Source organism: Bos javanicus, chromosome X, assembly GCF_032452875.1.
Source record: "Bos javanicus breed banteng chromosome X, ARS-OSU_banteng_1.0, whole genome shotgun sequence".
NCBI classification, from domain to species: domain Eukaryota; kingdom Metazoa; phylum Chordata; class Mammalia; order Artiodactyla; family Bovidae; genus Bos; species Bos javanicus.
This window is the reverse complement of record NC_083897.1, coordinates 133585263-133873620: the sequence shown is the minus strand read 5'-3', so window position 1 is coordinate 133873620 and position 288358 is coordinate 133585263. Positions and strand designations below refer to the sequence as shown.

Below are 288358 nucleotides of genomic sequence, written 5' to 3'. Positions count from 1 at the left end.
AGTAACAATCTATTTTATAATACTAATGAGAAAACACCGGTGGACTCAGCTACATAAAATCCGACTTTGAGGTTGTAAACTAGAAAATTGAAAAGCCTATTGAAAGTCATTTTCTTTCTTTCTCTCCATGCCTCTTTTAAGGAAGGAGACAGATTTCCTTCACAAAGTTGAATGACTCTCTGACACGGTAGGGAACTGAATCTAAGCTGAAAATTGAGAAAACAAGACACTTGAGGAAAAAAATTAAAATCAGTATAGTCCCCCTAAACACAAGCCAGCTGGTGTGTTTCTAAACTCTGCCTTCATAATGATTGAAATAGTCAACACTTCACAAGATAGGTAAGAGGAAGTAAACAAAATTTAAAAGCAAACAAATAAAAAACAATTAATAAGTTACATAAGAGGAAGTCAACAAATTTCTAAGCAACACATGAGAAAACTTTCCCGAAGATCAGAAAGGGCAAATTAAAATATCAGGATATTATTATTATTTTACCTGTGAACATAGTGTTTCTAATGATAATTTGCAGTGCTTGTGAGGGTTGGTAAAATGGGAACACTCATGCATCACAGCTTAGTGGGTCTGTCTATTTGGACAACCATTCTGGAAGGTACTTCTCCAGGAAAATATACCAGGAGTCCGGAAATGTTCCTGTCCTTTGACTCAGAAATGGACTCTTAGGAAATGGTCCTAAGGAGATAATCAGAGATTCAACTAAAGATTTATATGCAAGGATACTCATCACTGTGCTCTTCATGATGGCAATACATACATATTTTTAATACATATATATATATATATATATACACACATTTATATAACAGACTAAACATCCAACAAAAAAGCCATGAGTAAATGAAGTATGGTGTATATATATATTGCATGGATTTTTCTATGATTATTAATGATATGGGAGAAAACGTTCACAATATAAGGTCAGATCAGAGATTCTCAACTGGGGGTGACTCTGCCTACCAGGGGACATTTGGCCACGTCTGGAGTCATTTTTGGTCACCAAAGCTGGGGGAGGGGCATCACTGGCAGCTAGTGAGTTGAGGCCAGGGATGCTGCTAAATAGCCTATAACCCTCTCCCCCCATGACAAAGAATTATCCTGTCAATAGTGCCACAGTTGAGAAACTGTCAGATAGATAAGACATGTACAATGCTATGAATGCTGACAAATTTCAAGCTTTAAGAGGATAAAACGAGGACATCACCTGGTGATAAAATTATGAGTGAGGTTTATTTTCTTCTTTACACTTTACTTTCTTAAATATTCTACCATGAACGTGTATTATTCATACAGTCAATTTAAATTTTTAAAATAATCCTTCAAAAGCTCTCTGCAGCCTCTTACATCAAATGAGACTCCTCACCTCTACCCTCAGGATCATGTATAATTTGGCCCTGCCTGACCTCTGGAAACCTTACTTCTCCCCACTTTTCATGAAGAACTCTCCACTTTAATTAGACAGATTTCTCCCACATCCCCCAATACATCCTGGTCATTTGCTCATCTCCTTGATCACCTGTGACACGGGATAATTGCCACCTCATGGGATTCTTGAGAGGATCAATCGAGATAAAATGTGCAGAAGTATTTTATAATTGTTGAGTCCACAAACGTTAGTTTTCACTCTGTCACCAGGCCCACCTTCCCTCCAGCTGAACTAAACCCATCCATGATTCAGTTTCTAACCCATGAATCTCTTTTTCTTTCAAGTCTCTCCTGGTTTCCTCCAGGCTGTTTGGGGAAACAGTGAACCCTACAACTTCATCACCCTAAGAAAGGTTGAAATGAAAGCATAGTTTCCCAAAGTAAGTTCATTGGAACACTAGTCTCATGAGACATCAGTCAAGGTTATGCCAGGAAACAAATGGTACTTCAAACTGGGCAATTGGAGGAAAGTTTAACAATGGGCTAGTCACAGAGATGGGGGCAAAATGTAGGGAAACCATCCCCAGAGGAAAGACTGTGGAATGATTTATTGAGAGGGAAACAGCCCTAGGGAGAAGGTTCCAGATAGGAACTGGGAGTTCTGTCCACAGACACAGCCAACTGTAAGTGACCCAGCACAGTGAGACCCAGAGAATAAGCACCCTACCTCTATTCTCCTTCCTCCCTCTAATCACATATAGGTGGGCCTTATTGGCCAAGCCAACCCAGACATCAAGGTATTTATCAATCAGGGTTCTCCAGAGAAGCAGAAACAGTATTGAGAAACAGAGACTAATTTTAAGAAATTGGTTCATGCGGTTGGGGTCGGGGGATGGGGGCATGGTTAATACCAAAACCTTCTTCAGGAAACCTCAATATTTGCTCTTAAGGCCTTCAACTGATTGGGTGAAGCCCACCCACACTATGGAAAGTAATCTGCTTTACTTAAAGTGCATGGACTATAGAAGTTAGCCACATCTACGCAATACCTTCAGTAACATCTCGATTCACTGTAATCATGAGAGAGGTCAAGGGGGACCTGTTGATATGTTCATGCAGGTCAGCCTCCCCTGTAGCACCAACCAGAGTGAAGGAGTGTTGAGGGCATGCCTGGAGGAGCGAAGAGGAGACTGAAGCTCTCCAGCACAGTTTTAACAGCCATCTTGTAAGCAAAACTGTCACATGGTTAAAAAAACAACTTGAGAAACACTGAGTTAAACAAAGTTAAACCAATTATATTCCTGGTCAAATGACTATAACATTTTACCAGGAATGTAGAGGGGAGGCACTGTAAACAGGAGAGGTGGGATGTGCAAAGGCTTAAGGGTTAATAGATGGGTATAAATATGCACCTAAGGATGCCAATGGGCTTATGGAGCTGGAGTAGGATGCCCAAGTGGAGGAGGGCAGGCAAGGGGGCCATTAAGTGGAGGAGTTTACAGGCTGAGGACTTTAGCGTATATAATTAGGAGGTTTTATTTTATTCAAGAGGTAATTGAGAGTTATTCTGAGCTCCTTAGAATGGGAGTGACCTAATCCAAATAAAAGCTGAAAAAAGTATTCATGTTGCTATGTGTAGGATGCATGGGAATAAAGACAAGAAACTAAGAAGCCAGAAAGGAGGCAGCTGATGCACTGTGGATCTAAGGTAGTCATTGAATATTAGAGATTATGATGGGAATGAAAAGGAAGCACAAGAGCCAGGAAAGTCTCCGGAGAAAAAATGCTTAGCTGAAGGCTTGAAGTAGAAAGGAGAGGAGGGAGATACTGTGAAAGTTGGAAAATAATTGCAGTGTTATTTTACCATAATTAAAGACACAGGATACCCATGCAGTCCATCCAGTTCCAATCAGCAGCCAGTTCTCTCATCCTCAACAAAAATTAGAAGATGCTTCATGAGAGAGGTCGAAATAATACAACCCCAAGTCATTCTACTGCGCCACTGGAGGGCCAGTTCTTAGAATAATATAATAACTGAGACCAAAATTGCAGAAGCTTCTTGAGGAAAAATCTCAGAAGAGAATAAACTCATAACAGGAAATAATTAGTGTAATTGAAGAAAACTGTAGAAAGATGTGTTGCTGCTGCTGCTGCTGCTAAGTTGCTTCAGTCGTGTCCTACTCTGTGTGACCCCAGAGATGGCAGCCCACCAGGTTCCCTTGTCCCTGGGATTCTCCAGGCAAGAATACTGGAGTGGGTTGCCATTTCCTTCTCCAATGCATGAAAGTGAAAAGTGAAAATGAAGTAGCTCAGTCATGTCTGACTCTTAGCGACCCCATGGACTGCAGCCCACCAGGCTCCTCCGTCCATGGGATTTTCCAGGCAAGAGTACTGGAGTGGGGTGCCATTGCCTTCTCCGGAAGGATGTGTTAATAGATGCAATAAGAGAGTGTCTTTCATGATTGCAATTGATGAGGACCCACACACTCCAGTGGGTTTCCTGGTGGCTCAGATGGTAAAGAATCTGCCTGCAGTGCAGGAGACCTGGGTTCAATCCCTAGGTTGGGAGGACCCCCTGGAGAAGGGAATGGCTATCCACTCCAGTATTCTTGCCAAGAGGATTCCATGGACAGAGGAGCCTGGGAGTTGCAAAGAGTATGACACAACTGAGAAACTAACACTTCCCACACTCCAGCAGGCAAAAAATTAGGAGCCATGGAAGAAAGGCAATGTGCATTTTTCCCCACAAAGTATTTTGGTCTCCCATGTTGGCCCCTGAGCCTTTCATGGAAATACATAAAGCTGTGTCCCACTCTCCATCACAGCCTCTGATGAGGACAGAGGTAAAGCCCTACTCTCTCCAACCACCCAACCTGCAACAGTGGATAGGGAGGATCCGGGAAGGAGGTTCTGGCACCTACCGTTGCCCAGAAAAATGGCCACTATTCTTAGAGTTGGATGGTACAAACCCTGGCTGTGCCTCTTGACTCGAGCAAATGCCCTCACGTCTCAGAACCTGCTTCCTCACCTTTAGAATGGAGATAACTTGAGTAATAACATGATTATATAAAATAATGTAACTGAAAACATGTCATGGACTGAAAAATGTAATCCAGTTTATCATTACTCACTAGGATCAGTTTGCTATAAGCAGTCACCCCAACTTCCATTGGCACCACCTTGAGCAGCAAGAGGCATTTGGAGCTTGAGACTTGTGTACCCTGAGAGCCACAGCAAGACGCCACCCACAGACAGATTCTCTAGGGTTCCCAGTGAGTGGGAGAAAAGTACCAATGACCCAGAGCTGAGTTTCCTCCCTTATTCCTACCTGGTTTCCATGGAAATACCCTAGTTATACTTTCAAAGATTCATTTGACCTGCCATCCTGACATAATAGAGACACAAAAAATAGGCTTTAATATAGTTTGAATTAAGCATTTCCATTAATTGCTATTATAAAATTTTTCTGCCATTTAATAAAGAAAAAAGAAAACAGCAGTAATTTTCACCAAAGGTCAGTGATCAAGAACATACAGGTGTTTTCTCCTCTCTCAGAATGGCTTGAACTTGCCTGATAAAATACCATCTCCCCTGAGTAAGAAGTTACTGTTTTCTCAGAAGATGTGGCAGAAAACTAGAAAATGTCAACTGTGATGGAAGTTCTCTTTACAGAGGGCCTGAGATTAAGAAGAAATCATGAGCTCTGTTCTCTTGCTACATCAATCACTAAAGATTAAAAGGGATCCGAGACCCAGTCATTACCAATAATATCAAGGTAGTCCAGTCAGCGAGTTATGTTAGCAACACCAAGGGTTCTATAAAATTGAAAGTACGTTTCAGACTCTTACAAAGAGTCTGTGCATGTGATGACCACACAGAGAGCTCAGTGAGCACTGACAGTGGAGGCTAGGCACCAGGAGGAACCCTCCCTGCATCAGCTTACTGAATTCTCATAAACACCCCCCTTTTTTTAATCTGTCAGTTTTATTCAAAATCACCAAAAACTGGAAACAACCCAGATATCCTTCAATGGGTGAATGTAAAACAAACTGCAGCAGATCCATTCAATGGAATACAACACGTCCATAAAAAGCAACATGTGTAAATCTCAGACATGCTCAAAGAAGCCAGTCTCCAGAGGTTACATCCTCTATGGTGGTCTATATATGTGACCTTCTGGAAAAGCAGAGGAACCAGAGATCAAATTGCCAACATCCGCTGGATCATCGTGGAGAAGGCAATGGCACCCCACTCCAGTACTCTTGCCTGGGAAATCCCACGGACGGAGGAGCCTGGTGGGCTGCAGTCCATGGGGTCGCTAAGAGTCAGACATGACTGAGCTACTTCACTTTCACTTTTCACTTTTCACTTTCATGCATTGGAGAAGGAAATGGCAACCCACTCCAGTATTCTTGCCTGGAGAATCCCAGGGACAGGGGAGCCTGGTGGGCTGCCATCTCTGGGGTCGCACAGAGTCGGACACGACTGAAGTGACTTAGCAGCAGCAGCAGCTGGATCATCAAAAAAGCAAGGGAATTCCTGAAAAACATCTACTTCTGCTTCACTGACTACACTGAAAGCTTTGAGTGTGTGAATCACAACAAACTGTGGTAAAGTCTAAAAGAAACCACCTTATCTGCTTGCTGAGAAACCTGTATGCAGGTCAAGAAGCAACAGTTAGAACCAGACATGGAACAATAGACTGGTTCCAAATTGGGAAAGGAGTATGTCAAGGTTGTATGTTGTCACCCTGCTTATTTAACTAATATGCAGAGTACATCATGTGAAATGCCAGGCTGGATGAAGCACAAATTGAAATCAAGACTGCCTCTTGATGAGGGTGAAAAAGGAGAGTGAAAAGTCTGGCATAAAACTCAACATTCAAAAAACTAAGATCATGGCATCCAGTCCCATAACTTCATGGCAAACAGATAGGGGGAAAATGCAAACAGTGATAGACTTTATTTTCTTAGACTCCAAAATCACTGCAGATAGTGACTGCAGCCATGAAATTAATAGATCCTTGCTCCGTGGAAGGAAAGCTATGACAGATCTAGATAGCATATTAAAAAGGCAGAGACATCACTTTTCCAACAAAGGTCCATATAGTCGAAGCTATGATGTTTTCAGTAGTGACGTATGGATGTGAAAGTTGGACCATAAAGAAGGTTAAGAGCCGAAGAATTGATACTTTGGAAGCGTGGTGTTGGAGAAGACTCCTGCAAGTCCCTTGGACAGCAAGGAGATCAAACCAGTCCAGCCTAAAGGAAACCAACCCTGAATATTCATTGAAAGGACTGACGCTGAAGCTCAAGTTCTAATACTCTGGCCACCTGATGTGAAGAACTGACTCATTGGAAAAGACCCTGATGCTGGGAAAGATTGAAGGCAGGAGGAGAAGGGGGCGACAGAGGATGAGATGGGTAGATGGCATCACTGACTCTATGGACGTGAATTTGAGCAAGCTCCAGGAGATGGTGAAGGACAGGGAAGCCTGGCACGCTGCAGTCCACAAAGTCACAAGAAGTCAGACACAACTGTGCAACTAAACAGCCACAAGGGGGAAAGGCAAATCTATAGGGATGGAGAACAGACAGTGGTTTGCCAGAGGTTGGGGTGGGGCAAAGCGGTGGCATAAGGGAATATTTGGGGCGACATAATTTCTCTGCTTCCTGATTATGAGGCAGTTACACAAATGTGTCAGAACACACAGAACTTTATGTAGAAGAAAGTTCATTTCATGGTATGTTAACTTAAACATTTTAGAACCTGAAACAAAATATACCCAAATAAACTTCTCTTTAAGAAAAATGCTTTCAAAGAAATTTTCCACTTGGGTTTCTTCTGCTTTGTGGGGGCCTCCCCACACACGCCCTGGCATCTGTGGGTCTGTTTATTCATGGAGAAAGTGAGATCAGTCTCCCTTGATCCTAAAATGACACCCCTGGGCAGTCACTTCGTGGAAGTGGCAGAGGGGTAAGTTTGGAGAAAAGGGGAATTTGGCCTCCACTGGGTTCTGAACCCATACATGGCAGTTGTGCTTTTGTTTGAAAACCCATGGGTTAGAATAGATGGCCTTGACCCAGATCCTTGCATAACTGGGGGGCTGGAACAACTCTGGATTTCAGTGTCTACTGATAGGGCCCACTCATTCATCCCTCAGGCACATGCCCCTGTGGACCCTCGTGGCCAGCCAGGCCAGTCCATAGCTCCAGCCTTCTGGGCCGAGGCCTGTGCAAGGAACCTCTGAGGCCCAACGTCAGACCTTCTCTCCACACATGCCCTGAGACAGAGACCAATGCCATCTTTCGTCAAAAGCTGGAGGAGAGCTTGCCATGTATAGCGGTGCTCAAAAAAACCAAATTTTTAAAAAAATTTTATACAAGTGAATGCTTCCTTTGAAAACTATCTTATGCATACAATCTAGAGAACCAGAATTGGGCCCTGGTGGCTGAAGGTGGACGCAGGGTTGGCTTGGGGCCCCCCAGGGCTTCTGGAGCACTGCTTGAAATCTACTTACCCAAGAGGTTGGCACTTACTGTGAGAAGCATGAGAGGCGCCGTGATGCTTAAGGCTGGCTTCAGGTTCAAAAGAATGAGACAGGATTGTGGCAGACTCACTCCTGGGTTAGTTGGCCGTGGGGAGGACTGCAGGATTCCAGGTTTGCCACATGCAGTGGGCGCTGGTCCCCTTGACCTGGGCACCACATGGTTCAGCATCTGTCACCCACTGGGTAGGAAACTTATCTTCACTATCTTACATTTAGTAAGCTGAATCTTTAAAAATATGAACGATAAGATTAAGAGCTACAGCACTCTTCATTTTTCGGTGCCCTTACAAAAGGCATCATCTGGTTTTTCTGTATCAACAAAAGAAAAATGTTTAAGCAGAGATCTTGGTGGAGGATCAGTGGCAGATCCCTACTTCTGACCCCAGGGCTGGCAGAATGGCTCACAGTGGAATCATCAGACAGACCTCTTTCTCCTAGACGTCAGGGATCATGTCCATGGGGGAAGTGACCATGGTCATGGTGTTCTTGCCAAACAGCGGGAACTCATGGTAGATGAGCTGTTCCCAAAAGCCATTTTTGGGCTGGAGGATGACCTGGCAGGACTTGGTCCATGTGTGCGTGTCCAGCAGGGACATGGCCTGGTATTTCAGGAGATAGGCGAGACAGAGGGTGGCAGAGGGGCTCAGCCAACAGCACATTGTGGCAGGGTACGGCCCTGCTTCCTCTCCACCTTGTGATGCGGTCTGCTGGGGGCGGGGTGGGGGGGGTCGGTGTCGAGCTGCGAAGTAGGTGTGTCGGCCACAGACTCCTGCACGTAGTGGATGTCCTCAGATTAGGTGCTCACCGTCTCCCCCGAGAGGCTGATGACTGTGCTGATGTGGTTGCTGGAGAGCACGAGCTTGTTGCTGGCGGCCACCCTGCTGCTGATGTACGGGCTGCTCCTGACGGTGAGAGGCCACTGACCAAGGGCTACCGGAACTGAAACAGGAAAGGCCGCAGGGATGCTGTCATCCGACTGGTGGGTCAGCAGCCAGTGAGACATAAAAGGCTGCATCTTCCTGCTAGGCTGTGTCCATGGAACACACTCTTGCGTAAGCGGGAGGGTAAGTTCACTTAGGTAGCAACTTTGGGTCTCCGGGTGAGAGAAGACCCGTCACAACCAGGAAGCCACTATCCCCGCTGCCCGCAGCTCCAGTTTCCGTAGCACTGATTCCTTGTCGCAGAGAGGAATGCGCCATGCTGGGTCTCTGGAGAAACGCTGGCCTCATCTCCCTGTCCTGGAGCTGCTGAGCCTGAATTCATCCGGTTACCCGCCCTGCGATCATGCGGGGACTGCAGCAGTCAGTCGAGAAGTAGGGTCTGCTCCACACCGCAGCCCACTCCTTCTGCCCATTCCATCTCCACGGCAATGCTGAATTCTCACAAAAATCTCTTTAAGTGTGATTCTTTGCCTCCATTCTACAAGGAAGGAATCAGAGGTGAAGGAGTTAAGTAAAATAGCTGACGCCCAACAAGAGAATAAGGAGCAAAGCTACCATACCAGTGTGGACAGGTAGCATAAGAATTCCAAGGTCAAAGTAGCCTGTCCATAAATTCAGGGTGCTTATCACCAGCATCTCAAAGTTCTTGCATTGAACTCTTCCTGCTCACACAGACCCTCAAAAACATTCTCCCACCTCAAAGTATCAATAAAAGCCTTCAAAAGATGCCTCTCCTGTGCCCATGGACTGGTTTGTCAGCACCTACCATTTTCACAGTCCTTTCGCCTGGAGAAGGGAATGGCTACCCACTCCAGTATTCTCACCTGGAGAATCCCATGGTCAGAGGAACCTGGCAGGCTTCAGTCCGTAGGGTTGAAAAGAGTTCAAGAGACGACTGAGCGACTAACACATTCCTTGCATCGATGTCTTTCCTAATGCACCCACTAGGGGGAGACTCAAAGCTGACATGGCTGATGGACATCTTGGAACATCCTTGCCCGCGTCCCCTCCTGGTCTCAGAGTTGCCAGTTTTGAAAATATCACTGTGGTCCTGCATGCCACAGAGAAATGGGAACACTGGCTCTTGTCCTTTCACAGTGATGCCCATTGTCACATGGACCTTGAAGCAGCTCATCCAGTGTCTGATTCTCCCCTTTCTCATCAAGATTCAAAATTTGACCCTCCTTTTAGCTTTCCCCAGTCCCCTCCGCTGTACCTCAGGCACAAAAGCAAGCCACAAGAGGACAGAATATTGAAGTCAGCTTATACTAGGGTATTTTCCAGAGTATCTTTCATAAATTAAAACTTCTATAATTCAAGAATAACTGTCCTGTAGGACTGACAAAGAATAACATCATGCAGTTCAGTTTATCAGCTACCACAGCAGTAGTATCGTTTCCAATTAGTTCACCAGCTTTAAACATGTGTGATTATTTTTTTTTTCTTATTTGGGGAGGTCCAAATTATTTCAAATTTTGTCCTAGAAATGAGATATTTTAAGTATGTTTTTAATCACATTATTTCATATTTACATAATCCAAAATCACATAAGGCTATATACATATTAATACATGAATATTTCAGCCCTTTCCACTTTCCCCCTAGTTCTAAAGAAGGAATCTTACTTGGGAGTTAAGTGTCAAGTTTCTCCTATTGAGTGTGAAATCCGGGAAATGAGATGATTTTTAGAGAAATAAAGACAGATTACCCACCCCAGAAGCCCAAATGTATCACAGAGAGTCAGATGCTGGGAGCACTAGTTTTAGGAAGACATCACTGTGCATGAACATAGGGATGAGGAGGAGTAAGTGAATGAGGGAATATCACAGTGATGAGGGGAAAGTTTAGATGACAGGACAAGAAAGAGACCTTTAGCTCTATACTTGACTGGAGACTCATAGTCAAGAGACCAAAAAGCCATGTCTTTTTGTTTCATGGAAGTTTTCAAAGACTATAGCGAAAATGGGAAGAGAACATTTTATATTTTCATGAGCCACTACCAGAGAGTTCTTAGGAGTGCTGCTACAAGGCATTACAGAAAGACTGAGAACAATAAAGATGTCTAAAGAAGATGCACCAAATACTGTGTGGATCACAACAAACTGTGGAAAATTTTTAAAGAGATGGGAATATCAGACCACCTTACCTGCCTCCTGAGAAATCTGTATGCAGGTCAAGAAGCAACAGTTAGAACTGGACATGGAACAACAGACTGGTTCAAAATCAGGAAAGGAGTATGTCAAAGCTGTATATTGTCACCCTGCTTATTTAACTTATATGCAGAGAACATCATGTGAAATGCTGGGCTGGATGAAGCACAACATGGAATCAAGATGGCAGGGAGAAATACCAATAATCTCAGATACGCAGATGACACCACCCTTATGCAGAAAGCAAAGAAGAACTAAAGAGCCTCTTGATGAAAGTGAAAGAGAAGAGTGAAAAAGTTGGCTTAAAACTCAACACTCAGAAAACTAAGATCATGGCATCTGGTCCCCATCACTTCATGGCAAATAGTTGGGGAAACAATGGAAACAGTGAGAGACTTTGTTTTTTGGGAGTCCAAAATCACTGTAGATGGTGAGTGCAGCCATGAAATTAAAAGATGCTTGCTCCTTGGAAGAAAAGCTATGACCAACCTAGACAGCATATTAAAAAGCAGAGACATTACTTTGCCAACAAAGTCTGTCCAGTCAAAGCTATGGTTTTTCCAGTAGTCATGTATGGATGTGAGAGTTGGACTATAAAGAAAGCTGAGCACAGAAGAATTGATGCTTTTGAACTGTGGTGTTGGAAAAGACTCTTGAGAGTCCCTTGGACTGCAAGGAGATCCAACCAGTCCATTCTAAAGGAAATCAGTCCTGAATATTCATTGGAAGGGCTGAAGCTGAAACTCCAATACTTTGGCCACCTGATGTGAAGAACTGACTCATTGGAAAAGACCCTGATGCTGGGAAAGATTGAAGGCAGGAGAAGGGGACGACAGAGGATGAGATGGTTGAATGGCATCACCGACTTGATGGACATGAGTTTGAGCAAGCTCCTGGAGTTGGTGACGAACAGGGAGGCCTGGCGTGCTGCAGTCCATGGGGTCGCAAAGAGTTGGACACGACTGAGCGACTGAACTGAACTGAAAGAAGATGCTCTTTTAAGCATGTACTCCCCCTTTTGGCTTTTCTTTTCCTCCAAGAGACTGAGTACAGATATGAATTGCTGTCAATTATGTTTTTCTGCCACACACTGCTTTTGAAGACAACATTGCTCAGAGACTGAACCATATGCGTTCCCAGTTGCACTCAGGTCATACAAAGTAGCAAAGAACCCCCTCTCTTTTCAGGAAAAAAAAATTGCCCTCAAGCATATCATACCTATAAGCAGATATCAACCAAGATCAACAACTTTTAAATCTCAGTTTGATGTGAACTGGGACATATGCCATTTATGTTGAGTACCATCTAGAACTGGGACTATCTTCCTTCATACTAGGAGGTGTGTTTAAGATACTCAGACCAGGACTTTCCTGGTGGTCCAGTGGCTAAGACTCCATGCTCCCAATGCAGGGAACCTGGGTTTGATCCTTGGTCAGGGAACTAGATCCCACATGAAGCAACTGGTAGATCCTGAGTGTCACAACTAAGACCTGGCACAGCCAAATAAACTTAAATAATAATAATAAAAAGATATTCAGACTCATTCAAATACTCTGGATTTTTCATAGCAAATGCTGGCAAGAGATTTGTGCTTTCTGGGTAGTTTTAGATAGATACATATTCATATCCTGTTTTCTTCACTTATTCTCCTCTTTGGGTCACAAAGTCAAATTTTATAGTTTTCACTCCACTCTACTGCTGAATCCATCCTATTTTTCCTGTTGAAAAATAGTATCACAATCATTTCATTTGACTGCTCATAGCAGTTCCTAGTGGATTAAAACAACTACTGTGTATTTAGCTCATGATTCTGGGAGCTGGCTGGTTATTCTGATCAGAGCTAGCTCAGTAGATCCCTGCTGGACTTGTGTGTGCTTCCGGAGGCAGCTGGTGGACAGCTAATGACTGGATGGTCTAACATGGTCTCATTCATGTGTTTGGTGGTTGGCAGGCTGGAGTGACAGCCCATGTGCTTTTCATCACTCAGCAGGACTGCCTGGATCACAAGGTCCCAGGACAAAAAAAGTAGAAGCCGAACGGCCTCTTGATGCCTTAGTTTGGGACTTACTTGATGTCACTGGTCACAGCAAGTCCCCAAGTCAGCCTCAGTTTCAAGGACCAGGAAATAGACTCCATCTCTTGCTGAAAGGAGCTGAAAAGTATTGAGGCCATTTTTTGCGATGTGTTCTACTATTGCTATTTCTGAATTCACTGTCCCTTACTGCAGAGAAACACTGTAGCTAAAGCTGTATGCCATCTTCCTGCCACTTACTATAGAGGAATTTGCACAAGAGCCATTTACTGGCTGCTCCTGAATTGGGAGCAGTATTTTGGAAAAGTTCCTATCAAGACTACTAAAAGGTAACCAGTCACATGGTGTGTATGTTTGGTAGTAAAGGCCCTGTGGATCTGCTAAATGCCATTAGAGTCACTAGCAGTGCTGTACAGCCTGCAGGGTGAATGTTCCCTTTTATGTATCTTCATTAACTGGTTAATCAAGTGGCAAGGTGGCCCTTAGAAGAGGACTCTGCCATAGCAGAGTGGGACAGAAGACAGACGGGACAAATGGAAAAGTTTGAATCCAGAGAATGGAGACAGAGATAGTCATGGTCCCCCAGTGGAGAATGGGAATGAGGTTGGGAGGGAAAGGTCTCTTTACTAGTTACAGAGTGATAGAATGTCCTAGAAATTTGAGAGGGCAGCTACTAACAGATAGTAGGCACATGAAATGGTGATGGAAAATTCCAGTCACCTCACAACTTTGTCTAGTCCCTTTTTTTCTAGCCTAACCTCTCTCTTCCCATATCCCCCATCCTCAACCCCAATTAATTGGTCCTCATTTGCAATTTGCTAATTGATGTCTTCTTTATCTTAATACCCTGCCAGTGCTTGACACACAAAGGTAGTCAGCAAGAACGAAGATGGCAAGACTCAGACCCCTGAAATTAGTGAGTTGATCTATTTCCTCTTTTCCCTAGGTCTGAGTGACGAGATAGTGCAGATCGGTATCATTCCCAACTTCACTAACTCTTCTATAATTAACTTCTTATAAAGTGGTGCTCAGCAAAAGCTTATTGGATAGAAAGATGGATGAATGGACATCAAGAATCAACGCCAAGAGTGGGAAGAAATCCTGAGGTTTGAATACAGCAGTGGTCAGAGGTGGAGCCTGGGACAGATAGGAAGGTTGTTGAGAGGCTTTCATTGAGGAAGAGACATGGGGAGAATGAAAACATTCCCCCAGCTGCTCTAGAGCAGCCAGCTCACACAACAGCAAATGTGGTATTTTTATCCTCAGGATGTCTCCAAAAAGATCTAGTCTCATGATCTTGGGTTGTTTTAGTTTTCAACCTTGACTTTGCTAGGTAATATTTTAAAATACAAGTTTCTTTTGAGCAATTTTCTGCATAATCCTTTGACTATTCAGTGAGTTCTCTCCAAAATTTTACCCTCATTTCCACATCTATGTCATTTACAACATCAACAACGTTTGTATGCTATAAAGAAGAATAAGATCATGTAGATTAAAGACATCTGTAGGCCACACAGTTTTAGAAATGCAAATCTGTAGTATCAAAATTTTAAAGGATAAAACCTGTAGCCATCATTTTTTTTCTCTGCACATGCAATACAACATTATAAAAATCCCATCACACAAAACAAACTGCGGCATTAAAAGATAACTTTAATAAAGAAAATATTGTTCTATAATTCTGTGTTTAATTATGTTATCCCAAATTTAATTTTGGATTGAAAGCCACCTAACTGACTTGGAAACTATATATTTCAGGAATAGTCTCTTCAAAATTATACTCAAATAAAGAAGTTAATAAAATAGACTTTTTTTTAAAAAAAAAACCAAAAGCTGCCCATATCTGGTATTTTCCTTCTGTAGAGTCTGACATTTGATAGCATATCTTATTATTTTACTTCAATGCAGTATTCAGGGAAAGCTTTTGAAACCATTTTGATTACCCTGACAGCTGAAATAAGATTTTTACAAGACCAGCATATTTGGAGCCAAAGATCTGGTTGACACAATGAATGCAATGATGAAAATCATTTTACAGCAGCCCAGCTTAGCATATTGGCTTCATTTAAAATTTGTATCACACAGGTTAAAAAATTTTTTTTTCCTCTAAAAGAAAACAGTAGCTTTCAATTCTTTCTGATGGCCAAGAAAAGTCCTAAAGCTTTGGAGATTTGAATAGCTATCAGAGTCCCAGGAACCCCATTATCCAGCATCTTAAAATTATTTTCAGAGGTTTTGAAAAAGAAAGATATCTTGGGAGCTGCACAATTAAGAAATTAGTCAATTATCAGAATAGCAGACCCCTGCAGAGAGTTAATAAATTGTGCTTGAACATGTGTAATGTTCCCAGTAAAAATCCACCCTCTTAACACTGTGTTCTAATAGGCACGAGACAGCAGTGGTTGCAGATTCAAACTGGCAATCAGATTCAAGACACACTGCAGGCTTCATCTCCATTCACATCCCTCCATAGAAGGTCAGAGGACAAGAAACAGCATCTTCATTCCATCTGGTACCTGCAGTAAGCAGAATCATGGCACCCCAAATATGTCCATGACCTAATCCCCAGAACCTATGAATATGTTATGTTAAATGGAGAAAGAGAACTAAAACTGTAGATGGAATGAATGTTGATAATCAGCTGACCTTAAAATACGGAGATTATTCTGGATTGTCCAGATGCGCCTAAAGCAATCACAGGAATCCTTAAAAGTAGAAGAGGGAGGCAAAAGAGATTAGAGTGATGCACTGTGAGATGGACTCAATCTACTGCTGTTGACTTTAAAGATGGAGAGACAACAAGCCAAGGAATGTAGGAGGCTAGGAAATGGATCCTCCCCTAAAGCCTAGAAAGGAAGAGAGACCTGCTGACACCTTGATCCTAGCTCCATGAGATCCATGATAGACTTCTATATCCTATAAAACTTTACAGTAATACATTTACATTGTTTTAAGGTACTAACTTTGTAGTCATTTGGTACACGGTGATAGGAAACTCACATGACACTCTTCAGGTACCCAGCTGCACAATTTATATTGCCCCCACACCCATGTAGGAAATGCAAAGCTGCCACAGAACAACATCCAAGATGCGGATAGGTCACCTGGACACAAAGACACCACACGTACAGCTTCCCAACAACCTTTCATATGGTACCTGTGATAAAAGCCCCACTCATGCACGCCAGTGCCCAGCAGCCCCAGTCAGGAGCAGTTCCCCCAGACCAAAGCCTCATGACAAACGAAACAGACACAACATCCCACATTCATTGATCACTGCAGTCTGTAGGGACACAGAACTCTGAAGTCCTTCTGACAGGCAGACCTGGATAAACTCAGGGCTAAAATGAACATTTCCTCAAAGTTGTGATCCCAATGTCATGATATTTACTACATTTCAGACTGTTCGAATCTGGAACATAGGGTACCCTTACCACAGACATCAAAGACAGGGGACTTGCTTTCCCTTGACCCAAACAGTGCAGAAGGACACATCAATGTTTCAGTGCTCACTAATTCAGTGTTCAGTTCAGTCGCTCAGTAATGTTCGACTCTGCAACCCCATGGACTGCACCACGCCAGGCTTCCCTGTCTATCACCAACTCCCGGAACTTGCTCAAACTCATATCCATCGAGTCGGTGATGCCATCCAACCATCTCATCCTCTCTTGTCCCGTTCTCCACTTGCCTTCAATCTTTCCCAGCATCAGGGTCTTTTCCAATGAGTCAGTTCTTCCCGTCAGGTGGCCAAAGTACTGGAGTTTCAGCTTCAGCTTCAGCTTCAGTTCTTCCAATGACTATTCAGGACTGATTTCCTTTAGAATGGACTGGTAGGATCTCCTTGCAGTCCAAGGGACTCTCAAGAGTCTTCTCCAATACCACAATTCAAAAACATCAATTCTTCAGCACTCAGCTTTCTTTAGAGTCCAACTCTCACATCCATACATGACCCCTGGAAAAACCATAGCTTTGATTAGACAGACAATTGTTGGCAGTAATGTCTCTGCTTTTTAATATGCTGTCCAGGTTGGTCATAACTTTTCTTCCAAGGAGCAAGCGTCTTTTAATTTCACGGCTGCACTCACCATCTGCAGTGATTTTGGAGCCCCCCAAATTAAAATCTGTCACTGTTTCTATTGTTTCCCCATCTATATGCCATGAAGTGATGGGATCAGATGCCATGATCTTAGTTTTCTGAATGTTGAGTTTTAAGCCAGCTTTTTCACTGTCCTCTTTCACTTTCATCAAGAGGCTCTTTAGTTCCTCTTCGCTTTCTGCCATAAGGGTGGTGTCATCTGTATATCTGCTGCTGCTGCTGCTGCTAAATCACTTCAGTCGTGTCCGACTCTGTGAGGCCCCATAGATGGCAGCCCACCAGGCTCCCCCGTCCCCGGGATTCCCCAGGCAAGAACACTGGCGTGGGTTGCCATTTCCTTCTCTAATGCATGAAAGTGAAAAGTGAAAGTGAAGTCGCTCAGTTGTGTCCAACCCTCAGCAACCTCATGGACTTCAGCCTTCCAGGCTCCTCCGTACATGGGACTTTCCAGGCAAGAATACTGGAGTGGGGTGCCATTGCCTTCTCTGCTGTATATCTGAGGTTATTGATATTTCTCCCAGCAATCTTGATTCCAGCTTGTGCTTCATCCAGCCCGGGATTTCATATGATGTACTCTGCATACAAGTTAAATAAGCAGGGTGACAATATATACCTTGACATACTCCTTTCCTGATTTGGAAACAGTCTGTTGTTCCATGTCCAGTTCTAACTGTTGCTTCTTGACCTGCATACAGATTTCTCAGGAGGTAGTCAGGTGGTCTGGTATTCCCATCTCTTTCAGAGTTTTCCACAGCTTATTGTGATCCACACAGTCAAAGGTTTTGACGTAGTCAATAAAGTAGATGTTTTTCTGGAACTCTCTTGCTTTTTCAATGATCCAGTGGATGTTGGCAATTTGATCTCTGGTTCCTCTGCCTTTTCTAAATCCAGCTTGAACATCTGGAAGTTCATAGCTCACGTATTGTTGAAGCCTGGCTTGGAGAATTTTGAGCATTACTTTGCTAGCATGTGAGATGAGTGCAATTGTGCAGCAGTTTGAATATTCTTTGGCATTGCCTTTTTTGGAATTGGAATGAAAACTGACCTTTTCCAGTCCTGTGAGCACCACTGAGTTTTTCAAATTTGCTGGCATATTGAGTGCAGCACTTTACGGTGACTTTACGGAACCACAAAGAATGAGAATCAACTGTATTTAAATCACCAAAATGATGCAGGAATAGAGCTGGGAAGAATGACATGCAGCCTGAAGATACATTTTTGTTGAGAAAGAGTGAACCATGCATGCATCTGGGGTCAAGCACAACAACAGAGTAGCAGGTGGTAACGTCTGATGCAAAGCTGGAGGGTTGGAGGAGGAAGAAATAAAATTCTGGAAGAATCAGTAAATAGCAATTTAACATAAGGAATGTGCTCAGAAATGGGAGACATTAGGGGCAAGTCTGTGATAGAAATTTATTTTTCTTGCTTACTGACTAGATTTAAATCTCACCCTGTCTGTGGTCACCCTCTCCTTCCGTCTGGGAGCCCAGGTTCTTTACACTCCACACAACAACAGCAGCAGGTCAACCCTCTTCTCAGCCTCTAAGTTGGGAAAAAGAAAAGGTCAGCTGCTGAGTACACAAGCATAATTCTATCTTATGACTCAATATGTCACAAAATAGAGTCCATTCTCCTTTGCTATTTCTAAATAAACACCTCTATTATGTCCATAGAAGACAAAGGTTACCTAGTGAGAGAAATTACTCATGAGAGAAAAAAAATACAATTTTGAACAAGGCTTTTAGGTGACCTATACAGACGTATGAAAATAGGACTAAAATCTATACTAGATGACAGATTTGAAAAGATGAAAACATAATCAAATTGCAGTAGCATTCCTCAATTTAATTTAACCTTTGAGGGGCCTGGCCAATGGTCTCTTAAAATTAATTCCACCCAGTGATTCTCCAGGGAACAGAAAGAAAGAGAAATTATACTAAATATATGCATGCATACTTATAAACATACTGTAGTTTATCTTTTTTTTTCTACCAACAAATATTTTCAGATTGCTCATTAAGGCTTCTCAGCTTAAAAAAAAAAGTCTTTGAAAAAGAGGCTTCATTCTGAAAAACTGGAGGGCTAGTGTCTAATCTTGAAGTATTTCTGAAAAATCCTTCACCAAAAAGTGTAACATTTACTCTGCCCTCATAATTATGCCAACTTGTAATGAGTTTTCTTTTGGGTTTTAGTAATTCTCTGATTACTGATTAAAAATTCACCAAAAGGTTAATATCCAACAATAACTTCAAAAAATTACCCAGACTTCCTGTCCTAAACTTATTTTGGGTTTGTTATTCAATTCCACTTAAAAAATGTTAAAGTGGAAATCAATAATGTACCAATTTGACAAGGTTCTTCCATCTTTAGGAACAAGAAAAACTTAATAAATTGTTAGCATTAACCAGAAAAGGAAATGCGTGCATGCATGCACTGCTCAGTCACGCCTGACTGTGAACCATGAATTGTAGCCCACCAGTCTCCTCTGTCCATGGAATTTTCCAGTCAAGAATACTGGAGTGGGTTGTCATATCCTACTCCAAGGGATCTGCCCAACCCAGAAATCGAACCTGTGTCTCTTGTATCTCCTGCACTAGCAAGCAAATTCTTTACACTGTTCTAATATTTTGGCCAATTGATGTGAACAATTGACTCATTGGAAAAGACTGATGCTGGAAAAGATTGAAGGCAAAAGGAGAAGGGGGTGGCAGAGGATGAGATGGTTAGATAGTATCACTGATTCAATGGACATGAATTTGAGCAAACTCCAGGAGACACTGTTCATGGGGTTCTCAGTATCTCAGAATCAAGGTAAATTGGAAGTGGTCAAACAGGAAATGGCAAGAGTGAACATTGACATTTTAGGAATCAGTGAACTAAAATGTATTGGAATGGGTGAATTTAATTCAGATACCATTATATCTACTACTGTGGGCAAGAATCCCTTAGACGAAATGGAGTAGCCCTCATAGTCAACAAAAGAGTCCAAAATGCAGTACTTGGGTGCAACCTCAAAAACGACACAATGACCTCTGTTCGTTTCCAAGGGAAGCCATTCAATATCACAGTAATCCAAGTCTATGCCCCAACCAGTAATGCTGAAGAAGCTGAAGTTTAACAATTCTATGAAGACCTATAAGACCTTCTAGAAGTAACACCCAAAAACAATGTCCTTTTCATCATAGACCACTGGAATGTAAAAGTTGGAAGTCAAGAGATACCTGGAGTAACAGGCAATTTTGGCCTTGGAGTACAAAATGAAGCAGGGCAAAGGCTAATAGAGTTTTTCCAAGAGAATGCATTGGTCATAGCAAACACCCTCTTCCAACAACACAAGAGAAGATTCTACACATGGACATCACCAGATGGTTAATATCAAAATCAGATTGATTATCTTCTTTGCAGCCGAAGATGGAGAAGCTCTATATAGTCAGCAAAAAACACAAGACCAGGAGCTGACTGTGGCTCAGATCATGAACTCCTTATTACAAAATTAAGACTTAAATTGAAGAAAGGAGGGAAAACCACTAGACTATTCAGGTATGACCTAAATCAAATCCCTTACGATTACATAGTGGAAATGACAAATAGATTCAAGGCATTAGATATGATAGACAGAGTTCCTGAAGAACTATGCACAGAGGTTCATGACACTGTACATGAGGCAGTGATCAAGACCATCCCCAAGAAATAGAAATGCAAAAAGGCAAAATGGTTGTCTGAGGAGGCCTTACAAATAGCTGAGAAAAGAAGAGAAGCTAAAGGCAAAGGAGAAAGGGAAAGATATACCCATTTGAATGCAGTGTTCCAAAGAATAGCAAGGAGAGATAAGAAAGCCTTCCTCAGCGATCAGTGCAAAGAAATAGAGGAAAACAATAGAATGGGAAAGACTAGAGATCTCTTCAAGAAAATTAGAGCTACCAAGGAAACATTTCATGCAAAGATGAGCACAATAAAGGACAGAAATGGAATGGACCTAACAGAAGCAGAAGATATTAAGAAGAGGTGGCAACAATACACAGAATAACTATACAAAAAAGATCTTCATGACCCAGATAACCATAATGGTGTGATCACTCACTTAGAGCCAGACATCCTGGAATGCGAAGTCAAGTGGGCCTTAGGAAGCGTCACTAATAACAAAGCTAGAGGAAGTGATGGAATTCCAGTTGAGCTATTTCAAATCCTAAAAGATGATGCTGTGAAAGTGCTGCAGTCAATATGCCAGCAAATTTGGAAAACTCAGCAGTGGCCACAGGATATTGGAAAAGGTCAGTTTTCAGTCCAATCCCAAAGGCAATGCCAGAGAATGTTCAAACTATTGCACAACTGCACTCTTCTCACACACTAGCAAAGTAATGCTCAAAATTCTCCAAGCCAGGCTTCAACAGTACATGAACCGTGAACTTCCATATGTTCAAGTTGGATTTAGAAAAGACAGAGGAATCAGAGTTCAAATTGCCAACATCCACTGGATTATCATAAAAGCAAGAGAGTTCCAGAAAAACATCTGCTTTATTGACTACGCCAAAGCCTTTGACTATGTGGATCACAACAAACTGTGGAAAATTCTTCAAGAGATGGGAATACCAGACCACCTGACCTGCCTCCTGAGAAATGTGTATGCAGGTCAAGAAGCATCAGTTAGAACTGGACATGGAACAACAGACTGGTTCCAAATAGGGAAAGGAGTACATCAAGGCTGTATGTTGTCACCCTGCTTATTTAACTTATATGCAGAGTATATCATGAGAAATGCCAGGCTGGATGAAGCACAAGCTGGAATCAAGACTGCCAGGAGAAATATTAATAACCTCAGATATGCAGATGACAACACCCTTATGGCAGAAAGCAAAGAGGAACTAAAGAGCCTCTTGATGAAAGTGAAACAGGAGAGTGAAAAAGCTGGCTTAAACTCAACATTGAGAAAATTAAGATCATGGCATCTGATCCAATCACCTCATGGCAAATAGATGAGGATACAATGGAAACAGTGACAGACTATTTTTTTGGGCTCCAAAATCACTGTAGATGGTGATTGCAGCCATGAAATTAAAAGACGCTTACTCCTTGGAAGAAAAGTTATGACCAACCTGGACAGCATATTAAAAAGCAGAGACATTACTTTGCCAACAATGGTCTGTCTAATTAAAGCTATGGTTTTTCTAGTGGTCATGTATGGATGTGAGAGTTGGACCATAAAGAAAGCTGAGCACTGAAGAATTGATGCTTTTGAACTATGGTGTTGGAGAAGACTCTTAAGAGTCCCTTGGACTGCAAGGAGACCCAACCAGTCAATCCTAAAGGAAATCAGTCCTGAATTTTCATTGGAAGGACTGATGCTGAAGCTGAAACTCCAATACTTTGGCCACATGATGTGAAGAACTGACTCATTGGAATAGATCCTGATGCTGGGTATGATTGAACGCAGGAGAAGGGGATGACAGAGGATGAGATGGTTGGATGACATCACTGACTAGATGGACATGAGTTTGATTAAGCTCTGGGAGTTGGTGATGGACAGGAAAGCCTGGTGTGATACAGTCCATGGGGTCACAAAGAGTTGGATTTTAGCCACTGAACAACAATCAAAAAAGACTGACTATATAATTTGTCCAAAGTTCAATGGAATAGCTTGACTAGGACATGCTGGGAAGAGATGTTTCATGGAAGAAAATAGTGATCTAATTTTAGATAAATTATTAAAGGCATACTTTGAGCTCCCGCTTGATTAAGTTTAAGAAAGAGGAAGACCACCAAGGGCCAGTACAAGTAGAGGAAAGCAGCATCATAAATTGAGTCCAAATTTCTGGAAGGGAATTTGGCTATTTATATATATATATATATATATATATATGTCAAAAGATGTCATAAAAGATGACCTCATTGACCAAGACTTATATTTCTTAGAATTTATCTTAAGAAAATAAAGGAATGATGTAATAAACTTACACTATTCTTTTTATCACTTTAAATAATTTTATTATTGCACATTAATTATTCTGTCTTTAAAATTAGAGAAAATTAGAAATGATGAAAATGCTTATGAGTGAAGAATTGTTTAATTAAATGGTCTTTCTTCTCCTACTCTCACCCTCTCCAGTCTATTTCGAGCACAGCAACCAGCATCATCTTATAATTAAAATGCAATGACTTGAATGCTTGACTTACTGTAGCAATTGTTTTGCAAAAGACACAAATATTGGATGATAATGTTGTAAATCTGAAACTAATATAATGTTATATGTCAATTATACCTCAACACCAACAACATTTTAGTGCAGTGACAGTGGCCACATCACTCCTGTCCTCAAAACATTCCGAAGGTTTCCCTCAGTCAGGGTCAAAGCCTAATCTTTATCCTGTTCTAGTGCATACCTTGCATGGTCTCGAGTTGCCACTTAAGTGGCTCTTCCCTGAACAAGTGTTTGTGCCCCAAGTAACCTTTCATCTTCACTTTAGACACTGAAGAATCTAAAATCTTAGCTCCCTTGTGAAGGACATTCATTTGATATTTGCCTTAACATACACTCTCACACATAGATTTTAAAAAAAAAATGTTTTCTCCAGAACTGTAATTATGTTAGATACTGAGCAGAAAACTGTTTTTCCCAATCATTATCAAGTGACTATCATCTTTCATCTGGACTATTGCTAAACTGCCCACTTTATTATTATTAATAATTCTGCATATTTAATTTGTTCTCCTCACTGCATTCTTTTTTTCTAAAAAATAGTCATAATTTTCCCATGTTTAAAATCTACCAATGCCTTCCCATTTCTCTGCAAATGAAGATCCAAATTCCTGATGGTCAAGAGTTTTGTTTTGGGTTTTTGTTTGTTTGTTTGTTTTACACTGCAAATGCAAGAGCTCAGGTCCTCGACCAGGGATTGAACCTTTACGCCCCCTGCGGTGGAAGGGCAGAGCCAGACTTCACTGGATCACCAGGGAAGTCCCCTGATGGTCAAGGTTCAAAAACAGTGCCATACAATGGAAATCTATTGGGAACCATGTATTGAATTTTAAATTTTATAGCAGCCATGTATTTTCGGAAAGTTTAAACATGGTAAAAATAATTTTAATACTACAGTCAATTTTAGTCAGTCTATCTAAAATATGATCATCTCAATATGTAATCAACAATTCAAGTATAATTGTTACCACTATAAAAATATAGTTATGTGAGGTGATGAATGTGTTAATGAACCTTATTGTGGTAATAATTTTGACACATATACATGTTTCAAATCATTGCACTGTACACCTTAAATTTACATGATGTTATTTATCAGTTATATTTCAAAGCCAAGGAAAACATTAAAAAAATATTGAAATATATTACATTCAGGTTTTCATACTAAGTGTTTGAAGTCCAACGTGTATTTTACTCTACAGTGCATCTCAAATTGGACAAGCCATATTTCACATGCTCCACAGCCTCAAGTGGCTAGGGGCTGCAATACTGGACAATGGAGCTCTACCAGATCAACACTGTGCCAGGGTTTCCCTGGTGGCTCAGATGGTAAAGAATCTGCCTGCAATTCAAGAGACCTGGGTTCGATCCCTGGGTCAGGAAGGTCCCCTGGAGAAAGGAATGGCTACCCACTCCAGTATTCTCGCCTGGAGAATTCCATGGACAGAGGAGCCTGGCAGGTTATAGTCCATGAGGCTGCAAAGAGTCAGACAATACTGAGCGACCAACACACTCAGTCTTCTCAGGCTGTGGACCCATTTAACCTTCAGGTCCTCAAAATCCAATTCTTTGAATTTTCCTAGTCCTTTATACATATTAAGTTTTCATACAACAAAAATTTTGAAAGAACACAACCAAACTTTTTTTAATGGCCATAAGATTTGAATGACATTTCACCAATGGAAATACACAAATGGCCAATAAGCAAATGAAAGCTACTCAACAGTCATTAGGAAAATTCAAATTAAAATCAAGATGAGATACCACTTCACATCCACTAGAATGATTATAACTAAAAAATAGACAATAACAAGTATAGACAAGAACGTGAAGAAGCTGGGACTTTCATATACTGCTGATAGGATTGTACAATGTTGTGCTTGCTTTCGGAAATAGTCTGACAGTACCTTAAAATGCTGAATATAGTTATCATAAGACCCTACAATTCCACTTCCAAGTATTTACCTAAGAGACGTAAATGAAGATGTATGTCTACACAAGACAAATGTCCATACAGACATAGAAATAACCTGTTAAGTCAGAAATTAGGCACAAGCAAGAGGGGTGGCCTAGCCGAAAAGGATGCAAGCTGATCTCTAGACTCCATCCCAGACATGCCCAGGAGAGCTCACAGATATGCTGCAAAAACAACCAGAGATTTTTCCAGCTCCTGCACAAGCACCATAAGCACACAGTGGATACAAACTAACCACAGGGGCTTCTCCAACTCCAGCACATGTGCCTGTGATGCACAGCTGTGTCCTCAAGTAACCTTAGGCAGCTAGGAGCCGGTTCAGTTCAGTCACTCAGTCGTGTCAGACTCGGCGACCCCATGAATCGCAGCACACCAGACCTCCCTGTCCATCACCAACTCCCGGAGTTCACTCAAACTCATGTCCATCGAGTCAGTGATGCCATCCAGCCATCTCATCCTCTTTCGTCCCCTTCTCCTCCTGCCCCCAATCCCTCCCAGCATCAGAGTCTTTTCCAGTGAGTCAACTCTTCCCATGAGGTGGCCAAAGTATTGGAGTTTCAGCTTTAGCATCATTCCTTCCAAAGAACACCCAGGACTGATCTCCTTTAGAATGGACTGGTTGGATCTCCTTGCAGTCCAAGGGACTCTCAAGAGTCTTCTCCAACACCACAGTTCAAAAGCATCAATTCTTTGGCGCTCAGTCTTCTTCACAGTCCAACTCTCATATCTATACATGATGACCACAGGAAAAATCATAGCCTTGACTAGACGAACCTTTGTTGGCAAAGTAATGTCTCTGCTTTTGAATATGCTATCTAGGTTGGTCATAACTTTCCAAGGAGTAAGCATCTTTTAATTTCATGGCTGCAGTCACCATCTGCAGTGATTTTGGAGCTCCCCAAAATAAAGTCTGACACTGTTTCCACTGCTTCCCCATCTATTTCCCATGAAGTGATGGGACCAGATGCCATGATCTTAGTTTACTGAATGTTGAGCTTTAAGCCAACTTTTTCACTCTCCTCTTTCACTTTGATCAAGAGGCTCTTTAGTTCCTCTTCACTTTCTGCCATAAGGGTGGTCTTATCTGCATATCTGAGGTTATTGATATTTCTCCTGGCAATCTGGATTCCAGCTTGTGCTTCTTCCAGTCCAGCATTTCTTATGACGTACTCTGCATATAAGTTAAATAAGCAGGGTGACAATATACAGACCTGATGTACTCCTTTTCCTATTTGGAACCTGTCTGTTGTTCCATGTCCAGTTTTAACTGTTGCTTCCTGACCTGCATATAGGTTTTTCAAGAGGCAGGTCAGGTGGTCTGGTATTCCCATCTCTTTCAGAATTTTCCACAGTTTATTGTGATCCACACAGTCAAAGGCTTTGGCATAGTCAATAAAGCAGAAATAGATGTTTTTCTGGAACTCTCTTGCTTTTTCCATGATCCAGCGGATGTTGGCAATTTGATCTCTGGTTCCTCTGCCTTTTCTAAAACCAGCTTGAACATCTGAAGTTCACGGTTCATGTACTGCTGAAGCCTGGCTTGGAGAATTTTGAGCATTACTTTACTAGCGTGTGAGATGAGTGCAATTGTGTGGTGGTTTGAGCATTCTTTGGCATTGCCTTTCTTTGGGATTGGAATGAAAACTGACCTTTTCCAGTCCTGTGGCCACTGCTGAGTTTTCCAAATTTGCTGGCATATTGAGTGCAGCACTTTCACAGCATCATCTTTTAGGATTTGAAATAGCTCAATGGGAATTCCATTACCTCCACTAGCTTTGTTCATAGTGATGCTTTTAAGGCCCACTTGACTTCACATTCCAGGATGTCTGGCTCTAGGTAAGTGATCACACCATCGTGATTATCTTGGTTGTGAAGGTCTTTTTTGTACAGTTCTTCTGTGTATTGTTGCCACCCCTTAATATCTTCTGCTTCTGTTTGGTCCATACCATTTCTGTCCTTTATCAAGGGCATCTTTGCATGACATGTTCCCTTGGTATCTCTAATTTTCTTGAAGAGATCTCTCATCTTTCCCATTCTGTAGGGTTCATAAATATTCTATACATACATATATCTGATTATAACAGACTGAATTATGGAAAAGACATGTGCAATAGAGCCTCTTGTTATGTAACTTGCAACTGTCAATCAAAATGCTCAGTCCACACCCACATAAATGAAAATGTAAAAACTCTATTTTGCATGTGCCCAGACACACACCCTTCCCTGATTGGCTTTGAGTGTATGCTGATTTGCATTTTACACAGGGCAGAACCAAGAGAGGAAGACAGGAAGTATAAAAAGGAAAGCCAAGACCTACTCACATGTCTTGGGAGTGCTTGTTTAACAGAAGACTTGTTCACTAGGACTGTAACCAGTTGTTTTTTTTTAATCACTGCAATTATGACATATGAGTTGAGATGTCCTGTCAGAGCTATAATTAGTCTGTCATTCAAGGCTTCATAAGACAAGAGAGATGGGAATAAACTAACCTGACAAACCCTAAAGGTCCGTCAACAAGTAAAAAGGTAAAGTATTTTGTGTGTGTGCATGTGTGCATGTGTATGTGTGCTTAGTTCCTTTAGTGGAGTCCAATACTTTGTGACCCCTCCCCCCAGGCTATAACCTGGGTTACCATTTGCTTACTCCAGGGATTGTTTGCAACTCAGGAATCAAATCTGAGTCTTATTTCCCCTGCACTGGTATATGGAATTTTTACCACTATATTAGTCTCTTACATCTCCAGTATATTGGCAGGCTACATACAGTCCATGGGGTCCCAAGAGTTGGACACGACCTAGTGACTAAACCACCACACAGAGATAGAGAGTAAATAAATAGTTGCCTAGGGGGCATGAGGATGGAGAATGACTGCAAATAGGCACAGGGACTTTTTGGGAATAAGGGAACCGTTCTAAAACTGGGTCATGGTGATGGTGGCACAATTCTATAAAATTATTAAAAATCAGGTGGTGCTAGTGGTAAAGAACCAGCCTGCCAACGCAGGAGATGTTAGAAATGTGGGTTTGATCCCTGGATTGGAGACGATCCCCTGGAGGAGGGCGTGGCAACCCACTCCAGTATTCTTGCCTGGAGAATCCCATGGACAGAGGAACCTGGTGGGCTCAGTGCATAGGGTCACACAGAGTCGGACATGACTGAAGCAATTCAGCACACATAAAATGAGTGAATTTTATGACATAAAATATTTATCTCAATAAAATTATTTTAAGTAAAATACTCACAAGAAATTAAAAAATAAATCTGAGGTAGTGCATTGGGCAGTCCTGAGGCTCTGTCTCTTGCTTCCACAGTGTTTGAATGGAATAGATGCAAGGATGCCCCTTCCTCCAACGCCTGTCCACCCTCCAATATCCTGGGCCTCCAGACCAGCCAACACCTTCTTTTGAGCTTAGCTCCTTACTGATCAACCATGAGCTCCCAGACTCATCAGAATGATGCCACCCAGGTAGAGGCTGCTGTCAACTGCCCAGTCAACATGTATCTGCACGCCTCCTACACCCACCTTTCTGGGCTTATTTCCACCACGATGGCTCTGGAGTGCATGGGCCACCTTCTCAAGGAATTTGAAACAGGCTGGAAACTGGTCCCTGGGGCCCTTTGCTGCAGTGCTTCCACCTGGACAAACCTCTCCTCTTCTGGAGCAACGAAATACAAAGAAACTGTAAGGAACTAAAAATAACTGCATACATGTATAGTTGGGACAAATTATGAACAATAAGAAAAAAGACTAAAAACCCAACTGCTACTTCTCAAGAATTGGAAGCAAAAGCAGGGTGTTGGCCCTGTACTCAGCATCCCTGGACCTATCCCTACCCTCATTCCATTTGAGAGGCCAGCTCACTCCCCCATTAGGGAGCCAGTAAGGCAACCTGTTACTAGTTTTCACTCCCTCATGCTTAACCCTAACCCAAAAGGAGCAGGGTAAAACCCAGGATGCTGTGGAAGCCATCGAGCTCAGGGAAAAGCACCCAAAATCGGCCTTCATGGACCTGCAGGCCCGGGGCTCTGCCAGCGCAATCCCCACCTTCTCGACTTCCCTGACAGCAGGAAGACCCCCTGGTGTCAGGGCTTCTGCCTGAAGCCCCTTTCTACAGCCACTAGGCAGCTTGTTAACCACCTGGAGACTTCCCCTAAGCCTTGCACCAAGTGGAAACAATAAAGATTTTTGTAGCAAAACAAAAAAAACCACTTGAATGTTTACATCCTGTTGTAACATTTTCATACCTTTTATAGTCCCAGCCTCCTCCCAACAGATCCTAAGTTGCAGGCAGGGAAGAACCATTCATGCCTTGCTCCTGGTTGTAGCCCCACCATCCACTCTATGCCTTTCCCAGAGCAGGGGCTCAAACAGCTGTTGAATATACTGAATAAATTGCTTAGGCAATTTCAAAAAAAATCACAGACACTTAAAGTTCTTAAAAATCCTACTCAGCAATAAAACACACTCAACAACATGGATGAACATTATGGAAGAAGCCAGAAACCACTGACTACTATACTATATGACTGCATTTATAAAATTCTAGAACAGCGAAAAATTGATATTCTGAATAGTGGTTTCCTGGGAGAGCAGGGGGCAGGCACTGAGTGGGAAGGGGTACAAGAGAACTCTCAAAGGTGACGGCAGTTACATAGGTGTTCAGTTCAGTCGCTCAGTCGTGTCTGACTCTTTGTGACCCCACGGACTGCAGCATGCCAGGTTTCCCTGTCCATCACCAACTCCTGGAGTTTAGTCAAACTCATGTCCATCACAGCGGTCATGCCATCCAACCATCTTATCCTCTGTCCTCCCCTTCTCCTCAGCCTTCAATCTTTCTCAGTATCAGGGTCTTTTCCAGTGAAAGTTCTTCGCATCAGGTGGCCAAAGTATTAGAGTTTCAGCTTCAGCATCAGTCCTTGCAATGAATATTCAGGACTGATTTCCTTTCAGATTGACAGGTTGATCTCCTTGCAGTCCAAGGGACTTCTCAAGAGTCTTCTCCAACACCACAGTTCAAAAGCATCAATTCTTCTGTTCTCAGCTTTCTCACATCCATACATGACTACTGGAAAAACCATAGCTTTGACTAGGTGGACCTTTGTTGGTAAAGTAATGTCTCTGCTTTTTAATATGCTGTCTAGGTTGGCCATAAATTTTCTTCCAAGGAGCAAGTGTCTTTTAATTTCATGGCTGCACTCACTATCTGCAGTGATTTTGGAGCCCAAGAAAATAAAGTCTGTCACTGTTTCCATTGTTTCCCCATCTTATTTGCCATGAAGTAGCTGGATCATCGAAAAAGCAAGAGAGTTCCAGAAAAACATCTATTTCTGCTTTATTGACTATGCCAAAGCCTTTGACTATGTGGACCACAATAAACTGTGGAAAATTCTGAAAGAGATGGGAATACCAGACCACCTGACCTGCCTCTTGAGAAACCTGTATGCAGGTCAGGAAGCAACAGAACTGGACATGGAACAACAGACTGGTTCCAAATAGGAAAAGGAGTACGTCAAGGCTGTATATTGTCACCCTGCTTATTTAACTTATATGCAGAGTACATCATGAGAAATGCTGGGCTGGAGGAAGCACAAGCTGGAATCAAGATTGCTGGGAGAAATATCAATAACCTCAGATATGCAGATAACACCACCCTTATGGCAGAAAATGAAGAGGAACTAAAGAGCCTCTTGATCAAAGTAAAAGAGGAGAGTGAAAAAGTTGGCTTAAAGCTCAACATTCAGAAAACTAAGATCATGGCATCTGGTCCCATCACTTCATGGGAAATAGATGGGGAAACAGTGGAAACAGTGTCAGACTTTATTTTTGGGGGCTCCAAAATCACTGCAGATGGTGAGTGCAGCCATGAAATTAAAAGATGCTTACTCCTTGGAAGGAAAGTTATGACCAACCTAGGCAGAATACTAAAAAGCAGAGACCTTTGCCAACAAAGGTCCATCTAGTCAAGGCTATGGTTTTTCCAGTGGTCATGTATGGATGTGAGAGTTGGACTATAAAGAAAGCTGAGCACCGAAGAATTGATGCTTTTGAACTGTGGTGTTGGAGAAGACTCTTGAGAGTCCCTTGGACTGCAAGGAGATCCAGCCAGTTCATCCTAAGGGAGATCGGTCCTGGGTGTTCATTGGAGAGACTGATGCTGAAGCTGAAGCTCCAATACTTTGGCCACCTGATGTAAAGAGCTGGCTCATTTGAAAAGACCCTGGTGCTGGGAAAGATTGAGGGCAGGAGAAGGGGACGACAGAGGATGAGATGGTTGGATGGCATCACTGACTCGATGGACATGGGTTTGGGTAGACTCCGGGAGTTCGTGATGGACAGGGAGGCGTGGCATGCTGCAGTTCATGGGGTCGCAAAGAGTCGGACACGACTGAGTGACTGAACTGAACTGAATGCGACTGGATGCCATGATCTTAGTTTTCTGAATGTCGAGTTTTAAGCCAGCTTTTTCACTGTCCGCTTTCACTTTCATCGAGAGGCTCTTTAGTTCTTCTTCGCTTTCTGCCATAATGGTGGTGTCATTTGCATATCTGAGGTTATTGACATTTCTCCCGGCAATCTTGATTCCAGCTTGTGCTTCATCATGCCTGGCATTTCACATGATATACTCTGCATATAAGTTAAATAAGCAGGGTGACCATATACAGCCTTGATGTATTCCTTTCCTGATTCGGAACCAGTCTGTTGTTTCATGTACAGTTCCAACTGTTGCTTCGTGACCTGCATACAGATTTCTCAGGAGGCAGGTCAGGTGGTCTGGTATTCCCATCTCTTGAAGAATTTTCCACAGTTTATTGTGTGATCCACACAGTCAAAGGCTTTAGCATAGTCAATAAAGCAGAAGTTTTTCTGGAACTCTCTTGCTTTTTCAATGATCCAACAGATGTTGCCAATTTGATCTCTGGTTCCTCTGCCTTTTCTAAAACCAGATTGAACATCTGGAAGTTCATGGTTCACGTATTGCTGAAGCCTGGCTTGGAGAATTTTGAGCATTATTTTACTAGCATGTGAGATGAGTACAATTGTGCAGTAGTTTGAGCATTCTTTGGCATTGCTTTTCTTTGGAATTGGAATGAAAACTGACCTTTTCCAGTCCTGTGGCCACTGCTGAGTTTTCCAAATTTGTTGGCATATTGACTGCAGCACTTTCACAGCATCATCTTTTAGGATTTGAAATAGCTCAACTGGAATTCCATCACCTCCACTAGCTTTGTTCGTAGTGATGCTTCCTAAGGCCCACTTGATTTCACATTCCAGGATGTCTGGCTCTAAGTGAGTGATCACACCATCATGGTTATCTGGGTCATGAAGATCTTTTTTGTATAGTTATTCTGTGCATTCTTGCCCCCTCTTCTTAATATCTTCTGCTTCTGTTAGGTCCATACCATTTCTGTCCTTTATCGAGCTCATCTTTGCATGAAATGTTCCCTTGGTATCTCTAATTTTCTTGAAGAGATCTCTAGTCTTTCCCATTCTATTGTTTTCCTCTATTTCTTTGCACTGATCACCGAGGAAGGCTTTCTTCTCTCTCCTTGCTATTCTTTGGAACTCTGCATTCAAGTGGGTATATCCTTCTTTTTCTCCTTTGCCTTATAGGTGTACATTTGTCAAAATTCAAAGTGCACACTTAAAATCAGTGCATGTTGCATACAAATTATATATCAATTAAAAAATCTGAATACCACTAGTAAAAAGTAATAAAGCCTCCTAGTTCTTTAGTAGGAAGTGCAAGGTTTTCCATGACCTGGTCACTGCATGCCACTCCAAACTCACTTCTAAGAAAGTTGCCCCACTGCCCTCCCCAAACTGCCCCTCTAAGTCCATCCCCACAAACCCTGGGCTCCAACCTTATTAAATGGCTGACATTTCCCCAAACACATCATGTCCATCCATTTCTCTATGCCCTCCTCTCCTGAACTTCCTCTCCCTTCCCTGACAGCTGGACACCTACTGTATTTGCAAAACTTCAGAAAATTGAGTCATGGTTGCCTGGAGCTGTGGCCACTAGAGATCTTTTGGGGTAATGGAGCCATTCTAAAATTGGGTTGTGGTGGTAACTGCAACTGTAAACTGACTGAAATTCATTGAATCGTACACCTAAAGCAAGTGGCTCTAATAGTATGGTATGTAAATTAAGCCCCAGTCAAGGTATTCTTTTAAAAATATGTTACATATGTAAATCAAACCACCACGCTATATACTTTAAACTTTTAATGTGATGTCTCTATGTCAATTTCTCAATAAAACTGGGGGGGGGGGAATCCTAAGCTCAAAGATAATCCCTCTGTAAAGACCTTCCTATCCCCTTCCAAATCCTCAAACCAAATACCTCTTTTCTCTGTCACACCTCTCTGTACTCTGTACCTACTCCTGTTAAAGGCCTCTGTGCCTCAGTACACTTTTTTCTCTAGATCTTTCTATTCTCAGATGCTGAAGTCCCAAGGGTGCTGCCTTATCTAAGCTTTTTTCATCCATGCCTAAAACCACACCTGACACATAAAGCAACTTAACTGCTGCTCATTCCAGGCTCCTCTATCCATGGATTTCTCCAGGCAAGAATACTGGAGTGCGTTGCCATTCCCTTCTCGAAGGGATCTTCCTGACCCAGGGATGAACCCAGGTCTCCCACATTGCAAGCAGATGCTTTACCACCTGAGCCACCAGGGAAAGCCCCAGATAAATAAATGTGTTGCATTTTAACTTCATAATTCCTTGCACTATAAGCCTAAGAGTTGGGTCCTGGTTAAAACTGAATGTTTCCCTATTTTGACAGGTATGGCTTTCAATCTTTCGACTGCATGAGTGTTGCTGGTAGAAACACGACAAATACCCACAATGTGCATAGTTGTGATTCTTGCCCTTGGACTCGCACTTCAACCACCTGGACTCCCCCTACTCCTACCTGTACTTAAAATACTCAGTTCATTTACATGGACTTAAAAGTCTGTCAAGAACAGAATTTGGAGAATGCCATCCAATCTCATCAACTCCAATTCGCAGGCCCACAGTTTGGTTAGCAGTAGCCCTGTAGGCTTCCGAGTGTCTTAGAAACCATACTATGCTCTGATACTTAGCTTTCTTGTCCTAATGCGGTCATCAGTCCATTCAGTTCAGTCACTCAGTCGTGTCCGACTCTTTGCAACCCCATGGATTGCAGCACACCAGGCTTCCCTGTCCATCACCAACTCCAGAAGCTTGCTCAAACTCAAGTACATCAAGTCGGTGATACCATCCAACCATCTCATCCTCTGTCGTCCCCTTCTCCTCTTGCCTTCAATCTTTCCCAGCATCAGGGTCTTTTCCAGTGACTTAGTTCTTCGCATCAGGTGGCCAAAGTACTGGAGTTTCAGCTTCAGCATCAGTCCTTCCAATGAATATTTAGGACTGATTTCCTTTAGGATTGACTGGTTGGATCTCCTTGCATTCCAAGGGACTCTCAAGAGTCTTCTCCAATACCACAGTTCAAAGCATCAATTCTTCGATGCTCAGCTTTCTTTATAGTCCAACTCTCACATCCACACATAACTACTGGAAAAACCATAGCTTTGACTAGACAGACCTTCGTTGGTAAAGTAATGTCTCTGCTTTTTAATATGCTGTCTAGGTTGGCCACAGCTTTACTTCCAAGGAGCAAGCATCTTTTAATTTCATGGCTGCAGTCACCATCTGCAGTGATTTTGGAGCCCAAGAAAATAGTCTCTCACTGTTTCTATTGTTTCCCCATCTATTTGCCATGAAGTGATGGGACTGGATGCCATGATCTTAGTTTTCTGAATGTTGAGCTTTAAGCCAACTTTTTCACTGTCCTCTTTCACTTTCATCAAGACGCTCTTTAGTTCTTCTTCACTTTCTGCTATCCCTTGGGTGGTGTCATGTGCATATCTGAGGTTATTGATATTTCTCCCAGCAATCTTAATTCCAGCTTGTGCTTCCTCCAGCCCAGCATTTCTCATGATGTACTCTGTATATAAGTTAAATAAGCAGGGTGATAATATACAGCCTTGACGTACTCCTTTCCCGATTTGGAACCAGTCTGTTGTTTCATGTCCAGTTCTAACTGTTGCTTCTTGACCTGCATATAGATTCCTCAGGAGGCAGGTCAGGTGGTCTGGTATTCCCATCTCTTTAAGAATTTTCCAGTTTGTTGTGCCACACAGTCAAAGGCTTTAGTATAATCAATAAAGCAGAAGTAGATATTTTTCTGGAACTCTCTTGCTTTTTCGATGATCCAATGGATGTTGGCAATTTGATCTCTGGTTCCTCTGCCTTTTCTAAATCCAGATTGAACATCTGGAAGTTCACGGTTCATGGACTGTTGAAGCCTGGCTTGGAGAATTTTGAGCATTACATTGCTAACGTGTGAGATAAGATCATACTAACTTCAATGGAAACCCCTGAAATGAGTGTTGGCCCCAAGTCTTCCCAATTCAGCAGGCACTGTTTTCAGGTTGTGTGAGATATCACAGGGAAGTGAGAAAACACTGGATTTTAGGTCAGTGGCCCTGAGCACAAGCCCAGCCTCACCCATCATTACCAGGTGACCCCTGGAAGGTACCTACTATATAGTTCTAAGGTGTGACCTCAGCTTCTGCAAGTTTAATAACTGCCCATTCAAACTTACTGAGCAACACTGCACATCAAAAGAGGCAGAGTATGAGAATGTGCTCTTTAATTTAAAATGTTCCATCAGTCCAGAATTGCTAATCACTGCCTTCCTTGCTGGTTTTCTTTTGCACTTTGCCCTAATGTCTCAGTTAGTCCATTGGGATCTGTAAATTATCCCACAGCTGCTGTAGAACAAAGAACCACTTGATACCCTTCAATCCAACTGGAGAAATGTACACGGAGTAAAGTCTGCATAAAGGGCACCACCTGGCTCAGCGCTCTACACGTTTATTCCCTGAGTGTCTCAAATGTTCTGCAATAGCTGATCATAGTAATTTGCTTTAAAATAAAGTGTGCTATTGCTAGGTCAACACAAAATCTAAAGTATGGCATTTGTTCTCACCTTTAAGCCTTTTTTGTAATTTCCCCCCCAATTTTCCACAAAGAACACATCTATTACATTAGGGAAAAGAGTTTAAACAAAAAAGAAAAGGAAAAGGAAAAACTTTTATGCTTATTCTATTTTAGACCAACCATATATAGGTAATACTTTCAAAATACTAAGTAGGAGACCTTATTAGAAAAACTTTTATATATTGTCTTCTTGAAAACTCTATGAAGTAGGTGTTATTACTTCTCTCCTTTTCACAGGTGAGGAAACGGAGGCACAAAGATGAAGTAATCTACCCAGACTCACACAACTAGTAAGCGATGAACGGGATTTGAACCTAAGCACTTTGGTGTTGAAGTCATGCTTTCAACTAGTAGTCCAGAGGGAAAGACTGTGATTTACTGGTACTACCATCTACCATGGCTTTAAGAGTCCAATTACACAAGCAGGCTCCCTTGGGAGAAACCAGTGGTCTATTAGACTGTGGAATCCTGAAGGCAAAAATAACGTGCAATTCATCTGGTTTTCTGTACCAGTTAGCTTTTGCTGCATACCAAACAACCCCAAAACTTAAGTACTTAAAGACCACAACCATCAATTTCACTCATAATTCTGTGGGTTGGCATTTGGGCTGGACCTTTTTTTTGCTGGTCTTCTGCCATGCTTAGTTGAGCCATGCCAGTTAACTGCTGGTCAGCTAGATGTCTCTGCCTCTGGAAGTTGGCAGGCTGTCAGATGGGGCAGTAAGACCCCCTGGCCATAGGTGTCTGATCATGCAGCAGTTTGGTCTGGGCTTCCTCACATGGGAGCAGTGGCAGAGTGCCAAGAGTCTCAAGAGTGGATAAGCCTCACTGAGCAAGAGTTTTTCAAGTCTCTGCTTGTATCACATTTACTATTGACCTATTATCCAAAGCAAATCACATGGCCAAGCCCAGAGTCAGTCTGAGAGGGGACCACTCAAAGGCATGGAGGCAGAGGGGTAATTCATCTGTGGCCATTTATGCAATCTACTAATATCTCCATAACCAGACACAGAATCTAATAAAGAGTAGACACAAAATGAATGCTTATTGAACTGAATGCTATCTCTCTTTCATAAAAAACCAAAAGAAGACCAACAACCTCCCCCTTCTCTACACAAAAGACACCAGATCATGCAGGTGGAAGAGGCTGACTGACACCTTCTCACAGAGGAACATCTCGCCCTGGATAATGGAGCCTACCACTTGACAGCCAGCTCCCAATGCAGGATCTTCTCAGCTCACGGGGTGAGGGGTGTGTTCTGACTGGGGGGCTGCTTCCCTAAAGCTCTTAGAATCCCAGGCCTCATTCTCATCCATGGTTCCATCAAACTTCCCAAGGGACCTTCCCTTCTCCACAGCTTCTGTGGTGTCCTTCAGGGACATGTCTCTAAAGCTGCTCCAATTAGCATCCCTGCTCATCCTCTCAGTGCAAGTGAAGTCGCTCAGTCGTGTCCGACTCTTTGTGACCCCACAGACGGTAGCCTACCAGGCTCCGCCATCCCAGGGATTTTCCAGGCAAGAATACTGGAGTGGGCTGCCATTTCCTTCTCCAGCAGACCTTCCCAACCCAGGGATCGAACCCAAGTCTCCTGCATTGCAGCCAGACGCTTTACCGTCTGAGCCACCAGGGAAGCCCACGCTCACCCTCTAGTGGTTCCCTAAAGTTCTGCAGCTCTTTGAAGAAAAGGGCAACAGAAGAAACACTTGGTGTGTTTTAGATCAGTATTTTCCAATAGGGGGCGATATTTTCCTCATGGGATACTTGGCACTGTCTAGACATTTTTGGTTGTCACCACTGGAGGAAGGGTGCTGGCATCCTAGTGGGTAGAGGTCAGGAATGCTGCTAAATATCCTATAATGCACAGGACAGCCCCCACAGTAAAGAATTATTCAGTTCAAAATGTCAATAGCCACAGCTGGTAAAGAATTTGCCTGCAATGCAGGAGACCCTGGGTCTGGAAGATCCACTGGCGAAGGGATAGGCTACTCACTCCAGTATTCTTGGGCTTCCCTCGTGGCTCAGCTGGTAAAGAATCTGCCTACAATGTGGGAGACCTTGGTTCGATCCCTGGGTTGGGAAGGTCCCCTGGAGAAGGGAACGGCTATATCCACTCCAGTATTCTGGCCTGGAGAATTCCATGGACTATACAGTCCATGGGGTCACAAAGAGTCAGACACGACTGAGCCACTTTCACTTTCATTTCACGTTTGAGAAACCATGCCTAGGCTCAAAGAGAGCTCTTCTTCATCCTAAGGATGCACCCACTGTCCTGCCTGGGACTGTTACATGGCTGGATCCATTACCCACTCTGAGAAGAATCAATGTCTAAGCAATAGTGCTAAGTTCTCTGTGCAACTTAAATCTTAGGAACGGTTCGCTGGGCACCCATAATTCCCTAGGTTAGACTGACAAACTTAGAGCTAAACGGGAGGTTGGTTACATGCAACATGATCTGATTGTCTCTTTCTATTATCTATGCTCAATGCTACTGATTCTGCGAGTAATTTTCTCAAAAAAAATGAGTGCTTAGAGGTTTTTATTGTGAGCCACTTAATAGCCTCAGGAAAGAAAAATGGCTTCCTATGGAGAAGAGCATTGTGGGACTTCTGTGTGAATGATTCAAACCTTTTGATAAAATGCACATGAGTTGCAAGAACAGATGACAGGCATTCAGTTTTAACAAAATGATACGTGGTCCGTGGAGGAAGAGAATTTCTTGCTGTCAGAGAGAACACCAAGAATCGAGGGAATAGAACTACACAGACATTGATTGCTTTGGCAGCTCCACATACAAAAGCAACAGGAAATGAAAGCCTTGATTCTAGTCACCCATCTCACTATGGCATTTTAGCAATGCTAATTAGAAGAGAGGCACCGACATTTCCCCACCATGAAAGAGAAACTAAAATTTACCCTGGAAATTTACTTCTGGTTTTCACAGAAGAATTCTAGAGTAAAGGTGCTTTTTATTAACCCTGGACTTCGTATCTTGCCTGTTCACTTTCTTCGATTCCTGTGTGCTAGTAGCTAGAAACATCCTCCTTGCTCATTCCCCGGAGCTTCTCATTCAAGAGAGAAGCAGGGAAAGGAAGAAGGCAGTGAGGGTCCATGGCTCCAGCTGCTCTTTGATTCACTTTAAACCTTTTCTGTCTTCACTTCTTCCCAGGACCTGAGGCTTCTCAACACCCTCCTCCGCCTGCCCTGCATCTCCCTCTCCTCTCTTCTTCCTCCTATTTCCCTCACCCCTGCCTCTGGACCGCAGAGCCCCTGGAGGGCACATGGGGACTAACAGGGAATCTCAGGCATGATGTGGAGATATGACCCGTGTTGGGGGAAGGTACATAGCTCCCTCCACACCCCACTGGGTTTGTGGTGAAGCTCAAAACAGGATTTGGAACAAAAAGCCCTTTACCCTGGGTCATTCTTGGGAGGCCAGGCCAGTTCTGGGATTTAGACTCATCCAAGGAAGAGCCAAGCATCCTTCCCTAGCCCCCTGCATGGTGAGCCCAGCTTCCCACGTGGGCTACATCTTCCAGCATCCTCTAAGCTGGCTTCTACTGTGATTGCCTCGACTTCTCCAGGTAAGCCTCGGAGCAGCAAGAAGTGATGCCCAGGACCAGGCCTTGGTGGAGGAGTTTCTCAAGCAAAGTTCCCCTGTAGGTTCCTGATGAAGATCCCACCGTTACTGGTTCTTATGCCAAAGTCCTCTCACTTCAGAGGAGAAACTTTAAGGGATTGTGAAGCTGGGCTCTCCATCCAGGCCGGGAACCACCTTTGGTTGAACACCATTAACCTCCATTATGTCATAATGGAATCAGAATCTGCACTGAGTGGTAACTATGGAATGTAAGGCATAGACACAGCTGACATGCTGGGATAAAAGGTTCAAATGCACATTGAAAAAAAAACATGGGCTTTTGAGTCCTAAGTTTCTTTACTAAGTGCCTTTTTGTACTAGACACTGCACTAAGGACTATATATATATATTCCTCACCCCCAAAGGCTGTGTGACTTTGGGCAAGGTAGTTAATTTCTCTGTTTCTGTTTGCTTTACCAGATAGAGATAGCTACCTTGCAAAGTTGTTTTGAGAACTACTTGAAACAGCATGTGGAAAGTTCCTGGCATGTGGAAGCTATCTTAGCTCAAGCTGCTGTAACAAAATACCATGGACTGGGTGGCTTAAATAACAGAAATTTATTTTCTCATGGTTCTGGAAACTAGGAAGTCCAGTCCTGGCTGATGTAGTTCCTGGGGAGAGCTCTCTTACTGAGCTGCAGATCTTCAGCTCCTCACTGTGTCCTCACATAGCCTCTCTTCAGTGCATGCTGCAGAAAGGGAGGGCTCTCTTTCTTCCTCTCTTATAAAGCCACTAATCCCATCATGAGGCTCCTACCCTCATAGTCTAAAGTGCAAGTGGAAATGAAGTCGTCTCTGACCCTTTGTGACCCCATGGACTGTAGCCTACCAGGCTCCTCCATCCGTCCATGGGATTTTCCAGGCAAGCGTACTGGAGTGGGTTGCCATTTCCTTCTCCAGGGGATCTTCCTGACCCAGGGATTGAACCTGGGTCTCCCGCATTGTAGGCAGATGCTTTTTACCATCTGAGCCACCAGGGAAGTCCACTCATAGTCTAATCTAACTCTAATTATCTCACAAAGACCCCTCTCTAAACACTATCACTTTGGGGGTTTGGGCTTCATATGTATTTTGGGGAGACAAACATTCAGTACATAACAGTGAGCAGTAGGTATTAAGTAAATGGTAGCTGTTATTACCACTAAATTATTATTAATAAAACAGGTATTGACACTCAGGAAACAGCTCCAACAGCATGACTTGGTCTAAGACAAAGGAAATCTGTCTCAAGCACTCACTCCCCTGAATCGGTACCGGCATAAAGTAAAGCATCAGTTTCTTAGTGTCCCTTCTCAGGCTCCCAGTGCTGGAGCAGCACCAAGCTATTTCTCCTTGCTCAATCTTGAGGCTTCTGGTAAAGCAGGGTCCCTCAGCACTGGTTGAGCACCACTGATCTGGGCAGACTGCAATTGTGGCTATTAACCATGATTACTTCAACCATCTACCGGGCATTCTCTGTGGTCCTCCCACTTCTGAAGTGCTACATGCCTATTCACTTGGCTCCCTTCCAGTTGAGGAACATGCAAGCCTGGTTGTTCTTCCGTATTCTGAGGATTCAAAGCACCCAGGACCAAGATTCTCCCCTCTTGGTTGATTTGCAAAATATATAAACACCTCACACAACTCAATATCAAAAAAAGAAAAACTAATCCAATCAAAAAATGGATGGAATACCTAAATAGACATTTCTCCAAAAAAGACATACAGATGGCAAATAGCCACATGAAAAGATGCTCAACATAGATAATTATTAGGGAAATGCAAATCAAAATCACAATGAGGTATCACCTTACACCAGTCAGAATGGCCATCATCAAAAAGTCTACAAATAATAAATACTAGAGAGGGTGTGCAGAAAATGGAACCCTCCTACAATGTTGGTGAGAATGTAAATGGATATAGACATTATGGAAGACAATATGGAGGTTTCTTAAAAAACAAGAAATAGAACTACCATATGATCCAGCAATTCCACTCCTGGGTATATATGCAGAAAAGATAAAAATGCTAGTTTGAAAAGATACATGCACCCCGATATTCATTAGCAGTACTACTTACAATAGCCAAGACATGGAAATAACCTAAATGTCCATTGACAGATAAATGGATAAAGAAAATGTGGTTCATATATATACAATGGACTATTACTCAGCCATGAAAAGAAGGAAATATTGCCATTTGCAGTAACATAGATGGATCTAGAGAATATCACATTAAGTAAAGGAAGTCAGATAAAGACAAATATTATATGATATCATTTATGTGTGGAATATAAAAAATAATACAAATGAATCTATTAGCAAATCATAAACAGACAAACAGAAAAGAAACTTATGGTTACTAAAGGGGAAAGGGAGAGGGAAGAAGGATAGATTAGAAGTATCCTAATTATTTAACAGATACACATTACTGTAATATAAAATAGATAAGCAACATGGAGTTACTGTATAGCACAGGGAACAATGTTTAATATCTTGTAATAACCTATAGTGGAAAATAATCTGGATATATATATATATATATATAAAAAACCATATACATGTGTGGGACTTCCCTCATAGCTCAGTTGGTAAAGAATCCACCTGCAATGCAGGAGACCCTGGGTTGATTCCTGGGTCGGGAAGATCCTCTGGAGAAGGGATAGACTATCCACTCCAGTATTCTTGGGCTTCCCTTGTGGCTTAGCTGGTAAAGAATCCACTCTAATGCAGGCGACCTGGGTTCAATCCCTGGGTTGGGAAGATCCCCTGGAGATGGGAAAGGCTACCCACTCCAGTATTCGAGCCTGGAGAATTCTATGGACTGTAGAGTTCATGGGGTTGCAAAGAGTCAAACACGACTGAGAGGCTTTCACTTTCATATATATGTGTATATATATACCTTAATCATTTTGCTATACACCTGAAACTAACACAATGTTGTAAATCAACTACACTTCAATAAAAAAAAAAATATGTGCAAGTGAGGAAGAGCAAAAAACAAAAGATTCTCCCCTCTTTAAATCTCTAAACAGAAGTCTCTACCCTCCACCTCCTCACATTCTTTGATAGCCAACCCAGTTACAGGTTGTATTCAGGGCAGACTTCACACCTCCCAGTAAACTCTTCCTTTTCCACCCTGAGAAGGGCGGAAAATATATTCACTTCTATCTTGGTGAATCTCAAGTTCAAGAAAATAAGTCAAAAATTAAGTTCTCAATTATTTTCTACATGATTTTCAAAAGGATATTTCCTGATGGAAAGATAAGTGCTATAAAATTTCAACAAATTGACTTAAAGGGGAAATAAACATCCTCATGTGTTTTCGTGGAATATGGACTTTCATAAGTTCTTGTGCTTAGTCACTCAGTTGTGTCTGATTCTTTGTGACCCCATGGACTGTTGCCCCCCCGCCCAGACTCCTCTGTCCACGGGATTCTCCCGGCTAGAACACTGGAGTGGGTTGCCATTTCCTGTTCCAGGTCATAAGTTCTTAGAGGCTATTTAATCAATATTCCCAGATGAAAAATTAAATTCTCTCTGTGTCAATTACACCTTTTACCCCAGCAAATGCAAGCAGAATGTCTGATGAAAAGAACATCAAGCTAAACCTCAAGGAATCTGGGCCCTGGACCAAACTCAGTGTCTACTGGGGGTTTAAGCTTCCTTGTCATCAGGGTTCCTTTCATCATGAGCATTCTGCATTGGTTTAAGAAACAATTTCCTGAACTCTAAAGTAGCTACAACATTTAAACACAGTCTTCTGTTCTACATGAGCCCATTTTCCAAATGCCACTCTATTTCAAAGAGCAGAGGGAACCATCACAAACCATTTAATCCAGCAAACACTGATACAGTGTCAACAGAATTCTTGATAGGTTCAAATATTTTAAAATTCCTTGAGTACCCACTGGCCTGAACCCTTAACCAAGCTTATAAGAAATACACTTCTCTTATTTACCATTGCATTGTTAGGCATCAGTCTTCTGTTGAACCAAAGAAGGAAAGAGATAAAACTTCAATATAGACAGACTGAACTTTACTTTCTTTGAGGCAAATATTGTCCCCTATTTTATCACTCAAATATTAAAGATTATAATATATAATCTTTGGGCTGAAAAGTAAAAATGGGACACAGAAGTGAAGGCTGTATGGATGAAATGTAACCTGTACATTCTGATAGAAAGCAAAGTAGAAGATGGTATGTGACATAAATCCTCTAATGCCTCTCCTGCAAGAATCTGGGAAACAAGAGTGTGATACTTCATTTTTTTTTAATTAATTTTATTTTATTTTTAAACTTTACATAATTGTATTAGTTTTGCCAAATATCAAAATGAATCCACCACAGGTATACATGTGTTCCCCATCCTGAACCCTCCTCCCTCCTCCCTCCCCATACCATCCCTCTGGGTCGTCCCAGTGCACCAGCCCCAAGCATCCAGTATCGTGCATCGAACCTGGACTGGCAACTCGTTTCATACATGATATTTTACATGTTTCAATGCCATTCTCCCAAATCTTCCCACCCTCTCCCTCTCCCACAAAGTCCATAAGACTGTTCTATACGTCAGTGTCTCTTTTGCTGTCTTGTATACAGGGTTATCGTTACCATCTTTCTAAATTCCATATATATGCGTTAGTATACTGTATTGGTGTTTTTCCTTCTGCAGGGCCATGAGGAAACAGAAGGGCAAGCAAGTCCCTGTGCTGACCATCACAGATTGCAGCCTCTGTTCTCTCAACACAAACAGGACTGAGCAAATATCTGCAGATACCATGAAGGATCCATCTGACCAAAGAATTTGTGAAAATTTTACTGATCATCTCCACAGAAGATTGATTCCATTGCATAGCATACAATATTGTCCTAAAAATATTTGGTTTTTATTCCTATAAATAGCTCTTCCCACATCTCCTCTCTGAGCCATGTAATTCCACCGTCTTCTTCTTCCATCTTGGTTACCACTACCCACCTTACTTGTGTGAAGATTTTACCCCTGTCCTGGCTTCTCTCTTCCATCTTGTGTCTCCCACCCAATACTGAGACTGTAAGCTTCTTGAAGTCAGTGTTTTATACTGAAGTAGCACAACCAAAAGCACTTTTATAAAAAAGAAAGAAAGAAAGAAAAATCTTCCATTTTCTCCGAAACAGCAGGCTGATGGTGGGTGGATATGAAGAGCTGGAGGCACCCCAAATGCCTTATCCTCAGTAAAACGGCTTTCCCATGTCAGAGGAATACTGCTGGGTGGCCACACACAAGACTGGAGAAAGATGTCTGGACAGCAGAAGAAAGGAGAGGAATGGAGGAGGGTGAGTAGCCTGGAGCCATAAGTGGGGTGGCTGGTGGTGTCTGGGCTGAATGGCTGAGCTATTAATGGAGTTTTTGAGAGCCATAAGTGTACACAGGCCCTGGCATGGAGTGCAGATTTGACACAGGAGGGGTGGTAGAAGTAAGGGCAACTGCCTTACTGTGAACTGTGAGGGCTTACGTACAGGTGGCAGCAGGTCACGTTCTGAAATCAGAACAAAAAATATTTTTTCAATCTAAAATTTTTAACATAATCGGATAATAATTCATAAATGTCTCCCACCCAGAATGACCCTTTCATCCCTCTTTCAGTCTTTTTCGCACTTTTCAAGACTCAGATCAATTTCCATTCCACCCAAGAAGCCTTCTCAGAATTTCTGGCCACAGCAGCTCTTTCCTTCTCTCAACTTACAGGTATAATTTGTATTGTTGAGCTGCTTTCTTTGGGTTCTCCCCATCCTTCCATCCATACAATATATTATTGAATATTATCGAAGTAATCCTTAACCACAGTTTTCATACCTCTACTCAAAAAACTTCACTGGCTTCTCTCTGCCAACAGGAGTTTTAAAGTGGAAGGGGATCAGTCACTCAGGATCACTGGCTCAGTACCTCTCATGTGTCAGCATTTTCCCAGAGCTTGAGTGAGACTGGCAATGTGTCATAATTCATTCCTTTTTCATACTATTTTATAGCTTGTGATCCTGCCCTGCTCATCTACATGTCAAGTCAATGCAGCTGCCAAAAATTCAGAGCCAGAGGTGAGAAAATTTAAGGCAATAAATATATTATTGTTTAAAGGGTTATGCACTGCATCATCCCCAGAAATATCTGTGTGTTATTAAAAGGAGTCTAAAATCCCCTTTGGAAGGAATCATTCTGAAACTCCCATCATTAGACCACTGTAATGCCACTTAAATATCCCCAAACCTGTTGCCCTGATCCAGTCACACACTCCCCACTACACGATTTTCCTGAAAGTTTATCCTAACTTCCGGTGAATGTTCAAAGGGTTGGAACCAAAATTACAACTGATTCAAGCTCTGTCTTCAACCCTGGCTATTCATCAGAATCCCCAGTGCTCCCTCCAGGTCAATTAATTCAGGACCTCAAGGGTTGGGCCAGATGTCAGTATTCTGATTCTGATATGTGGCCAGGGTTGAGAGCACTGCTGCGTCTTGCTGTCTCAGCAGAAAAGGGGATCTTCCTAGGTCAGCTGGAGGGGGTTCAGGAGCCAGGTCAGTGTACCAGTTCTTGAGAAGGCTGGCCAGGGCAAAGAAGGATGCCAGCTTCAGAGAACCTGGGCACCACGCAGAGGCCTGGGGCCGGGACACCCAAGAGGACCATGACACCTGCCCCCCTCAAGAAGGGAACCTTGACCACACATGCTGCCTCCGTGAGGAGACAGCCACATTTCTACGGCCAGCTAGACATGCAGAATCTTTCTGGTATTCCGAGCATCACGTAGCAGTAAGGAGAATCAGTTATACTCTCCCGCAACACTCTCTTGCTTCTAGAGAAAAAATTCTATTTTATCTGTATTCTGCAGAGAAATCCTGTTGTCCTCTGACTTAATTTAAACTACTATTAAATCACTTCTTCTCAATAGATTTTAAAGACAGAAAAGACATCTCAGAATGGCTATGTTTTAACACTGATTTTTGTACCAACCACTCCTGACTTTGGAACCAAGCTCCCAGAATGAATTCTCAGGGAGATTCAGGGTAAAGATCAGTGAACAAACACAACCTCAAACAATAAAATTGAAACAATTTGTCAGGCTTGCTTTAGCTCAATACTATAGGTGACACAGAAAGCTGGAGACCAGAGATGATACAGCTCTTGTAATTAAAAATGACTGAAATCTTCAGATAACATTATATTTTATTCCTGATAGGGTAACTTTCTCTTTCTAGAACATTTAGTCTCTATGGCTTCCAGATATTTCTGCAACTCGAATCCAGTTATTGAAAAAGGACAACAGTCTTTACATCCAGAATGTAAATCTGCAGAGTGTTCAATGCTGCAGTCAATCACCTCCTCCGTAATATATAATAAAAACTAGCCTGGTCATGTAAGTAAACCTCCTGGGCCCCAAGACTAAGAGAAAAACAAATCCCTGTGGCCCTCCTTGGCCCTAGATCCCAAGACCCTCAAACCCTTATTTCTGTCACACTCCTCCAACCACTCAAGCCACACCCCAAACCCCACCACACAGGCCTGCTGTGAGCATGGGCTCACCCCTGGGTCTCTTGCCCTCAAATTCAACTCCATTCTCCCCAAATGGGGCAACGTTCCTGCTCTGTTCTTCTTAGGAGGTAAGCTCTGGGCATTTGAAATAGGGGTGTGCCTTACTCTGTGGGACCACTTTGTCCCCGGCACTCTCATTCTCTTGCCCACCAGCCTCAGAACAAATGAAAGACATATGGCTAGATACAAAAGTAGGTACATGTATGTATCTATATTTGTGTGTATGGATATGTATGTGTATTACTATGAATCCATGAAAGAAATAGAGAATCCTCCCCCCAGCTTCCCTATTATCTCAGCCCTTTCCTAGTGTGTAGCTGTGACAAAGAGTTAAAAGGAATAAGCATGCTCACATAAACCGAACAGGACACCTCACTCCAGCACCCTGCATCATTCAGCCAGCCTGCAGTTTTTGAGACCTCAAGGCTCCAGAGATAATTGAAAGTCTGACAGGCCCAAACACTAGCTTGTCAACTTGCCATCATATGGAATGTGCAGGATGGCATATGCTTGAAAGGATTCCCAGACACACAAAGCAGGAGGCAAGTCCTTCTTCCCTCCACTGGCCTTGTCACGTGAGAGATGGACAATCTGTCCACAGCTTTATCCACACTCTGTGACTCTCCTGCTTAGAATCTTAGCATTTCAAGATCCAACTGTAAATGTCTGACTCTGTTACCTTGGAAATGAATGGTGGGAGTAAGAAAGTGATGTGGAAGGAAAGTTGACTGCAAAGAGAAGGAAGGGAGGTTAGGGTCTACTTTCCTAGACTCGGAAAAACTTGGGGCTGGAGGTTCTGGTTGGCTCATAATGATCTCAAATATGTGATCATCCAACCTATGATCAATGCCTTCTGAAGCAACCCATTCTATTTTCTTACTGCTTTAATCATCAAACCCATTAAAGTAAGTGTCGAGATGGTAAGTCTTACAGACCATGGATCTTAGCCTGTGTTGTTCACTGATCCAGCTCCAGTGACTGAACAGTACCTGGCACAGAGCTGTCACCAAACAAACACTTGTTAAATGAATGAGCACCTCCCAGTGGCTCCCAACGATTCTATTTCTACTCTGCAAAATTCAAAAGTCTGTTTTTCTTCACTATGATGGCCTGGCACATTTTTTAAGACAACTCTCATGTACCACCACAACTATTTTCCTTTCCAAGTTTAAATCCCTGGCTCATTCAGCCATTTCTTATACAGTAGATCACGAGTACCCCCCGGAAAGATTTATCGGATGCCTGCTGTGCAGTCACCACTGGAGAGAGGCGGGACCCTTAAAGAATTCTAGGTGTTATCTACTCCATTCATCAGAGGCTGACTCTCTCATCCACCACGTTGTTCTCCTTTGTCTATGAGGACAAATGAAAGGCTTTGGCAAATGACCAACATAAATCCAGGTGAACTGCAGCTTCTATTCTGCCCCAATAAAGCTCTTTGGCTACTTCGTCCCACAGGAGGAGGAGGAGACAAAGGAGGAGGACAAGACAGAGGAGAAGGAAGAAATGAGGTTAACTTGGCACTATTTTCATGGCTACATGCAATGGTTCTCAGCCTTGGATTCATATTAGAATCACTTGGGAAGCCTCAATAAAAGATGGACTCCTTCTGACTGAATTGGTCTGGGATGGAGGCTGGGCACCAGAATTTTTCAAAGCTCCTCCAAATAATTCTTTTGTGTAGCCAGGGCTGAGGGCCACTGCGATTATGCAAACCCCTGGGGATCAACATATCTCTTTTAAAGAGCTTGAAAAAAATTTTTAAAGCTCATTTGAAGAGCTATCTGGCTCTTCACCCATTTTTAAAAAATACAGTTTAGTTGGACCGAAACCACACTCCTTCATGTACACATTGTCTATGGCTGCTTTTGCCCTTCAGGAGCAGAGTGAAGTAGTTGTGATGGAGACTATGTGGCTGGTAAAACCTAAAATATTTACTATCTGGCCCTTTAGAGATAAAGTTTGCTGGCCTCTAGCTGAAAACCAATATCAAAATCAGTCTAGAGTTTGAGGAATTTATGGCTTTGCTCTTGGAAAAACAAAGCACTCTCAAAAGAGTCTTCTCCAGGACCACAATTTGAAAGCATCAATTCTTCAGCACTCAGCCTTCTTTATGTGAGAGCTGTCCAGCTCTTTATGGTCCAGATCAGATCAGATCAGATCAGTCGCTCAGCCGTGTCCGACTCTCTGCCACCCCATGAATCGCAGCTCGCCAGGCCTCCCTGTCCATCACCAACTCCCGGAGTTCACCGAGACTCACGTCCATCGAGTCAGTGATGCCATCCAGCCATCTCATCCTCTGACGTCCCCTTCTCCTCCTGCCCCCAATCCCTCCCAGCATCAGAGTCTTTTCCAGTGAGTCAACTCTTTGCATGAGGTGGCCAAAGTATTGGAGTTTCAGCTTTAGCATCATTCCTTCCAAAGAAATCCCAGGGCTGATCTCCTTCAGAATGGACTGGTTGGATCTCCTTGCAGTCCAAGGGACTCTCAAGAGTCTTCTCCAACACCACAGTTCAAAAGCATCAATTCTTTGGCGCTCAGTCTTCTTCACAGTCCAACTCTCATATCTATACATGATGACCACAGGAAAAATCATAGCCTTGACTAGACGAACCTTTGTTGGCAAAGTAATGTCTCTGCTTTTGAATATGCTATCTAGGTTGGTCATAACTTTCCTTCCAAGGAGTAAGCGTCTTTTAATTTCATGCCTGCAGTCACCATCTGTAGTGATTTTGGAGCCCAGAAAAATAAAGTCTGACACTGTTTCCACTGTTTCCCCATCTATTTCCCATGAAGTGAGGGGACTGGATGCCATGATCTTCGTTTTCTGAATTGTTGAGCTTTAAGCCAACTTTTTCACTCTCCACTTTCACTTTCATCAAGAGGCTTTTGAGTTCCTCTTCACTTTCTGCCATAAGGGTGGTGTCATCTGCATATCTGAGGTTACTGATATTTCTCCTGGCAATCTTGATTCCAGCTTGTGTTTCTTCCAGTCCAACATTTCTCATGATGTACTCTGCATATAAGCTAAATAAACAGGGTGACAATATCCAGCCTTGACGTACTCCTTTTCCTATTTGGAACCAGTCTGTTGTTCCATGTCCAGTTCTAACTGTTGCTTCCTGACCTGCATACAAATTTCTCAAGAGGCAGATCAGGTGTTCTGGTATTCCCATCTCTTTCAGAATTTTCCACAGTTTATTGTGATCCACACAGTCAAAGGCTTTGGCATAGTCAATAAAGCAGAAATAGATGTTTTTCTGGAACTCTCTTGCTTTTTCCATGATCCAGCGGATGTTGGCAATTTGATCTCTGGTTCCTCTGCCTTTTCTAAAACCAGCTTGAACATCTGGAAGTTCATGGTTCACATATTGCTGAAGCCTGGCTTGGAGAATTTTGAGCGTTACTTTACTAGCGTGTGAGATGAGTGCAATTGTGTGGTAGTTTGAGCATTCTTTGGCATTGCCTTTCTTTGGCATTGGAATGAAAACTGACCTTTTCCAGTCCTGTGGCCACTGCTGAGTTTTCCAAATTTGCTGGCATATTGAGTGCAGCAGCACTTTCACAGCATCATCTTTCAGGATTTGGAATAGCTCAACTGGAATTCCATCACCTCCACTAGCTGTGTTCGTAGTGATGCTTTCTAAGGCCCACTTGACTTCACATTCCCGGATGTCTGGCTCTAGGTGAGTGATCACACCATCATGATTATCTGGGTCGTGAAGATCTTTTTTGTACAGTTCTGTGTATTCTTGCCATCTCTTCTTAATATCTTCTGCTTCTGTTCGGTCCATACCATTTCTGTCCTTTATTGAGCTCATCTTTGCATGAAATGTTCCTTTGGTATGGTCCAGCTCTCAAATAAAAAAGGCTGAGTACTGAAGAATTGATGCTTTCAAACTGTGGTGCTAGAGAAGACTCTTGAGAGTCCCTTGGACAGCAAGGAGGTCAAATTAGTCGATCTTAAAGGAGATCAACCCTGAATAACCATTGGAAGGACTGATGCTGAAGCTGAAGATCCAATACTTTATCCACCTGAAGCAGAGAGCTGACTCCTTGGAAAAGACCCTGATGTTGGGAAGGATTGAAGGCAGGAGGAGAAGGGAGTGACAGAGGATAATATGGTTGGGTGGAATCACTAACTCAAAGGACAGGAGTTGGAGCAAACTCTGGGAGATGGTGAAGGACAGGAAAGCCTGGTGTGCTGCAGTCCATGGGGTCACAAAGAGTTGGGTAAGACTTAGCGATTGAACAACAACAACAAACAGTTTGAGGAATTTATGGCTTTTCTCTTAGAAAATCAAGGCACCATTATTTGTTTTTAATATTGGGCCTTCCTACCTATTATGGTCCTGGATCCATTACTACTTCCCGTAATTGAGAAAACCTGCTAGTATTTTGCCAATATCACCTATCACAACTCTAAAGATGAAAAGCAATAAGTTTTATTCTGTTGTATGATTGTATATAGTAGAAAACCTAACATTGCCTATGATTGCATTTGGTAATTCTCATTAACAGGTGGTTACTGACCAGAATGAGTACGCATTTTATACATGTTTACAATATCAATAACCTCAGATATGCAGATGATACCACCCTTATGGCAGAAAGTGAAGAGGAACTCAAAAGCCTCTTGATGAAAGTGAAAGAGGAGAGTGAAAAAGTTGGTTTAAAGCTCAACATTCAGAAAACGAAGATCATGGCATCTGGTCCCATCACTTCATAGGAAATAGATGGGGAAACAGTGGAAACAGTGTCAGACTTTAGTTTTGGGGGCTCCAAAATCACTGCAGATGGTGAGTGCAGCCATGAAATTAAAAGACGCTTACTCCTTGGAAGGAAAGTTATGACCAAACTAGATAGCATATTCAAAAGCAGACACATTACTTTGCCAACAAAGGTCCATCTAGTCAAGGCTATGGTTTTTCCTGTGGTCATGTATGGATGTGAGAGTTGGACTGTGAAGAAAGCTGAGCGCTGAAGAATTGATGCTTTTGAACTGTGGTGTTGGAGAAGACTCTTGAGAGTCCCTTGGACTGCAAGGAGATCCAACCAGTCCATTCTGAAGGAGATCAGCCCTGGGATTTCTTTGGAAGGAATGATGCTAAAGCTAAAACTCCAGTACTTTGGCCACCTCATGCAAAGAGTTGACTCATTGGAAAAGACTCTGATGCTGGGAGGGATTGGGGGCAGGAGGAGAAGGGGACGTCAGAGGATGAGATGGCTGGATGGCATCACTGACTCGATGGACGTGAGTCTCGGTGAACTCCGGGAGTTGGTGATGGACAGGGAGGCCTGGCGTGCTGCGATTCATGGGGTCGCAAAGAGCCGGACACAACTGAGCGACTGAAATGAACTGAACTGAACTGACATATTTTCTATCTGAGCAGACTGTGTGCAGCCAAGCTTCCTACTCCATTTTCTAAATCTAAATAACACATATTTGATATACAACACGTACTGTTTAGAATATACCATATGGTATATGGGCTTCCCTGGTGGCTCAATGTAAAAGAATTTGCCTGCAGTGCAGGAGACAAAGGGGACATGGGTTCGATCCCTGGGTTGGGAAGATCTTCTGGAGAAGCAAATGGCTACCCACTCCAGTATTCTTGCCTGGAGAATTCCATGGACAGAGGAGCCTGGCAGGCTACAGTCCATGGGTTGCAAAGAGTCAGACACAACTGAGTAACTAACACACACACACATGGTATATACGAGGCAAGCTCTATATGTGAGGCCGACAGCCCTGCTGTTGCATGGTCTCTTGGGTGTTTCTGGATCCCACCCTGCAGATTTCTCTAAAGCTTATGATCAAGGATCCATGGGAAATGAACCTTAAAATGAACGTGTTTCACTGAAACCTCAGGTGTGAAGAATATACAGGAAGACACTCGTAAGAATATCTGCCCCACTCAATTGTCCCTAGATGGTTTCCATATTGTGAATAATCTGAATCGCTAATATCATGCAACATGATCTGTTGATAGCACGGCCTGAATGTTTATGAGTAATTATGGCAATGCACTTCCACCCCAGGTGAATTAGAATGAGTGATATCTTTCTCTATTATCTGCATAGTTGATGCAAGCTTTCTCAGAGACTCATTTTCCATGGGACATTGATAAGCCCTAGAAATTGCCAGAAACAGCCAGAGAAACTGCAGCGAGGCCTGGACCTGCCTCACTCCCAGACTTGCTGTGGTCTTGGGAGCTTGCCAGTTCAGAGGACACAACGCTGAGCTGAGCTGAGCTGCTGGCACGCCTCAGAAATTAAGTGTGTAATCATGCCTCCTGTATCACAGTCACTCTTGTTTCAGTCAATAAGCCTGTGAAGAAAATGGAATCATTAACTAGAATAGTAAAATCAGAGGAAGCATCTTAATGCATTTACTATATGAAATGCTTTCACCACTGGAAAGTCCTTTGATGGAAGGGTAGAAAATTGCTGAGATTTACAAAGGCAGAATGATCTTCAGAGCTACTCCTAAACATTATACCAATTTGCTTTGAATCGCAAGTAATAAATGGCTGTACAGTAGGTCCCATGCACAAATACACGATTTATTAACATGTATTTTGACAAGACAATATGGGAACCCATTTAGATTACCTTAAAGTCACAAATACAGACACCCAGGTGCACATTTGCCTGGTCTCGGAGTGGCTGAGAAACCATCTCCCAGCTCCACCTCAGCTGAACTATCATCTCATTACTCAGCATTGAGTGGCCCTGCTTCCCGGTCCCTCAAGTGTAACTGTCAACATCATTACTGATTTCTGGAAATCCACTTCAAATGATCACAAAGAGCTGTTGCTGGACTTTTAGTCTCAAGTATGTGTTTTCTGTTATCTAATTATTTTCGAAAGCAATCTGTCAGAATGTGCAATCAAACCAGAAGACCCCATTTTCACATGTAGCATAGCATAGTACATCTAGTACATCAAGTCGCAGAGAAATAATTATTCTGATTCCAGCCCCGGGCAGGGAAGATCATACTCTGTTCTTTCCCTTATAGAATGTCCCACATCTCAGCCAGCCATGGTAGAAAAGGATTTGACCCTAGCACATCACTTCTGAGCAGGGAACATCATGCTCTGTTTTTCTGCCTTGCAGAGTGGCCCATGTATCAGGTGAAAATGGTGGAGGTGGGATTTACTCTTGCCTGGAAAATCCCATGGATGGAGGAGCCCGGTAGGCAGCAGTCCATGGCGTCGCTCAGAGTCGGACGGGACTGAGCGAATTCACTTTCACTTTTCACCTTCATGCATTGGAGAAGGAAATGGCAACCCACTCCAGTATTCTTGCCTGGAGAATCCCAGGGACAGGGGAGCCTGGTGGGCTGCTGTCTATGGGGTCGCACAGAGTCGGACACGACTGAAGTGACTTAGCAGCAGCAGACTGGCTTTAAGGCCACATTATTTGTGCTTCACAATAATGCTTACTAGTTAGAGTAAGAATGGGATAAATCTTTTAATAAGTCAGGTGGTCACCTCTCTCTGTTGGTCAAATCCAAAGTTAAACAGTCACCATATGACCCAGCAGTTCCACTCTAAGGTATATACCCAAGAGGAGTGAAAATGTAAGTTCACACAAAAACTCGTGTGTGAATATTCTTTCCAGAATTATTCGTAAGAGTCCAGCAGTGGAGACAACCCAAATGTCCATCAACTAATAAATGGATAAACAAAATGCAGCATTTCCATACAATGGACTACTATTCTGCCATAGAAAGGAAGAAAATTTGGATACATGCCACAATATGGGTGAACTTCAAAAAATATTATGCTAAGTTAAAGCCAGACACCAAAGACCACATGCCTATAACTATGCCTATAGGAAATTTTCAGAAAAGGCAAATCTTTAGAGACAAAAAGTAGATTAGGAGCTGGGGGGACAGGGGTGGGGAATGGGGAGTGACTGCTCATGGGTATAGCGTTTCTTTGGGGGTGATGAAACTATCTGGATTACATTGTGGTGATAGTTGATAACTTTGTGAATATACTAAAATCCACTGAACTGTAAACTGTGAAAAGGTGAGTTTTATGGCATGTGAATTACATACCATATTTTAAGAAGGAAGAAAGGAAACCCTAGCAATAAGAGGCAATACCAAGGAAAAAACAAACTTGGAATGGGGTGGGAAGATGGCTTTTCAAGGCTGAGATTCAGCCCTCACTGTAGAGAGTCTGGCTGCAGCCCACTGGGTGGCAGAGAAATTGGCCAGGTTGCCCTGGGCCAGAGCTGATTTCTAAAACAAGCCAAGAGCCATGGCCAGGAGCTGTGGGCCAGGGCAGAGAAGCTGGAAATCCCCTCACAAGGAGCCAGCAGGACAAGATGGTGGGAAGAAAACTGGCCACTGGATGCTGATGAAATTCACTGGAAAGCTGCCCTTAGGGGTGCTGTCGAATTTGTAGGAAGCTGGCAAGGGCACTGGCTGGATTCTCCAGAAAGTCACAAGGGTGCTACCCACAGGAGATGCTGCTGAGCTCATGGGGAAACCAGTCCTTCCATGGAGGGGCTGCCCCTGAGCCCCATGGCTGGGGCACCTGCAAAACTTGCCATGAAGCTGCTCACAGGGGTGCCACTGAAAGTCGCTGGGGTGAGCTCCACCGGGGGTCCCACTTGCCAGCCCAATACTGCAGGAACAAGAAGAAGCAAAGTACACACAAACCAGGAAAAGAAGTCCCTTCCTCCTCCAGGTTCTCCCCAGGACCCCCTACCCACAAAGCTTAATCCAGGGCCAGCTGACAATGGAGCAACATTCCAGGACCACAACCAGGGCAACAAAGAGTAGATTTGGAGCTGAGAGGCAAGAGATTGGTAATAGGCACAGATCCTAATGGTTGTTTTTCAAAGAAAGAAGTTCATATTCAAGTGAGTTTAGAAAACAGTGCTTAATATGCCACCCTTAAAATACACATTAGCATTTTAGCAGCACTGAGGCATCGGGAAGAGTCCTATTGAACTCTGCTTCATGTAGCATTTCCAAAACTCGTTTGATCACAACTATGTTTCTCCTGATAACTGACACCCTGCAGAATCCTCCCCGATAAAGCGTGGGTGTGGTATGGGGAGACTGGTGTGCAATACCCAGAACAGGAGTGAAGCCGGCATTGCTGGCGAGCAGCTTGTGTGCCTTCGCAGAATCACATGGAGCCCGTCTGCTATTGAAGGGACTCCTCTGGAACAGAATGCACACAAATGGAGTCATCTGGCTGGGCTCTTTCGTGGCATTTCCATTGCTTTATTTACTGCACAAAACCATAAGTTCCGCAGACTGTGGAAATACAGTTTATTTAGGTAACTAAAAATATCCCCTGAATGCCATTTGGCCATTGCTGTATTTCCCAACGCCTCCTGCTCACCCAGAATTGGCTCTAAATTACCCCTTGATGGTGCAATGGAAAGAGGATGCGATTTAAAAGCTGGAATTGATGGCATTAGGGTCAGGGGCCTTTGAATGCTATAATCCTGCCTGACCACTCACTCCATTTTCCCTTTTGGGGTTTCTGAGGGAACTAGAAACACAAAAAGGAATGAGTGTAAATGAAAACACTGTTTATTATCTGCACACTGGAAGGAGCAGATTGCAGCTAGGGGAAAGGTAAGCATAGGTGGGCTGGTGGGGGGAGAGCCCCTACATCGTTCAGTCTTGTGTTCAAAACCCAGTTCCACCCCTCTTTTGAACAAGATGGGGAAGGAAAATATAATTTTTCCTCTACCCTTTCATATTTTCATCTGGGGTCCCATTAACAAAAGACAGATTAGCAAGAGAAAATGAACAGGTTTGTTAATATGCATACATGGGAGAGATCTAGGGGAAAGTGAGTAACTCGCAGAGCTGGCTTAGAATTCAGGCTTGAACACAGGCTTAAATCAGCTTTACTTCAATTAGACAAAAAAGAATTCAGGCTTAAATATCATCTTCGACTAAAGACAAGAGAGAGAAGGGTATGTGTGGGAAGCCAGTTATGGGGAAGTAATAGGAAAAATACAGCGAATAAGAGTAAGCATTGATATGCAGATTTAAGCCAGTATGTCCTCTTTTGATAAGGGCACATAAGTGACAATTCGAGCTACCAGAAAGATTCAGATTATCTATATAGAATGTAGAGGATTTGAGCACTCTCTTGGGTTATTTGCTCTGGGATAAGCCAGCTGCCATATTGTAAGCTGGCCTATGCAAAGACTGATGTTGTCAGGAACTGATGGAGGCTTCTGACCAAAAGCCATGAGTATCTGAGACCTCCTGACCACACCACATGAGTGGGCCATCTTGGAAGCAAATCCTCCAGCTTCAGTCAAGTCATCAAATGACTGAAGTCTTGGTGATAGCTTGGCTACAACCTCGTGAGAGACCCTGGGCCAGAACCACTGGCCAAACTACTCCCATATTCCTAACCCTCAAAACTACGTGATGATAAATTTTCACTTTAAGTCATTAAATTTTGAAGCAGTGTGTTACACAGCGATAGATAACTAAAACTTTCCAAATGCTGTTGTTGTTCAGTTGCTAAGTTGTGTCTGATTCTTTGTGACCCCATGAACTGCAGCACACCAGGCTTCCCAGTCCTTCACTGTCTCCTGAAGCTTGCTCAAACTCATGTCCATTGAGTCAATGATGCCATCCAACCATCTCATCCTCTGTCACCCCCTTCTTCTTGTGCCCTCAATCTTTCCCAGCATCAGGGTCTTTTCCAATGAGTCAGCTCTTCACATCAGGTGCCCAAAGTATTGGAGCTTCAGCATCAGTCCTTCCAATGAACACCCAGGACAGATCTCCTTTAGGATTAACTGGTTTGATCTCCTTGTAGTCCAACGGACTCTCAAGAGTCTTCTCCAACACCACAGTTTGAAAGCATCAATTCTTTGGTGCTCAGCCTTCTTTATAATCCAAGTCTCACATCCATACATGACTACTGGAAAAATCATAGTGTTGACTATATGGATCTTTGTCAGCAAAGTGATATAATTCTGAGGAAATGATTCTGAACTCTAGGATTCCATCTCATTTTTAAACACACACACACACAAATAGTGTGCGTGTGTGCATGCTCAGTTGTGTCTGACTCTTTGTGACCCCATGGACTGTAGCCAGCCAGACTCCTCTGTCCATGGAAGTTTCTAGGCAAGAATACTGGAGTGGGTTGCCATTTCCTTCTCCAGGGAATCTCCCTGACCCAGGGATCAAACCTGCATCCCCTGCATCTCCTGCACTGGCAGGTGGATTCTTTACCACTGCACCAGCTGGGAAGCCCTTAACATATACAGAAAGAGTCTTGACTACAATTCTCTGGTCATGATATCTGGTGAAATCAGGATTAAGATCTCCAAAATCCATTATATCACAACTACATTCCTTGCATTTATTCCCATATTCATTCATTCAGCAAATATTATCAAGCATTTACTATGTGCCAGGCAATGTTCTAGGCAGTGAGGATACAGCAATAAGCAAGACAGGTAAAAACCTCTGCCCTCATGGGACTTAGATACTTGTGAAGGAGAAACAACAATATGTAGAATATTAGGCAGCAATAAGAGCTAAGGAGATAGAACAAAGCAATGAGTTTGATCAATCAAACTTCACTTCTGGCTCTTGGAGCAATCCAGGGCAGCTTTTCTCTGTGTGGTGATTCAGAGAAAGGCTCTTTTCATCTTCTGGTTCTTCTGGCTCCACCTCTAAAGGGTCTCAGAATCCTCTAAAGATGACCAGCCAATGAGGACAGTAACAGAGGAGCAGGTACACTTGTATCTCAATCGCCTCCAACCAAAAGTGGCCACATTCTTTCCACTCACAAACCATGTGGTAAAATGTTATGCAGCCCCACAAAGATGCAAAGCACTCTGGGAAATGTAGCCCCAACAAAAGCTCTTTGCTACAAAGTGGTGCTGAATCTGAAGTAGGGAGCCATTTTTCTCCAGTCTGGTGTCATTCATCTACTCCAGCTCTGCCTGTTCTATCTGTTGGGTCAGACTTAAGCCCAGGCCCTATCATACCAATGGGGAAAATGTCTCCTACCTTGATATTAAAATCCCATCACAGAAAATTCAATTCTTTTTCTGAGTCATTTCTCTATTTTTTTTTTTAACATCTTGCCAAAAATGCAGTCCCTTGAAGTGGTGATGTATGTAGTTCTCAATCCTTAGAGCGGCTTATTGGATTTCCTTTTTTATTCCCTGAAATAAGAAATACCAGCTTAGCTGGGAACTCACAACTTTTAATGAGAGAAGAGAAGGGAGGCAGAGTGGACATGTGCCAATAAGCACTCACAGAGTGAGTGGTTGGGTTCTCCATCACAAACTTGAAACTACTCCTGGCATCTTCTTAACTGCCTACCAACAGCACCTCTCCCAAGTCATAGAAATACTTGACAAATGTGTATTAGCTGCATATAGTTCTTCTCAAAGAGAAAAAAAGAGCCCCAGTTAATTGCACAAGCAACTAAATGTCAGGGGTAATCACTGAGATGAGAGTGGTTCATCAAAGCAAGTCAGGAAAGAGGAGTCTATTTACAAGCTAAATGGGGTTCTAAAAGGTAGACCCTGAAAAAAGTGACTTCCAGGCTGATTTTATTTTAATGCAAAGATCCACTCTTTCCTCTCACTCCCTATGATTATTTTATACAAATTACACTATATCAGTCGTTAGCAAAATACAGGTATAAGCTTCATTTTCACTTCATAGGACCAAAAATGACTTTGGAGGGGCCAAACTGGATTTTTTTTAAACATCCTTTAAACCTTCCTATGTTCTGGAAGTAACAGATGCAAACTCAGAGACACATTGCCTTAGGTGATATACTCAGTGTTTCTAACTTCAACCTGCGACCTTCTATGTTAAAGAAATTTGTTCACCCAAAACAATTTACTGGCTTCCCCTTGGAAAGGCATATTTCTATAAAAGTGAATTAATTTGTTAACCCACAAGAATAAAGAAAAACTCCCTGGGTTTTTACTAGCAATCACATCTGTTTCAGTTGTGTCTTGGAAACAATGTGTAAAATGTCACTACACAGACAGAATGCTGCAGTCATTTTAACCCAGGCCACACTGGAATACATGCTGTTCTTGGTGTTTCTGTGACATTAGAATGAGACACTGCATGAGAATAATACTCTCGTCCCAGTGATGCTTCTTCAAGTCATTCGAGGGTTCTTCCTTGGAAACCAGCTTGCAACCTGGTCAGGACTGTGTCTATCATTGACAAAGGCTTCAAGAGAGGATACATCTAAAAAATGATGCTGATTTTCTTTAGGTGGCTTAAAAACCACCTTTGAAAAATGTATTGTTTTCTAGGATTTCTGTGAAAGAGTACCACAAACCTGATGGCTTTAAACAGAGGAAATGTATTCTGTTCTGGTTCTGGAGGCTAGAAGTCCAAGATCAAGATGTTAGCACGGCCTTGCCCCACTCCAGTACTCTTGCCTGGCAGATGCCATGGACGGAGGAGCCTGGTAGGCTGTAGTCCATGGGGTCGCAAAGAGTTGGACACGACGGAATGACTTCACTTTCACTTTTCACTTTCATGCATTGGAGAAAGAAATGGCAACCCGCTCCAGTGTTCTTGCCTGGAGAATCCCAGGGACAGGGGAGCCTGATGGGCTGCCGTCCATGGGGTCACACAGAGTCGGACACGACTGAAGTGACTTAGCAGCAGCAGCAGCAGCAGCTCCCTCCAAAGTCTGTAGGAGAGAATCCTTCCTTGTCTCATCGTTTCCCATGGCCCCAGGTGTTCCATGGCTTAGGGCAGCAACACTCCAGTCTCTGTCTCCATCTTCACCTGGCCGTCTTCTCCCTGGAGGTCTTAGTTCTTCACTCTCCATTTTCCTCTTCTTATAAGGATGCCGGTTCTAATGGATTGGGGCCTGCCCTAGTGACCTCATCTTAACTTCATTACATCACTGAAGACCCTCTGTCCACACATTCCAAACCCTCACATTCACAGGTACCAGGGATTAGGACTCACAATTCAACTCAGAAGGTACTCCAGAGAACGGGTTCAAAACAACATTGAAAGATCATAAAACCCTCTAAGCTACTGTAAAGTGTGCACTCAATATGCCAGCAAATTTGGAAAACACAGCAGTGGCCACAGGACTGGAAAAGGTCAGTTTTCATTCCAATCCCAAAGAAAGGCAATGCCAAAGAATGTTCAAACTACCACACTCATCTCACATGCTAGCAAAGTAATGCTCAAGTTCTCCAAGCCAGGCTTCAATAATGCATGAACTGTGAACTTCCAGATGTTCAAGCTGGATTTAGAAAAGGCAGGGGAACCAGAGATCAAATTGCCAACATCTGCTGGATCATCAAAAAAGGAAGAGAGTTCCAGAAAAACATCTACTTCTGCTTTACTGACTATGCTAAAGCCTTTGACTGTGTGGATCACCACAAACTGTGGAAAATTCTTCAAGAGATGGGAATACCAGACCACCTGACCTGCCTCTTGAGAAATCTGTATGCATTCCAGGAAGCAACAGTTAGAACTGGACATGGAACAACAGACTGGTTCTAAATAGGAAAAGGAGTACGTCAAGGCTGTATATTGTCACCCTGCTTATTTAACTTATATGCAGAGTACCTCATGAGAAATGCTGGGCTGGAGGAAGCACAAGCTGGAATCAAGATTGCTGGGAGAAATATCAAGAACCTCAGATATGCAGATGACACCACCCTTATGGCAGAAAGTGAAGAGGAACTCAAAAGCCTCTTGATGAAAGTGAAAGAGGAGAGTAAAAAAGTTGGCTTAAAGCTCAACATTCAGAAAACAAATATCAGGGCATCTGGTCCCATCACTTCATGGCAAATAGATGGGGAAACAATGGAAACAGTAAGAGACTTTATTTTCTTGGTCTCCAAAATCACAGCAGATGGTGATTGCAGCTATAAAATTAAAAGACGCTTGCTCCTTGGAAGAAAAGCTATGACCAACCTAGATAGCATATTCAAAAGCAGAGACATTACTTTGCCAACAAAAGTCCGTCTAGTCAAAGCTATGGTTTTTCCAGTAGTTATGTATGGATGTGAGAGATGGACCATAAAGAAAGCTGAGCGCCCAAGAACTGATGCTTTTGAACTGTTGTGTTGAAGAAGACTCTTGAGAGTCCCTTGGACTGCAAGGAGATCCAACCAGACCATCCTAAAGGAAATCAGTCCTGGGTGTTCATTGGAAGGACTGATGCTGAAGCTGAAACTCCAATACTTTGGCCACCGGGTGCAAAGAACTGATTCATTTGAAAAGACCCTGATACTGGGAAAGATTGAAGGCAGGAGGAGAAGGGGACAACAGAGGATGAGATGGTTGGATGGCATCACCAACTTGATGGACATGAGTTTGAGCAAGCTCTGGGAGTTGGTGATAGACAGGGAAGCCTGGCATGCTGCAGTCCATGGGGTTGCAAAGAGTTGGACACGACTGAGCAACTGAACTGACCTGAAGGACTGTAAGGACTTTGCAAAATAATATTTACAGAGCCTAAAGCAAGAATACAAATGGAAGGCCACGTTCCATACTCCTAAAAAAATAGCACTTACAAACCAAGCTAGAGCCACAGCCTGGCCCACGATCCCACCTAACACTCCACAGCCCAGAGGCCACAGTTATCTCAGAGAGGCTCACAGAGCTAAGACTCTTCCAGCAGCAGCCGTATGGTTGAGTCCAGACAACAGAATGGTTCTCACTGGGCAGGGTGCAGTGGAAGCAAGACCCAGGGCTAACTGGACCTGCCCCGATTCAACCATGTCCCTGAGGAGCCAGGGGGAAGTTCTAAGAATTTTATGAAACTCCACCAGCTGAGCAGAAGGGAAGGAGGGAATGCAGTTATCTGCAAAACCCTGTTTGCCTAATCACTCTTTTGGAATGACTGGGGCAGTCAAGTTTTAATTAAAGCAGCCACTCTTTCGGGTTTCCTGGGGCAGAGGCAGTGCTTCCCACCACCCACACACACACTTACAGGCTTTTAGCCAACCATTCTCTGGACTGGTGTGATGTGGGGGGTGGGGGGGCTCTTTCTGGGGAGCCTAGGTCATCCAGTGCATCTCTCCCATAATTCCCAGAAAAAGTTACTGTACTTTTTAGATTGTTTTTAAAACTGCAAATTCATAAAACTTGTTTAAACTTTCAAACTTTATGAGTTCAAAGAATTCTAAATGTCACCTTTCATTGCTTGTAATGTGTGGGGCCCAGAGCAAGGGCCCCTCGTATCCTAGTCTAAGGGCAGCACTGAGGTCTGGTTGTTATTTGTTTCAAAGAAGAATCCTTGTTCCTTTATAAGCCCTAGTATGCATGAATACTCAGTCATGTCCAACTATTTGTGACCCCATGGACTGTAGCCCGCCAGGTTCCTCTGTCCATGGGATTCTCCAGGTAAGAATACTGGAGTGAGTTGCCATGCCTTCCCCTCCGGAGGATCTTCCCAATCCAGGGATCAAACCTGGGTCTCCTGCATTGCAGGCAGATTCTTTACCATCTAAGCCAACAGCATAAGCCTCAGCTGCATGCTTTGTCGCTCAGTCATGTCCGACTCTTTGCAACTCCATGGACTGCAGCCCACCAGGCTCCTCTGTCCATGGGGATTCTCCAGGCAAGAATACTGGAGTGGATCATCATGCCCTCCTCCAGGGGATCTTCCCAAGCCAGGGATTGAACCAATGTTGCAGGTGGATTCTTTACCAGGGAAGCCCATAAGCCCCAGTGAAAGAAGTGAAAGTGGCTCAGTCAAGTCCAACTCTTTGTGACCCCATGGACTGTAGTCCATGGAATTCTCTAGGCCAGGATACTGGAGTGGGTAGCCTTTCCCTTTTCCAGGGGATCTTCCCAACCCACGGATTGAACTCAGATCTCCTGCATTGCAGGCGGATTCTTTACCAGCTGAGCCACAAGAGAAGCCCAAGAATACTGGAGTAAGTAGCCTATCCCTTCTCCAGGGGATCTTCTCAACCCAGGAATCGAACCAGGCTCTCCTGCATTGCAGGCGGATTCTTTACCAAATCAGCTATCAGGGAAGCCCTAAGAGGGAGGTACAATTCCTGCAAGGCTCCCACTTTGGAGGAAAGGCAGCTCACACCCATCTCACCAGTAGGGGGCAAAGTGATTACTGAGGCAAGTCTGACCCCGTTGACTGAACTGTCACTGGCTAATCCAGCCAGGTTCTTCTAAAAGCAAGACATCTGTTCCACTTGATTCTCAGGCAGGGCAACCCAGTTTGAAACACTTTAGTGGAGGCAGGAAAGTGCAGACTGGGCCAAGGTTGTGAGGTTGTGAAATTTGAGGTTGATAGGCTTTTAGGGGACTTTCAGTTTTCCTTTGGTTTATCTTTTTTTTTTTTCTCTAATTTTATTTTATTTTTAAACTTTACATAATTGTATTAGTTTTGCCAAATATCAAAATGAATCCGCCACAGGTATACACGTGCTCCCCATCCCGAACCCTCCTCCCTCCTCCCTCCCCACACCATCCCTTTGGGCCGTCCCAGTGCACCAGCCCCAAGCATCCAGCATCATGCATCGAACCTGGACTGGCAACTCGTTTCCTACATGATATTTTACATGTTTCATTGCCATTCTCCCAAATCTTCCCACCCTCTCCCTCTCCCACAGAGTCCATAAGACTGTTCTATACATCAGTGTCTCTTTTGCTGTCTCGTACACCGGATTATTGTTACCATCTTTCTAAATTCCATATATATGCGTTAGTATACTGTATTTATGTTTTTCCTTCTGGCTTACTTCACTCTGTATAATAGGCTCCAGTTTCATCCACCTCATTAGAACTGATTCAAATGTATTCTTTTTAATGGCTGAGTAATACTCCATTGTGTATATGTACCACAGCTTTCTTATCCATTCATCTGCTGATGGACATCTAGGTTGCTTCCATGTCTTGGCTATTATAAACAGTGCTGCGATGAACATTGGGGTACACGTGTCTCTTTCCCTTCTGGTTTCCTCAGTGTGTATGCCCAGCAGTGGGGTTGCTGGATCATAAGGCAGTTCTATTTCCAGTTTTTTAAGGAATCTCCACACTGTTCTCCATAGTGGCTGTACTAGTTTGCATTCCCACCAACAGTGTAAGAGGGTTCCCTTTTCTCCACACCCTCTCCAGCATTGATTATTTGTAGACTTTTGGATAACCAGCCCCACCATCCTGCTTTCTGCTCCCAAACTCATTTCTTCCCCACCCCCCGAACCCCCGGCAATTCCCACCAGTTCCTGGGCCAGGGGCCTTTTGGACTTGCCACCTCCTATCAGGAAAGTACACTGTCTGATAAACGCATTTATGCTGACATGTTAGTACATTTAAACATTTTTCTTTCCAAGGTTATTGACTTTTAAAGTGAAACATGGGAAGAGGGGCAATGCTTAACCCAAAGGGAAAACTCTGATAATTGAATTGTAGATGTCAGAAGATATATTATGTTTATATTGGGAATTTTCCTAGTACTTTTCCCTTTATGGCATATAAGTCATTATCTACTCCACTGAAGGTAAAGCTTATCCTTGTTTTATTATTACTATTTCAGTGTTTATATGAAATATTAACTAACTTAATTATATTATCAAATAAGTTTATTTATATACTGAATTTATTAGGCTCAGTTAGTAAGCCATTCTAAAACTCTAACTCTTTGGACATACACAGTGGATGGTGTAAGAGCAGAAACAATAGTTCTTCCTGTCTAATAAAACCTTGCATTTCTAGTTTCTACTTGGACATCTGATCCTGGGAGCAACCCTGGATAAGGTATGCTGGATAGTTAGTATGATCTGTTATTCCCATTTTACAGAAGAGGAAATTGAGGCTTAGGGAATGTAAGTGTCTTGTCGAAGTTCATGTAATTAAATGAAGGGAAGAGGTGAGGTAGGGCTCAAACTGATCTTTTCACTTCAAGCCTGGGAGATACATATTAGCATACAGAAATGAGAAAACGTGATGCCAGTGGACAACTCTTAAAAAGCAGGCACCACAATGTGAACTCTGTAGACAGGATTTTCAGAGGTGTAATAATATCTCACAAAGAAATTGAGCTATCCTCCTGAACTTTATCTGAAAGGAAAGTCTGCAGTTATAATAAACTTACAAACTAGAAGAGCTCAAAAAGTTCTCCTGCTTTGTTAGTGAAAATAGATCTGTCTTTAAGTGGCACAGGCCATGTCCTCCACTCTCAACTCAAAGTACTCTAGGACAATGCGAAAAAAATGGATATGGAATCTGATTACTTGTTTAAAAAAGAGAAAATCAAAAAGAAATGTGAAAGTAGCTTGCTGGGAACCCTCTACAGAGTAGTTCCTCTTAGAGATAGAAAATGAGAAGAAAGTTACTGTCGTTTGACACACATTAGCTTAGACCAGGCACAAAGGAAACTCTTGCTCCTTCTGAAAGGTACATTTCACCTGTAGTGCCATCAACCACATGATTAGAGTCTGACTGCACCAGTTCTCCACCTCTTCCTGTCTCCATAACTTTCATCATGAGATTTTTGTAGTTCACCTCACTAATGATGCAGAGTCTATTTCCTCACTCCCTTCAATCTGAGCTCACCCAAGGGCTTTGGCCAGTAGATGAAGCCTAGACCATAGGAGGCCTTGCATGTTCCCACTTGCTCTGCAACTGCCATGAGAACACACCCCTGATAACCTGCTGGAGGATGAAAGATACATGGAACACAGCCACAGTCAACCTGGCCAAGGTCAGTCTAAATCAGCCAATAGCCAGCTGACCCCCTGACAAGAAAGCAAGCCCCAGAGCTCTGAGACATATGCATGAGTCAGGTCATGATCAGCCAAGCCCAGCCTACAGGAACCTACAGCCAGCCAAGCCACAGAAGTATGAGAAGGCCAGCCAAGAGCAGGAGAGCCACCTACCAAACCATCCCAAATGTGCGAGCAATAGCTCTTGTTATTGCTCAAAGACTAAGGTTTGTTTGTCATGCAGCATTACTGGAGTAGTAGATAACCGATACAGAGTCCTAGCTTTTTGGCTCCACTCTTGTTGAAGGAGAGTCTAGAAAGCCAAAGACAGCTTCATAATACCTGACCACTCAACAGTTTCATGGGGCAGCCAACCAATCCACTTCTTGTAGCATCTTCCCTCTGTCCCTGAAAAGGATGCAAACCTGTCAGTAAATCTGTAGGTTAAGCTCTCTTGGTATCTTTCAGGAGTAGACCAGCCCTGACCACATGAATCATGGGGATACAAAAGAATGAGGAAAGTCTACGCTTGTTAAGGATACTTGGTGGTAGCACAGCATGGTTTCATTTATGTGAACAATTACAATAAAATATATATGTATGTACAGAAAAGGACCTGAAAGGACCTTACATACTAAGGCTCCAAAAAGGTTTTTTCCAAGGAGACTAGGTTGTATTACAGGTTAATATTCTTCTTTTGCTTGCCCATAATATCTAATAATTTCCTGAAATAAATCTGAATTTGTTTAATTTTAATAAAGAGAAACATAAACCAGGAAAGAAACAATAAAACTTTAAAAGAAAAAGAACAAATATTTAAATTTATTTTTAGGGATTGAGTGGATTATTATCATTTATAGTTTAAATCAATTATGCAGAATTGTCAGAGGAAAATTAGCTGAGATTTTAAAAGCAGAAATCATGGGAAAATTCTGAAAAGCAGAAAAAATTACTTGCAGACATATAAATAGTTGCCAGGTGCACCCAAATTAGCAATGATTTAAAAAACAAGAGAAAGAGACTGGGTATAAACTTTTTCCAATGAATCTCTGCCTAGAGCAAGTGTGAGCAAACTTTTTCTGTAAAGGGCCTAATATTAAGAAAATATTTGAGGCTTTGTGGGCCAGACTGCCTGTTACAACTACTCTGCCATTGTTACACAAAAGTAGCCACAGACGCTCTGTGAACGAATGAGCATGAGTGTGTCCCAATAAAACTTTACTTATAAAGGCAAGTGGCACACCAGATCTGGCCCACTGCCATAGTTTGCCTACCTTTGGCATAGACAAACTGCTGGCATAACAGTAGTAGCTAATGATCATATTGACAATAACTTACTATGTCATCAGGATGAAGTGTTCTCTGCATTAGCAGGCCCTGTTCACCTTTGCCTGTTGTCAAATCCTTTTTCTTCTTTATGTCTCAACAACCTCTTCAAAAAGCCTGAGACCGTTTATCTTAGAAGGATGTTCTAATCACCTACTTATTGATATGTGTCCTTTTCCACTAGGCTGAGTACCTAACAGCAAGATTATGCTTAAATCACTTTTATATCCCCACAGCCTGTGGAGAACCTGGACCATAGTAGATGCTTAATAAATGAATGTGAAGTAAATAATTCAGCAAAACAACAGTCATATCAAGACAATGAGAAGACAAGCCACAGACTGGGAGAAAATATTTGCAAAAGATACCTCTGATAAAGACTGCTACCCAAAATATACAAAGATCTCTCAAAACCCAACAATAAGAAAATGAACAATCCAGTTAAAAATGGGCACTAGATCTGAAAGACAACTCATAAAAAAAGACAGGCAGATGGCACACAAGCATATGAAAAGATGCTCAACATCCCATGTGTTCAGGGAATTGCAAATTAAAACAACAGTGAGATACCACTATATACCTATTAGAATGGCCAAAATCCAGAATACCAACCACACCAAATGCCGGTGAGGAAATGAAGCCAAAGGAGCTCTCCTTTATTGCTGGGGGACTTACAAAACGACACAGCCACTTTGCAGACAGTTTGGCAGTGTCTTATAAAACTAAACGTACTCTCCAAATGATTCAGCAAGTCTCTGGTATTTACCCAAAGACTTATGTCCAGACATACCCTATGTCCATCCACAAACCTGAATACAGATATTTATAGCAACTTTATTTATAATTGCCCAAACTCAGAAGCAGCCAAGATGTCCTTCAGTAAGTGAATGGATCAACTGTGGAAAATCCAAACAGTGGAATATTATTTAGCACTAAAAAGAAATGAGCTGTTAGGCAAAGCAAAGATACGGAGGAGGCTTAAATGCATATTACTAAGTGAAGGATGCCAGTCTGAAAAGGCTACATACTATATGACTCCAACTATATTATATTCTGAAAAAAGGCAAAACTGTGGAGATGGTAAAAATATGAGTGGCTTCCAGGAGCTGGGGGCAAGGGGAAAGGATGAATAGGTGGAACACAGAAAATTTTTAGGGCCGTGAAAATACCCTGCATGATATTATAACAATGGATGCATGTTGTCAAAATCCATAGAATGTACCACACCAAGAGTGAACCACAATGTAAACTATGGACTTTGGCTGATGACGTGTCAGTGCAGGTTCAGAGATTGTAACAACGTACCTCTCTGGTGGGGGATGCTGAAAGTAGGGGAGGCTGGGCGTGTGTGGGGAAAGGGGCGTATGGGAAATCTCTGTACTTTTCTCTCAGTGTTGCTGTGAACCTAAAACCAGTTTAAAAAATAAAATCTACTTAAAACACACACACAATTACATCATTATTGCAAGTGCTGTCTCAGCCTCTTCTATGGTCCTTTAAAGGGAAGTCGCTCAGTCGTGTCCAACTCTTTGCGACCCCATGGACTGTAGCCCGCCAGGCTCCTCCATCCATGGGATTCTCCAGGCAAGAGTACTGGAGTGGGGTGCCATTTCCTTCTCTATGGTCCTTTAGGAGACATTTAAAGCTAATTACACATAGGCAATGGTTTTTAAGATCTGACTCCAAAAGAATAAGTAACAAAAGAAAAAAACTGATAAATTGGACTTTAATCACATTTAAAACTTTTGTGCTGCACATCAAGAAAGTCAAAAGACAACCCACAGAACTGGAAAATATTTTTTACAAATCATGTATCTAACAACAGACTGTTATGTAGATATGTAAAGAACTCTTACAACTCAAGAATAAAAAGGCAAATATGTCAATTTTAAAGTGGGAAAAGGATTCAAATAGACATTTCTTGAAAGTGTACAAATAAGTATTTCCTAGTGCAAGAGTGAAATACTTCAATAATAATGACTGTTAATACTATTAATTTTATGTTAAAAAGCAATTATTAAAATTTCCCAAATAAATAAATAGGGAAAGGGACTGACAAGAAAAGTGACTACTGAGAGAATGCATTAAGTGAATACCTTTAGGAAAACCCTTATAATGGTTTATCCCCACCAATGTTATACAGTTTTGATAGTGATTAGATTATATGTAATTCTAATTTCTGCAGAATTGTTCAATGGACATTCAGTCATAACATTAATCAAAGTAAGCTTTAAGAATTTAATTTTTTAAAACAATTACAGATATAAAAACACAGTGGGGAACTTTCAGGGTAATTTCTGCAGAAAGTTTGACACTGAAAAGGTAAGTGGGAAAGCAAAGCCTCAAGATGCTTTAGTCCTATGGCCCGTAATTACTAACACAAATACTTGTCTTCAGTCCCAAGGCCATTCCAATTCAGAGGAACTGAGCCAGAGTCCCAGATACAGAGAAAGGGGGGCCTGCGGTAGGCAGGAGTAGGACCTGCCTGTCTCTCCCTTCCCCCACACCACTGCCACCAAACCTCTGTGAACGGCATGGATCTGGGCCAAAGCAGGAGGGGAAATGCACTCCAATATTAAACCAAGACTGGAGGAGCCAACTCTGGGGAACAATCGTCTACCTAAAATTTTGGATGTTTTTTAAAATATTTGAAATTAAAGTTACCACCTGGGATCCCTTCTTAGCCATCTGCAATCCTTTTTGGACTAAGACAGGTTTAAACTGATATTTAAAATAAAATTTTTCTTTATATATCTATTTTTTAATGTTAGAAACAATAATATCAAAATTTCAACTTTTCCTACCCACTTTGTAGGTTGTGGGTTCCATTTTGCAACAGGCATTCAACAATTAATTTTTATCAACCTCCATAGCAAAGTGAATAAATACAGAATTGTAAAAAAGAGCACTCTCTTGTTTTTACCGAGTCTGTCTCCAAAGTCCCTTAATTTAAACAGAAAAAGAATTTATTTCCTTTAAAAAGAAATAGCACTTTGAATAATCAAAAATAAGGAATGTCAAAATGGGAGAAAATAATTGCAAGTGAAGCAACTGACAAAGGATTAATCTCCACATTATGCAAGCAGTTCAGGCAGCTCAATATCAGAAAAACAAACAACCCAATCAAAAAATGGACAGAAGACCTAAACAGACATTCCTCTAAGAATATATATAGATGACTAACAAACATATGAAAAAATGCTCAACATTGCTTATTATTAGAGAAATGCAAATCAAAACTACAATGAGGTGTCATCTTATACCAGTCAGAATGGCCATCATCAAAAAATCTACAAACAGTAAATGTTGAAGAGGATGTGGAGAAAAGGGAACCCTCTTACACTGTTGGTGGGAATGTAAACTGATACAGCCACTATGGAGAACAGTATGGAGATTTCTTTTTTAAAAAATCTAGTAATAAAACTACCATATGACCCAGCAATCCCACTACTGGGCATATACTTTGAGAAAACCACAGTTCTAAAAGACTCATGTACCCCAGTGTTCACTGCAGCACTATTTACAATAGCCAGGACATGGAAGCAACCTAGATGTCCATCGACAGATGAATGGATAAAGAAGTTGTGGAACATATATACAGTGGAATATTACTCAGGCATGATAAACAAATGTGAGTCAGTTCCAGTGAGGTGGATGAACCTAGACCCTGTTATACAGAGTGAAGTAAGTCAGAAAGAGAAAAACAAATATCGTATATTAACACATATATAGGGAATCTAGGGAGACGGCACTGATGAACCTATTTGCAGGGCAGCAATAGAGACGCAGACATAGAGACCAGACTTGTGGACACAGCAGGGGAAGGAGAGGGTGGGACGAACTGAAAGAGCAGCATTGAAACATCTACATTGCCATATGCAAAATATGGGAATTTGCTGTATGATGCAGAGAGCTCAACCCAATGCTCTGTGATAACCTAGAGGAGTGGGATGCGGTGGGAGGTGGGAGGGAGGCTCAAGAGGGAGGGAACATACATATACCTACGCTGATTTGTGTTGATGTATGGCAGAAACCAATACAGCATTGTAAAGCAATTATCCCTCAATTAAAAACAAATTTTAAAAACTAAGGAATGAAAAAGTTATACTAAATCCAGTCAACCAATAGTCAAGCTTTTTTCTAGCTAATTAAAAAGTAGAAAAGAATCTGGTTTTCATCCCATTATACTTATATTCCTTTCAACAAAAGTGTGATAAGCTAAGAGATCATGACAAAATGCTATTACTTAATTTAAATATTTTCAGTCATTCCAAATGTGTTCAATTCTATGCTATACATTTCCAAAAGTCTTGTCTTACTCTCAACACTTTAACTATTATTGGGAACTTCATAATTCCTAAAGCATTAGTTTCTGACTTAAGTGTACATTTTGCAAATATATTTTGTTCATATTAACTAGAAAATAAAAAATAATCCAATTACAATCACTTAGAACAATAACAAAAGAATATACAAAGATGCTCTTAGGAAAACTTGTCAAAGACTTGGCAATGGGTGAAAGATAACTGAATATCCTTTCAATGGAGAGAGTGTTGAGTATTTTCCAGCCAACCTTCCCAGGATTATTTAATTTAATTCAATAAGAGTGTGCACCTTTGATTGCCTGTCATTACACTGACTGGGCTATTTTACAACTCTGCAAGGGTAGAATTTGTAGAAAACTGTAAATGCAAATTAATTGCTCTCCACTGAAATGCCAGTTAATTTTGTCTAGTAGAAATATAATGAATTTCTGTCCCATAGAAAGAATAATCTCAAACATTACATTTTGTTGCCATATAGGATAGCACTATGGAGAAGGCAATGGCACCCCACTCTAGTACTCTTGCCTGGAAAATCCCATGGACAGAGGAGCCTGGTAGGCTGCAGTCCATGGGGTCGCTAAGAGTCGGACACGACTGAGCGACTTCACTTTCACTTTTCACTTTCATGCATTGGAGGAGGAAATGGCAACCCACTCCAGTGTCCTTGCCTGGAGAATCCCAGGGACGGGGGAGCCTGGTGGGCTGCCCTCTATGGGGTTGCACAGAGTCGGACATGACTGAAGCGACTTAGCAGCAGCAGGATAGCACTATATCTATCTGTATGTAAAACAAGCCATGTATCTAATTTTACATTTTCTAGTAGCACATTTAAAAAGGTAAGAGGTAAAATTCATTTTAATATATTTTAAGTCAATATATCCAAAACATTATTTCAACAAGTAATCAACTTTTAAAATCCAGAGATATTTTATATTCTTTTTTACACTAAGTCTTCAAAATCCAGTGTGCAGTATTTCACAAGTACAGCACATCTCAATGCATACTAGCCACAATTCCAGTGCTCAATAGCCCATTATGGTTGGTGGCAACCATATTGGATGGCGCAGCTATAGTTTTTCTTTGTCTGCATAGATCTGGATGGTTTAACTATCACATCTTCCCATGCAACTATTTGCTAAAACACTTTTAAGCATTAACTCTACACACTTCTTTAGCACCTACTATGTGCCTGGCTGTTCATTGCTCACTAGGGCAAATATAAAATTTGTGTAATGGATTTCCTCTGCCCTTAAAGAGTAAGATGAGATAAGATATATAATTATATAAATGAATTATTGAATTTAGTGGATAACAATGGCACCCCACTCCAGTACTCTTGCCTGGAGAATCCCATGGACGGGGGAGCCTGGTGGGCTGCAGTCCATGGGGTTGCTAGGAGTCGGACATGACTGAAGCGACTTCACTTTCATGCATTGGAGAAGGAAATGGCAATCCACTCTAGTGTTCTTGCCTGGAGAATCCCAGGGACGGAGGAGCCTGGTGGGCTGCCGTCTATGGGGTCACATAGAGTCGGACACGACTGAAGTGACTTAGCAGCAGAGAAACAAGAAATCAATACAGATAGGTATAGTTGAGGAGGAGGAGATTTGGAAGGGAAGAAGGGAGTCAAAGATATTCAAGGCTTAATAAAACAGAATGAGAAAGAAAATGGGTATATTGGAACTTAGACAAAACAGGAAGTTACTGGCCTGATTTTGCCAAAGTATTTATTTGGTTTAGATCATGGTTTCCATAATATATCCTTGCTCTTTGGTGGATAAATTAAAGTAACTTTAGAATGAAAACAGATAATCTATGTTGTACAATCTCAACTGTGTTCTACATACGCATTTTAAAATCTAGTAGGAAAACACACAAAAATGGCCCTTGGATGACTAGATTGATTATGGTGGGGTATAGGATGATCCAACTTCTTTGAAGTTTGTTATCCCTTTTATTTTTTTTCAATAATCAGGTGAAGTTTATATAATTAGAAAAAAATATGTATTATTTTGGGAAAAATGTATTATGGAAAAATATTGCACTTATCTGAGGACTCCAGAAATTTTGAAACAAGACTGAACAAATAGGTATATCTAACCACTCGGGGGCGCTAGTGGTAAAGAATCCATCTGCCAACGCAGGAGACACAAGAGAGGCAGCTTTGATCGATCCCTAGGTCAGGAAGATCCCCTAGAGTAGGAAATGGCAACCTGCTTCAGTATTCTTGCCTGGAAAATCCCATGGACAGAAGAGCCTGGTGGGCTACAGTCCATGGGGCAACATAGAGTCGGACACGACTGAGCAACTAAGCACAAACACACAACCACTCCAGTATGATCTCCTGAGGTTTTAAAAACTTGAACAACAGTCCAGGGCTTTTCATATCACATATTTCATAACAAATGGCTATTGGACTGATATACAGTGGAGTAAGCTTTCCTCCATTTTCCATGAATTTTGTCTTGCAACTATGAGAAAAGTCAAGCACTGCTCAAGTTAATAAGTGGCCATGTAGGGTTGATTTTACTTTTGGAAAAGCAGCTTGCTAAAGGTGTCCACCTCATTGTTTAATAAGGTTAATAGCTAATGATTTTTACTGGGATGGTTGTTCACTTGATCACTCAGCGTCTACTGGTCACGTAACTGATGGGGATATTAAACACAGCTTTCAATCTTTAACCCTCATCTTTATGATTTAGTTTATAGAACAAACTGTTGTCATATTTTCCAGTCAACTTGATCAAACAGCTCTTGAAGAATCACTGGATTATTTACTTTCACTTTGTCCACCCTACCTCTAGCACCGTCATTATGTCTTATCCTTATTTGCTTTTGATATTTACTAATTACTATTAACCATTGCCCTTTGTCTACTTCGTTCTCTCATTCTGACTCTTTCCACCTACTCAGCTATTTCTTGTCCTTCCCACATAGTCTCCTGCTTTAGCCCAGTAGTTTCAAGTTGACTTCTTGAAATAGGCCTGGCACATTTTCAAAATGTTAGGACACTTGGTAGACTTACAGTAAGATGGCTGCTTAAGTGTGATAAATCCTTATCAATAAAGTTAGCAATTTTTACTGATCAACCACTGTATTTATGGTTTTATGGCACTATACAGACTTTTTTTTTTTTAAAGCAAATGTGGCCCTAAAGAAGTCCTGAATAGCTTGCTTGTACTCATGGAATCAAGCAGAGAAAAGCATGAACTATAGAAAATAGCATATAAATATATACATGCCTTCACTGTAGTGCTCTTTAGGCTATTGAAAACACTAGAAACAATCTAATTGTCCAACAGGGGAATGGGCGGGGGAATTACATATTTGTGTGTGTGTGTGTGTGTGTGTGTATATATATAAACAGTGAAATATCATGCAACTATTTGAATAGTGATTGATATCATTTGAGTTACTAAGAATAGCCTTTTAGCAAGATTTGCTTTTACATACATGATCCCACCCACTTTGTTGTCTCTGGATCTTTAATGGTCCTCTGTTACCTGGATGAGATACCTTTTCTCTCCCTTCCCTGCCAATCTCCCCATCTCCAAAACCAAGTGCCACGCAAGCATTTATTGTGCACTGTGCCAGTTGGCACTTGCTCTCATGGGGCTCACAGTCAAATAATTACACAAATAAATATATAGTTACATCTGGAATGAGTGCTGTGAAGTACAGTAAGTACCCTACATATGAATGAGTCTTCTTTCAAGAGTGTGTTTGTAAGTCCAATTTGTTTGTAAGTCAAAATTAGCCTAGGTACCCATCTAAACCTGATGCTGGGAAAGATTGAGGGCAGGAGGAGAAGGGGACGACAGAGGATGAGATGGCTGGATGGCATCACTGACAGAATGGACATGGGTTTGGGTGGACTCCGGGAGTTGGTGATGGACAGAGAGGCCTGGCGTGCTGCGGTTTATGGGGTCGCAAAGAGTCGGACACAACTGAGCCACTGAACTGAACTGAACCCATCTAACACAACTGGCTATATAGTACTGTGCTGTAATAGATTTATAATACTTTTCACACCAATAATACATTAAAAACAAATACAAAAACTAGAGAAAATATTTATCTTACAGTACAGTACCTTGAAAAGTTCTGTACAGTACAACAGCTGGCATATAGGGGTTGGCATCAAGTGAACAGGAAAAAGTTACTGACTGGAGGAGGGAGAGGAGGTGGGAGATGGTAGAGCTGAAGGATTGTCAGCAATAGGAGACGGAGGGCGAGGTGCAATTTCACTTACATCTGACATGACTGGACACGTGAACCCAAGGTCACATCTTTGAGAGTTTCCAACTCGAAGGTTTGTGTGTAGGGGATTTTCTGGTAAAGCAACAGATGTAAAAGACAGTAATCTAGGGACGTCTTCCCTGGGGAAGTGACACTTAAGCTCAGACCTAAAGAAAAAGTAAGATTTATGAAGCAGTGGGGGTGGACAGCAGGGGGAGCAATGTGTGCGAGGATCCTGTTACAGAAAATGCATAGCGTTTTCAGAGAACTGAAAATAGGTCAGTGTGGCCACAAAATAGGGAATAATAAGGAAATACTTTGAAACAAAGTAGAGAAGTAGACAACACCGCAACTATATAAGACTTCGTGGTGTATATTTAACAGAGCAATGGGAAGTTACTGAAGGACTTGAAAGTTGAGAAGTAGAAAGGCGATCATCAAACTTGAACTCTGAAAAGATCTTACTGGCTTCAATGCAGAGACTGGATTGGAAAGAACACTGGGTAGACACTGGGAGACCAGTTATGAGTCTAGGACATTGATCTGGGTGATAGTTCTAGCTTGATCTAGGAAGCTGGCTGTGGAGATAGAAGGAGACAGATCTGAGAGGTATTTAAAGGATACAGTTAGTATGGTTTGATAATAAATCAGAATGGAGAATGAAGGGAAGGAGTGGCCAGGATGACTCCTGGGTTTCTGGCTTGTGGAACTGGATAGACAGTAGTGTCATTCATTAGAAGATGAGGTTCAGGATTGAAGATCACAAGTTTGGTTAAGTTTGGCCCTCATGTTATGGGCTTATAGATAGTTACTGAAGTCATGGGCGTAGATGAGACTGTCTAGGAGGAAAGGATATAGTGAGAAGAGAGGAGGTCTGAACTGAGTCTTAAGGAACTCCAATATCAGATGGAAGATGCAACTGCAGAGGCAGAGAAAAACCAACGGTTAGAGAGACCAGCAAAACCACAAGAGTGGTGTCTCAAAACCAAGAGTGCCAAAAGCCTTCCATAATCTTTCCAAACAGTGGTGATTTGTCAGCCCCCAAACTTTAGCTAAACATTTTTATAGTACCTTTTCACTTTATATTCCTTTCCACATATATATTATGGCTATTTGTGCACATATCACAATACCACCATTAGAGTGGAGGATCCTTAAAGGCAGAGGCTGTGCCTTTTTTAATCTTTGTGTCTACAACAAATAGCACAGTGTTGATTATATGGTATGTTCAATAATTATCTGTGAAAAGAATGAATGGATTGTGGGATGGTAAGTCATTCAAAACTTAGTCAAAGAACTATTGTGACATCTAATGATGTTAATAGCTCCTTCAAAACTGAGGTCTTAGAGATGTACAATATTGCACCCTACTGAGAGGATCTAAGATAAGATGCCTTAGGATGTATAGCATTTTCAACAATACTCAGCAATGCCAGAGAAGTCAAAGTAAAGCCAAATCTGTAGTCTACCTATAATGACTACAGCTACGGTCCACAGCATTTTTTGAAATGGACTTCTCCAAGGTTGTTGGGACCAATAATCATTTTCAAATTTGCACTGACAAGCTACAGTGAAAACTGGATCTAATAGTCACATGGCCAATTTACATAATATTCCCTTCATTAAGAAACTTCAAAACTTGTGGTGGGAGGGGATTTCAGAAGCCATTTGGGGATTACTGGGTGGGGTGGGGGGATTGTTCAAATCACTGGGAATCTATGTCCAAAGCATTGATGTCATTAGACTAACTAAACTATAGGAAGTTGTCAACAGGTTTTCACGTAAATAATCTGTTTCTTTCTCTGTACTCCCAGCCTTCTCTCCCCACTACTGGCTCCACTTAGGTCCCATTCAACCATTCAGAAACAAAGTCCAATCAACCAGTGTGGCTGGAGCATTTATGGACAGCTCCACAAAACAAGAAGGACCTGAGTGGGGCCTTAAAGAATGGGCAAACCTTTGGTAGGCAGTATATGAAGGCAAAGAGTCAAGCACATTTTTGCTGAGCAGTGGGGCTGAGGAGGAGTCTGAGAGGCCTGGTGTTCAAGAGACCCTAACCTGGCCACAGTAATGAGTTCAGCTAGGAGGCCAGGCCATCTATGGTCACATTAAGAAGGTTCTCAAATGTTTGCTCCCTGAGTTTAAATGTTATTCTGAGTTGGTGGAGAATCTGTATTGCTGCTGGATATGAAACGGGGTGGGAGGAGGAGAATGTCAGCATCACACATGGAATTCTTTCAAACTACACACAGTCTCCCTTCACTGCAGCTGCACACTACTGCTATAAGAACACAGCACTCAGATAAAACTCTCAGAGGCACAGAAAAACTTGCTAACTGTGATAAGAAATTAACCTGCTCACCCCTGGGCTTTGCATTCACCTTCCTGTTCCCTCATTCTGATGGCCTCTGAAGCTTCTCCCTTATCCTCTTTAGCTGAAAACAACTCAGAGTCTTTGTATTTCCATGGCAGAGTGGAGACAGACATTTCCCAAAATTACATTAGCAATCACTAAGATAAATCAAACAAAAAAGGTAAGAATAACACAAAAAGTCAATTTTCCCAAGTAAGGATTTGGAGTCCAGAATTACCTAAGCTAGATAATGTCACTGAAGCAGTATGCCTGAAGTGTCCTACTGTTAAAGAAGCATCTTCCATACAGGAACTTTGATCCCTACATAAGGGAATTCAATTCAATACAGAGCATACAGGGCTTCCCAGTTGGTTCAGTGGTAAAGAATCCACCTGCAGTGAAAGAGGCGTAGGAGATGCAGGTTCAATCCCTGAGTTGGGAAGATCCCCTGGAGGAGGGCATGGCAACCCACTCCAGTATTCTTGTCTGGGAAATTCCATGGACAGAGCAGCCTGGTGGGCTACAGTCTATGGGGCAACAGAGAGTCAGACATGACTGATGTGACTGAGCATACAGCATACAACTCTCACGAAACCCCTCTCTCCTCTCCAATTCTCGGCATCCCCAAACTCCCAGGAGCTTTTCCCTATTGAACCTGGGAAGTTACTCTGACATCTCTGCTGTCCACTCCCACCATCCTTCTCCCTTGACTATTTCTCTTTTCCATCAACCATACCATGTATCACTCCACCACACCAAATATCACAAAGTCTGTGCTACAAACTCTGTTGTAGGCAAGAAAAGGCCAAAGGCTATGCCTAAATGTCACACTTTCATCTGAAACCATTCTTCCAATTCCTTGTCTGACCCTAAGCTCTGTGGTCATCAAGCTCTGCATGTTCTTCAGCACCCAGGAAAACTCAATATTCACAAATCTGACCTTATTCTTTTTCAAGCTTTCTTTATCTGCTTGAGGCCTGTTGCTAAGCTCCAGGTTCCTGATAGAGGTGCATACTTACTTCACACCCACAGAAGAATACCTAGTAAACAACATATATCGTGTCATAAAACTACTTGCTCTGCCATCCTTGAAATGACCCTCTCAGCCTACTTCTCTTCCTCTACTTCCAGCTTCCCCACTCTTAGCATGTACCTGGAAAAGATGTTCTCATACAATTTCACAATATAACACTTTCTTAACTTTATTAGAAGACTAAGATAAATTCTGAAAGAAAGCTGGCAAATATTAAGAGGATGGAAGAAGACAGAAAATTAGGTAACAACTAGTGGCAAAGGTCTGTTTTAAAAAGGTCCTAAAAGTGTTTACAAACTTCCCTTTCAGTAGACTTATTTGGCAAAATATATTAAAAGTTCTATGAGTATAATTCCCTCAAGAACTCTTAGTATTCACCTGAAGTGAGGACCAAGCATAATGTCCTGCTTGAGTGTCCTGCGGAAGACTGTAAGTACTTGTGGCCTAGTTGAAAAGAGAAATCCACTCTTGTGGATCATTTCCAAATTCAGCCACCAAAAATTCCCTTATTCTTGTACACACATACCACTCCTCTCATCAAGAAGTGGAGCCATTTTCTCTTGGACTGATCTTGTAATTTGCTTTGGCCAGTAGAATGAGGCAGAAGTGACTTCTAGTACTCCTAAGAACTACAAGAGCTTTAAGATCTTAAGAAGAATTGTAATTTCGGCTTTTGCCTTTTGGGGAATCAGTCGACAGGTTAAAAATCTCAGGCTAGGCCACTAAATGAGAAGAAAGAGGCCCAGCTATTCATCCCCCAACCACTCCAGCTGAATACAGGAACACTGTATCTAGCAGGAGAACTACCCAGCAGAGCTCAAGCAACTCAGAAAACCCATGAGAAATACTAAATTGCTATGGTCTTCAGCCATTAAGTTTTGAGGGAATCTATTATACTGCCATAGAAAACTGAGATCTGTTTATCAATTCAACCCGCTTCAGTCAAAGATATCAACATATCTGGATCCCAGATAACCTCTTAGTGTTACTAAGTTTTTATGTTTGAACTGTCCTTTTGTTTTTGGCGGAGAAGGCAATGGCACCCCACTCCAGGACTCTTGCCTGGAGTGTTCTATATTGATCTCAACCATGCGGGAAGCCTGCCATGCTTCAGTGTATGGGGTTGCAAAGAGTCAGACACAACTGAGCAACTGTACTGATGTATTCCAAAGAGTTTCAGTTTCAAATATTATGCCCCATTGTTTCCATAAGAACAGTGAAAGTTATCAGAGCTTACTTTGGGTTCACAAGCTCTGACCATTTTATCTATATTACTCCTTTAATATAGTTAATCCTCTAACTTCCTCTTCGATTCCGGAGATACTTTGGATTTTATTATTGAACTGAATTTTAAATTTTACTTTCAAAGCGTCCTGTGCCTACATTTGCTGTGATAATTTCCTCTTGAATGTGTTTTGCAAGTTTATTCATGCTTTTCAAATGCAAATTCAATGATGTGAGAGCAAACGTGTATTCAGACAATAGCATTCATCAGATGTCACCAGTGAAATGAAAAGATTCTCCAGGGATTCAACTCTAGCCCTTCTCTCTTCCTTACACTATAGAATCTCAGCATGGCTTTATCAATGTCATTGACTTAAACTAGCATTTGTAAAATGATGACTCACAAATCTAGACTTTCCACTTGGACTTTTCTCCTTTCTACTCAGATGCTCTACAGGCTTCATAAACTCACCATCTCCAAAATGGAATTCATTGTCCCCCAAAACTTATCCTTCCTCCCTTAATCCTTCACTCAATGAATGATAGCAGTATTCTTCCAGAAATCTGGTGTCAGGAAGGAAAAAAATTCCCCTCTACCTTTCTAGGTTCTTCTGACTGGTCTAAGAACTAAATTGACATGAGGCAGATTAATAGGAGAAAATTAAACAGAAGTTTAATAGCATTTATACATGGGAGAGACCCAGGAAAACTGAGCACCTCATCAAAATGGCTGAAACCCTTAAATTTTGTACTATCTTCAGCTAAAGATAAAAGAAGATGTTGGGAGTAGGCATTTTGGACATCAAAGGGGAGAAAAGCAACTGACATGGAGATGGAAAAGCAAACATTTTCTAAACAAAGGTTTGTTAGGCCATGCAGAGACATTGGGACAGAGAGAAGAATTTTAACAGATTTTGCTGCATTCCTCCCTGTCTACATACCTGGTTCATACTATGGTTATCTATGGAGACAGTTTCCTTCCTGGAACAAGTCCTCTATCTATGATCTTTAGGCAGCTAGAGGGAAGGTCAAAAGTTCCTCCTGAGTCTTTTGAGCCTTGACTGTTTTCAACTCAAAATGATCTACATGCCAAAGAGATATTTGGGGGTAGCAAGTTTTATTCCCCCACAAATGTGGGTCTCCCCCACCAGACCAGAAATCCTAAGACCCATTCATCCCTACATCTCCAAATTCTAACATATGATCTAATATATTGTAGTGCCCCATGTTTCTTTTCAATTAATAATTGAATGAACAATGTTTCCACCTGATTCTATTAACCCCAATAAGAAATATCATCCCTGTCTAAGCCAACCAAATGTGCCAATACTTTCAGCACCATCTAGTCATGTTCAAGGTAAGACATCATGAGGAACCTTGTTACCACAAGCAGGAGGAGTAGGAACCAAATGAGCCACCACCGGTCACATATGCTTGGGAAAATCTTAGCCTCTACATGCCATGACACATAGCCTTCCTTACGTGGGCTTGCCAAGTGGCACTAGTGGTAAAGAACCAACCTGCCAATGGAGGAGACTTAAAAGACGTGGGTTCAATCCCTGGGTGGGGCAAGATCCCCTGGAGCAGGAAATGGCAACCCACTCCAGTATTCTTGCCTGGAGAATTCCATAGACAGAGGAGCCTGGCAGGCTACAGTCCATGGGGTTGCAAAGAGTCAGACATGACTGAAGCGACTTAGCACTCACATGCACCAGGACTGACAGAATACCTTTGAACAGGCTGCATGACAGACCCACTGCCTCAGTGCCTGAGCCCTACTGAATCTAAGCTCCTTTCTGAGCAAAACACATCACCTTCCTAATTACAGAAATGAGACCTCTTCCCAGTCATTCATGCTGCCATGCTCCCAAGGTATTCTTATAGTTCACAGTTGTATAATATCAAATGCCTCTATCTTACGGAAAACAAGTTTTTGTTCTTTTTTTCCTGATTACAGAAGTCCAGCCAGTGCTAAGCAGTTTAATGACAACTCAGTTCAAATCTATGTCCTTTTTAATGCACCATGTTGCAGATGTTAATCCCTCTTTCCTTTTGGGTCATATATACAAACCCATGTCCTTCTGGGTTCATAATGCCCGTCTTCCTCTCTCTGTAGGCTCCTGGAGGACCCACCTGTTTCAAACCCAAACCAGTCTGGGTCACAGATATTTTGAGTTTGTCTTGCTAGCCTAAATGTCTTTCACTTTCTTGGAAGTGTTAGGTAGTTAAAATAGGGAAAAGGAGTCCAAAATGGCGGAGGCTAAAAGACGAGGAAGGGAAAAGCCTTCAAAAATAGAACAAAGGAAGGTCAAAGGAAGGTCCGAGGACCACTGGAGTGAAGACCTCAGGTAGAACAAACAGCACTCCTGGCTAAGCCCAATTTGCATAGGGCAGGCCCAGGGGGAGGAAAAAACATATAAAAGGAGGAGCCAAAGCACTTTCTCTCTCTCTACCCCTCGTGCGTGCGCTCTTTCTCTTTCTCTCCCTCTCTCTCTCTTCCGTACGCTGGCACGCTCCTCCACTCTCTTGTCTTCGCATCTTTGGGCTGGCATGCCCTCACACTTCGAGGATGGATTCTCTTGCTATTTTCTAAATAAAATAGAGCTGTAACACTGATTTGTCTAAGAGCTATAATATGGTTTGTCCAAGACCCAAGAGCTGTGACATGTTGAGGGCTTTAATGTCAGTAACTCCAAATCTTTGTTGTGACGAGACAGAACTGAGGAGCATACACTTGCCTGACAGAAGGATCATGACTGACAGTTTTGTGAAAACTATTTTTAACATTTATGTCTGTAATAACTGCTTTTTAATTCAAGACTAATTAATAGCATCTTAAATAATTATTTGATCTGGCAATTTCTTTATGAAATTAAGCACAATCTCAGATATATATGAAATATCCTCTGGGTTTATCATTCTATAAAAAGTAACAATTTTTTTTCATTCAAAAACATTTGCTTTTCTGGAGTTTGGAATGATTATAGTGGGTTCATTCAAAATATTCTATTAATACAGCACTTCCCATTTCATAACATCTGAATAAAAAAGCAATTTAATTTCCCTGAAAACAATTTTTGGCATTAAAATTCATTATATCTATTTACATAATTATAGCAAAAGCTCAATGAAAACCACCAATCTATTTAACATCTTCTGCTTGATGAAGCACATTAGAACATGAATATACAGTCAAAAGACAGGTTTTTTTTTTGTATTACCAGGCTGTGCTACACTATTTCTATAACAAATCTTACCGCCCTCTACCCATCCTTTGTCTTTCTGTATATAATTTATAAAACTATGCTATTATCGGAGAAGGCAATGGCACCCCACTCCAGTACTCTTGCCTGGAAAATCCCATGGATGGAGGAGCCTGGAAGGCTACAGTCCATGGGGTCGCTGAGGGTCAGACACGACTGAGCGACTTCACTTTCACTTTTCATTTTCATGCATTGGAGAAGGAAATGGCAACCCACTCCAGTGTTCTTGCCTAGAGAGTCCCAGGGACGGGGAAGCCTGGTGGGCTGCCGTCTATGGGGTCGCATAGAGTCGGACACGACTGAAGTGACTTAGCAGCTTAGCAGCAGCAGTGAGGGGAGATTTAACACTTGTGAAATGTGGATTATAAATAAATCAATGTCAGTGTGCTATCAGCAAAGGTCTTAACATATGTACTTTACTTAATAAAGTAAAATAAATGTATTAATAGATTATAAGAGAATGGATAATGCTCAAACGTCAGAAAAAAATAATTCAGTCTGGCAAATCTTTTTACTTAAGCCTGAAAGTAACCTTTGGATTTATAAATTTAACACAATCCCTATCAAAATTCTAGCTGCCTTTTATTTTTGCTTTTTTTGCAGAAATTAACCAACTGATCTTAAAATTCATATGGAAATGCAAGGGACCCATAATAACCAAAACAATCTGAAAAAGAAAAAGCTGGAGAACTCACATTTCCCAATTTCAAATTTTATTGCAAAGTTACAGTAATCAAGATAGCATGGTACTGGCATAAGGGCAGATATATAGATTAATAGAATACAATTTAGAGCCTAGAAATATGCCCTTACATTTATGGTCGATTGATTTTTTATAAGGGTTCCAAGACAATATGCAAAAGAATGAAGTTGGACCCCTACCTCACACTACACAGAAAAATTAACTTAAAATGGATCCCTAAGAAATAAAACCGTAAAACACTTAGAAGAGATCATAGGAGTACATCTTCATGACTTTGGGTTAGAAATGATTTCTCATATATGACACTAAAAACACAACTGACAAAAGAAAAAAGTAGCAATTGGACATCATCAAGATTAACAATTTTGTGCTTCAAAGGAGACCATTAAAAAAGTGAAACAACCCACAAAATTGGAGAAAAACATTTGCAAATCACATATCTGTTATCTAAAATATGTAAAAATCTCTTACCACTCAATAATAAAAAGACTAGTAGTAATTTATCTAAAAAATGGGCAAAGGACTTGAATAGACATTTCTCCAATGGAGACATACAAATAAGCAATAAGCACATGACAAGATGGTCAACATCATTAGTCATCAGGGAAATGTAAATCAAAACCACAGTAAGATATCACTTCATACCCACTAGGATGGTTATAACCAAAAAGATGGACAATAACAAGTATTGTAGAGGATGTAGAAAAACCAGAACTTTCTCACACTGCTGGTGGGAATGCACAATGAGAATGCTTTGGAAAACAGTTTTACAGTTCTTCAAAGAGTTAAACATTGTGTTACGATATGACCCAGTGATTCTACACTTGGGTATATATCCAACAAAAATGAAAACATATTTCCACATAAAAACTTGCACACAAATATTCATAACAACATTATATCAAAATAAGCAAAAAGTGGAAACACTCTAAATGTCCATCACCTGATGAATGGTTAAAAATTTGGTACATCCATTTTTTCAGTGTTCTTGGACCCAATTCCAATGTGTGTCGGTTTCCCACACAACACCACATAATTCTTGGGCACCAGCAGCGTGCTCGAAAACTCAACTCAGTTTCATCACTATCTGCTCAGAGATAGCCTCAGAGTCCACAGGTTAGAGGTTCAGTCCTACAAGAATGCTCCTGTCCTCCACTCCAAACACCATCTGCAACCCCAGGTTATCTGTGCTTCTGAGCAACTGACTATAAATCAGAGGTCTCCATGACTCCCTCCTTGGATTCAATTACTTTGGTAGAGTGGCTCACAGAACTGGGAAACGTTTTATTTACTAAAGCACCAGGACATTATAAAAGGTTAGAATTCAGGAATAGCCAGATGGAAGAGTTGCATAGGGTGAGGGACAAAGAAAGGGCACGGAGCTTCCCTGCCCTCTCCAAGTGTCCTCCTACTCTCCCCAGATCTCCATGTGTTCACCAACCCAGAAGCTCTTTAAACTCAGTTCTTTTGGGGTTTTAAGGAGGCTTCATTACATAGGCAGGAAACCATTAACTAAAAGATTTAACTAATCATTGGCCATTGGCAATTGATTCAGCCTCCAGCCCTACTCCCTTCCCAAGAGATCAGGGGTGGGACTGAAAGTTCCCACTCTCTAATCAAGTAGTTGGCTCCACTGGAACCAGCCCCCATCCTTAGGTGCTTTCCAAAAGTCATTCCATTAACATCACAAAGACCCTCTGCTACTCTCATCCGTTAGGAAATGTCAAGGGTCTTAAGAACTCTGTGCAAGAAAACAGCTGAAGACCAAATACATAGTTCTCATAACTCAGGATATCATATCCATGCAGTAGAATATAATTCAGTAATAAAAAGAATGAAATACTGAATAGTAGAAACATGCAAGGGCTAATGAAAAATCCACTCAGAAAATACCACATACTACACAATTCCATTTATATGAAATGTCCCGAATAGGCAAACCTATAGAGACAGAAAGCAAATTAGTGATTTAGTGCCAGGAAGGACAGATGGGGTGAGTAATGGGAAGTAACTATTAGTACAACCCAGATTTCTTCTAGAGGGAATGAAAACTAGATTGTGATTATGGTTGCACATCCTGGGAATATAAGCAAAAAATGAATTATACACTTTAGGTGAATTGTGTGGTATGTGAATTGTATCTCAATCCAGCTATTAAAAAATAAAAAATTAAAGTAATCTTTATCCCATCTCATGTCAAAATTCATTATAAAATCTCTATTAGGAAATAAGAATTAGGAAAGGTTTATGAACTTCCTTTTTTTTCCCTTAATAGTTTTGATCTTTAGCTGAACAGTTTGTAACTGAAGTGTCTGCTAAATTGATCTTATTCCTCTCCCCGGTGCTAATTTCATCAAATTTCCCTTCATTTGTTCTTTCCCCCATTGAGATCAGTACTCTTGTACTTAAACGATGCAATCCCAAATGACTCATTTATCTCTTGAGTGGCAAGCAGCATTGCCACAAGAAACCATTTTTCTTTTGATTTAGAAGACTTGGCCAGTCTGCAATCTACATTCTGCTTCCTGATAGACTGCTCAGATAATATTTCTTTACTTCTGTCAGCAAAACTTGTGAAAGACTTTGAAATGGACCAAAAAAATTAGTTTCTGGGTGTGCCACTGGTACATCTTCCCAGGTTATCTGATTCTATACAGGCTTGCGCCTTTCATTGTCTTTGAGATATTTCACACCTCTATGCACTGTTTGTTGTTGTTTAGTCTCTAAGTCGTGTCTGACTCTTTTGTGACCCCATGGACTGTAGCCCACCTGACTCCTCTGTCCATGGAATTTCCCAGGCAAGAATACTGGAGTGGGTTGCCATTTCCTTCTCCAGAGGATCTTCTCAACCCAGGGATACAACTTGAGTCTCCTGTATTATACGTGGATTCTTTTTATTGTGTCATAGCTGGCCATAATGTTAGCACAATAGCTAATATACAATTGATGCTCAATAAATTTTTGTTAAATAATCTTTTTTCTCTTTTACTACATATCTGGAAGTCATATCTATCGTCAGAGGAGTCCCCGATGTACAGTTAGTTTGTGTCTTCCTAAATCAGGTCTGTGTTTTTGGCACTGCCTTTCACCAAGAATATCACACACACAGCAGATCTGGCCTCAATTCATGTGATTTGAGGACTTGCATTCTACACATGAACTCCATTATTTTCAGTCTCAGTAAAAATGCGCCAAAACCAGGCAGAAAAAAATATCAAAATAAACAATTCTATAATTTAATAACACACCAATCAGCTCACTGCCCAACTTCCCAGTCATCACTAGCAGGCATGGGAGGATGGTACAATTTCCCATCTAAGAACTTCACTGTGCCTTTGTAAGTTAATTTCCAGTCTTCATGAAGCTAAAGGAGTTGTCATTAAGAGGATCAGTGATTCAGCCTTTTCTCATTCTTGGCAGGTTTAAGGCATAAAAAGAAGGCAAGGGGTGGATGCATAATAAAATGAGGTGCTAACTCTATTATAAATAAAGAGGAGCAGCTTTACAATCATGAGGCAGTAAAGAAAAGTCTCTCTTCCTCATCACCAAGTTTTGACTGTAATCTAGGAACTAAGGCTTGTCCTTAAATGATGTGTGTTTACTCATTCATTCATTCAGTCATTCAATCAATATTGATTAAGCACCTGCTAGGGGTCTGGTACCATTGGGCAATGTAGCAGATACCAAAGGTGCCCTGCAGAGAATTCCCTTATAAGCTAAAGGACTGTCCCAATGGCCACTAAAGGACTGCGCTCACCTGCATATCCTGGAGGTACCAGGATGGGAGTGGGTAGATAAAAGACCCCAACTTCCTACTCCTCAGGACACTGCACCATAGCCTCTCTCAAAGCCTCAGAGGGTTTGGGCCTCTGTTGCCCACAGTGGTTTCCCACTCATCCATGCATCTTTTGATTGCCTTTCCACCTTCCCTTTCTTCCTGGAATCAACTCCAAAACAAACCATCTGCACCCTAATCCTTGCCTTGGGGTCTGTTTGGGGGGAAACCCAAGCTAAGCCAGAATGTCTGTATCCGTGTGTGTGTGTGTGTGTGTGTGTGTGGTTGTTACCAAACCAAACTTGGGTCCACTCTCCTGTAGCCCAGCAAAGCCAATATACTGACACCAGGCTGTGGGGAAAGAAAGTACAGCATTTATTGCAGGGCCAAGCAAGAAGAATGGGCAGCTTATGCTCAAAAGATCTGAACTCGATGGCTTTCAGGAAAGGGTTTTTAAAGGCAACATTTGGGGTGAGGGTTGCAGCTCATAGAATTTCTTTTGGTTGGTTGATGGTAAAGTAACAGGGTGATGTCTCTGGAATCTGAATCATAGCCTTCTGGTTTAAAGGTCTTTCCTTCACAGGTTGTAATTCCCTTTAGTACTCTTTGACCCTTCAGGAAAGCCTGATTCACCTACAAATCTACTTATGAGGGGGTGCTGTGAAGGGCAATGAGGGACAGGATCATGAATGGAGGTGAATCCTCACCACAGCCCTCCTCCTCCCTTCTGAGGACACTCTGGTTAGAGGCAGCAGTGTGGGTATATCCAGGAGGACTGCATTTTAATACAGATCTGCAGTTCAGGTCATGCTCAGCTATCGTTCACAATGGCACAGTCAGTCACACAGCGCTTAGAGGATAACAAGAAGGGACCAAGGGAGCCTCCCCTATTTCTCAAATGCACCTGAGCAGCACTGCCCAACAGAAAAGAATGTGTACCTCAAATGCAAGCCACAGATGGAATTTAATGTTTCTTGTTAACATATGAAATTTAAAAAATTTTTAAAGGTGAAAATAATTTTAATTTTGTGTTTCACTTAAATAATATATCCAAAATATTATTTCAACATGTGGTCCATATAAAAATTACTATTGAGATCTTTTCCTTTCTTTTCCTAAGTCTTTGAAACCTTGTGTGTATTTTACATTTACAACACATTTCTATCCAAACTAGGCACAGTTCAAATGCTCAATAGCCACATGAAGTTCATGGCTACATTACTGGATGTTGCTGGCCTAAGGGAAGGTGACCCCGAAAAAGAACAGGCCTTTAGATAATAACCCCTCATACACAACGTTTCATGTAGCAGCTCAACCAAGGCTCTCGGTAGCAATCAGACACCAAGACAAGCAGGAGTAAGCCATGGAAGAGGAATAAGGAATGAGCCAGAAGCCAACCCTACTCAGAGATAATTGTGTGTGTAGGCAGCCCCACTGTCTGGGCCACATCTGCTGTGTCAAAACCCAATTTGGATTCCTACTTTCTACTGTGTCAGGAACAAGTTGTACTTCCCGGTCTCTTTATTTCCTGCTATTATTCCTTCTATAAGTTTCTTTTTTAAAATAAGAAAAAAAAAATCTTGACTCATTCTGCTTGTTTGCTGTGAGCCATGAAGTTCCTTGCCTCTGATCTGGGGGTCTTATATCTTCCGCCAGCATTCACAGAACTATGTGTAGGCTAGCTTGTTAGAAAGGTAAACTCCCAGCCCCTCTACAGTTCTTGACATTATCATCTCATCCTTCAACATCTAAGGAAGGTTCGACTCCTCCAGTTTGACTTACTAACCCCGTAGAGTTCTTAACACTTCTTATTTCTACTTAGCCTTTACCATTTACCAGAGAGAATATTCTGTTGCAATTTTCCATGTGTCTATTTTAACATCTCCAACTGCTCACCACCAATGTTATTCTATGCACAATATTCCTTTAAATGTTTGCTTATTGACTCATTGATTTTTGCCCCATAAATGTAAAAGAGACATTTTGCACCTTGTGATGATGGAGTCCCCCCTGCTCCTTTCCTACCATAAGATGTGAGGGTGATGCACGTCCTCCTTTCCTCCCTCATATGCTCTCCTTCCCTCAACCATCCTCATTCTCCTTCAGCATCCCTTTCTCCTAGAGTCACTTACTACACTTTCCTTTTCATAATGCTGCTGCTGCTAAGTCGCTTCAGTTGTGTACAACTCTGTGCGACCCCATAGACGGCAGCCCACCAGGCTCCACCGTCCCTGGGATTCTCCAGGCAAGAACACTGGAGTGGGTTGCCATTTCCTTCTCCAATGCTTAAACCCATCAACTCGGTGAAATCCAGCCTACTGAATCTGGGGTTATGGGACACAGAAGCTAAAGAAGATCACTTTTTAATAGGATCAGTGAATGCCCAGAACACATTCAGAATGCCTCAGGAAACAAATTTTCCCTTCACCAAAGCAGATCCCTTTGGAAGGAGGCTGCACTACTGGGACTAAAGTTAATAGGACTCCAGTCCTTTTCCTCATAGGAAAATGAATCATTATGGCATGAGTCCATCAGCAGACACAGGATGTTAACCATTTTACGGCAAGTAACGTGGAAAGGAAAGTGAAGTCACCATTTCCTTCTCCAGGGGATCTTCCCAATGCAGGGATAGAACCCCAGTCTCCCACATTGCAGGCAGACGCTTTACCATGTAAGCCACTGGGGAAGCAAGTAATTATACCAGAAAATTTCAATTAGTTTAAGCTACTCACCACTTAACACTTGAAAAGGTACAGAAATAATTTTTTATTCTCTAGATTTACGTGATTCTTGTCTTTCTTTCCTTCTTACCTCTTCTTTTTTCCCTCCCCTTCTTCCTTTTTTCAAGCCCAGAGCATTAAACATGCATTTTTCAGAGCTTTTCAAATTGCAATGAACAAATGTGTAATGATCCTTACTACCTGGATGGAGTACATGGTAAGCAGCTCAGATTAATCCGTAATATCAAAATATTATAGGTTTTCCTGGGCTTCCCTGGTGACTTAGTGATAAAGAATCTGTCTGTCAATGCAGAAAATGTGGGTTTCTTCCCTGTGTGGGGAAGATCCCCTGGAGAAGGAAATGGCAACCCAGTCTAGTAGTCTTGCCTGGAAAATCCCATGGACAGAAGAGCCTGGTGGACTACATTCCATGGGGTTGCAAAACAGTCAGACATGACTTAGGGACTAAACAACAACAAATAGGTTATCTCAGTGACATAGAATTGCTCACAGACCACGAGATTCATCTATAATCTGATTGAGGGTAAACATATCTTGTGAAATGGAGCACTGTTGTCTGTAAAGGGAGTGGGAAGTTAACGTGGATTGAACTGAAGCTTCCCCTCACTCCCTGCCTTCATTATCAGGGTTAGAGGTAGGAAGAATACTGAACTTTAGAGAACGTCACTGTAGCGTCATTCATCATCACTGTCATGGAGAGGTTGCACCCTGAAGTTCAAGATGGGTAAGCTAGCATGTTAAGGAATAGCTCCAAAGCCATGTTGCTATGAATGAAATTCCAGCTGAGCTATTTCAGAGGACAAGATGGTTGGATGGCATCACCAACTCCATGGAAATGAACTTGAGCTCTGGGAGATGGAGAAGGACAGGGAAGCCTGGCACGCTGCAATCCATGGGGTCACAAAGAGTTGGACATGACTGAGCGACTGAATAACAACATGTTGCCAATTACTGGGCAATTTTCGAATCATCTTTGGAAGGTGATTAGGGCCCTAGGTGAAGAATGGTGTTCAATTTTTAGGAACCTAACAGGGAAATCACCTGCAGTTTGCCATTTTTTGCCCACCCCATTCACAGGACCAGAGCTTCCCACACTGTAGTACCAGCTGAAGTGGAGAGAAAAGCTCCTCACATCCAGTACACTACTGGGAAGTCTGAATTCAAAAGTCCCAAGAAGAGATAGGGGCTTTATTATTCTACAGGGAGGGTTAGCAATCCCCAGGCATGTGCCAGAAAGGAGGCCTTCAATGGAGATGCTCTTAAAGAGAGAGGACTTGAGAGGTAGAACAGCTAGAGAACAAGGGGACATTCATGTACTCCAATGGCTTGGACAGTGAGCACGTTGCCTCTATGTATAATACAAAGGACCGAGCAAGCCTCAGTCACAGTACAGTTCAGTTCAGTCGCTCAGTCATATCTCACTCTTTGCAACCCCATGCACTGCAGCACACCAGGCCTCCCTGTCCAACACCAACTCCCGGAGTTTACTCAAACCTCTGTCCATTGAGTCAGTGATGCCATCCAACCATCTCATCCTCTGTCGTCCCCTTCTCCTCCTGCCTTCAATCTTTCCCAGCATCAGGGCCTTTTCCAATGAGTCAACTCTTGGCATGAGGTGGCCAAAGTATTGGAGTTTCAGCTTTAGCATCAGTCCTTCCAATGAACACCCAGGACTGATTTCCTTTAGGATGGACTGATCGGATCTCCTTGCAGTCCAAGGGACTCTCAAGGGTCTTCTCCAGCACCACAGTTCAAAAGCATCAATTATTCTGTGCTCAGCTTTCTTTATAGTCCAACTCTCACATCCATACATGACTACTGGAAAAACCATAGCCTTGACTAGATGGACCTTTGTTGGCAAAGTAATGTCTCTGCTATTTAATATGCTATCTAGGTTGGTCATAACTTTCCTTCCAAGGAGCAAGCATCTTTTAATTTCATGGCTGCACTCACCATCTGCAGTGATTTTGGAGCCCCCCAAAATAGTTTGCCACTGTTTCCACTGTTTCCCCACCTATTTCCCATGAAGTGATGGGACTGGATGCCATGATCTTACTTTTCTGAATGTTGAGCTTTAAGTCAACTTTTTCACTCTCCTCTTTAACTTTCATCAAGAGGCTCTTTAGTTCTTCACTTTCTGCCTTAAGGGTGGTGTCATCTGGGTATCTGAGGTTATTCATATTTCTCCCAGCAATCTTGATTCCAGCTTGTGCTTCCTCCAGCCCAGTGTTTCTCATGATGTACTCTGCATATAAGTTAAATAAGCAGGTGACAATATACAGCCTTGACATACTTCTTTCCCGATTTGGAACCAGTCTGTTGTTCCATGTCCAGTTCTAACTTGCTTCCTGACCTGCATACAGATTTCTCAAGAGGCAGGTCAGGTGGTCTGGTATTCCCATCTCTTGAAGAATTTTCCACAGTTTGTTGTGATCCAGTGACAGTCAGTCACGTACTTGATCTCAATGACTCTTCTTCTCACACCATCCCCCAACTTTGTGCACTGGGAACATTTCCTGAACTACAGAATTAAGAACTGCTCACACCTCCATGCAGGTGCTGGGGGTATTTGTTTTGGTGAAGACAGAAAGAACAGGACCTGGAATGGATAAATGATGATGCCACTCCATAGTCATCTCAGCAAGGGTTCCTCATCACCCTGAGGAATCACAACAAGCCAACTTAGATGGACAGAAGACTATCTCCTCCACCTCTCCCTTCCCAAGAGGGTAGCTAGATACCCACCCTGCAGAAAAGAAAGCAACACCAGAATCAGTATCATCACAACCAACCAAGCACCAGCCAGGTGCATCCCGATCCACAGGAATCACACGTTCCTGACGGCAGGTGCATCTCCATGGTAGAGTAAGAGGCAGCAGGCTTCCTCAGCTTGATCTCACATATGGTGAACATTTGTTCTTTTTTGACCACACAGCTTCCAAGTACCCTTCCTTTGGGGGGAGCCCTCTGATGGCAGATCCTCCTACCATGGAGTCTAGAGAAGTGCTGCTCTGTATAGAGCACCCTGTTTGGTAAAGCTGACCCTTTTTCCAGAGATAAATTTTCTCAATAGAGAAAGCACTAAATTGATTTCTATTTGAGCACAAGTCCTTTGTCTCATCACAAAATAAAAACAGTCCATAACTTGGCACCAGTCTGCAGACTATACTTTGAGAAGCATGGATCTGGGGACATGCATTTCCTCTCTTAGCATTATGCCAGCTGGGTAGATGCACATGACCTAAATTCGGCAACCAGATGCTCCAACCTGGGTCTTTGGATCTTGAAGGAGAGAAACAAAGATTTGGGGACAGTTGAGAAGCTGCACACGGTGATGTGAGCATTTTCAGAAGACCAGCAGGAGTATCAGCAGTGTGAGTCTGTAGATACTGGCTGCATCAGCTGCTCAGAGTTGGGACAACAGCAACACACTCAACAGATGGCAGCATGCCCTGCCACGGCCACCACTCATAGCCTCTCTTGGTTTCATTCTTCTGAGCCTGGTTCTCCAGCCTGCCCATCATTTCTTATGAACTACCTGAGAACTTCTAATAAACTATTTTTCTGCTTAGGTAGCCAAAAGAGAATTTTGTTGCATACACTCAAGAAACTCGACTAATAAACCCTTTGATATTCCAATCAGATGACTGGTGATACTGGTTTGGATATCAAGGTCATCAAGCAATTTTCTGTTTGAAATTTGGCTTCTCAAATGTTAACTAGAAAACTTTTGTTTTCTTGGTAACTATAGTTCTCCCTGAAAATTGATGACTTGGTATTTAGGTCTTAGATGTCAGGTGATGAGTAGGGATGATGGAAGTCCACTCCAGAGAGAAAGATCGATACTCTGTAAGTTGATAAACTTGGATTTCATATGCTACAATGCTGACGTCCAGACATGAGTTGTGGCAAATCCACCACATGTACATCTACAGAAACCCAGCCTGGGGAGCTACCCAGCCCCGCCCAGGGAACCTGGACTGTAGACTTTCAACTCCTACACTACCCGCTGCCACCTGGGGTTCAGTTAACCCTATGACCTTTTTATAGAGTTATTGAAGAGTAAATCAGACTTATTTATAGTCTTCAAAGTCTGAAAGAGACAATAGGCTGAACAGATTCAAATGAAACTCTTAGTTTGTATCTTGCCAGAAAGGCAAGTTATGAATCTTGAAATAAACTTGTGCAGATACATCACATTGGCACAGTTCCCCATTTATCGCCCGTAAGCATCCCATACCAAAACCATATGGAAAGAAATCATTATCATAAAGCAATCTGTGAATTTAAAAAATAAATTTTTTTAAAAAGCAGCAATCTGTGTCTCCATATTGAACTACATCTCCTTAATTTCTGGTTTGATTCTAACTTGTATCACTGAATATTTGCTTGTTGGTTTCATTTTTTTAAACATGAGAAATGATAATAATTTTACCTCCTTATACTTATGGAGCTATCTATAGTTTTCAGAGAATTTCCTCACCTATTGTCTCAATTCAGTCTTCACAATGATCCCTAGGAGAACTTTTAGCTTTTTTACAAATGAAAAACCAGACTAGACAGTCCTGGATCATACAGCTACTAAGGAGCTGAACATTGACGCTATCCTGAATTTTTTAAAACCCAACAACCCAACACAGTGGAATTTCCTGCCATTACCTGGAAATCTTCTAACAATTCTATAATGCAAAAGCCTTGCTTTATCCAAAATATCTGGATGAAGGTACTTTCAAAATATTAAGTACTATCCCACCACTGTCAACAAAGGTACTAAACAAATATAAACCAGTGTTGTCATCTTACTTCTAAAAACAATCAAACAATCTTCCACCAGACAAATCTTCAACATACAAATAAGGAAACTCTGGATCCCCAACAATGCTTGTTAAGAAATCAACTCTCAGTATGTTTTTTCCTATCCTGATTCTACAAGACCATCTCTTCACCATCAGGGAAGTATCAGCTATAGAATCACATACAGCACTTTACAGCTTGCACAGTGCTTTTACATGCATCTTGTTAATTCTTACAGACAGCAGAATGAAGAAACCAGGGCTCAGGGTGAGCCAAGGCCTTTCTCAAAATGACTCCTCTCAGAACTGCCATAGCCAAGACTGGCTCAACTCTAAGTACAGCCACCCTTCACCACACCTGCATATAAAGCATGAAGACCATCACATAAACCCCACCAGGCATGTCCTTTCTTCTCTAAGCAACAAATGGCATGACTTTACTGCCTTATTACATGCATCCTGTTTCTCTGAGTCTCCTTTTCTTCACCTCCTCCAAAGTATTAGTGCAAACCTGTTCTGAATAGGTCCTTTTCTTCCTGCTCATTTTATGTACTAGTTATGAAGATTAAATTTTTAAATGTCTGTAAAAGGACTTTTCAACCATGTGCAGCTTGAGCATATATAGGAAAGTGGCATTACAATAATTACCAGTTACTCAGAAGCCAACAAGAGCAGCTCTCCTTCTTCTTCCTCCCTTTTCCCTCTCCCTATCTCCATCCTAAATAATTCAGAGCAAAAAGCAGTAATTCATTGAATCAACAGCCAACACAGACAGCACAGGACACAAAATGCCAGGAATATAAAAGATCACAGTCTCCTGAGGCAACAAACGGCTCTGAGATCAGCCTAAGTTCAGGGCGTGTCTGTGGCCACATAAATTTGGGGAATTTAAAGTTCCACATAAACATGGGGAACATAAAGTCCCTATGTTCTGCCCTAACTATTTGTGGGATAAGCTAAGGGATGAAAGACAGTAAAATAAATGTAATATGATTAGATATCAATGAGGTATGTTTTACAGTTATACTATCATATTTGAACATAATCAAAGTAACTCAGATAAAATATTAGAAAAATAATAAAACACACACTTCTTTAGAGGACAAACCCAGCCTTTATCTATTAAATCAAGTCTCAGCTTTCAAATGTCCCAGAAGAGAAGGTCCCCAAGTTTTCGCTTTGCCAAGGGCAAAACAAGTATGACCATATAAAGAGAAAACCCTTCTTGCGCACAAATCATGACATCAGTTCAGTTCAGTTGTTCAGTCATGTCCAACTCTTTGTGACCCCATGGTCTGCAGCTTGCCAGGCCTCCCTGTCCATCACCAACTCCCAGAGTTTACCCAAACTCATGTCCATGGAGTCAGTGATGCCATCCAACCATCTCATCCTCTGTCATCCCCTTCTCCTCCTGCCTTACAATCTTGCCCAGCATCAGGGTCTTTTCAAATAAGTCAGTTCTTCCCATCAGGTGGCCAAAGTATTGGAGTTTCAGCTTCAGCATCAGTCCTTTCAATGAATATTCAGGACTGATTTCCTTTAGGATGGACTGGTTGGATCTCCTTGCAGTCCAAGGGACTCTCAAGAGTCTTCTCCAACACCACAGTTCAAAAGCATCAATTCTTCTGTGCTCAGCTTTCTTTATAGTCCAACTCTCACATCCATACACTAACTACTGGAAAAACCATAGCTTTGACTAGACGGACCTTTGTTGGCAAAATAATGTCTCTGCTTTTTAATATGGTGTCTAGGTTGGTCATAACTTTTCTTCTGAGGAGCGTATTTTAATTTCATGGCTGCAATCACCATCTGCAGTGATTTTGGAGCCCAAAAAAACAAGGTCTGTCACTGTTTTCATTGTTTCCCCATCTATTTGCCATGAAGTGATGGGACTGGATGCCATATTCTTAGTTTACTGAATATTGAGTTTTAAGCCAGCTTTTTCACTCTCCTCTTTCACTTTTATCAAGAAGCTCTTGAGTTCTTCTTCGCTTTCTGCCATAAGGGTGGTGTCATCTGCATAGCTGAGGTTATTGATATATCTCCCAGCAATCTTGATTTCAGCTTGTGTTTCATTCAGTCCAGCATTTCTCATGATGTACTCTGCATATAAGTTAAATAAGCAGGGTGACAATATACAGACTTGACATACTCTTTTCCCGATTGGAACCAGTCTGTTATTCCATGTCCAGTTCTAACTGTTGCTTCCTGATCTGCATACAGATTTCTCACGAGGCAGATCATGATCATGATGACATATTCTTTTTCAAATGTTAATTTGTTCCTCAATACAGGCAACTTGGCACACCTTGGAGATACTGTGGGTTCAGTTTCAGACCACCACAACAAATCAAATATCTCAATAAACCGAGTCACACCTATTTTTTGGTTTCCCAATCATGTAAAAGTTATGTTTAAGCTATGCTATAGTCTACTGAGTGTGCAATAGTATGATATCTCAAAAAAACTATATTCAATACATATCTCCATTACAAAATACTTCAATGCTAAAAATGCTAAGCATCATCTGGACCTTCAGCTAATTTTAATCTTTTGTTGGTAGAGGGTCTTGCCTTAATGTGGATGGCTGCTGACTCATCAAGACAGTGTCTGCTGAAGACTGGGGTGGCTGTGGCAATTTCTTAAAATAAGACAACAATGAAATTTGCCACATAGATTGACTCCTCCTTTCATGAACAGTTTATCTGCTGGCTGTCTTACGTAGGCACAATTCATGGTGCCCCAAACAATTCCAATAGTAACAAAGATCACTGATCACAGATCACCATAACAAATAATAATGAAAATGTTTGAAATATTTCAAGAATTACCAAAATGTAACACAAAGACACAAAGTGAACAAATGCTATTGGAAAAAATGGTGCCAACAGACTTGCTCAACAAAGGATTGCCATAAACCTTCAAATTGTAAAACACGTATTATTTGCGACTCAATGGACATGAGTCTGGGTGAACTCCAGGAGTTGGTGATGGACAGGGAGGCCTGGCGTGCTGCAATTCATGGGGTCACAAAGAGTCAGACATGACTGAGCGACTGAACTGAACTGAACTGACAATATAACAGGTACGCCTGTACATAGAATAGTGTTAAAAAGACATTATTCTGAGGCTCCCTGGTGGCTCAGTAATAAAGAATTTCCCTGCCATTGCAGGAGACATGGGTTCGATCCCTGGTCCAGGAAGATTCTACATGCCATGGGGAAACTAAGCCCATGAGCAACAACTACTGAGCCTGTGCTCTGGAGCCCGGGAACCACAACTACTGAGCCCACACCTAGAACCTGTGCCCCACAAGAAGAGAAGCCACTGCAATGAGAAGCCCACACACCACAACGAAAAGAGTAGCCCCCACTTGCTGCAACTAGAGAAAGCCCACATGCAGCAAAGAACACCCAGCATAGTCAAAAATAAATAAAAATAAAAATATATTGTTCTTATTTTAGACATTAGAAAAAATGAGGCACATAGCCTAAGAGTGAAATGGAAAATTAAGGAGAATGGAAATGGGAACAGAGTGGGCAGTAGAGGTTTTCAGGTTTGTCAGCAAGAAAATCCATCAAACAATGTCAAATAGTAAACCAAAACAATGTCAAACAGCAGACAAAGCTAGAAGAACTTCCACACCATTGGTGTAGCAGATGCCATCTGCAACCCACCCATATCCCCGTACTTACCACTTCCATGCACACTAATCTGGCTTCCAATGCCCGTGCCTGCAATTTTCTTCCACAGACTTTCTTTGGCTGCCAGAGCAGCCCTTTCCACTGGAGGTGCTGAGGGATTAACATTGCCCTGGGAATAACAAGAGTGGGTGGATAAATATGCCAGCTCCCATATCTCTCAGGAGGGCTGACACTGAAGTGTGTGTTCTATATTGGTTTCCCAGGATTTTCTCAGTGATACTGCACACAGGTTGACCACAGTCTTAACTAGCATAATCACCCACCCTGTATTTGTTACCTTCTTTTCTCCAGCTCACCTCCCCACTCCCCAGCAGTGTTTCTTAGAATTAACTCACTAATGAACTATTTACATGGAAATTTGGTCTCAAGATGATTTTGAGGGGACCCATACTAAGAAAACTGCCTATCCTGTGAAACTAGAATGGTGACAAACCTGTATTCAGTTCAGTTCAGTCGCTCAGTCGTGTCCGACTCTTTGCGACCCCATGAATCGCAGCACGCCAGGCCTCCCTGTCCATCACCAACTCCCGGAGTTCACTCAGACTCACATCCTTCAAGTCAGTGATGCCATCCAGCCATCTCATCCTCTGTCGTCCCCTTCTCCTCCTGCCCCCAATCCCTCCCAGCATCAGTCTTTTCCAATGAATCAACTCTTCGCATGAGGTGGCCAAAGTACTGGAGTTTCAGCTTTAGCATCATTCCTTCCAAAGAATTGGTGTCATCTAATTCCAATAAATTCATGTAATAGAATTCATTCAAGAACTAGTCTGTCAAACATCAACAATGAATCAGCCATAGGTATACATGTTGATGTTTGGCAGAAACCAACACAATACTGTATAGCAATTATGCTTATATTAAAAAAAAAAAAAAAAAAAAAGAACTAGTCTGGAAAAGATTAGTTTCTATATCACCCACTTCCTGAGCTGTATTAGCTAGTGGAAAATCTGCAGAATGTGACCTGAATCTCACCCTCTCTCATCCCTATATTCCAGACCATGCCCCACTAAGTTATTTCCAGTAATCTCTGAATGTGTCTCATGTATGCTGCAAATAAACCAGTCAGGACCCTGCCACTGGAGCTGTCTCTATCCCCTGCCCAGTGCCCTCAGTAAGGGGTCACCATCCCAAAAGAGGCAAGAATATACAACGGAGAGAAGACAGTTTCTTCAACAAGTGGTGCTGGGAAAGTAGGACAGCCACATGTATATCAACGAAGTTGGAACACACTCTCACACCATACACAAAAATAAACTCAAAATGGCTTAAAGACTTAAGTGTAAGACACTATGAAACTCCTGGAAGAAAACATAGGCAAAACGTTCTCTGACATAATCCGTACCAATGTTTTCTTAGATCAGTCTCCCAAGGCAATAGAAATAAAAGCCAAAATAAACAAATGGGAGTTAATCAAAGTTAGAAGCTTTTGCACAGCAAAGAAAACCATAAACAAAACAAAAATACAACCTATGGACTGGGAGAAAATATTTGCAAATGATGTGACCAACAAGGGTTTAATTTCCAAAATATACAAACAGCTCGTACAACTCCACAACAACAACAATACAAACAACCCACTTGAAAAATGGGCAAAAGACCTAGGGAGACATTCTCAAAGAAGACGTACAGATGGCCAATAGGCACAAGAAAAGATGCTCATCATCGCTAATTATTAGAGAGATGCAAATCAAATCTTTTTTTGTATAGTTCTTCTGTGTATTCTTGCCACCTCTTCTTAATATCTTCTGCTTCTGTTAGGACCATACCATTTCTGTCCTTTATTGAGCCCATGTTTGCATGAAATGTTCCCTTGGTATCTCTAATTTTCTTGAAGAGATCTCTAGTCTTTCCCATTCTATTGTTTTCCTCTATTTCTTTGCATTGATCACTGAAGAAGCCTTTCTTACCTCTCCTTGCTATTCTTTGGAACTCTGCATTCAGATGCTTATATCTTTCCTTTTCTCCTTTGCTTTTGGTTTCTCTTCTTTTCTCAGCTATTTGTAAGGCCTCCTCAGACAGCCATTTTGCTTTTTTGCATTTCTTTTCCATGGGGATGGTCTTGCTCCCTGTCTCCTGTACAATGTCACGAACCAAAAAAGATCTTCATGACCCAGATAATCACGATGGTGTGATCACTCACCTAGAGTCAGACATCCTGGAATGTGAAGTCAAGTGGGCCTTAGAAAGCATCACTACAAACAAAGCTACTGGAGGTGATGGAATTCCAGTTGAGCTATTTCAAATCCTAGAAGATGATGCTGTGAAAGTGCTGCACTCAATATGCCAGCAAATTTGGAAAACTCAGCAGTGGCCACAGGACTGGAAAAGGTCAGTTTTCATTCCAATCCCTAAGAAAGGCAATGCCAAAGAACGCTCGAACTACCACACATTTGCACTCATCTCACATGCTAGCTAATGTCTAATGCTCAAAATTCTCCAAGCCAGGCTTCAACAATACGTGAACCGTGAACTTTCAGATGTTCAAGCTGGTTTTAGAAAAGGCAGAGGGACCAGAGATCAAATTGCCAACATCCGATGGATCATCGAAAAAGAAAGAGAATTCCAGAAAAACATCTATTTCTGCTTTATTGATTATGCCAAAGCCTTTGACTGTGAGGATCACAATAAACTGTGGAAAATTCTTCAAGAGATGGGAATACCAGTCCACCTGACCTGCCTATTGAGAAATCTGTATGCAGGTCAGGAAGCAACAGTTAGAACTGGACATGGAACAACAGACTGGTTCCAAATAGGAAAAGGAGTATATCAAGGCTGTATATTGTCACCCTGCTTATTTAACTTATATGCAGAGTACATCATGAGAAACACTGGGCTGGATGAAGCACAAGCTGGAATCAAGATTGCTGGGAGAAATATCAATAACCTCAGATATGCAGATAATACCACCCTTACGGCAGAAAGTGAAGAAGAACTAGAGAGCCTCTTGATGAAAGTGAAAGAGGAGAGTGAAAAAGCTGGCTTAAAACTCAACATTCAGTAAACTAATATCATGGCATCTGGTCCCATCACTTCATGGGAAATAGATGGAGAAACATGGAAACAGTGGCAGACTTTTTTGGGGGGGGGCTCCAAAATTGCTGCAGCCATGAAATTAAAAGACACTTACTCCTTGGAAGGAAAGTTATGACCAACCTAGATAGCATATTAAAAAGCAGAGACATTACTTTGTCAACAAAGGTCCATCTAGTCAAGGTTATGGTTTTTCCAGTAGTCATGTATGGATGTGAGAGTTAGACTATAAAGAAAGCTGAGCACGGAAGAACTAATGCTTTTGAACTGTGGTGTTGGAGAAGACTCTTGAGAGTCCCTTGGACTGCAAGGAGATCCAACCAGTCCATCCTGAAGGAAATCAGTCCTGAATATTCATTGCAAGACTGATGCTGAAGCTGAAACTCCAATACTTTGGCCACCTGATGCGAAGAGCTGACTCGTTTGAAAAGACCCTGATGCTGGAAAAGATTGAGGGCAGGAGGAGAAAGGGACGATAGAGGATGAGGTGGTTGGATGGCACCACCGACTCAATGGACATGAGTTTGAGTAAACTCCGGGAGTTGGTGATGGACAGGGAGGCCTGGCATGCTGCAGTCCATGGGGTCGCAAAGAGTCAGACACAACTGAGCGACTGAACTGAACTGAAATCAAATCTACAATGAGGTATCACCTCTTACCAGTCAGAATGGCCATCATAAAAAAGTTTGCAAAAAATAAATGCTGGAGAGGGTATGGAGCAAAGGGAACCCTCTTACACTGTTGTTGGGAATGTAAATCAGTACAGCTTCTGTGGAAAACGGTGTGGTTTTTCCTCCAAAAAACTAAAAATAGAGTTGCCTTATGGTCCAGGAATTCTACTCCTGGGCATCTATCTAGACAAAACTATAATTTTGAAAAAATATGTGCATCCCTATGTTCATAGCAGAACTATTTACAATAGCCAAGACATGGAAACAATCTGAATATCCATTGACAGATGACTGGATAAAGATACCACACATATACAATGCAGTATGACTCAGCCAGGAGAAAATATGAAATAATGCCATTTGCAGAACATGGATGCAACTAGAGATTATACTAGGTGAAATAAGTCAAAAAGAGAAAGACAAATACAAATGCTATCACTTATATGTGGAATCTAAAAAAATAACACAAATGAACATAGCTACGGAACAGAAAGACTCAGAGAGAACAGACTTGTAGGTACCAAGCGGGAGGGGAGAGGGAAGGACTGGGAGTGTGGGATTAGTAGATTCAAACTATTATATGTAGAGTAGATAAACAACAAAGTAGGTCCAACTGTAGAGCACAGGGAACTATATTCAACATCCTTTGATAAACCATACTGGAAAAGAATACAAAAAAGAATATATATGTATAAGCGAATCACTTTGCTCAAATTAGCACAGCTTAAATTAATGGATTGTAAATCAAGTGTACTTCAATAAAATTTTTTTAAAAAATAAAACTAAATTAAAAAGAAAGTATCACCATCCTTTCCTGGAGTTCTTATCACACTGAGGTTACACTGAGCTCCACAGGAAGGGAGAAGAATGCCCCCTGTCCTAAGTCACACTTTTGTCACTTGGGCACCTACATGGCATTGTGTTCCTGAGTCATGTAAGCTCTTTGTGAAAATGCCCCTCTGGCATCTGCTGCCTGCCGCCCCTTCACGCAGTGACCTCATCATGATCCCTTGGGGCCATTACGGAGAGCATCTCCAACGCTGGATCATGCTGCCCTCTCTAAAGTCTTTTCCCATAATCATCCCTCAGCGCCCTTGATCTTATTCCTCCGCAAACTCCTCTGCCTATAGACCTTTGGTGCCTCATTAGTTATCTCTTCCCAGAAATACATGAATTGCTCACAGCTTGGGCCTCAGCAGGGATTCACACGTCATTTATTGTCTAACACAGACACATTCATATCATCCATACTCTCTATCTTCACTCAGTCCACCTCAAAAATTAGAGCTAAAATGACTTTGGGCCTGGAATCAATTGGATACAGTGATGAATTGGTCTGATAATTCCCATCATAAAACCAACTCTATCACGTGTGGTCACAGACTCAGTCACTTTTCATTCTGTTCTGTCTGAAATTCTATAACCTTTTCTAAACAACATAATGTACCTTAACTTTGCCCTGGAAATTTTGCAGACTATTGGTCCAAAGTCATAAAGTTCTGACCTGATTAGATTTGAGCAGCTGATGGGAAATAACAGAGGTCCAGGAGTTCTAAAGTATTTCAAGCAGAGTATAATTGGAATGTTAAGAAAAGATCAAGAGGTAACAAATTGAACATAGAAACATGAAATCTGAAAGATGCTCAAATGCCACATCCTCTTTAAGTCCCATCCTGTTCCCTTCACACACACACCCGTAGTCATGCACGTTCACATGAGACCACTTGCTCACTTGAATAGGCACATAGCGCTTGGCTCAACGTGGACAGGGTAGCATCTGATTCTGAAATCAGACTCTCTGGGATCAAATCTGTGACTTGGATGAATTACTTGACCTCTATGTGCTTCAGTTTCCTCATATGAAAATGAAGATATAGTCCTAATAAATTAGCTATTTTTAAAGTGCTTAAAAGAGTAGATCGCAAAGTAAGCACTATATATATGGTATTTATTTTGCTATCTTCTGTTTTTTCATTACCTGAACATTTGTCTTAATCTTTCTACTAGATTTTAGATGTCAGAGGACAGAAATCACATCTTCATATTAATATTTCTCTTGCATTTGCAAGATGCTTGACAATAAATCACTGCAGATGGTGACTGCAGTCATGAAATTAAAAGACGTTTACTCCTTGGAAGGAAAGTTATGACCAACCTAGATAGCATATTAAAAAGCAGAGACATTACTTTGCCAACAAAGGTCCATCTAGTCAAGGCTATGGTTTTTCCAGTGGTCATATATGGATGTGAGAGTTGGACTGTGAAGAAAGCTGAGCACCGAAGAATTGATGATTTTGAACTGTGGTGTTGGAGAAGACTCTTGAGAGTCCCTTGGACTGCAAGGAGATCCAACCAGTCCATCCTAAAGGAGATCAGTCCTGGGTGTTCATTGGAAGGACTGATGTTGAAGGTGAAACTCCAATACTTTGGCTACCTCATGCAAAAAGTTAACTCATTGGAAAAGACCCTGATGGTGGGAGGGATTGGGGGCAGGAGGAGAAGGGGACAACAGAGGATGAGATTGTTGGATGGCATCACCGACTCGATGGACATGAGTTTGGGTAAACTCCGGGAGTTGGTGATGGACAGGGAGGCCTGGTGTGCTGCGGTTCATGGGGTCACAAAGAGTTGGACACAACTGAGCGACTGAACTGACAATAAATGTCCACAGAATTTGACATGATTTAGTGTCCACCAAAACTGAGACCTCCTCCAGGTCCATAGGGAAAATTTTTATCACAGCATGATGCCACAATGATGAAATAAATTCAGTATAACAGAAGTAGATAGGAATGAAGTTTGAAATAATATAGGACTAGGATGAAGGATTTACTGACACTAAACCCAAGTAACGGAAAGGACCAACTGATGCCACCAAGATCCCTCTAACAATCCCAGCAATGCTTGAGGGGATCCTGTTTCCTTGTATTTCTCACAAGCCAGAATCTTCAAACTGGATACTCATTACAAAACTAAGAGGAAACAAATAATCTAAAAATTCATTAAAGCATAAGAAATGTGTGTATTTTGCATGTACCAAAGAGAATGAAGTAAAAGTTGCTCAGTCGTGCCCAACTCTTCACAACCCCATGGACTGCAGCCCACCAGGCTCCTCCATCCATAAGATTTTCCAGGCAAGGATACTGGAGTGGTTTGCCATTTCTTCCTCCATGGGATCTTCCCAATACAGGGATTAAACCCAGGTCTCCTGAACTGCAGGCAGATTCTTTACTGACTGAGCTACCAGGGAAGCCACCAAAGACAATTGGCTCATCCAAATTTATCAAAGGTCCTTCATACATTGGAAGGAATGAAATACATGAATTCCTACTGCTCCACCACCTGCAATAACAGAGACCATTTATTTCATACTTATTCTGGGTCAAGCTATTGAAACATATATTTGTACCTTCCAAGTGACAGATTAAATGCATATCTAATTTTGTTCTTTCCACCAAATTACACTAAACTTTTAAAAAAAAATCCCTTTTTGATAAGTATGGGGAAAGGAGAAGAGAAAATGAATTTTTGAAAGTTGGCCAAGCAAGGTACTGGAGGACCTCTTTTAAAATACTACTCTTCAGAGTGAATTTGAGCGGATAGGCTAAGTAACTAAATTTTTCCATTTCTGATTTCATTCGCAGTGATATGGTCTATGGTGTGAAGCAAAGTTTTTGATGCCTCAATGGAAAAGTAATATTTAATGCCTTATCAGAAAATGTTAATTTAATTGTGAAAGTAATTATCTTTTTGTCAGCATCAATACATCATTTAAATATCTTTAGATGTCTGTGATTGCATAAGCAAAGTTCACAGCTTCAGTTCAGTTCAGTTGCTCAGTCGTGTCCGACTCTGCGACCCCATGAATCGCAGCATGCCAGGCCTTCCTGTCCATCACCATCTCCCGGAGTTCACTCAAACTCACGTCCATCGAGTTGGTGATGCCATCCAGCCATCTCATCCTCTGTTGTCCCCTTCTCCTCCTGCCCCCAATCCCTCCCAGCATCAGAGTCTTTTCCAGCTTAGGGAACTACTAAAAATGTCCTTTACTTGCTTGCTGAGTTGTTCAGTCATGTCCGACTCCTTGTGACCCCATGGACTGCAGTCCCCAAGGCTCCTCTGTCCATGAGATTTCCCAGGCAAGAATACTGGAGTGGGTTGCCATTTACTTCTCCAAGGGATCTTCCCGACCCAGGGATCAAACCTGCATCTCCTGTGTCTCCTGCATTGCAGGCAGATTCTTTACCCGCTAAGCCATCAGGGTAGCCGAAGATATAAGCTACTATGACCAGCAAGTTTAAATGATCAGAAAGATTAGGTTGCAGCCCCCAAATGTATTTGCCAATAATGAAATATAATTTTTTATTTTCACTTTTGAGATATAATTGACATATACACCTATAAGTTTAAGGTGCTTAATGTAACTAGCAAAATGATCTGACTTACATACATCATGAAGTGATTACCACAGTAAGTTTATTGACATCCATTGAAAGGTGATTTTTTTAAATAGCATAATGAATTATCTGATCCCCTTATGTTTAAAATCCCTAGTGGCCACTAAAATATGAGAAATATATTACCTATGAATTAACAATCAAGTTTTTCGATGGCAAGAAATTTCCCCTTCTTTCATGAATAAATTTGTAAAAGTACTTTATAGTCTAGAAAATAAGTTGGGTCTACTTATAAATATATGCCTACTTTCTCAGTAGCTAACACCATCATCCTGGGTAAGTCTACAGATAAGACTTCAAAATGGAAGTAGAACAGAATGTGCCAGCTCAAAATATGCCTCTTTGGTATAAAAATTATCTTAAGGCTGATTATTTTTAAGGAACAGCAGACACACAGAAGCAGCTCTGAAAACAGAGCAGAAGTTACTGTTTTGTTAGAGACATTTACATTTATAAGGGAAACCTCCATTCGTTAAGGGCATTTCCCTCTCTGTACCAGGAAACAGAGGATGACTATAACTCTAGAAACTTACTAATGGAGAAGGCTTGGAAGTTAATCTGTATTAACAGCCTTACTCATGTTTGCTGTACTTTTCCTAACATCCTCCCATAACTGGCTCCCTTCTCCCAACATCTCCTTTTGCCTTTAGTTGGAGATGGTGTTTATAATAGCTTGGGCCATGCCAGGGAGTTACTCAGTTCCTCTGGGTCTCTCCTGTCTATCCAGCAGGTGTACATTGTCAAACTTCTGTTTGTTTTTCTCCTATTATTCTTTTATTACAGAGAAGTTTCTTCCCTTACGGCTCAGCTGGTAAAGAATCTGCCCACAATGCGGGAGACCTGGGTTCAATCCCTGGGTTGGGAAGATCCCCTGGAGAAGGGAAAGGTAAAGAGTCAGATACGACTGAGCGACTTTCACTTTCACTTTTCAGCCAAGAACCTGGAAAGGTAGAAGGAAAATGATTTTTCCTACCCTACAAAATGATATTTATTAAATATATATATGCTGTTTCAATAAGAACATTTCTCAACACAAGTGATAATAAAGCCAACTCAAACTCGTTTATATTAAAAAGGAACATTATTGACTTAACTGAAAAGTAGAGGGAAGGAATTCTACTTTCAGTCACAGTTGTATAAAAAAATAACAGCAGCACTCACTATAGTCCATGCCTTGACTTGCCAACATCTATACACACCTTTCTTTCAGTTCAGTCGCTCAGTCGTGTCCGACTCTTTGTGACCCCCACAAACTGCAGCACACCAGGCCTCCCTGTCCATCACCAACTCCTGGAGTTCACTCAAACTCACGTCCATTGACTCAGTGATGCCATCCAACCACCTCGTCCTCTGTCGTCCCCTTCTCCTCCTGCCCCCAATCTCTCCCAGCATCAGAGTCTTTTCCAATGAGTCAACTCTTCACATGAGGTGACCCAAGTACTGGAGTTTCAGCTTTAGCATCATTCCTTCCAAAGAATAGTCAGGACTGATCACCTTTCTTTGCTGCTGCTAAGTCACTTCAGTCGTGTCCGACTCTGTGCAACCCCATAGATGGCAGCCCACTAGGCTCCCCCATCCCTGGGATTCTCCAGGCAAGAACACTGGAGTGGGTTGCCATTTCCTTCTCCAATGCATAAAAAGTGAAAAATGAAAGTGAAGTCCCCCAGTCGTGTCTGACTCTCAGCGACCCCATGGACTGCAGCCTACCAGGCTCCTCCGTCCATGGGAGTTTCCAGGCAAGAGTACTGGAGTGGGGTGCCATTGCCTTCTCCCTTTCTTTATACATCTAATTTTAAAAATGTATCCTTCCAACATTATGCAACTATTTGATGACCCACCAAAAATGTAGTCACTTCCTTCCTAAAAGAATATAGCCCAATGTTAAGTCTCATTACATTATTACACTCAAGATGCCCAGGTGATGTCTCCCAGACAAGTCCACATGTAGCGCCTTGTTATCTGTAAGTCTATGTAGAGAATATTTAAGCACCCCAACAGACCCAATATACAAAGGATGGGGGGAGACCAGAGTAGGAAACAGGACCACTGTTAGACAAACAACTCCCATTTGGGGAAAAAAAAAAAAAGGAAAGGAGGAAAAAACCACAATGATTATGAGTAATATATTCTACTTGAGAGGGATCTCAACAACTCCCTTCTGTAGAGGGTTTTGCTCTCTGGGAAAACCCCCCTTATTCACTGTCCTCCATCTATGCATCTGAGATGGGCTTTGGTGGTAAAGTCTCCTTTTAAGGGGCTGCACCTTTAGCAGTTTGATCCCCATTGTTGCACGTTTGGGAGACTGAACATGATGTTTCAGGCCAAACAGGAGATCACAGATTTTTGCTCACAGAATTAGGGTTTCACCTGCAATACAACCTTCTTAAAAGCTCAACTAGATTTTTGCTTATACTCATTCACTCAATTCTCTGAGTGATTCACTTACTAAGAACGTGAGAGGTCTTATCAAGTCAGAGCCCATGAATTTAGACCCTAACCAAAGAATGACTATCTTTCAGTAATAAATCTCAGTGCCCTGCCTAGCCTCCAGCTTAATGACCTCTATCTTGATATCTGATTCAGAAAAACATAAAACAATAGCAGGATTTGGAAGGCACAGGTCCTCTGGATCCCCAGGCTGCCTGTTCTAAACCTTTGTCAGGCAGGAAACACATTGCAGAAGATGCCCAGGAGGGGCAAGAACATGGTGTGTTTCGCAGGCCCCAATTTCATTACCTACTGTTTCCTGCCTCTATTTCCACTTTAGCCTCAACCAGAAAATTTATCTTTTCCAATCTTGCATGGGTCATGATACACCAACTCTCAGACAACTGCGATTGCTGGCTGCAGGCAGAAAGACCTCTAATAGTAAAGTTCTGAAAACAGCCCCGAGTTGAGATGCTTTTCTCTTTCTTGTAAGAGCTATCGGAGACCACACAAAAGCACCTGCATATTCCAGCCCCCTGACTTGTTTCCCTACCAATTTCCCCTAATCTTCAGCCTCTGCACATAGAAGAGCTGAGTCCCAAGATGCCATGGGCAACAATTTAACCAACTGCTTTGCTAACGCAACACTGAAACTGCCAACTTCCTAGCCAGGGGTAGAGACTCTCCTCAGCTCACATTCTTCTTCATCATCCAATTCCACTTGGAGACTCTGTCACTATGGTCCCCATTTACTGGTGTGTGTGTGGACTCTTACTCTGGGTAAGGTACTCAATAGGGCTAAGTAGAAACCACTTGACATGCTAATTTACCACAAATAGTTTCTGTTTCAATTCAACTTTCCCATTTTCCCATTTCAAAGAAATTTGGGGGAGCCCCAAGTGCCCTCAATTTGGGAGCAGGCTCTTTCAGCCCAACTTACTGTTTCCTTGCAAGATTTCTTCTGATTTTCCCATGTTCACATCCCTCCCACCACTCCATCACAGATCTGCATTTAGGGCAGAGGTCCCCAAGCTCCAGATCTAATGCCTGATGATCTGAGCTGGAGCTAATGCAATAATAATAGAAATAAAATGCACAATCGATGTAATGCACTTGAATCATCCTGAAACCATCCATTCCCCAGCCCCCCCAACTTGACCCAGTCTGTGGAAAAATTGTCTTCCATGAAACTGATCCCTGGGGCCAAAAAGATTGGAGACTGCTTATTTAAGGTCCTCCATGCAATGGCAAGCCACTCCAGTACTCTTGCCTAGAAAATCCCATGGACGGAGGAGCCTGGTAGGCAGCAGTCCATGGGGTCGCTACGAGTCAGGCATGACTGAGCGACTTCACTTTCACACATTGGAGAAGGAAATGGCAACCCACTCCAGTGTTCTTGCCTGGAGAATCCCAGGGACGGGGAGCCCAGTGGGCTGCCGTCTATGGGGTCGCACAGAGTCGGACACGACTGAAGCAATTTAGCAGCAGCGGCAGCAGCAGCATGAAACCTTCAGGCAGCAATCACTGTATTCCCTTCCCTCTTCATAATCCTCACCTCCCCCCACACACACAGGGAAAGTAAAACCCACATTGCAATCCCAGTATATAATGGCCTATTTATTGCTTTACTTGGCTTCCTACCCTTACACATAAATAGGTATCTAATGTGGTAGTTCAAAAGTCAAAAATTCAGTCAAGTTCTTTAAAGTCAGTAAGATAAAAAGAGATTTCTACTATGTTAAAATTATTAATATGTAGCTGCTCTGTCCCTAGCCCTAATCAACTTCTCAGCATCCCTTAATTGTAACTTCCCTTCTAAGATATGGATAAACAGGCAGATAAGTAGACAGAAGGACTAACTATATACCAGAATAGCAATGAATTTCTGTAGGTTGTGGAATAAAGAGAATTTTTATTTTCTTCTGCTTTTCTACATTTTCTAAATTATCTGAAAAAAATACTTTTCTTTTCAGACACACACATGCAAAAAAAATACAAGGTATGAAAAATTTTGAATAATTCAGTTAGCCCAAGAGATCTTTTGGGGTCATGGAAATCCTCTAAAATTACATTGTGGTGATGGTTACACAACTCTATAAATTCACTAAAAGTCATTGGATTATACGCTTAAAATGAATGGCATTTATGGTGTGTAAATTATACCTCATTTATGGTGTGTAAATTATACCTCCATAAAACTATTAACAAAGAAATAATTTCCATTTGGCTAAATTTAAGGAGCAGTAATTCCATCAAAATGCCCAGTTAACAACCTCACAGAGAGGTGGGAGAAAATAATAAGGAGAGGTCAGATGAGAAAGTGAATACATACAAAGAAAGGAAGGGAGAAAGAGAGAGAAAGGAGGAAGAGAAAGCAGGTGGGAGGGAGAAAATTGCTCAGAAATTAAACAGGAGAGTCCTACTCTACCATAGCTAAAGAGAGCTTAGCTGTACAACTCCATCATTCCCACTGTGTGGGATATAGGTGGAACATCAGTGTATTGGTAAGTGAACTTTTCTTGGCCCTCCAGCACAGCAGTAGAAGACTGGTACCTTGATGATGTTGATATGATCTGGACATTCTACCAGCAATTCTTTCAGGTTATCCCATGTATAGCAATTGTGGCTTTGTGTCTTTGAAAGATGAAGTGTACACAACAAACAAAATGCTCTCATGGTGTTGGTGTATACCACATGGATACAAACAACTCAAAGTGGGGTTTTTTTCCACCTAAATGGTTAAGTGCCATCTTCATACGATTTAACTCTATGTTTCTTGAACATCTGTTAGATACAAGGAAATCTGTTTTTTATTTTGAGGGATGTAGAGACACCCCACTCCAGTACTCTTGCCTGGAAAATCCCATGGACAGAGGAGCCTGGGAGGCTGCAGTCCATGGGGTCGCTATGAGTCGGACACGACTGAGCGACTTCACTTTGACTTTTCACTTTCCTGCATTGGAGAAGGAAATGGCACCCCACTCCAGTGTTCTTGCCTGGAGAATCCCAGGGACGGGGAGCCTGGTGGGCTGCCGTCTATGGGGTCACACAGGGTCGGACACGACTGAAGCGACTTAGCAGCAGCAGCAGAGATGAAGAAGGAACAAGTTCTTGTCTGCTAGGAATTTACTATCAAAGAAAGTAGATACATCCTATTTTAGAGGAGCTGCCACACTTTATAAAGAAGGCAAGGCTGGAATTTTGAATAGAATTTGAAAAGAAATTGCCGAGGGAGGACCTTCCAACCTGGGAAACAGCATTCATGAAGGTGTAGAAGATGACAGATTTAGGGTATAATTAGGAAATGGTGAATCATTTGGTTTGATTGCATGTAGGATTCATAAGCAAATGATGAAAATATTCATTAGGGTCAGATGATGGAGCATCTGGAGAGTTTTGTTTTTTTTACTTTTTATTTTGTATTGCAGTATAGCTGATTAACAATGTTGCAATAGTTTCAGGTGGGCAGCAAAGGGACTCAGCCATACATATATGTGCACCTATTCTCCTGAGGAGTTTGATCTCTTCTGCATATATACAGTGGAGTCAGTGAAAATATTCAGAACAAACATATCTTGAGATACCAGTTTCTGTGACATAAGGTGGTATGGTAGTTTTAAAGATATGTACATGTCCATAAATTCTTTGATATGAATTTTGCATGTGGGAGGAAGATAAATAATTAGTGGCCAGAGGACAATTTGTGATGGCTTTAAAGATACATCTATAGATTCTTCAATATTCCTCTTGCCAAGAGATAAAATTTAATTCCCTTCCCTGGACTGTGGGCTGTACTTAGTGACTCTCTTCTAACCAATATGGAAGGAGTGATGGACATCACTTTCAATGTTAGGTTACAAAAAGACTGCAACTGCCATCTAAGGAGAACTCTCACTCTTTCCAATGGCTCTCTGGGAGAAGCTGGCTTCCATGTGCTGTGTGCTAAGCAGCCTGGGGGAGAGGTCCATGTAGTGAGAAACTGAGGCCTGCTAAATACCCTATGAGTCAACTTGGAAGCAGATCTTTCCCTAGCCAAACCTCAGATGACTGTGACCCTGGACAACACCTTGATCAGAGCCTCTCAAGAGTTCTCCTGATCCAGAACCACCCAACAAAGCTGCTTCTGGGCTTCTGACCTATAGCAAGTGGGAGTTTGAAGCCAAGTTTGCAGTGGGGGGGGGGGGGGTTGCTCTGCAGAAATGGATAATTACAAGTGGCCTAGAGAGAAGAGAGAGTGGGAAAGGCAAAGAGCTACGTTAGGAGAGATGGTATTAGGCAAGGCCAAAGATGATAAAAATGTGAATCACAAACAGTAATGATGAGTAGAGAAGAAGGGATCTATGCCCAGGGCCTGAGAGAAATTTAACTGACATGATTTATGGGCTGATCAGATTGGGATGAGGGGCGGGGGAAGTACTACTCAGAGAGAAAGATATTATAATGTGCTTTCCATGTCCACTTGAGGGGACCAAGAAGACAGCAATGTTGTTCATAAAAAATGGTCTTCAGAAGAGGGAAGCACATAAAAGGGGCAATGGTGAGTTGACTCTGTTGCCATGTCTCTGTGTGTTCTGGTTTTCAACACACCAGCTCTGATATACTAGCTAACATCTGCACAAAGATATCCAAAAAGCAATTGCAGAATCATACCTGGCACATCGAGGGCACAGCTGATTCAGACTAGAAATGGAGATTCAAAGTTATTAACAGAGATAGAGCAAAAGGATCCATACTTTGAGCAGCAAGGTTTTAAGGCACCTTCCATGCTTTCAGTCCTGCCATTGCCTGAAAATAAGGGAAGGTTGTTCAATATAATAAAAGCTCAAGGGGTCCAGTGAAAGGGAATTTGTAAAGCAGATAAGGAAAATAAGAAAAGGAATGCTTCAGGACACTGTCCCACTATTAATGAGGTAGTGGCATAAGTAAATGATTTAACAATAACATAATCAAGAAGCCAGAACTCAGAGAGAATGTAAATATGCATGACTTTCTTATGACACCTTATATCATGAACAGCTTCCTACAGAAGTCTGTTTTACTTGAGTGAAAATACACATTTGTATATTAAATAGAATACATCTAGATAGCCAATTAACCCACTTAAATAATAACCTATGATGCTTTAAGCCAATATTTGAAAATACATCAAAGATCCAAAGTTTACATAGAAGACTCTAGGGAAAGAATTAAAAGCCTCAGGGAAAACCATGCAGCCAAAACCAGAACGATAATGAGCTGAAATTTCAATTTTTATTCTTGTGTTTATTAATGCATTCGGGCAGAAATGTTGCTTAGAATACATTTCCTTCAGTGCTTCTAATAGCCACATCTGTCTTTCTTAGCCTCTGCCCATTGCAAAATCACAAGTCTCGCCATGCCCTTCTTAGGTCAAATAACCCTACAAGCATGCCTTCTTGCCACAAAGATCCTTATCTCTCTGCTTGCTCTACAGTCAGTAGTGATCACATTCATCCTGGAAATCCTGTGCATTCGACCATTTCTGCTTCAACAGCTGAGTCCCTCAGCACACAATGCCAGATTCAGGGAGGTGGATCATTATGGACAGTCCCCATACTAAAAGCTACAATTTATTGGACATTTTTTTAATAGGAGACAGTTGTGGATCTCTGCTAATAAACATAACTGTGCAAGAAAGGCCACATTTTTTTGTTGTCTTGAGGACAAACTAAATTGGACTCTGAGCCCTAGTTCCTCCTGACTGGCAGGAAATCTGATCTGAATCATTTAAGCCCACCTCCCTTCCCTTCCCCCTGGGTTGTAAAATGTTCCACTTCCAAATCAGTCATCAATTATTAGTCTGAGGCACTTATAGCTGAAAAGTCTAGTGACCCATGAGTTACAATTATTTCCTACCTCCTGGGATGCACACGTTCATCAGTGAGTAATAAGGGCTAGAGGAAACTCCCTTTGCCCCTAGAAGCTGCCTCAGTGACAGCACCATAATCTTTGTTCTAGCTCATGTGTTCCATCTCAGCCTTTTGCTGCCCTGACTCCACATTCACACCTAGGAAAATATCCAAATTCCTAAGCCCTTGTTGCCATATCATGCAGAATGTAGACAACATTTGTCAGGAACTGAGGCAAGGCTGAATATAAAGGACAGAGTTAAGGAACCAGCCAGACTTTACACAAGGACCTGGAAGTTCATAGTCAAGGTGTAGGTAGAGGTCTTGAGCTAAATGAACAATTCAGTGGTGGTGCCAGAAGACTTGAAAGAGTCCAGTGGATTGAGCAGTCAAGAAGGTCATTTGGTCACTTTGATAAAAGCCATTCCCAAGGAGTAATAGGAAAGGAAATCTGTTTGAAATAGGCTTAAGAATCTTGGAGAAGTCGAAAATGAACACAGAAAGTTTAGTCTGTTCTTTTGAAAATGTGAGAGCTAGAGGTGATTTGGAGGGCTCTGCCAAGGCTTGTTATAGTCTTTTTAAGATAACAGCAACTTCAGCATCTTTAAAAGCTATAGGAAAAGAGCCAGGTTGAATACATAAGACAAAGAAATATCAGAGGAAGCCATAGCTTTCTTCTAGTGGAGATGCAAGGGAAGAGACTCAAAAGCATAGAGAAAAGGGTTTTTACGTAAAAGGAGAAGAGAAAAGGATGCCCCCTATGAATAGAAGAAAGGAGACAAGGGTGAAGGCTGACTGAAGTAAGTCTGAGGTCACACGGTGAGGCAGTTGCGGAAGCTCACAGCTCAGAGCCTCTCTTTCCTCTGTGGAGCATGGGACCAGGTCGCCTTGGTGCATGATGGGGTGGACAGTGGGTTTGAGGCATGAGGCAAAGATTTTAGCTCAATTTGTTTTTGTTCTTTATATAAATATGCAGGACCTCAGAAAATCTACTAATTATTCCTAATAATTTGAGGATTCTTATGGATTTTAGTGAATTCCGGGAGTTGGTGATGGACAGGGAGGCCTGGCGTGCTGCGATTCATGGGGTCGCAAAGAGTCGGACACGACTGAGCGACTGATCTGATCTGATCTGATGGATTTTGTAGATACACAACCATAGAACCTAGAAGTAATGAGTTTTGTTTCTTCCTTTATAAAAGTTGAACATCATTTCTTTTACTTGCCTTATGCCATTGGCTACAGTTGGGCTTATATTAATTCTTCCACCAGGGATCTCCACATTTGTGGACTATAAATTTGGTATCCACACCTTATATAATGCAGGTTCAGTTTCTCACAAAATATTTATTTTTCCTCACTCCAAACCACAACTGGGACAGGACTGCTTCTCTCTTAGATCTATGGGTAGAGTGTTCTAGTTACCCTTCCACACAGGGCAGCCTTTCCTGGGGGAGCAGCTTTAGTCTGGGATTCCAATTAACCCCCCCGCCCCACCTCAACAGAGACCCAAGGACACCTCTCTTTATGTAAATAGACTAGCCTCTGGTGGCCCTAGGTATTTTTCCACATTGTGGATGTTAAACTTTAGCTCCTGTATGTGGGGTTCACATCCAGTCATCTGGGACACCAGAACACCAGCTTGGCTGTTACCTTGGATGTTCACCTCCCTCACAGTAGAGAAGAATACATCTGGCATGCAGTGATTTTGTACGTCAAATATTTTGCAGACTTTTAACTTGGGAATCTTGTGCTAAATAAACCAGAAAGCCCAGGCAGGTTAAGAGAGCACATGAACTAGGTGGACAAGGTCACTTTGACTCTTGTTCAAACACAAAGACCTCAAGCACCGACAGTTATCTGGTGGCAGAGCCAGGCCTAGAGACCAAGGGTCGTGGCTCTCAGTCCAGGGCTCTTCTGGGCCTCCCACATTTTGGCAGGAATCTTGGAGCTGTGATGTATTGAAAACGTAAATAACTGCTCAGCAGGTAGAAACCTCAGGGGACAGACAATTCCACGTCCAAAAAAGAAATGACTTGGGAGAGCTGAAAGTCACATCCATTATCCCACATCAGTTAGTTCATCTCACAGTGGAGGAGAAGCAGCACAATGTGACCTTGCCTGTCTGAAACTAGGAACTCTTTTACAGCAGCATATTTTGTTTGGAGCAAAATCTTTTTTACCGAGTACTCACAGAGTCCTGATCTCATTTTCCAAAGTGTTCCCTCCAAACATCATCAGCTGAAAGAAATTTATCTCTTTCCATAAATTAATTTTGTAGACAATTTTTCATGAACACCTACCTTGAAGGCTAACACTAAATGAGATACACTTATGCTGGCAACTACAATTTATCTTGCTTAATGGGCAATTTTGCTTTCTGGGAATGAATTTTCATCTTCAGTAGGAGCAAAGCAACTTGGGAGTGAGGATGTATGTCAAACTGTCAAAGAAAAAAGCCAAAGAAACCAGTGTATACTAATCCAAGGACATAAGGACTATGAGAACCACTGGGATAAGTTGCCACTTGATGTAAATTTTGTTTAGCTCTACCCTTGTGATGAACTCTATGCATTATCTGTCAATTTGCTTGCTCATTGTTATAAGTGATATCTCCTAGCAATGATAAGGAATTCCACCAAACAACCAGATTTATCAGGAAGATCTCAAAATTGGGTTATTAAATTCAGAAATGCTCCCATGGCAACTGCAAAGAGCTCCTGCCCCAACCTCCTGGAATTCTCCCTCCCACACTGACAGGACCACCCAGGTCTGGGGAGTCCCACGTGGGCACTGCCTGGACACTTGGTGCCTACTGGCCTTCCAGCTGGCATACCACAACTCCCATGAACCAGCACCCATTTTGACGTGTCCTTGCTTCCCTGGTGGCTCAGACGGTAAAGCGTCTGCCTGCAATGCAGGAGACCCAGGTTCGATTCCTGGGTCGGGAAGGTCCCCTGGAGAAGGAAATGGCAATCCACTCCAGCACTCTTGCCTGGAAAATCCCATGGACGGAGGAGCCTGATAGGCTACAGTCTATGGGGTCAAAAGAGTCGGACACGACTGAGCAACTTGACTTTCACTTTTCACTTTTTAGCCAGAGAAGGCTCAGTCCTCAGCTGGGAAGATGCCACCCCAGTCGGCAGTGCTGGATGGCAGTAGACAAATGCCCAGGGCCTCTTTCATCCCTAGGCTCTGCTGCTGCTGCTAAGTTGCTTCAGTCGTGTCCGACTCTGTGTGACCCCATAGACAGCAGCCCACCAGGCTCCCCCATCCCTGGGATTCTCCAGGCAAGAGTACTGCAGTGGGTTGCCATTGCCTTCTCTGCATCCCTAGGCTCTGACCCACCCTCATAAGCTTGTACTCCCTTGTACTAAACCATCTCATTAATCTGGTCCAACTATAACTTCAGGTTTTCTGGTTATTTTTAATCACCATCTGCTGCTGCTGCTAAGTCGCTTCAGTTGTGTCCGACTCTGTGTGACCCCAGGGTACGGCAGCCCACCGGGCTCCCCCGTCCCTGGGACTCTCCAGGCAAGAACACTGGAGTGGCTTGCCATTTCCTTCTCCAATGCATGAAAGTGAAAAGTGAAAGTGAAGTCGCTCAGTCATGTCCGACTCTTAGCGACCCCATGGACTGCAGCCCACTAGGCTCCTCCATCCATGGGACTTTCCAGGCGAGACTACTGGACTGGGGTGCCATTCACCATATGACAAACTAAAATAATGTAGTTTTCAGACACTTAAATATTAGTGTTAACTAACTTCTAAAAAATAACTTTATCACTAAGCAGTTTTCACCTAGACAGTAATTTTGCAGTGACTTTGATTTTGTTCTTCATCTACAATCAAGGTTTCAGAAATGGAGTTCTTTGCTGCAATCACCGCCCAGGCATGTATTAAGTTCCTGGCATTGTATTCATACACTTAGTACAGGCAGACCTCAGAGATTGCAGATTCAGTTCCATATCACCACAATAAAATTAACACTGCAAAAAAGTGAGTCACACAAATTTTTTTGCTTTCCCAGTGCATAGAGTATACTGTACTCTAGTAAGTGTGCAATAGCATTGTGTCTAAAAACAATGTACATACCTTAATTTAAAAATATTCTATTGCCAGGGATGGACCTAAAGATGATCATACTACATGAAGTTAGACAAAGAAAGACAAATATCATGTGATATAACTATATGTGGAATCTAAAAAATGATACAAATGAACTTATTTACAAAATAGAAACAGATTCACAGGCATAGAAAACAAACTTATGGTTACAAAAACGGAAAGGAGGGGACTAAACCAGTAGTTTGGGATTAACATGTACACACTGCTATAAATAAAATAGATAACCAACAAGGACCTACTGTATAGCATAGGGAACTCTACTTAATATTTTGTAATAATCTATAAAGTAAAAAAATGGAAAAAGAATATATATGTGTATAACTGGTTCCAAATAGGAAAAGGAGTACACCAAGGCTGGATATTGTCACCCTGCTTATTTAACTTATATGCAGAGTACATCATGAGAAATGCTAGGCTGGAAGAAGCACAAGCTGGAATCAAGATTGCCGGGAGAAATATCAATAACCTCAGATATGCAGATGACACCACCCTTATGGCAGAAAGTGAAGAGGAACTAAAAAGCCTCTTGAGAAAAGTGAAAGAGGAGAGTGAAAAAGTTGGTTTAAAGCTCAACATTCAGAAAACTAAGATCATGGCATCTGGTCCCATCACTTCATGGGAAGTAGATGGGGAAAAGAGTGGAAACAGTGTCAGACTTTATTTGGGGGGGCTCTAAAATCACTGCAGATGGTGAGTGCAGCCATGAAATTAAAAGATGCTTACTCCTTGGAAGGCAAGTTATGACCAACCTAGATAGCATATTAAAAAGCAGAGACATTACTTTGCCAACAAAGGTCCATCCAGTCAAGGCTATGGTTTTTCCAGTGGTCATGTATGGATGTGAGAGTTGGACTGTGAAGAAAGCTGAGCGCCGAAGAATTGATGCTTTTGAACTGTGGTGTTGGAGAAGACTCTTGAGAGTCCCTTGGACTGCAAGGAGATCCAACCAGTCCATCCTAAAGGAGATCAATCCTGGGTGTTCATTGGAAGGACTGATGCTGAAGCTGAAACTCCAGTACTTTGGCCACCTCATGCGAAGAGTTGACTCATTGGAAAAGACCCTGATGCTGGGAGGGATTGGGGGCAGGAGGAGAATGGGACAGAGGATAAGATTGCTGGATAGCATCACTGACTCAATGGACATGAGTTTGGGTGGACTCCGGGAGTTGGTGATGGACAGGGAGGCCTGGCGTGCTGCGATTCATGGGGTCGCAAAGAGTTGGACACGACTGAGCGACTGAACTGAACTGATTGACTGAACTGAATCACTGTGCTTTATGCCTGAAACTAACACAACACTGTAAATCAACTATACTTCAAAATTTTTAAATCCTCTATTGTTAAAAAATGCTAACAACTATCTGAGCCTCCAGTGAGTTAAAGTAGTAACATCAAAGATCACTGACCACAGATCACCATAACAAATAAAATAATAATTTAAAAGTTTGAAATATTGCCTGTATTACCAAAATGTGACACAGAGCCACAGGTGAGCAAATCTTGTTGGAAAAATGACCTGATAGACCTGTTCAACTCAGAGTTCCCACAAAACTTCAATTTATAAAAAGCAAAATCTGTGCAGTACAGCAAAGCAACATGCAATAAAACAAGGCATGCCTGCATAGGAATCAGGAAAGCCTTTAAAAAAAATCAAATAGCCTTTGACCCCAGGAACACAGACAGCTAATAATAACATATGCAGAAATATTGATGATTTAAAAAACCTCCTATACATACAGCTACAAACTATTTTGTGGCAATATTACTCCCATCCATATATATAAAGCACAAGGAATTTGGGAGCATTTTTACTGCCTTTGCTTAAGATATGAAGGGTCATGGCTTTTCAAGCTCTAAACTCAGAGACAAGAGTGACAAACTCACCCAGAAATAAACCCACACACCTATGGTCGATCTTTGACAAAGGAAGCAAGAATATACAATGGAAAAGAGACAGTCTCTTCAGCAAGTGGTGTGGGAAAGTTGGACATGTAAAAATCAGTGAAAGCATGTAAATCAGTGAGGCTAGAGCATACCCTCTCACCATGCACAAAAATAAACTCCAAATGGCTTAAAGACTTAAAATGAGACAAGACACCATATAACTCCTAGAAGAGATCATAGACAAAACATTCTTGGACATAAATCATACCAGCATTTTCTTAGGTCCCTCGGTTGAGAAGATCCCCTGGAGAAGGCAACAGCCACCCACTCCAGTATTCTGACCTGGAGAATTCCATGGGGTGAATAGTCCATAGGCTCACAGAGAGTTGGAGATGACTGCACAAACTTTCATTTTCATGCAACTCAATAACAACAAAAAACCCAATCGAAAAATGAGTAGAAGACCTAAACAGACATTTCTCCATAGAAGAAATACAGATGGCCAATAGGCACATGAAAAGATGCTCATCATTGATAATTATCAGAGAAATGCAAATCAAAAGTACAATGAGATACCATCTTACACCAGTTAGAATGGCTATAATTAAAAAGTCTACAAATAACAAATGCTGGAGTGGGTGTGGAGAAAAGGGAACCCTCTTACACTGTTGGTGGGAATGTAAGATGGTGTAGCCACTGTGGAAAACAGTATGGAGGTTCCTCAGAAAACTAAAAATAGAATTACCTTATGATACAGCAATCCCACTTCTGGGAATATATCCAGACAAAATTCTAATTCAAAAAGATACATGTACCCCTATGTTCACAGAAGCACTATTTACGATAGCCTAGACATGGACTCAACCTGAATGTCCCATCAACAGATGAATGGATAAAGATTATATATACATACACACACATATGTATATTTTACATATATGTATAATGGAATATTGTTGTTTAGTTGCTAAGTAGTGTTCGACTTTTTGTAACCACATGGACTATAGCCTGCCAGGCTCCTCTGTCCATGGGGTTTCCCAGGCAAGAATACTGGAGTGGGTTGCCATTTCCTTCTCCAGCAGATTTTCACGGAGCAGGGATCAAACCTGCATCTCCTGCATTGGCAGGCAGATTCTTTACCACTGAGCCACCAGGGAAGTCCATTATGGACTATTCAGTTCAGTCGCTCAGTCATGTCCGACTCTTTGTGACCCCATGAATTGCAGCATGCCAGGCCTCCCTGTCCATCACCAACTCCCGAAGTTCACCCAAACTCATATTACTCAGCCATAAAAAAGAATGAAATAATGCCATTACAGCAACATGGATGGACCTGAAGATTATCAGACTCAGTGAAGTAACTCAGAGAAAGACAAATATCATACCACTTACATGTGGAATCTAAACTACGACACAAATGAACCCTGTCTATGAAACAGAAACAAAATAGGACATAGAGAATAGACTGGTAGTTGAAAAGGGGGTGGGGGGTGGGAGAGGGATGGATTGGGAGTTTGAGATTAGCAGATGCAAACTAGCATATATAGAATGGATAAACAGTAAAGTCCTACCATATAGCCCAGGGAACTACATCAATATCCTGTGATAAACCATAATGTAAAAGAATATTTTAAAAAATAATGTGTGTGTGTGTGTATAATGGAGTCACTTCGCTGTACAACAGAGGTTGGCACAATATTGTAAATCAACTATACTTCAATAAAGAATTTAAAAAGAGTGACAAATTCAAATGACAGTCAAATACTTGGGATCCCTTGGTTTCTCTAAAAATATCAATAGTAGTTTTAATAACTACCATCTTTTGGGCAAATATTATGTGACAGGAATAATGCTAAAGACCCGTTGCCTCATTTAATCTTCTCACAAGCCTATGCTTAGATGTTATGCCTTTCACATGGTGAGGAAAGAGGATCAGAAAGGTTAACTAACTTGCACTATCCTGACTCAGGTTTGTTTGACTCTTATCTATTCTGCTACACTGGCATGTGTCAGACATCTCACACCAATGCCAATAGGAAACAGATGCTCTGAACAAAGTTTGAAATTTGACCTTGATTAGAGTACCAGACAGAGAAGGCAATGGCAACCCACTCCAGTACTCTTGCCTGGAAAATCCCATGGACGGAGGAGCCTGGTAGGCTGCAGTCCATGGGGTAGCTAAGAGTCGGACACGACTGAGGACTTCACTTTCATGCATTGGAGAAGGAAATGGCAACCCACTCCAGTGTTCTTGCCTGGAGAATCCCAGGGATGGCCGAGCCTGGTAGGCTGCCACCTATGGGGTCTCAGAGAGTCGGACATGACTGAAGCAACTTAGCAACAGCAGCAGAGTACCATAAAAAAAAAAAAAAAAAAAAAACTCAGTCTTGTTCTCAAAAAGGAAGATTTCCTCACAAATAAAAACTCTCATTCACTCGACAAATACTCCTTGAATACCTATAGTGTGCCTGCCTTTATTCTGGGAGCTAATTATTAAAGTAAAACTGAAACAGCCACTACTCACTGGGTAACTCAGAACTATACTAAAGATGATGAAAAAAAGGAAAAATGTAATTTAGACTATTCTCCTTAAGTATAGCAGGGAACTCTGCTTGAATCTAAATTTTGTTCAGCAGAGAAATCAGGTATACTTAGAGGCTTGGGAGGTAGAATATGAGATCCTGATGCATGTAGAGAAATGTGCCATTTAAAGAAACTCAGTGTAAGGGAAAAGAATCTTAAGAACAATTTGGGCAGCAGGACACAGACAAGGTCAAAGAAGAAGGTTGGTCATCCAGATCATCTGGCTTGACGATGCAGTCCCAGAACCAGGAAGCAAAACCCAGAGGAGCTGAGTCACCAAGTGTCAAACGTGGCAGTTCCATTCATAGGCAACAGGACCTACTCACTGCCCACGGCTCCTGCAGCAAAGGAAGACGGTGCCCTCCACGCAGACATCCGTGTCCTCAGCATGGGGCTTGGGCAGCCTCAGGACAAATACTGGCCCTGGCCTCATCTTTGAAAACCACCAAAGGGAGTGAACCGACTGCTATCTGGGGCATTAACAGTGCCCTTTCCACAGGGGTCTGGAGCAGGAGAAGGGGAAAAACACTGGTGCCTCAGGGCGGCCAAGGGACCTCATTCCTGGAGCCTTCATGAGACTCCTGAGACCATCTGGAAGAAACTGGAGGGACCAGAGTTCAAACAGAGTGCTAGAAGTGGAGGCTGAGCATGGGAATTTAAGGGTTTTCTCATCTTCTGCCAATTTGTTTTAAGCAGATTTAAAATATTGCAGTGTGAGAAGATTAATGAAGTCTCATTTTATATGTGAAATAATGCATCCATAGTTTTTAAAATTCAAGAATCTCATAATTCCACAGCTGCATGACCAAGTGATTTTCATATTGAGTTTATCCTATTGTCACATACCACAGCCACCTTTGTCATTAAACAGAAATAATGTTCCTACTAGAATATGTATTTATTGGGATTACATGGGTTTTTAATCATACAGCTGTAGGAACTTTGTCCCTGTTGTTTTGACCTATACAAACTCCAGGCTAGTGTGGCTGGGATGCTTGGGTTATATAAAGAGCAGAGATAAAGAGGTTGATGAATCAGATACAGTCATTCCAATCAATTAAAAAGCGCCTTTTCCTTTCATTCCAATAAATTAATACCTATTTTCCTGCAACATGGCATTTTCGCAGGAGGCTCCTGAAAATATATTAAGTAGGAGTTGCATTCTAAGCCAGTTCCCACAGAGACTTCCCACCTAAGTAACCATTATACTGACATGGCTATTAATACTTTCATTTTTCAATTCATTGGTGATTACATCAATCTATTTTTCATCTCTTTAATGGGCTTATATTCTGTCTACCCACTCAGAAGTCACCCATGGCCATAAGCAATTCATGAGCCTTTTGCAAATACAGTCTGCTGAAACCGAGAGACTGTGTGTGCTTGAGTGCATTTTTGTGTTTTCTTTTCTTTTTTTTTTTTTTTTTACTGCAAAGATAAATGTAATCATTGAGATAAGCAGGCTCTTACAAAAAGTTCTATTTGTTTGTTTTTCTAAATGGCTTTGAAATTATTTTAGTAATCACAGAGTATAAAGAGTTAGACCTGCACAGTCCACTCTGGAAGCCATTAACCATGTGTGGCAATTGAGCATTTTACCTGGTTGCTAAAGCTGGGTTGAGATGTGCTTTAAATATAAAACATATCGTTGGATTTCAAAGATTTATATGCAAAAATGTAAAATGTCTCATTAATCAAATTTTATGTTCAGGAAACACTGAAATAATAGTTTGGAAATATTGGTTAAATATAATACTAAAATTGATTTCACCTGTTTCTTTTTATTTATTAAATGAGAGTAATAGAAAATCTAAAAGTACATATGTAGCTCACAGTATATTTTTCTTCAACAGCACTGAGTTAGATGCTGCCATGACTCCTCCACCATCATTTTCTTTGTCCATCTTTATGTGGAGGGCACATTGGGACTGGGGAATTTATCATCTTTCCAGGAGTAGAGGTTTAGGTATCTCCAGAATATTCCTGAATATTCTCAGGGAGTGTCTTTCCTGGCTGTCACTCCAAACTGCCTTCATGCTTCTGCACTCTTGGACAGACCATCTTTTTCCAATTTCCCTTATCCCTAGTTTCAGTCCCCTAAGAACTCATATTTCTAGCCTCAGCAAGAAATTCACATCCCCCCAAATTTGTTTTTCATAGACACAAGCTTTTCTTTCATGAGACAGACTTCTAAGGAGTAATTTAGTTCCCCATTATCTCAATCTCTCTCACCAGATTCAGCTCTGGGCTTTTATTTGCATAACCAAAATCCTCTCAAAATGTTTTCCCAATCTTTCTTTGCACCCTGACACATAGAATGTGAAACAGCCACTTCAGCCAATGCTAACATTATTCCCACCATTCCTTGCTGCTCCCACTGCACAGGCTGGGTAACACCTCAGTGGGCAAGGTGTGAAGCCAGTGAGAGCCATTGTAAGAGCTACATGTTTACCATGGTTACTTCACTGGGTTTGCTCATTCAAGCCTTTTTGCTTACTTACATGTATTCAGCCTCCACTATGGATTATCTGTGTACTTTTGAATAGCTGGTTGTGAATTGTTAACTTTGATCAAAGACCTGTGCATTTCCCCCTTCCTGTGAGCCAGGTATTATACTGGGTCAGAGAAATGCTAGAGACCTCGGGACAGGCTTTATCTCTGCTTCCTACTCTGGGCACTACTGCCCAAGAGAGCTTTCACTGAGCCTCACAGAGTATGGATACACCTGGGGTAGGGGTGGCTCTTGGGGGAGAGCCCCAGAATCCCCTCAGCTAGTATCTAAGCAGAGGGAGGGAGGTGTCTCTGTGACATGGATGGTGGAGGCCTGCGTGACCCTGTGGTTATAACGAAAACAGGACCAGGTCAGGGCTGGGTTTCAATGATGACTTACTAAGAATTCAATAACACATTTTTTTTCAATAATACATTTTAATGTAACTTTTTCCCAATAATTTAAACACTTGCCTCAGAGAAATGGCTGTTTCTAGACCTGAAGCAGGAAAAGGACAAGATGTCATGTTAAGTCAGAAAGTATGTTTTCAAAGATTAATAGGAGGGGTCCACTAGATACAGAAGTGAGCTCTTACTGTCCAAAGTCATCAAAATTAGAAAATTAAGAATAATGGGCTCTGCCAGAAATAAACTCATACACCTGTGCCAATCAATCTTCGACGAAGGAGGCAAAAATATAAAATGAGAAAAAAATCTCTTCAGCAAGTGGTGCTGGGAAAGTTGGACAGTTACATGTAAGTCAGTGAAGCTAGAACACACCCTCACACCATACACAAAAATGAACTCAAAATGGCTTAAAACAAAACACCACAAATTTCTAGAAGAGATCACAGGCAAAACATTCTCTTACATAAATCATACCAGTGTTTTCTTGGGTGTCCTAAGGCAATAGAAATAAAAGCAAAAATAAACAAATGGGACCTATTCAAACTTACAAACTTTTGCAGAGCAAAAGAAATCGTATTTTTAAAAAAGAAAAAAAAAAAGACAACCTATGGAATGGGAGAAGATATTTGCAAAGAATGCAACAAAGGTTTAATCTCCAAAATATGCAAACAACTCATACGACTCAATAACCATAAAAAGAAGAAAAAGCCAATTGAAAAATGGGCAGAAGACCTTAAGAGACATTTCTTCAAAGAAGAAATACAGATGGCCGATAGGCACATGAAAAGATGCTCAACATCACTAATTATTAGAGAAATGCAAATCAAACCTACAATGAGGTACCACCTCACACCAGTCAGAATGGCCATCATTAAAAGTCTACCAACAACAAATGCTGGAAAGGATATAGAGAAAAGGGCATTCTCTTACGGTGTTGGTGGGAAGGTAAATTGGTACAGCCACTGTGGAAAACAGCATGGATGTTCCCCAGAAAACAAAAAAATTGAATTACCATATGATCCAGCAATCTCACTCTTGGGAATATTCCTGAACAAAACTATAATTCAAAAGATACATGTACCCCTATGTTCCCAGCAGCACTATTCTCAATAGCCAAAACATGGAAGCAGCCTAAATCTCCATCAACAGATGAGTAGACAAAGATGTGGTACATATAAACAATGGAATGTTACTCAGCCATAAAAAGGACAAAATAATGCTATTTGCAGCAACATGGATGCAACTAGAGATTATCACACTAAATGAAGTCAGAAAGACATATCAAGGATATCACTTTATGTGGAATATAAAACATGGCTCAAATGAACCTATCAACAAAAGAGAAACAGACTCACAGACATAGAGAAGAAGACTTGTGGTTGTCAAGGGGGAGGGGGGAGGGGCGGGATGGACTGGGAGTTTGAGGTTGGTAGATGCAAACTATTATATTTAGACTGGATAAACCACAAGGTCTTAGTGCATAGCGCAGGGAACTATATTCAATATCCTGTGATGAACCATAAGGGGAAAGAGTATGAAAAAGAATATATATATTTGTGTAACTGAGTCACTTTACTGTAAAGCAGAGATTGGCACAACATTGTAAATCAACCCTACCTCAATTAAAAAAAAATTTTTTTTTTAAATAATGGGCTCTAGTTCCACTCAAAATGGAGTAAGGACATTCCATGCCATCTGAGACGAGAAGAGTATAGCCATTTTGGAAAAGGACTAAAGGACGGCCTTGGGCAGAACAGGCAGTGCAAGCTACAGAACAAAGGCCAGCAGAAACATCAAGCTGATGGGAATAAAAAATTACCTCTGTTAAACTAACGAGTATACCTAGTTGCCACAAGACAAGAAAAGTGAAAGTGAAGTTAAAGCACGACTATAAATATCCGTTACTGTGATTTCTTGCAAAAAAATACTCAGGTACTCACTCCCCTTCACAGCAGCACTCCCTATTCCTGATAGTCACCCCAGAGCCACCTACTTCGGATCAAAGAAGTTTCATGATTTCTGGAAATTATCAGTGATGTTGAGACAAACCCTCCCTTTGTTATAAAAGCAACTCACCCCTTCTACTTGGGAAGCTGGCACTTTTTTGCTGCCTTCTCCCCTGTGCACAAGCTATCTCTTTTAAGAAAAAGCTTTGTTTGCCTACGAGTCTTGGGAAAGCAATATTCACTTCTATGGTTGTGCTGCCCAAGGATCTGGAAAGGGCCTGATAACACATCACTCCCTCGGATTGTAACCAAAAAACCCTAGACAAGATCCAAAAAGCAACTACCAGAGGACACTGAAAGGTCAATGAATTAGTTTTCTTTTGCTGCGTAAATAATCACAAATTTAGTGGTTTAAAACAACACACATTGGGAACTCCCTGGCAGTCGAGTGGTAAGGCCTTGCACTTTTGCTGCTGAGCGCTGGGATTCTATCCCTGGCTGGGGAACTGAGATACTGCAAGCCATGTGGCACAGCCAAAAAAATAATAAAATCAAACAACACAAATATATTATCTTACGGTTCTAGAGGTCAGAAATGTAAAATGTGTCTGCAGGGAGTTGTTCCTTCCAGAAGCGGCCTGCATTCCCTAACTCACGGTCCTTCCTCACATCACTCCTACTTCTGTTATCACATCTCTGCTCAGTCTCTCTTGGCTGTTTCTTATCAAGGCCTGATTTCATTGGCCCATTCAGATAATCCAGGTTAATCTCATTGCAACATCATTAAGTTAACTAGGCTTTGCAAAAGCCCTTTTGCCATGTAAGATGATATACTCACAGGGGCCAGGAATTAGAACATTGACGTCTTCTTGTGTGGGGTTTGGGGATGGGGTGTGAGGAGCGTTATTCTACCTACTACAGTGGAGAAAAAGCAGTGGGACTGGGTAAGGAACCCAGGTCTTAAATGAGGACCTGGAATTGAGGTTCTAGGTGTTTTTCCTTCTATACATCACAGCTCAAGCTCTGGGGTCACCCATAACTCAGGTTTGAGAGCCGGAAAAGGCACAGACAGAGGGAACCCTAGGAAAAGCCTGCTTTCTCCAGCCATGGGTGGGGTGGTGGGGGTTGGGAAATCCTGCAGGACGATGCACTTGGGACTTTCCCTACTCTGTGTCAGGGGAGAAGCAGCCATGAAGCAGCATCAGAAAATCTCCAAATATCTAAACATAAAAGCTTTTTTTTTTTTTTAGGAATCCAGAATCAAATCAAGCAAAAACAATACCAACAGATAGAGAACACCATTGAGTCCTATAGCAATGGTCTTAGAGGACCAGCATAAATTGTTGGGATATCAAGGGTAGATACGGAGAAGGTGATGGCACCCCACTCCAGTACTCTTGCCTGGAAAATCCCATGGACAGAGGAGCCTGGTGGGCTGCAGTCCATGGGGTCGCTAAGAGTCGGACATGACTGAGCGACTTCACTTTCACTTTTCACTTTCATGCATTGGAGAAGGAAATGGCAACCCACTCCAGTGTTCTTGCCTGGAGAATCCCAGGGATGGGGGAGCCTGGTGGGCTGCCGTCTATGGGGTTGCACAGAGTTGGACACAACTGAAGCAACTTAGCAGCAGCAGCAAGGGTAGATAAAAATTGAATTCCAAGAAGGCTCTTGGGAAATTAAAAACAAGAAAGGAAAGAAAAAACTCTTAGGATGAAAACAAGGATTAATCACGGGCATGCAGAACAATATGACTCATGAATTTCAGATACAGGCAGAAAATGAATATTTAACAATTATACAGAAGTTAAACTAGAATTAGGCAGTTGCTAGATAAGATGCTGAAAACAGAACCCGTAGTCAGCTAAAGCCTTGCCTATTAGAATCAAGAACATTTTTCAAGTAATTAACAACTGCACAATTTCAGGCTCCTTTTGAAACAGGAGGGAAGCGGGGCAGGGCACAACCCTTAAAGAATGACATAGCCATTGAGGCTATGACATAACTGGTTAGAACCAACTAGGTCCAAGACGGTGGAAGATTCAACTTCCAGTGAACCCTGGGCCTCGACATTCGCTCATTTTAACACATCAGCATGCCAAATGACATACCCACAGGTGCCGTGACTGCTCCAAGGTCTACCATAAAAGGGCAAAAAGTGGGTGGTGGCCTAATTCCTTGAAATTTCTGCCCCTTCTCCAAAATAGCTGGAATACTCCCATTCATTAGCCTATGAAATTATCCAGCTCTTAAAACTATCCCGTATTTGGGGGCCTCTCACCTTCTGAGATGGTCCACACTCTTTCTGTAGAGTGTGTTTCTCCCAGGGCTGCTCTCACCTCTCGAGGCAGGCCACATTCTGTCTATGGAACGTGTGTCTTTCTAAATAAATCTACTTATCTACTTCTTACCTATCACATTGCCTCTCGCTGAATTCCTTCTATACTGAAATATAAAGAACCTGAGCTTCATTAAGTCCTGAGACCAGATGTGTGATTTCAATTAAAATACAGTGGGAAAAAAAGACAGTGGATTCAGGCCCCACCCAAGTTGTGCGGTTTCACTTTCACAGTCATAAACCAGAGAACATTACAAAAACCATTTAAGCCAGTCATCTGTTCTAGGAAGGTGTAAGTTAAAGGACTCAAAAGGGAATTTTAAAGGCATTTTGGAGGAATGTAGTTATATTTTAGAAGGTCAAGATATGACTTCAAGCAATGACAAATGTGAGGGAATGATGATCATTTGATAGAAATATTATTTCAGTATGAAAAGTCCAACTTACAAAGAATAGCCCCCTAAAGTTAACTAGCAGGACACTGGTTGTTCTGTAAGAATAAATAAGCTAAAATAGAGATCTACTACTTTCTATTGGCATGTCACTTTGCAATCTCCTGCCAAATCTGGCTGGGATTTTGTTTCACACATTGTTTTAAAAAAAAAACTAAAAACAAACAAAAAAAAATGATCCTCCCAAACCTTTGGTAATTTCTCCAAAACAATGTTCTCATCGACTCCACATTAGGACTTACTGGGAGTCTTAAAAAAGACCCAGGCCCACGGCCAATCGTAGGCCAACTGAGTAAGAACTTGTTGAGGGCTGGACTGAGGCACCAGCAGTTTCCGTACCATCCCAGGTGATCATAATGTGTAGCCTGGTCCACTGCCACAAATGAGCCCTACTCCACCTGTGCGACTAAAATCAACTCACATCTTGCTTGAACTACAGTATACTGAAAAGTAACCCTATCATCCCTTCCCTCAAACACACCATATTTAGATTTCCCCCTCGCATTCTCATGTCTGCTTCATTTTAGATAAAGGTATCAAAAAAAGTATTTTCCCCAAATAGTTCCCTTTCACAGTTTTGCAGTGTCTGGTTTGGGTACTGTCTTCACTAAACAAAAATGGATTTGCGAGTCCCCTGGCAGTCCAGTGGTTAAGGGGCTTCCCAGGTGACACAGTGGTAAAGAATCCACCTGCCAATGCAGAGACAGGGGTTCAATCCCTGATCAAGAAGATCCCCTGGAGGAGGACATGGCAACCCACTCCAGTATTATTGCCTGAGAAACCCGGTGGACAGAGTAACCTGGCAGGCTACAGTCCATCAAGCTGCAAAAGAGTAGGACACAATTTAGCAACTAAGTACACACGGACACATGGACTTCCCTGGTGGCTCAGATGGTAAGGCGTCTGCCTACAATGCAGGAGACCCGGGTTCAATCCCTGGGTTGGGAAGACCTCCTGGAGAAGGAAATGGCAACCCACTCCAGTATTCTTGCCTGGAAAATCCCTTGGACGGAGGAGCCTGGTAGGCTACAGTCCATGGGGTCACAGAGAGTCGGATACGACTGAGCGACTTCACTTCACTCACACACGGACACACCAGTGGTTAAGACTCCATGCTTCCACTGCAGAGGTGTGGCCAAAAAAGGGGGGATTTGTGTTTGGCAAGAGTAAAGAGAGGTTGAAACAAAACAAAGTAGCGATAAAGGACTCTTGACCCAGACTGGAGACAGAGGGAACAAAACAACACTCTCTTCTTCCCCTTCACTTACCTTCTATGTCTATCTCCAAAGATCCTCTGCCTCATGTAAGGATATAAGCCTATTGGTGTTTCCAGAACTACTTCTACAGGAAAACCCAAATAATAAATATAGGCTGCATCTGTCAACTTACTCTGCTAAATGAAAATCTCACTGAAACATAAAAAAAAAAAAAAAAAAAAAAACCAATTCTCACGTTGATAACCACTTTTAGATTATTCCCACTCACTGGGAGTCCTGGTATTTGAAAATAGTCTCTTTCCTCTCTAAGCATCATGGTAGTGGTTCCAAAGGCAGTGGAAGATGTTAGATGTACATGTACCTTCTTTACAGACTGTTGAATAAATCTGGATGAACTTCTAAACCTGATTCACCCAGAAACTATGAAGATAATTTGATTCAAACCCCAGACCTGATCCCCTGTGTCTTTGCTACATGATGAAATCAAAAGCTGAAAAGAGACAATGGTATATAACATATTTGAAAGTTACCTGTGTCGGCTAAGTTATATTAAACTAATTAATCTAATTTTATTGTTTTTAATAATTTGTATTGATGTACAGTTGATTTATAATGTTGCTTTAGTTTCAGGTATACAGCAAAGTGAATCAATTATAAACATACATATATCCACTTTTTTTTAGATTATTTTCCCATATAGGTCTTTACAGAGTATTGAGTAGAATTCCCTGTGCTATACAGTAGGTCCTTGTCGGTTATCTATTTTATATTCATATATAGTAGTGTGTATATGTCAATCCGAATCTCCCAATTTATCTCTCCCAGACTAATTAACTTTAATACTTTTCCTTCTTTTCAACCTAATCATAAATCAAAGGTTTTCAGTAATTCTCAGAGCAAGAAGAATTTCCATATTCAACATGACAACTTGAAATGTTGGAAATGCTTAGACTATTAAGTGATTAACTAAATGAGCACTATTTGCTTATTAAATTGCATAATGTAAAATGAATATTACTTTCAAATATTCAAATAAAAGACATAAAATACTGAACATAATTGCTGTCAAGTTTTGATTATACTCGTCACAAAGGTAACCTGAATAAATGGAAACTTAGAACATGTTTCTGGAAGGGAAGACAAGTGTCAATTCCTCTAAAAATAATATACAAATGCCATTCCAATCAGCATGAAAATAAGGATTTTTAAAAAGGTTAAATAATTTTAAAGCTTATATAGAAGAATAAATGTAAGAAAATAAAACCAAGGAGAAACTAAAGGAAATTTTGAGGAGAGTAATTTATCTTTCCACATATTAAAACTTACTGTAAAATCTGCTGTATAGTATCTGCATAGGAAGAGACAAATTCATGGTAGAACAAAGTGCAGAATTCAGAAACAAATTCAAGTAAATGCAGAAACTTAATTTACAACAAGTGTAGTATTGCCATTTTGGTTTTCTATCTGAAAATAAACATCATAGCTCTACCTCATACTGTATTCTTTTAAAATTCCAAAGATTATAGTTTTAAGAGTGAAAATAAAACACTAAAAATATTAGAAGAAAACTTAAGACAGTAAATGGATAACCTTAGAAAGTGAATGTCCTCCCTAACAAATAAAAGCTACCATTACATCTTTAATCATTACATCTGTAATACCTGGATTACAGCAATAAAGTCTTAATTACTCTGCCTGCATTCACTCACGTTCCTCTATAATACATTCTCCAAGTAGGATAATCTTTGGGAAACAAAATCTGTACAGCTGAACATGGTTGGACCTCCTGTAGCTATGTCCTCCTTTTTCATCCTTACTTTTGTTTATTTGTGTTTTTCTCTTTTTTTGTTTCCTTGAGTCAATTTTTGGTCTTTGTTGAGTTTTTTAAATTGTCTTTGTTTTCTATTTCATTTATTTTTGTTATTGCTTTCTGTATCTTTTTTTAAAAAAGGTTTTATTGTTATCTTTGGATATGATACATACTTATTAGTCTTTCTTCTTTTCCAATGTAAATATCTAAGAGTATAAATTTCCCCTACAGTATAACTTAACTTGAAAGTTTGGGTATGCAAGTTTTGTCATTATTATAAAGTTATATTTCCATCTTGGTTTCTTTTCTTACTCATGATCATTTAGATTTGTGTTAATTTCCAAACATATGGCATTTTCAAGATGATTCTTACTGAAATGTCACATAAGTACCAAAAAGTACACACCTCAATGAACTTCCACAAAATGAATTTACCCACGTACTCATTCTCAGAACAAGATAAAGAATGTTATTAGTTCCAGAAGCACCCAGTATGTCCACTTCAAGTCATCAGCTTCCCCAAAGGTAACTAATTATCCTTACTTCTATCACCATCAATCAGTTAGTTCTGTCCATTTTGAGATTTTATATTAAGAAAATATAGAACGTTCTCTTTTGTACTGACTTTCATTCTTCCCATAGTTGTGAGATGTGTCCATTTTGTTACATGTATATACAACTCTTGATGGACATTTGGGCTATTTTTTCAGTGTTTGACTCTGATTGATAATGCTATTACTAACATTTTGTAGGAATTTCTGTTGGAAATTGAGTTATGTGTTATAGCTATGCCTAGATGTAGAGTAGAGACTACCAATTTTCCAGTAGGGTGGTACTGAGATACATGACCACCAGTAGAGGACAAGTTTGGGGTACTACCACCTCATTGCCAACATTTAGCATGACCCATTTTCCTAGTGCTAGGATTTGGGGAGCACAAAGTGGCTTCTCATTGTGTCTTAAATTTGCATTTCCCTGAAGAACTGAGCCAAGCACCTTTTGATATGCTTATTTGGTATCTCAGAAATCCTTTTTTATGAAGTACCTATTCAAGTCTTCTGCCCATTTTAAAAAATTGAGATGTCTGTATTTCTCTCACTGATGTGAAAGAATTTTTAATAAACTGATATCAGTCTTTTCTTCAATATTTGTGTTGAAGATTTTTTCTTACATGTCTTCCTTTTTCACTCTATTAATGTTATGTTCTCATGATTAAAGGTGTTTTGTTTAGATATGGAGCAACAAAACTAATAAACTGGCAATGGGGGTAAATATTAGAACAACCACTTTGGAATATAATATGGTATTACCTTGTAAAGTTGAAGATAATCCCTGTCACCCAGTTTTTTTCCTCCCAGGTATCTGTCCCAGAGAATCTCCAGCACAAATGAACACAGAAATTGGATAGCAATACTATAAAAAGGTAAAAATGACAAATGTCCATTGACAGTAAAATCAACAATTTCTAGCATATACACACAATGGAACAATATATGGCATCACAAATTCAATAATACACATCGACTTGGGTGAATCACAAAATTATAATGTCAAGTATAAAATCAATTCTCAGAAGTCTATATGCAAACTATGCAAATACAGTTGAAACTATATCAATGCCAAAATCATACTAAGTTTGACAATACACTGTTTAGGAATATGTATATATTCAGAAATAATGAAATTATAATCACAAAGAAATGATAATAAACTTTAAAATAATGGTTATCCTACCTGGGAAGGAATTCAGTTGGGAAGGTACCCTCAGTGTCCTGAAGTTTTGGTAGTGTTCTAGTTCTGAAGCAGGATGCAGGTACACAAAGGAGTTTCATTTATTATGACTTTTATATAATATAAATGTACCCTATATGTCTATTTTATAATCAAAGGCTTTTTAATATTAAAGTGAAAGTCACTCAGTCGTGTCTGACTCTTTGCGACCCCATGGACTATACAGTCCATGGAATCCTCCAGGCCACAATACTGGAGTGGGTAGCCTTTCCCTTCTCCAGGGGATCTTCCCAACCCAGCGATCGAACCCAGGTCTCCCGCATTGCAGGAGGATTCTTTACCAGCTGAGCCATAAGGGAGGCCCAAGAATACTGGAGTGGGTAGCCTATCCCTTCTCCAGCAGATCTTCCTGACCCAGGAATTGAACTGGGGTCTCCTGCACTACAGGTGGATTCTTTACCAACTGAGCTATCAGGGAAGCCCTTTTAATATTAGGTACCCATTAAAGTGATATTTTTGGAGGAGTTTGAAATATCATGGAAATTACAAAGATCAACATATATGCTTCTGTATGCATAGCATACCTCTGGCAGGCTATATAAGAAAGCAGTAATGGTAGTTCTTTTAGATAGGTTGTCTGAAAAGGCTCCATCAGCCCCACTTTTCATCCTTCTCCATCCTGCTTTGTATCTCAGACTCTTTAAATACTGTTGCTACTGTCTCCTTTGCTCTAGAATTTCCAGGTGAGTTCAACCAGTTGGAGGCATCACGGAAAAGAGTGAGACTTAAGGATTTATTCCTTCAGCTCCTTCCCTGCCCATTGGCTAGGATTGTCTGTGTCCCTCTAAGAAAGGCACCTGTTGCCTTGCCCTTTGTATTAGTCAGGGTTCTTCAGAGAAACAACAAATACGATGTGTGTGTGTGTGATAAAGAGAGACACAGGTTTGTTATACTGAATTGGCTCACATGATCATGGGGCTGAGAAGTCCCAAGATGTGCAGGGTGAGTTAAGCTGGAGAGCCAGGAGAGCTAATGAGTAGCTGCAGTCTCAGTCTGAAGGCCTGAGAACAAGGAGAGCCAATGATGTTAAGTTCCAGTCCAAAAGCCAATAGGCTCAAGTCCCAGAGGGAGCTGATGTGTTAGGCCAAGTCCAAGGCCAGAAAAGACTGTTGTCCCAGCTCAGCAGTCAGACAGGAGGAGCTCCCTCTTGTTTAGTCACTCAGTCTTGTCCAACTTTTTGAGACCCCATGGACTGCAGCCCACCAGGCTCCTCTATCCAGGGGATTTCCCAGGCAAGAATACTGGAATGGATTGCCATTTCCTCCTCCAGGGGATCCTCCCGACCCAGGGATGGAACTCATATCTCTTGCATTGGGAGGTGGGTTCTTTACCACTGAGCCACCTAAGAATTGGCAGTTCCCTCTTATTCAGCCCTTTTATTCTATTCAGGTCTTCAATAGAGTGGATGGTACCCACCCACATTAGAGAGGCCAAATGTCTGGCTATTCCATGGCCTAATCATTCTTTCCTATAGCTGTAGTTGCTTCACTGTACCTTGTTTTCCTTGACCAGTGCTATTATAAATAGTCCCTTAAGTAACCATTTCTCAATTTATCCTATTTGAGTATATCATCTGTCTTCTTCTTGATCCCCAACTGATACTCATATTTTTAAATATTAGTATTCAAAAGCAGAGACATTACTTTGCCAACAAAGGTCCATCTAGTCAAGGCTATGGTTTTTCCTGTGGTCATGTATGGATGTGAGAGTTGGACTGTGAAGAAAGCTGAGTGCTGAAGAATTGATGCTTTTGAACTGTGGTGTTGGAGAAGACTCTTGAGAGTCCCTTGGACTGCAAGGAGATCCAACCAGTCCATTCTGAAGGAGACCAGCCCTGGCATTTCTTTGGAAGGAATGATGCTAAAGCTGAAACTCCAGTACTTTGGCCACCTCATGCGAAGAGCTGACTCATTGGAAGAGACTCTGATGCTGGGAGGGATTGGGGGCAGGAGGAGAAGGGAACGACAGAGGATGAGATGGCTGGATGGCATCACTGACTCGATAGATGTGAGTCTCAGTGAACTCCGGGAGTTGGTGATGGACAGGGAGGCCTGACGTGCTGCGATTCATGGGGTTGCAAAGAGTCGGACACAACTGAGTGACTGATCTGATCTGATTGTTGTTCAGTCGCTAAGTCGTGTCTGACTCCTTGTGACCCCATGGACTGCAGCATGCCAGGCTTCCCTGTCCTGCACTAACTCCTGGAATTTGCTCAAACTCATGTCCATTGAGTCAGTGATGCCATCCAACCATCTTATCCTGTGTCACCCACTTCTCCTTCTGCCCTCAACCCTTCCCACCATCAGGGTCTTTTCCAGTGAGTCAGTCCTTCATATCAGGTGGCCAAAGTATTAAAGCTTCAACATCAGCCTTTCCAATGAATATCTAGGGTTGATTTCCTTTAGGATTGACTGGTTTCATCTCCTTACAGTCCAAGGATCTCTCAAGTCTTCTCCAGCACTACAATTCGAAAGAATCAATTCTTTGGCACTCAGCCTTCTCTATGGTCCAACTCTTACATCTGTACATGGCTACTGGAAAAACCATAGCTTTGAGTATATGGACCTTGTCAGTAAATGATATCTCTGCTTTTTAATATGCTCTTTAAAGGAACTTAACCAGTCAGTGGAGTCTACATGGTTTGAATACAGGATGCAGTATTGTCAGTCCTAGAAAGTCTTTTTTTGTAAGATATGTGAATGAAGTGTTGGTGTCTTCACCAAGAGGTGGCACCTTAAGGGTTCTGAGGAAATAAATGTATAGACCCTTATGTACAGACCTGTGTATAAACAACTTTTGTACATACATATAGGATAGCTTTTTTGAAATTATACAGCTGTACATAAAAGTAGCTGGTGTTAGGTAAGCCTGTGTCAACATTTTGGATTTTTTTTTCACTTGTACAGTTGGAGCTTTTTCTTTTGGTTGATAAAAGTTGCATATGCTAAGTGTGTGAATGAAAAAAAAAAAATGCTCTTTAGGTTTGTCATAGCTTTCCATCCAAAGAGCAAGCATCTTTTAATTTCATGGCTCCAGTCACCATCCACAGTGATTTTGGAGCCCAAGATAATAAAGTCTGTCACTGTTTCCATTGTTTCCCCATCTATTTGCCATGAAGTGATGGGACCAGATGCCATGATCTTAGTTGTTTGAATGCTGAGTCTCAAGCCAGCCTTTTCACTCTCTGCTTTCACCCTCATCAAGAGACTCTTTAGTTCCTCTTCACTTTCTGCCATTAGGCTGGTATCACTTGCATATTTGAGGTTGTGGATATTTCCTCTTGGCCCCTTACTAAAAGGCCATTACTAAAGTAATGATACTCTTACTTTTAAATATTAGTAAATGTGGTTTAAATTTCTAACATATAGTAGATTCTGCAAGCTTATTGGTAAAGGGTTTTTCAAACACACTGAGATCATAGGCCAGCTGAGTGGTTCAGAAGGCCTTAGATGCCCAGTTTCTCTCTCTCCCTGGCCTTACGGTGTGAATTTTCAAGTGCAGCCAAGGACCAGAGGAAACCTTAAATGCTAACACCCAGACAGCACTGACTGTCCATGGTATCTGACCCAGGATCTTTGAACTACGGTCTGGCCTCATCTCCTCTAGGACACAGCTGGCCACTAACAAGCAATCCAACATGACATTTAAAATTCAAAATGTGAAACATAGAATAATGAAGCCATCTGGTCGATATTGTTGTCCAACAATTATAAGTAATGTGAGCTATAAATACAACAAGCAAAAGGAAGCAAACAAGAGACCATTAATCAATACAAACAATTCGCACGAAATATGATGACTCAAGTGTATTTACACAAACAGAAAATCCTTTTTCAGGAGAATCTTTACAAATGGTGCACTAAAGCAGGTCTAGATGGAAAAATACAACCTGCTAATGTCCTTCAGTCATGCGACTTCTCTAAAGTAATAAAAAGCTGCCTGGGAATTTCACACAGGGAACCCTGATGTTGACATTTAATAACTCACAGTTATATATGAAAGGTAACAGGACCAGTCTTGGTTCAGGATCCAGAATAATTTAACAAGAGTTACATCATAAGGACAGCTTAGTGACCAGGACTCTAAGAAACTAGTAACACTTGTCATCAGCCCCACTCATAAAACCTGTAGGAGCTTGAGTGAGAAAATAAACAATCACAATAGTTTGCCTCTGGATCTATATCTCCAAAAGTCTCATCTCTCTGACTATCCCATAGTCAGCTCAAATTCAGCATATCTAAAACTGAACAAATGCTCCTCCCTTCCCAACCTGGACTTTCTGTTATACCCTAGGCTTCTGACATGAGCAACTGAACATATGATGCAATCTGCAGAGAGACAAAACACATTTAAACTACATGGTTGATTTCTCAAAAGAAAGGAGAGTGTATAAGAATGCGTTGCTGCTGCTGCTTCGTCGCTTCAGTTGTGTCCGACTCTGTGCGACCCCATAGACGGCAGCCAACCAGGCTTCCCCTCCCTGGGATTCTCCAGGCAAGAACACTGGAGTGGGTTGCCATTTCCTTCTCCAATGCATGAAAATGAAAAGTGAAAGTGAAGTTGCTCAGTCGTGTCCGACTCTAGCGACCCCATGAACTGCAGCCTACCAGGCTCCTCCATCCATGGGATTTTCTAGGCAAAAGTACTCGAGTGGGGTGCCATTATTTGTCCTCAATTCTTCCTTCCTTCCCTTCCTTTACCCGGGTTTACTGTGGGCCAATAATAAATCCCAACCCTCACTGATTTAGCCAATGGAATTAAAGGTTTTAGTTGTGCTTGCAGGGTTTGTGTTGGTCTCTTTGGCACTTCTACCATTGGCCATGAGAACAGGCCTTGAGTAGCCACTAGGGATATATCGAACAGATCAGAAACCAACCTGCAGCCAGAGCCAAGTGCTGCAAAGCCATAACCACTTGCGGACCCATGGGTAAGAAATAAGTGCTTGCTTGCTTTTGTAAGCCACTGAGATTGGAAGCAGGGTGCTTAGTTGTTATGTAGCTTTATCACAGCAGAAACCTGACTACAGGTTTCCTCCCTGGGAAGACAAAATAACAAGTGTATATAGCACAGTCTATCCTTGGTAGTTTATTGTTTGTACACACACACACTCCTTTATTCCTGTGCATATTTTTTAATATTACCACCTACTACAGCTAATCCGCATACAACCAAAAAAGAACTGACCCCCTTCCCCAATAGGAAGCAACTCAAAATCAGTCACCCCATCCAGCTGCCAAGTTAATATATCTCTTGGTGATACCCATGACTCAAGCAGAATGAGATGTGACATCTCATGGTCTTGCAATGTGTGGCCTGAATGATATCCATTATATGATGTGAACAGAGAGGGGCCAAAAATGTTCATTAAAAAGGAAAAAAGAAAAGCAACATGTCAAGCATGGAATGACCCTCCCTGGAACATCTTTAGTAAAGTATCTACTTGTCAATTTGCCTCCCTGGCAGTGGAGAGAAGTCGTTGATCAACTCAGTTTGTGTTCACTGAATTTCCTTCACCCGGTGTCTTCCAAGGCCCCACCTGAGTGAGGTGGTGGGAGCTTCCCCTACCACGCACGGCACCATCGTAGCAGCCTGCTTCCTAAGGGAGCATGACCAACAGACCCTGGGTGCACTGGATCGCCAGCTACGGTGTGTGCTTTCTTCATGACACGATATACCAAAATTTAGTGCTCTCTTGAAGCACCTTGAGAAAGGCAGAAAAGTAGCCCACCCTGGGAAACATCTAGACACTGTACAGGTGTAGGTATACATTCCCAGGAAAAAATGAACCATAGTCTGATCAGCAGTTTTGCTGCCCTTTATTATAGAAAAGAGGGAGGGCTCAGCCATTCACTACAACTCAATCAGCTTCACATTCTAGGATCTGTTCCTTGCAAAAATCCCTCCTCAAGGTACAAATTTATGACTTAGTTTTCTCCTGGTTGCAAGTAAACAGAAACCAATGCTGGCAATAAGCACAGAGTGAGGGAGTGGGCTGTGGGAGAATCCATCGGAAGAACACACACTCCAGAACAAGCTGGACAACCAAGCTGTGAAAGGCAGAAAGCAGGGTCTCAGTGACCAGAGTGCATGGACCGTTCACCCAGGCCTGTGAGATCGGCAAGGTTACAGGGAATGCCCAAAGTAAACGTGTCTCCTGGAGCTCAAGGAACAGCCACTTTGGGGGCTGATGAAAAGGTTCTAAAATAGAATGTGATGATGGTTGCACAAAATTGTGAATGTACTGAAAATCTGTGAATGCTTTTTAAGTGGGTAAATTGTATGGTATGTGAATTATATCTCAATAAAGCTAGTACAGATATAAATTTTTTTAGTCAGGAAATCAAAGAGAAACAAAGATTAAGAAAAGGCAATTCACAAAGGTGGAGATCAGAATGGCTAATATTACCAGCGATCAGAGAAATGTTAAAACAAGAAGATACCATTTTGCACCCATCAGAAAAAAATTAGAAAAATGAGTAAGACTTAGCAGGTGGTGTGGGGGATCTGGCCCATTCCTGATCTGCTGATAGAAATGTAGACAGGCAACCTGGCTGGTTGTGACTCAGTTAGGTGTGCCTACTTCCTGTGCATGTGTGTTTAGTTGTGTCCGACTCTTTGCGACCCCATGGACGGTAGCCCACCAGACTCCTCTGTCCATGGGATTTCCCAGGCAAGAATACTGGAGCAGGTTGCCATTTCCTCCTACAGGGATCTTCCCGACCCAGGGATTGAACCTGCATCTCCTGCACTGGCAGGCAGATTCTTTACCACTGACCCACTAGGGAAGCCCCATTTTCTCTGTTGTATGGTCAGCCACAGAGTTTGACACACCACAGAGAACCACTGCTGAGCACTGGAAATGTGACTAGTCTGCACTGAGGTGTGCTGTCAAGATCAATAGACCCAGACTATATACTAAATTAAAAAAAATGCCCAATAAACATTATATATCACTTCTAAATTAAGACATCATTTACGCAGCCACTTGAAGAAATTTTTTAGTTCATAGTCATGGTTTTCCTTTATTAACTGTCATTTTTAAACAACTTTGATTGGGCCATCAGCGTTAGGGGCACTTTTCCTGCTACAGGTTTCCTAGGTTGCCTTCATTCTGTTTCAGATTAGAAAAGAATTATACTAATATGCAATTATTATTATCAAGCCAGAAACAGGCAGGAATCATGAGAGCCATGTAAAGGGGTTTGAGTGTAATTAACAAATTTAATAAATTCCCAACTGCAGAGCATGACTGCATTTCCAACTGTTCATCATTCAACAGCTGAAAGCCCCATTATTATTATAAAACCCTTCATGAAACATGTCATAATCCCATAAATCTACCCAATTCTACCCTAGGTTGGAGGAAATCATCCTTGAGCATGTTCACATGTGTGTACAGCTTCTCTCAGTAGAGGAGAAAGTCTCACATACATGTCATCACCTCCCAGGTAAGATGCCATGACATGATTCTCTCTCCGTTAAAGAACTCTTGAAAGACTCAGATGTTACTCATGTGTGAATCTCTTCTGATCTGCCCTAACATCAGAATGAATTATCTGAACATAGGGCTCAAAGTTTACTGTCTAGCACCCTACTGGCAAAGTTGACTCAAAAATGTTTGATGAATTGAATTATCCATGTGTCTCAACCTTTCTTTTTTAAGAATTCCATTTTCTTCAGTCCTGATTAGAAGGGCCAAATTTGCTGACCAACAGTAGCTTCCCCCTGAAGCTTTGACAGGTGGTCTGGTTATTTTCTAGATCAGATCAGTTGCTCAGTCGTGTCTGACTCTTTGCGACCCCATGAATCACAGCACGCCAGGCCTCCCTGCCCATCACCAACTCCCGGAGTTCACCGAGACTCACGTCCATCGAGCCAGTGATGCCATCCAGCCATCTCATCCTCTGTCGTCCCCTTCTCCTCTTGTCCCCCATCCCTCCCAGAATCAGAGTCTTTTCCAATGAGTCAGCTCTTCGCATGAGGTGGCCAAAGTACTGGAGTTTCAGCCTTAGCATCATTCCTTCCAAAGAAATCCCAGGGCTGATCTCCTTCAGAATGGACTGGTTGGATCTCCTTGCAGTCCAAGGGACTCTTAAGAGTCTTCTCCAACACCACAGTTCAAAAGCATCAATTCTTCAGCGCTCAGCCTTCTTCACAGTCCAACTCTCACATCCATACATGACCACAGGAAAAACCATAGTCTTGACTAGACGGACCTTTGTTGGCAAAGTAATGTCTCTGCTTTTCAATATGCTATCTAGGTTGGTCATAGCTTTCCTTCCAAGGAGTAAGCGTCTTTTAATTTCATGGCTGCACTCACCATCTGCAGTGATTTTGGAGCCCCCAAAAATAAAGTCTGACACTGTTTCCATTGTTTCCCCATCTATTTCCCATGAAGTGATGGGACCGGATGCCATGATCTTCGTTTTCTGAATGTTGAGCTTTAAGCCAACTTTTTCAGTCTCCACTTTCACTTTCATCAAGAGGCTTTTTAGTTCCTCTTCACTTTCTGCCATAAGGGTGGTGTCATCTGCATATCTGAGGTTATTGATATTTCTCCCAGCAATCTTGATTCCAGTCCAGTGTTTCTCATGATGTACTCTGCATATAAGTTAAATAAACAGGGTGACAATATACAGCCTTGACGTACTCCTTTTCCTATTTGGAACCAGTCTGTTGTTCCATGTCCAGTTCTAACTGTTGCTTCCTGACCTGCATACAAATTTCTCAAGGTTATTTTCTAAACTATACCGAAATCAAGGCCAAAATGTAGAAGTATGACAATGACAATCAGTAGATTTTGCTGTAAATGTTTGTCTTCCTTTGACTGCAGAAAACACTCATTACTTGCAAATGTTATTAAGGGGAATGTAAAAGAACCTGCCAAGTAAATTTCCCCCATGATGGTCCTGGGTACAGAGTGGGAAACCCTAGAAAAGTAAAACCAACTAACCTGTGTCTTTCCTCTCCTTTAAAAATACTGTTCAGTATCTGCAGAGTTCTAAGGAAGAGTGAAGCAAGCACTTTCTCAAAAAACAGAGGCAGAAGTAGGGCTCAGGTACCTGGGGGCCACCAGAAGAAACCAGTCAGATGACAGACTGCCACACCCAACAGCAAGTTTCACAAGTGGCTATACTATACTGGTTTCACCTCAAACACAAAAATATGCATAAGCAAATAGGAGATGCTTTATGGTTTTAATATTATACTTATGCTTTCTGAATTACACCCAGGGGTTCTACCATGAGCAAGTGGTGGATGTACACATCCCCTTTATGCACAATCTAGAGCTGTGCTGTCCAACACCACAGCAACTCCCTCATGCAGCTACTGAGCACTCAAAATGTGGCTAGTCTGAATTAAGATGTGTTTGTAAATACAAAATCCACACCAAACTTCAAAGACTTAATATAACAAAAAGAACATGAAATATCTCATTAAAATATATCGACTACATGTTGAAATTATAGTTTACATATATATGGGCTTCCCTGGTGGCTCAGAGGTTAAAGCATCTGCCTCCAATGCAGGGAAACCCGGGTTTGATCCCTGGGCTGGGAAGATCCCCTGGAGAAGGAAATGGCAACCCACTCCAGTATTCTTGCCTGAAGAATCCCATGGATGGAGGAGCTTGGTAGGCTACAGTCCATGGGGTCGCAAAGAGTTGGACGCGACTGAGTGACTTTTATCTCATTAAAATATATCGACTACATGTTGAAATTATAGTTTACATATATAGTAGCAAAATATATTACTAAAATTAATTTCACCTGTTTCTTTTCACTTTGTAATATGGCTACTACAAATTTTCAAATACTACATATGGCTCACATTTTTTTTTTTTTTTTTGGATAGCACTGGCTAATATTTGCTTAATGTATTTATGTGCTCCTATGTTGAGTGCATATATATTTACAGTTGTTATATCCTTGCTCTGATTTATCCCTTCATTACTATGAAATGTCTTTGTCTCCTATTATAGTCTTTGTTTTAAAGTCTATTTTGTCTGATATGAGTTCTGCTATTCCAGCTTTCTTTTCATTTCCATTTGTATGGGATAGCTTTTTGCATCCCCTCACTTTCAGTCTACATGTGTCTTTAGATCTGAAGTGAGTTTGCTGTAGGCAGCTCATGTATGGGTTTTGTATTTGTATCCATTCAGCCAGTCTACGTCTTTTGATTGGAACATTTAGTCCATTGATATTTAAACTAATTATTGATAGGTATGTACTTATTGCTATTTTGTTCATTATTTTCTGGTTGTTTATGTAGTTCTTTTTCCTTTCTTGTTTTGTGCGCTTTCTTTGTAATTTGATGACAATCTTTAGTTTCATGTTTTTCTTTCTATTTTTGTCTGTGTATGTGTATCATAGGTTTTTGATTTGTGGTTACCATAAGATTTACATATAACAACATATGTATATATACACGTATATATACATATACGTATATGATTATTATAAGTTGATAATCTCTTAAGTGTAAATACATTCTAACAACTCCACATTTTTACTCCCCCCAGCCACCTTTAAAGTTTTGTCATCATATTTTATATCTTTTTGTTTTGTGTATCCCTTAACTACTTATTGTGGATATAGATGATTTCACTACTTTTATCTATTAACCTTCCTACTATATTTATAAGTGGTTGGTTAACTACCTTTAAAGCATTTTGCCTCTACCAATGAATTTTTCCTTTCATGGTTTTCAGATTTCTACTGTGGTCTTTTCTGCTTAGAGAAGTCCCTTTAAAATATCTTGTAAGGCTGGTTCAGTGGTGCTGAAGTCTTTTAGCTTTTGCTTGACTGTGAAACTCCCTCTCTCCTTCAAATCTGAATGAAAGCCTTGACAGGTAGAGTACTCTTGAGTGTAGGTTTTTTCCTTGTATCACTTTGAATATATTGTTCCACTCCCTTCTGGCCTGCAGAGTTTCTGCTGAAAAGTCAGCTAAAGTTCTTATTGGAGTTCTCTTATACATAACTGGTTGTTTTTCACTTACCACTTTTAAGATTCTCCATATTTAATTTTTGTCATTTTAGTATCATGTGTCTTTTGGTGTGGCTCTCTTGGTTTTTTCTTGTTTGGGACTCTGTGATTCTTGAACCTGGGTATCTGTTTCCTTTCCCAGGTTAGGGAAGCTTTCAGTCTTGCCAGTATTTCTAACACAAAGATGCATCTACTCAACTCCTACTCATGCATCAGGATTTGGTTCAAGCACCCAGCTAGATCACAGGTTTTTCCATATTCTCAGCTACATCAATTCAGGGTTGGGCACACAGCACGTGCACAATATCTGTGACAAACTGAACTAAAAATTGACCTTTCCCTTGTACATTTTTTTGTACTCATTTTTTTCACTAGAGAAATATAACCACATCTGAAATAAGAATGCTGCTTAAATATTATAATAAAACAAGAATTTTTGCATGATATGCCTCTGAAAGAACCCAGAACCATTTGATAATATGGTCTCCAGGGAAGGGAACAAGAATTCTTTTATAATCTTTTTAAGAGAATATCTTCATTATGTAGAAAAAGGATTTTTTAAATTTAGGTTTCACTGGAGACTTGTAAATAATTTTTCTTGCCTTGTACCTTTTAGATCAGTAGTCAACAAACTTTTTCTGTAAAGTGCCAGATAGTAAATATTGTAGACTTGTGGGTCTCTGCAGCAACCACTCAATTCTGCTGTAGTAGTTTTAAAACAACCATAGATAATATGTAAAGGAAGGTGAATGATTACGTGTAAATAAAACATTAATTTAAAAAATAGGTGGAATTTAACCAGTTTACCACCCCCCCCCACCACAAACCTGCTTTAGATAGTGTCTCCTTTGAACAATACAGAATGTGTAATCATATTCTTTACTTTTTCATTCTTAAATAGGTTAAAACAAATCTCCCTCCAACTCAAGTTAAGAATTATGCTAGGAATGTTGGAATAAAAAGATAAAGATAATGGGGAAGAGAAGAAAAACATCTAGTTTATTATATAAAATCAGAGAGTTGTGATACTCACCCAGGAAAGGAACAGTGTTTCAAAAGCCACGAATAACTCTCTCCTATCAGAAATCTTCCAGGTAAGAGTCAATGGTGGCAACAAAGAAGTTATATTCTGGGTTAAAAATTACTTCTGAGTCTCCATACTTCTCAAGTTGGACACTAAAATAATATATACTTGTGCAAATAAATTCAGAAATTGCTATTCCAGAAATGCAGATAATCTAAATTAACTATATATTGACTGCTTACCATTAAATTCTCTACAGAAGTGACAACTGTAACAAGTAGTTTCATCATCCTGGCCTGTGGCACATGATGTGGATTCTCTAATTCAGAGGATCTCCCTGAAAGGGTGATTCAGCGTGGAAGAGTTTAGTTTACTGGGACATTGGTCCCAAACCCCAGGTTCTAGGCTTTTATCTAACTCTTCAGAATACTCCCAGCATATTATCTGTAATCCTAGTCTCTCCCAGAAAAAAATTAAAGCAATATTCTATTTTCAAAACAATTTCTTGTTCAAGAAAAAGCAGGGAAGTTTAAAACTTAGCATTAAGGCTATAAATGAACTATATAACCAAACAGTGCCAACTAGATTCCCCAGCTTTACACTGGTATTCTCAGAGTAAGCAGGTAATACCAAACAAGTTTTAGGGATAGAAAGTGGGTCCCATAGATTTTGCCACTATCTTTTAGAGATATTCATGGGCATAAACCTAAAAGACCAAAAGTTGCATAGCAAAAAGCAGCTCAAAAAGTTCAATTTGTATTTCCATCAGTGTCTGTATGTCCCACATGGAAAGCCTATGTAGAAATAGGATAGGATGTCTACTAGACCAGTGAAAAACCTTGATGTTTAACAAAATTCAAATTAAGATGGAAATCCAGTTGCTTTGTTCAAGGGCAGTATGAGTCACAATCAAATGAGCTTTTTTTCAAAATGGCTCACTATTATTACTGATAATAGAAGAAGCAGAGATATATGTAAAATAGCAGCTCATCATTACATTTGGCTTACTAATAAACCCATACTCAAATGTAAACACAAATGAAATAATGGTATCACTCAAGAAAAGCCTACCTCAGAACTGAGAGGCTGGTTACTTGCCCAGAGCTAACTTTCTGGCTAGTACTGACTATGCTACTCAGATTAATTATGAGTATAAATCTTACTTCCTTACCACTGACCCTAAGAGTACAAGCTTGATTCTATTTTGCAGATTCAAAGAATCCTACATCTTCCCATCCACAAGTGAAAGAGTTAGAAGGGAGACTCTCAGAAGGGTTTGGCAGCCTAGGGAGAAAGTGATCCAGACACAATGCTGCTATATGATCTTGAACTCTTTCTTGCTCCATTTAAGAAATTCAACCACACCCCCAAAACACTAACACAAAACCCACAGGCAACATTTCACTAACTGTGGATTTCTGGGGCTCTCTGTGTATCTCCCCTCATCTTGTATGGCGTCTTCAGGGTGCAGAACTTCAACTCTATGGGGAAACTGTGATGAGTGTCAATGTCTGGCACTGACCTTAACAGAGCACAGATGTGCATATAACTGGTACGTTTTACTACAACAAAACAGAAAGTTCAAGTAAGAAATACAGCAACAAACGAGACAATTAGGAATGGAGCTGGAGAACTTATGGAGAAAACAAAGAAGCTGAGTCCCTTCAGCTTCAGTTCAATCCAAATTTCAATAAAGGAAAAGTGTGGGCTGATACCAAGCAGCTGATGACACCAGTGAAACACTATTACCACTCACCCAACTGCCTGCCAGTCTGGGAAACCACACCCCCACTGGATCTTGCAGCTCTCTACCCACTATTTTTGCACTGTGAGACCATGAGCACAAATTTGTGTAAAACATTTACCTGCTTTGCTCAAAAGGCCTTTCTTGGCTCACTAGTTTGTTGGAGGATCCCATTTTATACTCTCCCATAAGTGTCTTTGTCCTTATTCTTTAACGTTCATAGCTCCCTGAACATATCACAATTATACTTAAATGCTTATTTTCCTATAGATTTGTGTAAAGCCTGCCTTCTCCAAAGAAAAGGTCAGGTGCAAGAGGGTAGGTTGCTTCTGCAGGGGAAGAAAAATCATTTTGCCTCTACCCTTCTAGATTCTTGACTGAGAACTTTCTGTAATAACAGATTAACAGGAGAAAAACAAATTCTGTTGTTGAACCGAAGACTGTGTGCATATGTTTCCTGAGGCCAAACAAACTGAAACACTGGAGTCTGGAGCAGAGAAAGGTTTATTGATTGAGAGGCCACCAACAGAGAAGATGGGAGACGTAGGCTAATCTCAGATCCATCTTACTGGCTGGCCAGGGTGTAAGATCTTCAAAGGCAAAAGGGGGTAAAAGCATGCGTGATCAGCTCATGCACAGTTCTCTGATTGGTGTGTGAAGCAGCGACAGGGTAATGTTTTGGGAGTCAACACCATCAACCTGGTTTCAATCGATTTGGGATGCTCAACAATCCATCTGCTTCTGCTCAACAATTAGTCACCATCCATCACTAGGGTGAGGGTCTTAGTTTTTCCTGACACAGGGATCGAATCCAGGTCTCCTGCATTGCAGGCGGATTCTTTACCATCTGAGCCACAAGGGAAGCCCTCAGTTCCTGCAGAACAATTCAAAGATAAGCATCAGATTGTCAAGTATCCCTGGAAGAGGAACTAGGGCTCTGTATTACCACTGAACTATTGCTGCCCAATATTTATTTTGGGGGGCTCCAAAATCACTCCAGATGGTGACTGCAGCTATGAAATTAAAAGATGCTTGCTCCTTGGATGAAAAGCTATGACCAATCTAGACAGCATATTAAAAAGCAGAGACATTACTTTGCCAACAAAGGTCTGTCTAGTCAAGGCTATGGTTTTTCCAGTAGTCATGTATGGATGTGAGAGTTGGACTATAAAGAAAACTGACTGCTGAAGAATTGATGCTTTTGAACTGTGGTGTTGGAGAAGACTCTTGAGAGTCCCTTGGACTGCAAGGAGATCCAACCAGTCCATCCTAGAGGAAATCAGTCCTGAATGTTCATTGGAAGGACTGATGTTGAAGCTGAAACTCCAATAGTTTGGCCATCTGTTGCAAAGAACTGACTCATTGGAAAAGACCCTGATGCTGGGAAAGATTGAAGGCAGGAGGAGGAAGGGGATGATAGAGGATGAGATGGCTGGACAGCATCACTGACTCGGTGGACTTGAGTTTGAATAAGCTCCAGGAGTTGGTGATGGACAGGGAAGCCTTGTGTGCCGCGGTCCATGGGGTCACAAAGAGTCGGACACAACTGAGCGACTGAACTGAACTGACTGTTGCCCAACTGCCTGTCCTTTGTTTCTGCATCCTCTCACTTTCCTAATTAGTAACTGACTGAGTCTACTCTTTGGAACTCAGGGAAAGCACAGGACACTGAAGCCTTTTTCTACAACAAGAAACAGGACATGGAAAGTCTTTGGTATCCAGGAGGGCCCTGCTTCGTTTCAGTTTAATAGCATATATACCTGCTGTCGGAGAAGGCAATGGCACCCCACTCCAGTACTTTTGCCTGGAGAATCTCATGGACGGAGGAGCCTGGTAGGCTGCAGTCCATGGGGTCACTCAAAGTCAGATATGACTGAGCGTCTTCACTTTCACTTTCATGCATTGGAGAAGGAAATGGCAACCCACTCCAGTGTTCTTGCCTGGAGAATCTCAGGGACAGGGGAGCCTGGTGGGCTGCTGTCTATGGGGTCACACAGAGTCGGACACGACTGAAGTGACTTAGCAGTAGCAGCAGTATATCTGCTGTAGACATGGAAGAGACCCAGGAAAACTGAGTAACTTCTAAACAGCCCAAGCCATCACCTTTGCTAGCATCTCCAGCTAAAGAGAAAAGATGTTGTGGTGGAGGCCACTTAAGGGAGGTGACCAGGCAAAGCCCAGGAATCCAGGGTGAGGTTGTTATGCAGATTGAAGTCACTGCCTTCTCCACTGAGAAGAGGTTCCGGAGATTTAGAGTCATGGAGGTTTCCCTTATAAATGTAAATGTCTCTTAAAAAGGGCAACTTCTATTCAGTTTTCAAAGCTTTTCCTTGTCTGCTGTTTCTTTAAAACCAGCCTAAAATAATCCTTTTGCCAAAGAGACATACGTGGGGGGCAGATTCTGCTTCCCCTCACTTCCCCCAGCGCCTATACCAGGTGTTACTCATCCTGGGGACTCAAGATATATTTGCCAAATGAGTGAGTTATAATACCTTCCTACGTGTTCACGGCCACGGCTGCTCCACTATCCTAAGCAGGCATGCTACCACCTTTCTGCGCTTCGCTGGATTCCAAGTTCAATGGCTGTCTCCAAAAGAGAAAATCTCCTGTAGCAACAACAAAGAGACTGGTTTGTTGTTTTTAAGTGCCCTTCCTTCCGGTCCTATTTACATGCATCATTAGCCCAAAGCGTAAGCACTGTATTATAAGTTATTTTAGAAGTCATAATCATTACAATTGTAAACTCCCACTGAAGCCAGACTACCCCTTGAGCTGTTCAAGAATCCCCTTGGTGCTTACGTACCTCTCTCTAGGAGGCCTATTCCAGCTTTTAACCTTCTGTGTGGGCTTTTCATTTGGAGCCTCTTGTGATCTTCAAGCTGTAATTTTCACAAGTGGCACCCTAAAGCTCTTTAATATTTTTGTTTACCAGAAGTATTCATTTCATTTCTGCATGTTTGGTAGATGAATCTTCTGTAGCAGTTCATAAAATAATGTTTTACAGCATTAAGAGAAAAAAGTTAAAGGCCAAAGACAACCACAAAAAAAATCAAGTGAGCAGTTAAAATATTTATATTAGTTTCAGAAGGCTCAAATGTAAGCAACAACTAAGTCATCGCAAGCACATTCAACAGGGAAATCAGAAAGCATACTGGATAAGAATGTTGTACAGCTGGCCAGAGACTGGGGCAGGTGAGGGAGATGCGGGGCTACATCCTATCTATTTTAAAATCTGGTATTTTGCTCTTTGTGAATTTTTTAAAATGAGTTTTGGTTTTTAAAAATTCTTACATTAAAATACTACTGATGCTTCCTCCAAAAGTCAAATAGAATTACCATATGTAATTCCACTCCTAGGTATAACTGTTTACCAAAAGAGCTTTTAAAAAAAAAAAAAAAAACAGATATTCAATTATTTACAGAACTTCCATGGTGGTCCAGTGGACTCTGTGCACAGTAGGACTCTGTGCGCTCACTGCCGAGGACCTGGGTTGGATCCCTAGTCAGGGAACTACGATCCCACAAACCTCACAGTGTGGCAAAAACAACAAATGCAATTATTTACACATGACTGTCTACAGAAGCACTATCACAAAAGACAAAAGGTAGAAACAACCCAAATGCCCATCAATGGATGAATGGATAAACAAATTGTACTCTAATCCATACCAGGAAATTCTATTCAGCCTTAAAAAGGAAAGAAGAACTGACATAGGCTACATTGTGGATGAACTTTAAAAACATCAAGCTCAGTGAAAGAGGCCAGACACAAAAGGCCACATATTGTATGATTCCACTAATATGAAATATCCAGAACAGGCAAATCCACAGAAATAGAAAGGAGTTGCGGAGGGCTGGGAGGGAGGAATGGACAGTGACTGCTAATGGGTGTGGGGATTTATTTTGGAGGAATGGAAATGTTTTGGAATCAGATAAAGGTGGTGGTTGCACAATACTGTGAATGCACCTAATGCTATTGCATTGTTCACTTTGAAATGGTTAATTTTATGTTATGTGAATTTCAGCTCAATAAATATGTGTGTGTGTATATGTGTATATGTGTGTGTGTGTGTGTGTGTGTTACTGATTTTGACTCCTGATTTTTTTTATGCTCCCTTAAATTCAATGCCTGAGGCCAGGGCCTTACTTACCAACCCTAGTCTTGGACCTGTTTCATTTCACTTTTTAGTAGAAATAAACAGTGAGAAATTGAGATAAGCTTGGGCCACATGTAAATCTGTGGCTGAATTCCAGGTAACAGAAAGACTCATTTTTGACTCAAAACTAGTCACTGGCTGTGCCCTGCCAGCCTTCCCATATAGCCTGGAGAAGCCTCAGTTACCTAGATCCTTGCTTACCATCTGGACGTCACCATATGCCAGACAAAACACCATAACACTTTCTGTCCATTGAGATGGTTGGGAAATGTTTAATCAGCTGAAGAAATTTGCAAGAACCAAAGGTTGCCTCTGGAGGAAGAAGAAAACCACCCTTTTGATTCTGGTTTATTGAAGTACATATTATTAGATTCCCCTTGAGGCTGAACATCCCATGTTTGGTGGAGAACAGAGTGATTCTACAAGTGTGGTGATTTCATCAGATAGTTCCTTCATCTTGGCTTCAGTTACTTCAGAGCCTTAAAAAAAAAAAAAAAAGAATATAAATATTAGCCACATCAGAAGCTGAATAATGTAAGTCTTTAAAGTACCTCCAACTAATCTTTGCATCATTTTGGTTTGCTTCTGAAAGGCTTCATGTTTGAGGCAAACCTAAACAAACCTGGATGTGCCTTCCCTGGTGAACAGCAATGTTCTGCCCCTAAGTGAAATAAGAAGAGAAATCATACTGGAGCGACTGACTCTGTACAAATTTTCCAAAAGCTGCTGTCCCTACTAAAGAGCTGTGGTGCTGGAAAAGACTCTTGAGAGTTCCTTGGACTTCAAGGAGATCAAACCAGTCCATCCTAAAGGAAATCAGTCCTGAATATTCATTAAAAGGACTGATGCTGAAGCTGAAACTCTAATACTTTGGCAACCTGATGCGAAGAACTGACTGACTGGAAAAGACCCTGATGCTGGGAAAGATTGAAGGCGGGAGGAGAAGGGGATGACAGAGGATGAGATGGTTGGACGGCATCACCGACTCGACGGACATGAGTTTGAGCAAGTGCTAGGAGTTGGTGATGGACAGGGAGGCCTGGCGTGCTGCAGTCCATGGGGTCACTAAGAGTTGGACATGACTGAGTGACTGAACTGAACTGAACTACTAAAGAGCAGGAACAATTTAAGACCTGTCCTACCCCTAGGGATGTCCAAGCAGCATCAGCCTGTGAGTGTGAATGGAATAAAGCCAGCCAGGCTGCTACCTTCTCTAATAAAACCTCCAGGAGCTGTGAGGGATACAAGCTGCCCTTGGAAGCCAAGCCAGTCTCTGACATCTCCCTACAAAGAAAGAAAACACTATTTTATTTTCTACAAATTCAAGGAAATCTGCTTTTTCATGAGTGACCTAGATCACGGGTCAACACACTGTGTTTGGAAATAAAAATTTTATTGGGACACAGCCCTGCCTATTTGTGTGTAGACGTTCAAGCCTGCTCTCCATCTCCAATGCACTGTAGGGCCTGAAAAGCTGAAAACAGTTTCTGTCTGGCCCTTTACAGTACAAGTTTTCTGACCCCTCAGCTACACTCTTACAGCTCTAACCACCACAGCCTCCATGTATCCATTTATAGGTGCTCAGATATACTTATTCCTGGCCTCGTGCACATTCCTAACTGCTAGCTTTCTCAGGGGTGTTCCAGATTACCAGAAGCATAATCAGCTGTCAAGTTTGTTCTGCTCACTATGCCAGTCAAACAGGAGCATCCCGGGATCCTGTGAGATGAGTCCTGTGATGCTCCCTTCTGCACCAAGATGACAGCTTGTCTATAAAACAAACAAGAACTTCAAGGTTCCATCTCACCCTCTCAGGTTGTCCTGGTGATTCCAAGTCATGGGTCAGTTTCAGCTGATTTCCAACTCAGCTAACCTTGGCTCTGAAAAGCTGTCATCACTGGCATCACTGTATCTGTCACTAGAGCAAAAGATGAACTGATTCAGCAAAATGTAAAAAATTTTGCATAATTACTCTATTTATGATCCCAAACACTTTCCATAATTACCCCCCACTCAGAGAAAATACTAAGGAATATTCTACTACTACTTCTTAGTCACTCCAGGAAGACATTAATTCAACCATAACCAATGGTCTCCTTCTTTTGTCAGAGGAATTGATCACTTGCTTTTTTTTAAATTGGAAGTACTTTATTTAGAAAATTTATAAAAGCATTTCAGTTTAGACTGAAATGTATAACCTTCTGAAGACCACTAATATAGGCCAACAGCATGGAAGTTTTCCATTTCAATAAGCATTCTCATAGGTCCAAGCGTTTGAGAAATGATTTGTACAATTTTGCTGTTTTCAAATTAGAAACTTTATGTGTTGCTCCAACTACGTCGAGTTACATGTAGTATTCCGTCTTGACATAGATGCCGCCATCTTGGGTTTCTGTAGAAATAAAGCTTCTCCACGAGATAGGCCTACAATTGTACTTTGACTTGAAGCCAGTCTCACTTTGGGGTTCCTTTTGCTTGGTTCCAAGTAAATCAGCAGGCTGATCAACCCCTCAAAGCTCTACTGATCTATGAAGATGGCTTTGCCAGGACCTAAGTGTTTTATGCCTGAGCTACTCCTAGCCTTGGCCAAGGTTTTGCTGACTTATAGCAGCAGAAGTTTGAATTCCATAAGAGTCCAAAATTCACTTTTTTTAAAAGAGAGGAGAGGAAGCAATTGGAGAAATCCTATGCTGACAGGCTAGAAAACAAAGATTTACGCTAAAAATATTGAGTAAATATCAATAAATACATAAACAAAATCATAACAGACAACTTCACTCTCCTCCCTGACTTCTGGACAAAATACTGAAAGGGGGAGGGTGGGGCTACAGCATGGTGAAGACAAAGAAAAAGCTTAAGAATGGCAGAAAAGACAAGATTTGTTAGATGAACAATCAAGTAGAAAATATCTCCTAGTTAGATTTTAATTCAGGAAAACCACTTCTACTGTTATCAAAGGGTTTTCAATAAAGAAAACACATAATAACCAAAGAATATTTTTTCAAAAAAAGAACCGAGAAAAGTTGATATATCCTTATCCATGCACTCTCACTATACAAACATAGAGTCCCTTCTGGTTCTCTGCAACAAAAGGGGATTTGGAAGATGCACTCAACTTCCTATGTGAGAAGAAATGAAGGTCAAGGATGTTCAAGTGACTCACCAGGCACACAGCTTGTTCGAGGTGGGGCCACAATCCCCATATCATGCTAACCCAGGCCACAAGTTCAAGTCTCAGCTGTGCGGTACAGCGGGCCCATGAGGTGTGTACCCTGATGCCACAAGTGAGAAGGTCCAAAGGGCCAAAGGAACTCCATTTTCTCAAGTAGTTCAAGCTTCCTTCCCTGCTGCTGAACTCGGGACAGAGTGGGGTAGGCCCACATCTTACCCCTCACTGTCTTGGTTGAACTAGTTATTAGCTATGTACCTTCAGACTGGTCACTTGACCCCTTGAGAGTCCAGAAAAAATTAGTAAGGATACCTATAACACCTCCCCAAAATGTTATGAGGGCCAAAAGAGACTGCACAAATGCACTCTGAAACTACATAAAAATACAAGCCGTTGTGGTTATGAGGGTTATGTGTTTATAACATGATATTTCTCAAAAAGTCATGGAAATACAAAGAAGCAGTGAAAACTGCCAAGTGCATGGTTTTCCTGTACCAAGAGTAATTCCCTACCCACTTTAGCAAGTGGACTTGGGTGGGTCTAATCTAATGGCTCTCATTTCCTGTCTGCTGGCTATCAGCCCTAAACTCTGCCAATGCATCACTATGGCACAGGGCAAGCCTAACAAAGGGAAGCTCCAAGGCAAATGACCGGGTTCACTCGTTTTTTCATATGTGTTTAGGGGTGGAGATAGAACGACCAAATAAACCACAACACTCAAGAACAGAATTCTCAAAATAAGCAATGCTGCTAAGCATGCTGATTTTATGGCAAGTCATGTGCCAGCAAAACACAAGTACTAGAAACACAATTCTGCATGCAGAACAGCAACAGCTCCTGCAAATGTAATAAAATCTGTGCCATGTAAGACTTAGGGGTTCGTTTTTGTTTCAGAGTAGACTTAAGTCATAAGATATACTTCTCTGGGGATATTTTCACTTAGTTCAAGACATCTCAGCTCTATCTTAAGACTAACGTATCTCTTTAAATAATCTCTGTACACACACACACACTTCTCAGTGGGGAGAGTTATTAGGTATTAGGCTCTTACATGTTAAAATTTTTGAAAGGCCACAGAATACGGAACTGTTCCTGTGAGTCTTGTTACATTTGAGGAGCAAACAGTTTTAAACCTGCACTGTCCAATATGGCAGCCGCAAGCCACAGTAGCTATCTGAATTTAAATCAACTACAACCAAATAAAATTTAAAATTCCATTCCTCATGTGTATACACTGAGCCATACTTCAAGTGCTCAACAGGCATGTGTGGTTGGTGACTGTGATACTGGACAGTGCAGATTTTCTTTTTAAGGTAAAAGCATTCTTTACTCCTAGTTTCAAATATTACACTTCTATGTTTAATATAAGAAACATATACATATATATGTATGTATGTATATGTGTATATATATATATATATATATATATATATATATATATATATCGGGCTTCCCCAGTGGCTCAGTGGTAAAGAATCTGCTTGCAACACAGGAGACATAAGAGACATGGGTTCAATCCCTGGGTCAGGAAGATCCCCTGGACGAGAGCATGGCAACCCACTCCATATTCTTGCCTGGAGAATCCCATGGACACAGGAGCCTGGCAGACTACAGTCCATAGGGTCACAAAGAGTTGGACATGACTGAAGCAACTTAGCACACAAATATAGAAAAACTTTGCCAATGCTAGAATTAAAATAGAGCTAAGATAAAATTGACATAATCATAAGGACAGTGCAGATTATAGAACATTTTCACCACTGCAAAAAAGTTCTTTTGGATAGCACTGATTTAGAACAAATGAATAATGATTTTAGCAAAAACAAACCATAATCTCCATGCGATGGTTCCCCTTGTCACTCACTAAGAAAGGTTTTTGTAAGGTCTGACTATATACAGTCAAAATCACAGCAAATCTCCTTCATGCATGCAAGTACCCTCCAAATAATGGAAGTACTCTTTTTTAAAAAGCTGTTTACTGTACTATTTCCAAGACAAAATCAAAATCACCAGCGGCAACACACAGGACTTGCCATCCTTCAACACTGGCTCAACTTACAAAACTTGATTGCCACGGTCTACATGTGGTTCTTTGACAAACGAAAGGCTTGTCATAGTCAAGTTTGTTTGTCAAAGACTCCTGGTTCCTAGTCAAGTCCTAAAAGAATAAAACACACATTCCAAGGCACCAGGGCAACGGCAGAGTACCGCCTCACACAGTCCGCCTTCTGTGCTACCCTGAGGCAGCTGTTAAGCCATTTCTTATTCGTTAACACAAAGAGGTAGTTGGAATTAAAAAATTCTAATAGCATTCTTAAGATCCCCAGCATGCATAAATTCCTATAATACTTTATATCAAAATCCATTTCATGTGGAGAAAGCATGTTTTAAAACAGGTTGCCATGCACACAGTTTTCCCCAAAGCGTTGTTATCACTATACTTACTTCCTTCTCAAAGAGCCCCTGGAAGCCATAAAATATAAGAGCAATGGAATGAATAACTTAGTATGTTTTGAATGAGTCTTGCATTGAATAGTAAATGGTAGAACACAACCCTGGCAGGACATTAAAAGCACAGTAGTCTATATCAGTATTAACTCCATCCCTGGCTGACACTGCATCATCAGCAGGCAGTGAATCACGATCAATTAAAGAGCACCTTTTCAGCAACATTTAATCCCTTAGGGAAGGCATACTCAAATGGTGCTTATCAGCAGTACTTTACAAGAAACAGTCTCAAGGTACGGTTTTGGAATCCAACAATAAGCAGGGGAGCTGTTTTTAAGATGTTTGAAAAAGCTGTTGAAAAAGAAAGCAAAAAAGAATCTTCTTTTCCAGTTCACTTTTGCTTGAAATGTAACATAGGGGGAAAAATAGTATTTTTATATCAGTTCAAAGTTTACAAAGCACCATCTTAACTGTCCTTCACAGCAACCCTAAAGGATGAACATCCTGAGGTTTAGGAGTGGGGACTTGAAAAAAAATTACCCAGGAAGTGGCATATCCAGAAAATAAACCCATAGCACCTGCTCTGTTTGTCCACACTATCCCCACAAAAATAAAATATTTGCACTTTATATGGCAAGAATGGTCCCTGGCAACATCAACCATGCAGACCAAAAGTTAAAATAAAAAGCAAGGTGATTCCAAGTTTAAAACAGTGCTGGAAAATGCACATTAGATTCACACAGGAGAAAAGGAGTGTCTTACTCTCCTAGCCAAAGAGAAAGAATCACCCCAAGTGGGATAAGGATGCCTTAGAGGGAGAAATGTATACTCTAATCAGCAGAGAGACCACGCCTACCTCTAATGGCCATCATCAGTAACCATTTGGGGAACCAGCATCCTAACAGGCTACAGATTACCTTCCACCAGATTGCCAGCAGAAGGTGGACTGAGAAGAGGAAAGCTGGAGGCATGAAGATCAGGTAGGAGGCTTTGCAGCAGGCAAGAGATTAATAATAATAATAATAGCACAATAACAATTCCCATTTAATTTCCTACCATAGACCAGGCACTGTGCTAAGTGCTTTCCATTTAGGAAAAAAATGCACTCTTCGTTACTACCTTGTAAAGTGGGTACTATTACCATCTCCTTTTTATAAAAACCATCTTAGCTGGGGGTCTGTATCTGAGGAGACTCTTAGAATATTGATGGATGGGAGGTTTCTGGGATATGAATACTGGGAAATGATGTTCCAGTTGCTATGTGTGTGCACTTTTACAGGAAGTGAGTCCACAGCTTTCATCACTTTCTTGGAAGGTGATCCGTCAACCCCAAAATGTAGAGAAGCATTAAGCTACCCGATAAGTCCCCAGGACAGGGCATGTGTTCTTATTGGACTAGTCCTTGATTCTCTTGTGCCCAGCACCATGGCTGGGGTGGTGTGAGCTCCAGCACATGTGGTGCGTTGAGTAGATGCTAAAGCGTGCAGCCATCAACAGAAGGAGCATCATGCAACTTGGAAAACTGGGTATGAGGTGTTCAGTTCAAAAGATAAGCGTCTCTAATTAAAAACTGAGGTGATACTTTGAGAACATATGAATATCCCACTTTTCAAAACCTTTCATCTAATGGTTTTGGCATCCACTTATGATCCCTTTTTGACTCAGTTATTACATCAGGGGTGGCATCTACATTTTTTAAATTGGCCTTTTTTTTCCTGAGTATTATTTTGTAATTTTAAAAACATATAATGTGTTATAATCCAATTTTGTCATTACTGTTTTTGGTGTTCAAATTGTCCAAATGAGGCCAGCAGGAATCCTTTCAAGCTAGCTTCTTTGACCTTATACAAAATCTTCCCCTTGGTTTTTAAACTCTTCTTTCCTTTAAGTCCAGCAACACCTTCTGGCCTCATCCTGTACTTTTCTTGTCCCAGACTTGAAACCAACCATTTCTTCCAGGAGCCCTAGTTCATTTCAGTGGGGGATGGTATTTTAGAAACCAAAATGGAGAAAAATGTTTCTTTACAAGAGACCTCTAGACAGTCACTATCTTAATCAGGTGTTAAACTCAGCACCATTCACTGTGTGACTAAAGAGGGAATATTATGCGCCGCACGTGCCTCCTGATGTGTCCTTATGAAGTCCACGACATCCCCAATGAACTATTCTTCCAAAAATGCCTAACCTGAATCGAATCAAGACAAAATATGAATCAAATTCTGGTCATTGCTACAACCGGCCTGGCCTCTTTATTTTAAAAGTCACAATATTGTAAAGTAATTATCCTCCAATTAAAATTAATTAATTTTTTTAAAAAAGTCATTGTTATGAAGAACTGAAAAAGAGAGGGTGATTACCCAGATTTAAAAAAACTAGGAAACATAACCAAATGAACCTCAAATTCATTACTGATTAAATTTTTTAATTTCAAAAAAAGCTAAAGAGACATTTGGGGATAAATGGAGAAATTTTAATATGAACTGGATATTAAATGATGTCATGGAATTAATGTTAATTTTCTTAGGTGTGATCATGATACTGCAGTTATGTGAGACAATGTCTTCAATTTTAGGAAATGAATGATAAAGTATTTAGGAGTGAAGTGCTATGATGTTTGCAACTTATAAGTGCTTCTGAAATAAGTTTATACAGTGAGAAAGAGAGAGAAGCAAACATGGTAAAAAGGCAACAATTGATGAATCTAAGTGAAAGGTATACAAGTATTCACTGTACTACTCCTTCATCTTTTCTATAGGCTTGAAAGAATAAGAGAATTAAAAAAAAAGAATTGAGAAAAATACACACACACACTCACTATTCTCATTACAATCACGAAAGGAGTCATGTATGAGTATAAGCTAAAGACTGGAAGGAAAGACTCAAAAGTGAGGACAGTGACCTAGTTAGGTTTACAGGTTTATGGATTCTTTTTCCTATTTTCCAAATTTTTTCTAATGCCTCAGCTAAAAGTCAACAGAAAACAAAGCTTTCCCAGGCTTGAAGACAGCATATCACTTCAAAGGAAAAGCCCAGTAGTCACAGGACAGAAACCAGAGACAATGGTGAAGGAAATGAGTGCCTTCGCTCCCTGACTGCAGAGATTCAAAGAGAAACGTGAAGAGGAGCCCACAAAGAATCAGGAAATAGAAAGCAGTGACTGCACCTCTGTGCTTCCTTTAAGACCCTCTGATTAGAAAGTAGTTTCAACTCTTGAGTTTGGTCTGAAACAATCAAGCAAATACAGTGCACCACGGAGTCAACTCTCCTCCCATTTCTATACTGGCCTGCCTTCCGTTTCAACTCAAATAGACGATTTTTCTGCACAAGAGATAGATTGTGTTGGGTGGAGACATGGAATTTAAGATCCTAAAACCTAGAATAAAATGCTGCTCACATGTCTTAAGATTCTGCTTTTATATTTTAAAAACTTGTTTTCCCAAACAGCTCCATTTCTGTGAACTGAACTCCATCCATCTCGGTTCTTGCTTTCTGACACAGAACAAGCACTATCTAAGCAAGAGAGTTTTACTCTGACCTGACAGAGGAGCATGATAAATGCCAGCATCACCAAAACTGGAAGTCATTCCTGACCTCAGTGTGGAGTGACTGCACCTCAGGGCCTTGTAGGGCAGCCCCAGAGACACACAGGCTGAGAAACAACCTATGACTTTAGACTCTTATCCCTCTTCTCTTTCCAGTTGCTTAAAAATGGAATTCTGAAGCTGCAAGGACCTACTGTATAGCACAGGGAACTATATTCAATATGCTTTAATAAACCATAATAGAAAAGAAGATATATATAAAACTGAACCATTTTGCTATACACCAGAAACTGAAACTAACACAACATTGTAAATCAACTATACTTCAATTTTTTTAAAAAAGTGGAATTCTGGACATAAATCATGTGCTTTGTTTCTACATACTGAAGAACTCACAATTATAAGAATCTTTGGATATTCTATTTCATATAAATCTCCTACAATTTTTTATTACAATTACATGAAGCAGTCTCATTCCATTACATCATATACCAGCAAAACCATGCAGATTTGTGGTTACTGTTTAAACATGGGACAAATTATACTTAGACACTAGGAGAGAGATATCAGCAAATAATTACAATGATTTATTTAATGGACCATAATTTCCCATTGGAGTTCTTTATTCTAAAAATGGTTTACTGGACTTGTGCAAAAGAGTTAACACAATAGGCTTGAGGCTGACATCTTTAGAAGGGCCTGTTGCTGGGGAACTTGGCTTTCAAAATATTTTCTCCATTACTAACTGATAAGGTCATTTTTGGGGGCCTAGGCTGTTTGTACAGGCAATGTGATCATGGTGAACACTTGCTTTCCTCCTGGGAGCCTGGAATCTGGGTGGTTGCTAGGCAGAGAATGTCCATGTGACCAGCCTCCTATAGAAACTCTAAAGCCTGAGTGTCAAATGGGCTTCTCTGGGTGTAAACATCACACACTGCATTTGTACTGCTGGAGGGAGGGTGAGCTCTGTGTGACCTCTCACGGGAGGGAGAGAGCATAGGAAAGCTGCAGATAGATTTCTCCAGGCTCTACTTACACCTCTTTCCCTGCCTGAGCAAGCTGTGTATGCTTATTCTGTCACTGAAATGAATTTTAGCCATGACTACAACTATATTCAGTTCAGTTCAGTTCAGTCGCTCAGTCGTATCTGACTCTTCGCGACCCCATGAATCATAGCACGCCAGGCCTCCCTGTCCATCACCAACTCCCAGAGTTCATTCAAACTCATGTGCATCGAGTTGGTGATGCCATCCAGCCATCTCATCCTCTGTCGTCCCCTTCTCCTCCCGCCCCCAATCCCTCCCAGCATCAGGGTCTTTTCCAATGAGTCAACTCTTCGCATGAGGTGGCCAAAGTATTGGAGTTTCAGCCTCAGTGTCAGTCCTTCCAATGAACACCCAGGACTGGTCTCCTTTAGGATGGACTGGTTGGATCTCCTTGCAGTCCAAGGGACTCACAAAAGTCTTCTCCAGCACCACAGCTATATTCAGATTGCTTCTAATCAATCATTAAATGTGTGGGTGGTCTTAGAGAATCCTCCAAACAAGATTTAGTTTGATTTTTTTTATATTTTATTTTATTTTTTAACTTTACAATATTGTATTGGTTTTGCCATATATCAACATGAATCCGCCACAGGTATACACATGTTCCCCATCCTGAACCCTCCTTCCTCCTTCCTCGCTGAGTCGCCAGTCCAGGTTCGATGCACGATTTAGTTTGATTTTGCAAGTACTTTTGAGTAGCTTATGCAAACCTAAAAAAATAATATCCTAAAACCATTATGCCTCTTGAACAGACTCCCACAAGTCTAAAACCAGGTGGACCTGGTCTTCATAACTGCTACCATTCTAGAAGATACCAGAGTAGCTAAGAGTTCAGCTCACCAGCTCGAGATCCCAAAGTAATATTCTTATTGCAGTAAAATATAAACACAGTAAAACATAAAGGTGCTCTACATGGCAGAAAGCAAAAGTTAGAGCCCAGGTGTATTTGCTCAAAGCCAAGGATTTTTACATTGTGGGTTTTTCAAGACATCGGCGGCACATATGCCATACATTTAAATAATATCAGCCAATTTCTGGGAAAGGAAGCCATTATTCTAGTGTTCAAATTTCTTGTCACATTTGTTTAGGATTGATTACAGACAGTAATCTTGTTTGACAGAAATACAGTCCCAACTCAGCTCACATTAGAGCCTGGCTACCAAAGCAGTTACTTGCTTTTCAATGCTCACTAACACTGGATCTGGGCAGGGAGGAGCTGAAGTGCAAGGTTCCTCTGGAATCCTAGTGTCTGCCACTGGATTAAGTCATGGGCACCATTCTTAGTTGGAAAGCCCCCTGCAAGGTGTCAAGATTAGACAAGACTGTATCCTCCTGGGGTATATTTAGTATAGTAGGGGATATATCCTCCCCTACATTTAGTACTGTAATGGGAGTAAACAACCACTGCATATTGGGGAGCAAGAGAGACAAAGATAAATAAGATGCTGGCTTCTCTTAACAATTGGTGGCTGATACACAGGAATTCTCTGATCACCGTGGAAGCCTGCTAGTCAGCTGTGATTACAATCTCAGCATCAGAGTCTTGTTAAGAGACACAGTGTCTTGCTCAGGAGTTGCTAGCAAGCAGTTACTTTTCTTAGAAACTACCAGTGAACTTTACCCAGAGACTACCAGCCCCCAGGTGGGAACTGACAGGCCAGCCAGTACAGAGGTGGGCAAGCCACACAAACCAGATGTCATTTATATATTAGTTGATACTTGCAAATAACCATATAGTTATATGTGAACAATTATGCACGTGTTATTTCTCCCAGCCATCTAACTTGTTCCACTGTCATCCTCCTTTCACGTGTGAGCACCTGAAACAACGGAGAAAACAGAGTGGCAGGGAAGGGTCAGAGCATATATGCAACAGGGACCACACTGGAATATCCAATCTGCTGTGTAAGCTGTGCAGCATCACAGCACAGGAAACGCATCTTCATATGCAATCTCATACAGAACCAAGCCATGGGAGCCAGGACAAGTGGAGCTGAAGCTTCACTGAAGCAGGGAAGCACCTGGAACCACCCACCCCAGGCCACTCCTCAGAGCAGCCTGGATTCCAGCTCCACAGGGCACGGTGTGAAAACCACTGCACTGGTTCAAGAGTGCAGGGAGTGATCATTAATTCATTAACAGGTCCAATGTTCAAAATATGTAAAGCTGTTCCCATCTGAACACACAGTTAAAGGAAATTCTAGGGAACTGTGAGGCTCTCCTAGCAGGTAATACTCCAAAGAGCAGGCTCATGTAACAAAGTACACACAGACACACCATGCCATAATCCTTTGTTCAGTCACTAAGTTATGTCCAATTCTTTGCGATCCCATGGACTGCAGCACACCAGGAGTCCCTATCCTTCACTATCTTCTGGAGTTTGCTCAAACTCATGTCCATTGAGTCGATGATACCATCCAACCATTTCATTCCTTGTCACCTCCTTCTCCTCCTGCCCTCAATCTTTCCCAGCATCCAGGTCTTTTCCAATGAATCAGCTCTTCACATCAGGTGGCCAAAGTATTGGAGGTCCAGCTTCGGCTTCAGCATCAGTCCTTCCAATGAATATTCAGGATTCAGTTTCTTTAGGATTGACTGGTTGCATCTCCTTGCTGTCCAAGGAACTCTCAAGAATCTTCTCTAGCACTACAATTTGAAAGCATCAATTCTTCAGCACTCAGCCTTCTTTATGATCCAACTCTCACATCCATACATGACTACTAGAAAAACCATAGCTTTAACTATATGGACCTTTGTTGGAAAAGTGAAGTCTCTGCTTTTTAATATGCTGTCTACATTTGCCATAGCTTTTCTTCCAAGGAGCAAGCATCTTTTAAGCCATTCATATGGCTTCAGTCACCATTTGTGGTGATTTTGGAGCCCAAGAAAATAAAGTCTGTCACTGTTTCCATTTTTCCCCATCTATTTGCCATGAAGTGATGGGACCAAATGCCATGATCTTAGTTTTCTGAATGTTGAGTTTTAAGCCAGCTTTTCCACTCTTCTCTTTCACCTTCTTCAAGAGGCTCTTTAGTTCCTTTTCACTTTCTGCCATAAGGGTGGTGTCATCTGCATATTGAGGTTATTGATACTTCTCCTGGCCATCTTGATTCCAGCTTGGGATTCATCTAGCCTAGCATTTTGCATGATGTACTCCACATATAAGTTAAATAAGCAGGTTGACAATGTAGAGCCCTGACATACTCCTTTCCCAATTTTGAACCAGTCTGTTGTTCCATGTCCAGTTCTAACTGTTGCTTCTGGACCTGCATACAGATTTCTCAGGAGACAGGTAAGATGGTCTGGTATTCCCATCTCTTTAAGAAATTTCCACAGTCCTGGCAGTCCTCAAACGCAGTATCAAAAGACTCATTTGCTACAATGAGTGTCCACAATGGTAACTTCTAAACAAGATATATCCAGTTATTGTGGTAGTAACCCCTACCTAAGCACATGATTCTGGCCAGTTCCTTTCACTTTTAAAGTTATTACATATGATATTCTTAGATGAGAAGAAGTAAAGATGTAAAATCTCACCAAACTAGTATTTAAATTGTAAAGGAATTTTAATGAAATTTAATGAAAATTAAATTTTAATGAATTTTAACAAAAATCCCTGAGGGATTTTTAAATTCAAATTAGACTTTTAAAATCATTGTACAGGTCCTCCAGAAGAAGAGGTAAACACATTTTTAAAAATATTAAATAATAAGAGTAGGGTAAATAAGGGCTCAACTTACAATAATGCTATCACAATGAAAAGGGTGGTAAGGATTCAGAAAAAAGAGATGAAATCACCAGTGGAACAAAACAGAAATCCCTGAAACAAATCTAAATTACTTAATTGGTGAGAGTGGAGTGGTGTCAAGGGGACAGAGATCCCTACCTCATATACCACACCAAAAATAAAGTCCATATATATTACATATTGAAATTATAAAACTGAAACTGTATCAGTCTCCCAAGGCAATAGAAATAAAAACAAAAATAAATGGGACCTAATCAAACTTACAAGCTTTTGCACAGCAAAGGAAATTATTTTTAAAAAAAGAAAGAAAAAACAAGCTACAGAATGGGAGAAAATATTTGCAAATGATGTGAAAGACAAGGGCTTAATCTCCAAAATATACAAACAGCTCATGCAACAACAACAAAAACCAACTGAAAAACGGACAGAAGACCTTGATAGACATTTCTCCAAACAAGACCTACAGATGGTCAACAGGTACATGAAATGATGTTCAACATCACCGATTATTAGAGAAATGCAAGTCAAAACTACAATGAGGTATCGCCTCACACCAGTCAGAATGGCCATCATTAAAAAGTCTACAAACAACAAATGCTAGGGAGGGTGTGGGGGAAAGGGAACCCTCCTACACTGTTGGTGGAAATGTAAATTGGTACAGCCTCTGTGGAGAACAGTTTGGAGGTTCCTCAGAAAACTAAGAATAGAAGTACCATATGATCCAGCAATCCCACTCCTGGGCATATACCTGGGCAAAGCTATAATTCAAAAAGATACCTGCACACCAGTGTTCATAGCAGCATTGTTCCCAATAGCCAAGATATGGATACAACCTAAATGTCCATCGACAGATGAATGGATAAAGAAGATGTGGTACATACATACAATGGAATACTACTCAGTCATAAAAAAGAATGAAAGAATGCCATTTGCAGCAACATGGAGATTGCAGCAGACCTAGAGGTTATCATACTAAGTGAAGTAAGTCAGAAAGAGAAGCACAAACACAATATGATACCACTTATACATAGAATCTAAAATATGCCACAAACGAACCTATCTCCAAGACAGAAACAGACTCACAGACACAGAGAATGGACTTATGGTTGCCAAGGGCGAGGAGGGAAGGGAGACGGATAGACCGGGAGTTTGGGATTAGCAGACACAAAATATTACATTTAGAGTAGATAACCAACAAGGGCCTAATGTATAGCACAGGGAACTATATCCAATTTCCTGGGACAAACCATAATGGAAAAGAATATTTTAAAAAGAATATATATATATGTATAACTGAGTCACTTAGTGTACAGCAGAAATCAGCACAACACTGTAAATCAACTATGCTTTAAATTTTTTTCCTCTGAAACTATAAAAGTGCTAGTGGAAAACAAATGGGTAATTATATAATAATCTTTTGACAGGGAAAGAGTTTAGGCATGATACTAAAGACATAATCCACCAAAGTAAAAGATCTGACCACGTTTAAAGAAAACATAAATAAGGACTACATAAAGTCTTTATTTAAAGTTCTTTAGTGAAAATAAAAACTAAAATAAACCTAACAAAAACTAATGAAAACCATTAACAACTTAAAAACAAAACCACTCTGAAAAAGCATGTGTAATCAAACAAAGGATTAATGTCCTTTATATATAAAGAGCTTACTAATGATCAAGAAAAAGGATAATAGCAAAAGGAAAATTAGGGCAAAAGATATGAACAGGGTATTAATAAAACAAAAAAGCCAATAAACATATAAAACATTCATGTACATATATTACTCAGAAAGTTAACAAAAGAAAATCCCTTTTTTCACCTACCAAAATGACAAATATCTGTAAAATAATAGTCAGCATCAGCATGATTTGGAAAACTGATATATTACTCTTGTGGATGTGATTAAATCACTTTCATTCAGAGAAAAATGTATGCTTATTAAGAGGGGAAAAAGTGACTCTCCACTTTAAAAAATAAATCCTACAATGATATTAAATTTTATGAGAAGCCTACAATGTTGATAATTGTACCTTGAGTCATTGCTAAGGACACAGTAAGCTGGTTACCTTGAAGACAGCTTGCATCCCTGTAGGAGATAGGCATTCAGATTCCCAGTTGCCGCAAGTAACAGCCCCAGGTATGGAGGGGAAGGCTTCATTGGCCTAGAAGAAAACTCGGGATGGAACTGGACACCAACAAAATAGGGGTGATCTGAAATGAGAATAATTATAATGCAATTGAAGCTGATAAATCTGACAACCATCCTTAAAATCTTATGTTTAAATAAGAAAACTCATTAAATGGTAAGATTTAACTTGTTACCTATATCATAGCCAGATATTTTCATGATCCAACTTGGTAGTAGAATTTCAAATTGTAAAACACATCTCACTAACAAGAGATTCAGCATTTTATTTGTGGAAAGTATTAGATCGAGCAAAGTTAAACAAAAGTTTTTGAATGGGAAGATGATCTGCTATCTAGGCCCTTCCAAGACTTGCAATGGTTCTATTTCCATGGGTGGGGTCCAGGGCAGGCTACCCCAAAGTATGTCTCAATGACATACTGATTATTTTGAATTAAAATTACTTAAGATTGAGCTGATGTAAGAGGGACACTTTGACACACACTCCACCCAGTCTCCCTAAAAGCAGGAAATAAACCTCTCATGGAAAGGTACACTCTCAACATATGGAGGTGGAAGGACATCCTTATCACTAGAGACACGGAATCTGGGCAGAGAAGCCTATATAAACACATTTTGTGACTTCTTTAATTTACTAGCCAAGCTCAAATTTCATTTAGATTCTTCACTAATTAAGCACTCAAAACCTAAGTTTCTTTGTCCTGTTAATTCCTCATATATTTATTGTTTCTGTGTATAAAAAGTACAAAACCTACTTACTTTCTCCACTTTTTAGGTTCCATTTCTAAGAGACCTCCATTTGTACAATTTTTTCTTTTTCTCCTGTTTATCTGTCTTGCATCAATTTTATTATTAGTCCAGTCACAAGAACTCAAGAGGGTAGAGGGGAAAGGTCCCCTCCCTCAACAGCCTGATATCCTCATTCGTCAGGCTAACTGTAAGTCACTTTCAGATGGTTCAGGTCATTTCCTACAAGTTCTCCTTTCCCAAGGGATGGGTCCCCTGGGAAAGAAGCAGGTATAACTGCTTTTCTAGTCACAGCTCTGGGCTGGATATTAATCACAGACAGCACCAGGAAGCTGATCAGGCACTCATATTTCAGCTATGTCAATTTATCTTCCCCTTCATGAATCACAGCCTTGTCGTGGCAAAGGGGCTTGCCTAACTCAATGAAGCTATGAGCCATGCCCTGTAGGGCCACCTAAGATGGACAGGTCATAGTCAAGACTTCTGATAAAATGTGGTCCACTGGAGAAGGAAATGGCAAACCACTCCAGTATTCTTGCCACAATAAGCCCATGAATAGTATGAAAAAGTAAAAAGATATGACACCTCAAGACGGCACCCGCCCCAGGTCAGAAGATGTCCAATATGCTACTAGGGAAGAGTGGAGGGCAATTACTAGTAGCTCCAGAAAGAATGAAGTGGTTGGGCCAAAGCAGAAACAATGCTCAGTTGTGGATGTATCTGGTGGTGAAAGTAAACTATGATGCTGTAAGGAACAATATTGCATAAGAACCTGGGATGTTAGGTCCATGAATCAAGGTAAATTGGACATGGTCAAGTAGGAGATGGCAAGAATGAATATCGACATCTTAGGAATCCATGAACTAAAATGGATGGGAATAGGCGAATTTAATTCAGATGACATGCATGGATGTGAGAGTTAGACTATAAAGAAAGCTGAGCACCGAAGAACTGATGCTTTTGAACAGTGGTGTTGGAGAAGACTCTTGAGAGTCCCTTGGACAGCAAGGAGATCCAACCAGTCCATCCTAAAGGAGATCAGTCCTGAATATTCATTGGAAGGACTGATGCTGAAGCTGAAATTCCAATACTTTGGCCACCTGATGCAAAGAACTGACTCATTTGAAAAGACCCTTATGCTGGGAAAGATTGAGGGCAGGAGGAGAAGGGAATGACAGAGGATGAGATGGCTGGATGGCATCACCGACTCAATGGACATGGGTTTGGGTGGACTCCGGGAGTTGGTGATGGACAGGGAGGCCTGGTGTGCTGCGGCTCATGGGGTTGCAAAAAGTCGGACATGACTGAGTGACTGAACTGAACTGAACTGAATGGAGAAACAGACACAGAGAACAGACTTATGGACACAGGGAGAGGGGAGGAGAGGGTGAAATGTATGGAGAGAGTAACATGGAAGCTTACATTACCATATGTAAAACAGATAGCCAATGGGAATTTACTGTATGTCTCAGGGAACTCAAACAGGGGCTCTGTATCAACCTAGAGGGGTGGGATGGGGAGAGAGACGGGAGGGAGGTTCAAGAGGGAAGGGACATCTATGGCTGATTCTTGTTGATGTTTGACAGAAAACAACAAAATTCTGTAAAGCATTTCACCTTCAATTAAAAAATAAATAAATTAAAAAAAATAAATTAAAAAGAAATGGCAAGAATACACAGAAAAACTGTACAAAGATGTTAATGACTCAGATAACCACGATGGTGTGATCATTCACCTAGAGCCAGACATTCTAGAGTCCGAAGTCAAGTGGGCCTTAGGAAGCATCACTATGAACAAAGCTAGTGGAGGTGATGGAATTCCAGCTGAGCTATTTCAAATCCTAAAAGATGATGCTGTTTAAGTGCTGCACTCAGTATGCCAGCAAATTTGGAAAACTCAGCAGTGGCCACCAGACTGGAAATGGTCAGTTTCCTTTCCAATTCCAAAGAAAGGCAAAGCCAAAGAATGTTCAAACTACAGTACAATTGTGCTCATTTCACATGCTAGTAAAGTTATGCTCAAAATCTTTCAAGCTAGGCTTTAGCAGTACATGAACTGAGAACTTCCAGATGTACAAGCTGGGTTTAGAAAAGGCAGAGGAATCAGAGATCAAATTGTCAACATTCATCAGATCATAGAAAAAGCAAGAGAATTCCAGAAAAACATCTACTTCTGCTTCATTGACTACACTAAAGTCTTTGTGTGGATCATAACAAACTGTGGAAAATTCTTAAAGAGATGGGAATACCAGACCACCTGACCTGCCTCCTCAAAAACCTGTATGCAGGTCAAGAAGCAACAGTTAGAACTGAACATGGAACAATGGACTGGTTCAAAATTGGGAAAGGAGCATGTCAAGGCTCTATACTGTCACCCTGCTTATTTAACTTACATCATGCAAAATGCCAGGCTGGACGAAGCACAAGCTGGAATCAAGATTGCCAGGAGAAATATCAATAACCTCAAATATGCAGATGATACCACCCTTATGGCAGAAAGCAAAGAGGAACTAACGAGCCTCTTGATGAAGAAGAGAGTGAAAAGCTGGCTTGAAACTCAACATTCAAAAAAATATGATCATGGCATTCGATCCCATCACTTCATGGCAAATGGAAGGGAAAAAAGTAGAAGCAGTGACAGATTGTATTTTCTTGGGTTCTAAAATCACTATGGACAGTGACTGCAGCCATGAAATTAAAAGATGCTTGCTCTTTGGAAGGAAAGCTATAACAAACCTAAACAGCACATTAAAAAGCAGAGATATCACTTTGCTGACAAAGGTCTGTATAGTCAAAGCTATGGTTTTTCCAGTGGTCATGTACAGATGTGAGAGATGGACCATGAAGAAGGCTGAGCACCGAAGAATTGATGCTTTTGAATTGTAGTGCTGGAGAAGATTCTTCAGGATCTCTTGTACTGCAAGGAGATCAAACCAGTTAATCTTAAAGGAACTCAACCTTGAATATTCATTGGAAGAAATGATGCTGAAGCTGAAGCTTCAATACTTTGGCCACCTGATGCGAAGAGCTGACTCACTGGAAAACACCTTGATGCTGGGAAAGACTGAAGGCAAAAGTAGAAGACAGAGGCAGAGGATGAGATGGTTAGATAGCATCACCGACTCAATGGACATGAATTTGAGCAAACTCCAGGAGATAGTAGAGGACAGAGGAGTCTGGCATGCTGCAGTCCATGGGGTCACAAAGAGTTGGACATGACTTAGTGACTGAACAACAACAACTTATCTCCTGTGATGAAGAGTCTCCAAGTGATAAAAGGATGGCCTTTCAATATGTTAATAGTGGTTATGGCTCAAGGTGGCAAAAATTCAACATATTTTTATTTTCTTCATTATAATTCTTTGTATTATATGAACCTTTACAGTGAATCTCTTACATTGGGCTTCCCTGATAGCTCAGTTGGTGGAAGAATCACCTGCAATGCAGGAGACCCAGGTTTGATTCCTGGGTCGGGAAGATCGGCTGGAGAAGGGATAGGCTACCCACTCCAGTTTTGGGGGGCTTCCCTTGTGGCTCAGCTGATAAAGAATCTGCCTGCAATTGAGGAGACCTGGGTTCAGTCCCTGGGTTGGGAAGATCCCCTGGAGAAGGGAAAGCTACCCACTTCAGTATTCTGGCCTGGAGAATTCCATGGGCGGAATAGTTCGTGGGGTTGCAAAGAGTCAGACACTTCTGAGGGCAAATAAAGCTGTTACATATTGAGAGTTGTAAGAAACCCCTATATGAGCAATTTAAGTTCTCCTAGATGTAATAGGAACAGAAAAATAGTTTTTCTCAGCTATCTGGAATCCCCTGTTTGTGAACGGTAAAAATTAATGGGCAACATTTTCAAATCTGGGTAAAAATTTTCTAGGATTACAAATTCCTCTCCCCACTCAAAACTCTCAAAAACTATGTGTATTCCCAGATTAGGAAGCAACTCCTAATTGGAGATTGGGCAACTCTCTATTCCCATAATTTCCATAGTAAAAGCATGGTTGATATGTAGTCCTTACTTTAAAAATCATTTTAATGGCCATATATATATCAAATGAAGATGATAAAATATAACTCTTATAAGAAGAAGTAAATATAATTTTAAATCTTTCAATGGGATGCTCTATGAAATGATCTGAAAGTCTAGTGTGGAATTCAAAATCACAAATCCCCATCACTTACCACTGAAGACCCCAAACTACTGCTCAGTAGTGAGGAAATCCTGGTTGAATAGCAATATCCACTCTCCTAAGGTTATCATTTAAAGTTTAGTCCTTATTGTAATTAAATAGATAACAGTCTAGCAGATTGTTCTCATCTAATGGTTATAAAGCTTTAGAATAGGAAAGGACTTCAGAAGTAGAGTAAATGTCCAGGTATAGATGCAAAAGCCTGGAGACGCTTTGTCCTGGTCAGCTAGCTGAGGTTTCAGCTTTCATCATCTGACTATTAGCTGACGCTTCCCTTTGCACCTGTGGGACGAGGCGTGTCCTGGGGCACTCACTACCCACTTCAGAAGCCTTGATGCAAGGTCACCATTTGTTCTCTCCTGCAAGGACTGATCTTTCAGTTTTCAGATGATGATCTTTCTCCTACTTTGAGTCTTCTTTATAAAATAGTGGCAGTATCAGATAGCAGTTTTTGTGTTTCTTTTCATTTTTGCTGTGCTCTGCTCAGTCGCTAAGTTGCGTCCAACTCTGTGACCCCATGGATTGCAGTCTGCCAGGTTTCTCTGTCCATGAAATTTTCCAAGCAGGAATACTGGAGCAGGTTACCATTTCCTTCTCCAGGAGATCTTCCTGACCCAATCGAACCTGCATCTCCTGTTTCTCCTGCATTGGCAGGCGGATTCCCCACTCACTGAGACATACCCAGGAAGCCTGTTTTCATTTTTACTTCTTATTAACTAAACAAAAGTTGGAAATCCCCCCCCAAAAAATTAAGCTTTGGTATACAAAATGGTAGCCCTTGGCCACAGGTGACCATTTAAATTCATTCAAATTAACTGAGCACATTTTAAGTGCTAAATAGCCCTAAACAGCTAGTGGCTACCATACTGAACAGGGCAGAATACTCCATCATTGCAGCAGGTTCTACTGGACAGCTCTGAATTCAGAAAATTCCAGTGTAGAAATCCACTATAGCATATCTAGGAAGAAGCCTCCTTGAATTAGAGGGACACTCTTGCCTGGAAAATCCTATGGATGGAGGAGCCTGGTGGACCGCAGTCCATGGGGCGCTAAGGGTCAGACATGACTGAGCGACTTCACTTTCACTTTTCACTTTCATGCATTGGAGAAGGAAATGGCAACCCACTCCAGTGTTCTTGCCTGGAGAATCCCAGGGACGGGGGAGCCTGCTGGGCTACCTTCTATGGGGTCGCACACAACTGAAGCGACTTAGCAGCAGCAGCAGCAATAGCAAGTGTGAAAGCTTGGTGAGAGGAATGCCCTCTCCTCTCAGGAAAGTGTCCCCGCAAGAAAAGAAGAGAAACCATCTGTCCTTAGAAAAGAAACCAATGCAGCTTTTAAATTAAAGATGTGATGAATCCTACAGCACAGCATCTAGGGATGTCTCTGAAAGAAGCTGACAATATTGTGTTTTTGTACCACTAAAGACAGTATGGATCTATGAGCAATGGATCATGTCATAGCCAGGGAAAGAATATTTGAATGAATGGACCATTGCTCTGAATCACTTTATTCAAAAAATCCCCTATACCAAAATGAGGAAAGAGACCGAAAAGTTTTTATTTTAATGATATTCTACCAGTCAAATTGTCTTTTAAATAATACTCTTAATTGCTTTGAAACATATTCTGACATTATACTAATCACAAGCTTTGTTGCTCCTTTTAGAACTCCTTCAGGAATATAGAGACTCATGGATATGTTAAGAGTAGCTAAGATCAAAGTCTTCTGGGAAGTTTTCCTTAATAAAATGAACTCCCTTGCAGTCAGCTTTTTTAAAATTTCAAGGTTTTATAGCAGGTCTCATTTCCTTTCCAACCCACATGAAATTTGAAAGTGTCAATAGGAAATGAAATCCTTACAGTAAAAGAAGCTTCTAAGTGTTTGCTGATAATGAGAGCCGGGAGAATTAAAGAGAGTGATGTACTTGAACAAAGTAAATAAACAATAATTTGCTTAAGAAACTTCTTTGCCCTCTCACATACCAGACTTAAGAGACTTCAACACCAAACAGTGATCCACACTATAAAAATTGTAAACGATGGACATTTCTATCAAAAGGACTACAGAAAATATATCCTCATATTCTAATTTAAAACTTCAGGCATGGATCAATAATCTTAGGTGTAAAGTCCACTGAAAACAAGAAGAACAATAAAGTCCCACAAAAGTGGTGGCAGAAGGTGGCTATGGCCTGGTTTAGATCCAGCCCCTCCAGTGACTAGGTGGATGGCCCTGGCAGGTTTCTTAACCTCTGCATTCCAGTCTCCTCTCTAGAGTAGGAATAACATCACCTGCCTTGTAAGTTACATAGGCACACGGAGTCCCTAGCAAGGGGTCTGGTGAGAAGCATCCAGTGAGTGCATGCTCAGTGTCCACTGCTTGCCTTCTTTCTGGGTCCAGGTAACATGCCACTGTGGTCAAAGAAGCCTTTCCCAACTTCAAGTGTCCTCCCTGCTTGGAACTCTGAAGTACCTGAACAGTTTAGAGACAGAAAACGAAAGGGACAGAGAAAAGGAATCTGAAGTAGAAGAACAGTGACATGGGTTAAGATGGAAAAAGAAGTAGAAAAGTTAGAAGAGTAAGCAGTCCAGGCTATCTGGAGCCCAAGTATACAGATCGGAAAGGTAGGTTCTAGAAAATGATGCTACCATTTTTAGAGCATCCTGTATACACTAAGCATTCGATAAATAAGGGCAGTTTATCCAACAGATTATTGTCACATGTACTGCACAGTCAGTTACCAGTAGTGAGGAGAACATCAGGCCATTCTTCCTCAGAGGTGGGAGAAAGCAGAGTGCTCATCAACAGTGGGCTGCCTGCCTTTCCCAGACCATTGAACCCAGAGGCTAGGAACAAGGGACACCCCAGGAAGGGGGCAAGGATGCTAAGGAAGCATACTACTGAAAGAACTAGTAGGCTCTGAACTACATCATTTTATGGCAGTTCACATAAACAGAGCCCAAAATAGTATTATAAGCGATCTGTTTTTTCATACACTTTATATTTAGTGTATATTATTTCTATTTAATTGCATATTTATTTCAAAAGAGAGAGGAGAAAAGAACAAACAAAATGGGTCTCAAGTTATATCTTTGTATGCTTACAGTTGACAGACAGACATTAGCTCACAACAAAAATTTTCAAAAATGAAGACCCCACTTACTTGCCAGTTCAATGATTTCCATCCTCTCTCCATCAACATCCTGACCTACAAAACTTAAGTCTTTCTGCTCAAGTTGGCTGATGAGGCTAGGATTCACCTGGAAAAACAAGAAATTAAGTGTATTTGGACAGCAGAGCAATACAGACATATCAGCTTATGAATATGATTTTCCATTTTGGTGATGCTCTAACTAGTAGTTAATTTCAATTTATAGTCAAACCTCAAAGCCTATTTTTAAACTCATAATGAGCCTGAGAAGTAGTCTAATCACAGCCCTTAAATTTGGGAGGCCCATCTTCTGTTGCCCAAAGATAAGTTTCAAAAAGTAGGACTCTGAGATTACATCAAACTAAAAAGTTTCCACACGTGAAGGAAACCATCATCAAAACAAAGAGGCAGGGAATTTCCTGGCAGTTCAGTGGTTACAACTCCGAACTTCTACTGCAGGGCACCCAGGTTCAGTCCCTGGTTAGGGAACTAAGATCCCTCAAGCCCATGGCGAGGCCAAAAGACAAACTAACAAACAAAACAAAACAAGGCAACCTACTGAATGGAAGAAGGTATTTGCAAATTACACATCTGATAAAGGGTTAATATCCAAAATATATAAAGAACTCATACCTTTAAACACCAAAAAAGAAAAATTTTTAAATGGGCAGAGGATCTGAATAGACATTTTTCCAAAGAAGACATACAGGTGGCCAAAAGGTACATGAAAAGATGTTCAACATCACTAATTATCAGGTAAATGTAAATCAGAACCACAATGAGTTATCATCTCACACCTGCTAGAAAGGTCACCATCAAAAAGACAGGGAATAACAAATGTGAGAAAGGATGTAAAGAAAAGTCCCACAATGGTGGTGGGACTGTAAATTGGTCCAATCACTATGGAAAACAGGATGGACACGTCTCAAAAAACTAAGACTAAAACTACCATATGATTTAGCTATTCCACGTCTGGGTACTTATTCAAAGAACATGAAAACACAAATTCAAAAAGATATATGCACACTATGTTCCCTGGAGTATTATTTACAATAGCCAAGACATGGAGACAACATAAGGTCCACTGAAGGATAAAGAAGATGTGAGAATATATATATATAATAGAATACTACCCAGCTACAAAAGAGAATAAAAACATGCTTTTTGCAAAACAATATGGATGGACCTTGAGGCTATTATGCTAAGTGAAATAAATCAAAGAAAGACAAATATGATTTCATTTGCATGTTGGATCTAAAAGAAAACAAAACCAATGAACAAACAAAATAAAACAAAAACAACTCACAGAGAAGAGGTTAGTGGTGACCAGCTGGGAAGAGGGTTGGAGGGCAGGCAAAATGGGTGAAGGGAATCAACTGCATGATGATGGCTGGTAACTAGACTTTCTTGAAGCCTTGAGACTAGCTTTTTATAGCCATCCCCTACTTGCTTCTTTCCTTGAATTACGTGTAATAAACTATCTCTCCCCAAATATCAAATCTACTTGAGGATTGAAACTATCTTATTTCTCATGTGACTAAACCAAAATCTTTTTTTATATATAGTTACATAAGCACTCTAAAGAGAAGCTTGGAACAAGTTTTCTACCACAACACTGGTTATAGATGACAACTTGATGACCTGGTTCACAGCCCCTTCCCTCATTCATGTCATCAGTGGCCCCTTCCCAAACTTTTCAGCCTCTCCTTCACAGAAGGTGTTTCCTCATCTAAAATCAAAGTGGGGTCCCACCTGTTCTTCTCAATCTTAACCCCAAATGCATACACGTGTGCAAGCTTAGTCACTTCAGTCACATTTGACTCTCTGTGACCCACCAGACTCCTCTGTCATGGAATTCTCCAGGCAAGAATACTGGAGTGAGTTGTCATTCCCTTCTCCATGGGATTTTCCTGACCCAGGGATCGAACCCACGTCTCCTGCATTGCAGGTGGATTCTTTACCGCTGAGCAACCGGGGATGACCCCTTACTCCACAGTGATTTAGTGTGAAAGATGTACCTCATACCGATGTCTGTGTCTTTCTTCTATGAAAGGTACATCACCATAAAGTTTCCCTGTAAAGATATGAAAGTGAAATTAATACTGGAGTAATCACCTTTGGAACCACATCCATGGCATCTGTGTGAGAGAAATCTCTTTGATCTCTGTCTATCAAAGGCCTAAAAATGAACTAGACTTTAGATAGTAATCTCGATTTTCTTTTCTTATAGGACAGTGATAGCTTCTTTGAAACTCTGAAGCAATTCTCAAGGAAGCCATTACCAGTGTGCAAAGGGAAGCCCACTATGGACTGCAGCAAAGACTCTCCTTTCACACGCCTGCCTGCAGGGCCAAAGGCCCCAGTGACGTCTGCACCATAGTGTCTGAGCAGATTCATAACAGGGCTCCTTTTACAAAAGAAGAAAATGAAACCAACGGAAGGGAAAAGAAACCAAAGGACTTGCCCAAAGCCCAGGCTTGCTGGCTGCGTAGTCCTGTCCGGAGCCCAGACCTCCTTACTCCTGGCCCAGCGCTTTCTCCACTATGCCAGCCACCTCTGCTTTCACATGGTGCTGGCCACACTGGCTTACATCCCACTTTAAAAATATGCCTACCCTTTGACCAAAATTTGACCTCTAGGAATCTACCCTAGAAAAGAGAAATGAGGACACAGAGGTAACCATGAAGATGTGACCTACTGCGTTCCTAGCAGGGGACAATCGGAAAGCAGTGCCACCTCAGGGCCAGAAGGCTGCCGGCACGGATGAGGGCACAGGGCCACACACAGTTCTCACCCAGGGCTGTGTAGTGGAGAATCACACACGGGGCTGCTTAGACAGGCCTATGTTGCAGTGGGGGCCACGGCCCAAGGCAGCAACTTGGGAATACCTGTCTGGGATGGACACAGGGGTCAGCGGGATGCCCAGTGACCCAGTGTAAAGTAGCCAGGAGCGGGGTCTGTCACCAGACACCTCTCTCTCAAGAACAGGCCCCAGTGGGCACGTGGAGAAGCAGGATGGCCACAGCACCAGAGCCGCTGTAGCAGCACTAACCCTCAGCATGCAGAGCCCAGGTTCACAGACAGGGGACAGGAAGACCCCGTGACGGTGCTGGAATGCATGGCCTAACCCCAGCAGAATCAGGAGCAGGTCTCCACTCCACAGGCAGGGGATTACCAGACTCTCCAAGATGTCATCAGGCCACGGAACAGGATGTTTCAACCAAGAAAGACCCAATGCCTCACATCCCATTTGAGCTTTTGACCTGGATAAAGAAAACGCAAACTGGCTGTATTCTCTATGACTTGGTATGATCAATTATCGTTCCTGAACTTCCATTTGCAATTCTGTGCATATAGACTGAGCTCCCTGGTGATGATGTTAATGACAGTGAGTATTGAAAGTATGTGCTTTAGAAGAAAAATGGGCAATAGTAGGAGCAAGGAACTCCTTTGAGAAAACTCCAACATGCCTCTGCCAAGGGGTCACGTGAGACAGAGCCTTTGTACTAAAACTATTGGTTCATACAAATGAAAGAAAAATTGGAAGACAGTAACACAATAATGCCCAGTTGGAAAAAATGGAGACATATATCATGAAGTTACAAGAAAAAGCAGCTGAAAGATCTGAACCTAACTTTGGGAGGATTCTGACTCTCCTCTGACCTCTGATTTTGTCTTCGATCTTCTCCTCCTAGTTCAAAATATCTTCTCTGCTTCCTTCATTAGAACAGATGACTAAGCAAATCCAGTAACAGAGTTAGCCAATACTAACAGGTGGTGAAGAAAATGGAAAACCCTCCAAAGATAAGGAATTATACTGAGGAGTTATACTTGAGTCACTGCAACTAGCAGGATATGGTGCAAACTTTTGAACCTGTGTGGCTTGTGCCTGCTGCCTGGCTTAAGGCAAACTTTTGTTTGCTATGAAATCGCAGAGGTGATAGGAAGAGGGGGTGTATAGTGACTCTGGAGCCAGACTGCCTGGCTTTAAATTCCACGGTACTTGTAATGGATGTGTGCCTTGAGCAAATTACTTCACCTCTCTGCCTCAGCTTCCTCGTCTATGAAATAGAGGTAATGATAGTCTTTACTTCATGGCGTTGTTGTGAGGAATGAATAAATCGAAACATGTGATGCACCTAAAGCAGTAAGTAAACCATGTGATTGCTATCGTTATCTCTAGACTATGAAATCTAAACAGGAAGAATAGAAGCTAGAACGTAAGTTCTACAAGATAACAGACAATATAGGGACCCATCCCCTCGATTCTTGAGACTAGTGTCTAGCACATAGGCAGGCACTTGATACACTGTTTGTTTAATGAATGAAGCATATATATGGGAGGGTGTATATGGTACCTGATGGAATGTTTTCAGAACTTTGGAAATGTTGTTTTGTGCACTCGAAATCTTAATCAGTGACAAATCTATTAAGAACGAATTGATGAAATTAATCCATTGTCATATCTATAAAAAAGGAAACTGTGTATTGAGAATCAGCTCAGAATGTTACTAGGTCAAAACACCTTAAAATTTGATTCTGATTTGGTGGCTCTCAGGAATCTAGAAAAATGGTATAGATTAATTTATTTGCAAAGCAGAAATAGAGACACAGATGTAGAAAACAAACGTATGGATACCAAGGGGGGAAGGGAAGGTGGGATGAATTGGGAGATTGGGATTAACATATATTCACTACTGTGTATAAAATAACTAATGAGAACCTACTGTATAGCACAGGGAAATCTACTCAGTGCTCTGTGGTGACCTAAAAGAGGAAGGAAATCCAAATAAGAGGGGATATATGTATACATATAGCTGATTCACTTTGCTGTACAGCAGAAACTAAAGAAACTATACTCCAATAAAAAAAAAGAAGCAAGCAGCAGCAAAATTTTAGAGAAAGAAACCTGATAAAGTCTTAGGACCTACCAAATACTCTCAATGTAGGCAGCAAGACGCCCAACAATGCATATAACAGCATCATCAGAAACAAAAACTGCCAAATGACAGCATCTCCTTCTCTAATTCACTACTGGGTAGATTCTGGCTTGTATATAAAATATCAGATCAGAACTACTAACAGTCCTGCCAATCCCCACCCTCCTGTTAGTAATCCTAGCATCTGAAGCTGAACTTTCTCTTTCCTTTTCAGAGCAAAAACGTCCCCCCTTCCAAAAGCTATACAAGCTGAAAGGTGGGAACAATCCAAATGTCCATGGACAAACGAATGGATAAACAAAAATGGTATATATAGAATGGAATATTATGCAACCTTAAAAAGGAAGGAAATCCTGACAACACACTACCATATGGATGAACCCTGAGGACTTAAAGCTAAGTGACATAAGTCAGCCACAAAAAGCAAATGCTAGATGACTCCACGTCTACAAGGCACACAGAGTCGTACAATTGTCAGAGAGAGAAAGCAGAACGGTGGTTGCAGGGGTTGGGGGTAAGAGGAATCAGGAGTTGTTTAATGGGTAAAAAGTTTTAGTTTTGCAAGATGAAAAAGTTCTGCAGATGGGTTGCACAGTGTGACTATACTGGGTTGTACACATAGAAACAGCTAATAAGTTTTCTGTTATGTGTACTGTACTACAATTAAAATTTTTACAGTAAAAGGTATACATCCTCATTCTAGCCCCCACCATTTCCACTTCTGAGACATCCTTTATCCAAACCTCTCATCCCGACCCTTTGCAACCCAGCTTTCATTTCTGTCATTTCACTGAAGAGCAGATCTGTCCTCAGCGGGGACCCGAGTAATGCCCCCATCCCCCATCTGTGACCTCTGCTCCTCTCTGGACTCCCCTTGCCCTGCCTACCTGATCTGCATCCGCCACTGGGGACAAGTGCCCGAACTTACGCCCTCCCTTCCTCTCCCACCTTCACTACCCCAGGAAGCTGTCAGTCTGTCAGTCGTATGCTCCCTTTCTATTCCTCCTGATCCTTACCTTTCACCTGGCCTACACACTCCCTATTTTCAGAGGGCTGAAAGAAATCACCCCTAGCGTGTTGTTGTTCAGCTGCTCAGTCATGTCTGACACTTTGCGACCCCATGGACTGCAGCACGCCAGGCTTCCCTGTTCTTCACCATCTCCCGGAGTTTGCTCAAACTCATGTCCACTGAGTCGGTGGTGCCATCCAACCATCTCATCCTCTGTCACCCCCTTCTCCTCCTGCCTTCAATCTTTCCCAGCATCCGGGTCTTTTCCAATGAATCAGCTCTTTCCATCAGGTGGCCAAAGTATTGGAGCTTCAGCTTCAGCATCAGTCCTTCCAATGAATATTCAGGGTTGATTTCTTTTAGGATTGACTGGTTTGATCTCCTTGCTTTGCACTCATAGTGCGCAAAAGCTAAAATCACTACCTGATGAGCTTCATTACCTCCCTCTCAGTAGATCTGCCATGCTTTTGCACAAACATCTCTCAACTGCTGTCAGATCAGATCAGATCAGTTGCTCAGTCATGTCCGACTCTTTGTGACCCCATGAATCGCAGCACGCCAGGCCTCCCTGTCCATCACCAACTCCTGGAGTTCACTGAGACTCACGTCCATCGAGTCAGTGATGCCATCCAGCCATCTCATCCTCTGTCGTCCCCTTCTCCTCCTGCCCCCAATCCCTCCCAGCATCAGAGTCTTTTCCAATGAGTCAACTCTTCGCATGAGGTGGCCAAAGTACTGGAGTTTCAGCTTTAGCATCATTCCTTCCAAAGAAATCCCAGGGCTGATCTCCTTCAGAATGGACTGGTTTGGTGTCTTGACTCATTTTTAAGACTTCCCAGAACCTTGTCCTGTACTAATTAGGCATTATAGGAGCTAGAGCTCTCTATGTCTATGCAAGAATTTGCCACTGTTTGTCTAATTCAGAGACCCCAAGAGGCTGCCCAGAGTGCAGATTTTTGGTATATTTGGCTTGCACAGTGTTGGCAAACACATAGTGTTTTTATTTTTTAAATAAGTTGCCAACATTTAAAAATCAGGACGATTTCTCATAAAACTCTGGATTTCCAGATTCTCTTAAAAATTCAGAAGGCTGGCAACAGTGAATCCACAGCTCTTCATGTGACTATCAGCTGTAGCAGTTACGCTTTTGATGGGTCAAGTGCTTGTCAACTTGTCCCAGGCCTGACCACTCCCTACGGCCTCTCCTACTCTGAGGCCCACTGTAACAGCCACTGATTGTTGGGCTTGCTGCTGCTGCTGCTGCTGCGGCTAAATCACTTCAGTCGTGTCCGACTCTGTGCGACCCCATAGATGGCAGCCCACCAGGCCCCGCCGTCCCTGGGATTTTCCAGGCAAGAACACTGGAGTGGGTTGCCATTTCCTCCTCCAATGCATGAAAGTGAAAAGTCAAAGTGAAGTTGCTCAGTCGTGTCCAACTCTTAGCGACCCCATGGACTGCAGCCTACCAGGCTCCTCCATCCATGGATTTTCCAGGCAAGAGTACTGGAGTGGGTTGCCATGATTGTTGAGCTTAAGCCATGGCATTTCCTACATTTGGCCATGTGACTCATTCACATTCCCTACCTGGACCTACTGGCCCAGCTGCTCAATCCAAGGTTGATTCAGCCTCCCTCTCAAGCCAACCACCTGGTTTCTATGGGCTTTCAGAAGCCAGGGGTGGGTTCTTCACTCCTTGAACCTCCAGCTCTCCTCCATAAGACGCTCCCCATGAAACCTGGAAGCCCATTTCGGGGCTCTGGACATGAGGAGGCTCAGCTCTGGGAGCTGTTCAGGGGTTTCCATCCCCTCTTTGATTAAGGTCTATCCATTTGGCAAAGTGAAGTGGTCAAGAGTTCAGGTTCTTAAATCAGCTCAGTCACTTTCTAACAGGTGACTTCACCGTGGTGCCATGCTGTTCTCTTGTGCAGAATGCTGCTGGATCCCAGGGGTATCGAGAGGGATAACTGAAAAAGATGCCCATCGTGTCCCAGTGATTAGTGCTTAGAAAGTGCACAGTCTGGGCCAGCTGCTATCTTTCTCCTCCACTTTTAACTTTTGGATTTTAGCAAATCAGCCCTTTAATTTTTAGAAAACATCTAATTTTATTTTTCATTATCTGCTTTTATCTCAGTTTTCTATTATGAAAATGCAAATTTTCTAGTTTAATATTTTCAAAACTCTTTCTTAGATTTTCTGCATTCTTCTGCTAGACCATAATAGCAGGTTGGGAGCCAGGAAACCAGAACCGGGGGGCTGGAGAGAACCCACAAGATGAAGGGGCTGCCTACCCACAACTCCTCGGCTGGCCTCTCCTTCCCTCCCACCATCCCCATGGGAGTCCATTCTTAATGCAAGGCACTCACTGAAGTTTACCCCGAGCTCTGAGAGAATCATAGGTCAATACAATAATCTCTCCCCATTCACGATCCTAACACCACACTTGAATAGTGTTTCCTGTGCCAGGCGCTCTTCTAAGGACCCACAGACATAACTGAGTTAGCCCTCACAAGGCCCCCCACGAGGCAGCAGCTCTTCTGATGTCGATTTTCTACATGTAGAACTGAGGGTAAGCAGCCACAGCCAGTGACTGAGAGCTGGGGCTGGAGGGTGCTCTGATGGAGTGGTGTGCTCCACTGTAACCACTGTGGCTGGGCTGCTCAGGAAAGAGCTGGGCCAGTAAGGGAGACATAAATGCTTTCATCCCTTAGATTAACGGAGCTATGTCCCAGCCCTGTGAACCCCCCTATCCACAAACACACTTCACTGGGAAAGCCCCAGCAACTGGCAAGAAGCAGCCAGAAAGAAAAGGGACTCCTAGTGTGTGCTATCCATGGGGTGGCAGAGAGGCTGGCCCACCCCTCTTCCAAAGCCCACCATGCTCCTTTCAAACTCCTGTCTCAGTACAATATGTTACCCCGGCACAGCCTTTCTGGGTCCCTAAATCACTGGTGAATTCTTTCAAACTGTTTTTTAAATCACTTCATTAACCCAGCCAAGGTTTTTTGTGTGGCGTGGTTTTTTCTCAAACTTCCTAACAATCTAATCACACCACGAACTGGAAGCTGTTTTTCTCTGTCAACACTGGGATAAGAGATAAGAAAGCTAAAGCAGTTATTCTGGCCTGAAAATGTCTTCCCCTTATCCCCATCTCTTTCAATTCTTTCCAGTTTGAGATTGAACCTCTGCATTTCCAATGCCATGAATTTTACCCAGATCCTTAGGAAATGGCAACCCACTCCAGTACTCTTGCCTAGAAAATCCTATGGACAGAGGAGCCTGGTGCAAGCTACTGTCCATGGGGCCACAAAGAGTTGGACACGACTGAGTGACTTCACTTTCACTTTCACTTTAGTACAGGGACTCACTCAATACCTTCCTAACTGGCCTCTTGCCTATGTTCTCTCAAAACAAAAATCTCTTTCTCTTACAGTAAAGCAGAAGTAAGCCTTTCAGTGAAGTTGTCCTCCTTATTATGAGGAAACACAGACAAGGTCCTCAGAAGGAATTACATCTTTTCCTAAACTATTCAGTTTCCACCTGCTGCATCCAGACAGCTTCCCTGGCCTCCTCCGCCTAGACTCTGCTGCACTGGCTAGCGGCTAGGGTCACTCTGGGGGGATCTCCCCAGTCTCCTCTGCCAGCTGACGTCTGCCAGCATCGTCCCCTTGTTGTCTGTCCTGAGGATGAGGGTCATGTTAGAACTCTGCTGGGAAACCACCAGGATCTGGTCTCCAGTTGCAGGCACTGCACTGCTCCTAATTCCTTCCATTATGTCGTGCTGTGTCCACCACTGGACTGGACACCTCTGGAGGGCAAAATAACATCTACTCGATTTTAACAACTCCACAGCCCCACACACACAGTGCTCAATAGCTGGCTCTCTCCCTCCTCTGCCTCCAGAGAGCTTCCTCAGCACCCTCCCTGCTTCCAGCCCTGTGCATTCCTGATTCTAAAGGCCAGGGTACTGTCTTGGAGGGCAGAGTTACATGGACTGCATACACCATTTGGGACTGCTTTAAATTGGGTTTACCCCTAGCACTGCACACCCACACCAGATTGTGCAGTATTTAAACATCCTATGTGAATGGTCGAAATGATGAGTACCTTCTGCTGGGTGGCTTCCCCCATGGTGGCTCAGAAGGTTAAGTGTCTGTCTACAATGAGGGAGACCCAGGTTTGATCCCTGCGTTGGGAAGATCCCCTGGAGAAGGAAATGGCAGTCCACTCCAGTACTATTGCCTGGAAAATCCCATGGACAGAGAAGCCTGGTAGGCTAGAGTCCATGGGATCGCAGAGTCGGACACGACTGAGCGACTCCACTCTTTCTTTCTGCTGGGTGGCAGTTTGGTTTAAAGACCACACTTGACATAGACAAAACAGGCTTCCTTTCCTGGATGTCTTAGCAACAGGTCTGGGACCTGACCAAAAAAATTAAGCCAGGGGCCTATAATATTTTGGAGACACTGTCCAACAAGTTGTCAGCTGTCCTCTGAAAGAGCTCTGAACACTGTCTGAATTGCTTTGTACTTTACTATGTCCCCAGCTCTCACACTCAATTGAGAGTCACAAGCAAAATGATAAAGTTTATTTCTGAAATCTTAAAACCTTCTCATATCAGAGAGTGTTTTCCCCGGCTCTCCTCTTACCTGAGCCTGACCCCTCTCTAGCCACACCTCATTCTACATTTCTCACTCTTCAAAGCACCCCACTTAACACTTAACTGCTCTGCACTGTATCCCCCTACTTTTCAAAAGTCATCTAATGAGTTAATCAACCAAGTAATGTTTCACTATAAGCAGACAAGTCCTACCATTGACATTCCCAGATAAAATATGTGTGGTTTTTCTAAGTGAGGTGTAATTTACACCTCAGTTAAAATATAATATACAGATCTAAAATGTTTAAATAAAATATACAGATCTAAAGTGTCTGACAAGTGTAACAATCCTGAAATACGTATTTAAAGAGTTACATTTTTGGAGAGTGATCATAATGGTGGGTTGTAGAGCCAGGGCCATGTGTTCCAGTAGAAGACTAGAAACGGTATGAGAAGAGCGGTCGGGGCCTTCCACCCCACCCACCCACAGTGAGCTGTTTCACCTGTGGGCCCTCTACTTCCTCCGGTGATCAATACAAAGACTGGACCGAATGGCTTCAGAAAGCCCTCTTGGACTTATTCTGTCACTAAATAGGATATGTAGGCAGGCAAGCAGACAAGCAGGGAGCTATCCTTGAATGTTCCCGAGGAGGGTAGCAGCCTTGAGGCCTAGGCCTCCCGCTTCAGTTAGCCTGTGCTTCTTTTGTTTAGATCAGGTTTCTGTAAGCCATGGCAAACCCCAAGGCAGAACAGGAATCCCCTGACTTTGTTCAGCCCTCGAACTAAGAATGGGTTTTACATTTGCAAATGGTTGAAAAAAGCCAAAAGAAAAATAATATTTCATAATGCATGAAAACTACATGAAATTCACATATCAGGTCCCATAAATAAAGGTTCATTGGAATATAGCCAAGCTCATTCATTTGCATATTTGCCTATGGCTGGTTTCACAGTACAACAGAGTTGAGCAGTTGCATCAAAGGCCACATGGCTCCAAATTGAAAATATTTTCTATCTGGCCCTTTTCAGAAAAAGTTTAACAACCCTTGCTTTAGACCCTCTAGGTAATAGACTGCAGGCTGGTATCACTCTGTCTTCCCATGTTTAAGTAGAGACTTCAGGATAGATTTCCAGGAACTCTTATTTCTAAAAACCCTTGAACCAGCAATGGGCAATTCCCTACACACTGTCATTAGTCCCTTAATAAGAAAAAGCCTTTGCAGACAAAGATAACACATATATACAGAATACAGGGTAGGAGTGATCCTCTGGGAATACATTTCTTATAAACAGAATAAATGATGATTAGTAGTACATTTGTCCAAATCAATTCACTCCTATAACCTCTACTTTAGAAAACTCAAGTTCAACTCATTAAGTGCATACATAAAATATGTACAGCTTTTTGTATGTCAATTATACCTCAATAAAATGGTTTTAAAAAAGAAAAATCAAGTTCACAGTTTCCACAACGCTTAAGGAACTAACATGTGACTAAGGAAGAACAAGGAATTGGTCTTGATGAATATAAAAATGAGAATTATCAGACTTCCCTGGTGGCACCGTGGGTAAGAATCTGCCTGTCAATGGAGGGGACACAGGTTCAATCTCTGGTCCAGGAAGATTCCACATGTCTTGGAGTAACTAAGCCCGTGAGCCACAACTATGAGCCTAGGAGCTGCAACTACCAAAACCTGTGCATCTGGAGCCTTGCTCCACAACAAGAGAAGCCATCGCAATGAGAAGCCTGTGGACCACAACAAAGAGTTAGCTCCAGCTCGCTGCAACTAAAGAAAGCCCGAGTGCAGCAATGAAAGAAGACCTAGCGCAACCAAAAGTAAATAAATAAACAGGCAAATAAATTTTTTAAAAATAAAAATTAGAATCACTTTAATAACCCAACCATCCCTGGATTAGGAATCCAGCTGATCCAGTCTACTGATATTGTTAGGCTTCGGTCTTACTTCAAATACTTCTTCTTTTACATGTCCTAAGTAGGACTAAAAGAAGTCCTACTTCTTTTACTAAAAAAAACTTTACCTTTCTGTTTTTCCATTTAATCCACAGCATTTCTTTTTTTTTTTTTTTAATCCACAGCATTTCAATCACTGGCCTATAAATCAAATTTAAATAATGAATAGCATCAGGAATTCCCTGGTGGTGCGGTGGTTAGGAGTCTGAGCTTCCACTGCTAGAAGCCCAGATTCAATACCTGGTCAGGGAATTAAGGTCCTACAAACCATGTAGCACAGCCAAAACTAAATAAATGTATTTATTTTAAAAATGAATGATTGGCATCAAAATGCTTTCCATCAAAACCATAAATTATTCTCATAGGCAATATAAGCAAATGTATTCTTTTTATTTATTTTTGGCTGTGCTGGGTCTTGGTTGCTGCACGGGCTTTTCTGGTTGCAGTGAGGGGGCTGCCCTCTAGCTGTAGTGCATGGGCTTCTCATTGCGGTGACTTCTGTTACAGAGCACAAGCTCCAGGGGTGTGGGCTTCAGTAGTTGTGGCGCATGGGCTCAGCAGTTGCAGCTCCCAGGCTCTAGAGTACAGGCTCAGAAGTTGTGACACACGGGCCTAGCTGCTCCACAGCATGCAGGGTCTTCCCAGACCAGGGATCCAACTCGTGTCCCCTGCATTGGCATGTGAATTCTTCACTATTGAGCCACCAAGGAAGTCCTGTTCATACCATTCTTACAGAAATGTGTTAATTAGGGAAAACAAAAGCCTACAAACAAATGAGCTGACTAGAGGGGAAAGGAGAAGGCAATGGCACCCCACTCCAGGACTCTTGCCTGGAGAATCCCAGGGATGGAGGAGCCTGGGAGGCTGCAGTCCATGGATGGGGTCACGAAGAGTTGGACACGACTTCACTTTCACTTTCACTTTTCACTTTCATGCATTGGAGAAGGAAATGGCAACCCACTCCAGTGCTCTTGCCTGGAGAATCCCAGGGATGGGCGACTCTGGTGGGCTGCCGTCTATGGGGTCGCACAGAGTCGGCCACGACTGAAGTGACTTAGCAGCAGCAGAGGGGAAAAAAGTCCTTGAAAAGAAATATGCCAGCTTGGTTTAAAAAAAACAACCCCTACAAAAGAAAATGCCAATAGGGGAAAAAAACACTATGGTGATATTTATTTTTATATTTTTATGACAATCAACAGAGCCGTGGTCATATCTCCAACACAACCTTTCTGGAGACCTGTGGAAAACCTCACACAGGTGGGAAGGCAAAACGGTATGTCTCCTGGGGACCACAAGTTCATATACTCACATGCCTTTTGCAAACTATGAAGCATAATTTAAATTTAAGGCAGGCCTGAAAGCAAACCAAATGTCCATCAACAGATGACTGGATAAACAAAATGTGGTCTATCCATACAACAGACTATTATTCGCCCATAAAAATGAATGGAGTTCTGACACATGCTGCAGTGTACATGTGTCTTACAACATTATGCTAAATGAAAGAAGTCAGGAAATCCCGTTCCATTTATATGGAATATCCAGAACAGGCAAATCTATAGAGATGGTTAATAGACTAACATAATAGGCTTAGGGCCAGAGGGGGAAGGGTGGGGATAGCTAAAGGGAACAAAGTTTCTTTTTGAGGTGATAAAAATGGTCAAAACTTGACTGCAATGATGGTTACCTAACTCTGTGAATACAACTAAAAAAAAAACAAAAACAGTGAATTGTACACTTTTAAAAGATGAACTGTATGGTATGTAAATTATATCTTAATAAAGCTCTTTAAAATTTTTTCAAGGCAGGCAAAAGATGTTAATTAAGCAACAAGTTTTGGTGATGTGTTTAAGATTCATAAAAATCGTCAATGCTATTTTTATGTCTACTGTAAAGAAAAACAAATCCTAAATCAGTCTTATTTCCATCAAGACAGCTAAAAATTTTAAGTATACTGAACACAATGATTTTTGAAAAAAGCTTAGTACAATTATAACTGATCTTTTACAGCAGATACAACTTTAAAAGATGAAATTTCCCACTAACCATCTTTGCCTCTTAGACTACTATTTGAACAGAGTTTCAGAGTATCTGGAAACATCCGAAAGCCAAAGAATCGCTGCTAATACCTATGAAGAGAAAAATTTCTTACAACACTGGCTTCTCATCCAGACAGAGAAGGGAAGTGTGTACACTTTGAAACTTGTCCTTTTTAAAATTTCTTTCTTGCTAGGAAGCTTTATATTTCTTAGAAGTTGTTTATCAGCCTTAAAGGAGAAACTCATATTTCTAGTCTTATTACGCTTCGGGTGAAGAAGGCATTTTTCTAAGGTTTTCTTATAACTTCACAGGAACAATGCTGGATTCCCGAGATATCTGGGTTCCTGCCTCGGCATCTGGCCCAGGGGTGGTGGGGGTGTGTGGGGGGAAGGCGAGCAGGGGTGGTCTGTCCTGGCCACCACTCGATTCTCCATAATCGAGCGCGGTGCACATGGTACAGAGTAGACACTGAGATACATTTATCAAGTTGAATCAAGAGCTTGGGGTTACATCAAGTTATTCTCAAATCATTTTCATTTACAGGGAAAAGTTCCACAGAAATTTGAATAACCTTATCGGGAATAGAAGATCAGCAACTATCAGATGCTGAGGCACATCATATTTTCCTCGTCCCATGCTGGAGCCACTCAGGGAACAGAGAAACAGACTTCTGAGACATAACTGCCCCTTCTCAAGAAGTTCGGAAATTAGTGGCTCAAAGCAGTCAGACATGAAACAGTTAAACAGGGAGCCCGTTTCCATGCAGTGGAGAGAACAGTGGATTCACCAGAACTGAGCTGGAATCAGGACCGCCCCGGTGCAGGGTCATCTCCAGGAGCGTGGGTAAAACACAAGCAGCCCACTGGCCAGGGTGTGGGGGAGAGGAAATAGAAGGGGCGGGCACGTGTGCTCTACCCACCCTTCCAGGGAGAGCGATGGGGATGCAGAAGCGGGGAGGCCAGAGGCACGGAAGGGATGAGGGGGTGGAACGGGAGAGCTCCAGGAGGGCTGTGGCCCGGCACAGCCATGCAAATGATGCCTGCCGAGTTAGAAAACAAATAATCTGAGAAACTTACTTAATATTGAATTTTCAGTTTTGAAAACAGTTCTTCTTATTCCCAGCCTCATCGTTCCTCCCAAATTGCCAGGGTTGTGCTCCGGCATATCAATCACCTTAGAAAACAAAACAAGCCCAGTTTTGGATCTTGCAAATACATTATTTTCCAAATTTCAAGCTTTACTTTTAGGGGATGCTCACCAAGTAAGGATGTTCCCTAAAAAATAAAATTCGATCGTTTCTTCCAATTTCCTATACAAACACGGTTATGCTGCCTTTTCGTCTCTGCTTCTCATCTTTCATTCAAATCACAGGTACAAAATTTATTGGGAGCATCTTCATGACCTCCCTCCTGTCATTATTCAAACTCAGTTTTGGTCAATGTTCACACTTCAAGTTCTGGCCTTCTGGGACCTTCCACGTTGGTCTTCATGTCCCTCATAATAATAACCCTCTCCTGCTGCCCACTCCATTTCCTAAAGATTTTCTAAAAGCAAATGGCATTAATACAGTCAGCTATTGGTATCTGCAGATGCCAAACCCATGGACATGGAGGGCCGACTGTACTTATCCGCAGAAAATCTTTAGAAGGATTTCTTTCTTTTTTTTTTTTTTTGGCCCGCGCTGCGGCATGCAGGATCTTAGATCCCCGACCAGGAATCAAACCCATGTCTCCTGTAGTGGAAGCACAGAGTGTTTAACCACTAGACTTCCAGGGAAGTCTTCTAGAAGGATTCCTTTTATTAAAAATATATATCATCTATTCTAGCATATCCCATAGCTCAGAAACTAATCACCTTGGTTCTCCCTCTCCTTCATCCCTCACACCCAATGTATCGAGTCCTATCCACTTAGCCACTCCAGACTTTCTGCATCCATCTATAGTTCCTACTACACCCATTACCATAGCCTTTCACCCAGGCTGCGGCCAGAGCTCACCAACTAGCCACACTCCACATTTACACCCCCCCCCCCCGGCTATCCTGCACACTGCAGGCAGAGTGGTCATGGGATTTCTCCTGCTTGAAATCCTTGACTACGTGGTAGTGGCCCAGCCGAGCCCTTCAGCCTCACTTCCCATGACTTTACCCTCCCACCCTGAGCTGGTCACCAAGCCCTCCTTCAGTTCAAGTGCATCTTCTTTCCTGCCACCAGGAGGACTTTGAACATCTCTCACTCTCCTACTTTCTTTTCCTAAATTAATCCATCCTTAACTTTAAGGTCTTAGTTCAATATGAGCTTCCCGGGAGCCGATCCTCCCAGGCGTTACAGCCTAGTTGGGGTCCTCTAGCAACATGTTCCCTGTCACCGTGTCCCCTTCAGTTTGTGTGAAGAGTGCTTTGTGTGCTAGACTGTGAATCTCTAAGAGCTGGGCTGCTTTTCGCTTTTACCATTGCATTCCCAGCCCCTAGCACACATGGAGCTGGCAGCTGGTGTGCACTGAATGGATGCACGGAGGACTGAATGAACTCAGAACAAATAATTTCAGATTTATCTTTAGGATTAATTCACAAAATGCAGAAACACGTGATTTTTATAAAAAGCCTGTTCTGGTTCGTCATTGGTCTATTTTCTCAGTTCTGTTCACTACAATCTCATGGTTTTACTTCACCTTTTAAAAGTTGTTAAAAGAGACTATAGTTGGGTGATTTAACCTGTTCTAATGGAATTGCTCAAGTTTCCTCTCATAAAACCTTCTGTCCTTGTTTTTTTTCTATACCACCTAGTGCTCTACAGGAAACCTTGACAACTGGAATTTTCCAAGAACCTGTCTGATCTTATCAATGTCCCAGGACTTTCTGAGCCACCTGAACCCTGTGGCCCCAGTATACTATAAGAGTCATTGCGGGGAAGGGGTGGAGAAGAAAACCTGACTACCTGCCTTGGCAGATGAAGTGCTCAGTTCTGAAGTGCTCTTGGCCTTGGCATGTCTTTCCTATCTTCCTGGGTCAGCTAATTACAGCTAGATTAAGTATTATGGGAGTGAGGTGAGAGAGGGCATTAGCTTCCAGTTCAGAAAGCTGAACTGTTAATAAATGCCCAGCCCTTTGGGTATTTTCTACAAAAGAGCAGATAAGACTATACTACCTGCCACAGACTCATAAGAAGTCCTAGACTGATTCACAGCTTCAATTTCCACTTCAGTTGAAGACAATCTGAACCCTTTAGGAAGACTACAGCAATAAACTCCCCTGGTTTCTTCTTGTAAGTGTAATGTGATGCTTCAAGTCACCCTTACTTACTGTACTGGGTTTTTCCACTCAGGAAGAGTGGCTTTTTCAGTTATTATTAGCATGCTTGGAATTCAAGGACTGTTCTGGTATAAATCACTGAGAATGGAGTCAAATGAGCCAACTAAGAATACGAATCCTGCCTTACTGCTTACTTACTTGGGATGAATCTGACAAACACAAGGCCAGAAAACACTTTCCAAAGAGGTATTTCCAAAAGCTAAATGTAGTGGGCACAGGGCTGCCTAAGGGTCTTAAATATTCCTCCAACATAGGGGGAAGTCTAGAAATTCCTGAAAGAGCAATATAAGAATATTATTTAGATACATGAAGGTAAATATCAAGAGAAACAGCTATAAGAGTTGAGGGTGGTAGAGAGAAGGTGAAGATTACTGGATTTTTTCATTATAGACTTTTTGCAATTGTTGGCTCTTTCAACTTTGAACACAGCATTACTTTAACAAAAATACAAATTGAAGGCCCAAATGGTGAAATATATCATGTAGGCCTTCCTTCCACTAGGGTATTTGTTCACATTATCCCCACTGTTTTCATAGCAATAAGTAAGACCTTCTCCTGAAATGATAGCACAGAAAGAAATCCCAAGGTGTAACTGCCATGGTGACCCTCCAATTAAAATATGCTACCATAGAAACCATCAGAGAGGCCAAGAAAATGTTAGAGAAAAGATGGGGGAGCAGATGGAAGTAGCTTTCCAACTCTGAATGATGCTCTGAACAGCACTGAAAGAAGAAAAGCAGAGCAAGAACCGACGGGAGGCCTCATCCAGTGGATGCCCATCACACACTCAGTAGAAGAATGTCCAGGCCAGGCACCAGCTGGGGAGAACACAAACACACCAGAAGGGGGACAGCTGGGGAAGGCAGAGAACACAGGGCACTTCTGGCCACGCCTGGCCCAACCATCTGCCTTGCAAAGTTGTCAGGCCATCCTACCAGATCTAAAGATGACAATAAGACTGCCTCTCAGGTTACAAGTGACCTGATTCAGCAACAAAATTAAGGAAACCATCTGTGTTCCTGGCAGTCCTTCCACAAAAAGCTTGAGAAATAGGAGAACATCACAGTTTCAAAACATATCTTTTATCATTACTGGAGTGGTTAAAGAAAAGGATCTCAGAAATCGTTTAGTTTTAATCCCCAACATTTCCAAAATACCCTAGATTTTGCATCTAAGAGGAAAGGTCTCTACCGTTGCAAAAAGGGTCGCCTTTGCCCATTCTGAGCGTGCCTAAATACAAGCTGTCACGTGATCTCCACTATAGCTCCATCCTTTCTTGGAACGGAGCCATAGACCAGAAGAAAAATAAAAAAGGATCAATAAGTAACGAATATTGGTGTTGATAAAGCTTTAGGAGATGTAAAAGTGTCATGTAAGGATAAACATGGCCCTAATTAACCTTTACCAAAGTTTCTGCAGCCCACGATAAAAGTGTAATGGTTTTAAGACTTCAGGAGCCCTGGGTGCCTTACACAAGAAAGTCTAGGGAAGTTAGCCTCCCTTATCAAAAATGAAATTCCTTTTTTTTTTTTTTTGGCCACACTGCATGGCTTGTGGATCTTAGTTCCCCAACCAGGGATTGAACCCAGGCCCTCAGCAGTGAAAGCACAGAGTCCTAATCACTGGACTGCCAAGGAATTCCCAAAGATGGAATTCTTAAATGGCAGTGTGAGAAAGAGTGCAAGCTTTCTGACCTACCTGACAGATCCCTGATAAGCCCAGCTTCTCCCATGTCCCTGGCCTCTGGACATTTCACTGGGGACACTCAGGGAGGCTATCTCCCAGCAGATTGTCTCCAGTAGCTAGCCAGCTAAAACAGCCTCCATCACTGCAGATCAAATATAAATCCTCCCATGTGACACTCAGGTTCCACCTCATTCAGGAACCATCTATGCTCTTCCTACATATTCTAACCTGTGGAGAAGGCAATGGCACCCCACTCCAGTACTTTTGCTTGGAAAATCCCATGGATGGAGGAGCCTGGTAGGCTGAAGTCCATGGGGTCGCTAGAGTCGGACACGACTGACGACTTCACTTTCAATTTTCACTCCATGCATTGGAGAAGGAAATGGCAACCCACTCCAGTGTTCTTGCCTGGAGAATCCCAGGAATGGGGAAGCCTGGTGGGCTGCTGTCTCTGGGGTCGCACAGAGTCGGACACGACTGAAGCGACTTAGCAGTAGCAGTAGCAGCAGTGGTTTCTACCTCAGCTTGGACAAGTCCATAGCCAATGGCACCTCTGCTTCCCTCCCCACAACTCCACTATGTACATATTGCCTCTTCACTACTTTCCCTGAGATGACTTCTCCCCACCATCCCACATGGGCTCCTGCTTTAGGGGCACCCTCCAGTTCTCCTTATCACACCATACTTAATACCAATGTTGTGCTCACCCTATCAGAGAAATGACCTACACATTGTTAATTCATTTCAAGTAAGTGGTAGGCTGAATAATGGCTTCCCAAAGACATCCAAGTCCATGTCCCCAGAAACTATGAATATGTTGCCTTCCATGGCAAAAGGGACTTTGCAAGCCTGCTTAAATTAAGGCTTTTGAGATGGGAAGACTATCTGGGGTTATCTGGGTAGGCCCAATGTAACTACAGGGTCTTCATAAGAGGAAGCAGGAGGGTCAGAATCAGAGATGGAGATGTAACAATAAAACAGGTCAGAGTGAAAGGGAGAGAGGGAGGTTGGAAGAGGCCACGTGGCTGGCTTTAAAAATGGAGGAAAGGGCCATGAGCAGGCAGTCTCTAGACGCTGGAAAAGGCAAAGAAATAGATTTTCCCCTAGAGCCACCAGAAGAAATGCAACTCTACCAACCCACTTCTGAGCTCCAGACCTGTAAAAAAAAGTAAAGTTGTCACTACATTGGTGGTAATCTGTTACAGCAGTGATAGGAATCTAACATAGTCCTTTACTGTATACAACTTTAACCTCTTCAATCATTTCATATATGCATCTCCTCTCAGAAACTAAAGTATGATGTTCTCACACACAAGGACTAGATCTTCTTTAGCTCCACCAGAGTTCAGCACAGTGTCAGGTTCGGATCAAGCACTCCATCATTAAATCTCCCTGGATTTTAATTAAAAATTAACAGAGGAGGCCCACGGACTGGTCAGTGAGCCTACATGGAGTAGAGAGTCTCTGAGACCAAGTTGCAGACAGAAGAGATGGGGCAGTGGCCTGCTCTGAGGCTGAGGCACACTGCACCCAAGCCCAGCTCTCACCTGATACACATGATACAGGGCCAGCACTGCCCTGCAGCCTCAGGGCAGCGTGAGGATGGAATCTTCAATGGTCAAAGTATTGAGCAGTCTTAGAAATATGTACATATTTTCCAGCTTTTGAAATCTGGTTTTTTCCATCAGTAAAGAAGGTCTATGTTATTTATACCAGGAAAAGAAGACTCATACCTTCCAGGTGTGATTATGACACAAGTCTAAGTCCTACCTCTGGGCCTCACACTAACATTGTTGATCAGCTCTCCTCACAGAAACCTACTCCTGGGACCAGGCAGGTGACATGGTGGCTGAGAGTGCAGCCTGACCTCAGACTTGAATTCCAACTCTGCCAGTTCCCAGTGATGTGCGACCTTGACTGGGTCCTTGCCCATCTCCATACATGAGCATCCACTTCACAGGGATGCTGTAGAACTTCTGGAGCTAACAGGTCATGTGTGGAGGCAGCTTCCCTGGTGGCTCAGTGGTAAAGAATCCACCTGCCAATGCATGAGACACGGGTTCAATCCCTGGTCCAGGAAGATCCTACATGGCGTGGAGCAACTAAGCCCATGTGACACAACTACTGAGCCTGTGCTCTAGAGCCACAACTACTGAAGCCCACAAGCCTAGAGCCCGTGCTCAACAACAAGAAAAGCCACTGCAATGAGATGTTTGAGCACCACAGCTAGAGAGTAGCCCCCCACTCATCGCAATTACAGAAAAGCCCGTGCAGCAACAAAGATTCAGTAGAACCAAAAATAAACTAAATAAATAATTTTTTTAATTAAAAAAAAAAGTGAAAGTCGCTCAATCATGTCTGACTCTTTGCAACCCCATGGACTCTACGGTCCATGGAATTCTCTAGGCCAGAATACTGGATTGGGTAAGCTGTTCCCTTCTCCAGGGAATCTTCCCAACCCAGAGATCGAACCCAGGTCTCCTGCATTGCAGCCGGGTTCTTTACCAGTTGAGCCACCAGAGAAGCCCAATTAAAAAAAAAAAAAAAAAGCAGCCTTCAATAGTCATGGGTTAGGAGGAACCCAGGGCAAAGGCTAGAAGTGGAAGGTGAACACCATCATGGAGGTGGGTAGAGGGCTCCCTTTTATGGACAGCAGTGCTTTGGAAGTCGGGATTTCTTCCAGACCTCAGCATCAAAGAAAACAGGAACCCAGAGACAGCACTTCATACCCATTTTGCTATGCGGGGCCCAGAGGCGCTTTCTGAGGCACTGCTGTTGTGGCCTTTGAGTAGAGTAACCTGGCCACCAAAGCCTGTGGTAGCCCGAGCTTGTAAAGTAAGTTACTCTCAGCTTTCCTAGGAAAAACTGAAGTCTGTCCAAAGATCAAGCAATTGAACAGTCAGGTGAAATAACCTTTGCCTCTCCATTTTTCCATTACCCATCTTGTGCCTGTCATTTTTTCCGCTTTCTCTGGTTTAAAAATGCACTCTTTTGAACACACCCTGTATTTATCGCCCATCTCCATATATTTTTAGTTAATGTTTCATAAGAATATCTATTGGTGGATTTCATGTTTCCCACTTCAGGTTTACCCGCATGCTTGAGTCTACAGGTGAAGAGAAAAATAAGAGACAAGAGAGGTCACTGGCAGAGGTGAGCAAGTAACAATACAAGAGGATCAATGGGGTGTTTTTCCAGTTCTGTGAGCGTTTGCTGTGGTTGTTCAGTTGCTAAGCCGCGTCTGACTCTTTTGCGACCCTATGAACTATAGCCCCCAGGCTCCTCTGTCCATGGGATTTTCCAGGAAGAACACTGGAGTGGGTTGCCATTTCCTTCTCTAAGGAATCTTCTCAACCCAGGGATCAAACCCACATCTCCTGCATTGGCAGGAGGATTCTTTACCACTGAGCCACCAGAGAAGCCAAGCCCTCCGTTAGCGTTTACTACAAGCCTAACTTCTGACAACAAGCAGCACTGGGCCTGCTTTAATCAGAGGTTCTCCCTTGAAACTAGAGATAGGAAGCCTAAAAGACTGTTAACCAATACTGTTTCAAATGTTTTTCTTAGAGTTAGTTTTATATACACACATGCTCACACACGTGTCATATATACAATATGTCATGTGTTATAGATAATATGTATTATGTCATACAATATATACTTGTTAAAATCATATAGATATACTGTTATTAAGATCATATATAATTATTAAAATCATTTCTTTGGGATGTCCCTGGTGGTCCAGGGCTAAGACTCTGTGCTCCCAATGCAGAGGGCCCGGGTTTGATCCCTAGTCAGGGAAACAGATCCCACATGCCACAAGGAAAAGATCGCACATGCCACAAGGGGAATGAAGTAAATATTTTAAAAAATCATTTCTTCAATATAGACTCAAGAAATAAAACAATTACCATGTTGATTTTAGCTCACAAGTGCTAATTTGAGAGAACAGATGATTTAAGATGCTGTATCAACCAATGACGAGATGTGAATACAGGCTGTGACAACGAATGGCACTTTGGTTGTGCAGGAGGATGTCTTTGCCCTTAGTAAATAAGATGCTGAGGTATTTAGTGGCTGTCTGGATGTCTGTAACTGATTCTCAAATGGTTGAGGCGGGAAGGGTTGTCCATAGAAAAAGAAAGCAAATGTGGAAATGTTAGTAACTAGTAAATCTGAGTGAAAGTTGGGTTGGTATTCATTGACTTTTCCTAAAAATTTTCTGTAGATTTGAATCTTTAAAAAAAATGTGTTATATGAAAAACATATTTCTTTTCATAACCATTCAACAAAACCCTCCTTCCTCCCAGGTAAAACAGAGCGTAAGTATAAAAACCTGAGAAATTCTCTAAAATCTTGATTAAAATACATTACCAAAATCAGAACACTATTTTTTTATATTTTACAAGTAAAAGCAAAATGCCTGTCTTTAAGAAGTGAGTTAACACACAGTCAGTACTATGCATGGAAGTGTCTCAGTTGCTCAGTCATGTCCAACTCTGCAACCCCATGTCTGTAGTCCACCAGGCTCTCCTGTCCATGGAATTCTCCTGGCAAGAATACTGGAGTAGGTTGCCATGCCTTTCTCCAGGGGATCCTCCCAACCCAGGCATCGAACCCACGTCTCCTGCATTACAGGCAGATGCTTTACCATCTGAGCCACAGGGGACCCCACTGATGCATATCATAGTCAAATAATCTGTAATAAAGGCTAGAATAACATACACAAGACAGCTAAAATACATGGAATGATCAAGGCTCAGGATTGGTGGGAGCTTTCAAGAAATTCTATACATAAGATTTCACATTTGTTCTTCAAGGTAAATAAGGCCTTAGAATTTTAGAACTGAAAAGCGCAGAGAGAAATATGGTGCAATATTTCAATCCTGAATCTGTACATAATATAACAAAGGGTCAGAGAAAAATAAATTAAAAATAGAAAAGGTCCATAAAAGTATGGATGTATACAAGTATTTAAATGCTTGTAAGTGCTTTTAAAGTTGATCTGGAACCCCTTCTTGTGAGTTACAATCAGTATTGGAATAATGTTCCCGGGAAATGTCCTAATTCTTTCATGAAACTCTTTCCAAGAGAAATAAAATTAGTCTCCAATTTTAAATCCTGGCAGTTCCAAAAGTTTTAAGTAATTCCAATTGAATAAAAGTAAGTCAACTGTTTTCACAAGTTTTTAGAATGATTAACAAAATAGATTTGGCAAGGAAAAACAATGAAGAAATTAAAAGCACATATGGGAACAACAAATAATGAAAAAGTTGAAAAAAAGACCATGCTACTCGGCAATATTGCTTTGCCAAATGAAATCACAAATTATTGTGTATCTTCCCCCCACCCCCACTTCTTAAATCTGCTTCTTGATGATACTTTATTCATTATTATTTAAAAATTTAAGCCGCTTTGGGTGGCAGGGTCTGGGGAAGGGGCGGCAGGTGCCATGTCGGAGCCCCAAAGGAGGCAAGAAGCCCCTGAAGCAGCCCAAGAAGCAAGACAAGGAGATGGACGAGATAAGGCTTCAAACAGAAACAGAAGGTAGGGTAGAAGAAACTAAAAATAAGAGCTGAAAGCTAAGGCCTCGGGGAAAGGCTCCCTGGTCATGGGTTCCAGAATTAAGAAATCTGGAAAAAGTAAGCTGTCCCTTGTGTCTGAGGCAATGATGACCCTTAGTTCCATTTCTGTGCAAACATGTGGATTCCTTGCCATAATATCTGTTGCCATCTATAGCTAGAATGAAGTGCTGTCTTGGAAACTATTATATTTAAGAATAAACTTTGTAATAAATAATAAATAATTTAAGCACCTAATATGCACAAAGAGACTTTAAAGGCTACACATAAATTTTTAAAACTATTTAGTATTTGATCTTTTATTTCAAAATTTTTTTCTTGATGTGCAGAAAATTATTTTTTTCAAAACTAAATAGGAAACTAAATTAAAAAAACCCAACCCTTCATATTTGAGCTTTCTGAAATATGAACAGTGAGAAAATATCCTAATTCCACTTTGGAGAGAAAATATAATCTAAGGAGTAAAGAATCCAAGCGTACTCTTGGGACTCTGAACCATTAAGTAACCATCGAGGTGGCCCTTTATTGGATCTTGACCTTAATTATGAAGTTCATGCAGTCTTAAGATTGGGTTTCAAAAACCATTAATAATTACCCTTAAATGGCAAACAAAAGGAAAATTTCACAATCAGGGTGGTGTGTCTGTTAAGACTATAAAAGTCACAGGATCCGGTTCAGCTCCTCACACTCCTATTTGGTTCTTCTAGCTGCCTCACTGCTGAACGGCCAGGTAAGTGTGCTTTTAGTACTACCTGTAGCTCTTTCTGCTTCCTTTCAGAACGGTGTGAAAGATCATGGTCTAGAGAAAAAGTGGATTTGTGCCATCTAAAGATATTACCAGTAACTTAAGAGGCTAGAAGCTGTGGTCAGGTTTCTTCAAGACCACAGCCTACAGTGTGCAGATCAGGTACAAGTGAAGAATGTCATAATTACTAGTAAAAGTATTTGACTTCAAAGCCTATCTTCTAACAGATGTATTTGACTTCAAAGCCTATCTTCTAACAGATGTACTCTAAGAACAGATATTTCACATACTATCTAAGATGATTATTTTAAAAACACATTCATTAGCAATCACTGGTACATTGCCATTTCCACAGTTCCTACCCTCCTCTCTCCTCCTCCTCTTCCTTTTTATCTCCTCCCCTCCCCTTTTGTTCTCTCTCACGTTGCCCAAAAGCACTCAACTCCTGCTGGCTATCATCAGTATGAAGTACTCTGGCTTTCTGGTAAATTCATTGTTTTCCCAACTTACAGGACACCAAAATGAGTGCCAAAAAGTCTCCAGAAGAACTGAAGGGCATTTTCGAAAAATATGCAGCCAAAGAAGGTGATCCAAACCAACTGTCCAAGGAGGAGCTGAAGCTACTGCTTCAGACGGAATTCCCCAGTTTGCTGAAGGTGAGTGCACCACCGCAGAGTCCACTGACAGGGCAGGGATCGTGGGAAGGGCGGGGAGAAGAGAGGACTCAGGGAGAGGCTAAGGTCCTCGATGACACTGATCAGAGCTCCATTTGGAGCAGAGCACCCAGCAGCCGAGGTGTGGGCATCACCTGAGAGAGGACACTTGAATGCGTGCCTTCCTCCTCTGGGGCAGGCTACATTTCAGACGGCAAGCTCCTAGAAAGAACGGGCTTTGCCATCTGTCACCCCCAGCCTTGACACACAATTCCCGAGGTGCCCAGTCATAGTAAACAGAAGCCACGATTGTACTTTTACCAAGATAGGTTTGGAAGACCCCCAGGTTGCCAAGCAAACATACTAAGTCCTTCAGTCTGGGTTCGGCACCTCTGTGTCAGGCTTTAGGAAAACAAAGAGACCTGTACGATTATAGAAGTTGGACTTGGATGTGCTTCTCTGTTATAGGTAGGATCTCTCAACTAGACCAACACTTAGTTGGCAATCTGTTAAGGAAACCGGCTTCATGCTGATAAATTGCCCTCCTGCGACACCCATTTCTATTTCAAAAGCATTTACATTTGTGTTAAGCACCTAAGTTTGTGTTAATGAGCAACAATACATTTCTAAACAACTTTCAGGAAAGGATTACATTTCCCCAGCCATAAAGTTTCTCATCAAAACCATCCCAGAGTTGTCAAAATCAAAACGCATCTAGAGGCAATAAGAAACAGGGAAAAACTGATTCTCTTTGCTCCTATACCCTTTCTTTCCCTTGGAACTAAAAATCATCTTCAAAATGGAAGCAACTGTGCAACTAACTGTTACATTTGACTTGGTCCCTATTTAGCTCTAACTTCAGAATCTGGTTCTCGTATTTTAACCAGAAATGTCCCTTTTGCCAATAAGACGACATGTGAGGTTTCTAGTTTTAGTTGTTGAGGTTTCTGTTTCTAGTACTAAAAAGCAAAGTAGCTGAATTTGATGACCTTATAATCAATTTTCTTACAGTTAAAATGTGAAATAACTTTTAAAAAGTTAAAGGCACTAGCAGAACAAGAGACTTTCTAATTAAAAACCAACATTTCTGAGAAAGATTTAACTTTTAAAAAAACTCTTAAATTTTTCCAAAAGGAATAAAAATAATAATAGGAATAATAAAAAAATTAAGAAAAATAATAATCTGATAGGAAAGCCTAGGCAATCTAGTCAAGTTGTTTTTAAAGGTAAGATTGGTGAACTTTTCTGCATTTTTCTATATTTTATGTATTTCCTATAAAAAGCACATATGACTTTTCTAATTTGGATAAAGGTAGAATGACTAGTGGTAAGTTGTGAAAAATCTACATATGAAGTCATGTACTGATTGTATTTCCATACAGACTTTTTGTAAAACAGGTGTTGAATAGCTTACAGTTCGGTCTTGTGAGCATAGCTTAAGTGTCAAATGTCTTTGTAGGAATCTTAGGGGTTAAAACATACCTTGATGTAGAGATTTGCTGCACAACAATGTGAACACACTTAACATTACTGAACTGTATACTTAAAAATAGTTAAGCTGGGGAATGTTATGTGTTTTCTACCAGAATTCAAAAAAGGTTTTTGAAGCTGACTTACAAACTAAACTGCTATTTCAATAGGTTTCCTGGATACCATTTTGCCAAAGAGACTCCTTACCTTAAATTCAGAGTTGTAATGGCTTTACGATTAGAGTTTTATGGTAGTGAAGGGGCTCAGAACAAGTCTCCCCGAAATATGCCACTTAAGCATGGAGATTATTTTGAACTAAAAGGAATCAAAACCCAGAAGATTCAGGGAAAGCTCTTTACCTCCCACTCAACTGCCTAAATTTACATTGGAAAGGGGAGCCTGTCCCAGGAAGAGAGCTCTTGCTATAGATTCCTTTTTTCCTTAGAAATGTATAACAGGCTAAACTTTTGTTTTCCAAACATCTCTGCCTTCCTATGAATGGCCTTCCTTCCCTTTGTATCCTTAGCTCAGGATGTTATATAAGCCTCAGTTACCTGGTTGCCCTTTGGGTCTCAAATTTTTATGGGTACCCCATACGTTATATAATTAAACTTGTTTTTCTCCTGTTAATCTGTCTGTGTCAATTTAATCAATAGACCAGCCAAAGAACCCAGAAGGGAAGGAGGGAAATTTTTCCACCCCTACAGCAAAGACAAAATTAAGTCCGCTTAAGTCACTATAGCAATACCAGGAGACGAAAGGGAGTCGGGCTGAACACGATCTGATATTTTGATAACAAGCAGTGGTTCTCTGAGTGGTTGGTTCTCAGCATCAGCACTGCCCAGGAACTTGTTGGAAATATAGATTCTCAGATCTGACTCCAAGCCTAGTGAACTGGAAGCTCTGGGAGTAAGACCACCAATCACCTTGGGTTTACTAAGGTCAGCAAGCCTGCCTACCTGGTGTAAGAACCACTGAGCCAAAGTCACCTTGCGTAGAAGTGGGCTGCAACACACGATTTGGGGGAAAAAATGGGATGGTTGCTAATCAAGGGGTTGAGCTCTAGAGTCAATGTTTGAACCCCAATCCCCTTCTTACCAGCTGGGAGCCCTGGGCAAGTCGTCTCAAAGCCTGTTTCCCCATCCGTAATGTGGATCTCCCCTACAAGGCAGCTGGGAGAATTACACAGGCTAAGGAAAAGCTTTGTCATAGAGCTGGCCCACAGCAAGCCCCTGGTCATATGCTGGCTCAGCCCTGGAGCTGGATGCCGACCTAGCTCCCAGGGAAACCTCAGAGCAGGGCCCCTCAGCAGCCAAGTGAAGCCCTGGGACTTCTCAAAAGAATGATTTAGATTACAAAGGAAACCAAATATTTTAAAATATACATTATTAATTTCAAAATAATAAATGTGATATAGTTGGTTGTTTTTTTTTTTAATGGGGGTGGTAGTCAGCTCTGTGACATGAAGCAATGCTACAACTAAAGTTTTTTTTTTCATCTCTCACTGTCAGTAACATGTGACTGAAAACTCAGTTGCCTTCTTGGAACACAGACGTGGTGTCTAATTTAACGTGCAGCAGTAACTGATTTGTTTCTCCCCCTTTTCTATTCCCTCTTTTTTGTCTAAAACCAGGGTCCAAGCACCCTCGATGAGCTTTTTGAAGAACTAGACAAGAATGGAGATGGAGAAGTTAGTTTCGAAGAATTCCAGGTGTTGGTGAAAAAGATATCCCAGTGAAGGAAAGAAAAAAATATCATTCTCAGTACTGGAAGAAGAGTGCCTGGGATGTGGTCCTACTCTGTACAAAACCACCAATGTCACCACTTAATTCTTGACAATTGTAATGATCCAACACTGAGGTCTAATTACTGAATAAAGAAATCCTCAAACATGTCTCACCTTGTCAAGTACTGACTCCTGTAGCTTACTAGATTTGAAAGTAACCTTAATTTGATGTATCTAATTTACAGATCTATAAAGTAAAAAAAAAAGAGGGGGGCCCAGAATAGTTCATGATCTTGACCAAGACCACAAAAATGGTGGCAGAGACTTGGAAAGAATTCTGATGAGTCAAACCAAATCCCTTCCTCCACTTGTCCACCAGAATGACCTTCTCCCTGCTCTCCCTCTGCAGCCATGCAGGGGATCACATCATTCCCAACATCAACTCACATTCCACTCTAGTCAATGGGTAGTAAGAAACAGACTTCACAGAACAGACACTTGTCTTTAAAGTCATCTCCCAGCACCAGCTGTGCCTTTTCAATCACTGATCCTCTGGGGGAGCAGAAGGAACACAGGTCCAGAGAGTCAGTTTTACTCCATGACCGAACAGGTGGCCTTGGTTCTGGTATGTGATGTGAAAAATAAAAAGGACAGGAAGGCAGGGCCCTCCAGATCTGGCATCCTGTGCTGCCAGGATTCTGGGTATCTGAGAAGCAGCTAGCCCTCAAGTTCCACAAGCTGAGTCCAGTTCAGGGGAGGGAGGGAGAGACTGGGGAACGTGGGAGGAGACTAACTTTCTTCTGCCCCTCACCTGACAGTTAAAATGAGAAAGCCATATGAGTACAAGCTGGTCATGATAGCCTACGACAGTGGTGCCATGGAAGCCAGGTTTTTATCCTGACCTCCAGTCTCCTCTCCTCAGAAACACCAGCAAATTATCAGTGCTGCACACATTCTCTTTGATCAGCATCTTGACCTTTCTGTTCATTATCACCCTCCTAATGAGCCTCATTAAACATTTTTTTTCCCAATCACCCTTCCAATGAGCATGAGCTAAAAAAAATTCTCTGAAAGGACACACACACACACAAAGAGTATCAGTGTTTACATGTCAGTTAGTGTTTACATGTTTAGTCCCCCTAAAACTGAATCCCCCTGCTGAGTTTATGATTAACCTATTAAAATCTTCTTTTTCCCAGGGATTCCCTGGCAGTCGAGTGGTTTAACACTTTGCACTTCCACTGCACAGGGTGAAGGTTCAATCCCTGGTTGAGGAACTAAGATCCCACATGCTGAGCAGTGTGGCCAAAAAATTTAAAATAAATAAGTAAAGATAAAGCAGACATAAATCTTAACAGTGGTAGAACATTTTTAAAAATTCTTTTTTTCCCTTTCTCATCCCTTTTGAGCTCAATCCTGTCCTATCTGAACGCTAATCAACCAGAGTCAGAGGACTGCAAGTGCTCCTGTGGATAGCATCCTTAAAGCACTCAGGTTGTTTCTCCAGGGCAAGATGAGCTAACAGATCATCCCCTCCCCAAGATCAGCTGGCCAAAGACTCAGAAACCTTAGACATCCTGACTTCTGAAACTGTGATTAACAAATGTCACAAGGCAATGATTAACCCCAGTATTTTTTTTTTTTTTTTTGGCCACACCAAATGGCATGTGGGATCTTAGTTCTCAACCAGGGATTGAACCCAAACCCCATATAGTGAAAGCACAGAGTCCTAAGCACTGGAGCACTAGGACAGGCCCTAACCTCAGCCTCTTTGTTCTTGCCTTTTAAAAGGAAGACCAAGTTGGAGAGGATCTGAGGTTTGTCTCCCACTCCCTTTCCTGGCGCCTGCAATAAACCCTTGCTCTTGAGAAACCTGTATGCAGGTCAGGAAGCAACAGTTAGAACTGGACATGGAACAACAGACTGGTTCCAAATAGGAAAAGAAGTATGTCAAGGCTGTATATTGTCACCCTGCTTAGTTAACTTACATGCAGAGTACATCATGAGAAACGCTGGGCTGGAAGAAGCACAAGCTGGAGTCAAGACTGCCGGGAGAAATATCAATAACCTCAGATATGCAGATGACACCACCATTATGGCAGAAAGTGAAGAGGAACTAAAGAGCCTCTTGATGAAAGTAAAAGAGGAGAGTGAAGAAGTTGGCTTAAAGCTCAACCTTCAGAAAACTAAGATTATGGCATCCGGTCCCATCACTTAATGGGAAATAGATGGAGAAACAGTGAAAACAGTGTCAGACTTTATTTGGGGGGTGCTCCAAAATCACTGCAGATGGTGAATGCAGCCAGGAAATTAAAAGACGCTCACTCCTTGGAAGGAAAGTTATGACCAACCTAGACAGCATATTAAAAAGCAGAGACATTACTTTGTCAACAAAGGTCCTTTTAGTCAAGGCTATGGTTTTTCCAATGGTCATGTATGGATGTGAGAGTTGGACTATAAAGAAAGCTGAGCGCCGAAAAATTGATGCTTTTGAACTGTGGTATTGGAGAAGACTCTTGAGAGTGCTTTGGACTGCAAGGAGATCCAACCAGTCCATCCTAAAGGAGATCAGTGCTGGGTATTCATTGGAAGGACTGATGTTGAAGCTGAAACTCCAATACTTTGGCCACCTGATGTGAAGAGCTGACTCATTTGAAAAGACCCTAATGCTGAGAAAGATTAAGGGCAGAAGGAGAAGGGGACGATAGAGGATGAGATGGTTAGAGGGTATCAATGACTCAATGGACATGGATTTGGGTGGACTCCAGGGGTTGGTGATAGACAGGGAGGCCTGGCGTGCTGCGGTTCATGGGGTCGCAAAGAGTCAGACACGACTGAGCGACTGAACTGAACTGAACTCACAGCAAATACTTACTGTCAGAATTTGGCTTTCTGTGCAGAGAGCACACAAGCCCTTGCTTGGTTTGAAGGAAAAGACTGGGCAGATGAGGGACAGAGGTGTGAGAACCACTTCTGATTTCATATTTTATTATACATTTTTGATTTTTCAACCCTGTGGATGTGCGTCCCATCAAAAAGAATGTGTGCTCAGACACTCAGTTGTGTCCGACTCAGGGATCAAACCCACATGGGACTTTTTGTGACCCCATGGATATAGCATGCCAGACTCCTCTGTCCATGGGATTCTCCAGGCAAGAATACCAGAGTGGGTTGCCATTTCCTTTTCCAGGGGATCTTCCTGACTCAGGAATCAAACCCATGTCTCTTACGTATCCTGCATTGGCAGGGGGATTCTTTACCACTAGTGCCACCTGGGAAGCCCATCAAAAAGAATAAAAGAAAATTTTTAATAAAAAGACAACTTTTGTAAAATACCATATTGCTGCTTTTCATAATGAGCTTCTTTGCATCCTCTTTTTTATTTGGAATAGTCAGAACATACAACTATCTAAATTCTGGGAAATGCATCAGAAGCTATTTCTAAACTCAGAAATTTAACCAGAGAAAAAGAAAAACAAGTTATAACCCTTCCAACAAGAAACAAAGATTTTTATACACCATGAGGGAATGTTTAAACACAATTTGTATCATTCTAATTCAACACAAGAGCATTCTCATAGCATCAAAAGCCTTAAACAGTTCTAATGACTAATTATACTCCACTGTAGGGATACCTCTTAATGGTCTCAACTATTTCCCCACTGTGGGGCATTAGGATTATTGTCATTTTTGATTCTTCTAACTAATGGTATAGTGAATACCTGTTCACTTCTTTGTCAATATATCAGGTTTTCTTAGGAGAATTTCTGAGAAGTAAATGTCTGAGCCAGACGGAATGAATATTTTTATGGTTTGTGAGACCATCTAGTTAATTCCCAAAAAGTTGTATTGATTCATATTTCCACAAACAGGTGGGAGAGCGCCAGCTTCACTCCCCAGACAGCATTCATCAGCTTCATTTTACCTACTTCATTAGTTGCAACAGTGTACATCTTTTATTCATTTATGATTTTTATAGGAATCTCCCAACCACAGATGGTACCCAAATTACCATGGTTCAGCTTTCCACTTTTCAACTCTAAAATGGCACAAAAGCAATGTGCATTCAGTAGAAACTGTATTTCAATTTTTGAACTTTGATCTCTTCCTGGGCTTACAATATGCAGTATGACCCTCTCATGATGCTGGGTGGCAGTAGTCACAGCTTCCAGTCAGCCACACCATCAAGAGGGGAAACAACTGACACATTGACAACCATCCTGCAACCGGACAACCATTGTTTTTCACTTTCAGTACAGTATTAAACACATTGTGAAACCAAGCAGGACTCTGAAAGGGCCTCCTGGGTACAAGCCCCTCTGTGTCCCCTGTTTGTTTGTATAAAAAGCTTTCATCTCCTAGGCCTTCCTCAGATTTCAAAGAGAAGATCCAGTTAATGATTAAAGAAGTGGAAAATGCAGAAACGGAAAGCAGTCAAGCAAGGAAAGTAATAATAGCTTAAACAATAGTCACAGGACTCCTAGTTCCCCCTGAAGGGTACAGATAACAATCTGATCCATATCTTTGAGCTGTTCTGCAGAAACTAAGTGGAGGATGTTGAGTACATGCTGACCACAAAAGCACGTAGACCTCAGACTGGTTGGAACCAGAAGACTGATGACTGAGATTCCCGAAACACCATCCTGTTACTTTACCACCAACCAATCAGAAGAATGTCCATGAGCTGATCAGGCACCCTATGACCCTCACCCATAATGTTGGCTTTAAAAACCCTTGCCTAAAGTCACCAGGGAGTTTGGGTCTTTTGAGCACAAGCTGCCCATTCTCCTTGCTTGGAGGCCTGCAAATAAATGCTGTCCCATCCTTCACCACAACCTGGTGTCAGTAGACTGGCTGTGCTGTGCATCAGGCAGGTGGATCCAAGTTTGGTTCAGTAACAATTTAATGAGATTTTCAACACTTTATTATGTGATAGGCTTTGTGTGAGATGGTTTTTCCAACTGTAAGCTAATGTAAGTGTTCTGAACACATTTAAGGCTAAACTATGATGTTCGATAGGTTAGGTGTATTAAAAGCATTTTCAGCTTCCAATACTCAGGGCATAACCCCAGCATAAGTCAAGGAAGATCTTTATTTCCCCACTGAGTTTATGGTTACGTACTGTTTTGTAAAAGATATTCTTTCTCTCATTTCAAGTACCGTTTCAAGTTTGTTATGAGATTGTGACTACTAGGGTATAGATACTATACACTGCCTATTGAGTGTTTGTGGTGATATAGGGGTTCACTCTTTTGTTTGATCAATATGGTGCATTAAACAATTTAATTCCCAGGATAAACACACTATCCAGTCATGACTGATTATCCCATAAATGCTGTTAAATTAGACACTTTGACATTTTATTTAAGGTTTTTACAACTTTATTAATAACCAACATTAGTCTATAGCTTGGAGTTTTATTTTTTGTTGCACATGCTTTGTTGAGTTCTAATATTTAGGTCATGCTAGCTTCCCATTTTCGTCTATGTTTTCAATCTCAATCAGCCCCTCACAGAGTAAATACACACTATGCCTTTCAGTTCCAACATACGTAAAGCACCTGCTATAGGCAAGGCATTATACAAGATGCCGTAAGATACGAATTTCCAGACCTCTGAGATCCTAAGTCAATGATTCTGGAATTATGCCAGGGAAAGGCTTAATCTAAGAAGTAGTATTTCAACTTGGATTTGTAGGAGCAACATTAAAAGAGAACTTGCAGGGAAGTTGAAAGAGAGAGAAAACACATCAAATCAACATCATGTTGTTAAGAAGGAAGCCATTTTCATCTGCCCTTCTAAGATATTCTGGCTGGTCTAAGAGTTACACTGACATGAGACAGATTAACAGGAGAAAATCAAGCAAAAGTTTAACAACATGAATACATGGGAGAGACCCAGGAAAACTGAGTGACTCACCAAAATGTCCAAAACCCTCACCTTAAATACTAACTTCAACTACAGGCAAGAGGATGTTGAAGGTGAGGAGAGTCAGTTATGGGAGGTGACCAAGAAAAGCACAGTCAACAAAGGTAAGATTGTGATGCAGATTTATGCCCTGCCTGGAGTCTTTTCTTCCCTCTCATCCCTCTGTTTTCCACACCAGTTGCATTTTCCTAAAGCACCCATTTCTATTGGAAAGGCTTTAGCAAGAGTTCAGTGTTTGCAAGATATGTCACAGCTAATAGGCATTATTCTTACTCATTCCCTGTTGCCTTCAGGACTAATCCTGACACTAATACTCAAGGACCTCCACAAATTAGCACCAATCTCCTTTATTTCCTTCCACTTCCCTACAGGAGCATTGTGCTTTGCTCACGCTATTTTATGGCCAGATCTTAGACATTCCAGCCTACATATGCCTCCCCTCCTTTCAATGAAGTCTCCCAGCATTTGACAATCTTCCCTTCTTACTTTAACCCACAGTATTTCCCCTGAAAACTCTGAATTCTTAAGTGTTCAAGGCCTACCTGTGCTGTGTAATACTGTGGCCACTAGATTAAGTGGCTATTGACATTTAAATCAATTAAAATTAAACAAAATTTAAAATTCAGTTCCTTGGCCACTCTAGCTAAATTTCAAATGCTCCATAGCCTGGTGTGGCTAGTGGATGCCATAAAGGATGGCACAGATCTAGAACACTCTCTCATGGCAGAAGTCCTGTTTGTCAGGGCTCGTAGCACTGAGGGTGTACTCACATTCTGTCCACACATTTGTTTCTATGTTTCACAAGTTTACGTCTTATGTCTCCAACTAAACTGCAAGCAGGGTTGTGGCAGCTGCTCATTTGTAATGCACTATATTTAGGATGGTACTTAAGTGGATGAGTGCCAAATGCACAGTGAGTTTTTTCCTTCTTAATAATCTCTTTTCACTAGAATCCAGTTATTTTTACTGCAAAAAAAAAATATCTTTCAAGTTGTTGAAATATCTATTCCCAAGGCATTTACCACTGAGCTAAAGGTACAAAAGCTTCAAAATGCATTAGCTTTGAAGTACTCATTTAGTCATCTGGTCATTGTTAAAATTATGGACTACCCTTGTTGATTCACTAATGGGGGCTTACTCCCAAGAAGCCTTAGCCATTAGGCAGCAGCCATCATGCCTAGAAGAATTTTCTTTCGCAGATTGAAAATAGTTACTATGGCCAACCAACAGCCTGATATCAACTCTGAACCTACAGTCCCCCCAGAGACAGGATTAAATGACTATTAGGCTCCCAGACTGGTCCATAAAAAGATATTTTACCCATAGTATAGCTGTCTTCCTGACAGCTACTTTTATGGGAAAAAACTTCTTTAGCCCAAACTAAGCTCCAAATGACTTCTTTAAGATTGCTTTGTTAGCTGGGAGATGCTCATTATAATGTTCGAAATTAAAGCAGTCCTCAAAGTTATAAAAGTTGCCTGGAAGGTTACTCTAAGTGGCTGTCTGGGTTTTTTAACCCTCTTAATTTGCTTTCCATATGAAATTGTTGAAAAATAAATGAAAGTAGAAAATAATTCAAACAGGGCTGCAACTAAAGGTAGGAAAATGTTATGCATCACTTATGCTTAATATATAACACACCTGAATCCATTTTTTATTATTTGTGACTCTATCACAAATCCACTGTGTCAGATATAAAATTAATTTTGACTTTGAAAATCCTTGGATCAAAAAGGGGTAAAAGAAGTCTAATCAATGATAAATAAAACTGAAATAATATCAAATGCCACAATCTCAAGTCTCCGTTTGCATCTGCTTAAAATGATTCACATTTCTCACTTTTCCTCACCAAGACCACCATCCAAGTGTACAACATGTATGAAAGGAAAATCAACATGGAGTCAGTACTACAAAGAGAACTCTCTAAAATGGAGCTAGGAGGCCGTTAAGGAACTATGACTTATGCACATGTCAGCTTGGATGGAATCTGACCTTTTGACCTGATGAAGTCATCAGAACTGATACTGAACAGGACCCTTTGGGGCTCCTTTTCTGTGTTCCCCTTTCTTGATTACAGGAAATAGGCTTCATTCAGTCTCCATGATCTTCCCAGAGTTCTAGAGAGCAGGTTCAAACAGATGCTAATTAGGGAAGGGAGGGGATGCAGAGAGAGGCGAGAAAGAGTCAAAAGAAACAATAGTGCAGCCTTGGGCAGGGTCCTGGTCCCCCTTCCAGGGATACACAGAACAATATTTTTGAGTTGTTTTACAGAAATGGGAACCCCCACCAGTTGGGAGAAGTTAATTGAGTGCTGCCCACAAGCACTAGACCCCAGACCTGATGGAACGAGAAGACTGATGATGCTGACTCCCACTTACCTCACCACCAACCAATCAGAAGCCTGCCCACGAGCTGACCTCGCCCTCTTTGAACCATTACTGTAAAACTTTTTACCTCACTGCTCCCTCTAGATCAGAACACAGTTTTGAGGGCATCAGCCCACTGTGTCCCCTTTTGCGTGGCAAACCAATAAAGTTATTCTTTTCTACTTTGCCCAAAACTCTGTCTCCAAGATTTAATTCAGTGTTGGGGTACAAAGGCTGGATTCAGCTTCAGAACACCTGCCAGAACTTATTGGACCCCTACCCTAAAACAACTCATGATTCCTCAAGGACAAATATTCTCTGACTCACATCAGAGGCCATCACAATTCTTACCAGGCAACTTTTAACATCTTGGCTTTTTGTCTTTATAAGCCCTGACTCTTTCTCTTCCTTATAACATACTTTTAGGGTTACCCAAATCTGTGTCTCCCAAATTGGAATTTTTTTTTTGGCCACACCGCATAGCTTGTGGAATCTTAGTTCCCCAACAAGGGATGGAACCCAGGCCCCCAGCAGTGGAAGTGTGGAGTCCTAACCACTGGCAGGGAATTCCTCTGAACTGCAATTCTTAAGATTCCAAAGAAACTCTTATTTGAAATCTCCTGAATTTTCTTTTAGTTGACACAAGTCTGTGTTGATGTGTTTGAATGTGGATTCTGTTTTCAGATTCTCTTTCCACAGCTAATGTAAATTCAAATGTTTAAAGTTACTATTTTCAATAAATAGAAAAGAAATGCTAAAAAAAAATATGCATATCCATATCCCTAAACATCAGATTGAGATCATTCTTCCTATATATATCTCAAAAGTAAAAAATATTCTAAATAAAAACTCTACAATGCCACAAGCTATCTTCTACATGAACTAGAGAGATCTGAAGGCAAATTCAAAGTCAAGGGTGTCAGCAGCATCCATGTGATTGAGACAGAGTCAGAATACAAATCAGCTACAGCTATTTTCCTGGTACGCATCATCTAGAAGGCAGGTGAAGCTACTGGGAAGAAAAGCAGTGACAAACCTAAATAGAGTATTAAAAAACAGAGCCGTTACTTTGCCTACAAAGGTCTGTTATAGTCAAAGATATCGTTTTTCCAGTAGTCATGTGTGGATGTGAGAGTTGGACCATAAAGAAGGCTGATTGCCAAAGAACTGATGCCTTCAAACTGTGGTGCTGGAGAAGACTCTTGAGAGTTCCTTGGACAGCAAGGAGATCAAACCAGTCAATCCTAAAAGAAATCAACCCTGAATATTCATTGGAATGACTGATGCTGAAGCTGAAGCTTCAATACCTTGGCCACCCTACATGAAGAGCCAACTCATTGGAAAAGACCCTGATGCTGGGAAATATTGAAGACAGGAAGAGAAGGGGGTGACAGAGGATGAGATGGTTGGATGGCATCACCAATTCAATGGACATGAGTTTGAGCAAACTCTGGGAGACAGTGAAGGACAGGGAATCTTGGTGTGCTGCACTCCATGGGGTCACAAACAGTCAGACACGACTGAGCAACTCAACAACAACAAGTCAGACTTGCTATAGAACCTAAATATTCTGCAAAGTCCAAGAGCCTTCTATTTCACCCTGTGGACTAAGCAGAAGAATTACACAATGAAATAAATTTTACTCATTCTCTCCTGGGACTTCCAGACTCAGAGTCTACCTTCATTCTTAGTAAACCATTTCTCATTTGATGTGTATAAGAGACGCCTCTTCTTAGATATCCTGTATGCCAGTGTCTCTGTTGATTTAGTAAGCAACCATAAGACTAATCATGCACGCCAAAGGAGGGTCACAGTGGCCCGTGAAAGGGAGCAGAATTTGCCACCTCAAAATATGTCTCTTTGGCATAAAGATTATGGTGGGCTGATTCTTTTTAAGAAACAGCAGAGGAGACGCTCTAACAACCTAGTGGGAACTTTAAGACTGGGCTTCCACTGCAGGGAACTAAGATCCCACATCCCACATGCCCTGAGGTGAAGCCAAACCAAACCAAATAACATTAAAAATAAAAATAAAAACAGAGTTGAAGTTACCCTTTGTCAGAGATATTTGCATTTATAAAGGGAACCTCCATTTGTAAGGGCTTTTCTTGTGGCTCAGCTGGTAAAGAATCTGCCTGCAATGTGGAAGACCTGGATTCAATCCCTGGGTTGGGAAGATCCCCTGGAGAAGGGAAAGGCTACCCACTCCAGTATTCTGGCCTGGAGAATTCCATGGACTCTAGTCTTTGGGGTCGCAAAGAGTGGGACACGACTGAGCGACTTTCACTTTCCATTTGTAAGGGTGTCACTGTACCAGGATTTCCCTGCTGGCTCAGATGGTAAAATCGTCTGCCTACAATGCAGGAGACCCAGGTTCGATCCCTGGGTTGGGAAGATCCCCTGGAGAAGGAAATGACAACCCACTCCAGTATTCTTGCCTGGAAAATTCCATGGACAGAGGAGCCTGGTAGGCTACAGTCCATGGGGTCGCAAAGAGTCAGACACAACTGAGCAACTTCACTTTCACTCCCTCACAGTACCAGGAAGAGAAAGATAACTCTAAATCTCTAGAAACTCTTAACAACGGAGAAGGCATGGACTTAAATCTGCATGATAACCTTACCCTTGTTTTCTGTGATTTTGCCTTGAAAATCTCCCATAAATACCAACATCTTTACTCTCTAGCTGGAGATGGTATTTAAGATGGTGGCTTGGGCCATTCTGGGGAGTTATTCAGGGTTTCCTGGGTACACTGGAGGTATCCATGTTATTAAGCTTCTGCTTGTTCCTCTCCCCCCCGCCCCACCGCCGCCTGGCCCTGCCCCCCACCCACCCCCCCACCCCGGCCGTTAATCTGCCTTTTGTTACAGGGATCTCAGCCAAAAACCTAGAAAGGTAGAGGGAAAATTATTTTTCTCCCCCACATCCATGAAACAGATTTCAGCTGCAAATATATCCTAAAGGAGGCTCCTGGTTTCCAAATTACTTACTTTTTTTAGTGAGAAGGGGCAGAATGGCTATTACCCTCTGTAAGTCACTGTTATTTGCTCAAGTTTAAGAGATTCCTGAGGCTTCCTGGTGTTTGCTACCTGGTGATTCTATTACCTTAGTCTTTTTCTTTAATAAGACTTCTCCCCATCCTCACAAATCCTGGCTCTTAAGGCTATTTTTCTCCAACAAACTGATTGTAGGCCATAAAGATGTTCAGTAGCAATTAGGTTTTATTGTTCTCATCTCACTTATGAGTATAGAAGTTATCAAAATGTAAAATGTACATTTCCTCCAACTTCTCAATTCCTCTTCTAAGAATTTATCCTATATAAGTGTGTATGTGTGGCTACAAGGACATATGTACAGATACTAATTTGCAGCATGATTTAAAGCAGCAAATAATGGATACAACCTAAATATTCATCAATATAAGACTGTTAAATAAAGAATGATGCATATATTAACAGCAAGGCAAGCATTTGGAAGATCCCTGTGCACTGAAGTGGAGTGATGAGTACAATGCAAGGGGAATGATGTATTAGGCATACCAGCATATGTATTTTTAAAGGAACATATATCCATATACGTAAGCAGGTAGGCATTTGTATATACATACACACACACAATCTTTAGCAGAATAACAAAAGAAATGGACGAAGGTAGTCACCTCTGGGTAAGGGAACTGAGGTGAGGTAGGAGCATGTAAAAGGCAGTTTTATACCTTTTCTTTAGGGCTTTACTTTTTTATCCTGTGTATAAATGTTTTAAAAATACACACACACACAGTAAAGGATAGTCAAGGAATAAAGCTTGCCAAAGCTATTTAACAGTGGCACCTACTGGTAAAGTCAGTTCCTACCCCAAAGTATTCTCTAAGAGAAGAAATCCCAATGTTTGCCTGGCACAGCCATATCAGCCATTAGTCAGGAAATATGTTTCTATTAAAGCCTTATAAGGAACGTTTCACTCGTATTAACTCTTCTAAGCGTAAGACTTAAAAGTACCATCTGGCTGGGAAGTTATGGTTCATTATAGTCTGAATTGCAAGCTATAAAAATGAGTGGAGAATATCTCTATATCCTTCCACAGAATGATCTCCACTCCAGCAGAGAATGTTGAGTGAAAAAAAGCAAGGCAGAAAAAATATCCAGAGTCTGCTGTCATTTATCTAAGAAGGGGAGAGGCTTACAAATATATGGGTTTACTTGTATTTTTTTAAATGGAAAGATAACTCTTTAAAGAAAAAGAATTAATGGTTGCCATAAGGAAAGGAAGGGACTGTTCTGAGGGGAGAGGAAAAGAACTAGATTTCTCTATCATATGACATCCCTTATATGCGAAATCTAAAAAGAAATGATACAAACGAACTTACTTACAAAATAGAAACAAACTCACAGACTTACAGAACATTACGGTTATTGGGGGGAAAGTTAGGGGGAAAGGATAATTAGGGAGTTTGGGATGGACATGTCCACACTGCTGTATTTAAAATGGATAACCAACAAGGACCTACTGCATAGCACATGGAACTCTGCTCAGTGTCATAGGGCAGCCTGGATGGGAGGGGAGTTTGGGGGAGAATGGATACATGTATATGTATGGCTGAGTCCCTTTGCTGTTCACCTGAAACTATCACAACACTGTTAATCGGCTATACCCCATATAAAATAAAAAGTTACCAAAAAAATACTAGATTTTTCTAAATCAGTGCTTCTCAAAGGAGACTATTTTGCCTGTGTCCCCAGGGTATGTTCTGCAATGTCTGGAGATATTTTTAGTGTCACAGTTTGGGGTTGGGAGGAAAATATGACAGACATATAGTGGGTAGAAGCCAGGGATGCTACTGAACATCCTACAATGAACAGGACAACTATCTGGCCCCAAATGTCAATAATATATCTAATAAGGAACTTATATCTAGAATATAAAAAAAAACACTTCCAACTTAATAAGATGACAAATAACGCAATTTAAAGTAGGCAAAGGATCTGAATAGACAGTTCTCCAAACATGACATACAAGTGGCCAATAAGCATACAAAAAGATGTTTAACAACCTTAGACATCAAGGAAATGTGAATCAAACCCACAGTGAGCTACAATTTCACTCCCACTAGAATGGCTATACAACTGACCCTTGAACAACACAGGGCTTAGGGGCACTGACCCCTCAAGTAGTCAAAAAATCAAATATAACTTTACAGTTGGCCCTCCATATCCACAGTTCCACACCCACAAATTCAACCTACTATCAATAGTATAGTACTGCAGTATATATTTATTGAAAAAAAAAAAAAACACCAAAATTGAAAAAGACACATGTACCCTAATGTTCGTTGCAGCACTATTTACAATAGCTAGAACACGGAAGCAACCTAGATGTCCATTGACAGATGTATGAATAAAGAAGTTGTGGTATATATACACACAGTGGAATATTACACAGCCATAAAAAGGAATGCATTTGAGTCAGTTCTAATGAGGTGGATAAATCCACAGACTTCCCTGTAGCTCAAACGGTAAAGAATCTGCCTGCGATGCAGGAGACCAGGGTTCGATCCTTGGGTTGGGAAGTTCTTCTGGAGAAGGGAATGGCAATCCATTCCAGTATTCTTGCCTGGAGAATTCCATGGACAGAGAAGTCTGGTGGGCTACAGTCCATGGGGTGGCAAAGAGTCGGACATGACTGAACAACTAACACACACACACAATAAGGTGGATGAACTTAGAACCTATTATACAGAGTGAAGTGAGTCAGAAAGAGAAAGATAAATACCATATTCTAACACATATATATGGAATCCAGAAAATGGTACTGAAGAATTTATTTACAGGGCAACAGTGGAGAAACAGACATGGAGAACAGACTTATGGACATGGGAAGGGGGAGAAGAGGGTGAGATCTTTGGAAAGAGTAACATGGAAACTTACATTACCATATGTAAAATAGATAGCCACCGAGAATTTGCTGTATGACTCAGGGAACTCAAATAGGGGCTCTGTTTATCAACCTAGAGGGGTGGGATGGGGAGGGAGATGGGAGGGAGTTTCAAAAGGGAGGGGATATATGTATACCTATGGCTGATTCATAGTGAGGTTTGACAGAAAACAGCAAAATTCTGTAAAGCAATGATCCTTCAATAAAAAATAAATTAATTAAAAGAGAGGTACACACAAAAATATCCATGTATATGTGGACCTGTGCAGCTCAAATCCATGTTGTTCAAGAGTCAATTGTAATCATTTCCCAAGGAAAGAATATATGTGGCTCACAGTATGTTTGCTGTTAATATGTGCTGAGTAAATTAACACAGAAAGGGGGAAAAGTTTCCTCAAGTGTTTCTAATGCAAACTAAAGTAGAAGAACTACTGTTTTCTCTAGAAAAGAAACTGAAGTTTAAAAAAAACAGTCAACTGTAATAAAAAATAACAAGTGCTGAGGATATGAAGAAATTGGAACCCGCATACATTGCTTGCAGGATGCTGCAACCACTTTAGAAAACAGTCTGACAGTTCCTCAAAAAATTAAACATACAGTGACTATATGACCCACAACTCCACTCCTAAGTATAGACCCAAGTGAAATGAAAAAATATGTCCACACAGAAACTTGTAAACAAATGTTCATAGCAGCATTATTTACAGTAGCCAAAAGATGGAAACAACAAATGTCCATCAAAGTATGAACGGATAAATAAAATGCAATCTATCCATATAATTAAATATTATTTGGCAATGAAAAGAAGCAAAGTACTGATAGACACTACAACATAGACAGACCTTGACAACATTATGCTAAATGAAAGCAGCCACTCACAAAAGGCCACATACAGTATGATTCCATTTGCAGTGGATCAACACAGGTCTGAGATGTACAGGTCCCCTTAAACAAGCCCTTTTCATAGTAAATACTACAGTACTACATGACCCATGGTTGGTTGAAATTGCAGATATGGAGGAACGCATATATGGAGAGGTGATTAGCAGTTATAGGCAGATACGTGACTGCACGGAGAGTCACACCTAACCCCTGCATTATTCAAAGGTCGACTGTATATGAAATGGCCAGAATACGCAAATATATAGAGACAGAAAACAAATGAATGGCTGCCCAGAGCTGGGAGCATAAGCGGCTTGGGGGTTTCAGCAAAGGGTGTGGGATTTCTTTTTAGAGTAATCAAAATGGTCCAAAATTGACTGTGGTGATGATTATAGAAATCTGTGAATGTGCTGAGTCATTGCATTATATACTTTCAATGGCTAAATTTTATGGTATGTGAATTATATCTCAATAAAACTGTTAATAAAAGACGAATCACAATGATGAGGTGTATACTCTGATAGAGGTGGTGCGAGGCATAGAAGGCAGAGGTCAGGAAAGGCTTCCCAGGATGAATAGGAAGTCCTCAGTAATCAGATTGGGTTTATTTTTGTAACTAAATTCTTCGCTGGTTTTGAGATTCCAGGGGTGGGGAGGCTGCAGGACAGGAGAGATCTCAGGTGTAGGGAATGTCATTCAGATTGTCCAACTCTAAAACTCCAAGTGTGGAGGGACAGGATGCCATGGGATGAGTTAGCAGGGTGGCAGGTGACACAGCACAGTAGCCAGCCTTCACTCCTGGTCAAATCCTTGGACTATTTTATGGGAAAAGGAACTGATAAACGCTGAGGAGCAGCAAAAGTACAGACAGGATGGGTCTAGAGACAGGACAGCCTGTGTGTTTACATCAGCTCTGATACATTGCTGTCAAAGTCAACTCAACCTTTTCCTGAATGTTCAGCTTGAAAACTACTGCAGAGAAACCAGTCTAGGACCCTTTCTTCCTGCAAGACACAGCTGACAAAATGGACGATGGAGAATAAAGTGGTTTGATATAAACTAATAACAATAAGAGTAATAAGAATAAGCAAAATCATATATAATTAAAATGTCCTGATGTCATATTGAAAAAATAATAATAATAGCCCCTTATTAGCATAGGCTAGAACCAGAAACAAAATAATGACCCAACCCAAAAAGATAAACAATCCACTTACCACAGGAACACAGGCATTTGGCTCAAATTCCGTGGAATCAGCATCTGAAGATAAAGAAATGAGTTCAGTAACTCACCATTATGTAGCTGAAAAATTCTTTAAGTAATAAGAATGCTTTTCACTAAGAGGTTTTTAGAAAATCTCAGACTTACCTTTCAAGTTAAGGCAGTTTCGTGCAAACTCTATCACTGCCAGCTGCATCCCAAGGCAAACTCCTGTTTTAAAAAGCACATATACAAAACAAACGAAACGATTTTGTACTGTGTCACATTTTCTGTTCATTTGCTTGCTATCTTCTCCATCTAGAATGCAGGCTCCGAGAGAGTAAGTTTGCTGCTGTAGCTTCTCCCTCAGAACAGGGGTGGCAGGGGCAGGGAAGGGGTTTGGACGACCCAAAATGAAGTAGGAATAAATAAATGTGAAGTTGGAAAAGGGCAGGAAATGAGAAGGCAAGGTCCAAAAGGCAAATCTGCCTACCTCCAAATGTGTCTCTAGATTGAGGCGCACGTGTGGCCTGCAGGGCTGCCCCAGAGCACCCAACTCCTTCACAGACTATCTAACAACACCTCAATTCACAAGGGAGTCTCTGTGGGCTGAGTCTTCACACTCTCTCTTCTCTAGATAGTTTCATGGCCTTAAATGTGGGCTCTGTTTGCAGGCAGCCCCTGCCTGGCAGCAGGCTGGGATCCAAGGAGCGCCCACAGGCAGGCAGGGGAGTGGGAGGTCTGTGCCCAGCTGCTGAGCCCAGAACAGGCCGAACCTTCACTACAAGGAAACAGCAGCAGCTGGGGGAGCTGGTACCTCTACCACAGGCTGGAGCGTAATGGAGAAGCCAAATGGAACTGAGCAGAGAGCTCAATGAGGAGAGAAAGGGACCTGCATAGGCCCAGGCCTGTTGCCACAGGGATGTACCCCTTGCCCATCTCCACATTCACTGTGGCCCACCAATACTCTCCAATAAACAAATACCAAGGAGTATTCCAGATGCTTTTACAGATATATCCAAGATACACAGGGACTCAAAGGAGAGAGCAATCAATATACCAAGCACACCAGAACAAAAGTCAATAAGCGTGAAACAGCTGAGTGCTTTGGAGGAACTTCAGAAAGTCCCACAAAGCTAGGCGATAGAGACAGTGTGTTAAAGAGAAAGCTAAAGAGCTACAAACTATTCTCTACAGTGAAAATTATCTGAAGAATGCTAATCATGTTTAGATAGAAACTAAACAAGATTACTTCAAAAGAAAACAGTGGCGCAGGTGAGCTTAGATGGATAAAACAAAGCAAGGTACCAAGGTAAACTACTCCTAGCTTCTCTTTTAAAAATGGATCCCTAGTGGAGAGTGTCTAGGAAGTTAATCAAAGAACAGGCAAGTGGGAAAAATGAACCTGTTGATATTAAGTGAACGGTACCAAAGCCGGTCCACTCAGTTCATAAACCCAGCAGCCCATGCAAGCACAGCATGAAACACGGCCTCTCCCCACTCCCTCTTCCTTCTGGACCCCCAGTTGCAGAGCTGCCTTTTATCCCATCAATGTTCTATTACATCTAGTTTCATTGCTAAGGAAGCCATGCTTTCCAATTTGAACAAAAGCATTGAAAACACCCAGCTCTAATTCTTAACAGAGCTGTCTCCGTAATGTTAGATGCTTTTTCTGTATTATCTTTTCTAAAAGGAGTATATACATTTCAATTTAAGCATTTTCTGATTAGAAATAACACTGTGGCATCTTATTGAGATGTTCTCTGCTTGAAGTGGTAAAAGATGGAATCAGGTGGGAATAATCAGAAAAGGTAAGGGCAGGTTTGAACACAGGTTCTTCCCATCCTCTTGCTATACAACCAGACCAGTGGTAAGTTCTTGTAGGTTGACAAATTTTTTTGGTAAAGGGCCAGAGAGTAAAGATTTTAGGCTTTGCATGCTGTAGGGTCTCAATCTCTGCCACTGTATTGGAAAAACAGCTACAGACAATATGTAAACAAATCTGTGTGGCTGTATTCCAATACAACTTTATTTACAAAAACGCTGTGAACCAGGTAAGGCTTGTAGAATAGTTTCCAGACCCTGTAGCAAACTATTTGGCACCTGAATGTTCAAATTCGAAATCACACTTTTCACATTAACAAACCCTATTATGTGTTATCCCAATTAGGTATCAAAAATCTAAAAAAACTCATACTCAGGATTCATAAACATCAGTTTTACCCAGAAAAGGAATCTTCCTTGACCGTGCCCAAGAAATTGCCTGGAGTTTTCCCAACGTTCCTCTGATTCCAAAGCCTCCTGGCACAAGAACACCACTGCAATCAACACAAGAGGAGGGGAAATTTGACATTATCTTTATTTGTGAAATTCTTGTTTTCAGACCATGCTTACTGATCCCAAATTCAACACTTGGCACAACTGCTAGAGAATATGCTTGGAGTCTATTTTCAAAATTGATTACACAATTTCACATCCTGAACTTTCTTCTTGAAATCCTCCCAATGTTATAAAGCAGTTGCGAATGTCTCACAACTGACCTTGATATATATTTTCTGATAGGTCTCTGCAGCACATGAGCATAGTAACTAAGAGATTCAATTCAGTTAAAAATGACACTGAAAGAATTATCTGAATACAAACAGGTTAAGGTTCTTTTAAAAGTTCTGTTATAAAAATGTTTTAAGACCTCTTACATAATCAGAAAGAGTTAAACTGGTGAAACAGACCTTTTGATTGCTAATCAAGTTGTGGCACAGGAAAATTTCCTGGCTAGGAGCCACTTTAGAGACTTTCTGGATAAACACTCTCATTTGAAAACCTAACAGTTCAAGAGAAAACTGGAGGGTAATGTTACCTTCACAGTACAATGTCACCCCCAAGAGTTATATTGATTACTTACAAAATTAAACCTTGAATCAAAAGATGTGGAAAAGAAAACAAAACCAAGAGAAGAGGGAAGATTGTCATTCTTGCACTGTAACTTTGTATATGGAAAGTCTGTCTCTGCATCTTTCAGTAGCATCGACTCACTTTCCCATCAATATGGTAAAAACTTCCCTCCATTTCCTTCACTGAGCCACAGTGATTCTAAAATCATTCTCTGTTCCTTCAGGCCTTGCAGTGGCTTCAAGTCTCTAAAGTGGCTCCTAGCCAGGAAATTTTGCTGTGCTACAACTTAGTAATTAGTAGGCCTATTTCACCAGTTTACTTTGAAACACACCATGTTAGTGTTAGTGGCACATGCAGTGGAGATGGTTTTATTCTGGGGAGGAGAAAGTGAGTTGATGCTATGGAAAAATACAGAGACAGACCTTACATATACAAAGTTACTATGCAAGAATGACAATCTTCCCTTCTCTTTTGATTTTGTTTTCTTTTCCACATCTTTTGATTCAAGGTTTTATTTTGTAAGTAATCAACATAACTCTTGGGGGTGGCATTGTTTTGTGCCATGAAGGGTAACATGACCTTCCAGTTTTCTCTTGAGCTCTCATGTTTTCAAATGAGAGTGTTTATCCAAAATAAAATCATCTCCATTGCATGCACCACTAATACTAACATGGCATGTTTCAAAGTAAATGTAATGTAAATACAGCACAAGCACCCCGAATCACAAGTACTCCAAACTATCTTTCAAGTGTACAAAAATTAGTAATTGGGGTAAGTTGAATCATTATGGAAAAATCACAGTGGCATTCTCCTAACTGGCGTGGACAGTCCTTGGTACTTACTCAGCTTTGCAGAGCTTCTGCCAAGCTTCATGGAATTTCACAGGGTCTTCAACTTCAGTAGTCTGCTCCAGATCAATGGAATCTATGTACTAAAAACATCCAACAAATGTAAAGATTTCAGAAAAATAAAAACTGGAAAATACTAGAACCATCTAACACACAATTATTCAATAACTACTTATTATGCAAACACTGTACAGGTCACTTAGCATAGACGTCTTGTGGCTCTTACAATCTTTTAGGAAGATTACAAAACCAGATAAATAGGCACCCACAGCACAGGGAGATAAGAGTTACTATGGGCAAAGAAGAGAACACTGCGGAAGAAGCAGGACCCACACCAGAGCTAGAGGTGAGCTGGAGAGAAGAAGGGAAGGAACACCTTCATGGAAGCTTTTGGGGGAGGGGATGTCCAAGAAGCTACGCCCTGGAGCAGACGCAAGCTGAGTGTGTGTGTGTGTGTGTGTGTGTGTGTGTGTGTGTAATTGGGAGGCAGGTGGGAAGGTATGCAGGTGGGAAGGTATGCAGGGTAGAGGGGTAGAGAGGGGTGGTGGTGAAAGAACAGCTTGTATGAAACTGCAGACAAAAGACAGGAAGTGGTGACCACTCTGGTGACGCCCAGAGAAGTTCCATGCAGCGACAGAACACTTGAAGCGACCGAAAGGTCTGAAGGAACAGAGAGTGAGTTTAGAAAAATTCAGTGAAGGAAATGGAGGGAAGACTGAAAACCAGCTGGGAAACTGCTGCCAAAGTCACGCAAGATAAACACAGCACAGGCCCATGATTCCAACAAGACTTAGTAGAGGCCACCATCAATGAATTCTATTATAAGAAAAACAGTTATGACAATTCCTGTGTACATAACAGTCCCTATATATCTGTTATTTTAGTATTTCTGTTATACAAATTACTATCTGAATATATCTTAAGATACAAAATTTTACTTTATAAAATTTGTATTATAACAGATTTTCTATTATTGCTTTCTTTTTTCTATGAGGGCCTGGGGGAGCTGAATGAATAGGAAGAATAGGAAGGGAACAATTCATTCGAAAGTCAAAAACAGAAAGTGTTTAGAGAAAGAAGCTACAAAGAGATGAGAGAAAATGAGATAGGTCCTAAGCTGGAAACTACTCAATTTCTTGAACAAGTAAGTGTATCTTTTGGTTCATTATATAAAGGTTTTACCATTTACATCAAAATAATAAGGCCTTCCTAAATTGTGATATACCCAGAGAGAATATCATTAAATATACACATTTATATATAGAGAGAAAAGTCTGGAAAGATATGCATCAAACTGAGAACGACAGGTGCAGCAAGAGAAGGATTTCTGGGAGGAAGAATCTTCTACTTTCTGGATTTTGCATTATGCTTTGCTTAAATTTTATACGCTGAGCATATACTACTTCTGTATCTAACAAAGACAAAGAGTATACTCAAGCTATATACATATAACTTCACCTCTGCTAGCCCATATGTGCTAGCCCATATGTATGTGCTCTGTTGTGGCCGATTCTTTGTGACCCCGTGGACTGTAGCCCACCAGGCTCCTCTGTCCATGGGGATTCTCCAGGCAAGAATATTGGAGTGGGTGGCCATGCCCTCCTCCAGGGGATCTCCCCGACCCAGGGATTGAACCTGCATCTCCTGAAGCTCTTGCATTACAGGCAGATTCTTTACCGCTGAGCCACCGGGGAAGCCCCATTTTCTTATTAAGTAAACACAAAATACTTAAATAAGCATGGAGTATATACGTCCCTGAATGTGCAAAGCCTAATTTCAGAAACTGTGCCTTAAACCTGCATGCAGAAAAAAAGTTAACATGGCAGACCTGACCGCTATCCTCGGAAAGGCCTGCTTACAAGGTTGGCCCTTGTCTGGCATCTGGAAACATGATTTGGGGAGAGTTCCCACCATAATCAGGCTTCCCTGGTGGGTTAGCAGTAAAGAATTTGCCTGTAATGCAGAAGACGTGGGAGATATAGGTTTGATCCCTGGGATGGTAAGATCCCCTAGAGGAGGAAATGGCAACCCACTCCAATATTTTTGCCTGGAATATCTCGTAGACAGAGGAGCCTGGCAGGCTACAGTCCGTGAGTTTGCAAAGTTAGAAACGATGAGAGCATGCACACATGCTCACTATTAACAAGATCTGATAAGAGTGACTCGTTGTGCCTATAGTGTTGGAAGAAACAATATGATTTATGTAAAGCACCCGCTTTCCTCCTGGGAGTCTGGAATTTTGACGCTATGGAGGCAGAGGGCACCTATGTGACCAGCCCTCAGGAAAAACCTTGGGTGCCAAGCCTCTAAAGAGCTTCCCTGGCAGTCAGCACTTCACCAGTGTTACTACAGCTTATTCCTGGGGGGTTCAAGCACATCCTCTGTGATTTCACTGGAGGAGGACCCTTGGAAGCTTAAAGGTGGTTTCCCCGAGACTTCATCCGACTAGCCTTCTCCTCTGCTGATTTGGCTCTGTATCCTATCACTAAAATAAGTTATACTCATGAGTACAGCTGTATTCTCAGTCCTCTGAGTCCTGGTGAATCACTGAACTTGGGGGTCCTTCAACACAACCTGCCTGTGTACAAGATGAGATTTCACAATGAATGGCTGAAACATGCAGAAGACCAGGCAGGGGCTCACCATCAGATTCAACTTGTGGTTGATGGCCAAGGCTGAGTGTTCCAGGGCTTTGAACACGGAGGCATAGCAGTCCCTGAGCTTGGTGTATTTGCCAACCAGGGCAATGGAACATGTTTTCTGTAACCTTTCATACCTGGGAAGGAAAACAAGCTTAAAGGTTATATGCATGTAACATCACATCACAAGCGTAATGATAGCCACTGTTCTTATCCCAAGGCACTTTTTAAAACCTGAGGAACAGACGTGCCTTGAATTTGATGTACTGACTCAGATTTCCCACCCTACCCCCAAAGAATAAAAATCTGTACTCCAAGATATTTGAAAATCCTGAGAAAGCCCAACATTGGCTTATAAGAGCAAGCACAGACATAAATCCAAGGAGAAAAAGAAAAAGTTAAAAGCATTACAAATAAAAAATTAAAAAGTCTCCCCATCTCATCAACATGAGCTGTCCTTAAATTCACTTATAAGGTGACACTGTATAAGAAAATGTATTCTCAGTGTCAACAGCAGACACTACAATATTAACTTTGTAAGGTGACATCATATGAGAAAATGCATTCAAAGTGTCTACATTAAAAATTGTTCCATTCCCAGCTGACCCACAAAAGCCAAGTTATTTATGACATTTCTGAAGAATGGTGCTGAGAGAACTATTTAAAATACTATAAGCCACTTACATCATTTTTATGAGAAAATTCCATTCTACATAAGATGCTCAATCACAATTTGCCATTAGAGACACAATCTTTACTGTTGCTTCTGTCAGGAGATCTGTTCAAAGTACATGAAAAACATGTGGTCTGGTACTAAGTATGTGGAAATGTCACTCAGGGCTTGAAGATCTTTAAAGGCTCTGAAGCAAACTCTTCCCCCAGACACCTTAGAAAAATGTTACTGGGATGAGGAATATTCCTCTTTTATATCTATATCTGCAAAGAGTGAAAGAGAAGCGTGATGGAAACGAGGTAGAAGGAGAAAAACACACGAAGAGCTAAGAAGTCAAAACTGACAGCAGAGGTGACTTTCTAGGAAGGCGACTGAAGAACGTCAGAGAATGCTGCTAAACCTTTAACTTGCCACTTACTTTTATGTCGCTCTGGAGACTGCCTGCCTGCGCTTCACCTCAGCTATACAAAGGACATAGGTAACAAAGCAAGTTGGTAGCAAGGCAACATTCCAAGATGACGTGATGGGGTGGGAGCGCATCCTGTCCCAGAGTTTGGCCCAGGTGAGCACAGCAGTCTGGCTGAGGCTTCACCCCACTCTCACACCTCCACTGCCAGAGGGACGCAGGGCTGCAGTCAGCATGGCCAGTTCCTCCTTCCACACATCCCTCTCTCCACTCACTCGTGGCTTGTTTTCCCAGGGAACGAGGAGTCACGCAGCAGCCGGGTGGGACAGGGGAGGCCACTGGGCAGCCCAGCTGCCATCCAGGGAGATAAGCTAGGCCTACACCCCTGTGCCCTCCTGAGCTCTTGAACCTGCACAGTCTAGCACCTCCCTCCCCTTGTGCTCTCCATTCAGCCATCAGCCGGGTATGAGGCCTCTGAGCAGCACTGGACCTCCACGACCAAGGCTGCCCCTTTGACTTCTGTTGGCCTTCTTGTATCTATCTCTCTAGAGGCTGTACTGAGGGGATGGGGTCTAAAGAATGGACACTTCACACCTCTATGACCAATGAACCAACATCACAGCCAACATGACGCAGAGAGACTATTGCTCAATATTCCCTTTGCTTGAATCCTGAGCTCAATGGTGGCTCAAAAAACGTATGTCCCCCAGAACCTATGAATGTGTCCATAACTGGGTGGGGGTGGGGGGAACACTTTGCAGACGCAATTAAGTTAAGGATCTCCAGATGAGATCATTCTGGATTCGAATGGGCCCTGACTGCAAAGACAAGCATCCTTATAAAAGAGAAAGGAAGAAGACACAAAGGAGAAGGACATGTGGCAAGAGAGAGAGAGAATGGAGTGACATGGCCATAAGCCAAGAACACCAAGGAAGCTAGCCCACAGAGGCCAGGAGAAACACATGGGGCAGATTCTACCTCAGAGCTCCGAAAGGAACCAACCCTGCTCACACCTTGATTTCCTACTTCCAGACTCCACAACTGTGAGAGAACAAATCTCTGTTGGTTTAAGCCACCCACTCTGTGGTAATTTGTTACAGCAGCCACAGGAAACTAGTACAAAAACCAAACTCTGGCTTTAAAAGCACAGAGGCATAGAGTATAGTTTAGAACTAGTTTCAATACAAAGAGTTAAAATATTAAAGTTTCTCATGCTTAAAAAGGATCAGCCCCAAGTACCTAGAAAATTCCCACAAAGTGACTGATTCCTTAAGCATTCTGGAGGACAGGGGCTTAACTGTATCACCAGTCATTGGAGCACCTAAGTTCAGAAAAGGCACTTCATTCCTGGTTCTACTTAGCCCACAAATTCTAAAACACTTTTTAAATTTTAAAATGAAAAGGCAAAAGAATTTTCAATCTACTAGTTACCTATCAAAGGTCAGTGATTTTGTCACCATCAAATCACTTGTTTTATATTTTTATGAATTTGCTCATTTAAACATATTTCATGGGTTTCAATAAATCAAAATTATTATGTTTGGAAGCTCAAACTGTCCCATTTCTAACCAATGCTCTCGGTTACTCAGTTGTGGCTGACTCTTTTTGACACTATCGATTGTAGTCCACCAGGCTCCTCCATCCAGGGGATTTTTCTCAGCAAGAATACTGGAGTGGGTTGTCATTTCCTCCTCCAGGGGATCTTCCTGACCCAGGGATCAAACCCTAGTCTCCTGCATCTCCTGCACTGCAGGCAGATTCTTTACCACTGAGCCACCAGGGAAAGTGAAAGTGAAAGTCACTCAGTCGTGTCCAACTCTTTGCAACCCCATGGACTACACAGTCCATGGAATTCTCCAGACCAGAATACTGGAGTGGGTTGCCATTTCCTCCTCCAGGGTATCTTCCTGACCCAGGAATCAAACCCTAGTCTCCTGCATCTCCTGCACTGCAGGCTGATTCTTTACCAGCTGAGCCACAAAGGAAGCCCAAGAATACTGGAGTGAGTAGTCCATCTTTTCTCCAGCAGATCTTCCCAACCCAGGAATTGAACCAGGGTCTCCTGTATTGCAGGTGGATTGTTTACCAACTGAGCTATCAGGGAAGCCCCCCCCAAAATATTTTGATTATTGTAACAGACATCAGTAGCCAATAGTGCCTGATGTGAAGTTAAGGCCCACAGTATTTTCTCTCAAAATTGCCACAGTATGGTACTAGCATACCCCAGTTGTATACAGATGGGAGAACAAGCCCAAAGAGATTAAGTAATCTGCCTAAACTCACACAGCTAGTGAAAGGAGAAGCTAGGGTCTGAATCTATGGTGCTTGACACCAGAGCTTACATTTTTTTAAATTGAGATATAAGTGATATATAACATTAATTAGTTCCAGTCACACATGATAATTCAATATATTTATATTTTACAAAATGGTAACCATAAGAATTCTAGTTAACATCCATCACCACACAAAGTTATAAATGTTTTTCTTATGAAGAGAACTTTTAAGATCTACTCCTCAGCAACACTGAGCCTACATTTGTAACTACTGCGCCAACTGCCTCTACCTCAGCTACATGAGAAGTGAAGCAGCCAGGAGTTTATGGAGTCATGCCTCATCAACATTTAGTATAAGAAAATAGGCGATGGGGATTTCCTCTGTATACAACATCAAATTAGACAAACCTTGCTGAAATTAATATGATTGTCTTAAAGCTAAAACCTATCAGGGGTTTTTAATACCGACGCTGATAGTTCATAACTGCAGGAGAGAACAACAATGATGTAGCCAAAACTTCCTATTCAGAAGGATTTCCTTTAAGGAATGTTAGCCAAATCTTAAAAATAAGCAAAACAAAACAAAACCTATAGCATTTTAATCTGTTTAAAATATTCAGAGACTAAATAATAAATCAAAAAATTTTTGATTTATTCCAAAAAATTTTTTTTAATTCTGGAATCCAAGTTCTTTCAATTCACTTTTCTTTAAGTAGAGCAAAATCAAAGGCCCTGCAAATCTTCAGTTCAGTTCAGTCAATTCAGTCACTCAGTCGTGTCCGACTCTTTGCGATCCCATGAATCGCAGCACACCAGGCCTCCCTGTCCATCACCAACTCCCGGAGTTCACTCAAACTCAGGTCTATCGAGTCGGTGATGCCATCCAAAATCTTCAGAGAACAGCAAAACACCCTGACAATATGCTAGAGCTTTAGATATTTCCCAAACCAAACATGCCCAGGTGGAAAGCAGACTGCTACATAGTTATCTTCTAAGGTAGACCTCAGTCCTACCCACAAAGCCAAGAATTAAGAAAGATTACATTAGTAATTCCTTTCACAGTACCTGTCAGCCATATTTCTCCACTTGGAAAGCAAACTACTTGCAGAATCCCCAATGGGCAGATCCAATCTCTCTTTAAAATATTTAATGATGCCTTGTTCCTCCAAAAGCACAGGCACTCGGTAGGTGGAAGAAACATCATGGATACATATGACCTGATTAATGATGATAAAACACCATATTTAATGGAATGACTCAAATATGCCACAAAAACATACACAAGAATGAGCCAAAACTCAAGAGAGATGGCAGTTTATTTATACTGACAAAAGAAAACCAAGAACCCAGCAACCTAAACAGGAATCAGAATTAATACAAGGTTAGTTTCATCTAATTACAAAACACTGAAGTCATTATTCTACACCCGGAACCATGGATGCTATGGTAGAATATATATATATATGTATGTATGTATGTATATATATATGTATGTGTGTGTGTATATATATATATATATATATCCTGTGCCAGGAACTAGGAACAAAGAATACACACACACACACACACACACACACACACACACACACATATTTTAAACGTTTGAAATTTCTTGAGTTACAGGAATAACTTTGTTAGGTTAACGAGGCTGGCACTGAGATGACTTTAGGACTGGAGTTGGTCACAAGAAAAAGCAAGCAAGTCATTAGAAGGCTGGAACTTTCAGCCACCTGACTGCCAGGGAGGGGATGGGGGCTAGAGACTGAGTTCAGTCAGGTGACCAATGATTTACTTAATCATGCCTATGTAATGAAACCACAATAAAAATGGTGAACACCAGGCCTCAGGGGAGCATCCTCGTTTGTGAATATACAAATGTAATGGAAAGGTGGTGCCCCCTAACTCCATAGGAACAAAAGCTCTTGTGCCTGGGACTCTCCTAGACCTTGCCCTATGTGTCTCTTCATCTGGCTGTTCACTTACACCTTTTATAATAAAATAGTAATCATAAGCAGAGCACTTTTCTGAGTTGTGAGTCATTCTAGAGAATTATCAAATCTGAGGTGGTTACGAGAAGCTTCAACTTTGTAGTCAGCCAGGCAGAAGTGGGGTGGCTTGGAACAAGGGAAACCTGAGGCTGGTGTCTGAAGTGCAGGGCAGTCTTATAAAGGCCTACAGAGTCTGATGCTCACTCCAGCTACTGAGCGTCTGAGTTGAAATGCAGGAACCCCAGGGGTGTCAGAGATTTGGTGTTGGAACATGGATGCTTTGTACATCAGTATCCAAGACACATGGCCCAAGGCACCATCTCCTAAGTCTAGGTTTAGACAGTAGACTTAGAATATATACACCTTGTCCTCTAAGTATGGGTATGTGGTTTGTTCATTCACTCATTTTTTGTTGTAGCTGCTACTATCATTGCTTTTTTGTCTGCCCTTCATTTGGGTAAATTTATAAGCACACATTGAACACAGTCAAATTAATTACACCTATGAGGGGAGAAAGGCTCTTTTAAATGCCAGGTGGTACGGTTGTTTTTCACACCCTAATGAGCTTTCACCATCCTCTCAAGTACAGATAAAGGGCTACTGGCAGGCATTTAAGGATCTGCCACATCCTAAATAAAGGCCAAGAAATGTTCTGCAAACTCTATGTGTTCAGTCTTTCCAAATCCATAGCTATCCAACCAAGGGTTCTTAAGCTGTTTGGACATCGACAACTTGATCTATCTTTAAGACAATTGTGTCTCATCTGTGCATTCCCTGATGCAATTCAAAGTGCCAAGATGTCATTGATATGAGGCTCCATCCCAATTATTAATTAAAATTAAATCTCTGGACAGCCACAGTTCCCAGAAGTGGAAGGCATGGGGTGTGGAGCTATTTACTCATCTATCCTCCAGGCCAGAGGATTTTCAAATATCATGGTAACAGCACATCACAGAGATGCCTGTGACCTTCCACTCCCTCCTCGGCAATCCAAGTGAGAAGAGCTCGAAATGCAAGTTCATGAGGAACTAAGAAATGGGAGAATTAACTCATGTTAAAAAAGGCAATGTGCTGACAGATGGAGACAGCAAACTTATGGTAACTAGAAGATAAGGCAAGGGTGGGGGCAGAGGAGAGAGAGAAATTGGAAAACTGGGATTGACATATACACACAACCAGATATAAAATAGATAATAATAAGAAGCTACTGTATAGCACAGGAAACTCCACTCAATACTTTGTAATGACCTATATAGGGAAAGAATCTAAAAAATAGTGGATATATGTATATATATAACTGATTCACTTTGCTGTACACCTGAAGCTAACACAACATTGTAATTCAACTGTACTTCAATAAAAAAATTTTTTAAAGCAATGTGCTAAAAAAAAAAGACTAATAAGCTAGCCTGTGGACTGACAAGATAGAACATTCTTCAGAATCTATAAAGAAAATAAACTCAGGAATTCCCTGGTGGTCCAGTGGTTAGGACTTGGTGCTTTCACTGCAGTGGCTGAGGTTCAATTCCTGGTCAGGGAACTAAGATTCTGCAAGCCATGCAGTGCAACCAAAAAAGAAAGAAAGAAAGAAAGAAAGAAAGAAAAGAAATTCCACATGGTTGAAAGTTTGGACTATCATCTGTTCTCAGAGGTCTTGGCAACCCAACTCTAAAAGCTGTATCCTCCTTCTATTTCAGAAACCAGGTAAAATGTGTGTGATATCCATACCAAGTACTATTTACAAAAAACAAACAAAACCAAGGCTTGATGACATACAGGTACAGAGGAGTGCTTTAAATCTGCCATCACATTTTTCAAAGGCGTTCAGACTTCTGCATTGACCCTGAAGCATCAGCCAGTGAATACATCAGCCTGACTCCTGAGACTCAAGAAATCTGAGTAGATGGTTTTTAGGCTTCAGAAAACCTTGAGATAATCTGAAGGAAACAAAATGTTTTTGCCAAACCTCACCCTTTTCCTGAGGATCCATCAAATCACCTTTTAAACTCCAATCCCTTGTGCCTGAGCCTTATTACAAACAAGAGACAGAGATAAGTGGATAAAAGAAAAGCCAGTTCTCAGATACACAGGTGGAAAGTCCTATAGAACAGAGGACCTGAACCCACATCACAGAAGTTTTTGTAGCAATGAATTGAACTGAGGCCATTGATGTAATCAGAAGTGATAGTGTGAATGTCACTGTAATGTGTGCTTTGGGGTGAGCTAAGCTGTAACAAGTACAAAGGAGAAATTGAAGTAAAAGCCGTAAGTGTCCTGAAAAGACAAGATACAGAGACGATAAGCAGGCTTCAAATGGTTCTCTCTCCAGAGGCTGGACTGCAAGTTTAAAAAAAAAAAAATCTGCCTGGCTTTGTACCTGTAATTAAAATTTAAGGAGTGAAATACACAATCTATTTAAGGAGTCAGTAGTCTCAAGACTGTTCACTTAAGGGCAAGGGAGCCATAGTTGCATATGAGTCCCCCAAAGCTTTTATAAATGTTGTGAAAAGTAATACGATAATTTAAGAGGTGTAAAACGCTAGCATCAGCAGAAGTGCCTGCAAGGCAATCAAATCTAAAGAGCAGCACTAACCTGTTCAGGGTTCACATGACAAAACATAGAAATCTTTTCCTTCACAGCCATTTCGATGGGCGTTGAACTCCGGCAGACAATCTGTCAAAGTCCATCATGCACAGGTTAGCAGGCAAGAATTATTAAGCTGTTCACACCGCCATCGGTTTTCAGGAGGAAGCTACGTTAAATTTTGCTCTGAGAGACTTGACCGAGTCTTGACTTGACTTTATGGAGACTTGACTTCTCCATCCTTGGCATCCCACTAGGTTACTAGAAACTGGTCTGAGCACTAATACAAGCAAGTGTAACCAAACTCACCATAAATCCACTGGTAAGAAATGTCACAGCATATGTGGTGAACAGACACGAGGCTCACAAATGTTACTTCCTAAAACTACAGGAAGAAAGCCAGGCCAAGGGTTGGCAAACACTTCTCTAAAGGGCCAAATGGCAAAAGCTTTAGCTTCTGCAGCCATGCAGTCGCTGCCCTGACTCCTCAATGGTTCTGCCATGGCACACAGGCAGCTATAAACAAATGTGGACAATGAGTGGCAGAGTGTCACAGCACAACTTCCTATAGGCAGCAGGCTTGCAAGCCCTTACTTGCCCACCCGTGATCTAGACTACTGGCCATAATTGGATTACTGCTATAAACAAAAGAAGGGCTAACCTGACCTAGCAGGCTCAGAGGGAAATCTCCCAGGTCCCAGCTCTCTCCAAAGGACCCAGGGACCACACAAATGACAGGACACTGTACTTGCCCAGATGTCAGTGTGGCCAATCAGATGAGGGCCTGGAGAAGAACAGATGGCCAATTTAGAAATGTGTGAAGCAACAGTTGATGATGAGGGAATAAACCTTCCCCAGGTCCCAGATACAAAAAGTTCAGTCACTGAAACTATTTGAGAGCTAAGACTCAGATGATGCTACAGATTAGGAAATGGAGGTCCTAGTCCACAAAACTTACCCACTCCTTAACTCACCAGATCGGGAGACAGGCCTAATCCCCTCAGCGCACGGACACTGTTTTGTGTGGGTTTGGTTTTTTGTTCTCCGGTAGCACTGGGCTGAAAAGAAATGGGTCACTGTCAGTATGCTGAACATCTGGCTCTTCTGGATAATGAATGGCTCCCTGATTTAAAAGGTGGAGTAAACAGAGCATCACAGGAAAACCTACAGGAGTTGCTGTCTACATACTTATCTGGAAAACTCACCTGTGGGACAAGGCTAACATGAATATTACAGAAATTCTCTCTTTTTGCTTTAAACTGGAATTGTCTGAACGCTTCCACAAACGGCATTCCTTCAATGTCTCCAATGGTGCCACCCAGCTGGGAATGGGGAAAAAAGACACAAGAGGTCATATAGATTCCATGGTATACAGCCTAATAGAACAATTCTTAATACACTAAGCATAAGAACTAAAGTCCCCTGAAAATGGGGGATTACTAAAAGGCTATCAACCCTTCATCTCACCAAGACTGAAACAAACTTTTTTAAAGAAAAGGAGCACTTTAAGAAAAGAGAAGGGAATTTTAAGCAGATAAAAAGACTCAGAATATACACCGCCAGGAGTGAGATCAGTTAGCTTCTACCAGTGGTCCCACTAGAAGGGAGATTTCAAATCCAGTGACAATATGAGAAAGCAGAGAGCCATCTGGCTCTGCCCGGTGTGAAATAGCATTCTCTCTCCATCTCTGCATGAGCCCACACACACACACCCACACACACCCTTCTATGTAGCTGAACAGCCTCCCTGTAATGGTAGTACTACCAGAATTAAATCACTACTATTAAAACATGCTGGCTCTCTGAAACAAGTAGTACCAAAAGCCCTGAGAATATTCCTGACAGTGTAATCCTTTGATAAATGTTAACTTAATTTACATTGTACTGCCAATAAAGTTACTTAAGCATTTTACTTTAGATGAAGATAAAATTCACTTTAACCCATTCATCCTCACCATATTTAAATACTCAAAGATTATCACATGGATTTTTAAATTAATTCTTTAGCATTTGAGTATCTACTACAGGCTCAACACTATAAAGAAGCCCCCAGGAAGAATTTAGGACAACCTGCTTGCTCCTGAGGAGCTCAGAAGTGAGCGAGGAAAATAAGGCAGAGCTAAAGAACAATAAGCAAGAATAAAACTTGAGCATTAAGTGGAATGATCTGGATGTTGGGGAAGAAGAGATCTTGGTGGACCCAAGCCCAGAATTCACCACATTCCCTGGCTTCGAGTACTTGACTGGGTCCAAAATCTACTTGTAGCCCTGACCTCTCCACTGGGCTTTAAAGCCAACTTGTCCTTGATGTCTCAGATGGGTCAGTAAGTATTCAAACTTACCATGTCCCACACTGAACTCCTGATACCCACAGCCCTGAGCCTGCTTACCTCTGTGCTTCCTCCCTCATCTCAGCAACAGCATCTCTTCCCAGTAACTGGTTCAAGCTAGAGGTCTGGAAATCATCCTCAATGCACCTGCTTTTCCTTAGCCAACCCCATCCAGTGAGCTGTACCTCCAAAATATTCTTGCAAACCTCTCCACTGCTACCACCCTAGACACCCAGGCCAACATAACCTTTGGCTGGGATTACTGCAATCATCTAAGCCCGGGGTGGCTGAGATGGCCTGCTGCCTGGTTTTACACACGAAGCTGTACCAGCACACAGCCCCGCCCACTCACACATCGCCCAAGGCTGCCTAGGCACTACAATGGCAAAGTGGAGTAGTTGTGACAGAGACTCTCTCACCAGCAAAACTAAACATATTTACTATCTAGCCCTTTACAAAGTTGGCTGCCCCCAATTTTAATGGCCTCTTAGCTTCCACCCTCTCCTGTCCTACCAACTGTTTGTCATATAGCAGCAGAGTGACCTTTTAAAATTCAGAATACATCTCTTCCATGCTTATATCTTTCAACAGCTCACTGCTTCACTAAAAATAAAATCTAAACTTCTTTAGGCAGCTAACAAAAGGACCTGAATGATCTGGCCCTTGCACATGTCTCTAATCTCACCTCATGTCCCCACTCCCACCTGCCCTTTTCCCATCCCCCTACTCTCCCACCCCCACCTCTGCACTTCAATTTCACTGGCCTTTCAAGTCCTCAGACAGGCCATGCTCTTCCTTCCTGCCCCTTAGGCCCTCCTACTCACCTTCTTCATATTCACCTACTTCCCTTTTATCCTTCAGCCGAGGGAGCTGTATGCCCCTCAGAGTGCAACCTTGACCACCCACCTAAAGCACCCTGTCTGTGCCCTTCCTAGTAACACAGCACAGGGTGCCCTTATTTTATTTGAGTTCTTATCTCCTGCCTCTCGGGCTTCCCTCGTAGCTCAGTGGGTAAAGAATCTGCCTGCAATGCAGGAGACCCAGGTTTGATTCCTGGATTGGGAAGATCCCCTGAAGAAGGAAATGGCAACCCACTCCAGTATTCTTGCCTGGAGAATCCCATGGACAGAGGAGCCTGGCAGGCTACAGTCCAGGGGTTGCAAGAGTCAGACACAGCTTAGCAACTAAACCACCACTCCTATCTCTCTACCCCACTAGGCTGTAAGGTCCTTGAGGGCAGGAACTTGCCTGCCGTATCTCCAGCACTAGCCCAGAGCCCTGCAGGCAGTGCTGAGAATTTAGATTAATAGGACAGGACAGAAGGTCTCGAAATTTAATATAAAGCCCTAGGTCACAGCATTCTAGTACCTGTTACCATAAGTACAACAGGATCAAACTAAGATGTACAAGGATTTCATTGTTATAGAAGAAATTATTCTTTACTAACTTTAACTAAGATAACAAAACAAAATTAAAATTCAAGTCTCCTGGCTATGGAACAGATAGAAATATATGGTCATTCTGTAAGTGAATGACAAACTTAATTATGAAAATCCGAGAAATAAAACATGCAATCAGGAAACTGGCGGGGAGGGGGAGGGTGAGGGGTGTAAGTGCTCTCTAACTATAATGCATCAGAAGCTAATGGGGAAAAAATAGGGAAAAAAAAAAAAAAGAGGTCTGCACTTTAAACTGTAAAGAGCCATTTTCTGGTTTTTGATGGGGGAGGTATTCTGGGAATAAGCAGGGAATCCAGAAAAGGAAGCAAAAACTGTTAAGATTATCTGCTTTTGCCCCCACATGGCCTATACTGGTACTGCATTCTCTCTGCCAATTTGCAAAGTACCATTACCTCTCCTTTGGTTCACCATTATCTTCACTGTGATAAGAAACTTTCAGTATGATTACCAGAGTAGTCACGACTGAAGTGACTTAGCAGCAGCAGCAGCAGTCCTAAGTTAATTCTCTTCAAGTACAACAGGGAAAATATCACCCATAACAACATTTTAAGATCTATGCAAAGCCGAAACTGAAGCAGCAGCAAGCAAATCTATGAGATGTGCCATGTCCACTTCACCTTTAAGGAAAGGAATCTTTCTCCGAAAGTTGCTGAGAGAATAAATCTTAAAAATTCTCATCACAAGAAAAAAAGTTTAACTATGTGAGTTGATGGATGTTGACTAAATTTATTATGGTCATCTATTCACAATATATACATACATCAAATCATTATGTTGTATACCTAAAACGAATACAATGTTATATGTCAGTTATATCTCAATAAAGCTGCAGAAATTTTTAATTAAAATGTAAAAATAAAACTAAAGGAGTCCTTACATAGGTATAACTGAATCTGTTGTACAGCAGAAATTAACACAACATTGTAAATCAACCATACTTCAATAAAATTAAATATATATATACAAGAAGATTAAGACAACTTTTTTAAAAAATTGTTTTATTTTATTTATTGGACACACAGCATGTGGGATCTTAGTTCCTCAACCAGGGATCGAACCCATGCTCCCTCCATTGGGAACTCAGAGTCTTAACCACTGGACCACCAGGGAATCCCCCTAAGACAACTTTTAAAATTAAAAAAAAAAAAAAGTAAAGAAGGCCTTTTTGGGGGGAAAGAAGAAATCTTTTATTCCTTTAAGTCAGGTGTAAACTATTCCAGGCTCATGCTTGGATGACCTGCAGTGATAGGAATAAAGTCTGTCAGCTCCACTGCTCTAAGGAGCAGAGGGCTCATCTGCCAAAAAAAGGCTTTGGAGACATTTCAACAGCTTCTACATGTTTAAAACTAAAAATCAGCTTTCGTGGTCCTTTTTAAAAATCTTACATTGTGCACAAGCACAATTGTTGAGCACAACTTAAAATGAACCCAAAAGGATACCTGATTTGTGTCCAATAAGCAAATATAAACAACAAGGTTGATTAGAGAAGGGGTTTTGCTGAGGACAATTTGGCACAGTATAAAAGCTTTGTTCAAAGAGGATTCTAAAAAAACAATAGCTAGAAAAGCTAAGAAGATGAAAAAGAAGTGTTAAGAAGACTTCTCCCATGGCCAAATAGGGCTTATATTTTTTGGTGAAGTTCAGCAGCAGCTCAATTACATTTTTAAAAATACATTTCCTTTTCTCTTTTTTGTTATTATTATTTAAAACATATATATATATTTTATAAGAGCAGAATCAAGGAATAAAATGCAAAAACATTCATATACATGACCATTTGGAACTTTTCCTGGGATTAAGAAAAAGCTATTCCTTCACCTATCAAAACCTAAAAGTGAGAAAAGAAATCAATAGAAAAGTTATAAAAAATGTTCAGACTTGGTCATTACTTTTGAGCCCAGGGGCCAATTCTGGGAAGATCCTTTCTCTTTCCTGTTGCTTGAACAACAGCAAAAATCAGTGAAAGCACTAGACCAGCACAGTCCAACAGAAATATAATGTGAGTTATGTACATAATTTTAAAGTTTTTAGTTGCCATATTTAGAAAAGCAAAATTAAACTGGAGAAATTAATTTTAACACTACATTTTATATAGCAGAGTATATCCAAAATATTATTTCAACATATCGCCAATTTTTTAAAAATTATTAGGTGCTTTACATTCTTTTTTTTTTAATACTAAGTCTTTGAAGTCCAGTTATATTTTAAAGTCACAGCACACCTCAGTTTGAATGGTCTGCTTTCACGTGTTCAACAGCCCCATGTGGTGAGTGGCTACCATACTGGACAAGGTGGTACTCTGCAATAAACAATCAGTGTAAACCAAAGGAGTGAGGGCTTGTCCATCCCTCTGCTGGGCTTGAATAAAATCAATCTTGGACTGATCTTTAAGATACTGATATTGTTAAATGGCACCTTCCAGTTGGCATTAATTTGTGCTTTTTCAAAAATTAAAACAATGCATGCACATGGTTAAAGAAACAAATCGTACAGCAGAACTTACAATAAAAAGCAAGAGTTCCCTGCCCCACTCTTCCCTCTCCCAAGTTTGATTCCCCAAAACAAGTACTTTAACTTCTCTGTTGGGATTTCTTCTGGTGACCTCCATATCTCTAAACCAAAGTTCATCCAGCTCAGCTTTCTTGACTTAGCCATTTCAGACACCCTCTTGGACTTCCCAGGTGGGGCTGGTGGTAAAGAACCCGTCTGCCAATGCAGAAGACATAAAAGATGCAGGTTCGATCCCTGGGTTGGGAAGATCCCCCCGCAGGAGGGCACGGCTACCCACTCCAGTATTCTTGCCTGGGAAATCCCATGGACACAGGAGCGTGGTGGGCTACGGTCCATAGGGTTGCAAATAGTCGGACATGACTGAAGAGACTTACCACAGCTAAAGGATGTAGGTGTACTTCCTGCTGTGACAGATGAGGATACAGCTCTCTGGTACCCCTATCCCCAGATCCCAATCTAACTGGTAATTCTACTGGTTACTAACCTGAGATACTTTTGCTTCCTTTTTCAGCCAGCTACTAACAGTATCTATAGACCCTCACAGGGTTAAATGAGAGTGTGCTCTCCCTCTCTGCCTCCAGCACTCCTTCTCACTTCCACCTCACGACACAGTTTTTTGTGTGTGTCAGTGCCATGCTGATAAGTGATCCAGCTGGGCTATGAACCCAAGCAGTCTGGCTCCAGACTCTTAACCACTAAGCCAAACACTGTTTGGGGGCCATGATAGAAATTTGAACTTGGGCAGTCTGCCTCTAAGATACAAAAATTGTTCATTATTCTCCTCTCCTGCCTGGCAGTTAGATCAACTGACATTTAGATAAGGAGTACATGGATGTTATTCTCATTCTGAACACTGAGAGGAAGGGAAGCAGTGAACAAGTGGCAAGTAAAAATACTATGCTCTTTCTTTAAACAGCTAATACTCACTTCTCACCTCCAAATTACCTCTACAGTTGGACTTCCCTAACTCCGTCTTTACTTTCAAAGCATTTTGCAAATAGCACTGAGTAGAATGCATTCTGCAACTGTTTGGTCCCCACTTACAGACTGGTGCATGCCCACCCCAGGAATACTTATCCAGTTTAAGCCAATCTTGCCCACTGACTTGTGACCAAAAGAGCAAAGACCATCTATATTGCTCCATGCTGTAATCCTACCTCCTAGCTGGGTGTCCAGCATACATGATACCATCTATTCACATTCCTTGAATGAAGGAAGATCAGCTGCTTAAAAACCCATAAGGAAGGGACTTCCCTGGCAGTCCAACCATTAAGGGTTAAGACTTCCTGCTTCCATGGCAGAGGGCGCAGGTCTGACCCATGGTTGGGGAACTAAGATCCCACATGTCCACAGGGTGCGGACAAAAAAATTAACAAATAAAATAAAAATCTCAGTAGTTCCATATTAAAAAAAGTTTTTTTTAACTCATAAGGATACAAAGTTATAAAGAAATAAAGTTCCATGCTTGCCTCAATAACGCATATTTGGGGCTCTTCCTTATGACCATCCACAGGCACCATGGCTTGATTCATAACCCACTCCTGGACAGCATCAGTAATGTGAGGGACAACTGCAGAAAGAGGTAATAATTAGCACAAAAGTGTATTTCAGTGTCACGGTTATGAGAAATGAATGTATTAGTGTCTGTTGACCTCCCAAATAACCTGAAAGCCACCTGGCAAATGAGACAAGCTCCAGTCCTAAGTGTTACTATCCATGTCCCTGAAATTAATATTACTGACCCAACACAGATTTAGTCATTTAATGTTATGCCATCTCTTTTGAAATCCACCAACCCCAGAGAAACACAGAGCAGAAGTGCCATCTTTGAAGCAACTAGAAAACATCTAAAATGCCAACTAAAAACTGCAAGGAGGGCTGCTAAGGGTGCTGAATGCCAAATTCCTAGGGGAAGAAGGACGCAGAGTGGCCCAGCCCTGCAAACCCTGGGCAGCCCACCAGCCAGTGGGGAGGAGTCACTGAGAGGCTGTAGAGGAGGCCTGCAGGCTGACCAGAGGCCCGCAGCGGCTACTGTCAGCTGAAGAGGCTAAAAGGTGGCATCTCCACAAGCACGAAGCTCCGGGCTAAGTGCTGAGCAAGCCTGCAGCAGCTGGTCTCAGCCAAAGAAGCAAAAAAAAAGTGTTTTTGTTTCTAATTAAGTAACCTAATACAACGTAAGAAGGAGAAATGGTGGCCTCTGGGAAACTGACGTGGAGAAGCGCCTGTCAAGTCAGTCACCTGCCCCACCAGCCCTTGGGGCTCCCAGGCACCCCTCCCCCTCACTCCAGGCGGGAGGAAGTCGTCTCTGATTGGTGCGTTTGGAACGACCCATTGCAGCATGCCCAGCCCAACACCTTTCTGTGAGGACTGGGTAAGTCAGCTCTCCCTCCATGTGGGCAGCACAGGCACTCAGACTGCAGGTCCAGGTTTGGGACCTTGCCCTTTCCCTAATTTGGGGAGGTGACTGGTATGAGGCAGCAAACTCTCCCTCCCGCAGGTTTTCCCAATAGAGAAAAACTATTAGAAAGCACAGCTGCATCAATAGAGATCTAAGCCACACCATCCAGTGTCGGCAGTAACATAGCTGATCTTTTGAGCTCCATCTGTCCAATTTCTTTATCTACTTCTCACCTGCTTTGCAACCTGAAGGTGATTTAAACGGGGTGGGAAACTAGCATCTTAACCCTACCATGCAGTTCAGTTCAGTTCAGTCCAGTCGCTCAGTCATTTCCGACTCTGCGACCCCGAGGACTGCAGCAGGCCAGGCTTCCCTGTCCATCACCAACTCCTGGAACTTGCTCAAACTCATGTCCATCCACTCAGTGATGCCATCCAACCATCTCATCCTCTGTCACCCCCTTCTCTTCCTGTCTTCAATCTTCCCCAGGATCAGGGTCTTTTCCAATGAGTCAGTTCTTGGCATCAGGTGACCAAAGTATTGGAGTTTCAGCTTCAGCATCAGTCCTTCCAATGAATACTCAGGACTGATTTCCTTAAAGATTGACTGGTTGGATCTCTTTGCAGTCCAAGGAACTTTCAAGAGTCTTTTCCAACACCACAGTTCAAAAGCATCAATTCTTTGGTGCTCAGCTTTCTTTATGGTCCAACTCTCACATCCATACATGACTACTGGAAAAACCATAGCTTTGACTAGAGGGACCTTTGATGGCAAAGTAACGTCTCTGCTTTCTAATATGCTGTCTAGGTTGGTCACAGCTTTTCGTCCAAGGAGCAAGCGTCTTTTAATTTCATGGCTGCAATCACCATCTGCAGTGATTTTGGAGCCCCCCAAAATAAAGTCTGTCACTGTTTCCCCATTTATTTGCCATGAAGTGATGGGACTGAATGCCATAATCTTAGTTTTCTGAATGTTGTTGAGTTTTAAGTTAGCTTTTTCACTCTCCTCTTTCACTTTCATCACGAGGCTCTTTAGTTCTTCTTCACTTTCTGCTATAAGCGTGGTGTCATCTGCATATCTGAGGTTATTGTTATTTCTCCTGGCAATCTTGATTCTAGCTTGTGCTTCATCCAGCCCGGCATTTCACATGATGTACTCTGCATATAAGAAGCAGGGTGACCACATACAGCCTTGACATACTCCTTTCCCAATTTGGAACCAGTCTATTGGTCCATGCCTGGTTCTAACTGTTGCTTCTTAACCTGCATATAGATTTCTCAGGAGGCAGGTAAGGTGATCTGGTATTCCCATCTCTTGAAGAATTTTCCACAGTTTGCTGTGATCTACACAGTCAAAGGCTTTGACGTAGTCAATAAAGCAGAAGTAGATGTTTTTCTGGAACTCTTGCTTTTTTGATGATTCAGTGGATGTTGGCAATTTGCTCTCTGGTTCCTCTGCCTTTTCTAAATCCAGCTTGAACATCTGGAAGTTCATAGCTCACACACTGTTAAAGCCTGGCTTGAAGAATTTTGAGCATTACTTTGCTAGCCTGTTCCCTACCACATAGGAACTTATGAATACAAGGGGTAAGGGTTGCAGAGGACAAAAGAGAATAATCAGAATTGTTAGGTAGGAAGTTAGCCATGAGCAAGAGGGGTGGTCTAGCCGAAAAGGATGCAAGCTGATGTCTAAACACCAACCCAGACACACCCAGGAGAGCTCACAATATGCTACAGAAATAACCACAGTGGCTTCTCCAACTCCAGCATATGCGCCCTTGATGCACAGCTGTGTCCTCAAGTAACCGTAGCCAGCTTTAAGGGTTCATAAATATTCTATACATACATACATCTGATTATAACAGACTGAATTATGGGAAGGACATGTACAATACAGCCTGTTATTATGTAACCTGCAACTGTCAATCAGCCTTGTGTGTATGCCAATTTGCATTCCCTTTCCTGATTGGTGGTGGGTACAAGCCCTATTTTGCATAGGACAGAATCAAGAGGAGACAGGGAGTATAAAAAGGGAAGCCAAGTGGGAGTTGTTACCACCCCTTTGCCGTTGGTCTGCTCCCATGTCTTGGGAGTGTCTGCTTAATAAAAGAACTATCTGTTTCCACTAGAATCAATCTGATATTTTGTAGAAGTAAACCAACCTGACAGAAACATGTGACCAATGGAAAAGGTTGGTGAAAAAAGTCATCATGTTGCCCTCCTGTTCAATCCCATGTTCCTTCCTACTGCTATTCTTCAAAAGGAAGTAATCATCATCAATGCAAAGATTCAAGAAAAAAGTAGAAAAAGAACATATTAAGGACAAAAATTGACTCAGATCTACACCCAATCAGATATGTGATGAAGATTCCCTATGGATTTCATAAATAAAAGCTAAAGAGAGAAAGATAAAGAGGGCAGAAAAGGGGGCTAAAGGAAACAATGACATTAGTAACAAAGAAAAGACTGATGAAAATACAATCAGGAACATGGAGGATAAACTTGAAGTTTGCATGGTGACATGGTAATAGACACCGTAGTGATCATTTTCAAATGTATAGAAATACCAAATCACTATGCTGTATAACAGGAACTAACATAGTGTTGTAGGTTGTGAAGTTGCTCAGTCATGTCCAGCTCTTTGCGACACCATGGATTGTAGCCTCCCAGGCTCCTCTGTCCATGGGATTTCCCAGGCAAGAATACTGGAGTGGGTTGCCATGCCCTCCTCCAGGGGATCGTCCCAACCCAGGCATCAAACCCAGGTCTCCCACATTGCAGGTGGATTCTTTACCATCTGAGTCATCAGGGAAGCCCCATAGGTTAGTTGTAGGTTAGTTATACTTAAAAAACAAACGGGAAAAAATATATCAGATTTGTGGTTATGGGTCAGGGGAATGGATGTATGAGTGTGTGCTCAGTCATTTCGATTCTTTGTGACCCCATGGACTGTAGCCCACTAGGCTCATCTGTTCATGGGATTTTCCAGGCAAGAATACTGGAGTGGGTTGCCATTTCCTTCTCCAGGGAATCTTCCTGACCCAAGGATTGAACCGGCATCTCCCATGTCTCCTGAACTGCAAGCAGATTCTTTACCACTTGAGCCAATGAAAGCAGATAAAAGGTACAAAATTCCAGTAATAAGTACTAGGGATGTATTGTACAGCATGATAAATATATTAATTATGCTAAATCGCTTCAGTCGTGTCCGACTCTGTGCGACCCCAGAAACGGCAGCCCACCAGGCTCCCCCATCCCTGGGATTCTCCAGGCAAGAACTGGAGTGGGGTGCCATTTCCTTCTCCAATATTAATTATATATATTAATAATTAACATGGTTCTAAGTTATATAAATTAAAAGAGTAAATCCTAAGAGCTTTCATCACAAGGGAAACAATTTTTGTCTATTTCTTTAATTTTGCATCTATATGAGATGACGGATATTCACTAAAGTTATTGTGGTCACCATTGTATGATGTCAAATCATTACGCTATATACCCTAAACTTATACAGTGCTGTACGTCAATTATATCTCAATAAAATTGGAGGTGGGGAAAAAGAAGGAAAGAAAAGAACAGAGGGATTTGAGAAGGACTGAAGCTTGTAAAGCACAGGGACCTCCTCATCTTTAGGTCTATTTTAAGCAGAGAGTGCTCAGCCAACAGGGCCCTCTAGTGTTTGTGGAATATAATACCTTGTACTGTTTTCCCCAGGTAATCGCCACGCCTCTCTTTATTGATCACATGTTGATATATCTTCCCAGTAGTGATGTTGTTGTCTTTATAAAGATTAATATCCAAGAACCTTTCATAATTTCCAAGGTCTAAATCAACTTCTCCACCATCGTTTAAGACAAACACTTCACCTGGGATAAAAAGGCAATGTAAAAATTAAAAATTTGCTTCCAGTAGATTATTTTCCAAAGATGAACACAATATGTTAAAAAGCTGGTAAAGACATTTATAAGCCATAGTCTATCACTATTTCCTTATTTTAATTGGAAAATTGAGTAATTCTAATCTACCCATGATAATGCATTAGAAAAATTCTAGTATTCTATAATGGTAGTTTTTAAATGCTTACTGAAATTCTGTCTTCAAGATTTAGCTTTTCCAAACTCATCATATACCATATGAGAAAGGGACTTTCAAACAGCAGTTTTAAAAACAAATAGCAACTGACTTCGAAGCATCGGTATCCTAGACTCTGAAATTGGCATAAGAAAATTTTCTTATTGACTCCCATCTTGGGTAAAGACACTATTAAACAGACAGTGGATAAAAAGCAGAGCCTCCATTAGCCCACGGGGTGACTTGGTGAAACTGAGGCCAAAAAGAAAGTGAGCAATAAGCCACCACCTGCACAACAGCACCATCGAGAAGGATATAGATGAAGACTTAATCACACTACAGGCACCTGTGGTGACTACTGGTTATGCATCTGGGTCTCCAGTGTTACTAAGGGCATCAATTTGGAGGACAATGTCCTAATGCCACCTTGTCAGAAATGAACCTCTCCCTGATTAATAAAATTCTATCATTTACTTCTATTGCTAGATGTTCACAGCATTAAAAAAAAAAAAAAAGGAAGGTGGGCTAGCTTCTGAACCTAATCTGAAGCCTTTTATACTCTCATTTATGTATTTCTCATAAGGTACCAGTGGGATCGGAAAGATCTCTAATTTTAAAGACAAAACAACAAAATAATGAAACTCCAATATTTTGTATTTCCCAAATTCCATTTCTAGTTCAAATTCTACTTTCCAATATTTATCAGGAATCACCGATCTATGGGAAAGTCTTTGTACTTTCATCATTTTAACTTCTGACAAATAGGGGAAGATCTCTGAAATCTCTTAGTTAATTCAGGCCAAGTCCAGTTTGGTAATAATCCAGGTATACAGCAAAGGTCTTGAAATTTTAGATTCTTAAATTTTAAAAGTAGTATCTATTATGTTCCTAGGAGAAAAAGAAGGGCTTCCCAAGTGGCACTAGTGGTAAAGAACCCGACTGCCAATGCAGGAGACATAAAAGATGCAGATTCGATCCCTGAGTCGGGAACATCCCCTGGAGGAGGAAATGGCAACCTACTCCGGTATTCCTGCCTGGAGAATCCCATGGACAGAGGAGCCTGGAGGGTTACAGTTCATAGGGTCACAAAAAGTCAGACATGATTGAAGCAACTTAGCATGCACGCAGAAGAAAAAAGCTGTAGATCATGTCTTCAAAAAGCTTTTTTTTTTAATTTGATGGAATTATAATAAAAATTCCAATGGGTTTTTTTAACGTGACAGTGAAACTTAATTTGGAAGAAAAACATGTGTGATTACCAAAATAAAACACACAAAAAAGTAAATAAAAATAAAAACCCTTATAAAATAACAATGAGTACAGGAAGATTGAAATATATATGTATTGAAATATTTATATAAGGTTGAAATATTTATATATTTCAATATATACAAATATGAAATAAGATAGCACAAACAAATTCTACACAAAACCAAAATACACCCAAAAGGTCCCTATTACATAAAGGAATTTAATATAAGACCAAAAAAAAGATATCATTACAAATCAAAGTAGGTAAAATACACAGAAATAAACTTCAAGAAATGTATAGGACCAATAAGAAGTTCAAAATTTTACTTCAGAGACATAAAAGCAGGTATGAACAGAATGAAAGCCACTTATAAAGTTCCTGAATAGGCCAGTCAATAATTTCAGTGTTTAATTCTTCCCCAAATTAATTCATAAATTTAAAGGGCAAGTTTGATAAAAGGTCTCTGAAGTTAGTCTTAAAGACAACTAACATTTTGAGGTTAAAAAAAAAAGGAGAAAAGGCATAATGGGGAAAGTTCTGACCTACTTGATAATAAAAAGCTATAGCTATTAAAATGGTGTGTGTGTGTATGTGTGTGGGTGCATGCTCAGTTGTGTCCAACTCTTTGCGACTTCATGGACAGTAGCCCACCACGCTCCTCTGTCCATGGAATTTCCCAGGCAAGAATACTGGAGTGGGTTGCCATTTCCTACTCCAGATAATATGGTGGGCAGGGATAAACAAAGAGATCTGAACAGAACAGAATAATAAGAGAGAAATTTAGTGTATATTAAAAGGTGGTATTTCAAATCAATGGAGAAAGGATGAAATCTTTGATAACTGTGATTAGGAATAGTTACTAACCTCATCTTCATCTTTCATCAAATAAAATTCCAGATGTATTAACAATATTAAAGTAAAAGCAAATGGTGGTGATCATTTTGAAATCTATGAGTGTTGCGTGCTAAGGTGCTTCAGTTGTGTCCAACTCTGTGTGACCCCATGGACTATAGCCTGCCAGGCTCTTCTGTCCATGGGATTCTCCAGGCAAGAGTACTGGAATGGGTTGCCATTTCCTTCTACAGGGGATCTTCCTAACCTAGGGATCGAACCCGTGTCTCTTATGTCTCCTGCATTGGCAGGCAGGTTCTTTACCACTAGTGCCACCTAGAAAGCCCTTGAAATGTATAAAAACATCAAATCACTATGTTGTGCACCAGGAACATAGTGTTATAAGTCAATTATACTTCAAAAGCAAACTCATAGAAAAAGAGATCAGATTTGTAGTTCCCACAAGCAGGGGTAGGACTTTGTGGAATTGGTGAAGGCAATCAAAAGGTACAAACTTCCAGTTATAATATAAATAAGTATTAGAGATATAAATGTAAAACATGATAAATATAATTAACGCCACTCTACGTTCTATATGAGAGTTTTTAGAGCATAAATCCTAAGAGTTTTCATCACAAGGGAAACAATTTTTCACTATTTCTTTAAGCTTGCATCTGTATGAGATCATGGATATTCACTAAACTTATTGTGATAATCATTTCATGATATATATAAATCAAATAATTATGCTATATACCTTAAGCGTATATAGGTATAAGTGCTGTATGTCAATAAAACTGGAAGAAAAAAAATAAAGTAAAAGCAAATGAAACTCTAAAAATGCCAGAAGAAAATACAGATATTTAAATATTTCTGGGTCAGTGAAGCTAACAGGTGACATCAAAGGCAGAAACCATAAAGGAAACAGTGGATATATTTAGTTACATAAACAGTAAAATGAAATTTATCAGCAGCAAACAGAGGTAATATTAAGACAAACTGAAAACAGGGTAGAAATATATTCATGTGGTAAGTATATGTTAATATACTCTGCACAAAGTATTTTTGAAAATCGTTTTTAAAGATCCAAAGGAAAATTGTCATAACACATGGCGTTAGTCAATTTTGCTGCCTACCAAACCTTAACATCTCAGCAACTTATAAAACATCTATTGATTTCTCCCTCATGTGACATAGGGGATGTGGGTCAGTTGTGAGTCTACCCCATGTCTTCTTATTCCAGGACTCGGGTTGAAGGAGAAATCTCTCTATGGGGCAGGCAGCTTGAACAGCAGAGGGCAGAAACACAAGATGGACTGAGTGAAATTATGCCATCGCCTATGCTTCAACAAAACATATGTCATATTCACTAAAACCCTACAGAGCAAAACAAATCACATGGCCAAATAAGGTGACCGACCTCTCTGGTTTGCCCAGGAGTAAAAGTATTCCCAGGATTCAAGACTTTCAATTTCAAAAACAGGGAAGTTCCAAACAAACCAGGAAGAGTTCATTACCCTATGCGGCCAAAGGTCAAAGTCAGTGGGGCGTGGAAGTTTACTCACAGAAGGAAGTCAATAAATATATGATTTACCATAGACTCGAATAAGCCATTTCACCAACAAAATGAAAATCAAAGAAATCTAAATTAACATAATGAGATACTCTTTTTTGGTTTTTCATTTACTCTCAGGTTAGTAAAGTTTAAAAAGAATAGTATTCAGCAAAGGTATAAAGCAAACTAAAAAACCTGAAAAACATATCTACCCACCAAATCAGAAATTTTGTATCTAGACATTTATGTTAAAAAAACTGGTTAAGTTTCTTGTCACAGTGTTGCTTATAATATCAATAAATTGGAAAGGATTTCCTATTATTGTGCAGATTCTGTGCAACCTTTAGAAGTATAGAATTTATTAAAATGTCTTCAGGATTAACAGGTACACATTACTGTATATAAAATAAGCAACAAAGATCTACTGTATAGCACAGGAAACTATATTCAATATCTTGTAATAACCTATACTGGAAAAGATTCTGAAAAAGTGTGTGTATATATATATACACACAAAGGGAATGGCAACCCACTCCAGTATTCTTGCCTGGGAAATCCCATGGATAGAGGAGCCTGGTGCACTACAGTCCATGGGGTCAAAACATTCAGACATGATTTAGTGACTAAACCACCAAGCCACCACCATAATGTGTAACTGAATCACTTTGATGTACATCTGAAATATTGTAAGTCAAGTATACTTCAATTTAAAAACTAGTCTGACTGTAAGATTCAGATCATTTAATGTTCAAAAATAAGCCAACTGATCTATGATGTTAGAAGACAGGATAATGGTTACCCTGGTCATTTCAGATGGGGAGAAACTGGAAAGAACATAAAGGGGGTTTCTGTTTTTTGATTTGGGGGCTGTTAACACAGTATGTTGGAGAAGGCAATGGCACCCCACTCCAGTACTGTTGCCCGGAAAATCCCATGGATGGAGGAGCCTGGTAGGCTGCAGTCCATGGGGTCGCTAAGAGTCAGACACGACTGAGCGACTTCACTTTCACTTTCCACTTTCATGCATTGGAGAAGGAAATGGCGACCCACTCCAGTGTTCTTGCCTGGAGAATCCCATGGACAGAGAAGCCTGGTGGGCTTCCGTCTATGGGGTCGCACAGAGTCGGACACGACTGAAGCGACTTAGCAGCAGCAGCAGCAGCAACACAGTATGTTCATTTCATCAAGTGGTATACATATGATTTATACACTTTCTTGCTTGTATGTGAAAAGTTTAAAAGGAAAGTATGTAAGGCCTTGTGCCTTTTTAAAAATAATTAGTATAGAGAATTCCCTGACAGTGCAGTGGTTAGAACTCCATACTTCCAGTGCAGGGGTACAGGTTCAATCCCTGGTCAGGGAACTAAGATTCTGCAAGCTGTGCAGTGTGGCCAATAAATAAATAAAAATAATGAGTATATACATAAAATTTTCAACATTAATAATAATTATTCCAAGTGGTGGGAAATGGATGATTTTTATTTTCTTTAGGTCATTCTATATTGTCAATATAGTCTATATTGTCTGATTTTTTTTCTTAACAATGAGATGTTGAGAAATATATTATCCTTATGATAAAAAAATAATAATAATCCACATTACAAAAGGTACAGTGAGAATGGTATCCTCACATACTGCTTTCCAAAAGTGTGGACTAATTTAGAATGTCATCAGCAATCTTAAAAATGTATCAATAACCATGAGAACCTTCACAGATCCATAATGATCCAGCAACTCTACTTCTGGAATGCTATCTTAAAATTACCCAGATACAAGAAAGAACTGCAATTTGACCCAGTGCTTTATGGGGTGGCGGGGGTGTTCTCCCTCATACCGTGCTCATAAGGTGAAAAAGTGCCTGCATCGATGTTTATATAGGGGTCAATTTTGATGGCAGTCACTCGGAGTCCACATGATTTTAGAATCGTCCCAATACTGCTGGCAATGATCCCTTTACCGATGCCCGAGATGACCCCACCAGTGACCAAGATGTACTTCATTGGCAGAGGAGTGGCTGGGTGCCAGGACCCAGGTATAATCTGAAAGGTAATAAAATTAATGGTCAGGGAAGAGAAACATGTTCTTAAACCAGTAAAGCAGAGAGTGTTGAACTAAAATTTCAAAAGCCCACAGCACCTTTTCTATCTAAGCATTTGGAACAAAGTATTTGGAACAAAAATCATCTAGGTTTTTCTTTCATGTTGATATTCAGGAAGCTGTGGATACTTTCTGCAAGCAAAATGTCTGGCTTCATTACCCTGATGTTACATTTACCCCAACTTTCATGTGACAAACTTCATCATAAGAAGCCAAAATTCTCTAAGATTCAGAGGCATAGTAAAATGTTTAAGAGATCAGGCTCTGTAGTCAGATCTGTACAACCTGTACCTGTTTCTTCATCTATGAAATGAAATAAAAAGTACCATTCGTTTGGAATATTATTCAGCACTAAAAAGAAATGAGCTATCAATCCACAAAAAGACACGAAGGAAACTTAATGCATGTTACTAATTGAAAGAAGTCACTCTGAAAAGGCTACATACTGTACGATTCCAACTATATGACATTCTGGAAAAGTCAAAACTATGAAGACAGTAAAAAGATGAGTGGTTTTCAGGGGTTATTGGGGAAGGGTGAATAGGAGGAGTACAGAGTGTTTTGCTAGGGCAGTGCAACTATTCTGTATGATACTATAATGGTGGATACAGGCCATTATATATTTGTCCAAACTCAGAGAATGTGTAACGCCAAGAGTGAATTCTAATGAAACCTGTAGACTTGGAATGGTAATGATGTGTAGGTTCACTGATTAATGAATGTTCCTCTCTGGTTCAGGATGTTGACAACAGGGAACACTGTGGGTACGGGACAGGAGGTATATGGGAACTCAGTACTTTCTGGTCAGTTTTGCTGTGAACCTAAAATTGCTTTAAAAAATAGTCTATTTTTAAAATCAATATTCAAATATGCCAACATTTTAAAAAATCTTGCAGGTGGTTGTGAGGATTAAATGAGCTAAGGTATAAGTCAGAGGTCAGGAAACCAGGGCCCACAGGTCACACCTGGCCCGCTGTCTATTTTTGTACGGTCCCCAAACTAAGACTGTTTTTACATTTTAAATGATTGAGAAATGATCAAAAGAATATTGCATGACACATTAAAATTAAATGGAACAAAAAAATTATATGAAACTCTAACTTCAGTGTCCACAAATCAAGTTTCATTAACACGCAGCCACACCCATCATCTACATACTGTCTAGGGTGCCTTTCTGGCTACAATGGCAGAGTTGAGGAGCTGGGAAAACAGAGGCCTCTGGCCCATAAAACCTGAAATATTTATTATCTTTCATGGAAAATGTTTGCTGATATCTGGCTTAGAGGGGGTCAAATCAACTCCTATATTAACATATTGTTGTTGTTGTTCAGTCACCCAGCAGCATGCCAGGCCTCCCTGTCCCTCACCATCTTCTTAAGTTTACCCAAGTTCATGTCCATTGTATCAGTGAGGCCATCCAGCCATCTCATCCTCTGACACCCTCTTCTCCTTCTGCCCTCAATCATTCATCAAGGACTTTTCCAATGAGTCAACTGTTCGCATTAGATGACCAAAATATTGGAGCTTCAGCTTCAGCATCAGTCCTTCCAATGAGTATTCAGGGCTGATTTCCCTTAAGATTGACTGGTTTGGTCTCCTTGCTGTCCAAGGGACTTTCAGGAGTCTTCTCCAGCACCAAAAGTTAGCTCCTAATGTCACTATCAATTAATAATAAATGTATCCTCCTTAACTAAGCATGTGGAACACTGAATCTGTTCCTTACCCATCTATTTCATCATATAGAAATATTCAAGCAGGAGAAAAAAGAAAATATTATGTCATAAAGAAATTTTATTTGACTTTGCCGCTGCTGTCTGATCCAAACCCTTTTGTTTTAAAGGCAGACAGGGAGTCCATGAGCTACTTGGTTTTCTCTACTCTGAGTACTATTGCTTTTCTCTTGAGCATCGCCAGGGGCTGTGCGCCTGTGCATTTCACCATGCGCATAAAGGTGAGCCTTATAGTCCTGGGCAGGCCAACTGCCAACAGAGTGAAACTATTAATATAAAATTGCCAGTCATAAAATTTTAAAATAAATTAATTAAAATTTAAAAATTCAAAATAATTAGAAATTGCAAGTATAAGAAAAGACAGTCACTAACAAAAATAGCTATAAATCCCACTTTCTATTGCAACTCACAATTTTTTTAAATACCTGGAAATTAAGTGTAAGTGCAATCAGGTAGGAATAATTTCAGTTCCCTGCTTATCCTATGTCTGTCGTCCCCAGTGAAATGACCATTCTGAGTTTGTAGTTTCCTCTACTTGCAAAACAAACTAGCTTAACTTAAGAGATGTAGAGTTAGCTCACCTCAGAGCTGTGAGTTCTTTTTGATCACCACCAGGGTGAGTAGACTGAAGTCATCCAAAATATACAAGTCCCATCCCAAATAGCTTCCATAAGTCTCTGGGCCTGCCTTGCTCTACACACTACAGTTGATCACATTCAATGTCATCGTTCCTCTTTACTAGCCACCTGGCCATCCACCCACTCAACCTGAGCTAGATTTAGCCTACAAGCTTCTCAGTCCAAACACAGAATGCTCCTTCTATGGATCCAAAATGTATCTAAATCTTCCTCTTACCACTCCTACTAGCCCAGGTAGTTGGTAGAATGGGAATTTCATCACAGTCTTCCAGTACTTATCCCACTGTTGATTTTTTTCTATTTTGATCAATGCCCCTCCTCTGGAGTCAGACAGCCCGAGTTCAAGTGCTGACTCTGTCACTCATAGCTATGACCCTGGGCACCTTCTCCAACTTTTGCAAACTTTGATTTTCTCCATCTGGGCAGTACACAGAAATAATACCAGCGCCTGCCTTATAGAGTTGTGTAGGCATTTCCAAAGAGAGCGCCTAAGTGCTGAATGAAGGTTGGCTCTTATTTTTCAGAGCCACCTACGCACTGATTCAGTCAGCTAACAAATGTTTACTGAAAATCTGTTAGGTAGGGGAGGAAAATCTTCCACCCCAAAATGTGCCTCTTTGGCATGAGGATTAATTTCGTTTGATTATTTTTAAGAAACAAGGACTCAGTAAGTCTTTCTTTTTTACTGTCCCCCCCCACCCCCGCCTTGCCGCCTAAGGAATTTAGATAAAGAACTTGTTCCCAGAATAGAGCTATTACCAGAGATATGGGTTGGCAAAAAAAATTCCTTCAGGTTTTTCTATAACATTTGATGGAAAAACCCAAACAAACTTTCTGATCAACCCAATATTTTCCGAGACTATGAGCTAGATGTAGTGTCAGAAGCTCTTAGCGATCAGAATCTACTCTGGGTACCACTGTCTCTGCCTGGCCCAGCACACATTTGTTTAGGGAAATATTTGCCTGTCTCCAAGTTAATTGCCTTCTTCCCTCTTCAAGTCCCAAAACACTACCTCCAACATCCTCTTTCATCTTGAGCTGAAGATACTAAGAAAGGTGAGGGTTTCAACCCTTTTGGCAAGTGACTCAGTTTTCCTGAGTCTCTCTCAAGAATTATTAAACTTTTTAAAAATTTTCTCCTATGAATCTGTCTCATGTCAATTTAATTCTTAAGTTAGTCAGAAGAACTTAGAAGGACAGAAGAAAATTTTCCTCCTCAAGGACAATTACATGCTTGATGTGTTCCCAGATGCTGTGTGTATGGGGGTGAATATAAAATCAAGGTTCCTGCCCTCCTGGTTTTCACCTTTCCTGTGGGATGAAGGGGCAAATAAGCGGCACTTATTCCTGCACTGTCACACTATTAAAATGACTTCTCGTTTATAAAAAGTTAGCAACATGGAAAAATGCCATAAAAACGGAAGAGTATTCATGAGAAGGTACATTATGTGGTTGTCAGAAAGCCTAAGAATATTTCATGTAAAATATACTTATAAGCATTATATTATCTATTATATAAGACATTATATTATCTCAACTGCTTTTTAAAATTAAGGCTGCTCAAGTCACACTAAAATGCTACATTTTAATATATTTAGGTGGTTGGGTTGCAGGAAAGTATCAGTTTTCCACATTTTCAAAAGCACAAGATAACTTTTTAAGCACATCAGATATTTTGCAAAGTTCTTTTTGAAAACGTAACTTCAAAATAGAAAATATAACTTAATATAAAGGAGACACCTAGTCCTTTCCATCTCTTTTAAGCAAACAAGTAAGTCTGAAGCAAAATTTAAAACAGTAGAAAAAGCAGATTCTTCACGCTCCTTCTAGAATCAGGACTTTTTTACTCTTGTGAATTACATTATTTACATTGACTCACAGGCAGTGAGCAGAACCAACTGTAAAATAGGGGTGTGTAGAGCTGTCCGCTATCCAATAAAAACATAACGTTTGTGTAATTTTAAATTTTCCAGTCGCCATATTAAAAAAATAAAAAGAAACAGATTAAGGTCATTTTAATAATATCTTATTTAACCCAATATATCCAAAATACTATCATTCAACACATAATCAATGTAAAAATATTTTGGTGAGATAATTTACATCTTTTTTTTTTTTTTTTTTTTTGCTACTGTCTTTCGAAACTAGGTGTGTCTACTTAAAGCACATCTCAGTTCACACACTTGCCACATTTCCTACTCTAAAGAGTCACATGCTGTGAGTAGCTACCGCACTGGACAGCTCAGGACTAGAGCAACTGGGGAAAAAAAAAAGTCAGAGGCAACAAGAGACACCTTCTCGATGACGGCCATTTAGAAAGCAGTCAAAAACAAAAGAATACTTACTGAATTAGCCCACTTTATGGAAATTCTAGAACCGGCAACACTAAGCTCTGATGAAAATCAAGGGGTGAGGGCAGTTGTGGATTGACTGGAGAAGAGCACGAGGGAACTTTCTGGAGTGATGGAAATGATCTAGGTCTACGTTTGGGTAGTGGTTACGCGGGTGTATAATTTGTCAAAATCCCTTATCGGCACGCTTAAAATGAGGGCATTTTATTGAATGCAAATTAGACATCATATGTGAAGAAACTGTTGAAGAAAGAAAGCTATGTTGTAGCAGCAGCCGACTCGGGCTCAGCGCGCTCTAACCAGCTAGGAACCGGGAAACGAGAGTCGCGGGGCGGAGGAGGAGACAGAAAGGCCCTCTCCCTCGGCGCTGGGCTGCACTTCCTCCAACGCCATCTCGGGGCTCCCGGGGCCCGGGAGAAACCGGGCTGGGGACGCTGCGGGCCCCGGCGCCCGATTCCGAGGCCAGGCGCGCGCAGAAGCGCCGCCTGGGGACGCGGCGCTCCGGAGCCAGGGCCGCTGGCCGCCCCAGGGCGGGCTCCCAGGGCCCCGGCCCCGCCCGGCCGCTGTCGGCCCGCGGGCAGAGCGCGCGGGGTGCAGGGACGCGCGCGGCGGCCGCCCTCGGAGGGGACAAAGGCGCTCGGCCTCACGTGCGCGCCGGGCCCGGGGCGCGGGCAGGCGGGCGGCCCCGGCGCGGAGGCCCCGGCGGGGGATTACCTGTGAGCCGGCGGCGGCGGCGCAGAGGACGGCCGGTTGAGCCGCCGGGCTCCGCCTCGAGGCCCGCCCGCGCTCACCTGTCGGCTGAAGAAGAGGCCGCCGCCAGGGGTGTCCCGAGCCTCCCTCAAGGTCCCTCCCGCCTCCCGCGCGGACCTCGGGGTGCGCGGCGCCCTCCTAGCCCACCTTCCCCTCTCCTGCCGCCGCGGGCCCCGCTGACTCACTCCGGTGAGCTCGGGGTTGGCACCCGGGTTTGTGCCACGCTCCGAAACAAGCGGCCCCGAAGTGAGTCCTCTGGCGCCGGCGGCTTCCCGTCACCCTCCGCCCTGGACGCACTCGGCCCCAGGCCTGGCTCAGCCCCGGGGACTGCCCCTCCCCTCCGCGGCTGGCTGAGCACCGGCACCTCGGGGACGCGGGTGAATGCCACGTCCCGGCGCCCCGGCCCCTCGGCACGCCCAGACCCTGCTCGGGCCCAAGCGTCAGGCTCTCGACGCCGGAAAGGGCTTCTGGGTCGCTGAGAGGAACTGCGGGAGCGCCAAGCGGAGGACGACGCTCAGACGGAGTGCGGCCCTGTGAGGGGCTCACGCTATGGGGAGAGGGCTACACCTCTATTGGAGTCAGTAAGGTTCCTGGCCAGTACGCGTGTAGAAAACATTAAAATTTAAAATGCTAGGGGGTAGGGGGATGACAATCAGGGCTTCGCCGAGTGACTTTTTAAAGAGGATGGTTGGTGCCTTGGTGCCAAGAAAGGACACAGGTTAAGGCAAAGGGAAGAACATGCACAAACCACTGAAGGAGAAAGGATCTAACTAGGGACAACAGGAGGGTTTGGAGTGAGATGGAAAGGCTGGGAAACGTGAAAATTTTGACTAGCCAGCCAGGTGAGTCACTAGAGGGCCCAGTGAGGTGAGCATCACTGAAGACCCAGTGGAGTCTAGAAACCATTACTGTACAATGAGCTCCACCTATAGTTGTGCAAGGTATCTATAGGTCGACATATAAATACTGATACTGTGATAAAACCGGAGTTTGATGATTGAGTAGAAGGATGAGAGTGAGGAAGTTAAGGGCACTCAAAGAATGTGAGATGGTGACGCATCAGGGGCCTAGTCCCCAGAAGAAAGGAAGGGAGAGGAGCAGGGAGGAGATAGACTGGAACTAAGAAGAGAGATGGTGACTTCGCTGGTGGTCCGGTGGTTAAGACTCCACGTTTTCAATGCAAGGGGCGGGGGTTTGATCCCTGTTTGGGGAACTGAAATCCCACATGCACCACAGCGCTGCCAAGAAAAAGAGAGAGATAGACCAAAAGATGAGGGCCTGTGGGGATGAAGGGACTGAGGAGTTGTCACCAGACTGTGGGTGTCAGCGATGTCAAAGGGAAAGAAATCCCAGGAGATGATCCAGTTTAGGGTCTGACCCTGACATGGAGTCAAGTGAGATGGGCATCACTGGAATTGGGCCTAGGGCTCACCAGGCCAGTGTGGGGCGCATTGAGGACCCCCAGAAGTATGTCAACAATTGGAGGAGTCAATCGAGGCCAAGGAACCAAATCTTCAGTGAACGTGGAGGAGCAATGAGGAAGCTAGTAGATAACAGCAACTAGGAGGGTAGAGGGACGGTTGGCAAAATTCAATTTTTTTCTTTTTAAGGAGGAAACACCTTATAAAAAGGCAGGAAGCACAGAGGACTTTGGTGTAAAACAAGTCTTCCAGAAGACCCAGCACAAAGGATGCTTGTGAAACAGGTTCACATCGATGATAATACTTAATACTTCATGCCACATATGTAAGGCTTCCTTCTACATTTCAGTATTTCATTTCCTTTTTACAACCAGGACAGTTATTAAGATCCCCTTTTTTATACTGCAGAATCTGAGGCTTAGAGATGTGAAATGCCCTGACCAAAAAGTCTGTCCCCAAAGCCAGACTCTTCATCACAGGATATAAGGCCTCATCTTAATTCTATTAATCTACGAGGCAAACAGATGATGGATACTCTGTGAATACAAAGGGATTATTATAACTACAGTATCATTAATCCAAAATGGGAAAAGATTTGAGGAGAAAAACAAATTTGATAACACAAGTAAGACTGACTGACTTGTGTGGGATCAGAGTATGTCTTCCCTCACCAGGTGCTTATATAGCATTGGGGATAAAAAAATTTTTTTTAATGAGAAAAGGAATTCCGTGGCAGTTCAGTGGTTAAGACTCCACACTTCCACTGCAGGGGACACAGGCTCAATCCATGGTCAACTAAGATCCCACCAGCCACATGGCAAAAAAAAAGAAAATCTGTTATTAAGTTGACTGCTCATGTTCTTTTATAATCTTTTATTTTGAAGAATTCTACCCTTCAGGACAATTGTAACAGGATGTCTGGCATTTGCTTCAAATTAATACAGGATAGGGGGAAACAGATGGGGATACAGATGATACAAACCTCGCCAGGGATTGATAACTGTTGAAGCTCAACTTTTAGGTTGGTTTTCTATATATTTAATTTTCCACAATAATATGTAAACTCCAACTCTTTTAAACACATACACACAATAAAATTAGCACAATTTAAAAATTAATGATCCATATGTTCATCACACATGAATGGGTAAATAAAATGTGGAGTATACACACAATGGAATACTATCCAGCCTTTTTCAAGATAGCTTTTTTCATTATATTCAATGATTTTAATATTTAGATTTCACTTATAAGTGATGACATACAGTATTTGTCTTTCCACATCTGGTTTATTTCAGTAAGCACAGTATCCTCCAGGTCCATCCATGTTGCTCAGATAGCAAAATTCTGTTCTTTTTTATGGCTGAGTAGTATTCTGGTGTGTAGGTGTGTATACAAACCACATCTTTATTCATTGATATGTTGATGGACACAGGTTGCTGCCATACCCTGGCAATTGTAAACAATACTGCCATGAACATTAGGGTGCATGCAGGATCACATGGTAGTTCTCTTTTTAGTTTTTTGAGGAACCTCCATACTGTTTTCCACAATGGCTTCACCAATTTACATTCCCAACAACAGTGTACAAGCATTCCCTTTTCTCCACATCCTCACCAACATGTTATTTGTGTCATTTTGATGATAGCCATTCTGACACGTGTGCGTTGATATCTCATTGTGATTTTGATTTACATTTCTCTGATAATTAGAGACGTTGAGTATCTTTTCATGTGCCTGTTGGCCATCTGTATGTCTTCTTTGGAAAAATGTCTATTCAAGTCTTATGCCTATTTTTTAATCAGGTTGTGTGTTTGTTTTTGATATTGAGTTGTATAAGCTGTTTTTGTATTTTGGATATTAACCCCTTATCAGTCATGTCCCTTGCAAATATATTCTCCCATTCAGTAGATTGTCTTTTCATTTTGTGGATGGTTTTCTTTGCTGTACAAAAGCTTTTAAGTTTAATTAGGTCCCATTTGTTTATTTTGGCTTTTGTTTTCTTTGCCTTAGAAGACAGGTCAAAAAAAAATATTGCTACAATTTATATCAAGGAGTATTCAAAGTAGCCTTTTAAGCCAGAATATTAAGGAAGTTCTAACACATGCTACAACATGGATGAACCTCAGGGACATTTGCTCAATGAAATGAACCAGTCACAAAGACAGTTGTGGTATAATTCCACTTATGTGAAGTTCCTGGAGTAATCAAAAATCAGAGACAGAAAGTAGCTTTGTTGCCAGGGTCTAGGGGAAAGGGAGATAGGGTTGTTGTTTAGTGGGTGAAGAATTTCAGTTTTGCAACTGAAAGAATTGTGCAGACTGGTTCCTTAACAATGTGTATGTAGTTAATACTATTTAATTGTACACTTAAAAACTGGTTACAGTGGTAAATTTTATGTTTATCTACCACAATTAGGGTCTTCCCTGGTGATTCAGTGGTAAAGCATCTGCCTGCCAATGCAGGGAACGTGGGTTTGATCCCTGGGTCAATAAGATCCCCTGGAGAAGGAAGTGGCAACCCACTCCATTTTTCTTGCCTGGGAAATGCATGGACAAAGGAGCCTGGCGGGCTATAGTCCATGGGGTTGCAAAACAGCTGGACATGACTTAGTGACTAAAAGAACAACCACAATAAGAATTTTTTAAATTTAGTTTCTTAATCTCATAAACTAAGCAGTGCCCAAATTTCCAATTCTTACAACGTCAAAAAGTTTTCCCCATTGTATCTGAGGATCTAAATAAAATCCACAAGTTGCCATGGGTCCTCTCTTAAGCCATGCTTAATCTACAGAGTCCCCTTTCCCCTTTCCTTACAATTTATTTGAAAAAACGAGGTCGTCTGCCTGTGGTTTCTCACAGCCTAGATTCTGCTCCTTATATCCTGACGTGTGTCCTATAATAGTTTCCTCCATCCTGAGCTAGGTTTGATGTGGACTCAGGAAGAGCTTAGGGCTTCCCTGATATTTCAGTTGGTAGAATCCGCCTGCAATGAATGAGATCCAAGTTCTATTCCTGGGTCGGGAAGATCCATCCCAGTATACTTGGGCTCCCCTTGTGGCTCAGCTGGTAAAGAATCCGCCTGCAATGCGGGAGACCTGGGTTTGATCCCCAGGGAGAAGGGAAAGGTTACCTATCCCAGTATTCTGGCCTGGAGAATTCCATGGACTATACAGTCCATGGGGTCGCAAAGAGTCGGACACGACTACACGACTTTCACTCACTCACTCAGGAAGAGCTTAAAGATATCCATTTTCAGGGGACCAGCCCAGCTGAACCTGAAAAGGCGAGGTTAAGTCACCAGCCAAGCTGCTCTGCGTGACAAAGACGCTGTTTACTACCCTACATCTGCTGCTGCTGCTACTGCTAAGTCGCTTCAGTCGTGTCCGACTCTGTGCGACCCCATAGACGGCAGCCCACCAGGCCCCGCCGTCCCTCTCCAGGCAAGAACACTGGAGTGGGTTGCCATTTCCTCCTCCAATGCATGAAAGTGAAAAGTGAAAGTGAAGTCGCTCAGTCGTGTCCGACTCTTAGCGACCCCATGGACTGCAACCTACCAGGCTCCTCCATCCATGGGATTTTCCAGGCAAGAGTACTGGAGTGGGTTGCCATTGCCTTCTCCGAGACTACCCTACATCAGGAACCTACAAAATCCCGGGGGCGGAGGAAAAGGGGCGGGGTTGGGCGACGTGGGGAAAACCCTTTGTCCGGTTTCCACGCGCGTCATCGAGTTACGAAACAAGGGGAGGGCGGGGCCTTTGTCCGGAAGTGACGCCAGCGCGGCTGTGGCGGAGTTGCCGTGTAGGCGGGGCGACGGACGGAGCCGCGGCTCCGGGTCGCCCTTCCTGTTATCTTCCTGGGAGTTACTTCTTGTGGAATTGAGAGTAGGCGGCACCCTCAAGGGTCTCCCGTGACCCGGACCGCGGTGGCGGCCCCGCTGACGGGATGTTCCGGAGTTTGAGCAGCTGGTTTGGCTTGGAGCAGCCGGCGGCGGGTGGCCGGCAGTCCCAGGGAGACGGACAGCCCAGGGGACACGCTCCACCCGATCAGCGCTCCGAGGCGGTGGCGGAGTCAGTGGAGGGGGAGCCACAGCTAGCCGGGAACCAGGAGCTCCTTCATCAGGCCAAGGGCCTCGGCAGTGAGTCTCCCCTGGGACCACAGGGTTTCGGAGAGCTCCCGCATCCCTCCTGCCGCCCCTGGGTGTGGACCATCAATGATCGGGAGTGCGGGGTGGGGAGAGGAAGGTGTCTCTGTCGATCGGTCGATCCTCACAGGACCGGAGAGGTTGGTGAGGATCTGGGCAAGACCGAAGCCTCATCTAGTAGTCAAACCCTGTGCCTGAAGTCCCTAGTGGCTAGTGACATGTCACTCTTTGCAGAGTGTGTCAACACTGAGCAGAGGTGCAATAAAGCAGTGGGGCCCGACATCTTTATGTTTGACGGGGAATCTTTTTTATTGAACTCGCCAACTTTCACCTCCACGGCCTCTCAGCTAGAGAGGACAGGGGACGTTGAGGAGCTTTTTGCCCTTAAATGAGAATGTGTCGTCCCAGTTAAACTGAGGAAGAGTTACTAAAGGCCTGTGACAAGTAGGCCTTTTAGGTGCAGCTGGACATTTTTCCTTAAGGTGGAAAAGTAATTGCCAACTATTGTCTGTGTTCCAAGTTTCAGCACTAGATGTTTTGTGAACGATGTCTCATCTGTTAAAACACCCCAGTGAGCTGGGAGAAGGAGCTCAGAGTTAGTGGCCCAAAGTTAGGCTGATATGTAAATGGTAGAAGTGAAATTTGAATCTGGGACTGTATAATTTCAAAATCCACGCTCTTTCCCAGCTTACAGTCTAGTTCAGGAGGAGGATATAAGTAATAAACATGCAAAATAAACACAAGCTGTAGTAATTTTGCTCCTGAAAAGACCTTGGCAGGCTTAAATAATCAAAACGTCTTTGAGAAGGTGGCCCTAAAACAGACAACACGACAAGTGAGAGATGTGAAATTTAACAAACAGTTTTAAAGGATTTAGTTCAAGATACTGAAAGGCAAGAGTATAGGGCAGGCTGGAGCCTGAGAGTGGAGAGAAACATATTTGAATAGGAAAGGCTCTAACGTTCAAAAAGTTTACTGTGGGGTGGAGAGGCAGGGAGAACAGGCATCATCTCACATCATGGCTGTACACAATATCAGCCCCAAGCCTCTAAACAGTGCACAAGAAAAATAAAACTAAGTGCTGTGCAATGAAATCACTTAAGAGGAAACAACTATTTCCTCTGTGGAAAATTGGGGAAGAAATGAGCTTGGAATATTTGAGAGATGTGACAAGATGAATTTGACTAGAGCAGAGAGGCTGTGTTAGTAGCTGGGATAAATAAAAGTGGGACCACATTAGGAAAGGCTGTGTGTGTTTGTTTCCTTGATTTAGTAGAACATAGAAAACCATTTTCGTTTATCTTCAGAAGAGTATCAAAAGTGACTTCTTAAAACTCAGGGCTTTATTGAAGCTTCATGTTTATATTTAGTAATAAAGACTTCCGAATATTTTTAGTAAGTATGTTTTCAATATGAAAACTTTGAAACTAAAAACTGCCATCTCTTTCTTTCCTCACCAGATTTTCTTTAGGTTTAGGAGGCTAAGGTTAGATGAAGGACTTTCCTGCCCACACACACATTGTGAATGCAAAGTTTCCAAATAAATTAGAGCTCATTTGGCTCTGAAGTTTATTCATTTATTTTTTGGCCAAGCGATGCGGCATTGTGGGATCTTACTTCCCTGACCTAGGATAGACCACTGCAGGGGTCTTAACCACTGGACCACCAGGGAAGTCATTTGATTTTAAAAAGATGTAAAGGTCCTAGTTTGTACACAACCCCTCAAAAAGATGAGAAACAATCAAATATTTTTTATTTTACATAGTGATCCTAAGAGGTATATTCTTTTAAAAAACCCATCTTTGTTTTGAAAACTTCAAACATCTCTGTGCCTGACTCCCACTGAGTAGATTAGTTTCTTTGGAGCACCAGCTTGCCATTTAGAGGCAGGTAGCCTATGTTTGAGTTCCTTGTACTTCTTACTGCCTTTATTGTGATGTCATTTGCAAATCACAGTAAGTCGAACAAACAGGCTTTAACAGAGAGGATCAAGATCACCCCCAGGTTTCATGAGCACCCACCGAAATTGTAGTTTCTTTGGCAAGGAGGAAGAGGATAGGCTATTGGCTAGGCAACAGGGTCTTCCCCATCTTCATGGACAAATCATTTATCCTCTGTGCCTCAGCTTTCCTATCTGTAAACTGGGCTAATTATACCTACTCTTCCTGGGATGCTTGTGACATGATGAAAATGAAAATAAGATATTAGCAATCTACCCCCTCCTTCCAGAAAGTTACTGTGTCTATTCACTTGCAGACATTTTACTTAGACTATCTTTTCTTTGGTAGCTGCTTTAGTTCAGACCCCCTCCTGTGCCTAAGTCCCTGAAGTGGACATTGTACTCTCAGTTCAGTTCAGTTCAGCCACTCAGTCATGTCCGACTCTTTGCGACCCCATGAATTGCAGCACGCCAGGCCTCCCTGTCCATCACCAACTCCCGGAGTTCACCCAGACTCACATCCATCCAGTCCATGATGCCATCCAGCCATCTCATCCTCTGTCGTCCCCTTCTCCTCCTGCCCCCAATCCCTCCCAGCATCAGAGTACTCTTGTTACTTCCTGTTAACTCTTATCGGCGTCTCAATTTTTCTGTCTTTAACTTGGTGTCAGCCAGTCTCTGCACAATTCCATACTTCTCGTCTTTATGAGCATCTCTCCTGAGAATCTCTTGTCCTGTCTCCCACTGCCCCCTCCTTCTGACTTAGGAATCCAGACCTCTCAGTAATTAACTCTTGGGAGACATCCCTCCCTTTTGGAGAGCCTCTGTTTAATGAATAATCTCGCTCCTCTTGTTATCTTTCAATCTTTCTTTGTTGGTTTATTTATCAATGGACATCCTTTGAGGGCAAGAACTGTGCATTCTCGGGACTTCCCTGGCAGTCCAGTGGTTAAGACTCTGCATTTCTAATACAGGGGGTATGGGTTTCATCCCTGGTCAGGGAACAAAGATAAAAAAAGACCCAAAATGACAAATATATCAATAATTCAAAAGGTATTCCTGATAAAATCTTAGAGGGAACCCTGCTCTTTTAGAAGTTTGGATTTGTCTATCTGCAGATAATATTTTTACGAAGTAATGTGGCTGTATTCTCATTTTATCATACTACTCTGGGTAAATAAGCCCTGGGTAAATAACCAAAAGGAAATCAGGGATCTCCCCAAAGCTCAGCATTTAGTCACTCCCCATTCATGCACTCAGGAAGTACTTACTGGTCACTTTCTGGGGATACACTGAGTCAGACAGCCTCGGTCCCTGCCCCAGTGGGGCTTAGGATGGGTCTCAGTCTAGCTGAGAGGACACATCCACCACGTAACGGATATGGTGTCATGGATGTTGTTGATCTGGCAACACAGGTAGTGAGGGAACACCTCTTGGGGACACCTGTGCTGGCCAAGGAGCCGAGGTCCATTTGCTGAGAAGTGATGTGTAAGTGGAGGTTCACAGGATGTGTAGAGTTAGCTGGGTAAAGGGAGGGTGGCCGATAAAAGTGTTTCAAACCAAGAAATGACATATGTGGTGCTTCCTTGGAGATCCTGAAGAATTTCTTGTGGTCGTATGAAGGGGGAGAATGGTGAGAGAGAAAGAGACCAGGGACAAGGAGTGTCCTGAGGTATAGTCACAATGGATGTTAATACTGGGAACAGATGAACACCCCCAGACACAATGGGAAATGGCAGACTGTTTAGTGGTAAAGGAGGTGGTAAGTGGGCGAGATGTCACTTGATTTTCCATGGTACCAAGGACAGAGTGAGGATTTAATCAGGTGTGCTGGGCTCCCTGGGGTGTTCTTCTCAGGGTCTTCTCCCTGCCAGCGTTGTGAGTCAGCCCACCTGCCCTCTCAGCAGGTGCGTGTCACAGAGGAAGACCGCCCTAGATTTGGGAGCATTTTCTGTGAGATGAAATTGGAAAGCCAGTTGCCTGGGAGCATCCCCTACCACGACCTTCCTGAGGTCGCTTCCTGCAGCCCAAATTCTGTAGAATGTGAACTTCAAAATGTTATTTATCTACAAGTATGCCTTTACATCGTAGTGCAAAAAGAGCCCTGATAACAAATGTGTTTTCAGGTCTTTAGAGAAGTTAATTTTGTGTTTTCGTTTTGTCTTGTGAAGTTTGTGTGTTCCAATTTGAATTTCATTCCACATATTTGCTCATTATTATTAGTGAAGAGTATTTACATTAGGGCTTGCCAAGATTTGTATTTATTAAAAACTCCCCCAGATTTATCATGGGATGAGTTAATCTAGGGAGAGGAGGGGCTTTTTTTCTTCTTCTTTTGAACAAGAGGAAAGGAGAAAATTAAGATGGGATACTTAGGGTCTAGAAAGGAAAGAAAGTAAGAAGGAGCCTTGATCTTATTGTAAAGTGGGAGAGGAGATTACTTGCTGAGATAAATTAGAACTAGAGGCTGGAGAAGGGCGAGATAATTTTGAAACAGCTACTGGGGTGAACTGAGGAGCATGCTAATAGTCTTTGAAAGCAATGAATTAAAGGCCCAGTGTGGATGGCCTGTCCACTGAGAAAATGAAGTACTATTGGTGCTTCTCACTCCTTAAGTTTTAAGTCCCAATTAACAAGAAACGTGTCTTGTGGTTTTAGTCTTACAAGCACTATTTAAGGGAGAAATTTACAAATATAATAACCATCATACTTGAATGGAGCATAGACTCTTTTTTATTCTTTACAGACTATCTGTTTAACTTTGCAACCGCTGCTACAAAAAAAATAACTGAATCAGTTGCTGAAACAGCACAAACAATAAAGAAATCAGTAGAAGAAGGAAAGATAGATGACATCATTGATAAGGTACATTTAAATATCTTTTGGAAATATAAGTTTATGAAATTCATTAGCAGCTAATGTAATCATCCCTTTTTATGAACTTTATTAACCCAAATAGGGTATCATATTCTGATAAAAATGTTGAGATTCTTGTTTTTTCCCCTCTCCCCTCTCCTTTTTGTATAATAAGTAACTATAAGTTACCTGATTTAAATAACTTTTTTTTTTAATATATTCTAAAATACATTGATGCTTTTGGGTAATACTGAGCTTTTCATATTGTGAGTTTAATTTTCAACTATAACCATTTCAGAATACATTTATGCCTTTGAATCATTTGAGTTCATTCAGTTGAATCATTTTAAAAGTCCTGGGCCAATAGGAACAACCCTTTTAAGACTCTAGGGAGTGAATTTGTTCATTTTTTGCAATGGTAGGGTACAGGCCTAGGGAATTTCATTTCTGTTGGTAACTGTTTGAACTAAGGAGGTCATCAATTAAACTTAAGACAGCTTGTTATTTAGATATTTTCATGGTGTGTACTATTTGTTAGAATGAGATTTGACCTGTCTTTTATTGTTTTACAAAATAACATAAAAATTCTGTCTTTAAATCCTTTTATTTTTGCATTTGAAAAGATCATCTGTCAAAAAGGCAGTTGAACACTTAAGAGTTCAGAAATGTTGAAGATTCCCTCTTACTGGGGAAGGGAAGACATACCACTTTTGTGTCTTGTTATTTGAGGAAAATGAATAAGATGTCTCAAATGAACTTCACAAATCTCGAGTGTAAATCTTATCTAATAATAAGCTTTTTAAAAGTAATTTAATTCTGTGTATTTTTTAACAGACATTTATAGGAGATTTTCATAAGGAACAGAAAAAATTTGTTGAGGAGCAGAATACAAAAAAGTCAGGTATGGTATAGGTTTATACGTGACTTACTTGCCTACCAGATTTTACTGAACACTGCTTATGTGCTTGACATCCCACTAAGGCTATGAGATTACAAAAATGTCCAAGTTAGGCCCCTATCTCTCAGGCAGCACAAGGACTAGTGGGGACAAGCCTTCAGGACTTGAAGGAAATCCCTGCCCGTGGCTAGGATGTGGGTGAGGTAGCCCTTCTTGGGAGCTGGCTCTGAAGGAGGGGGAGTGGGCTTTTCTTTTTACTTTCTCACATGTCCAGCAGAGTCTCTGATGTATACCTAGCGGGCACTTAGCAAATGTTGGCTCCCTTCCTGAAAAAAAGGAAGGGCTTTCCAGGGAAGTGACAGAGGGCTGTGAAAAATCACAGGGTGTTGGAGAACTTAATCAACACATTTCTTTACTGACAAATATTCGTTTAAATGTTTGCAGTTGCAAGATCTCAAAATGCCTGCTTTTACTGTTTGGTGGTTTTTAGACACAATCTGGCAAAAGTAGTGTGAAATACTTCAGTTGGTTTGAGCAGTACCACAAATTCAGAAAGAACTAGTTAGTCCTGTGCTGAGTTCCCATCAGGCATTGTTGTCCTCAGATACCCAAAACTGGGAAGCGGCTCTTTGGGACAAGTCAACTACTGTACAGGGCAGTGTAACCTGGTAGTTCGTGGGAAGCAGTAAAGTTGACCCTGGCTCAGGGCTAGTTGGTGCCTCTGAGATGGGAACTGTGGATGGATTGGGAGTGAAAGGTTTGGAGGCAGGTTCACTTTTATTTTTCCGTTCCATTCAGTATGCATTTCCTAAGAATTAGGAATATTCTTTTATATAATCACCAGTGGTACAGTTACCAGCTTTAGGCAATTTAACATTGACATAATATTCACAGTCTAATTTTGTCACTTGACCCAGTAACATCCTTTATACACTTTCCCCTCTCAGTACAGCATCGTCTTGGATACAGTACTGCACTTTTTGTTGTGCTCCTTCTTTTAAAATAGACCATTCCTCATCTGGGCTTGGTCTGATATTTCCTTATGATCAGATTCAGATTATGCACGCTTGGCCAGAAGACTGCCTACATGATGAATCCTTCTCAAGAGATCACATCTGGAGGCCTACAGTGGCCATCTCTGTCTTCTGGGTGATGTTGATTTTGGTCACCTAGTCAAGGCATTCTTCAACTTTTCCGTTGTATGATGCAAGTCCATTTTTTACCAAATGCATACGTGCATAAGATTCATACGTTAACTCTGAGGATTACAATGAGTGTTCGTATTTGGAACTTATTAGTAAATTGCTAAAATGGTTATGTGGAAACTTTCTCATTCCTTCAAGCCACAGATGGCAGTGTAACCCCCTCACCCCCCTTTTTTAATTGTAGTGTAGTTGCTTTACAATGTTGTGTTAGTTTCTGGTGTCACAACGTAACCCTTGTAACCTGTTTTTCCTTCTTTGCCATTAAAAACCTTTTAGAAGTAGCAGTGCCACCATGGGTTGATAGTAATGATGAAGAAACAATTCAACAACAAATCTTGGCCCTGTCAGCTGTAAGTATCTTGTGATACCCTGTACTGAAATACTTTTCCTATCATGACGTCACCCTTAGCAGAATGTTTTTCTTCTATACAATTTTTTAAATATTTTGAGATGTTAGGAATGTACACCTCAACTTTCACTATTTTTTCAATGTTTTTAAATTTGCTTTTCTAGTCTATTTCACAAAATAATTCTTGCAGCCTTAAAAGGATTTTTTTTGTTATTAAGACAATCTTTTTTTTTAAGACAATCTTTTGAGATGTGCTATTAAGAAGTTTCTAGATAGCATTCTAATTCTTCCAAATGAAATGATCATATTCTAAATTTGCTCTTTAACTACTGTATATATCTCTCTGAAACTGAAATTGAAAGAAATAAAACTCCATATGCTGCCCCAAAATATTAGTGTGTTACCACCTAAGAATCATGTAGCACCTGACAGTTTCAGGAAGTACTTTCTCACACATTATCTCTTTTGAGCCTCCTGGTTTGTCTGTGAGGTAGGTAGGGGCTTTTATCACCACTGTGCAGGTATGGAGACCAATACTCTCAAATGGGACCCTCACTCCTTATCTTTGTCTCTCCTGGGCTATGAACTCTCAGCAGAGGCTGGCTTTGAGCTTTGTCCTCAGCACCCAGCATAAGGCTTTCACTATATGGGTGATTTTCAAGCTTTATTTTTAACCTACTTTTTTTTTTTAGCCAAAGTCATAAAGGGAACCTTGGTCTAGAAAACAAATATAGAGCTGGGCTTTCCCTCCCCTTCCACTCCCCCAGGGCATTTAGGATTTTTTTTTTTCTTCCCATTAGTAAATCCCTAAAGGCCTGAGGATCCAATTCCAAGCTCACTGTGGACACCATGTATTTTGATGACCACCTTACAGTCAAACTTGACATTGACATCACACATCTGCATGCTTCTCCCCAGAAGGGGGAGACTTGAAGTGTTGGGTGGGGGCCCTGGCCCTAGCACGTGCTCAGCCAAGGTTCCCCAAGTGAACCAACAACAAGCCTTTCCCTGCCTGGCACTCTCTGTGGAGAAGCTGCACTGTGACTGTCTCAGCCACCATTGCATTCTCATGCCCTCAGTGCAGGGACTGACCTTCAGAGCGTAACAGAGATTTCAGGCAGAGCGTGGGCTCGCACGTTCCATCAGAAGGTATGAGACCAAAGTGTGGTTTGTGCACACTTGAGAAATGACTTGGGTCATGGGTTTTACTTCTCCGATAAGACCACCATGGTTAGCTGACTCCAACTTTGGGTTCTTTTACATTAGTTTTCACATACCAAAACAGAAGTCTTTTTCTATGGTTTCAAATTATGTAATTTCATAAAGTTCATGGTTGAATTTCCTGACCTCCCATGACGCTCTCTCCAGTTAAAACTATTAAAGAATATATGAAAGGATTGATCATTCTCCACTCTCTCTAAGGCAGACAAGTTAATGACAGCTCATTGCACTTGGTGGCTGAAGCATTTAGGGAATTTAATGTGTCATATCATTGATGCGTTGTTACCTATTCATTGCAGTCTATGGTTTCCCCCATGTTTTTCCTCTTTTTATCCAAGGACAAGAGGAACTTCCTTCGTGACCCTCCAGCCGGGGTGCAGTTTAACTTTGACTTTGATCAGATGTATCCCGTCGCACTGGTCATGCTCCAAGAGGATGAGCTCCTGAGCAGGATGAGATTTGACCTTGTTCCTAAACTGTAAGCATTGGGTTCTCGAGCCGGATGGGAAAGAGGCATGGGCTGGGGGCCAGGATGTTCTCAGACATTCTTCATGAAAACGGGCTCTACGGCCCTTCAGTAGTACCCACCCACCCCCACCCCCCACACACAGGGTGCCATAGAATCAAAACTCAGGGTGGACTTTTGGGGAATTTTGGAGTACAGATGAGATGTGCTCTTTTATCCCCAGTTAGATGGTAGAAAGAATTTTCCTATGAAAGACACATGTGCACCTGCACCCTCCTGAATAAAACCAAGATCCCCAAGGTGCATGAGAACATGGCGCTGCCTTTTGTCCACTCGGGCTCCTCTCTGTGGCAGTGGCCTTTCTCTTCCCATCCAAGGCTTCTCCCCTCCGCAAATTCCTGCTTGTCCCTTAAGCTCCAGCACAGGTATCATGTCTTCTGTGGCGTGGCGATCAACAGAGGCCCCCTCCCTTCTCCTCTGCCACCGTGAGTTCTCTCACCTTTTCTACCTTCTTTTGAATCTGCCCCACTTTTAACATCAGTGGTCTTTGGTGTTCGCTGAGTGTTCCTGTTTTATGCCTCTCTCTTCTTGTGTGATGGGGTTATCTTCCTGTTCTCTGAGGACATGAAGTCTGGCTTTCTTAAGATACCCTTCTCACTCTGCCTTCTCTGCGTCTTGACTTTGGGTTCTGTGTTCATGCTGGAGGCTTCTCTTACCCATTCTTTGGGGCTGTGTGCTCCCCTGGGCCATTGAGGCGGGGCAGCTCAGTAGCCATGAGCAGACTCCTCAGCCTGGGCTGGCTATAGACGGAACAGCGGGTTGAGCCTGAGCCCCACGGCTTCAGTACAGCCAGGAGCCCCTGTTCTCAGCTGCGCCAGCTGTCCCTGAGTGCAGGGACTGTGACTCTTGGTCTCTGCCACTTGATGAAGGTGGTGTCTGCCAGCCTTCCTGACTATAAAGTTACTCCTTCCCTCTTTGAAATTAATAACTATTTTCTCGGGAGGCACTTTGAAACTCTGTAAATATGTCATGTTTCCTCAAATTTTCCATGTATTCATATATTTATGTATATCTGTATGGACTCAAGGTCCTGTTTTATGCAATGGTTATAATCCATTGCTATCATTATTTGTTTTGATGCTCAAACCATCACCTATTTGCCAGTGGAAGCCCATTCAAGCTGGCTTCTATGTCTTTTTAACTCATCTTGTTCATTCATTGAGTCCTTCCTTTCTAGCATGAGATAGTCCTCCAGGCTCACCTTGTACTTCCCCTGCTATAACCCTGGAATTGGCCATTTGTCCCAGGGGTTCTGGTTCCTTTTAGGAAAGTGGTGTGCATTAGGCATGCTCTTTATTATTGGGATGTCACTACTCCTTGGCCCACTCAGTGGAAGAGCTAATGTGCTCATATATACACAGACGCACTTGTTTGCATCTCTACTGAATAAAAACCATATGGTCACAGTGATACTTCACAGCAAGGATCATTCTAGAATTTTCCCTCTTCATGATTGTAACTCCCTTTTCTGATGGTAAGAAACCCAGTTTCCACTATCTTTAGTATTTTTATTTAAGCAGTCAATCCCCTTGTGAGTGACCAATCTTCCTTTATCACCACCACCACCTCCCCAGCTTAGATGCCCTCCTGTCCCTGTTCAGGCTGTCACTCACTATTCCAGGCCACCACCACGTGGGTACTCACCTTGCTCTTCTTGGGTGCCGACACCTCACCCCAGGTGGCGAGTGTGCAGCCAGGTTTGAGACTTCACTGAGAGTTCTCAGGTTACTTCAGTCTTTTTATCAGTCATCTGCTGCTTCATTACTGTCGCTGATTGCTAGTTATATGCAAGCTGCCAAACATGTCCTCTCATAAGGAACAACACCCACAATCCTTTATTCTCACTGCTTGAAAGCATTTAATCCTTTGGTAAACAGCAGATAATTGGTGGGGACCTGCTCTACTTCCAGTCTCCCAGGCTGCTCATGGTGCTTTGACAGCAGTCCCCCACTTCCCTCTGCTGAGGGCAGTGTCAATATCTTTAAAATACCAAGAAACACTGAGTATTCATTGGTGCATTATAAACTTTGCTACTGTGGAGAAGATAGTTTATCCTACTACTCCGCTTTCAATTCGAAAGGAAGTGAGAATTTCCTTTGAGCCTCATTCCGATTCAAAACTGTCTGTAAAAACCACCTATTCCAATGTCCACTGCAACAGATAAGCGTCCACTGCAACAGATAAGCCCTGCACACATGTATGCATGCATTCTCAAGTGTGTTGTTGTTTGTCTTTGAAAGTGTGAAGGAAGACGTGTTTTGGAGGAACTACTTCTACCGTGTCTCCCTAATTAAGCAGTCGGCCCAGCTCACAGCCCTGGCAGCCCAGCAGCAGGCTGCTGGGAAGGAGGAGAAGAACCACGGCAGACAGAATGAGTTGCCGCTGACAGGTATATTCAAGAAGGCTTCGCTCTGCAGGGCAAATGTCACAAGCATTCCTTTAAAAATACTCAGATTCTCATGGTCCTGTCATTGTGCACATGCCAGAAATATCATCGTTATCTTAGGGAAAATACTTTTCCTTCCAGAGAAGATATTCATTCTTCTCTTGTTGCCCTCTCCCTGACCCTGCCAACTTGTCTTCCTTCCGTTTTCATTTACTTTGCTTTTTCTCATTCTTCAGGTTTTTTATTTCTTCCTTTTTATTTCTCCCTCCATCACCAGTCATCTTCCCATCTCTCTCCTTGCCCTTCTCATGCTTTCTGTTCTCCGCTGACTCAGTTCCCTACTTTCCTTTGGTTCTGTCTTCCATTCAGCCTGCTCATGTCCCCAGTTCTTGGTCTGTAGAGCTGAACTCAGCCAGCCAGCCTGGAACCAGACCCCAGTCAGTGACACATGTGACTCTTCCTTACTGTGACAGTTTTACCCTGGTTGTTGGGGAAAGTGGTTTATAATATCAGCAATGATTTCAAAAGTGGTCCCCAACCTTTTTGGCACCAGGGACCAGTTTTGTGGAAGACAATTTTTCTCCAGGACCGGAGAGGGGATGGGATGGTTTCAGGATGTTTCAAGCGCATTACATTTCTTGTGCACTTTATTTCTAATCTGATGCTGCTGCTGCTCTGATAGAAGGTGCCAGTCCATGGGCCAGAGGTTGGGGACCCCTGATTTAATACCTGTAATAATTATTAAGATATGTATCTTGTGTCCTATTTTTAATGTTTAATGAACACCTGCTTTGTATAGGTACCTGTTACAACTGGAAACTTATCCATACATGGAATTTTAAATGATTATATAAAACAGTGCTTCCTAAGGCACCGGTTGTATAGACCACTAGGAAGGCACCTGACAACTGCATTTAGGGTCAGGAAACGTAACGAAGTTGCTCTCACAAGAACATTTGTTGCTTTGCATGTAGATGTTAATATGAATCCCAGTTGTCTCTCATACTTAGTATTTCTTCTTTATTAATTTTATTGGAAAATGCCATTTTGCCCAAAACTGCATGTGTATCAAAATGGGCTTAACAGGAGAGCTGCTGTGACTGAACATTACATTTTATTGATACTTTGTGCTTTCTAGCATTTGTGACAAAGGAAAACTTAATTCTCATTATCTTAAAAGAAAGAGCAGAATTATTCTTCAGTGCATTTTGCTAATAATCAAAATTTGTTTCCTGCTGGAAACCTTACATAAGGGGTATTAGAATATGATGATATATACTAAACATATCCCCAAAAGAAAGAGGTTGAGATGGTTTCATCTGGGTAGTTCCTATGATAATTACAGAAAAACAGAAAGCATAACATTAAAAACTCATTTCTGAAAATTACTTAGTATCACCATACTCATGAATAATTTAGTTGTTATCAAATGTATTCAGAATTAAATCAAACAATTCTTGACTCTCTTCTTCTCACTTCTTAGAGGCAGTACGGCCCAAAACACCACCTGTCGTAATCAAATCTCAGCTTAAAACTCAAGAGGTAATACAGTCTTACATTTTACCCAGTAGTTAATGTCTAGAAATGAAGTAACTCTGTCAACTAGCTCAGATACCATTTCAAAACTGCTTATGCATACGGGTCTTATCTGTTCTGAAGAAGAGGGATCCGGTACTTGAAGGGTTAAAGACCTACAGCTGAGACCTGAGGCGATCCTTGGGGACTAGACAGAATGACTGGAGTGATCCAAACTGTGAGTGAGTGGAGAGACTCAGGTGGTCATTCCTGTGGTCAGCAAGCCAGTGTGCAGGTTAGGAGTTGGAGCACAGCGACCATCCGACTAGCGGAGGAGGGGAATGAAAGTGAGGCTGCAGTAAGTCGTTAGATGACTATAAACTCGAGCTCTAATCTCTATGTCACTTCAAAAACTGTTTTCAGGGCTCATGTATTGCCTTTCAGGACGAAGAGGAGATTTCTACCAGCCCATGTGTTTCTGAGTTTGTCAGTGATGCCTTCGATTCCTGTAACTTAGATCAGGAGGATCTGAGGAAGGAAATGGAGCAGCTGGTGCTGGACAAAAAAGAGGAGGGGACAGTCGCACTGGAAGGTACAAAGCCAACAACAACACTGTTCTCATCCCCAGTGCCGAAGTTGACCTTAGAAAATTTTGTTATTTTGGAGCAGATATACAAAACTAGGCTGTAACTTTTGCATCAAAACTGCTCTGTGTTCCACACTAGAAGGTGGATTCTGGTACACATGACCAGACTTCCCATTCCTCTGCCCTAAGCACAGAAGCGTAAAAAGGAGAAACTGAGACCACAGAGGTTAAGTGACTCTCCTGAGGCATCTCAGCCCCGAGGATATGTGGCCAGGAGTGGGCACCAAAGCCAGCCCTTCCTGTGGAGATGCTGCCTTCTGGCCTTCTGCTTTCAAAGCTGCATCCTGCTGGAGTTTATACTGTAGGTTTAAGACTCTTTCCAGTTGCTGTGTGCCATGAGCACATCACTTCTGGGAAGAAGCAGGCTGCCTTTTAAAAACCAAATTAATTTAAGGTGATATAGGAAAAAAGTGCAAATGATGGGGCTGCTTTCTTTGGCACATCAGGACAGGTTGGTGGCTTCTTGTTGGATGACAGACAAAGGCTTCACCATTCATGAAGCTTTCAGAGACTTACCGTCGGGGAAGACAGCTATTCCCACCGTTGTGCAGAAAGCACTGGTGATAAAGCTGGCCTCCCGGAGGTGAACCACCTGCAGCTCAGGTTCCACCTGTATGTCTGTCACTGTCACGCTCTGTGGTCTTGGACAAGTCACTTAGCCTCTAAACCTCCATTTCCCCATCTGTCAAATGTGTATAACTGTGTCTCTAGTCCACGGATTGTTCTAAGGGTTAAAGAGTGATATGCAGAGAGCACTTAGCCCTCGCCTGGCTGAGTTAGTGCTCTAGAAACATTAGCTGTTTTTGCTGCCAGTATTAATTATCAATTATCTACTTAAATAGAAAATCAGAGGCCTAGGTAAAGGAAAATAACATGCAAAATTTACTGACATCTGATACCTTTGCTTCTGCATTTAATAAATGTATCTTTCTTATCATATTTCTCTTCAGTGACAGTTAAAACCTGTTCAGTTTCTTAGCATACACAGTGCTGAACAAAGCCTGAGACAGTAAATATTTCTGTGGTTAGTACTTAACATAGGTAAGTATACTGGACTGCATTGTTCAGACCACCGTGATGAATTCAGAATCTTTTTTTTCTCATTTGTTTCTTTTAGAGGATTCTGTAGATTGGGAGAAAGAACTACAACAGGAACTTCAGGAATATGAAGTGGTGGCAGAATCAGAGAAACGAGATGAAAACTGGGATAAGGAAATAGAGGAAATGCTGAAGGAGGAAAATTAACTGTCTGTCTCCTGAAATAAAAGAATAAACTGTAACATGCTATAACTGACATTAAATTCTAGATGTTGAGACTCGCTGAATCAGAAGGCGCAAAGGAATATAACTTTATTAAATTCAAAATTCTTTGTTTTTCAAGCTGAAACTTGCCTCTTCTACTTAAAAAAACAGGACACAGGACATTTATTCTAATAATCAAAAAGGGATGTTTTAGGTAATGTTCCTTTAATATAAATCTAGTTAAAGATGTTCTTATAGTCAGTACAGACATCTTTCTGGTAGTCAGTACAGACATGTTTCAGAAACACAAAATCTTAGACTGAAGTTTTCTGTGAGGTCAAAAATATAATATATTCTTCAATTGTGGTTTTCTAAACATTTGTACTTCTTGCATTTTTGTTGATACATATATGTTAAAGTACTTAATGGATTAATAACTATCAAAATGACCAAATTGTACCAAAGAACTTGAGAGGAAGCACTTTCTGAACTATTTTCTTGCAGATATTTTCTAAAATTCCATCTGGAAGCCAAAAGATAAAATAATTATATTGATTATAATGAGTAAGCATCACACAGTTTGACACTGAGAAATACTGTGTAAAAATATTTGTTTTTCTTTGGGGCCTTTTTTAAAAAAAAATCTATGCCACATTTAATAATGGTTTCCTAAATTTCACATCATGGTTTTTGTAGAAAACAGGGTCTTTCATCCTTAAAGTATCAATGACTGTCAGAAGCCCCTTCACCTTATCGTCTCATGTTGTTTAAATCGTCTCCACATATAATACATGTTTTTGCTTTTTTGTCTTAATTAAAGGGTCAGTCTTTATAAAATTGTGTTCTCCGAGTACAACTTTTGGAACTTTATTGACCAATCCTGCCTGGATTCCACTCTACCAGCAGGACTGTTCACAGAATGTGGTTACTTGAAAAGGACAGATGGCTGAATACCAGAACACTCCACAGTGTTTGCTTCCTGAACCTTTCAGGTTTTTCAAAAAGCCTTTATTTCATAAAGGGGAGAAGAATTAACACAGTTCTTATAAGAAACATGTACTTATTTATATTCTTGATCCCATAAAAATTAGTCTATAGTCCTCTGGCAGATATAGTCAACAGGAATTAGCTGTTTAGGTTTGTAGTTTGAGATATGCTCCCACAAAGAAGCCAGACTTCCTCAGCTAGAATCACTTGGGTTGTATTCGATGAGACCACTGACACCATCATCAAGAGACTTCCACTTGTGGGTCTGCAATTGCTGATTACTCAGAGGTGGTGTCCGTCAACTTTTGAGGCAATCCTGTTGAAAGGAAAATTTTTAAGAATTTAGAGTTTGCTGTAGGGAAACAAATGTTAAATGTTTCTAAGTAGTTAAAAATCCTAGATATAAGCAGCTCAGATTATAACAGTAGTTGGCTTGTAGTATATGCACTAAAATTCGTATTGACAAATGTTGAATAAACATAAAAAAGGAAAGGTTTCAGAGAAATTTTAAAACCTGGGGCTTCCACGGTGGCTCAGTGGTAAAGAATCCACCTGCCAATGCAGGAGACAGGTTTGATCCCTGATCCGAGAAGACCCCACATGCTGCGGACCAACTAAGCCCCTGAGCCACAACTACTGAGCCCATGCCCTAGAGCCCATGCTGTGCAACAAGAGGAGCACCACAATGAGGAGTCTGCAACCAGAGAGCTGCACTTCAAGAAAGCCTGCGCAGGGCGCTCTCCAACATAAATCACAGCAAGGTCTTCTATGATCCACCTCCCAGAGTAACGGAAGTACAAACAAGGTGAACAGATGGGAACTGGCTGAACTTGAAAGCGCTTTGCACAACGAAGGAAACTAAGCAAGTGAGAGAACAGCCCTCAGAATGGGAGGAAACAGTAGCAAACAAAACAACTGACAATCTCCAAAATATACAAACAGTTCATGCAGCTCAATACCAGAAAAATGAACAACTCAATCAAACAGTGGGCAGAAGACCTAAACAGACATTTCTCCAAGGGAAGACCTACAGATGGCTAATAAACACATGAAGAGATGCTCAACATTGCTCATTATTAGAGAAATGCAACTCAAAGCCACCATGAGGTATCATCTCACACCAGTCAGAATGGCCATCATCAAAAAGTCTACTAACAATGTATGCTGGATAGGGTGTGAAGAACAGGGAACCCTCTGGCACTGTTGGAGGGAATGCAAACTGATACAACCACTATGGAGAACAGTATGGAGATTCCTTAGAAAACTAGGAATAAAACTACCATACAACCCAGGACCAGATGACATGATCTTAGTTTTCTGAGTGTTGAGCTTTAAGCCAGCTTTTTCACTCTCCTATTTCTCCCGGCAATCTTGATTCCAGCTTGTGCTTCTGCTCCCATCACTTCATGGGAAATAGATGGAGAAACAGTGGAAACAGTGTCAGACTTTATTTTTTGGGGCTCCAAAATCACTGCAGATGGTGAGTGCAGCCATGAAATTAAAAGACGCTTACTCCTTGGAAGGAAAGTTATGACCAACCTAGATAGCATATTAAAAAGCAGAGACATTACTTTACCAATAAAGGTCCGTCTAGTCAAGGCTATGGTTTTTCCAGTAGTCAACGATGGACGTGAGAGTTGGACTGTGAAGAAAGCTGAGTGCTGAAGAATTGATGCTTTTGAACTGTGGTGTTGGAGAAGACTTTTGAGAGTCCCTTTGACAGCAAGGAGATCCAACCAGTCCATCCTAAAGGAGATCAGTCCTGGGTGTTCATTGGAAGGACTGATGCTAAAGCTGAAACTCCAATACTTTGGCCATCTCATGCAAAGAGTTGACTCATTGGAAAAGACCCTTATGCTGGGAGGAATTGGGGGCAGGAGGAGAAGGGGACGACAGAGGATGAGATGGCTGGATGGCATCACCGACTCGATGGACGTGAGTTTGAATGAACTCCAGGAATTGGTGATGGACAGGGAGGCCTGGCGTGCTGCAGTTCATGGGGTTGCAAAGAGTCAGACATGACTGAGCAACTGAACTGAACTGAACTGATGGACTCTAGAAAGATGGTACCTACGATCCGATGTGCAGGGCAGCAAAGGAGCATGCACGCTAAGTACCTTCAGTCGTATCCGTCTCTGTGACCCTAGGGACTGTAGCTTACCAGGCTCCTCTGTCCATGGGATTCTCCAGGCAAGAATACTGGAGTGCATTGCCGTTCCCTCCTCCAGGGGACCTGCCTGACCCAGGGATCATACCTGTATCTCCTATGTCTCCTGCCTTGGCAGGCAGATTCTTTACCACTAGTGCCACCTGGATCCTATGTACTGGGCAGAAAACGAGACACAGAAGTAAAGAACAGACTTTTGGACTCAGTGGGAGAAGAAGAGGGTGGAATGATTTGAAAGAA

General features: G+C 41.6%; 4 protein-coding genes, 2 non-coding genes and 1 pseudogene across 12 annotated transcripts; 5 read left to right on the top strand and 2 right to left on the bottom strand.

The window, feature by feature from the left end:
- Positions 1-7925: 7925 nt before the first annotated feature.
- On the bottom strand, positions 7926-9286 carry LOC133242910 (dual specificity protein phosphatase 18-like; annotated as a pseudogene).
- A 19463-nt stretch (positions 9287-28749) lies between these two features.
- On the top strand, positions 28750-29419 carry LOC133242707 (ferritin light chain-like). Its single transcript, XM_061408846.1, has 2 exons — positions 28750-29001; positions 29255-29419. The coding sequence occupies exons 1-2, from the start codon at positions 28750-28752 to the stop codon at positions 29417-29419; spliced, it is 417 nt and encodes a 138-aa protein (XP_061264830.1).
- A 90621-nt stretch (positions 29420-120040) lies between these two features.
- TRNAC-GCA (transfer RNA cysteine (anticodon GCA)) lies at positions 120041-120112 on the top strand. The gene has a single exon. It is a non-coding gene; the product is annotated as a tRNA-Cys (tRNA).
- Positions 120113-156371: 36259 nt separating this feature from the next.
- Positions 156372-269703, bottom strand: CTPS2 (CTP synthase 2). 6 transcript variants are annotated; one of them, XM_061408071.1, is made up of 19 exons: positions 269595-269703; positions 258886-259090; positions 253038-253208; positions 248415-248515; positions 241850-241966; positions 241619-241702; positions 240654-240734; positions 237138-237289; positions 232722-232854; positions 230073-230161; positions 228562-228656; positions 226507-226569; positions 226355-226398; positions 195940-196036; positions 182324-182379; positions 180318-180414; positions 172139-172283; positions 157927-158037; positions 156372-156598 (listed from the first exon to the last, which is right to left on the bottom strand). In XM_061408071.1, the coding sequence occupies exons 2-18, from the start codon at positions 259049-259051 to the stop codon at positions 157968-157970; spliced, it is 1761 nt and encodes a 586-aa protein (XP_061264055.1). In that variant the 5' UTR covers positions 259052-259090; positions 269595-269703; the 3' UTR covers positions 156372-156598; positions 157927-157967. The 6 variants fall into 6 exon arrangements, with proteins under 6 accessions (XP_061264055.1, XP_061264053.1, XP_061264057.1 ...); XM_061408069.1 differs by lacking the exon at positions 269595-269703 and adding an exon at positions 264803-264887; XM_061408073.1 differs by lacking the exon at positions 269595-269703 and adding an exon at positions 264765-264850.
- Positions 206063-210202, top strand: S100G (S100 calcium binding protein G). Its single transcript, XM_061408078.1, has 3 exons — positions 206063-206170; positions 206698-206841; positions 209942-210202. Exons 2-3 carry the CDS (start codon positions 206707-206709, stop codon positions 210044-210046), a joined length of 240 nt encoding a protein of 79 aa, XP_061264062.1. The 5' UTR covers positions 206063-206170; positions 206698-206706; the 3' UTR covers positions 210047-210202.
- Positions 220649-220721, top strand: TRNAC-ACA (transfer RNA cysteine (anticodon ACA)). The gene has a single exon. It is a non-coding gene; the product is annotated as a tRNA-Cys (tRNA).
- Positions 269704-269797: 94 nt separating the features above from the next.
- On the top strand, positions 269798-285801 carry SYAP1 (synapse associated protein 1). 2 transcript variants are annotated; one of them, XM_061408077.1, is made up of 9 exons: positions 269798-270175; positions 274867-274985; positions 275811-275877; positions 277356-277429; positions 278988-279127; positions 281416-281564; positions 283045-283103; positions 283521-283668; positions 284840-285801. In XM_061408077.1, the coding sequence occupies exons 1-9, from the start codon at positions 269983-269985 to the stop codon at positions 284965-284967; spliced, it is 1077 nt and encodes a 358-aa protein (XP_061264061.1). In that variant the 5' UTR covers positions 269798-269982; the 3' UTR covers positions 284968-285801. The 2 variants fall into 2 exon arrangements, with proteins under 2 accessions (XP_061264061.1, XP_061264060.1); XM_061408076.1 differs by having other exon boundaries at positions 269821-270175; positions 283500-283668.
- Positions 285802-288358: the final 2557 nt, after the last annotated feature.

What these genes read in the sequence shown, in the direction of transcription:
- LOC133242707 (XM_061408846.1), top strand. Translation starts at nt 28,750, where the DNA reads ATGAGCTCCCAGACTCATCAGAATGATGCCACCCAGGTAGAGGCTGCT. An exon ending in CAACGAAATACAAAGAAACT is followed by an intron (nt 29,002 to 29,254) that starts GTAAGGAACTAA and finishes CTAACCCAAAAG; the next exon opens with GAGCAGGGTAAAACCCAGGA.
- SYAP1 (XM_061408076.1), top strand. Translation starts at nt 269,983, where the DNA reads ATGTTCCGGAGTTTGAGCAGCTGGTTTGGCTTGGAGCAGCCGGCGGCG. An exon ending in GCAGAATACAAAAAAGTCAG is followed by an intron (nt 275,878 to 277,355) that starts GTATGGTATAGG and finishes AAAACCTTTTAG; the next exon opens with AAGTAGCAGTGCCACCATGG. An exon ending in TTTGACCTTGTTCCTAAACT is followed by an intron (nt 279,128 to 281,415) that starts GTAAGCATTGGG and finishes TGTCTTTGAAAG; the next exon opens with TGTGAAGGAAGACGTGTTTT.
- CTPS2 (XM_061408071.1), bottom strand. Translation starts at nt 259,051, where the DNA reads ATGAAGTACATCTTGGTCACTGGTGGGGTCATCTCGGGCATCGGTAAA. An exon ending in AAGGAAGATTCCTTTTCTGG is followed by an intron (nt 226,570 to 228,561) that starts GTAAAACTGATG and finishes TTTTTAAAACAG; the next exon opens with GAGTTTGCCTTGGGATGCAG. An exon ending in CAAATGCCTGTGTTCCTGTG is followed by an intron (nt 196,037 to 226,354) that starts GTAAGTGGATTG and finishes TTGTTTTCTAAG; the next exon opens with GTGATTGATATGCCGGAGCA.
- S100G (XM_061408078.1), top strand. Translation starts at nt 206,707, where the DNA reads ATGAGTGCCAAAAAGTCTCCAGAAGAACTGAAGGGCATTTTCGAAAAA. An exon ending in AATTCCCCAGTTTGCTGAAG is followed by an intron (nt 206,842 to 209,941) that starts GTGAGTGCACCA and finishes GTCTAAAACCAG; the next exon opens with GGTCCAAGCACCCTCGATGA.